The 269,689-nt window shown below is 33.9% G+C and overlaps 13 protein-coding genes, 1 long non-coding RNA gene and 1 pseudogene across 17 annotated transcripts; 6 read left to right on the forward strand and 9 right to left on the reverse strand.

The window, feature by feature from the left end:
- The first annotated feature begins 3,440 nt into the window (after window positions 1–3,440).
- LOC123699210 lies at window positions 3,441–7,523 on the forward strand. The gene is made up of 4 exons (XM_045646108.1): window positions 3,441–3,576; window positions 4,272–5,027; window positions 6,611–6,841; window positions 7,226–7,523. Exons 1-4 carry the CDS (start codon window positions 3,553–3,555, stop codon window positions 7,406–7,408), a joined length of 1,194 nt encoding a protein of 397 aa, XP_045502064.1. The 5' UTR covers window positions 3,441–3,552; the 3' UTR covers window positions 7,409–7,523.
- Window positions 7,524–24,449: 16,926 nt separating this feature from the next.
- Window positions 24,450–47,048, reverse strand: LOC123699331 (epidermal growth factor receptor substrate 15-like 1). The gene is made up of 18 exons (XM_045646259.1): window positions 46,975–47,048; window positions 46,524–46,568; window positions 43,175–43,309; window positions 39,042–39,140; window positions 37,808–37,960; window positions 37,126–37,236; window positions 36,456–36,668; window positions 35,898–36,079; window positions 35,235–35,391; window positions 32,965–33,144; window positions 32,351–32,440; window positions 31,730–31,927; window positions 30,916–31,071; window positions 29,928–30,071; window positions 29,444–29,573; window positions 29,156–29,235; window positions 28,504–28,725; window positions 24,450–26,233 (listed from the first exon to the last, which is right to left on the reverse strand). Exons 1-18 carry the CDS (start codon window positions 46,999–47,001, stop codon window positions 25,463–25,465), a joined length of 3,093 nt encoding a protein of 1,030 aa, XP_045502215.1. The 5' UTR covers window positions 47,002–47,048; the 3' UTR covers window positions 24,450–25,462.
- Window positions 47,049–47,237: 189 nt separating this feature from the next.
- Window positions 47,238–50,367, reverse strand: LOC123699213 (glutathione S-transferase E14-like). Its single transcript, XM_045646111.1, has 5 exons — window positions 50,261–50,367; window positions 48,304–48,460; window positions 47,973–48,170; window positions 47,762–47,878; window positions 47,238–47,668 (listed from the first exon to the last, which is right to left on the reverse strand). Exons 1-5 carry the CDS (start codon window positions 50,329–50,331, stop codon window positions 47,480–47,482), a joined length of 732 nt encoding a protein of 243 aa, XP_045502067.1. The 5' UTR covers window positions 50,332–50,367; the 3' UTR covers window positions 47,238–47,479.
- A 27-nt stretch (window positions 50,368–50,394) lies between these two features.
- On the forward strand, window positions 50,395–53,834 carry LOC123699212 (annotated as a pseudogene).
- A 719-nt stretch (window positions 53,835–54,553) lies between these two features.
- On the forward strand, window positions 54,554–58,168 carry LOC123699200. The gene has a single exon (XM_045646097.1). The coding sequence runs from the start codon at window positions 54,939–54,941 to the stop codon at window positions 56,223–56,225; it is 1,287 nt and encodes a 428-aa protein (XP_045502053.1). The 5' UTR covers window positions 54,554–54,938; the 3' UTR covers window positions 56,226–58,168.
- A 4,372-nt stretch (window positions 58,169–62,540) lies between these two features.
- Window positions 62,541–66,009, reverse strand: LOC123699172 (dnaJ homolog subfamily C member 2). Its single transcript, XM_045646062.1, has 3 exons — window positions 64,778–66,009; window positions 63,020–64,094; window positions 62,541–62,793 (listed from the first exon to the last, which is right to left on the reverse strand). The coding sequence occupies exons 1-2, from the start codon at window positions 65,645–65,647 to the stop codon at window positions 63,114–63,116; spliced, it is 1,851 nt and encodes a 616-aa protein (XP_045502018.1). The 5' UTR covers window positions 65,648–66,009; the 3' UTR covers window positions 62,541–62,793; window positions 63,020–63,113.
- A 1,389-nt stretch (window positions 66,010–67,398) lies between these two features.
- Window positions 67,399–71,495, forward strand: LOC123698819 (pyroglutamyl-peptidase 1). The gene is made up of 3 exons (XM_045645569.1): window positions 67,399–67,722; window positions 68,568–68,806; window positions 70,596–71,495. The coding sequence occupies exons 1-3, from the start codon at window positions 67,501–67,503 to the stop codon at window positions 70,789–70,791; spliced, it is 657 nt and encodes a 218-aa protein (XP_045501525.1). The 5' UTR covers window positions 67,399–67,500; the 3' UTR covers window positions 70,792–71,495.
- Window positions 71,496–72,090: 595 nt separating this feature from the next.
- LOC123698820 lies at window positions 72,091–73,740 on the reverse strand. The gene is made up of 2 exons (XR_006752466.1): window positions 73,508–73,740; window positions 72,091–72,377 (listed from the first exon to the last, which is right to left on the reverse strand). It is a non-coding gene; the product is annotated as an uncharacterized LOC123698820 (long non-coding RNA).
- Window positions 73,741–75,116: 1,376 nt separating this feature from the next.
- On the reverse strand, window positions 75,117–77,160 carry LOC123698821 (40S ribosomal protein S9). The gene is made up of 4 exons (XM_045645570.1): window positions 77,079–77,160; window positions 76,468–76,699; window positions 76,003–76,189; window positions 75,117–75,317 (listed from the first exon to the last, which is right to left on the reverse strand). Exons 2-4 carry the CDS (start codon window positions 76,688–76,690, stop codon window positions 75,143–75,145), a joined length of 585 nt encoding a protein of 194 aa, XP_045501526.1. The 5' UTR covers window positions 76,691–76,699; window positions 77,079–77,160; the 3' UTR covers window positions 75,117–75,142.
- A 1,138-nt stretch (window positions 77,161–78,298) lies between these two features.
- Window positions 78,299–84,579, reverse strand: LOC123698822 (protein KRI1 homolog). Its single transcript, XM_045645572.1, has 11 exons — window positions 84,394–84,579; window positions 84,117–84,317; window positions 83,523–83,653; window positions 82,716–82,864; window positions 82,108–82,252; window positions 81,367–81,576; window positions 80,815–80,950; window positions 80,536–80,615; window positions 79,883–80,164; window positions 79,484–79,653; window positions 78,299–79,208 (listed from the first exon to the last, which is right to left on the reverse strand). Exons 1-11 carry the CDS (start codon window positions 84,509–84,511, stop codon window positions 78,368–78,370), a joined length of 2,463 nt encoding a protein of 820 aa, XP_045501528.1. The 5' UTR covers window positions 84,512–84,579; the 3' UTR covers window positions 78,299–78,367.
- A 326-nt stretch (window positions 84,580–84,905) lies between these two features.
- On the forward strand, window positions 84,906–102,026 carry LOC123698823 (cleavage and polyadenylation specificity factor 73). The gene is made up of 16 exons (XM_045645573.1): window positions 84,906–85,069; window positions 85,259–85,322; window positions 85,405–85,502; window positions 85,743–85,871; window positions 86,206–86,383; window positions 86,755–86,844; window positions 87,777–87,927; window positions 88,963–89,138; window positions 93,737–93,866; window positions 94,301–94,476; window positions 94,953–95,093; window positions 96,307–96,415; window positions 96,957–97,141; window positions 98,788–98,910; window positions 101,264–101,386; window positions 101,862–102,026. The coding sequence occupies exons 1-16, from the start codon at window positions 84,996–84,998 to the stop codon at window positions 101,967–101,969; spliced, it is 2,055 nt and encodes a 684-aa protein (XP_045501529.1). The 5' UTR covers window positions 84,906–84,995; the 3' UTR covers window positions 101,970–102,026.
- LOC123698824 (delta(24)-sterol reductase-like) lies at window positions 89,676–92,237 on the reverse strand. Its single transcript, XM_045645574.1, has 3 exons — window positions 92,045–92,237; window positions 91,246–91,513; window positions 89,676–90,827 (listed from the first exon to the last, which is right to left on the reverse strand). The coding sequence occupies exons 1-3, from the start codon at window positions 92,231–92,233 to the stop codon at window positions 89,677–89,679; spliced, it is 1,608 nt and encodes a 535-aa protein (XP_045501530.1). The 5' UTR covers window positions 92,234–92,237; the 3' UTR covers window position 89,676.
- A 1,548-nt stretch (window positions 102,027–103,574) lies between the features above and the next one.
- On the reverse strand, window positions 103,575–114,200 carry LOC123699044 (general transcription factor IIH subunit 4). The gene is made up of 11 exons (XM_045645901.1): window positions 113,929–114,200; window positions 113,715–113,819; window positions 113,055–113,186; window positions 111,874–112,059; window positions 110,691–110,763; window positions 109,734–109,841; window positions 108,810–108,893; window positions 107,576–107,766; window positions 107,047–107,161; window positions 104,283–104,423; window positions 103,575–103,932 (listed from the first exon to the last, which is right to left on the reverse strand). Exons 1-11 carry the CDS (start codon window positions 114,075–114,077, stop codon window positions 103,789–103,791), a joined length of 1,428 nt encoding a protein of 475 aa, XP_045501857.1. The 5' UTR covers window positions 114,078–114,200; the 3' UTR covers window positions 103,575–103,788.
- Window positions 114,201–115,436: 1,236 nt separating this feature from the next.
- LOC123699045 (protein spitz-like) lies at window positions 115,437–118,118 on the forward strand. The gene has a single exon (XM_045645902.1). The coding sequence runs from the start codon at window positions 115,899–115,901 to the stop codon at window positions 116,433–116,435; it is 537 nt and encodes a 178-aa protein (XP_045501858.1). The 5' UTR covers window positions 115,437–115,898; the 3' UTR covers window positions 116,436–118,118.
- A 25,131-nt stretch (window positions 118,119–143,249) lies between these two features.
- Window positions 143,250–265,747, reverse strand: LOC123699060 (protein prickle-like). 4 transcript variants are annotated; one of them, XM_045645923.1, is made up of 7 exons: window positions 265,604–265,747; window positions 256,280–256,998; window positions 212,670–213,150; window positions 206,475–206,588; window positions 205,208–205,336; window positions 151,342–151,545; window positions 143,250–145,613 (listed from the first exon to the last, which is right to left on the reverse strand). In XM_045645923.1, exons 2-7 carry the CDS (start codon window positions 256,990–256,992, stop codon window positions 144,588–144,590), a joined length of 2,667 nt encoding a protein of 888 aa, XP_045501879.1. In that variant the 5' UTR covers window positions 256,993–256,998; window positions 265,604–265,747; the 3' UTR covers window positions 143,250–144,587. The 4 variants fall into 4 exon arrangements, with proteins under 4 accessions (XP_045501879.1, XP_045501878.1, XP_045501877.1 ...); XM_045645922.1 differs by having other exon boundaries at window positions 256,280–257,024; XM_045645921.1 differs by having other exon boundaries at window positions 256,280–257,062.
- Between the last annotated feature and the right edge of the window lie 3,942 nt (window positions 265,748–269,689).

Raw genomic sequence — 269,689 nt, forward strand, 5'->3', positions numbered from 1 at the left:
AAAGAATTTTTCAAATTGGACCTAGTTCCCGAGATTAACGCGTTCAAACAAACTCTTCAGCTTAATAATATTAAGTTTAGATTAACAAAACTAAGTATAAATAATATAAACCAAAGACCCCAAAGACGTAAACGTAAACTGGAACACCTTGAGGAGTTGAGTGATATGAAGGAGTTATTTTTTTTTTTTTAGTTTTTTTTTTTTTTTGAAAGTTGTTTACCAAATTTAAAGAAGAACATGAAAAGAAATATGAAAAAATAATTATAATTGCCAGCTTGATTCTTTTATTTTATTATAATTTACCTTGTTTGACGAGTTGTGGAAAAGTACAGTAAAGAATTAATTTTACTAATCTATTGAGAATCAGATGGTATTAAATGACCGATGCGCCCGTTATCTACCAGTTAGTTAATAAAACTCGGTAGACATTTTGTCACAAGTTTACACTCATAGATAATAGATGCATAGATAATATTATGTTACCACAGATTAAACTTATTTATAACATTAATATCTTCTGGAAATTAATAATTTGTAATGTAAAACAACAACAAATATTGATAAATTTTATCTTATCACTTATCAGACAATTGCATATAATATCGTATACAGAAAATTCTAATTGTTACTCATTCAAAACACTTCCTAGTGACAAGTACAAACAAATAAAAAATAATTAGGTACCTAATCAGCTTTAACATTGGTGTGTTAACTGTTAGGTACGTCTTCTTTTCAGACTTTAGAAATAAACGAAATACGCGATGAATTTAATCAAATTGTTAGAAAAAAACACAATTAAACTTAACACTAGGCTAATTGAGAACGCTCTTGCTCTAGCTCTAGTTCTATGTTCGTTTGGTCAAAATGCACGAAAGAGAAGAAATCGGGTGTGATCACGCGTGGCTGAATGGTCAAGCATCGCGGCCATCGCCACGGTGACATAAAACACGGGGGTCGAATCCCGCCTCGTGATCGAATTTCTTCTAATCCTTGCCATTGCCAATGTTTAATTCGTTATACATATACTTACCGTTATACATAAGATTACGTAAGTATGTACCTACCAGTTTTATATCTATTAATCATCCAATTCGCATGATTAATAATCCACTAAAGTACTTAGAAAAATTATAAACGCGTGCGAGCAATAAACAGATAGTCGATACCTAATCAATAATTAATAGTATTTTCTTTAAATTTGTGTCTTATCTACTAAGGCAAACATGATTTGGTATGAATACATTTAGTTCTTATACAGGGTGTAATCGTTAAGTGTGCACAGGTGATTATTCCGTAAATAGGTAGCTTCCGCCCGCGACTCCGTCCGCGCGGATGACCGTCTTCGCGTGGATGGTTTATTTCTCTATTTTGAACTGCAAGCGCAAGGGCGTCCCCCCTTGACGGGGATCTCGAACCTTGGCTTGGGCTGTCGCTTGAGTGGAGGAGGCCCGGAAGGGCATCGTGCGGCGCGGATCGCCGTCGTTATATAGGAGTCGGGGAGGCGTTTCGTCTTGCGGCCCACGAGTGCCGCAAACGATTCAAGCCAAATCCTACTTTCGGCACTACAGGTTACGGTGCTAAATCCACTGCGGGTATCGGGTGGGGTGCGGTCTGGAATAAAACTGAAAAATTAAGATTTTTTTTTTCTACATATTTTTCCAGGATAATAAGTATCCTATTTTATGGCCATACCATAAAATCTTTGAATCTTTTATTAGAAAATGGTGTCTACGTTTTAGCGACCGTCACCTTAATTTACACATTTTGATAATAATTTTAGATCATCGTTTGTGAGGAAGGCAAAAATAATTTAAACCTTCTATTTGGAGGCTAGGTATAAAAGTCATCTTCCTTTTCTTTCAGAAAGGTTAACTAGATTTCATAATAATGTAGTATCTTAACGACAATTACTCATATTCTGAACCCTTTAATGCCAAAGATGACCATCGAGTCATGTTTGGCTAAACTTTACTACTTACTTACTTAATATTATAGTCTAAAGTTGTTGAAAAAACGGAATTTTAGAAAATATATTATCTAGAAAAATAAGTATAACTATTTTTCTTTACCTTAGAAATACTTTTACGAAATTTTTAAAAACACGCATGCTAGATAGTTTGCTTCTATAATAGAAACAAACTTCATTTTAAATAAAATAAAATTCAGCTCGTTTCCAAGCCCACCACCAAAACCTCCTCCCAGGTGGATGTTGTTTATTAACTCGATAAGAAATAAATAAAATTCCACGAAACAGCTGCCCCAAATACACCTTCCTATAAAAGAATCGGATTACGATAAGTATTTATGTATTTTATTATTATCAGTGATTTCAATGATATAATAACAAAGCCTGTTAAAAATAAATGTTAATGAGATAGCTCGTGCGCAATATGACTAATTTGTTGACAAAATACCGAATACTGATAGACATGATAACAAAATAATATAAAAATAATAATATGTGATTTTCGACAAAATTCATGCTTTTGATTTTATTAACCATGATAGCCATCTTCATAAATGCAATCGATTAAGGTCTAGTCCTAAACTGGTAAGAAAGCTATCTGTATAAATGTAAACATAGGATTAAAATGTTCCATACATCCGTTAAAAGTACAGGAATATACAGAATTATAATTGTAAACAAAATGGAGTACCTCAGGGCAGCATATTGTGACCATTATTATTTTTAAAAGACAGGGGCGTCATTTTGTAAAGCCACCTAAAATAAATGTACCTACTATTAATACTGTTGATAAAAAATTCAGCTCAAAGAAAGCATTCCAGTAATTTTGAAAAGAAAATGCATGAAAATGTTTCCAATAATTTGCTCGCCTTACTTGCGAGTTCAACTGACTAGAACTAGTAAAATTGCGCCCTGGGTCAATAACAATAAAAAATATGTGCGTGTACTAGTGTACACACGTAAGAAGTGAAACTTCTTTTTCTAAAAATAATTTCCTATATGCAACTTTACAGAAATACATCAAATCACGCGATATCACAAGAAAAAGATGGCGCGTAACAGAAAAATGTTACACTAAATTTTTTCCAACCCCGATAAAAAAGTTTCACTTCAAAAACAAATTAAACTCTTCGAAGTAATTGATAAACTGGATTGATTAATTTGAGTTTTCCTTAAATGAGAAATTTTTAAGGAATACAAAAAATTCAATCACGAGGCGGAATTTCATTGTTTAAATGTTGTTATTATTGAAATAATGTTTCATATTGGTTGAGAAAATTGTTTAATTATCGCAATATTCTCGAGATCAACTTTTTTCTTTTCTTTAAAAATTGCCCATCGCTTGTAAATGTCTATACTTTTCTTGAAGACGATTTTGACTCATTCATAATCATTTAAATAGATATGAAAATGAATCTATTCAATAAATTTAATCTTGCGATAATCGGGCTTTTATAAATAGTCGCTACACATACTTTGCTGTTATGTTAAAGCCAGTCGTAGTCGGCGATCGTCAACTATAGGAACATTTATTTGGCTAAAATTTCTTTCGTATTTTTTTATTATTTTTGTGATTAATTTGTGAAATGGGGGCTGATCTAGAGACAAAGGTGAGTTAGTTTTAATTTTGTGTGGATTAAAAAAATTCAGTAGTATTTTTTGTGCGTTTATATGCCCTTATATTCTATTTATTTGTTTTTTACTGTTAATGATCATCATCATCACCTATTTTGTAGAATCTTCTAGCTATTATATTATGCATATCTATTTGCTTCCTATGCAGGAATAGATTATATATTCTACCTGCGTTCGTGTAAAAACATTATTATGATTAAGACTGTTATAACTCATTTCTTAAATTATATTTACTCTAGTATTTTCTCTTTAACTGGCACAATGTCTTGCACTGCTTTGTTTGCAAGTTCGAAACCTAATAAAGATTCATTTTTTATTTTGTATATATTTTCATATATTATACAATTTTTGTTTACTATGCTTTGTTTACAATAATTGTAAACAAACAATGAATTTTCATACGATTCATATGAAAAAGCTTTTTGAAATAGTTACCTACGTGACATATTGTGTATAAAGAGCAATTACCTATTTATTTCAATAGCTTCGAAATCGTTTCTGGTTTGGCTTTAATATTACTAGGGAACTTCACCAGTATCACAGCACATATTATGGTATTTCATATTATGATCCTAATAAAAGATAAACAATCGTTTTGTATTATTCCCTAATTTAATTCCTATCAATAGAACTTAACATTTTAAGTGCATCTCACTTAATTCATTTGCAGATTGAAGCGAAAGACTCAGAAGAAACACTGCGCGAAGAACTTCATAAAATAGCGAAAGAACGAGGTTATAAGAATTACAAATTAGACATAAAGACGTCTTCATCTGTAGGAGCAAACTTTGGGAGTATAGTTTACACCGCTACAATATCAGAACATGGCAAAGATGATATTAATATTTTCGCAAAAATCGCGTTTTTAAGTGAGAAAGCAAGATCAGACGCACCGTTTCAGGCGTTCGATGTAGAAATACTATTTTACACAGATATCATAAAAATATACAAACAAATAGAGGAAAAACATAAGGTGCCTATTGAACACAGGCTTGTAGTACCAGAATTGTATGGCGTCAGCTCTAAATACTTAAAGGAAACTATTGTTATGGAAAATCTGATGAGCAAAGGCTACCAGATGTTCGATAGATTCAAGACTATAGACTGGAACTACACTAAAGAGTCTCTAACACAACTGGCGAAACTTCACTCCTTGTCTATAGCGTTTTATATTGATCATCCGAAATCGTTTTCGGAAAAAACAGAGAAGCTCAGAATGAAAATTGATAGGACGCATATGGAGGAAAGTGTGAGGATGATGATGATGCAAATACTAGAATCTGCGAAAGATGAACATAAAGAACGCTTGAAACAGTTCATAGAAAATTTAATGGCATCTGACGATTATATGATGAAACCAATAAAACGAATGGTTTTAAGTCATGGTGATTATCGGCCAAACAACTTACTCCATAAATTGAACGAGGTAAGTAGTAAATGTAAAAAAAGGTAGTTTATCTATATCTATTGTAATATTATAGATAGGGAGGCGAAGAGGGGAATTTTCTGCAATACTCGAGCGTGGCAGTTTAAGATATGAGAGATACCTTAGACCTAATAGAACAACCTTGTTAACTATTTAGCTCTTTAAGTAGTGACGCGCGCCCAGGATAGACGATCAGATTAGTAAAAAAAAATCGATAGTCAGAAATACTCGAGCGCGTCAGATTAAGATATTGGGGGTTGATTTTAGTGTTTTAAGACTAAATTTAACTAATCTGACGATAAGTCCTTGACGCCGCCAAGTTATAGGGTCGCGAACTTGTAAAAAAAAAACGTTAATCCGGCATTCTCGAGCGCGATTGTTTTTATTTTTATTTTGAAGAATATAATCTAAAACTTACTAAAAATACAAAATCTGCCGGTTTCCGCGTGACCGGAAGTCTGGAGGAGCCATTTCGTCTTCCGAAAAACGCGTTGCAGTATATAAGTCGCGAACGATACATTTTACAAAAAAAAAGTTTGAATAAACAAAAAAGGTAATTTTATTTTACACAAAAAAGGTCTCTTTACATTTTTGTCCAAAGTTAAAACTTTTTGACTTGAAGCATCATAAAAACTCAAACTCCCGGTTTTTTGAGTATATCTCGAAAACTGAGGGTGTTAAGAAAAATTGATATGAAATAACGATGATTAAAAAAAAGAAACTCTCAAACCTTTTTCGGTCAGATTAAGAGAACCCACCAACATTTTTGTCAGATTAAGAAAATATGCTTTCAGGAGACCGAGATAAACCTCCCCTATGAAAATCTGACGCGCTCGAGTATTTCAAAAGGACTTTTTTTTTCTGCATTTTCAAAAATTCATCGTAACTTATCGTCACGCCGAAATCGTCAGTTTTTTTAAGGGGAGCTTCCTTGGGGCCTACTTAACACCCCTTCCGAAAATCTGACGCGCTCGAGTAAATTTTTTTTTTGTGCATTTTTGACGAATTAATATGCCTAGCCCCACCACGCAAACCGGCAGATTAGTATACCGTTGTTATCAGAGGCACTTGGGGCATACGTAGTATGAATATCTGACGCGCTCGAGAATGCCCAAGTAACTATTTTTTTTTACATTTTTGAAAATCCGTACACGCCAAACCCACCGCTAAAATGGTTTTTACCATAGAAGCTTTTCTTTTCGAAATTTATTTTCTCTTTCGATTTTGATAAGTCTCGACGGCGCCGTTTAATTACGCCATTTAGCTACCTCGCCTCCCTATCTATTATAAAGAGGAATGGTTTGTAATTATGTATGTATGTATGGTTTTCACGCATAAACTACTGTACCGATTTCAAAAATTCTTTCACCATCAGAAAGCTGCATCTTCACTGAGTAACATATGCTAGGATTTATCCCGGAAATCCCACGGGAACGGGAACTATGCGAGTTTTTCTTTGAAAACGCGGGTGAGGCCGCAGGTGGAAAGCTAGTGAATTATAAAGAAGGCAAATCTATCCTCTTTATATAAACTTTTATAACTAGTTTAGAAAACAATGGAAATTGAACTCTGTTCTTTTACAGGACGGTACATATGACATAATACCAATTGACTATCAGACTATGACCCACAGTAACCCCATAGTGGATCTCTTATATTTCCTATTTAACGGATCGGACAAAGAATTCCGGGCGAAATACCTCAGAAAGGCTTTCGACTATTACTACAATGAACTTTGCGCATGTCTAACAAGGTTGGACTTGAATCCTAAACAAATATATCCTAAGGAAGACTTCGAATTTGAATTGAAAGAGGTATGTATTTATTTATAGGTAATATGTATTGTTATGACTAGAATGAAGGATCTTAGATGGTTGTTAATCTTCATCATTCTGACGATACGAAACGCTCTAAAATGATGCTACCTAATGTAAAAATTAACAGCTTTAGGACCACTTCTTAACTAAATATTACGTTCCTAACATACCTCTTGTTTGTATAAGTATATAATATCATTGGTTCAAGTTGGTTCAAGTGCGTTCAATCTATAGCTGTGTCAATGTCAAATTTCGTACGCGCCTTGTACGCACCCGATTAGTTGTTTTTTTCTTGATAGCTTTGATAATTTTAGTAGTAGGTAACTAGGTATTATTGTCGTAACGTAAGGACTTCTATAATTATTATTCATATTGTTTCAGGTTCTACCCCTCGGATTATCTATGAGTCTGGTACTTTTGATGGTAATAACCGTAGAAATGGATCATATTCCGAAAATTCATGAAGATATGGAGTTGAAAGATTTGTTTTGCACGCCCAGTGAAGCTTATAAGATAAGGATGAACGATCTTCTGGAAGACTGTATTGATATGGGAGTTCTCTAAATTACAATATAATTTAAGATTAGCAATAGAGTCAAATGAGACAAATAATGACTTTGTTCTAAATAAGAAGCATTCAAGATTCATCATCATCATCATATTTACTATAAGGGAGGGAGGGAGCTATGTAGAATATAATAAAGTATAAGACTAATTTGTAGAGCAGTGGTGGCTCAGTGGTGAGACCTCGGACTTCGAATCGATAAGTCCGTGGTTCGAGACCAGGCGAGCGCGCAGGAAATAAATTGATTTTTCAATTTATCTGCGCATGTTGTAACATCACCACTGCTCGAACGGTGAAGGAAAACATCGTGAGGAAACCGACATGTCGAAGAATTAAAAAGTTCGACGACATGTGTCATCCGCCAACCCGCAATTGGCCAGCGTGGTGGATTATGGCCTGTACCCTCATAGGAGGCCCGTGTCCCAGCAGTGGGAACGTATATGGGCTGATGATGATGATGATGATGATGATAAGACTAATTTAGCTAAGTAAGGCTTAATATACAGGGCATAATATAATAAATAGTTTTGCATACGCTGAGTACGTAAAAAATAAGTAAAAATACTTATAAAATTCCAGACGCATTTTTTTTTTCAAATAGATGAATTTTTAAAACTGTATGTGTACACCCATAAATGCAACCCGCCCAACTTTGCCACCAGCACGTGAGCTATCGTTTAAGATTATGTTTTCATAGACAAAATGCTCACATTAGAGAAGCGGTATATGCCGGCTGCGCGAAGCAAGAGAAGAAAACATGGTGTTCAGGAAAAATTAAGCAAAAAATTTTTGACGTAATTTTGTTGTTTAAGTATTTTTTACGTGATTAGTGTATGCAAAATTACAAGTACCTTCGCGCTTAGTATACCAATAGTGGGACACCCTGTATAAATATAGAATCTTATATTAATAAACAAAGTCATACAATTAAAAACTACGATTTAGAAGTCACCTCTGTAGAAGATATCAAAAAGCTTTCTACTGACTGTGACCTTTGCAAGAAAGTAATAATATTATGTAGTTAAAATTAGATAGTGTTATCTACCTCATAATATATTATTATATATTTTCTTGTGTACTATTAAATAATCTACACGTAAAATATTACCTGTATGACTTCAAAAGAGTTTCAGAGCACTCTAACAATAAAAAAGCTAATAAATAGATTTACATAGGAAAGTATTTAGGCAAATTAAAATTATTATTATTAAAATTAAACGTGTAAAGATTTGTTGTATATATTTTGTATATTGATCTGAGTACCTTAAGCTTATATCAACAACAGTATTTATTTAAGCTCTACCAAGTGTTTTATTTATTGTAAATATATTTTTGTCTTTATAATCTCTTTTATTCCTTCCACACATCCTGATACGTCATTCTAATCAATAACAGGAAGCTTATTTATCTACATACTAGCTCTGCTCCGCGGTTTTACCCGCAGTGCTTCGCTCCTGTTGGTCTTAGCGAGATGATAATATTATATAGCCATCCTCGATAAATAGGCTATCTAACATCGAACGAATTTTTTAAATCAGACCAGTTGCAGTAGTTCCCGAGATTAACGCGTTCAAACAAACTCTTCAGCTTAATAATATTAAGTATAGATCAACAAAACTAAGTTTTAATATAAACCAAAGACGTAAACGTAAACTGTGAAGGAGTTTTTTTTTTTTAGTTTTTTATTTTAGAAAGTTGCTTACCGAATTTAAAGAAGAAATGATAAGAAATATGCCTCCTTAATTAATAGATTTGAAGAAATGAATAAATCCCTCGCAAATTTCTGCAAGACTACGGAGTTCATCTCTAAACAATATGATGACTTAAAAGAGCAGTTTAACATCTTAATAAACAAATAAAATCGCGCCGTAGTTTAAGCGGTTTGTCGTATTTTTTTGCAAGTCTTAATCTGTTTTAATCATAGAGATCTAGAGAGATGCCAATCGCTTGCGCTGAGTACGAAACCGTGTCTCATAAAAAATTTACGCACACAACTGCAGTAAACAAAATCAAAACAATACTTCGCGTTGTGTGCGTGTCATCACACAAAAATATGAGAGCGACTATTCGTTCGCACACTAGATTGTAAGTGACGTACGTATACAGCACCGCTACAGTTTGTTCTCTTTTTGTACATATTGCTGCGACACCGGCCCCGCCCCCTAGCCATATCTCCCTTTAGTTTCTGTGATCTGTGGTTTTAATCTTAGTTGTGAGAGAGACGTAGTAACCTAGGCACATCAAAATAAAAAATAGCACCAAAAAATAAGTATAATTGCCAGCTGGATTCTTTTATTTTATAATAATTTACCTTGTTTGACGAGTTGTGGAAAAGTACAGCAAAGAGTTAATTTTACTAATCTATTGAGAATCAGATGGCAGTATTAAATGACCGATGCGCAATTTATCTACTAGTTAGTATCTTCTGGAAATTAATAATTTGTAATATAAAACAACAACAAATATTGATAAATTTTATCTTATCACTAAAATTTTAAATGTTGTTCATTTCAAAACACTTCCTAGTGACAAGTACAAACAAATAAAAAATAATTAGGTACCTAATCAGCTTTAACATTGGTGTGTTAACTGTTAGGTACGTCCTCTTTTCAGACTTTAGAAATAAACGAAATACGAGATGAATTTAATCAAATTATTAGAAAAAAAACACAATTAAACTTTACACTAGGCTAATTGAGAACGCTCTTGCTCTAGCTCTAGCTCTTTGTTCTTTTGGTCAAAATGCACGAAAGAGAAGAAATCGGGTGTGATCACGCGTGGCTGGATGGTCAAGCATCGCGGCCATCGCCACGGTGACAAAACACGGGGGTCGAATCCCGCCTCGTGATCGAATTTCTTCTAATCCTTGCCATTGCCAATGTTTAATTCGTTATACATATACCGACACTTGGTAAACAATTGAAATAATAATACGTAAGCTTACGTAAGTATTAAGTACCTACCTATGTCAATTCGCATAATTAATAATCCACTAAGTACTTAGAAAAATTATAAAGCGTGCGAGGAATAAACAGATACCTCGTCGATAATAATCGATAATTTAACAGTATTTCTTTTTAAATTTGTGTCTAATCTGCTAAGCCGCTATAGGCAAACATGATTTGCCTTAGCAATACCTACACAGTTCACATACGGGTGGGTGTTTTATTTAGCAGTTTTATGTACCACTAGCTTTTGCCCGCGACTTCGTCCGCGTGGAATAGTGACTTCCGGCAGAAAAGTATAGATAGCTGTGCCCGCGACTACGTCAGCGTGTAACTCCTTGTGTATTATTAATTTAAAATGTATTGGTAATATTATTTACATCAGGTTCACATGAGGCTTAAGGACCTATAGAATCAAAATACTTTAGCGCAAAGCTTCCGGGTAAACTATATTGAAAGTTGACCCGTCCGGCACGTGAACATAAAGATTTCTAGAACTGCTAACACGGGAAAGAGCAACGTATAACTGACCATGCGAGAAACAACTGACACCGAGATCTACTCCGGCAACATGAAAAGTCTGCCCTTGAGCCTTATTTATTGTCATTGCATAACACACCGATACTGGGAATTGCGTCCTTTTAAATTGGAATGGAAAATTATTTGGTATTAAGGGTATTCTGGGGATAAAGACGGTTTCTCCTGCACCGCAACCTGTTAAAATTTGAGCCTCGATTATATTTTGTTGCAACTGGGTTACTTTTAGTCGAGTTCCATTGCAAAGTTGTGGTGGTCTTAAATTTCGGAGTAGAATAATCGGAATGCCAATTTTTAAACAAATTTCGTGAGAAGGAAGTCCGGGCATATTTAAAGAATTTAAAAATTCTATCGGGTAATTAGTTGCTTCTTGTTCATCGACCATTCTATTTATTGATCTATAAACTTTGCTTTCCCCCTGTATATTCGACAGTATTTTGTTATTAATCTCAGATGCCTGGTCATTGCGAGGAGTTAAAATAGATCTTTCGCATAGCCAGGAATTGTCCCTATTTAATATATTTGTTACGTCACCGTAAACCGACGATATAAGATGTGGTTGAGATTGCACTATACAACATAATTCAGGCGTCAGAATAAGTTTTCCTTGGTGTAGTTGTGGATAGGTACCTTCACCAATCTTTAATAATGAATCAGAAAATTGACTATCATCCGGGTTATCTCCAGTTCTCACTCGCATGTTTATAGTCAAATGCACCGATTGTATATCACGCCACAAATAAGAGCTTTTCAGGCAAGCCCTAACCTCATCAGCTCGGGTTCCCCGTGGTATTACCGGTAAGGTTTGTCGGAAATCACCACAAAATAAAACCGTGATACCGCCCATTGGTCGATCATTTTGTCTTATATCCCTTAAAGTTCTATCTACCGCTTCTACTGCTTTTCGATGGGCCATCGTACATTCATCCCATATGATTAAATTACACTCGCGTAATACCTTTGCTTTGTCGCTATTTCTTGAAATACTACAGGTTGGACTTTCCGTGCGATCTAAATCAATTGGTATTTTGAACATAGTGTGAGCCGTTTTACCTCCTGGTAGCAATGTTGCAGCTATCCCAGATGAAGCTACGGCAAGAGCTATTTTACGCTGATTTCGAACATAAGCCAATATTAATTTAGTCAAAAAGGTTTTCCCAGTTCCTCCAGGTGCATCTAAAAACCATATTGTTCCCAAATTATTTTGAACACTTCCGCACACACGGTCATAAACTGAACGTTGTTCTGCAGTCATCATTGGGACACCGTTTTCTAATGTTGTCAGCAGTTCCATTAAGTTGTAACCAATCTCTGCGGAATATTCCCTATTAGTTACCTCTCCGACTGAGGTTGGTGTTGGCAAACCATATTCACATAGTGATTTACCGCCAACTGCTGTTAACTCATCCTGAAGAGCTAATAAGCACTGATTTATGGCAAGATCACGGAAATTATCATTAGTTGTGCCTTCATCATTGTTAGATATATTTCTAAGAAAGTCTTCTGAAAATTTGTCTTTATATTTTTCCCATAATTGTACAGCATCTGACAAATTACAAAATGTAAGTAATGTTACAAATAAATGACGTAACCGTCTTGGATTATCACTAACACAGGATTCTGCTAAAGCGTCATCCCAATGCTGATCATTTTCAAGCAAATGACGCGCTTGGCAAGCTGCATGATAACTGGGATAAACAACATTGTCTACTTTTCTCAAATCTATAAATGAGGTTGGTCCTCGCACAGTATGTAATAATAATCGCAAATAGAAACACTCAGCGTTGTTAGGATGAACGGTGTATACTCTACCAAGAACATGTTCTTTGAAAATACCTGACTCGCCATCTACAGGCCTGCCACGGCGTCTACGATTAAAGACACCTCGTTGCTTATCGTAGGTATAATACGATGGAACTTCTTCATATAAAAGAGATTTTGCAAAATCATCAGTTTGGCAAAGTCGAAAGAATGCTAATAAAGTTGTTTGTCTAGGGTTCTCTAACCGTTCTGTGACATTTTCGGTGTTGAAATATATACGTTGACCGCCTTCAAGATGAACATCCAGATGGGTCACAGGTGGATATCTTTCATGAATGTTGAAACTTAAGATCCGCCACACAGCTTCTGAAGAACTTATATATCTGCCTGACTGAAATCTTGTAACTTCATCATTTTCATTTCTCAAAGCAAATGTAGCTTGGTCACTGCCCTTATTAATGTACTTACAAATATATTTTATTGACTCTACACTATTACACATTTCAACATTTATGTGAGCTTGAAATGCTCTGGACAACACAGGAGAATACGGAACGACCCACCTATTGTCTAAAATAACCTGTTGTCCAGACACTCGCTTTTCAACAGTGAAACCACCAGTATCTCTTGAACGGCGACGATATTTCGGGTATCCATCATGTCCTGTTACAGTTTCTTCCACTAAGGCTTTTGGATATCTTTTAGTGCAACGACCGTCTTGCATGCAAGAAGAATTCACGTTAAATGCACCACATGGACCATGTATCATATGAGTTTTAACAATGTCGTATAACTCGGAATCTGCAATCGGACTTGGAATTTCGGCACTGATTAAACTGTCTACATCATTAGGTCGAACCTTATCTTTTAACCAAAGCAGGATATGTGCGTGGGGTAAGCCGCGTTTTTGCCATTCAACACTATACATATAACACAATACTTCTCCAAAAATGTTATCTTTGGTAAATAGATCTATCATTGATTTTAATTTTAAATGAAAAACTCTTGCGATGATATCATGGCGGTCATGCGGTGCTTGACCCTCAAGAAGCTCCCGAGTGATTTCATCCCACTTAGGATTGGTAGTTACAGTAATAAATAAGTCGGGACGTCCATATTTTCTTACGTAACAAAAAGCATCTTGAGTACGTTCGTGCATGTAGCGTGGACCACCAGTAAAAGAAGAGGGCAAAATAACTAAACGGCCCATATTCACCGTATCATTATCTTGCTGCATGGCGTCGCGAAGGTGCACGTATTCTTCAGCGCGCAGCTGCCTTTGATTAGATCGTATATAAACTAATCTTTCGGTTTCAATTTTTGCGTACATGTCTACAATAAACTGATTGAATAAGCTACGAAAACGTTGCAAGTATACAAACCTATTCCGTCTTACTTGCAATTGGTAACAGTAAAATTGAAGGCATGAAATCTTTTTATTATAAATAGGTGCGCCTGTATGCGGATCAGTTTGGTATAAAGCAAAATTATAACCATCTTCCCCTCGACAATATATCAAAGGATATTGCAAACCGTCGTAAGCCCTGTGGGTTTCGTAAATACGTTGTAAACGATTGTCTCTGGAACGGATAACGATATCACGCCTATCACATTCCTGGTCGACCAATACCACAGCAACTTCATTCGTGGATGGAGCATTATAACGCCCAGGGTGTTCCTGCGTTGGACGCCTATCGGCATTTATAACAATTTTATAATTGTTATCATCATCTCGAGGAAGAGCTTCTAATGCCGATTTAAAACTGCATACATACGAATTAATCTGATGCAACATGTTCTGAAGTTGTGAAATGAGTTCAGCATTTAAATTTGGGAAATATTGATTTCTTATATTCGACTGTTCGTTGTAGTCGGATACAAAATATATTTGAAGAAACTTAGGTTGGTCTTCAGGCAAAAGAGATCCTATCAAATGGTAAACCTGACCTTGTATTTTAAAAGTAGGCATGAAAGGACCTTCGGAGATTTGTTGAGCACCAAAGGATGTCATCTGAAACGCACTATTATAAGTGCGAATGTTGTCGAAAAACTGTTTAGATTGCACATGTTCCCCTAAAAGTAATGATTTCAAAGGTTCCGGTGGGTCTTCGAATGAAGGCAAATTTATTTTACCTCCAGAACAACAGAATCCAGCCGACTCCTTACTCCACTTTAAAGCATTACAAAAAGAACATACCACGTTCATATCGCCTATTACAGAAGATGATCTGTAATCAATTGTGAAATTATAAGCAAACCCACTTTTATATTTGTCTGACCACGCCACCGTATTTCTAGATTGATCTTCTATGTGTACATCTAAGTTATTAAGACTATGACGAAATCTGTCTGCAGTAAGACGGGCCTCTCGCTGTTCGTCCGTTTCAAGAGACCGAATATTTTCGATTCTTAATCTTTCATTAGACAAACTTATTAATCGTTCTTGTGTCAAAGAATTGTAATGTTCGCGTACCGACTCTAGTCGTTGTTCATGCTCATGTTCATCTTCGAGTGATCGAACAATATTATGGTGCACCCTATCATTTGTCAAACGGTCTTCATATTGAGTAAAAGTTTCAGATTCTCGAGATAAAATATGACGTTCGCGGTCAGCTGTGAGACGCAATTCCCTCTCAGTGAAGGTTTCTGACTCGCGAGACAATATATGACGTTCGCGGTCAGCTGTGAGACGTAATTCCCTCTCAGTGAAGGTTTCTGACTCGCGAGACAATATATGACGTTCACGGTCAGCTGTAAGACGTAATTCCCTCTCAGTGAAGGTTTCTGACTCGCGAGACAATATATGACGTTCGCGGTCAGCTGTAAGACGTAATTCCCTCTCAGTGAAGGTTTCTGACTCGCGAGATAATGTATGCCGTTCGCGGTCAGCTGTGAGACGTAATTCCCTTTCAGTAAATGTTTCGGACTCGCGAGATAATGTATGTCGTTCGCGGTCAGCTGTGAGACGCAATTCTCGTTGTGAAGCAGTTTCAGCTGCTCGGGATAACACATGTTGTTCTTGGTCAATGGTAAGCCTTAGCTCTCGTTGAGAAAAGCTTTGAGACGCCCGTGATGTAGCTCGTCTCGCTCTGTCAGCTGCTAATCGCATCTCTCTCTCTGAAGAGCTTTCATTGGCTCGAGAAGTTGAGGCACTAACTCTCATAGAGTTTAACCGATATGCTCTTTCCTCTGCCGATTCTTGAGAACGCGCATTTCTCATCCTCTTAGCATCTCTAGAATTTCGAGATAAAGATGGTCTTTTTTTAGGTGGCATTGTGTATTTTTAATCAACAGTAACTGAAGCTACCTTGCACTTATGAAATCTATTAATATTATATAATATAAACACTACTAAAATAACTAAAATGCGTACCTACTACTACTTATAAAGAAATAAAATGTAAACTAATAATATGCTTAAACACTACCGAAACCTATAGAATAACAACAAAAGAAATCTATAAATGAACTATAATAATTATAGTTAAACACTACTATAATAAATATATGATAATTACGAAAATAAACTATTAATACCTACCAAAATAACAAAGATACGTACCTACTGCTACTTCACTTATAAAGAAATAAAATGTAAACTAATAATATGCTTAAACACCACCAAAACCTATAGAAAAACAAATAATTACGAAAATAAACTATTGATATAATTAAACACTACCAAAATAACTAAAATACGTACCAATTGATACTTCACTTATAAAGAAATAAAATGTAAACTATTAATATGCTTAAACACTACCAAAACCTATAGAAAAACAAATAATTACGAAAATAAACTATTAATATAATTAAACACTACCAAAATAACTAAAATACGTACCTACTGCTACTTCACTTATAAAGAAATAAAATGTAAACTAATAATATGCTTTAACACTACTAAAACCAACAACAACAACAAAAGAAATCTGTCAATAAGGTCGAACACTCTGAACGTCTATTCGCATCAACAGCCAAATATTGTATGAACCTCGCACGCGGACCCGCCGCCTTTTTATAGCTCCCACCGCGAAGCGCGTCGAACGCGGCAACTGATACACAAAAATAATCCTTATGGCATGATTCTGTATTCACGCGCGATGACTTATAGCGTATTTCATGTTCAGTAGCACCTCGTTAAGTCGAACCTCGATAAGTCAAATACCTCCAAATCTAGAAAAAATGTTTTGTTCCCTTCCCCTCAAACACCAAAACCTCCATTACTTGAAATCTTGACCCTCTATTAGTTGAAATAATCACCGAGTCCCTCCAAGCCATTTTGGTACATATTTTCACTCTTTAACCGTTCGAAGAAGTTTAGTTGATCTGCTCTTAAACATGCAATAACCTATCTTATTTTGCGTCCCTCTACTTTTATCTCCAATTCTTAATTTATTTTATTTTAATTGCCATGGCTAAGTGCACGTTTATATTTATTTTTTCTTATTCGCATTTGTTGCACGTATAAAAATGTATGTATCCAAACTGTGGATAATGTTGTTGGTTGGACAGTTATACCTGTATTTAGATTAAGTTTTATTGTACAATTAACCACTGTTCTGCTGTTTATTATCCCTAATAAAGAAAATAAAATAAAATAAAATAACTCGAAAAATTAACTTTCACCTTTGTATCTCGACCATAGCAACGTTTTATTTTACAACCTTTATCTACAACTTGATCATTTGGAATTTATTATCTCTATTGTTCGAACAAAAATAAGTTGCCGACTTTAAGAACTTGAACTTTTTTGTGTACTTTTTATGTAAAACAATCGATGTACAGCTGCTAATGAGCCTTAATAAAATAAAATAAAATAAACTTGCCGACAATGTAAGTACACTATTGTTTCTTAGAAAACATTTTAGGACTATACCATAATAAATTTATGACTCACGTAAACACGTGTTTGCATTATCTGATGACGAAATTATTTTTATTTTAATTGCCATGGCTAAGTGCACGTTCTGATGAGTCTTTTTCCCAGACAGATGAAAAGAACTCTGCGAACATATTACTTATTTTCAATATCTGTATGTGCTGAACGATTACCCAGAGTAAGCGTGGGAACGGACGAAGCGCGTTTTTTGTCTTTAATGTAAGACCAAAAAAGTTTTGTAGATTGGGGTAGCAACGCAACTTATATCGGTCAGTTTCCTAGCGGTCCGCCCCGGCTTCGCCCGTGGTACATATTTACGTTTTCTCTACATAAAAACCATCCTCGTACTTCAAGGAATATAATAGAAAAGAATTATCGAAATCGGTTCAGCCGTTCACACGTGATGCCATGACAACGCGAAACGGGTGCAGACCCGCCGCCTTTTTATAGCTCCCGCCGCGAAGCGCGTCGAACGCGGCAACTGATACACAAAAATAATCCTTATGGCTGCATGATTCTGTATTCACGCGCGATGACTTATAGCGTATTTCATGTATAACTTTGGTGTTTCTACACCGATTTACATGATTCTTTTACTATAACCTGCCCAGGAGTATGAAGAATAATTGTGCCAAATTTGGTTAAAATCCGTCGTGTAGTTTTTGTTTCTATAACGAATATACAGACAGACAGACAGACAGACAGACAGACAGACAGACAAAAATTTTACTGATTGCATTTTTGGCATCAGTAGCGATCCCTTATCACCCCTTCATAGTTTTTTTTTAAATATATTTCATGTACAGAATTGGCCTCTCTACAGATTTATTATAAGTATAGATTACAAATTTTACAATCATATCATAATATTATAGAAATGTTTCCTACATTCATAGCACATAGGCAACCTTATCGCTTATCAGCGATGTCTTCCATGCTGCCCAAGGCAAAGGATAAAGATTAATATTAAATGGGTACACGGGTGGCAATGAAAATAAAGATAAAAGAGAGTAAATAAAATACATATTATATGAAAAATAAGAGAGGTTATAATGCATACTATTATTTTAAAGGAAACTAAGTCAGAGAAATAGGAAGCTCGTCTTACAGCTATAGACAAAGAATTCCAAAGTCTGATGGCGGTTATTACCAAGGAAACTACAATAGTGTGGTGAGGAGGAAAGCTTTTTTAATAGGAGGGAGAATTGGGATCAAAGAGGATAGCAAATAACAACTTTAACGCATTTGCATTCCGGCGAAGTCTTATAGGAAGCCACTTGAGTTTATTGCGAAACTGGGAAACGTGGTCATATTTACGAAGACCGTAAACAAAACGAATGCAGAAATTTTGGAGACGCTCAAGTGTATTTAAATGCTCTCACTAAGACCAGTGTTACAGGCGTCAAGGAGCGGAAGAAGTAGGAATTTAGCTAACATAATTTTGGTAGAAATCGGTAAGAAATGAAAGAAAAAAAGCTTTATTGCCAACAAAAACTTAGACTATCCTATCTTAAAAGTAAACACATATTAGGCAATCGGAACAGACTCAGCCATGCTCTGCATGATGATGATGCTCTCCATGATTTGCATGCATGCAAATGCCGTAAACGTATCTACCTATCCTCCGACGGGCGGAGGTGTGGCTTGAAGGCATAGCATGCTTTACCGCGGCAGTCCCCGAGTGCCACACGTCGTTTTTTACAGATTTATGAAATTCAATGACGGAGGATAAATGAACTTTGGGGATGTATGTCCAGTCAATCCACGTGATTAAAATGAATAGGGGCACAGACTAATAATAATATACTATGTATACAAATAGGGGCTACCAATGATTTATAAGTTGGATTTTGCTTGGGGTACGACTCCTATTCGAAATTCTTTCCAAATCGGTATTGGTGTTTAAGATTGCTGAGGATAAGTTCTCAAGGGTAGACTGGGTGTATATCTGGAGATCGTCGGCATACATGTGATAGAGAGAAGATAAATTATTGGTTAATTAAATAAAAAGGAAATTTGAAATTAATTACTTATAATTAACATAATTTCAAGATTTTTTATTGAAGGATTTTATTTTTGCTTTTGTTTCAAAAATCTTCAGGCCATGTGCAACATTGTTGGAGCTGTGAATGTGTGTGAATAATTGTATTATATCACAAAAGTTTTGTAGCCAAAAACCCCAATTTCACCCATCCTTTATTCATTTAATTGGATTTAACATACAGGCTTAAGGTGATTCCGTTTAAAAAAGTTTCCTGTACTATTTTGTGCCAATTCAACAAAAACTTAGATTTTGATACTAAGCAGTCGAAATAGTTTTTGCTGGCAAAATATCCTTCCTACGTTGGTAATTACTTGCAATAATTTTATTAAAAAGCGTAATAGGTATGTATTGAAAAACGGGATTCGAACCCGCATCGATCTCGATCGAAAACTTGCAAATATCACATTATGATTAACATAGATACATAATACAAATAAATTATCATTTATCATTTTAAAACTAGCTTTCCGCCCTCTTCATCCGCGTAATCTAAGAAAAAAGCTATATATAGCCCCGTCCTCGATGGATTTCCGGGATAAAACCTATCCTATGCCCTTTCTCAGACCTCAAGCTATATCTATACGTAGTATGGAATCTGTCATTCAAAACGGTTCAGGGATTAAGTCGTGAAAAATTAGACAGCGCTATTTTCGCATTTATAATACACTAGCTTTCCGCCTGCGGCTTCGCCCGCGTTTTCAAAGAAAAACCCGCATAGTTCCTGTTCCCGTGGGATTTCCGGGATAAAACCTAGCCTATGTTACTCGTGGATAATGTAGCTTTCGAATGGAGAAAGAATTTTTAAAATCGGTCCAGTAGTAAATGGGCCTATTCATTACAATCAAACAAACAAACAAACAAAGTTTTCCTCTTTATAATATTAGTGTAGATATTACTTAGGATATAATAGGATGACTTTTCACGTTGTAGTTACTGTATTTTTACACAGTATATTCTCTAAGTTATATTGTGAAAATTTACTCTCTCTAGTAGAATCCAAAAGGTAGTAAGGGTATAAATAAAACAAAGGTGTATTCAGTATGCTTCCCTTTTATTTTATCAGGAAATATTTTCATAATAATATAGTAGAGGTACAGTACAGTGCCATACAACTTGTGATACGCTGGAACCTATCTAGCTGACCGGCTTTCTTCAAACATACAAAATTAACAAAACTCAGTCATCAAAAAAATGTTCAATTTCACTCATTCAAGCTATAGTTGTAGCCCTAATCGCTTTAAAGCTATCGTTTCAAGTACAAACCGAGCTGTCAGCACAACTATAGCTTAAATTGACATCTCTAGGTTACAATGACATTTATAAATAATGTTGCCATAAATAATCTAACAAACGTTTTATAAAATTCCACAATGAGCCTACGTAAGTGCATCTAATTCTACCCACAATCGATACATAACAATTACTTGGTCGTGACAACGTTACAGAAATATAAAACAATCGTTACGGAAGATATTTGCTTATTGGCAACACAGACACAATGGTAGAAATTGATACATTTTTGTACGAGCAACACATCGTATAGGATAGAAAGCGGTGGCCCACATCTCGCCAACGCGTACTATATAAACAGACTTCAACATGTCTACACTACTTACATTCACAACTTCTTAAAAACTTTCAACTATACGACATAGTACGAATTATTTGTACCCACATCGATATCATTTATGCTAGATGCAAAGTAACATGTAACATTATTTGTATATACTCATGATATGGTTGTAAATTACACATGTTTTTATGATCTTATTAGCACACTATAAGTCAATCATATTATAATAATCGTAATGAGCATTGCATTACAATTATTGTATACATATAAGTGTCCATATTACGAACATAGCTAATACCTACATTTACAAGTGTATCAGCATGATCCAACAAAATATAAATATTATAAAACTTTAAACAAATATACAACACAATAATTTAACATCATCGTTTGTTCAAGGAAGGACATTACTTCAAACATTATTTAACAACTGAAGTTTAGACTATCTAGATAACTAGCAATATAATCAGCTACACACAACGCTATATTTCAAATACGATCTGTTTTATACGCATGATATGAAGTGATTGTACTTAAGGATAATCCGCCTAAACTAATATGGATAACGTTTTAAACAGAAATCGTTTAAATTCAAATCAGCAATGGCATATCATAAATCTTTAACAAAAACATATTATCAAAACAATTTGCGCATACGCATTGCATTATTATGAAGGTACAAACTTATGATTCGCGTGATGAATATAATATTATTCCTGCCAACATTCTATGCAAATATATAATGGACACGTTCCTTTTGTAATTTATAGCATTTAATTAACATGTGATTCACAATTTACGATCATACATTTTGTTTTGTAATATAAAATCTATGGGACAGTTTTTAATTTCTTCTAAATACAAATCTGCTAAAAGCTATTTGGATAATATGATCAATGAACAATTTCTACTAAATTCTACTATTTGGACTTTTTTACACTGGCAACTACATATAGAAGGATAGCACATAATTTTAGCTAATAAAATATTTCATATCAACGGCAAACAAACTTGATGACTAATGAATCTAAATACTCTCATTACATAAAATATTTAATTTTGAACAATAATAAAACCACGTAACAATAATTTAACATGTTTCGTTGCACTTATTAGATACATTGAATAAACTGTAAAGAAGTAAACATATAGTACCAAATAATTACATCACTTTGAATATACTTGTAAATTACTAAAGGCAGAATAATATGTAATATTTATGAAAATATGTGAAATAAATACTGATAACTTGCACGTGTCCTTGTACTCATGAGAGGACTAAAATTCTTTATAAAAATCGATATTGTCGGTAAATATTGAGCTAAGCGTAACCTTTTATCGTGTATAAAGGAGGCAGGCTAAGGCGCGCGGTTTAAATAAAAAATAAAATAGAATAAAAACAAAATACTTACATTAAGAGAAGCGTAGAGAAGGCACAATCAAATATTGTGGAAGCCAAATCTTTAGGCATTTTCGCAGTAATAAGAACACAGTAATTAAAGCACGTTATTTATATTTTTTACTGACATATTACTTTGTGATACTTTAGATTTATGGCAACAATGCTCAGGAGAAATAGAGTTTTTAAATTGAGCGGCCATTTGATGTTATTTTTCGGTAAATTAAATTATTGGGACATTTAAAATTAATGTAATATGAAATAAGTGGTCAAGTGGATAAGTTCCGCGAATCGTCATGTTGAACTCAATCCGAACATCACATTTTTATTTAAACTCATATAAAAACATTAAAAACATGATAAGAAAGATAAGAAAATAAATTGTTATTACGTTTACTTCCATCGAAGCATTTGGAAAATTACAAAAATAATAAATTGTTTACCTTTGTATGCCTTATTCTCGTTATTAATTATAAAATTACGTAAATGTATCATCTCGTGTGTAAGGGAGAAGACAATAAAAAAATGGGTAAAAGAAAAACCATGGAAAATGTAATGTACGGACACCTTAGCGTTTCCTTTATTTATATTATATCAAATTTATTTATAGCTTTAAATACACATATACACGTCAACGTTGAGAAATAATATATTATTCACTATCATTGAAAAGATACATTATTTTGTTAACAGACAAGGATCGATCGGGCTACGCGGACCGTAATATTGTTATCCTATCCAAAAAATAACATAAATTGACATAATTTATAACTCGACCGTCATAAATCTTATATTAGAACATAATTTAAGCGATAATTCGATTTTTAAATACTGGCAATACTAAATTAAAGTTGCGTCCGCGCAGTCCGAATACAAACAACAGCGCCTAAGAAAGAGATAACAACATTAGGATAATACCCATAAACACGTTGGTATTTTAATAGTTACAAGTTTACAATTAACCTAACCACTAGGCTTGCGGAGACACAATAGGGTTGCCAACGTGGAATTTGGTAGCTTTTAGTAGTAATTTTTTTTTTAATTTTTGGTAGTTTTTGGTAGTCATGTCTCAGCAAGCGTGCAACACTAGTATATAGTTATTGTACCAGACGGCTTACGGCCCGTGCGCACATAAGCGTGTAAATCTACATAGCTATCAAGCTAACTACAATTCTGGTAAGAAAGTTTACAACATTAAACATAGTGAACGCATAAGTATTCAATTTTTTATTATCTATTATCCACAGCTTATAATTAGCAAGAGTATTAACGATTACATATTGGGAGACTCGACATTTACAACGGCATATAAACGTTACGGGAAGGCGTATGAGATAAAAGTGTGGTTGGGGGCCATTATCTGTCTCTTTCTAACACTCTTAAAACTGTCCTATACTGGAGCGAGAAACAGGCTTTCTCTCTCTTTCACTCAAAATGTCAAACTGACAAAATTCCCAATAGCCTTACCCTTAATATTAATACATTTGACATTATGATAAATGATTGAATGTAATGAAAAAAGTACAATGTATTAACTATTGGATATTTATGAAAATCGATTGTTTTTGTTTTTTAACTATATTTAGACTGTAGTTTAATACCAGTAGTAGTAGTATTTAAACACTTTAGGTGATATGTGTCCCAAATACAGAAATAATCCTCAATATCCAATAGTTTAAGATACAGTGGTGACATCCCGTTCACTCACTATCATTTAGAAAGGGACAGCAAATCAATTGCACCTCTTATTAAGAATAAATAAACAATCTCGTATTTATTTGATTGTTCGGTGGTTATTCAGGTTTCACATATCTTTGGGCGTTATAGGATTACGTTTAATTAGAAGCAGAATTTGTATACATTATTTAAGAATGTATTCTATAACAAGCTTTAATAAGTTTAAAATTGATAAATTACAAAACGCAATCTCGTATTCATTGAAAAATAACACTTATATAAACGAAATAAAATTGAATTTGGACTATCAAAACTTGCAATAGAAGTACAACTTTTTTGCACCTTGTTAACAAGCAACTTTTGCACGTTATTATTTTTAAAAATTATCAAATTACTTAAAAAATGATACGATAAAATAATATTCAACATCACACATTTAAAAATAAATCAACAATCATACAATAAAATGCAATTATTCACACGCCGTATAGTTTTTCATAATAACAGCTAACAGATTATACTATATTATATTGAATGAAAAAACTGACAAACATCTGGAGTGTTCTATTGCATGAAAAACTACACGGCAATCTAAACTGAATTTATACAAATAATATTCTTTATATACAAAATAATTAATAATAATTAAAACTAGCGGAGAGTGAATCACTATTGAACGAATGCATATATAACTTGAGTCAAATCCAACGTTATTGGGTTTAAAATGCAATGTTTTTTCTAATAAGTAGAAATTAATTTATGATTTGTATAATCTATCTATGCATTCGTTCATCAGTAACACCTCCACAAAATAGCTACCTAACATAACGGTAATAATATAATATCAATAAATAAACATCGACACATACGACCGACGCGTAAAACAATATTATTAATCGGATATTTCACACTAGCTACATGGATTGTACATAAACGATTAGGCCTTAAGCAGAAATTTTTAATCCCGCCTATATATTAACTCGACAGTAAATAAATGCACACTGCCAAAGACGCCCAGAGACAAATTTAGGGATATGACTAGTGGTAATCCTACAGCTAAAGCCAATACTCTGGAATGATCGATCCGACATTGCGTCGAACAAAATGAGAAATTCGTTAGGGTCCCTCTGAGGCAAGACACGACACCGCAAGAACTCGAGAGAACTAGTTTTGCTGTGTTCGCCCGGTATCCCCTAGAGCCAGCCAGACCATTTGCCGCGGGCCCATCTCGAGGGTCACTTCTCTTGTTTGGAAAGAGCTAGAGCCAGCTGTAACTCGGCTTCCTCTTGCCGTCTTCTAGCTTCTGCTTCGTTTTCGAGCCGTTTAGATTCAGCGGCTGCCCAGGCCCATTGCTGTTCTTCAGACGGTAGGAACTCAACGCTTCGAGCTTCATTCGATTTCTTCTTATCTTTTTGCTTCGTCCGCCCGATCCCGCCTATCGTGTGTACGAGGGACTTGGCGTATTTCACCGGTTTCGGCGACTTTTCCTTCTTAATGGGCAGCGTGTTGGTCGGCCACGTTTCATTGAGGTTTTTGTTCGTATCTGTGCCCCATTCCGTCGCCCAGTTGTCAGTTTTGCTCGCCCAGTTGTCTGTAGTTTTGTTCGCCCAATTGTCTGTTTTCGAGTCTATGTTTTTAGTGTCTGTGGCCCAAGCATCTGGTTTGGACTGGCTCGGTTTATTCCAGGCGTCGTCTGGCAGCCAGTTATCGTTGGGCCAGGCGGCCCACGAGTCGTTGTTATTTGTCGCCTTAGTAAAGGGATCGTAGGCGACGGGGGGTGCTGAAACTCGGCCGCTGATACGTTCCGGCTTCGAGAACGTTCCATTTAAGTTGGAAGACGGGGAGAAGAAGTCATCTTTTTCAAAACCAGCCACCGATGTAGACCGGGCGAAGGGATCGCGCTTGGAATCCGTGACGTCAGCGAACGGGTCCTCTATATTGAACGGATCTTCGTATCTGTAGTCTTTGAAGGGGTCCTCCGTGAAGTCGAGCGGTTTGCGGTCGGTCTGGTCAACAAAGTGTGTGAGTGAGGGGGTGAGGTACGTGTGTGGGGGGTTGGGGGGGTGTACGGGGGGAGGATTGAGGGGGGTGAAGGGGTGTGGGGGGGGGTTGTGTACGCACATGTCGCCGCCGCCGTCCGCTTAGCGCTGCAATGTGGGGACAAGCACACGAGCCGTGGTTAGCGAATGTTAGTGTGTGGTACGATGGTATGACGCACAAGATTGCGTATATCGTGACGTTAGACGGTTATTAAAGCTATGATTTATGTATTTACCTTACTATCGTAATTTAACTAATAGTTTTTTTTTTTCAGCCATTTCTAAAAAACATGAAATCGCTTATAATTCATGAACAATTTTTTTAAGAAAACTTTTAACTAATTTCAAATACTCAAAAAAATTACAGGAATTTAAAATTATAAATATTAAAGATTCTATTAATTAATAAAAAAACTACATTTGAATAAAAATTATGCACTGTGAGACAGTATTCTCATCGTCTCAAAAGATGACAAGTTAATTGTTGCGCTACTCTAAAGTTTACACTTAACGTCACAATATACAGAAATATTGAAAATATTTACAAAACACTGACAGAATTTATAAATTGTTATTAATAATAGTTTTAACATAAATAAAAATAATATATAATAAAACAAAAAATAAATAAATAAATACAACTGGCAAGACAAATATAAAAAACAGCAAGCTCACGAAAAATACATGCACATTTAAATGAAAACAAATGGCAAATCAAATGCTTGTCCCAACAAAGCTTGAAGCTCAGTCGAAAAAAATACAAAAAATAACGTTTAAAATAAAAAAAAAAATCTACAAATCATAAATCTATGGCAACGTAAATAAAAACTACAATATAAAATCATGCGTATGTCGACATGTGTGCACACTAGAATAAACGAGAATGGCATTTAACACAACAGAGAAAGTAAATCGTGATAAATAACGTATCCGGCTCGAAGGACCAATATTATATGCCGGAATAACCTAATCGATTCCTACGGATGTTTCAAATTTGAATGTTTGTATTTTTAGATGGAAATATATTTTTTAAAATATAATAAATTAAATACTGTATTTTTTATGTTGTGAAATAAGATGTATTTTTTTTTTCTTTTTAAAGTGAAACTTTTATTACATCGTCTCAAACTTTTTGGTCTGTGTAGCGCATGTCGCGTGACGCACGATACGTACTATAACTATCGTACAAATATACGATAATTTTTAGTTAAATGTGAATAAATAATAGTGTGAAAAAAAGTTTCATTTTTACCGTGGTTTCATAAAACCACACATTTTTCAAACTTTCAACCCTTATTTAAAAATGAATTTATGATAAGCATACGTCTTGTTTTAACTTATTTGGTATATTTTTTTATAATGTCACGCGCGTATTTCTCCAATATTAATAAAGAATTTCGCGAAATTCTACAATTGGCTTATAATTTTACTTAAATGTTAACTTAATTTGATTTACTTGTCTTTTTATTACTGGTAAATTATACCAATAGCAAAGTACATACAAAAAATGTATTATTTTTATAGGCTATTCCGACAATAACATTAAAAAACGGTTTATTAAAGCACGTCGACTATCCATACAAATGCCATTCTCAACGCCAAAGACGTGCATTATTCGAGCAAAGCTTTACGTACATTGTAGTTTTACTTTCTCTGCTGCGTTAAATTTAAAAAATATAAAATAATAATTAGCTATAGAAATCATCCAAATCTATCGACAAAACGAGGCTTGAAGCTATTAAACATAATCTGAAAATAAATTCGTATTAAATAAAATTCTAAATAAAATAAAAATAATCAACACTTGGATACTACTTGAACTTTTTACTGACTCGAATTTGAAAATTACAGAAGGATTATCTCAATTATAAACGAAATGTTAATTAGAATGTCAAAAGTTTTAAAAGAAGTTTTCTTTTAAGATTTCTAATAAAACTAGAAAAAATTACGAGGTTATACAGGGTGAAATTTCGGGTAGATATTGATTTATTTAAAAAAATCAAAATTCATAAAATCATTGTTACCAAAAAAACAAAATCCAAAAACATCGATCGTCTCTAACAGTTATATTACTAGTTGAGGCGATCGTCGTGTCTAAATTGTTTTGTATTTATATATTGTTACCAAATAAACGATTTTTATTTATTATTTATTTACTTATTTATAGCTCACAAAAACTCCAACCTGTACACACCCGAATCAAATCAAATTAGATTTGATTCAATCAAAACACATACCTTATTCGGCGGGTTGGGGCGCGGCGGCGCGGGCCGGGGCGGGGGGGTCTTGTGTCGCTTGTTGCTGTTGCCCGTGTTGCTGTTGTTGCCCATGTTGCTGTTGTTGCTGTTGCTCATGTTGCTGTTGTTGCTCATGTTGGTCACGTTGCTGATGTTGCCCGGGTTGCTGGCGTTGCGCGTTGGTGCGTGGAGCACAGCGAACGGATCGGATTCCCACGCGCCCTGGAATACGTAATTATAATATGTAGTTTTATGGAAATTGCCAAAGAAATCAAACATTTTTGATGTTAAAAAGTAGCCTATAATCACGGTTTAGCTTCCGAACTATCTCGTGACGTAATGTCAATTTTTTAACATTTTCTGATGAAATTCAAATAAAGATATTTTATTTAGGGCTGATTTTTCAATCGTTGGTTAAAACTTATTCATCGAATAACGTATTAAACTATCATTTCAATAATTATGTAATTGTCCGTATTTGACAGTTTACAGGTGACATTTAAATTGTTCGTGAAATACTTTATTGGACGGATAAATTTTAACCAAGGATTGAAAAATCGGCCCTTAACAAATAACATACGGCCAAAAAAATATAGATAATGCTTCCTGTTACCATGTAAAATTATGTAATTATGTAATCCCCATTACGTACGTTTGAAGTAATGTAATCAAGTGTGATTTGACCACGAGTGATGTGACCACGTGTGATACGATCACGTATGATGTGACCACCTATGATTTGACCACGCATGACTTAACCACGTGTTGTGTATAGAGATCACAAGTTACGTATGTGAGCACGTCTGATGTGATCATGTACGCTATGTCCTTAGATTCTCAATTCACTGAGTAGATATTATCCATTTTGTACAGTGTATGTGAGATATAAGTTAATTTTTTCTTTTTTTTTCATGTTTTATGTACTAATGTGTATCGGTACAAATAAATGTATTTTCGTTAATTCTATGATTATAACTCACATCGTCGCTCTGTTTCTGCGTGTTGTCAGCGAAAGAGTCACCGGCGAACGGATCTGCGTTCGACGAGAACGGGTCGCTGCCGAAACCGTCCTGTAACATTACATTATTATAAATAATATTTTTTTAAAGAATAGATAAAATTCGATCTCGAGGCGGAAGACGCAGGTTCGAATCCCGCCTTGATCAAATTTTTTCTATACTTTAAAAATGTCTCAAAATAATCTAGGCAGTTTATCAACAGGCTGCAATCTCGCGATTTACAATATCAAACGGTAATATCTATATTACGGTGTCAAAAATTTTATTATTTCACTTTTATAGTTGCTTTTACTTCTGTCTGTCTGTCTGTTTACTAATTTTTATTCTGATAGTTCATAAGATCACTCATTTACGCGGGTGAAACCGTGTGATACAGCTAGTTATTAATAATCTATAATATAATACCTGCACAGGTTTAGCCCCAGCGGGGACGAAGGGGTCGTTGGCGGCGGCCGCGGGGGCGAAGGCCGAGTCCTTGAACGGGTCCGAGCCGAAGCTCGCCGTGCCGTTCATTGTACTGAAGTCCGCTTTCGAGAATTCGTCCTCGTCCTGGAATATGTTTTAGTTTAAAAAAATAGCACAATGTTTTGTATGACTAAATCCGTCTCGAAGGACCAAAATTTCTAAGTCTATGATACTATTTCTTCATCCATATCGGCATGATTCCAAGATCGCGGGTTGTAACGTTGATTGCAGCGCGACAAGCGGCGAAAATAAATGTTAGACAACACAATCTTTGGAATATGTCAATTACCTGCAACGGGGAGACTAAAATGTTCACCTTTTATCTGACTCCCACCCATCGTTTGCGTGCATTGCGTTCTGTTATGAGACTAAGGGCGTATTCAGAAAGAAAGATTGAAACTTGTCAACGCTGGTTCGTTCTACACAAAGGAAGCAAATTGAAGCAGACCAAAACAAATTTTATATGGCGCGCTGACCAGCGCTGACCGACGCTTGTTGAAGCTTGTCGGAACTTGTCGGCGCCGATCAGCGCTTATAAGTTTCAAGCTTTCTATCTGAATACGCCCTAACACTTTGCAGCCTATGATATATAAAAAAGCTAGATACGTTACCCGCTCTCTATTTTGGCAAGAAAAAACTCAGTTAAGTGCCCGAGTTTCACTTAGTCACGCACCATTCAGCGTCGTGGCTGGACGTTCTTTTTATATTTTAATCGGCAGTTGTTATTACGAAGTACATGAGTGAGACATGTATTATGTCTCGTGCGTGAGAGTGAAAGAGAGAACAACTGTATTGGTGATAATACGTTAGTAAGTAGGTATGTATTAATTACGCTGTTTTTTAGTGCAATGATGTTGGCGTATGCCGCGTCTACTAGTATAATAGGTCATTGTTTGCAGCACCAAACTGAACACCTTTCGGTACCCACCTCGTCGCCGCGCACCAGCTGCTGCAGGTACTGGCGCGAGAACTGCGGCTGCAGGTTCAGCACTGCCGCAGCACCGGCTCCACCCGCCTCCAGCGCCTGCAGCGCCGCCGTCAGCGAGCGGTGCTGGTCCTCCAGGTGGCTCAGCTTTATGTTCATCTGGAACGACCAACGCTTGTTCTATTTATATCGAACTATTATTGGCAGTAAAATAAATACTTATTAGAAAGCTGAAGAGTTTGTTTGAACGCGCTAATCTCGGGAACTACTGGTCCGATTTGAAAAATTATTTCGGTGTTAGATAGCCCATTTATCGAGGAAGGCTATTATGTTATTATTTATATTATCATCACGCTAAGACCAACAGGAGCGGAGCCACGCGGGTAACCCCGCGCGACACTGCTAGTACTTAATATTATTATTTATTTAAATACTTATTTAAATAAATAACATGAAATGTGTATGCACTTGTAGTAAGCATAATATTCCAACATCATTCAATCAACTGTTTCTTCATCCGTCAATCACACATACAATACGACCCTTCGACCGCTGATTCCACAAATCATCAAAATTCAAAATTCCTCATCATAAACGTTCACATTGCGTACACGCTACGTTCGCGTTCCTTAAACGTGTTGTCGGCTACACGCCTCACAACAACCTCGGCCAAAATTCATTTAATATTCACTTAAACACACACACACACATGATACTTGCTATCCTTTGTTCAGTATCCCCCTCCCTTCCTTCACTAATTGCACAATCTTCTCCCCTTCCTTTTTTCCAACCAAATTACCCCATTCCTCACACTCACCTGGCTAACAGCCAGCACGGTGCGTGCCAGCTGAGCAGCTAGGGCTTCGCCCTCCTCATTAGCGGCCTTCGCCTCCTCCTGCAGACTCCGCTCGCGCTCTTTCAGCGTGTTGGCGGCAGCGCGCCGTGCGGCCACTTCCGCTTCCGTTTCAGCGGCTGCCGCTTCCTGTGCGGACACTTGGCTGCGGAGTTTCTCCACCTGGATATTGATGAAATCATTCATTATTATTAAGTTTTTACTAACATATGCGTTATCCGAATATTATGTTTAATAAATGAATGAATGCGGAAATTTGCGGATTTTAATACAATTTATTAAGTATATCGCGTCTAAAGATCCGTAAAACTTATCAATAATGTTAACGAATAAATCAAGTTTGCAAGGGTCAATAAATCAAGGTCAAATAAGCCATTTAAATGTTTAATTATAATATAATTCCATGAAATGGAATTTCATTCCAATGAAGAGTCAATCTCACGATTGTAACAATCCTGTCATTTTCAGGATATGCAAGGTCAACGCTTTTAGTTGGAATTAAATGCAAAAAAAGTGATATTATCAAATATTACAAAGTACATTGGCAATGTAAAAATATAAAAATAAAGTTAGCAATTAACTTACTTGTGATTTCAAATCGTTCAACCTCTTTTGCGCCTCCCCTTTTTGGTTTTCTAACTGTTTTAATGTGGCCGTTAATGTGTCCAATTCACTCTGCAATAACAAAGGAAATAATTAATACGATTAACACCTAATATTTGAAGAATAACAAACCTCAATCCGTTAAATCTCAGACCATCAATAATATTAAATAACTTATTTTTAATAAACTACTAGACTCACTCTCAAAAATTGACTCAAGACAAACTCTGCTCATATAACTCAGAGTTTTGCAATAAACAATACAAGCTACTTTTAACATTACTGCCACGAAATAAGGTTTGAATTACAATGAACGGTTTGCATGCGCTGTTTGGAGATTTTCGTAAGCGATTGCGAGTCTAGTACTATGTCAATGATCGATATTTTTTCTAATGTGTACAAAGTTTAGAATAAAGCACAATCGCTTTCTGCCGTAGTATGCTTGTAGATCTATCTGTAAAACTACGCAATGGATTTTAAAGCGGTTTTTTTATTAGGTAGACTAACTTTAAACAAGGTTTTAAACAAAACGAATATGGTGATAATGATAATGGTGATATGATGTTAATGATAATGGTGATGATGATGATGTTTACCTGCAAGCTATTTGCCTCGCCTGTCTTGGTGTCGAGCTCCCGCTGCCGACTGGCCACTTCCGTCTCCAATGCAAGCCGTTCCCGCGCTAACGATTCCACTTCCCGCGCGATCGCTTCCATTTCCGGTGTCGGTTGAGGCCCGAGGGATATCGGTTCCGGTTGTGGTGGCGGTTGGGCGAGCTGTGGAAAATATATTTTAAAAATTAAATTCTGTAAATTATTTTTGTTTAGTTGCATAGATGTAAGTTGTGCTGTTTTGTTTTGATGAGATAATTGGCAAATATAAATTAAAATATGGCATTAAAATTATTTTCAACGATTTGCCACGGTTAATGTTTGGAATTTACTGCTGAATATAATGCTATATGCACACTCCATCCGACTACGTCAATAGACTAGTTTCTAAAGCTATGTACATACCAGCGCATAGGAAGGCTCGAGCCATATGACATCGTATTAATATTATAAATGCGAAAGTTTGTGAGTCCGTTTGTTACACTTTCACGCCAACACTACTGGAGCGATTACAATAAAATTTGGTATTAGTCTATTGAAATGTTACATTTTTTAGGCCTAATCTTGCGTTTTTTAGAGGACGCAATTTTATTTTTTTGATATGTAGGGGGGGGGGGGGCTGTGTTAAGTTTGTGGGGTCGCCACCCTTGCCCCGCGGCTGCCATCTTGAAAATAGCGGTTGAAATGTGTTTTACGATATATCTCTTTAACTATTTATCTTATAATGAATCAATGTTAACATTATTTGTTGTTGCAAATAAATTCTCTATAACTTTGGTCCAGTTACTTTGACGTATAAATAAAAAAAACCACGTGTGTCACTCGGGGACTGCCGCGGTTGCGCTATTGCATGCTATGCCTTCAAGCCACACCTCCGCCCGTCGGAGTGGGGAGCGTGAGGTTTTTTCGTTACGGAATTTCTCGATTCAGTCCCCGCGCTCAAGGCCCGCGATAGAAGTTATGCAATAGCTTAAAAAATTAAACGCAACCTCAAATGTAACTTTTCAATGGACTATATGTAAGTAGCTGAAGACTGAAGGAAGCTGCAAGGGGCAGCCCGGGGGGGGGGGGGGTTATCTCGAGCTGCTTATTTACCGGAGCAGCGGGTGCGGGCTGCTCGGGTGCGTGGAGCAGCTCGTGCGGCAGCGCGGCGGGCGGCGGCTGCCCGCGCAGCGCCCGCGCCACCAGGCACATGGCCGCTGTGTACTCACCGGAGCAGCGGGTGCGGGCTGCTCGGGCGCGTGGAGCAGCTCGTGCGGCAGCGCGGCGGGCGGCGGCTGCCCGCGCAGCGCCCGCGCCACCAGGCACATGGCCGCTGTGTACTCACCGGAGCAGCGGGTGCGGGCTGCTCGGGCGCGTGGAGCAGCTCGTGCGGCAGCGCGGCGGGCGGCGGCTGCCCGCGCAGCGCCCGCGCCACCAGGCACATGGCCGCTGTGTACTCACCGGAGCAGCGGGTGCGGGCTGCTCGGGCGCGTGGAGCAGCTCGTGCGGCAGCGCGGCGGGCGGCGGCTGCCCGCGCAGCGCCCGCGCCACCAGGCACATGGCCGCTGTGTACTCACCGGAGCAGCGGGTGCGGGCTGCTCGGGCGCGTGGAGCAGCTCGTGCGGCAGCGCGGCGGGCGGCGGCTGCCCGCGCAGCGCCCGCGCCACCAGGCACATGGCCGCTGTGTACTCACCGGAGCAGCGGGTGCGGGCTGCTCGGGCGCGTGGAGCAGCTCGTGCGGCAGCGCGGCGGGCGGCGGCTGCCCGCGCAGCGCCCGCGCCACCAGGCACATGGCCGCTGTGTACTCACCGGAGCAGCGGGTGCGGGCTGCTCGGGCGCGTGGAGCAGCTCGTGCGGCAGCGCGGCGGGCGGCGGCTGCCCGCGCAGCGCCCGCGCCACCAGGCACATGGCCGCTGTGTACTCACCGGAGCAGCGGGTGCGGGCTGCTCGGGCGCGTGGAGCAGCTCGTGCGGCAGCGCGGCGGGCGGCGGCTGCCCGCGCAGCGCCCGCGCCACCAGGCACATGGCCGCTGTGTACTCACCGGAGCAGCGGGTGCGGGCTGCTCGGGCGCGTGGAGCAGCTCGTGCGGCAGCGCGGCGGGCGGCGGCTGCCCGCGCAGCGCCCGCGCCACCAGGCACATGGCCGCTGTGTACTCACCGGAGCAGCGGGTGCGGGCTGCTCGGGCGCGTGGAGCAGCTCGTGCGGCAGCGCGGCGGGCGGCGGCTGCCCGCGCAGCGCCCGCGCCACCAGGCACATGGCCGCTGTGTACTCACCGGAGCAGCGGGTGCGGGCTGCTCGGGCGCGTGGAGCAGCTCGTGCGGCAGCGCGGCGGGCGGCGGCTGCCCGCGCAGCGCCCGCGCCACCAGGCACATGGCCGCTGCGAACTGCGCGCGCGACAGCTTGCCCGTGCTCCTCGTGTCGCACAGCGCCCTGCAATTATAATAATAATCATTAAAATTAATAGCATAACACAATTTATATTAACCCATTGAGCCCCAAGCGGCCCGATAGGTCCCAGACACAATAGATTTTCCATTTTCTGTGATTCCGGGGCCTGAGTTATTATATGTGGCAAAATTATTTTGTAACTTTAAAAAAATGATTCAATTTTAATACACTTTGAAGCATTTAGAAAAATTCATTAATGCACGCAAAAATCTGCACGCACTTTATGCGTACGCATATGCGTGAACGTGTGTACGTTCAATTTTCATGATAATGTGCGTGTTAATGTGTGTTCGGCGTTTTTACATGTAATAAGTATAATTTATCTTATCAACAGCTGTAAGGTACCTTTTATATTCATAATTTCTCATTTATTTTTACTAAAAAAGGTACCTTTTATATTTTTATTCAAAAAAAATAAAAATAGGTGTGCACGTGCAGATTACGTTCCATATGTTGTATATGCATGCGTGTGTATTCGTATATCTCACCATATATGCGCTAGCGTGGTCTGCGGCAGGCCCGTGTCCAAGAACACGTGGCGTATCTCCATACCGGACACGAACCCGTCCCGGTCCGTGTCCGCTGCGGTGAACTGCGCGTCGTACTTGGCGCGCTCCGCGGGGGTTATCCATTGGTTGGTGGGTGCTGGGGAGGGGGTGGACGATGGCGGCTGCAATGTAATAATCAAATGTTAATTTGGTAAATATTTACCCTGAAAAATTTTGACCAATTGTAGCGTGATAGAAGTTATGGAAAAAGAAGTGTATGTGATATTTGAAAAATAATTAATACCTATTCTAGATCTAATGTTAACATTAGATTTTTCTAATTCTTACGTATGGAGCAACAGTATTTTATAAAGACTTTATTTTTTATTTATCTTAGACGTAGCAAGCTTCACTAAATCTAACAAATTCGTAGCAGCATGCGCAGGAGCGCCTTATTAGCACCATATAGTTAGTGCACTACAGCCTGTATAATATACTAACACTATGCCAATTCAACAAGTTGCCAAAAGCAGGAAGCAAAAAGTATATTATACTTACACTAGACAAATCCAGTAGTCCATCCAACAGATTCGTACTCATAGCGGGTGCGGGGGGGTGTGGGCGGGGCGGGCGCGGTTGGGGCGAGGGGGGGCGGGAGGGGGGGCGCGACGGGGGCCGTGACGGGGGGCGGGGGGGACGGGCTCGTAGCTCGGGGGGCAGGCTCGTGGGCACGGCGTGCTTCTCGAGCGCTTTGTATACTAGGTGCATCGCCTGCGGACAACGGGAGATTCAATAATAATTTTTATAAAAGTTTTTCGTACTAGTATTCTTTTTATGTCAGAGCAAGAATAGAGGCAGGTTATTTCAAGATAATCAATATTTAAACTAGATTACATTATTCTTAGAAACTACGCTTGTATTTAAATAAGTATTTCAATTTCAGTAATAATATTTATTTTCTTTTTTCGTCTATGGTCGATTTCACAAATTCTGCATATTATTTATGTTCTGTGAAATGTAACTGAAATTTTATGAAAATTTATATAAAAAACTATCAAACGGATCATTAGCGACATTATCAACAGGTGGTTAAATTGGCCCTTAATCTTTTTAAATTTAGTTTTAATATAAAAATAAATTGTACCACAATACAACGCACTGTTTCTATTCACATTACTATTAATCACAACACTTATGTGTAACATTTACACATAGCACAAGTACATACCACAATAAATTCATGTCTATCGAGCATCCCGTCCTTGTCCTGGTCTGCGAGGTCCCAGATCTTGCCGAGCGTCTCCAGCGGCAGCTTCGACTCCATTAGCACTCCTTTCACCTGTCGACATAAATTTATTCATAAGCACTAGGAATTTTAATAGTTTCTTTACGTCAAACAGAAGTTACAGTTTAATGCGATATTTCTTCTTGGCTACGTATGAGCAAATAGATTATCTTCAAATAACTTTGAACACAGCACACATTGTTTACCATCAATTGTGAAGCTCGTTTCAAACAGCAGGCTGTCCCTCTACATCTTTTTTCAATTATGATTAGAAAAAAAATCTAAAGTTCTAAGAATAGACAAAAAAATGCTTATTCCCGGATCTATTCCACTCCATTCCAATCCATTCTTCATTTATTCCGCTCTGCCGGCTTCATACTCAAACTCAAACATTTATTTATTCAATTAGACTACTTTTAGTAGCACTTTCGAATCGTCATAACATAAGTATTTTTTAACATTTACCACCGATTCGGAAAGCAGTATCTATGGAGAAGAACCGGCAAGAAACTTCACGCTCCAATTCCCAACATACCATATAATCTGTTATCCTCATTAAAATGGTCGTTGAAAAGAGCTAGTGGCCTTTTTTTAGATCACTTGCAGATCTGGTAGCTACACTTACCTTATTCCCAGGAATCAGTCCATTACTCGGCTGCAACGAATCAAACAGCTGGCTGTACTTCTCCCGCTCCGCCGGCTTCACGCTCCAGTCGCTGAGCGGCGCGAGCGCGGGCATCGGGCTCACGCTCGCCGGCGGCACTTTCGGTAGCTCGCCCTTAAGGGAAATACCGTAAAGCCCAATTTATTAAGTGTAAGGTGCTTTTTCATCAATAATGTACGAGGATGTGTTTGTAAATAACCAATAGTATCGCTTCAAACCAAATTAAGGTATATGATTGGTTCTTTACAAACACGTTCCTCGCTAAACATCCTCGCACGTTATTGGTGGTAAAGCACACTAAGGGCAGCCGTACACGGACCGCTCGAGCAGTTAACGGCTGAGCGACTTACACGGACGGCTCGAGCGGTCGGCGTCAACTGCTCGAGCCGTCGGTTGTTGACCGCTCGAGCCGTCGCTACCAACCGCTCGAGCGGTTGATTTTTTTGACTAGTCAAGTCATTGATTTTCAGGGGGGAAGGGAGCCGTCATCGGCTCTAGTGCAGTCAACGGCTTGAGCAGTCAGTGTATGCCTCACGACCGCTCGCGAGCCGTCAACGGCACGGTGGAATTTCGTCATGCAGTTGACGGCTTGAAACGGTCGCGACGGCTCGAGCCGTCACGTGTACGGCGGTGAATGAATGCCTATAGTTCACCGCGCGGTCGCGGCTTCAAGCGGTCGGTCTCAACTGCTTGAAGCGGTCCGTGTACGGCCGCCCTAAGGCATATGGAACTATAAATTTAAAAAAAAAACATAATGCATTATTTCCGAAAATTATTTAGTTACAATAATAGTGTCGTCAGTATTTTGAAACAGCAATGCACATTCACATTCACATTCAATATCAGCAAATTAATTGTATAACGTTATATTTATTTGTGAAATTGTTCATAAAACTTATGGCAAAAATATGCCATTATTTTCATTGAGTAGGTACTTATTTTATTTAGTTAAATCATTTTTATCTAGGGTTTTATAAGAACCTCTCCTAAATACAGGACAAGTTATTAAGCTATTGCATAGCTTCTATCGCGGGCCTTGAGCGCGGGGACCGAATCGAGAAATTGCGTAACGAAAAAACCTCACGCTCCCCACTCCGACGGGCGGAGGTGTGGCTTGAAGGCATAGCATACAGCTTTACCGCGGCAGTCCCCGAGTGCCACACGTCTTTTAAATTTTCAAATTATCATAACTTACAACTTTAGGCGGCGGCGTCTCCGAGTGAATGTTGCTCATGTTTATGTCCTTGCCGGCTTGCGCCAGCGCAACCAGCTTCAACGCTACGAACAAGCCTGCCTGTAAACAAAATAATTCCTTATTTATTATAGATAAATAAATTAAAAAAAGAACGTGTGTGTCGAGAACACGTGTCCGAAGTGAAACTTCTTTGGCGAGATTCAAAGATACCAAAATCATCGCTTCCTCCATGACGTGACGGTATTGTCATGACGCGACCTTGAAATTTTACTCTCTACGCGAGAGAAGTTTTACTTCAAAAAATTGAAAGGTCAAATAGCGATAAACAAACAATTACTGTATTACAAGACAACTGATATATTTGTATACCTAATGTTGATGGCAAAAAATGTCCTTGCAACGTATTTTTATGGAATAAAACTCGATACAAACTTTTCTATAAATACATTTAAGTAGGTACCTACGTTATTTAGTTTAAAAATTTGCAATTGTGTAAATAAGACTTGTTATAAATGTATGTTTACGACTGGACTGCAAATGCACTTTTTTAACAGAATATGATGATGAGAGAAGAGATTAGCAAACTGGTCAGAATCTTCTGCAGTTATGAACCTATGAAGAAGGATGACGATCCTCCTAAACATATTCAAAATAATAGACTAGTCACTAGTTCAATATCGAAATGATCTTGAACCAGGAAGTCTCATAATAACGCTTAGCTAGCTTAGCTTTCCACCCGAGGCTTCTCCCGCTTTATCTAAAACCTAATAAATTATATTCTAAAACCTCCTCTTCCTCCTCTTGAATCACTCTATCTATTAAAAAAACCGCATCAAAATCCGTTGCGTAGTTTTAAAGATTTACGCATACATAGAGACAGAGAAAGCCACTTTTAGTGCTATGCAAACCATTAAAGCAAGGTGGAAAAATAAACAATTATTATCAATCACTCACAGTTCAGTTACGCTCCGCGTCTATAATTATCGCCTTCTTACAAGAAAAATCGATAGATGCATCGCTATTAATGCTTACGACCGACATTGTACATTCTGTTTGTTAGTTTTGAATTAAAGCTATACTTGTATTAAAACTATACTTATTTATTTTATTTATTTAGGTATATTAAACTAATCATCTTAAACTAGGTTCGGTCCATGGCTTCACTTTCGTGGTACGTACCCACCCGAATAAATAGTGGCCTATATGCTAATGTAGATTATAATCTCTATACAAAATGTCATCTTAGCTATTATTACACGAAAGAGCAACAATTATCCATGCAACCAATCTTTTTAAAAGTGAAATAAAAGTTAAATTCCACTTATTCTAAACGACGTAAAATTTTAGTCTCGAACGAATAACCTTCTGAAGTTAATTATACTTACTTGAAACTTCAACGACCTGTACAATCCAGGAAAAAACTTTCAACAAGATAATTTCGTAATTCTTAATAATAAAATAGCAGAAGTAACTTATTGGTACATCACCTAACCTCAGTATCACAAAACACAATCACTATATGCACATCTAATTACCTCTTATAAATCACGTAATACTACAAAAACCTCCACAGTAATCAGACACACCTAAAGAGCAAAAAGAACATAACCACTCCACCTCAAAGTCGAACTCAAATACAAAATAGTGAACCAATTCGTCAGTTAAATAGATAACATATCGCTATATGTAATTAAACATATAATACATCCTTTAGAGTCAATATTGTCATATTATCATGTTAATGTACCTACTATCACTGACGCCCCCACGCTATAGGTTTAAAAAATACTACTTACTAGATTTCACTAGTGGTTATGATGTGAACTTCTTACAAAGATGGTTGTGGCGCAAAATTCTCCAGTTACGATAAAACAATTTTGCTGAGTGTGGCAGAAAATATATTTGAAACATTTTCCAAAAAGTTGCAGTAAGTACTCCCTTTTTTCATGTCGCACATTTGCAGTTGACTTTTTAACAGTTGATGAAAAGATAGATTAATTTCTCGATAATATGAACAAGACGTGATAACTGCGTTAAAAACAACCGACTTCAAACTTGCACTTGCACAAATGCCCATAAAATAAAAACTACTGGGCCTATCCGAATAAAATTTTTATGGGACTAATTCGACACCATCCCGCATCGAACAAAAAGAAAATCACGTAAATCGGTTCAGAAACCTCGGAGTAATCGGTGTACATACATACCGGCCGAATTGATAACCTCCTACTTTTTTTTTGAAGTCGGTTAAAAACAATCGTTTGCTAAAATTTTACAAATCCCTAAATGGAACTGGGTAAAATTTATATCAAAACTTTCAAATACATTGCTCAAACTCGATAAATACATAACACGACCATTACAATATATACAATACAGAAAATGAAGTATCTTATCTAATTACCTTCGCATATTATTCAATGGTAACATTAGAATATTCCTCTTACTACTCTCTTCCATAACAAATGCACTAACTTAGCTTGAGAAATGATCAGATAGACTAGATTCTTCGTAAATGTAAATGTGTAAAACTGTGTCAATTATTAAATGCCCATTTGCTTGTTGATTGCTTGCCACGAAAAAGTTTGAAGCCTACTAAATTGAATGAAAATTGGGACACAGGGCGTATCCCGGATTATTCTTATCCCGCAATTTTGATCCGTTTTCATAATTTAAGAGTTACGCAATTAAACAAACAAAAAACAATAATCTATAGATAGCGATGCTTTAAAAATGACAAAAATATTATTGTTAATCGTAATAACTTAAATTACCCACTATAAACGAAGTCAAGATCAAAAGATATAGAGTCGAGAGCTAAATTAAACCTCTCAAGTTTCCTGAAAGAGCTAGAAATCTGCACAAAAACAATTCACAAATATAAAAAAATGAGGACAAACTGCGAATATTAGCCTAAAATCGTCCATTCACGCACGCTTCAAAAAAATATGGATTTCGGCAAATGCATCGACCTTATTACTGTTTTATTTGAGCCTATGCCAACATTTTATCAGGCGACTGTCTGATAGACGCAAAAATGGAGAGGTCATACATACGTTTCAAAGGATAAAAGGTCGATAGTGTAATTTGAAGGCCCTTAATGACTTCTGTAAGAAAATCGTCAAAGGTGGTAATGAGTTTTTGAATGTTTGTGCTTAAAATACATAGACGTATTTTGCTACATGCATCCTTTACGATACACATACCAGCCTTTTTTTTTTTTTTTTTTTTTTTTTTTTTTTTTTTTTTTTTTTTTTTTTTTTTTTTTTTTTTTTGTGGGGAAATCTTGCATAGATACCCACGGCCTCCGGGGAAGAGGCCGTGGGTTATGTCGGATTCCTACCGACCAAAACCCCACTGTGTTCCGTCAAGCCACATCAGCGACAGGGCCACGGGTATGTGTAGAATTCATCCGTGACCACACATACCAGCCTAAAAATTCGTAATTTATTTAAAGTCATATACTTAAACTACTTTATAATTATTGTAAATAAAAATAAATAGTCAAATATGTTTATATTTATACTGCCGGAAATAGGATAAAATTCAAATTTAGGAGCAGACAATTTGGGTAAAACCGTGAATCACCGCTAGATTATTATCAAACGAAATTATAAACAAAAAGAATGTACTACTCAATAAATTACATAAGAAAATCCATAAAATTGATTAAAAATAAAATTTTGTATGAGAATTGAGAAACAAATCTCTAGCATAGAAAGAAAAGGTTCAACATCATACAGTTTATGAATGATAAGATAAAGTTAGTTAATCTTTTAAGATAAAAGAAATCTTCAAGGCATCTTTCATTTTATCTTTATGAGCATTTCATACATCTCTGAATTTTGTTAATGGAAACTTTAATTACAATGATGATTCGAACTATTGCTATTGAGAAAATTAAGTTTGAGATAGTATAGTCTCAATAAATAAAACTATATTTATTTTAATTACTTTTGTACATTGAAATAGTGCAATACATCAGTTTCACTGATTGGTTTTCTGACCAGCCTACTGTATCCGGCCAGACCAAGACATTATTTTTCTTCATTTTCACAGGGCATCAAATCCCAGACCACTTAACCAAGGTGTTGGTCAATAGCAACTTATATTTATAGGCACAAAATACTAACCTTATCCAAATACCCTTTGCCGGTGGGATCAGAGAGATCCCATATCTTGCTGAGGACCACATCGCTAAGACGTGACTTCTTGAGGAATCGAGCTGCATCCAGCGCTTGTATCGCTCCTGTGCCATTGGGATCCACCTGCAAGTGAAGTATTCATAAATATCACGTCAACTATTGTATAATCTGCAACGATGCATATTTGTTACACAAAGTTATTATGATTTAAACTAGCTTACCGCCCGCGGCTTTGCCTGCTTTGTCTAAAACCTAAAAAATTATATACTAAAACCTTCCTCTTGAATCACTCTATCTATTAAAAAAACCGCATCAAAATCCGTTGCGTAGTTATAAAGATTTAAGCATACAAAGGGACATAGGGACAGAGAAAGCAACTTTGTTTTATACTATGTAGTGATTATCTCAATATAATAAGTTTGTGAGGATGGATGTGCATTTGTTACTTATTTAGACAAAAACAGCTGATCAGATCTGTATGGGATTTGCTACAGCAAGATAAATGTATTAGGATTAGTATGCCACTTTAACTGGCCGTAGATAAGCAAAAAGGATCCAACCCACAACATAACCGAAAATGAGTTAAATATACCAAACTGCTCGTCTAGGTCTATATTTTCGATTAGCAAAAACAATCCAAGTAAAATATGAATATTTTGACGTTAAATTGACACTGGGTACCAACCCACATGTATGGAGAAGCCATATTTTAGTTTCGTAAAAACAATCCATTCTTCTTGGATCATATTGTAAAACGCTCAGTCTAAGAAACTAACACAAAACTAAAATGTTTAAAAAAATCCAAAAGCATGTGGATCCTTTTAGATATTTAATTTTTATGATATTATGATGCAATAGATAAATCACTAAAAAGATTCAGAAAGCATGGATCTCTTTTGTTAAACTGAATTTTGTAGAAATGTATACTGGTTTAATAACAAAAACGATTCAGAACATTTGGATAGACTGAATATTATGTATTTAAAGCTTGAGGCGTTAGGCATGCATTAAGTTCACACTCCAAGTATCTTGATCGGGTCACACATCTTTGCCTTTTTTATACCGATTTTTCTAAAATAGAAGCACTTCGAAAATACCTGAAAAAATTTACGAAGCTGACGAACATGTCGAAGTAACAAAAAAAAAATTACTCGCACAACTATCGATCACGCGCTCATGTGATCTTTATTACCTTCATTCAAGAATTGCCTATAGAAGACTGTAAGGTTTGTTGGGGATATAAATTATTAAGACTGAAATCGATTGTATGCGCACCTCCATCTACTAAACAGTTTAGTCATGTTGAATTCAAGAGGAGAATACAGCTCGACAGATCAGTTTAGTCGATGCAAAAGTTGTATGTATGGGCGGGCTCGAAAGGTAAATCTTCGGAGGTATCTGATAATGATTTTCAATGACTATGGCCAAATGTTAAAGAAAAGCCCAATTAGACGATTTGGAGTCAATCTTTGACTATTTATCTAAATACTGCCTGGATTTCTATAAATCAATCCAAGGGGGCAATCCAAGACTTCATGACGATGTAGATATGGCGATGAACCGGACTTTGCACACGAAGAAGAATAGTAAATCGGATAGAATTAATATGTTTTATATAAATAATGAAAAAAAAAATTGAAAGTTAGTTGTTTTATTTACGAAATTAAAAAAAATAAGGATCTTAGTAGCAATTAGCTACTTTGAATCGTTTTTGCGAAATGAAAATTCACTTATCATAATTGAAAATAGGTTTTATCAAAAAGGATCCTAACACACATTTAGCTGAATATTTCAAGAAATAAAACTAAATTCAATAAAATTTGTTTGTAAGAATAAAATATACATTGACACACACACTTTTCCTTAAGAAGCAATTAACACAAGCAAGTCTTTATATGAACAAACACAGGTTAAACTTCAAACTTCAATAACTCAAAAGTAACATTTTGTGGGTTGGATCCTTTTTGGTTATCTACGGCCAACTAATCTGGTGTAAAAGAAATGATGCCGGCTCTGACTGGTAATATTATAAATATGAAAGTGTGCTTATTATGCTCGTTTTTATGGCTACATTACTGACCTAATTTTGATTGGATATAGTTGAATATGGAATATGTAACATGGGACTTTTCCAAAAACAGATTTCACACCTCAAGTCGATTGAATACCTTAATTTGATTGAAGGCAAATGTTCAATCAAATTAAGGTATTCAAAGTGGAATTAAAGTTTTAACATGTACAAGTAAAATGCACAGTAGGAAAACTAAAGATGAAAAGTATGTCATAAATTTACACTGAATAAAATCAATCAACCAATCAAAATTAAGGGATATTTTATAAACCTATTTCTTATGTAACATCAAAAACGAATGAAATTTGTCCAGTTAATGATAACTATTACTCTCAACTACTTCATATCTCGTTCCAAACAGCTTCAAAAGCTTTGTTAGATTGAACAAGGCATGTTCGGAGTCACTTAACCAAGTCAAATTATTTTAATGAACGAGGATTGATTGAGAGTAATCAAAGATCGTCGAGTGTATTGAGTGTAAAAGTTATGAAGAACAAAATTCTGTAATATAAATAGTTTATGCTATTTACATGCAAATGAAAGGGTTTTTAAGCTTAATGTTAATTTTTAATTTTCATAAGAAAATTAAAACTAGTACATAACTTAGTCAATCACTATCACTAAAACAAAGTCGCTTTCTCTGTCCCTATGTCCCTTTGTATGCTTAATTCTTTAAAACTACGCAACGGATTTTGATGCGGTTTTTATTTAATAGATAGAGTGATTCAAGAGGAAGGTTTTAGTATATAATTTATTAGGTTTTAGACAAAGCAGGCGAAGCCGCGGGCTGTAAGGTAGTAAATAATATAATGTGTTCAGTGGTCCAATGCATCTCACAAATCATAAACAAGGGATTTAGAAAAAGCAATATTCTTGTCAGATGAAGATAAAGGATAAATTTTATTGTGTTACTATAGTTTTATTGTCTCTAATATATATTTTCTGATCAGTAAAAATAGGATGAGGTCAATAATGAATTCCTCATATAGATGCAAATTGTATATTTGTATGATATCCTTTTAATCACTATTGACATTGATTTCAGTATCAGATCCATATCTGAGCCTACGCTTGATTTAATAATTCATTCAAGAGTTCAGAGTTACCTAATCTATACAATGGTGTTACTTATAATGTAACCATTTCTATTTCCAATTTTTTAAAGCTACATAAGTCAATTTATACAGCAAAACATGCACCTATAGGGATTAAGAATCCAAATGTCACTAATCTAATATGTATTATAAATACAATATGTACACTTACTTGATGATAATAGGCCTCGTATATAGAACTGTGGGTCCCTGCCACCTGCAATGGTTCAATCCACATTTTTGTTGATAAAATATTAAACCTTACACTATATTTTAAAAAGGTTTTATGGGTGTGACATATCTATACAATTTGTGACAGTACAACTTTTAACACCAACTTATCAAAAATCGCTAACAATGACCACGAATTTCACTACACTGTTATTTTTCGTAATAAATAAACGCAATTTTAATTATTAAACGTAAACCGTTGATTTCTAGTTTTAACTTCAGCGTAATCAGTCTACAAGTTCCCGACACTTCGACGCCGCAATTTCGTAGTTATAATATTCAGGCTGGCAACTGATTTCCATAAATCGAAAGGATATTATTAAGTGATGATTTTCAGACACATTAACATTAAATTTGCACTAAACTATTTATTTTATTCGGGTAAATTCTACCTGAGTAGGAGAAGGCAAGGCAGCCATTTTTTACATCTCCCTGTCGACCAATCAATAGAGTCCATTGACTAGAGACACTTGACATTTAAAATGATGTACCCTTTGTTTTTGAATAAAATCGGTTTTAAATAATTGCAATACGAAAAATCGATTCAATCATTCGATAAAAATTTAATGTTTGTATTTTTTAAATTATTATGGTTGCAATAGAAATGATTTCATTCTTATTCAATATTTAACAAAGGGAAGAAAATAAAAAATGCTTTCAAAAGTAAATTTTATTCAATGCGTTATTATAACACAATAATTAAAAAAATCATACATAATATAAGCGCCAATTTCAACAATCTTAGAGTCAAAAGTTAGATTTTTCTTATTAGTAAATACCACGCAGTAATTAAATTACAGTATCTACTATAGTACGTCAAAATTAAAAATACTTTGTGCGTTTCAAACAAAAAAAAATCTAGGATGACTTTTTTTGCACAGCGTCGTCGTCGCCGACTTATTCTTTATGTCGGAACAATTCAATAAAGTGTGTCAATCTTTCCAGTCCTTGCCGATTAATTTCATAACATGGCAATGCTTCAAATCTTTTTAGCCACTGCTTTACATTTCTGTGTCTTTCGGTAATCGGAATTAATAATTGCAGGGATGTTACAGTTAACATCACACAGACATCACACAAATACATCTGAAATTTAATTTAGAATATTACTTATATGATTTATATGGTTACAATAGCTACATATTTTATTACAACAAAACAATAGTTAAAGGAATTTACCTTATCACCAACAAGCCAATTATTTTTGTTCAAATTAATTTCCAAATAGTCCAATGCACGATACCATTCCTCCTTTTTTGTTTCTGGAACCGGCCAATTGCCAGCAAAATAACACGACTATAAAAAAATATTTTATGAGATTTTTTTAGGAATTCAAACACTTGTAACGTGTCTCAAAACTTTTGCTTTATTGTTTCAAATTTCCACTTACAATTATTTCGCTATCCAACGGGAACAACCTGCCAGAGTTATAAAATAGCATTTCATTTACTTTTGCTCTCTCGAGGGGATCAATTGGATATAGGTCCTGTGCAGACGTTTTCTGACATAAATATATAGCAGCAGCATGACTATCTAGAATTGTTTTGTCTCCAATAACCAATGCCGGCACTTTTTGTAATGGATTAATCTGAAAATAATGTTCGACTATTAAGTTTTTTACTGCTTCATTTTCTATTAATTGTGGAAAAATGACAATCATGTTAACTATAGGTAACTAATTAATACATAATTAAAATCTCTGTACAAATATCATACATTACCTTATAGTACTCTTCAGTCTTCTGTTCACTGGTAAATAAATCTACTTTATTCACTATTAATTCGATATCAAGCAGTGATGCAGTCATCATCACAAACCGAACCGGCGGAGACGCCTCGTCTGCATATAATACAGGTTTTTCAGACATTGTTTGCTTTCTGAAAAATATACCAAATGTACTAAAAATCATATAGGTACCGTATAATTGATGCATCGATATTTTATTATCACAGTTTATTATTAATGATATTATCTTGAGTTTAACCTCCTGAGACCCAGGATTTTTTTTTCTTTCTTTTTTAATAAAAATTAGCTGTATCTGTTCTAATGCAATTATAGATATTAAAAAAAATGGAAAAAAAAATCTTTCGTGGAAAACTTGGATTTTCTTTATGTCATTTATATATTACAGGGGGTCCCAGTTCCAAGTGTAATAAGTTTATGAAAATGAAGAAAAACTACTTGTTTTTTTAGTTATTATATATTTTTAAACTTGAAACCTAATATTTATTATTCTATCTATTGTTCTGTATCTATTTTTTGTAACTTGGTTCAAAGATAGGTATTTTTAAGGGTGAGAAATAACCAGTTCAAGTATTTTGCACCGGCGCGGCGGTGTATTTATATTGTCACGTCCACCCATAGGTCTTATTTCTAATCCATCCTCTTGGTCAGCCTCCTCTAATGCTTGGTCCACGTCATGTGCGTCCCCGAAATGGTCTGCCAACAACTGAAGATGACATATATAGTGACGATTCTGTACTGACGTGACTCATACTCATTGGACGAATGGAAGAAGACTCATTTTCTGGTGTTTGGGCGGCTTCATCGGTATCATTTGGGGGATTATCTTCATCTCAAACATTTATTTATTAAATTAGACTTCTTCTAAAAGCACTTTTGAATCGTCATAACAGTATTAACATTTACCACCGATTCGGAAAGCAGTATCTATGGAGAAGAACCGGCAAGAAACTCCATAGGTCCATCATATAGGTCAATATTTGACTCATCCAGGTGTTGGTAGATCTCAGTATCTTATAATCCTTGAAAATTATAATAAAATCTGTAACATAAACTAAATAATGTCATATAGGTAATACATGGGGCCCTTGTAACCAATACCAATTTGGCAAGAATTGAGACCAAATGTCTTACCAGTATGACATAAAAGAAAACATTCATATTTTTCACAAGTTTTAGATTTATCTTACAAAATAACTATTGCGGTTGCAGAAATAATATCTATTATAATTAGATATACAAAGATATACTGCAATATACTAATGGTTCCACTAAAAATGTAAGATTACTGACCACGTGTTTGCCGTCGCACAGCCACCGTCAACTTCGAAATGAGAATACTTCAAATCACTGTCACTTATAAAACCAAAAACCGTTTAGTATAGCGGATGACATACCACTACATCGATTTGAGGTATTATTTCCGCATATACGCAAAAGATGGCGTTGAAATATTTTTTTATTGTTTATGTAATATATATATGACCGCAGGCCCCAGGAGGTTAAAGAATAAAGATAATAATATTATGTAGAAAAATCAATTGCAATCCGGGTCAAGCATTAGTCAATAAACAAATGCTGTATGAGCATTTAATCCTTAAAATTTACTCGGTTTTGTTTAACGCAATTTTAATTATTAATCTTCTATAATATAAAAATGAATCCCAAAATGTGTTGGTAAGCGCATAACTTGAGAACGGCTGAACCGATTTCGTTAATTCTTTTTTTATTATATTCCTTGAAGTACGAGGATGGTTCTTATGTAGAGAAAACGTAAATATGTACCACGGGCGAAGCCGGGGCGGACTGCTAGTTGATTATAAAATAGCTAACAATCGGTAAATGCAATTTCTTTCCATAGCAATAGCCAATATGTGCTAACAAACTTTTTTATTTTAATAATCATATGAATATCATATTTATTTAACACTTACTCAGCGTGTTGTTGGCACTGTAATCCATATGGAATAACGTATCTCATTGTTTTCTTCATACTCAGGATCATTTTAAAGACAACTTGTGTAAACAAACCGGTTCTAGGTAACTAACCATACTGTCTTCGAAGTTTATTGTTTACGCTGAATAAACATCACTTGATCAATTCAGGAATAAAAATGAAGCCACAATAAATAAAACATTAGCAAAATCCATGACAAAACGAACACCTTTTTTAAATTTTATTTAAATGTTTCAGCCGAAACCATTAGGTTATAACAATCATATCAGTTCAAACTACAGTGTACGGTGTAAACTTGAAATGAGGGTAGATAAACATATCTCTAAAAGATAAACTGTAATTTGCATACCGAAATATGTGAAATGACGTACCTAGTCCTCAATGTTGTTAAATCTAAAAGGAAATAAAATATTTGTTCCAATCAAACAATAATATTTTTATTCGCTTTTTTGGGTTGTTCTCAAATATGAAACTTTTCACAGAAGATAAACCATTACTATTATTGATTAAATTATAGAACCTCATTGAAAATACATAGACTTAAAAGTAATTAACAAAAGAAAATAAAATCCTATTGTCCACTGTCGTAAAGCCTCACATTTTGTTGTCATGGCTTATTTGTTTATATAAATTAACATCTAAGATTAACATGTAATCTTTACAATTACAAAAAAAAATCTGTAAAACTAACGAAAAAAAATTACTTTAAAAATGGGTAAAGTTGGAAGCAAACCGCTTGCCTCGTTAAAGTAAGTACCTATTGATATTATTTATAGCATACTAGCATTCACCCGTTGCTTCGTCTGCTATTCAACGAACTACTTAATAATTTAACTAATTGTTCTTTGAGGACCTCAAGGCATTCGTGCAAACGGTATGAATATCCGTGCAGTAGTTTTTGAGTTTATCGCGAACAGTCATGGAGGATCTTTTTAACCAACTTCATTATAATAATACGTGTAGTGATAGTGATAATATATATGAAAATTTGTTACATAATAAAATGTTCCATACACATCTAATTGACAATAGACCATACGTTTCAATGCCCAGGCACTGCACGTTGTGGAAAGCTGACCGGAGTCCAGCGTGTAGATCGGTGATGATGGCGTTAGATGCGATGAACATAAGCGTCACTGAAGTAGACGTGGACATGGATAAAGCTGAACATAAGGGTCAGGACATTGTGTGCGTAAGTTCATCTTTCCTTATACTTAATATTTTGTTAGGTACATATCTCTTTTGAAAATGTTGTCAACTGTTTTAATAATATGATAATTTTACAGGCTGATTAAACTTTAATAATTGATATTATTATTTATACATATAATATTTTATGTGCCTACATAATATACAAGGCACGTTATCTGGTTGCATTGTTTAGCATCAGTTGACAAACTCGCTCACCTTCGTTATGCATACTAGTTCTATTTATAGTACATATTATAATTGTTGTTATATTATTTTTAATGTTTTGATTGCATAATTAATTTATAAATAGAGTTTAATGAGAAAACAACTAGGGTGTCCCACTGTTGGTATACTAAGCTTAAAGGAGGTTATAGTTTTGCATACGCTGAGTTCGTAAAAAATACTTACTTATAAAATTCCAGACGCATTTTTTTTCAAATAGATGAATTATTCTTAAGACTATATGTATACACCCATAACAAGCAACCCGCCCAACTTTGCCACCAGCACCAGCACGTGAGCTATCGTTTAAGATTACTATGTTTTTATAGACAAAATGCTCATAATAGCGAAGCGTATTATGCCGGGTGCGCGAAGCTAGAGAAGAAAACATGGATTTTCAGGAAAAATTTAGCAAAAAAATTTTGACGTAATTTTGTTATCTAAGTAATTTTTTCGTGATCAGTGTATTATGCAAAACTACAAGTTCCTTCGCACTTAGTATACCAATAGACGTGGGACATGTGGGACACCCTGTATAAAGACAGTAAAAAATACCCTGTTTTTAAATATCCGCGATATTTGATTCATATATTTTCTCTGCTTTACAGATGAATCCTCTTCAAACTTTACCGATATTTAAAGACAAGGAACTAATTTTGACCGACAGGTAAACTTATTTTTTTCCTAATAAAGTATCTCCTCGTCACATAGCATTGTTTTATGTTTGTTTGTCTTTATATTGCTTATAACGTAAAATTTAGAGATGATTCAATAGTAAGGAACTATTGCTACGCGAGATAAGCTCGTCGACACAATCAAGAAATTTCTGCTTTATAAGTATTATTAGTGTAAATCTACGTATTTATTAATAAATACTGTGTTATTCAGCCATGCAATAAACACCTACTTAGCGTCAAGGTACAGTGGTTTGGATCAACTACTGCCCCGCGACCCAGGTGGACGGGCTGTAGTCGACCAGCTTCTCTGCTACAACTGTGGAGTGCTTCAACCGCGATACAGGAACTCTGCTGTTAGTTGCTGAATCTATGATAATACTCGAATTGCATATTTTATGTATGTACTTGTAATATGCTTTCAAGAGTAAATCATTGAATATCTTATAGTTTTGGAAACGTAGATGGTAAAGGTAGAAGTTAAATGGACAGAAACACTCATTATTTGGGAGTCAATAACATTTTAGCTGTCTCGGTTATCGTTCTGGCCGTACAAATTTTTATAAACTACACTTTTGCTGAAGGCGTTTAAAATTCACATGATTTTCACGATGATGATTTTTTAGTTCAGCAATTTATTAATACTATTTCCAAATCTCTTCAGGATCCAATAATGTACGAGAACTGCCGTTACGTGTTACCAGATCATATGTTTGAAATTGAAAACGCCTACGCTGATCTGGAAACAATTTTGTCTCACCGGCCGTGGCTGACGGGATCCTTGCTAACTTTGGCTGATATTTCTATAGCTGCACACTTAATATTCTCGTACCAGTGGATAAGGCCAAGTAAGTTATGTTTATTAAATTTTTATTTTTGTTCGACATAAAATTGTATGATTAGTTGTGACTTGTGTACAACGTACAAGAACTGAATAAGGAAAAAATTTGATTTATTATAAATACAATTACATTTGTCAGCAATTCAGCTGATACAATTAGAGATAACTGAACGAAACCAGCACTAAATTTCAACATAATATCAAATGATAAATTAAGTTGTGAAGTAGGTATTTATTACATTAATAAAAGTATTTTTTCTACTTTTTGAAGGTACCCAAATCTTTATAGTTGGTTGTTCAAAATGTCAGAAGAAAGTTTTTATTCCACTGCAAATATCAAAGGATTGGATGAATTCGCTAAAAGAATAGGCGTGTAAAACACATAGAATTTATATTACAAATCTAACTATTATGGTAGACTAGAAATGAAACAAAATTTATGACAAATATTTTATTTCTTTTTTTTTTTACAGATAGTGGAGAATATTATGCAAATGAGTTCAAAGCTTGCCCACGAAGTTCTCTTGCTCGTCGTTCTCAGAATATTATTTCGCCGGAGGAAAATATAGATGTCAAATAAAAATCATGTTTTTGCAAAATAAATTATATTTATTATAAACGAATTGCACATTTTTCTTACATAATGTTATTGATATAGGTAGGTACTTTTATTAGTTCCAATATGGTAAAATATGTAACAGTTTTTAGTAGTGTTTTCGCTTCAATCGTATGCAATGTATGGGCGTATTCAGAAAGAAAGCTTGAAACTTATAAGCGCTTATCGGCGCTTGTCAATGCTCAAACCAGCTTGTCAAAACCAGCATTGACAAGCTTGTCAAAACCAGCATTGACAAGCGCCGATAAGCGCTTATAAGTTTCAAGCTTTCTTTCTGAATACACCCTAAGGCTGGTTGCAGAGCTTGACCGACCATCAGTGCATACGTCAGTCGCGCTTGTCATATATGTATGGAAATTCATAAAACCGTTCATAGATAGACCGACCATACGCACGCGTATTGTCATGCGCATTAGTGTCATAGTCATACAATTGTTGATGCGTATCGTCAGGACCGACGGTACGCACTGACGGTCGGTCTAGCAGCTAGCTCTGCAACCAGCCTCATAGTCATACAATTGTTGATGCGTATCGTCAGGACCGACGGTATGCACTGACGGTCGGTCAAGCTCTGCAACCAGCCTAAGACATCGACCAAGTTCACTTTTTTTTGTACAATACAAACCATAAATACAAGATCTTTGATGAATTAAGTTATTTATTTTGTATTCTAATCTCAAGCAATGTTGCAAATTATGTAACTTATTTAAGTCGATTCATTTAATCGATACCAACCATAGACAATTCATTATTGTTATAGAACATCACTATGTGGAATCCACCTGTCATGCCTATACATGTCAAAAATTCCAAAGTTTGTTATGTAGAGGGGTGGAAGTAAGTTGTAGTCGTACAACAAGGTGCAAGTTCTGTAATTAATTATGTAGATTATCAATGCTATTGTTCACGAAGAATCCGCTGTGAAACGTAAAAACTATTCAGTTATTCTCATGGAACGTGAAGAAAGTTTATTGTGAAAGGTATACTTCGACTAGGTATGCCGTCATCAATTTCGGATGTGTAATAAAGACTTAATTGTCACAAACGTGGTTCTATACTAAATCAAAAGTTGTTTGATTGGGAAATAGATTAAATATACTTCGTAATACATATGTCGGGATTTCAACCTCGTGATACAATGCCCAAGATGGGGCACGTAACAGATTTGCGAGAGCAATGGTTGGTGCGCACTGACGGCGCGCTGGCTCATCGCCTCCAAGACCGTGAAATTTCGACGCATCTCTGTGAGAACAGGTATCGCAATCAACAGATACGTGAAGACTTCCCAGTAGCTTTAAACGAACAGAGGGATATCGAACACGAAGTACAATTGCGCGAACTCGCGCGCCGTCGACAAGCGGAGATAGACGCAGAAATAGCGCGAGAAATGGCTGAGATCAATATAAGACGACAACGACGCGTGCATAACCCTGAAATGCTTGTCCAGCCCAGTTCATCAAAAGCAACACCAGCGCCTCCGCCTCCTGACATTAACCCTGACGAATTGGGTCTATCTGCCTCTGAACTTGAAGAAATGAGGCGAAGGCTAGAACAGGAAGAGCGAGATGCACATTTAGCCAGACAATTAAGTCATGAAGTTGAGGGTAATGAAGCGATACTTGCGGACATGAAATGCGCAGTTGAAGCGCAAGACGGTGAGCTCGCCCGCCTCTTACAGGAGAGGGAATATAAGAAACTACAAAGAGCAAAAGAGAAAGCACGACAAAAAGCACTCTTGAAGAAACAACAGAGATTGGCGCAGAGAGAAATACCGCCAGAACCACCTCAAACAATGCTCTGCGATGCTTATAGTAATCCCAGAGACATGATACGCCAGAATGGTATACGATTATGCAAATCAGTTGACTCCGACCTCAATTATGTTGAACCATTTGAAAAGGAATGTATACAATCAAAAGCCAGTGCCTTACAATCTAAAGAAATATCAAAACAGTATTACGCACAAGAACCTGGAACTTCTAGCTCCAATCTGAACATATCACACAACCATTCAAGATCCTTTGAATCTAAGCCTCCTGCGAATCTCAATACATCTATACATCATCGGCAGCCACCACCGCCTCCAACAACCAGCAAAAAGCCGAGATTTCCGGACCCAGTGAGCATTAGACCAGCTTCTCACTACCCTACAGATAATATTCTATCGGACAACGATGCACACACATCAATGCCTCACAGTGTAAGTGAAAACAATAACTTATATAGCTCAGCATTCCCTTCAGACATGAATGTGCCACCTCCAAGAATGGGTTACGATAAATCTGACCCTTCCAAACGATTATCTGTAATATCTGATATAACTGCGGAAGGACTTGCTAAGAAAAAGAGCAAGCAAGCCGATTTAAATAAGAAAAGACGAGGCTGCAAAATACAATAGATTTCAGTTATATTTCATATACTTTCTCCTAATAAGAATTCATTTTTTTAAAGTAATAACAATTTAATGAATGCCATTTTAATTCTTATGTTCATGGATCTAGAAAAAATATGAAAGTCTGAACTATATTAAAGCAAAGCAAAAGTACATTCATTTATAACTTAGATTACAAAATAAAAATTTATAATATCTTAATTTACGTTCATAGCACGGCATTACATTTTTACTTTATTTTTATTATTATAACAATAAACAATAATTTTCTTCAACATCTCTCTCCACTGAATTGATTTTTTTTCGTAAAACCAGACAACTGTAGTTTTTAAAATATTGCATGGTTTTCATATTAAAAACGGGCCGTTAAAATTTCCATAATTTATTCATATTAGATCTGAATAACATGATATAATCTTTTTATTATTTATATTGAATTTAGTTATTTTTCTAAGTATTTATTTTATTTTACTATATTCTCTGTGGATGTACCTGCAGGATATTTACCAATGAGCCATTTTGAATTAAGTTTTGTTACTTTTTAAGGCTATGTATAGCCAGGGTTTTTATTTAGATTATAACAATTCATTTCTTATTTTTAGGTTATTTTAAATATTTTAAAGATAATGTGTCCTTAACACAGGACACATGTATAATTTTGGCCATTTGATACAAATTTTGCATTGTAAAATTTTTGTTTACTTAAATATTATCAACATTCCAAACATGTGATTAAATTTATTTATAATTTAATTTTAAGTTCAAGATTACATTTTCCAGAAGTCAATTTGTTACTCTTTTGATTAGAAAATTTGATTCTGTGTTCTCATTTGATAAGTTTGATTTTTTTTCTCTAATTATGATTTAATATAAGTATAAATTATAAATGCTCAATTATTGTCAATTAATGACTAGTCTTAAAAAATATTCATACTATCAAAAATTCATTTGATTGTACTTAACATTAACCATCTTGTTACAAAAAACCTCCTAATCATTTAAACCTCTGTACAGTACGATTAAAACTTTATGGCGGCTAGTAACATCGAACGATCTGATGCGCAGAAAACAATTTTAGATATTACCGGAACGTTTGGGTTCCGGTAATATCTAAAATTGTTGCGCCTGCTCGCCCGTGCATTCGCAGCTAACTTCCGAACCGCCATTAAGTTTTAACTTTGAATCAAACTGTACTAAAGTTAAACCATGACTTAATCTGACTTTAAATCAGGTCTGATTAATAAGATGGTATGAGTTTTATAAAGACTGAATTTCTTTTATGGTAACATTATTTTAACTTTGCACAATAATAACTATAATTCTTGTTTTGAAACTAACAAGTATTGATTCAAAAAATGTATCTCGTCAAATATTTCATAAACAGATTTTTATATATCCATTAGGTTTAAGGTAGCTATACTGTATTAGATTGTATATTTATACCTGAAGAGGTGCTTTAATTTAATTTTATTATAATCTTGAATATTTTGTATTTAGTTAAGGTCTTCTCGAATTTATTGACATACTAATGTAACCTTTATGTAACCAATGACCTGCGAAGGGTTGAGTTAAACTTGAGTACCTCTAAAGATTAGACGCCGTAAAATTGTAAACACCGGTAGATTATAATCCAAAGAGTTCGATTATAATCCTTATCGAGAGATTTTTTATCAGTATAATAATATAACTTCTGCTTACAATTTAACGTATTATTTTTCGGTAAGTACCTAGATTATGAGCAATCGAAAAATAATGCGTTAAATTGCAATAAATATTGCCAATAGCTTTTAAATGACCTTTCGCATTTTTCATGAAGGTAACTGGTTACATATAGGATATTGTTTAAGGATAAGCTTTAACCGCAATGTGGCCTTTACAGTGCCTTATGGAACCGAACCAAACTGAAAAATGTGTACATGACACCTAAATATACAGTATTTTTAATTTTGTATGTGTGTTTAATTCAATTTCTGGCTCTCCTAGCTTATAGCTGTACTGCGCGGTTTCACCTGTGGACTATATTTCTGTCTTGTAATTATTTGATGCCTAATAAAGTATCTAGATACTACTCTAACTAGCTTTCCACCCGAGGCTTCGCCCGCGTTTTCAAAGAAAAATTCCAATTAGTTCCAGTTCTTGTAGGATTTCCGGGATAAAACATATCCTATGTGGCGTGCTAATCCAAGTTACCCTCTACGTGTGTGCCAAATTTCATGAAAATCGGTTACGTAGTTTTTGCGTGAAGGAGTAATAAACAAACATACATGAAAATTTTCGCATTTATATAATACCTATTAGTAGGGTTAGACCTATTTATTGGTATTGAAAATCACGTTTCGCATGCACGAATCACGATTGAATAAATCATGACCTAGGTATAGATTAATTGTTATCGGCTACCTAACTACCTATTTAGTTCAGGAATCAGGATACATCGCCCATTTTTGCAAGTGACTACTATCAAGCTAATTTTCCGTTTGTAGCTTTATTTTGATGAGACGCCCAATAATTTCGTGTACGAAAGTCTCGATTGTGGTAGCTAACAGAGATAACAAGGATAAAAATTTTTGATTTGATGGTTCTCAAATATTTATTACTAACTGAATTTTTTTTTTGTTCAATCTCAAGATAATTACCTAAATTATTAGAAAAAATATTTGTCCTACAAAATCTATGGTTTGTTCAAAGAGTCCCCCTTTCCAAAGTGTATCGATAACGAGGTCATCATAAATGATTACTAACAAGCTGATTTTTTTGTTTTCACTTAGTGTTTATAATTCAACAGACATATTGTCCTACAAATTGCGTAATAAATATTTGAGAACCATCAAATCAAAAAAATTTTATCCTTGTTATCTCTGTTAGCTACCACAATCGAGAGTTTCGTACACGAAATTATTCGGTGTCTCATCAAAATAAAGCTACAAACGGAAAATCAGCTTGATAGTACCTAGTCACTTGCAAAAATGGGCGATGTATCCTGAACTAATAAGCTTTATAAATTTTAAAGAAAAGAAAATTTCGATCAAGAGGCGGGATTCGAACCTGCGTCATTCCGCCATTCCTGGGCCACGCATCACCAACTCTGCCACCCGTGATCGATTTTTTTAATATTCTTCAAAATTTTTTTTCTCTGATAATAATTAGGGAGTAGGTAGGTATGTGATTGGGGAAACAGCTCGCACCTTCGCACGCGTAGTCAATGGAAAATTCCCACGGGAATTTGATATTTCACCGGACCCTCGAAAAAGCTCCTTAGACAAAAATCATACCATTTACGATTGAGACGTGAACAAAGAAACACAATTTCGCATATTTTTAATAGGTAAGCAAAACCCTATCAAAAAAGAAACTATACTAAATATTGATTCGTGATCGCTAGCCCCTTCGATAAATAAGTACAATAGGCCCTACCTATCACATAAATGTAGGTATCTAATATAGGTATTATATTATGTGTTGGCCAGTGCACTTTGCTAAGAATTCGACTATTAATTACTGGTAATGACACTAAAATACATTACATCTTCATAAACGCACTGTTCCGTAACGTCCCAGTTGTAAGTTCTCAGGCCTACAGGAAACGAGAACAATCATTTGCATACACTCTTGTTCATTATTTTGAAAATGTTATGTTTTACGTAATTTTGTTACCTATTATTTTAATATTATAATTTATAGGTACCTAATCGGTCAAGTTCGATGAACCTTGTATGTGAACAATGATCGTCGATCAATAATTAGACAATTTATTACAAAGATAAGACTTTATCAGTTACCTACTAGCGATCCGCCCCGGCTTCGCCCGTGGTACATATTTTGCAATAAAAAGTAGCCTATGTTCTTTCTCAGGGTCTAAAGATTGTCTGTGCCAAATTTCAGTAGGTAGCTTATGAGCCTATTCTTTACAATCAAACAAACAAAGTTTTCCTCTTTATATTATTAGTGTAGAAATAAAATCTATTATCAACAGGAGAAATATTTTATTCAATGACACAATACTTAGATTATACAATATGTTTGCCAACAATGTATGCGGATGGTGATTATATATATTGAATAAATTATTGCGTAGGTACTGATTGTAGGTAAGTACGCGAAACACGTATGTGCAGTGGCGTAGCTATCATATGGCCAGGTGGTGCAGTGCACCAGGGCCCCGGAGCTCAGGGGGCCCTCAAACCTCAGCTTTGAAAAAAAATTTTTTTTTTAATTAAAAAAAAACAATTCATACGGATTATTGGCGAGTAGTATATGATTGGTATTTGCGTAAGTAAGTATTTGAATAGTTACGGAAGGATTGTCGATAGCTTTATCGATAGGTCGACAGATGATTATGGTTGGATGTATAATATTCGCCAGCTTTGCAAAGAAATTATAACAAAATTTGGCGTGCTCGAATGTGACCTTACGGAAGTGTATACAGCGATGCTACTGTTTCATACAATTCCTGTTACTTCCGCGGCAGCAGAAAGATCTTTCAGTAAACTGAAGATTATAAAAAATTATTTAAGAAACAGCATTCGACAAGATCGCCTCCGACATTTATCGTTAATTGCAATAGAAAATGAGGCGGCATCAAACTTGGATTTGAGTGAAATTATAGACAAATTCGCAAAAATTAAAGCGCGCAAGAGATTGTTAATTGGGCCGCGAATTCTGTTAAAAATCGTTTTTTTCCATTAATTAATCTCATCTGTACAATAAATATTCTATATTGTCATGTGCGTCGTTGTTTATTTATTCCCTTTCTCTTCTATTAAACACATGGAGATTCTAATAGAGACGACGTATGGATTTAGCCTACTAGGGATAAGTTCACTTACTGTTTTCTATTCTTATTCTTATCAATAATTTTGAAGGCAAATATAAGTTAAAACTACGCGGAAAGAGGGGAGGAGGAGGGCCCGATTCTTTCCCTATGCACCAGGGCCCTAGTCCCCTTAGCTACGCCACTGCGTATGTGCGCTTTTTGTATTAATTAGAGTTAGAATACCTAGGTACTTATGTATTCTAAAAAAATACTTAGCTAATTTTGAAACTTTCCGGAAATACTATCTTTTGGCTTATGTACCTAAATAAATAAATAAGTACTTTCTATTAAAGGCAAACATGTTCAAATTCGGACCAGCAGTTACAGCCATCACTTCTCCATACCCACCTCCTAAATATAAGTAGGTACCGGCTGATTGATCTCACATTAATAATTATAAAGGAAAAGTAAAACTTCTGTCAATTTAAACTACCTACTTACAAACAATTTGTTTATGGACATTAATGGCCTATGGGTCATTAATTATTTAAATAAGCGTGGCAGTGGAGAAAGTAATGAGCTAAATAAATAACTACATAGGTATCTCGTTTTTTTTGCAAGATCTGATTCTTATACTTAATAGAAAAATCTTATAGTAGCTGTACTAACTGGGCAATTGCCAAAGTTATCTCTTTGTCTAATAGATAGTGTAACAACATTTGATGACACGCTACGATTATGAGATAATTAACATTATTATAACTAGCTGTCCGTGCGCGGCTTCGCTCGCTTTGTAGAAAACTTTACAAATTTTAAATTATATACTAACACCTTCGTTCGACGGAGGACCGAAGAAAACGACTTTGTTTTATACTATGTAGTGAAACGCTGCCATAGTTACTGTTAATTGTTCTGTTTAGGGTCACTACACCAGAATATTAATTAATGTAACTAAATTTATATTAAGAATAAAAAAAAAATCGATAACGAGGCGGGAATCGAACCCGCATCCATTCACGCCAATCCGGGGCGGACGCTTGACCAACTCAGCCACCTGTGACCCGCCAGAGCGATCGAATTTATTCTATTGTTTCAGTTTTATGTGTAGGGTACACCGTACATACCAATGTGTAGTAAATGTACTAGTTATCTGACTCAGCGAAAATTCTTCAGCTACACTATTATTAGTCTCGCCGTTTCCTACATGTTTGTATCTCCTTGAAGTCGACACACAAAAATTTCATTAAAATCAGTCCAGCCGTTTAGGAGTGAAGTTTACCTAGGTTTTACTATTTAAAATTACTTCATTATTTGTATCATAATTTAATAGCAGAACCTTTAAAATGTAACAACTTAGTGAATTCGTGATATATAAGGAAAAATAATTATAAATTGGGGATCATGAAGTTTTAAGTTCGATTCCTATGATTGTCAAGTCTCAATCATCTCAATATATAAAAGTAAAAAAAAATACTATAATATAGTGAATTAATTTTAAAATGCATGTATGGCGTGATCATAAAATGGTTTTCTATTCTACTATTGTTTTAGAAAATTAAAACCACATGTACAAAATAAATTATGGTGATTTTTAATAAAAAGGTAACATAATTGCTAGGTAAAAAACCTTATTTAATACATACAATGTACTTCATCACTAGTTACTGCAAATACATACATAGGTTCACTCAATAAAATTTCAAATAAGTCGGAGTGAAAACTAAAACTATTGTTACACAAAAAGCTGTAATTTTCGATCCAATTCCAAATATCTCTTCTAACTATTTGTAATCTGTGGTCAATAAAAACTATATAAAGGTACAAGTCCGAGACGGGCCGCAGACCGCAAACTGCAACAGCAAACTGCAAGCGACACCACTTGTTTCTATGAACATCTATGAATCGCTGCGCGTTGCGTCTGCAGGCAGCAGTGTCGCCGCGCTTGGAATCAATTTCATAGATGTTCATAGAAACAAGTGCTGTCGCTTGCAGTTTGCTGTTGCAGTTTGCGGTCTGCGGCCCGTCTCGGACTTGTACCTTAAGGGAAATTTTGATATTAGAATTTCTCGCAATAATTGAAGGCCATTCCAATTATGTAGATAAATTTATTAATTTGTTAGTGAACTAAACATTATTTAATGCTATTTCGCCAAATTGGCAGCTTGTTTTTTAGCTTTAACTAGTTCGACTAATTCCTTGTATCGTTTCATGCAATCTTTTTTACTTCTGTTTGGGATGCAGTCGGCAATTTTATCCCATCGGTCTGGAGTACTGACTGGGAATGTCTTGATGGCCTGCTCTAATAATTCCTGCTCAGTTTTAGTCCATGCCTTCTCTTCTTTAGGTACTTTGACATCTCCGTTAACTTTCGGAGCGACTCCGTTCACGAGTTTCGGTGCTTCATTCTTCGATATACTGTTGTCATCTATGACGTTTGTTGGCTTCTTCTTATCCTTTTCGAATTGGTCGAACGCTTCTTCATTTGCTGCTTTTTTGAGGCTGCTCTTTGAGAAATCAGAACTCTGCAGGTCTTTTGCTTTATTTAGAACTTCCTTAGCGTTGAATCGTCTTTCGTCCGTAAACGTTCCATGCTGATTGAGAAAATTGGCAACCACATCCCACCTTTGATTAGTACCAGCGGGGAATAAATTGACGGCTTTAATCAATAATTGTGTCATCTCCACTGACCAATCGATAGGCGCTTTTAACGCAGCACTCTTCTTTGCTTTCTGTTCTTCCACTTTCTTGTTCTCGAAAAGCGCTACTCTCTCGGCTTCTAACTTCTCCTCTGTTTCCTTCATTGTTTTAATGAACGCCTTACTGCCATTTGCTTCTAATTCCTTTATGAAGTCTTGAAGTTCATTCAATTTCATTAGTTCACAGATTTTTTCAACGGCTGCCATATGACTAACAGTTTCCTCTTCATTTTGAGCGTAGTAGTTGTTTGCTTTACACAAATCTCGTAAAGATTTTCTTTCCTTACGAAGATTTTTCTTTTGTTGTTCCCTCTCAGCTCTGGCGGCTTCTATTTTGGCCCTTTCGGCTTCTTCAGCTTTCTGCTTGGCCAGCTGGGCTTCTTTCAACAATCTTTCTTCTTCTGCCTTCTTTGCTTGTACAGCATCCTGAAAAGTAAAAAAAAATAATAAATATGCATTTTCGTATATTAATTTCACAGCTCTATAAAATGGTAACCAGGAAATATTTTATACACAATCATTGAAGGTGAAAAATGACAAAATGTGATTTGAACTTTATTACCTCTGATATACTATACTACATTACATATTTAATTAGCATACAAAGAATGTAACCAATATTGTAGAATTTATAAATTAACTAGTATTTACTTAGTGTACTACATTTTCAAGACAAAACAGAAAGTGCAGAATGGTTGCTAAATAACTACTAAATTATTCAATATTTTACACATATTTAGATATAAACTGTATGCGTGAAATGTCAACAATGCAATATATGTATAAGATTGAATAAATGATATAACGTCATGTTTGAACAATATGATTGGAAAACACCTGATTTAGCCTTGATAATCTAATAGTTTCCATGAAATGTAGAAATACAAATTCCCTTCTATATTTTATGTCTACTTCATTTAATTATATCTAATCAGTAAACCCTACTAATAAAACAAAACCCATAGGAATCGGATCTATGTGGGTTTTGCTTAGCCGTAGGCAGAAAGCTAATCTATGATGTGAATAGATGTTTGTAAATAAGTGTGTTGGCAAAAAATTATAATTTAAATAAAAGCAAGTCAAAACTTTAATTTAACTATTGAAGTTACCTGTCTAGCGCGTTTAGCAGCTAACTTCTTATCCTTGTCTTCTTGCTTGAACTTCTGTATCCTAGGGTCGTTGGCATACGCTAAATCCACAAGACTCCTGATTCTCGCCATTTCTTCTTTTTTTAGCTTGGCTCGAGCAGCTTTGTTTTGCTTTTCTATCCACCTCCTTTCCTCCCGGTCACTTCCCTTCTCCTTTTCTTCCTCATCCATGTAGGAGAACTCGCGCCACGAATCAAACTCATACCAAAAGGCGTAGAACTTTTCAACAAACTCCCTTGAACTATTCTCATCTCCCAATAGAGGAACATTCCTTTTTTCTGACCACCTCGCATTAGTTTTAAAATATTTTCCGAAAGTTTTGAAAAAACCATCCTTCTTTATATCAGTAGTGGTCGGCACGGAGTCATCGAATGTAGGGTCAACAGAGTCAAATGATCGTCGATTTTTAGGTGTACCAAGGATCTCGTAAGCTTTTGTTATGCACGTAAAGTAGTCGTCGTCGCTACGAATCTCCTCACCTTGAGCCTTACGCTTATCCGGGTGGTGCTTTAGTACTTTTTGACGATAGGCACGTTTTATATCATCGTCGGTGGCTTGGAATCGTAAATCTTTCATACCGAGTACAGCATAGTGATCTTGTTTCTTCCATTCCTTAGGGTCTAAGCTACGTAAGTATTCGACGTCGTCCTCGAACACGACTTCTTCAGCCTTATCATTGGAAGCAGATGTTTCCAACGAAGTGTCCTCACCGTGGCATTTAATGCTATAATAACGTAAAAAAGCGGCACCAGCACATTCAACTTTCCTTTTCAAGAAAGGCCAAGGTATTGCGACCACTCGGCCGCTATTTGAAGCTTCTCCCTCCGTCATTTTATGTTAAATTTATTAATGAACTTGGCAATCTTCACTAACATAACCTATCAAGGCGAATTAAAGCGGACGATTGGGTAGGTCTTTTTTCTCTAAATCTTTAAAACGATAGAAAAAATAAAATAAATATACTGGTGTGCAGTTATTACTATAAGTACATTATATTTATAAACTCAGAACACGTTATATTTTATGAAATAAAGGCTATGTTTTATTTTCTGACAGTCTTTGACTCCACAATCCACATGACATATTCTTCTTTTTCGTTACCAATACAGATAACTTAAAATATAGATATCGAAATTTGAAATTGTCATGTCTACTGGACTCATAAACTGGACTAGAAATAATACGTTCGGGTTTTAGTTTTCTAACCTGAGTATATACCTATTACAATAGTATAGAGCCCGTGTATTGCACAAATTGCTTAGTGCGCATCGCTCGTAGGCAGATGAGCTATAGATACTATATCTATAATAAAGATGTGTGTGTGACAAATAGGGATGGTATCAATTGCGTGCCGAGCTATCGATAAGACGTTATGTATCCTAAGTAAATTTTATGTTCAATATTATGTTATTAAAGGATAAATGTATGAATAAAGTATAAATATGTAATTTTAAATTTATTTACCAAGTGAATAAATTGTGTTTATTCCATTTAAATATTTCTTGTAATAATTATAAGTACTTTAAAAAAATATGTTTAATTGAAATATCTGAAAAACGTGTGGACTTCTTAAATATAAAAGTTAATAAAATAAAAGATCGGGTTTAGTACTATTTTTTTAATATTAAATCAAATGATAATAATATTTAAAAAATGTTAAATAAAAATAAGAAATAATTAATAATTTACAATGAAATAATTAATAATATTAATATTTTTTTATTCAATTTCATCAATTCTATAGCTACCAAAATCTTTAAAATCAATTTAGCGGTTAAAATATATCGTAACATTACATACTTTACATTTACACTATAATACATTCGCATTCATAATATTAGAAAGTGTATCATGTACACACCACAAAATTATTTTAATACATTTATAAAAGAGTTTTAATTTTAAAGTTACGTTTAAGTTAAATAAATTATATTAAAATATAGTTCTTCTTATAAACTATCGAGTACAGAGTTGGTGAAGTCACATCACTACGATCACGTGGTTGCAGTGAGGTGCGCGAAGGGTGCGCGAGCGAGCCTGTACGTGTCCGCCTCCCACTTCCCCTTCACCGGTCACCCCCGCGATGCTAGATTTATTTTCATAACAATTAGTACAACAATCGATTTACCAATTAAATGTGATACTGGATTTCAATTTTGTTTTTTTTTCTAGTATCGTTCTGCACATTTCACCATGTTCGTAAATTTGGAAAAAAGTCCCTAGAGAAACGCACTGCGATTGCACTCAACCACGACTACGAGCGCTCGCGGCGGGAACGTCGTGTTGTTCCCACCCATTCCCACCTGTGCCTACTGTTCCACTTCGTTGTTCGCACTCTATAGTATATAGTTTCTTAACGTATGCCTTTTAGGTACGATTCGAAGCACATTCCAAGTATCTTATTTTTTCCTATTACACATTACATTAGGTATGTTCCTTATTCAGCCTATCCACAGAGCCTATCCCTCATTATTATTTCTTCACATTTTAATACTCATTTATAACATGAGATGGCATATAAGTCGTAAAACGGAACGCAAAGGTACCAACTTTGCGAAATAAATATCAGCTGACTACTATCAGTTATCACATAAATCATTGTTTTGAACAAGTTTAGTACGAGAAATGATGTAGTTAAGCAGTATTACCCTGAATCTATACAGAATAGTCCGTAAGCGCACAAAATGACTGACATGGATTATTTATTTAAGCCAATTGTGCTTATTACTGGATTTGGTCCGTATATAAACCATCCAGTAAACGCAAGTTGGGAAGCAGTGAAAATTATGAATAAAGACGAAATCGAAAAGAAACATAAAGTGGAACTTGTACAAATCGAAATGCCTGTAACATACGAGAACGTTGATGAATTCGTACCTGCGCTTTGGGAAACACACGAACCAAAGGTACCACGACCTTTTAAAAACGACTTTAATTTATCGAAACATCTTAGTTTTTTGCTAATTATCTATAAGACCTGTATTTGTATAGTATTTTAATATAATATACTATAAGCTTACGCTCCATTGACATACTTTAATTCACCTTTTAATTGAAAAAATAATAATTTATATTCTAAACTAGCTTCCGCCCGCGACTCCGTCCGCGCGGATGTCGGTCTTCGCGTGGATGGTTTATTTATCCATTTTGAGTAACTCTGACAATTAAACATCTTATAAATATTATCTATTGGACCCAAATACGGCTAGACCTATAATAATACGCAACGTGTGTTCGCGGTTCTACAGAACAACGTCTATAAAACTGAAAAGTTAAGATTAATTTTTTTCTACGTATTTTTCCAGGATAAAAAGTATCCTATTTTACGCCCAGGATAATAAGGTATAATTATACCAAGTTTCATCGAAATTGAACCGTTAGTTTTCACGTGATGCCTTCACATACAGACAGACAAAAATTTTTTTAATCACATATTTGGGTTTGGTATCGATCCAGTAACACCCCCTGGTATTTATTTTTTCAATATTTTCAATGTACAGAATTGACCCTTCTACAGATTTATTATATGTATAGATCTGTAGGCTCTTACACTCAAATTTTGCGTTCAATTTGAATTTAAAATATAAGCATCAATTAAAAACCTATAAGTATTAAATCAGATTCATTTTAAAGGACCACCATCAAAGAACACCATTCATAAAACTTAATAAAATTAAATAAAAATAATAATGCTTATGTACATGATGATATCATAATAATTTTTACCATTAAAAGAGTTATATTTTTCTAGCTAGTGATCCATGTAGGTTTATCATCAATAGCCAAGGAAGTAACATTAGAGAAGCAAGCCCACAGGAAAGGGTATCAAAAGTTAGACTACTTCGACAAATGTCCTGCGGACCACACTTGCAGTGCCGACGGAGCAATACGGATCCACAGCAAGCTGGATATTGAGAAAATATGCAGTGATTTTAATGATAATGATCCTCCGGAAGGTACTAAAGCTGTCACTTCCTTAGATGCGGGAAGGTGTGTATTTTTTTAATTAATTAATCATATTGTTAAAAACTACTGCATTTTACCATGCAACAATGTTCAGTACAATTTAGTTATCTAAAATCAATATGATTAACTATATAACAATAAATGCATGCATCTATTGTTTCTCATATTATCATATTGATTATTGTCACTGCACTAAGATAAGATAGCACATGATAACTGCTGTTTATTTTTACCTACTTGCATTCTACTTGTATCTGTGTTCTTAAAATATATTGATGTAATATGGTCTATGGTAGTCGGTAAATAATTTTAATTTTTTGGTCACGAAGTATGGGTATGTCCCTTAGAGTATATAATATTACAATAGTATAGAGCGAGTGTATTGCACAAATTGCTTATTGCGCATCGTAGGCAGATGAGCTATAGATACTATATAGATGTGTGTGTGACAAATAGGGATGGGTAGGTATCAATTGCGTGTTGAACTGTCGATAAGTTATGTAAATAAATATGTATCATAAGTAAATTTTATGTTCAATAAGTTATTAAAGGAAAAATATACGAATAAAGTATAAATATGTAATTTTAAATTTGTCTACCAACTGAATAAAGTTTGTTTATTCCATTTGAATATTAAATATTATATATGAAATTTTCTTGTATTAATTATAAGTACTTTAAAAAAATATGTTTAATTGGAATATCAGAAAAACGTGAGTACTTTTTAAATAATAAAGTTAATAAAATAAAAGATCAGGTTTAGTGCTATTTCTTTAATAATAAATCAAACCATAATAATAATGTTTTAAAAATGGTAAAAAATATTAAGAAATAATTAATAATTTAAAATGCTAATATAATAAATAATATTAATAATTTTTTTATTTAATTTTATCCATTCTACTATCAAAATTTAGCGGTTCAGAAAATATATCGTACGTTACATACTTTACATTTACACTACGTTACATACTTTACATTTACACTACATACTTTACATTTACATTCGCATTCATAATATTAGAAAGTGTATCATACAAAACACACTACAAATATATTTATAATACATTTTTAAAAGAGTTTTAAATTTTAAGTTAAATAAATAATTTTTTAAAATATAGTTCTTCTAGTAAACTTTATATCGAGTACAGCGTTGGTCAGGTCACATCACTACGATCACGTGGCGGCAGTGAGGCGCGCGAGCAAGCCTGCGCGTGTCCGCCTCTCACCTACCCTTCACCCCCGCGATGCTAGATTTATTTTCATAAAAATAAGTCTATCAATCGACTTACTGATGGAATGTGATAGTGGATTTCAATTTTGTGTATTTTCTAGTATCGTTTTTGCAAGATAGAACAGCACATTTCACCATGTTTATTCGTAATATGAAAAAAAATCCAGAGCAACGCACTTCGTGAGCACTCAACCACGACTGCGAGCGCTCGCGGCGGGAACGTCGTGTTGTTCCCACCTGTGCCTACTGTTCCCACTTGGTTGTTCGCACTCTATAGATAGTATATAATTATATATACTCTAAGGTATGTCCTCTTAAACCCGAATTTAAAATACCTCTTTATTTTAAATTAAAATCAAATATTATTTAGACTTTTTAAAAAAAAAAACACACCGGTCTAGTAACTCAGCCCCCGGAATCACAGACACAATAGAAAATCTATTGTGTCGTGGACCGATCGGGCCGCTTGAATCGCGATTCGAATCACGCCTTACCATAAAAAAATTCTATGCTTAGCTAGCTAATACTATAAACCTAAAAAAATATTCCTACTTATAAAAAAAAATCCTTTATTTTCAGGTACCTCTGTGAATACATCTACTACACATCGCTAAGTGTCGACAACACTCGTACAATATTTGTACACGTACCAGATTTAAAAATATACAGCTCGGAACAAACCGCGCGGGCTCTAGAGAGAATTATAGATTTGTGTCTGGAACAAGTGAAGCTTACAGACCAGAGATTAGAGAAGAAAGCTGACGATAAAGAATAATTATGATTTAAATAAATTCATAAATTCAATTCTTGGTACAATTTTGGCCGCTTTGAAGTTTACTGCATTATTGATTTCAAAAATATAATTTCGTCTTCACATGATGCAAAGGTACTTCAGCAGTCAAATTTTTCGTAGATGTATCAAAAATTGTATTAAATAAGTACATTATGTATTAGACAAATTTATGTATGTTTCAGTAAAGTATTATTTTATCTGTATTGTGTATAAAATAACTATATTTTAGCAAATATCAACAAATATTTGGATTAAAAATATATCTGTAAAAATGTAGGTGACAATGTTAATGAACTATGGCTATTTTTATACCATTTTAATGGAAAGAATTACATTAATATATTAAGAATGTACTTAATGTTTTTAATACATTCCAAGCAGCTTTTCATATAATAAATTTTACTTTTGTAATAATATTAAATTAATGAGGCTCTGGCTAATAATCAATGCTTTATTTTATTTACATATTCGTACATTATATTTTGAAGAAATGATTAATTAAAAAATATAATGTTTGATTAATCTGTTATATCACTAAACTACATTTATTATAATAAATTTCAAATCTGTGCAGCCATTTAGGAGGAGCTCAGTGACAAACACTCGCACAGAAGATTGTCTTTGTATATAACTTGTTATTAATTAACTTATTTTGTTTGATGATTTAAATAAACGTCTTAAATCCTTATAAGTTCTTTAATTTTAATATCCTTTTTTTACAATTATTCTAAAAATAATTAGTATTCGTTAATTTCAAATTTCCCGCAAAAATTGAATTCTTGAAAACCAGCAAAAACCTCTATGTTCGATTAAAAAAAAATACTATTTCGCATTGCTATTTCGATGGAAATTTTTCCAGTCGAATACCTATAGACCTATACTATGATGATTGATGCTGCTTATAATTATTATTATTGTTACCTCGTAGATGCCAACGATTGAATTTAAAAGAATCTCTAAGGTAATTTTAACGGTGCATTAACATTCAACAAACACAGAGCTAGTAAGAGTAAGACTCAGACCAATAAAAAAGGTATAGACGGAGCTGTCGCAAACAATCGGGGCGAAATAAGTGAGGACTAGTCTCGGCTTTGTGTGCGTAACTTGGTGTAAGACATCGTAGATTTGCGCATGTGTGCTAGAGAAAAATGTTGCAAGCGTTGCGATGCGACTCCCAAGTGCGAGAGATATACTTTAGTGAAAAGTGTTAATATTATGTAGTATTGTTGTGTATTATTAATTTATTATGTATTTGTCTTGGGTGTATGAAATGAAAGATAATTTCTTTTAATGACAGTTAGGTATTTATTTTCATTTTAAATACAATTATGAAAAAAAAATCTAATTTAAGAAAACACACAACATTTTATACGTGAATGGATAAATGAATGACAATAATGCGAACCATGTATGCTCTAGCTTCTGTCTTCAGAAAGACATGATATTTCGCTTTTATACACACTTCTCCTAAAAAAAATCCAAATTTTGAAGGGAGCCACTCGACATCATTTCTGTTGTCCCGTATAGTTTTAATCCAGTTTTCTTTCCACGTTTTTTCAGCTGGGAATCTAAGAAATACCATTTCAAACACATATATAACAACAATACATAATAACATACCTAATGTACACCAAAACTAAGTAATTATGCAATAGTAAATTTAATGTATAGGTCTACCAGAATCTGATGGCATATTTATATTTGAGAAATAAAAGATTTTTATGTGGCAACTTATTTGACAACTATCAAATTGGTTGTCAAATTATTTGTCTTTTTTGTAGTTGATGAATAATTTTTAGGATTTTGTCTAAAAAATCTTCGAAAATGTCGAAAAAGCCGCTGCGATCACAAGCAAGATGTGTTGTTTATAATGTGTATAGAAAAACATTCGATGAAGAAGGGTCAAACACATCACAATTTTCAATTTTGAAGATTTTATTGGTAAATTGGACTTACCCGTTTTGATAATTTAATTTAAAAAATATTGTATGTAAGTAGGTAACTATAATATTGTTCGTTGATTAGAATATAATTTTATGAAAACTTATTACAGGAGTTTCCAATACGGCTATTCTTCAAGTCCAAGCTGTCCAAGTCAATTTTATAATGTCTGTATCTGTTGTGTATCTGTTGATACTTACGAAAATAAACATAGTTTTATTTTATTTTATAAAAAATTATAAGCAGTTTTGATCTACATTATCATTATATCGATATTTTCACATGGCATACTGGTAATGAATATACAAATATAGGTATGTGTAAATAATAATATATAATACCTGTTTAAAATTAATATGTATAATTATTGTATATTATACATGTAAGTATGTACCTACATAATATTAAGTGGATATCTCATTATTAAGTACAGTATTGTCCACTTATGTAATGTGACTATATATATATTGAGGAAAAAATAAAAAATAAGCAGTATCAAGATCGTTCAGTCCATTTTCCCTAGGGTTGCACACTCAAAATTTTGATTTCCCTAATTGCCATCAGATTCTGGTTTACCTATAGTAATTTTGCTTACTTTGTAAAGTACTTAGTATTCGTAAAAAATTACGATTTCCCTTACTTTTGGGAAAAAAATAATGTTTTTAACTTGCAACACTGACACAATGGCGTGTTCCGAGAAAGTATGTCTAGTATTTTTACGATTTTGTTTAAAATATACAGCAAATAGGTTACTTACTTGTGAAAAGTTATCCCAGAAGCTTTATTTTTAAAACAGGAATTGTTTTTGCAACACTTTACAACACAGGACGGCATAATTTCGCAATTATTAGGTATTGTTTACTACGTCATGCGCGCTCGCTTACTCGCTGCAGACTACCGCACAGCCGTCTTCATATTTCCGAATCGTCTTCATATTACGTGCCTCACTTGTAGGAGCGCAATGTTCCGTCTATACTTTTTTATTGGTCTGAGGAGTAAGAGCATTCTTTCGTGATGTTATAATTATTTTATGTCGTATGTGTACGGTACAGATATAAAAACATTACTTGATTTATAGTGTTACCGCTCGATAGTCCACTATCGATAGTCTATCGATTAACTATCGATAGTTGGGGAAAAGCAATAGTATCGATAGGTAGCACTATCGATACTATCGATAGTGTCGATACTATCGATAGTCCTTTATGCGTAAATACTAATAAAAGTCTAAAGTAAAAAATACTAATAGTCCTATAAGCGTAAATAAACTATAATAGTATTCCATGATTAACGCTATCGATAGTGCTATCGATATTCTGACTTATTTTCAAGGTCAACTATCGATAGTTCGGCAACACTAGGCGCAGCAGTAATAGTTGGCTAGCGACAGGTAGGATCAAAGAATTATACTACCCTCAGAGCAATAAACCAAATACTACCTACCTTCGGCGAGATAGACATCCTATCATTGTCTATTTCGTAGTGAAAGGGTAGCAAATATCCATCCATCGTCATTTTACTTACGCATTTATAAAATTAGTATGTGATTAGTATGACTTCGCTTTCCACGGTTCCACCCGCTTTGTCTAAATCATTATCTATCATTGAGTTACTATCTACTACGTAGTATTAATATGTACCTCAGTCCTCAATGCTATCTATTAAAAAAGCTGAAGCCCGTATCAAAATTCGACGTATAGTTTTAGATTTAATTTAATTACATAGGTACGTAGGGACATAGGGGCAGAGAAAGCGCTTTGTTTTATACTACCTATGCTATGTAGTGATAGTGAAGTACCTACCTACGCAGATATAGCACATTCTGAAGACAACCGTGCACGCACCCTTTCCCGCAACCACAGAATACATAATAGTAGCTAAAAGCAACCGCAACAATAGAAATATTCTTTTCATTTAATTCTAAACATTGACACTTGAGCTAGGTAGGTACTACCTATCTACTTCTACAACATCTTATTTTTGATCTCCATATGATGAGGGATTGACATGCTTTATTAGGTACCTAGATAAAGATACCTACCTATTTATCCCTACTTATTATTATAAATGCGAAAGTACCTAACTCTGCATGTCTGTCTGTTACGAATTACGATTTCCCGCTTAAACCTCTCAACCGATTTTGATGAAATTTGGGACAGACAATCTTTAGACCCTGAGAAAGAACATAGGCTACCTTTTATTGCGAATTATGTACCACGGGCGAAGTCGAGGCGGACCGCTAGTAGTGAATATTTTATGATCACTTCGACTGAATAATCTTAACATGTAAAATTGATTATCAATTTTATGAACTTTTGTAATGCCAAGTTGAATTGTTAAAAAATAGCTACAAATAAAACACAGTATAATGTATAAACATCAGTTTATTAGTCTAATCCTCCTCTTCATCGTTGGTAGCACCACCGCCCTGTCCCTTGCGGAGGTTCTTCCTCTTGACGCGACCTGGACGGCCACCGCCGAAGGGTGACTTGAGCGAGAAGTCAATGTGCTTGCCAGAGTCCAGGCGGACAATGAACGATGGGATGTTCACTACTTGCTTGCGGACGCTGGAAATTAGTTTTGTGTTAGTGAAACTACTTGTAGGTTAGAGTAGTTTTTATTGGCAATTCATATTGTAGATATTATAATTTTTTAACATTTTTAGGGAGACAATAATAATTTATTATGTATTACTTTAATATTGTAAGAAATATGTATGTACAGACGATTATTATCAACTTCAAATAATTCTTGCAGACAGGGTAAAAAAAACAGCTTCAAAGATATTACTTCAAAAAGCACGGCATAAGCTTATTTTTCAACATTTACATTGCAACATTTAGTAAACATAATTTAAGTAATAACAATGAGTATGTATGTCTATTTATCTAAATATAATAATGTCCATGTATTGATACATACACCATACTTTACCTCTTAAAAGCTCAAAAGAGCAAATATTTCAAGACATTGATCTCAACAAGTTGAGAATCAAGTGGTCTTTATGATAATAGGCACAAGTTCAAACCGGCTTCATCCGGGATTTCTGCTTCACCTGCATTTGATTGTATTGTCAAATACCATTCACATATTGAATAAAATTGCTATCGAACAATAATACTGAATATTACATGAGTATAGTATGACCATGTTAAGAGATAGTTATGAAATTTATGTTATATATTACAATTCATCAACATTTTGCACCTATAATTTAACAATAAATGTGCATTCACAAATGCACCAACTCACCGAATGTGTCTCTGTCTGATGAGGATCCTAGCGTGATGGATGGACTTGGCGAGACCAGCCTTGAAGACCTGTGTCTGCAGACGGCGCTCCAAGAAGTCCTCAATCTTAAGACCGAGCACGTAATCGAGTTTCATCTGTTTCTCGTCCAACACGCCGATTCTGACCAGACGACGGAGAAGTGCGTTACCTGAAAGTAAAATTTGACAATTTTAAGTAAAGATCAAGGATTTTATTCAAAATTATAGATAAGCTAAGAAGATATTTCAGGTTAAATAGAATCATCAATTTATAATATGTCAAGAGGTTGCCATAAATGTTCATCATAGTAAGAAAATCTTTGTTAGAAATTTAATTCAGTAATTGGCAAATGATCACAGCACATGTAGTAGGTTTACCAAAAAGTAAAAACATAACCTAATTTTAACATGCGAATAGTCGAATATATCAATAACGTGTGGAACTAACCTTCGAACAATCTCTTGGGGTCCTTCTCTTCAAGGGTGAGCAACTCACGGGCGGCCTTACGGATCCTGGCCAGCGTGTACTTGACCCTCCAGACCTCACGCTTGTTCCTCAGACCATATTCACCGATGATCTTCAACTCCTGGTCGAGACGCGCCTTTTCGAAGGGACGACGGGGCGTCACGTATGTCTTTGAGAAGACTGACGGCACACGGTTGTTCACCATGATGGCGAGCTATCGATTTATAAGATGATTAATAACACAACACTACTATAGACCGGTGGAATTATAGGTTAACATAAAACACTATTGAGAGAATGCCTTCTTACAAAACCCCGAAGTATTTCGGTGCCGAGGATAGTGGAATAAATTATTACACGTTAATTCATTTAGATTCACAGCATAGCACTTTTAAACTAGAACTTAGTTTGGTTTCGATATGTATGTAAAATTAATCTGTTTCCATCGGGTTAATTCATTACAATAAAAATATCATAAATCGAAATAATTCAGATGGACACTTTTAAAATTGTAAGTACAGTATTATTTTCCCGAAAGAAATCCAAATTTGCACCTTTTTTGATTATTTCCTAATAACTATATCACAACGCACCTGCACACAACACGGCTCGCCGAAAAAGAGGTTATGAGAAGGTCTGTCACTTTGACAGTCAAATAACTCGTCGACAGCTGTCAAGGGGCAAGTCCAGAGACTATAAAAGTCATTACAGTTTATAGATTATTATATTATTTTATTATCTGTATTGATTGAATAATTCTTAGGCTGGGTCCACATTTGTAGCATCTTGATGTATCACGATCAGTCGTATCGTATCGAGTATTTGTATCATTAATATGGACGCTCATTTGTCCATGTCGTATTATAAAGGCGTATCTTGAAAAAAAAACGCGTCCATACTTATCAACTGCTGTATCATGTCAGTGTATCATTATAACACTTTCGTTATCCCAGCTCATCTTTAATGTTTACTCCTCTTTCACAAACCACGAAATGACGGGAACACAGGCAATGATCGCGTATCAATTGCATTCACGTCCAAACTTGAGCGATACGATGTGTATCCTCTTTGATGATAGCGGAAAAACCGACACACGATGGTTCGCGGTGTATCACGTATATCGTATCGTAATACAGTATCAAAATACGTCCATACCACCGATCGTGATACGCGTATCAGATACGAGGTGTATCATGATACACGGTTAGTGCGGATCGGGCCGTATCAGATACGGCGTGTATCATCAACGGGTATCATCTTGCGTCCAAACTAGCGATCATGATACGCGCCGAGGCCACGCAACGGAGATACGATACACCGAAATGCTACAAATGTGGACCCGGCTTTACTAATTAAATTTAATCACTGTTACTTAATGATCTAGGAATAATTCTTACTAATTAAATTTAATCACTGTTACTTAATGATCTAGGAATCGACTTTTTACACCATAAAAGTTTTCATGTAATTATAATTTAAATACGTAATTGAATACTCTGCTTCTAGGTGGCTTCTTCAGATGAGAATAGTATACATATATCGTTACCGTTAGATATGAAACGGCAAACTATTAGCACATTCTCGAACCTGCGCAGAAGAAAAATAAGGTATTCAAGTATATCCGAGTAATAATCCGGAATAATATCTGTAGGTTTCCAGCATTCTTACTTTTTTATTAATCAGAAAAGTGAAATTAAACTAGAAACTACAGTCGAATTTGAAACAGCATTTTTAAATGTTCAATTTTTTTTTAAATGTATAAATACATAAAAGGACATTCATAGATAATAGGAATACAAAGTAAATACATACATATAGAAATTAATTTATTTAATATTTTCTACAAATTGTATTTTTCAAATATTTACATAATGCTTAAAAGTTAAAACTTTTTATATTTCAAGAAACTCCTGTACTTTTTAGGATTAAGCCCATACGCTTTCAATCTCTCATCTGATAATTTTGACAGAGGATTTTTGTTATCACTAGACTTATTATTTGAAGTCTTTTTCTTATCATTATTGAATTGTTTTTTGTTTTTCTTCCTTTTCGGTGCATTATCATCATTGAAATTAGCTTTTCTCTTTTGTCCTTGTGTTTTATTGAAAACACCAGTTTTACTTGCTTTAGTTGATTCAGAATTCACATCCTCAACTGTGAACGAATTATGTTTCTTTCTCTTTCCAAAATTAGTAGCTATAATATTTATCGATTTATCTGTGTTAGCTTGTGTGCTTTCACCATTTGTTTGAATGTCAGCGTTAATTTGTTTATTTTTCTTTTTCTTTTTCCTTCTAGAATTTTCGTTAATTTGACTATTTTCAACCACTTCTTTTTCATTATTAACTTGTACACAATTAGTTACTTCAGTTTTATGTTTCTTCTTCTTTTTACCTTCATTAGCTTCTATAGCACTATCATTGTCTTTATTATCATTTATATTGCTTGTATTTTCATCAACAACATTAATGCTATTATCTTCTGTATTTATTTCTGTTGCATTGTGACTTCCATGTTTGTGTTTCTTTTTCTTATTTTTCTTTGTTTTAACTTCATTTTCTATTCCCGTATCATTATTTTCAGATAAGTCATTTAGTTCTGTATTCTCTTCATCCTTGTTGTTACTAACTTCAGTTTCATCGTCGTTTTTAGTTTTATTCTTCTTCTTTTTCTTCTTCTTCTTCTTAATTGTTTCTTCAAGGGGTACAACCACTTCTGGCTCCCTGAAAATTGAATAAAAATTATATTTACTATAAAATTTATATTCCCGTAGTCGCATTTAAATTTGGTCTACTTCTGACATGCGAAAGGTGGTTTTGTTTATGGTTAAAAATAATTATTTTAATTTTAGAATAACAAGACATATCATATAGGATTTTTACTACAAAATTTGTAAGAGAACTATACTGAAACTAACTAGATGTATACTAGTCTAAAATTGCGACTATTTAATATATTATCTTTGTATTGAATAATTCAATAGTAAAATAAAACTTACTCAGGTAAATCCTTGAACAAACTCGGCAATACTTTGCGTTTGAGTCTCTCGTCAGCTGCTTTCTGTCTGTATGTGTTCACTTCACTCTTCTCTATATTTTCTGGACGATATTTAACTATTTTCTTCAATGGCACCCATTGAGTTAGTTCTTTGTCATCAGCTAGGAGAATCTGAAAACATTTTATCAATTTATCAATACATTATTTATTATTAGAATTAATACTATTGTATTATTAGCTTTTGCTCGGGCCTTTAAACAAGTTGAAATTTCACTATCTGTACAATTTTCGATTCAGCTTCAAGATTAACAAAAAATTTCATTAAAATAGGCTCAATCGTATAGTTTAAGTTCAGTGACAAATACACCCACCAAAGAAAATATTCTAAAATATACCTTACCTCCTCTATACTAAGTCCATAATCATTCGGCACAACCTCCCTATATTTGAACCTGGTCGGCAAGTCTCCACCGATCACATCTTCACAATCCATCTTATAATACTCTTCCATGAATTCACTGTATGTTTTTTCAACATCTGGCACAAATTTTGGCTTATCTTCTGCTAATATTTCAGCTAGCTTGGATTTACGCTTGCGGTTTCTGCGTTTCTTGCCTACGTTTCTCTTTAATTCCTCTACTAGATTCTCTTTCGCCTTTTTGGGATCGTAGTCCGCGTCCATCTGGGAAACAATAAAAAATAATGAGTTTCATATTAAGTTTTATAGCATTCAAATGCTTTACACAGAGAAATTTTTATAGAATAGAAAAAAAAAAGCCATGCCAGGATGTATTAATGAAAAAAATACCTAAAATAATGAGTGTCAAATCACATAATATTATTATGGTTTTTTTGTTCAATTCAATGTTAAGCGTTAAATTTTTATTTAATCATAAATTGTATGTACTTGTGATATATATTTTTTTATGTCACATATCTGCAAAAACTATAAGCAGGTCGGTTGAAATGTGTGGACGATATTTATAAATGGATTATTAAGCTTTTCCTCTACACCAAGTTAGTCTAAATTATTAGTTCGTAATTCTCTCTTACATTAAAATCTTCATCTTCACAATGTGGTCCATTTTCATTATCAACATTTTGCTTCTCATTCTCATAGTTATCCCAATTTTCTGAAAATACAGTTAAAAATTATTTTCTAATTTTATTGCTCGCAAATAGATTTTACGAGTTTTTTATATTTAGCTATACATATATACAAAAGTTATTACAATTAATTCAACTTTGTTTTAATTTAAATATAGACAGCATCTATGCTATGCATCTATTTTAAGCATATAAAAAAAAAACTAAATTCTTTGTGAATTATACCAATTTCAAGCTCCTCATCGAGATCAGGGAAGACGGGTTTCTCATCATCAGCCTGGCCGTAGAACTGTTCATCAAATAGCTGCTTCATTCGTTTGTCGTGCTCGTCGGGATCAAAGTCACCCTCTATATCTTGTTCCTGTGGACAATAAATCAATATTTTTGATTTATTATATAAAATAAAAATAATTGTGTTCTGTTTGTAACGTAAAAATTCACATACTATGTAGTGCGACAAAGATACAATATACATTTAAACCGTTCTCCGTAAAGAGTTAGCAAAGTTAGCGAAACGCAACCCGGCTAATTAGCCAACTTCAAAGAGAACGTGTTTTTTACGTATGTCGCTTCTATCTCAATTAATATATGTATTCTAAGTTATCAATATTATTATCTATAATAGTTTTGTGAAATTCATTTCCTATTATATTAGATTTGGTAGAAACTAATTTTAACAAATTAGATAAATTAGCTATTATCATAGGAAACTGCTTTTACATAATCAATATTATGCTTTATTCACAAGAAAAATTGTAAAGTACACTCAAAACATACCTCAAAAGCAAGATCCTCATTGCCGGTAACCTCCTTGATCTTAGCGATCTTTTCCTGTATCTCTTTCAATTTTAGTGCCTTCATCCTCGCGATCTCTTCCATTTTCTTCTTCTTCTCTTGTTCTTTCCTCTCTCGTATTTCCGCGCGTTTGCGTGAGCGACGGTCGTCTTTGGGACGTATGTAGTTCATTGTACGGGGGTAGCGTTTTAGCTAGAAATATTTCATGCATTATTAGTTTTATATTGTAAGACATACGTATGGTGTTCATTTAGAGTAGAGAGAGAGACAGTTATATGGATCCCTTTTTTCACGGAGTTCTGTCAAATAAATGGGTAATCCTACTACTGAAACTCAAACTCAAACATTTATTTATTCATGGAGAAGAGATAACTTGTAACTACTTAATGAGAAATCACTACAGTTATACATCAAAGTCCTCCGCCGCGTCTGTTCGTGATGAACTTAAAAATGAATGCACCGATTTTAGACTGCGTGAGCGAAGTCGCGGACAGCAAGATAAACTTAAAAACTGCTGTGGTGATTTTAAATATTTTAATCCATGTTAGTGGATGATGAGTAAGAAAAATAATGTACTTATTCAAAGAAATATTATGGTTGAGTTTTACTTTAGAGAAATATTTTTATTTACTGTTTATGTTATAAATATCTTTCTGTTATATTATGATTATTTATTCTCTTAATGCTTTTCATCAAGAATAATAAAACAATAATTTAACTAACATATTCCTCATCTGGTTCTTCAAATCGGAAGTTATAAGCCCGTTCAAATTTCCCCTGTTCCTCGACTGTCTTCTCGTCAGCTTCCAAGTCTTCATCATCTCTTACTTTCTCTTCTGGCACTGCTTCATCATCATCATCCAAATATCTAGAATTTGAAAGACGTAAAGAAAATACATTAGAGCAAGCAAAATAAAAATATAAAGTTTGTGTAACATAAAATAATTTTATAATGGCTTCTGTTTAAAAAACGGAATATTCATTATATGTATGAACGGAATATTAATCTACTAGAAAATCTAATATATTGATTTAACTTATATTATTCTCTATTTATTTTCAGTGGATAGCACATTGAATTTTGAAACTTAAATTGTAAAAAAATATGATAACTACTGAACACATTTTGATGATACTTAGCAGTGATGTAGCTCATCTAACAGAAAAACACATAAGCTAAAGAAATACTAGCTACTAGATGAAACCACATGCCACTCATAATGCAAATTTGTTGGGTATTAAATAATACCAGAAACAAATTTGCATTATGAGTGATTTAACGATAATTCACCCAAAAACTGTTTTAAAGAACAAGAATACACAATATTCACCGTTTATTCAATATATAGTCCCTCAGAAATGCCTCTCCGTCATTCAGCGTAGGATCAGACCATAACGACTTGAGTGGAGCCAAGTCTTTCTCTACCTCATCATCAATATGCTCAGCCTTGCCTGTTAGGAAATCTTTTAGTTTCCCATCCTGATAATATTAATGAAATTTTTAATTATTTATGACACATTCTATGAAACCAATAATAAGAATAGGTATATAATTACAATATCAAACATTTATTTTATCAATTAGACTTCTTCTGGAAGCACTTTTGAATCTTCATGACATTTTTAACATTTACCACCAATTCGGAAAGCAGTATATAAGGAGAAGAACTGGCAAGAAACTCCATAGTTGCTATTATAAACATAAAGGTTTTTTGGAAGGCAAGAAAGTAAAATCGGACTATGTCTATGACTTTGGATTGTTTGCAGTTTGTATGTTGAAGAAAATACAACAAATAAAATTTTTTAGCTTTTTGTAACAAACCCTTCTTGTTTCAATTATTTGAAAATGTTTTTATTTTTTTAATAAAATCACTACATAGTATAAAACAAAGTCGCTTTCTCTGTCCCTTTGTATGCTTAAATCTTTAAAACTACGCAATGGATTTTGATGCGGTTTTTTTTAATAGATAGAGTGATTCAAGAGGAAGGTTTTAGTATATAATTCATAAGGTTTTAGAAAAGCGGGCGAAGCCGCGGGCGGTAAGCTATTTGACAATAAATCAAATAAATAAATCATTTATTTCACTAATAAAACATTTTACAAATTAGAGCGACAATATAAGTAAAAATAATAATACCTCAGGTTTTGTATCTTTCTTTACTGGTTCATCAATTTCAGCTTTCTTTTCAATACTGAATATGTTGGGTCCATCGTCATCATCATCATCACTGTCAGCAAATGTTACTTTTTTCACTTCCTCTTTTTTTTCTAAAATCATATGAATTGTATGTATTATTATTAAATAAATAAACAAAATTATATTGTATGAGATAGATGTACATATTATCACAAAATAAATTATTTAGTTCACAAAGATGACTAACTTAAGATGCTTAAAATATTACATGCACAATGTTTATTGAACTATTATACTATGTCAAAAAACTCACATTAATAATTCCCCTATATTTTAAACTAGCGGTCCACCCCAGCCTCGCCCGTGGTACATATTTCACAGTAAAAGGTAGCCTATGTTCTTTCTCAGGGTCTAAAGATTGTCTGTGCCAAATTTCATCAAAATCAGTCCAGTAGTTTATGCGTGAAAACTATACATACATACATTCAAACCTTTCCTCTTTATAATATTAGTATAGATAGAATAAAAAGGCTTTTCTTAAGGAAAAGTCTATTCTACAGAAGAAAAGCATAAAATAAAATAAAGAATTCATACCCTTTTCCTTCTCTACTTTCTCATCAAAGAACTTATAATTCGGGTCGTATATTCTAGGATCCTTAGTTTTTAATAGAGATAATGTTTTAAGGAATTGAACCTCAACTTCTTCGTTAATTTCTGGCGGTTCATCGCTTTCATCTTCGCTATCTGATTCCGATCCATTTGAATCTAATGATTTTGATCCATACTTCTGTTCCACTGAAATTAATAGAATTATATTAATTGATTTTTATTATATGAACTTATCTCATTAAATAGAAAATCTTATATTTACGTTTGTGTAGCTCCTCCTTTTCGCGCCACCTATCGTATTTCTTCGCATATTCATTTTCTGTTTTTAAACTAACTTCTTCCTCTTCAGAATCCTCATCAAATAATTTCTTTTTAGTCATTTTTTTAAAGATAAATGTTAAAATTATTTTTGATCACACTTAAATCCACTTTCATTCCACATGGTATTCCAAATGTTGTGAGGTTGTCACTGTCAATTAGTGTCATCACAGGTTGACACAAAAAGTCATAACAAAGTATTAGTGCGTTCATCAAAATAATTCGTTCATGTTATAAAATAAAGGATTATGATTAAGAGTGAAAATCGAAATTGGACGATATTGGACACTTTTTTTAATCAATGATTGATGATTGTCCCGCAGATTATGTTGAAAATGCAACAGAGGTAAATAAAAAATCTGGGTTTAATAATGACAGCTTGAAATGCTTGCATTCGAGTCTGTGGCATTGTCATATATAAAAAAAAATTCTAACCTAGAATTTAAAAACCGGCTGACAGCAATCATTGTTTACCAAACATTCTATAAAAAGGAAAATATTGATGTTCTTGTAAATAATTAGATTAAAGATTAATACAATTTAATTATGACGACAAATCCACGTAAAGGCACGGATCCGGTGCCTATGGAAGAAAGTGATCAACTCACTATTCGACCACTGTAAATAAATTTTTTTTATTTTCGATGTTCTGATTTCAAATTATTGAATTCCATCGTAATTCGTATTGAAGTAATAACTAATAAAACTTTTAACATACTTCGGTTACTAACGTTTTTTCCTCGTAGTTAATTACGAAATCAAAACAGTTCTTGTTTTTTTACAAATTAAGGCTCTTTGTGTTATTTCAGTGGTGCTGGCCAGGAAGTCGGTCGATCATGTATAATGCTTGAATTTAAGAGCAAGAAAATCATGGCAAGTAAATTTCTTTACACAAATTTATTTCATATTATGCTTTTGGTTGTATTAAAAATACTAATATTTTGTATAATTTTAGTTGGATTGTGGTATTCACCCTGGCTTATCGGGAATGGATGCTTTACCATTCGTGGATTTAATTGAAGCTGATGAGGTGGATTTGCTGCTCATTTCACAGTAAGTACAAATGTATAATTTATCTCTCATTTACACTCCCATTTTCAAAAAAATTACTTTAATTTATAGGTTCATCTCTCATTTATGCTTACGCTGCCCAAATTCTACATAATTTTCCATGTATTGTGTTTTTTTAAACTGAACTATATTCACATGATGTTTAATCTTGAAAAAATAAAGTGTTTAAAATATTACTAGAATAATATATTTAAAATATTTCTAATCACATTAATTTTTCAGTTTTCATTTAGATCACAGTGGAGCACTACCATGGTTCCTAACAAAGACATCATTCAAAGGCCGAGTGTTTATGACGCATGCAACAAAAGCCATATATAGGTGGCTTGTCTCCGATTATATTAAAGTCAGGTATTGTAGAAGATTTTTAAATAAGTTATTAAAGTTATCAAATTGATTTTATGATCTAATCGAACCATATTAGTTTTTAAATTTACAAATAAAATGTGATACTTAATGTATTGATGTAAGTCTGGCCTTTGTTGTATTTAATTTTTAGTTTTACAGCATTAAAATGCTTGACAAATGAAAATTTGTAAATTAATTGTAGTATCTGCAAAGAATTAATGATGGATTAATTAATTTAAAAAAAATTGTATTATTCATTATCATTTAAGAAATTAATTTAAAGAATATTTGCACCATCGAGACTCAACTATACTTATAAACTTATCTGTTATTCCAGTAACATATCAACGGAACAAATGCTGTACACAGAATCGGATCTAGAAGGTTCCATGGACCGTATAGAAACCATCAACTTCCACGAGGAGAAAGATGTCAAGGGAGTGAGGTTCTGGGCGTACAATGCGGGCCATGTGCTTGGCGCTGCTATGTTCATGATTGAGATCGCTGGCGTTAAAGTAAGTGGTTTTTTAATTGGTGATAATTTGTTGTAATTTTTATTGTATTTTAAGGTAGAATATGTATATAAGTTTGAAAAAAGACAAGAACATGTATTTTAATACATATAGACACATAACAAAAAGTAAATAATAATTATTAAAAAGATTCTACAGTGCATCTACAGAAATTATCATACACTTTTATTTAAAGTAACATGCTTGAAAAATGCTAAACTGCATAACTGCAGATTATCATCAAAATCAGTTCATTGGTTTTTGTGTGATATACTTACAAACATTGATGGACTAGATTCTTACAAATATTTGCATTGAGAATATTAATAGGATAATAGTTCATGTCCTGAAATATTACTATTTCTGTGTTTCAGGTTTTATACACAGGAGATTTCTCGCGGCAAGAAGACAGGCATTTAATGGCTGCAGAAATACCAAGCGTTCATCCAGACGTGTTAATTACAGTAAGTTATGTTTTGTATACATTTTTAAATGTCTCAATTAGTGATTAAAATTCACTACTTTGAAATTGAGATAGGGTACCGAAAAATGATCGACGTATTTCATAAGAATTAGACTGAGAGCAGCCTGTTCAATGTTCATACTTTTTATAAAATATTCGGTAAAAATAGATAATTATGTTAAATAACTATAAAATATGTTTTATAGTTATTTCATATTTGTATCGTTCTTGAATATAAGAAATAACAGGGGTCCCAGGTGAGTGCCCTGTGGAACACCAGTTTGCGCAAAGTACAGTACAGAGATAGAGTTGCGAACAGCTACCGATTGAGTTTGATTATGCAATTATGATTATAGTCATTTTAATCATCATTCTCCAATCTAGTAATTAACACATTTTTGAAGTAGCAAAATGTTGTTGACTTTATCAAAAGCATTGTTAAAGTTATCATCATCCTTTTTATTGTTTTCTTGGTAACTAGAGATTTGTGTCTACTCATTTGCTTTTATTGATACTTATTTATTGTTTTCTTCGTTTTGTGATTTATATTTAGGTTTAATTAGAAAAGGATAATAATTATTTATTATTTCTTTTTGTGTGTTGCCACCTTGCATCTGTCAAAAAAAATATTTTGGTACTGTAATAATTCATAGGTTACACGCTTAGTCTGGCGTCAGTTCAGTCCATCAGTTTGATCCGGCTTAGACTGATGCCAGAATGATGGATGAAAAACACGGTATATTCTGAACCATCAGTCCGTCAGTCAACCGGTTAGACGATAATTCTCCCGTCATTCTGAGCAGACTGATGGACTGAACTGACGCCAGACTGAGCGTGTAACCTATGTCTAAGATCTACATATGACACTCACACATTTTATTCGTTTTGTCTCTTTTTTAGTAATTAGTAAATAAATTCCACATAATATACCAGGAATCAACGTACGGCACTCACATCCACGAAAAGCGCGAGGAGCGAGAGAGTCGCTTCACCAGTCTAGTGAGCGATATAGTGACGCGCGGGGGGCGGTGTCTCATACCCGTGTTCGCGTTGGGCAGGGCTCAGGAACTGCTGCTTATATTGGGTAAGTTATTATAGGAGAGATATAATACTATATTATTGTGTAAAAAAAAAACATTTATTATAAAAAAAATTATAAAAATAAACGAAATTGCCTTCAAATTGTGAGAACTAGACATAATTGACTCGAGAATTCAGATAAAAAAGAATAATCGAAATCGATTTACTCAGTCGAGTCCAAAAAATATTGATGAATTGAGAACCTCTTCTGATTTTATTATTTCTTTTAAAACATATTACATATAACTCTTTGCAAGCAAGAGACCCATGTCCACGCGCATACCGCGCGCAAACAAACACACATTTAGATCGCGAACTAGCTATAATATGTATATTGTCACACTTACGAAAATACCGGTAGACGTCTCGCGATTATAATGCGCGATCGCTTAGTACAAGAGGGTGCTTATAAATTGCACAGTACTCTTTTATCAATTCTGTGATCTTCTACATCCGTAGTGAAGAGCAAAATAGTCAGTTATTGGGGCTCTTTTTACATTTTTAATCTTAGTAATCCTTCGAGAATAATGAATATTTATTAAAAACAACGATAATTTAGTAATTTACATTTTATTATATTTAATAAATTGAATGATAACAAAAATTATAAAACCTATATCTAATTATTTTCACGATTATTACCTTGTAATAAAACTTGTTAATTCACTCACCACTTTGTGCTATTCACTTGTGTTTCCTTACTTTTTAAACCATCACATTATACACAACAAGTGATAACTGCGTTAAAAACAACCGACTTCAAACTTGCACTTGCAACATTTACAAATTATACAGACAAAAATGCTCATAAAATAAAAACTACTGGGCCTATCCGAATAAATTATTTATGGGACCAATTCGACACCATCCCGCATCGAACAAAAAAAGAATCATGTAAGTCGGTTCAGAAACCTCGGAGTAATCGGTGTACATACATAAAAAAAAACACACCGGCCGAATTGATAACCTCCTCCTTTTTTTGAGGTCGGTTAAAAATATATGCTTTTAGGTTCCATTAAATCCAAATTTATATTTGCAGACGAGTACTGGTCCCTACACCCCGAACTACAAGACATCCCGATATACTACGCGTCGTCTCTCGCCAAGAAGTGTATGGCGGTGTACCAAACCTACGTAAATGCTATGAACGATCGAATCAGACGGCAGATTGCCGTTAACAACCCGTTTGTGTTCCGGCATATATCTAACTTGAAGGTAAGTCAAAGTTATATTAAACAATATAAATTTATATTAAACAAGCTAGTCGCACGCGGTTTCACCCGCTTATAAATCTTACCAATTTTACAACAATTTATACAAATCAAAATCAAATCTTTTCAAATTATAGACTGAAACTTTCTCTTGAATTACTCTTTCTAATAAAAATACCCATCAAAATCTGTTTCGAAGTTTTAAAGATCTAAGCATACAGATGGACGGCGTAAGGTTTGATTTATACTATGTGAAATTTGTATGTAAAAAAAAGATATATATTGTATCGTTAATGTGTATCGTTTCAAAATCATTCAAATCAAAATCAAATATCTTTATTTTGCTCGTATGGCTAGTAAGGGGTTAGGTACAATATTTTCATCATTTTTTTCTACTACCTTATATAGAAAATAATATTTATATGAAAAACTTGATAGTTAATTTGATGTGGGAAATATATAACTGGTGTAATATTATTACAATTAAAAACAAGAAAGACTTTAAAATGTTTATTTTTAGACGTTCTAGAATCTAGAACAATCTATTGATCGGATATAGCATTTTCTTCGCCGATAGAAAACACGTCAATCTCCGGCTTAACCTTATCATACAAGTGCGGGAATGCTCCTTCTGCCCTATACTTCTTTCTAACAACTTCATACAATGACAGATCGAACATTTTCCCAAACTCCTCTTTTGTCATAAATATATCTGCGTACAAGAACGAAAAACCACCAACGTCTCTAGTAAATTTTTCCATTGCTCGCATTGCCCTAACTGGGTTATACGGTTTCTTATCTTTGACCTTACCAGGAACGCCATAAACTCCCAAATCGTTGTACATTGCGTAATTAGTACCGGGTACCATGTATTTAGCTTGCGGTCGAGCAAGTTGACCGGATGATGGACCGTGATCAATTACTTTGCACGGATAGACTAATAACGGAAATTTGTCGAACAGTTCTGTAGAGATTTCGATTTGCTTCTCCAATTCGTGTATCGGTAGAACTATATCTTGGAACACTTGTTTAGTGAATGTGTACGCTCTTACTCCTGGTGTCGTGGTGAACTTTAAGAAAGCTGGTTTCGGTGGTAGAAGCCAGCCGAATAAAGTTCTGAATATTGGATGATTGCCGAACGAAAGCATGTCTTCAACGACCCAGAATATAGGTCTGTTATGTCGTAACAAGTAATCTCTTAAGGGAATGAGTTCCACGGTTTCGCCTTTCTTTAAAAATGATTCGACGTGTTTGTAAAACCATGGCTTATACCACCTGGAGCAGTGGTTGACGGTTATATTGGAGTCGTAGTCAGAATAGTCGCCTGTCATCACGACAGCTTCGTCTTTACTGAAGATTGTGCCTTCAATATAATCGGGGAAGTAAATTGGTTTGGCTTGATTCGCTCCAGAAACTTCTCGTAACAAGTCGCAGTAGTTCTTCTGGCCTTTTATAGGAGTGTAAGTTATTTTTATATAGGGTTTTACTTTCACTATTTTAAGTGTTAAGGCGACGAGAAAACCTAGACTTCCGTGCGACCAAGGCAATGCTTTGTATAGGTCGGAATATTCGTTATCAGCGGTGGCTGTTACCAAGGATCCATCTCCTAAAACCACTTCGTAACTCGTGATTGTTTCGTGGTAGAGGCCCGCTTTGTGAGAGTGAGTCGACATCCCCGTGCCAAACGCAAGTCCTGGAAATTTAGAATAATTTGTTACCATTTTATTTATTAAATTCAATTTGTAATGACTCGTTAACAATTTTGATTGTAACGTTCGTAGAAATACATGTCTTTTTTGCTCATAAATTAAATTGATTAGATAATTATTTTGTGTTTCAAACATTTCATAACGTAACGTAAACATTCTATTAACGTAAAGCTTACTATTTCAATCTACTTAATATTATAAAGCTGAAGTGTTTGTTTGTTCGTTTGAACGCGCTAATCTCAGGAACTACAGGTCCGATTTGAAAAATTCTCTCGGTGTTAGATAGCCCAATTATCGATGGAGTCTATTTCATCACGCTAAGACCAACAGGAGCGGAACAACGTGGGTGAAACTGCAGAGCGCAGCCAGTCCTAAATAAATTATATACTTTGTTCAACTAACCTCCCAAAGTAGCGTCAACCAATTCAATAGTAACCGCCAAAGAATACCCCTTCGGTATCAAAAACTCAGTGATATCTCCAATAGTGACCATTGGCTCCACTCTTACAGTCATGGCTGTTTCGTCCAGCTCTAGTATATCATACAATGGGATTGGTATACGATGGTGTAGATGTTTCTCGAAAAATGTGGTGGACAGAGATAGCCAATTCGGTCGCGATGTACAGAGCAATCGACCCTTTTTGTCCGGGAGTTTGTTCCATTGTTGAACCTGGAATATTTTCGTTTATGCAGTTTCTTTTAAAAAATTATGGTACCATGCCATCTTTGATGCAATCAACTAGTTTTCCGCACGCGGCTTCGCCTGCTTTGTCTTAAACCTTATAAATTATTTACTAAAACCTTCCTCTTGAATCACTCTATCTATTAAAAAAACACATTAAAATCCGTTGCGTAGTTTTAAAGATTTAAGCATACATATGGAGGTCAAAGAAAGCGACTTTGTTTTGTTCTATGTAATGATCATGCAATGATGCGATTTCTGTAGTCTGTTTCATCGATAATGCAATTTGCTTCAAACAAAATTAAGTTACAAATTGTGTGAATTTACTAGTGTTCCACAGAAGTTTTACAAAATTCGGTCGTAATTATCAACACAAACACAATTGGAGCAAAATTCTACTAGAAAAGTTCTCTTGCGTTATCTTTTATTTATTGACACCTGTTTTAAATTTTAATAATTAATCACGCTTACAATCGAACTCGGCACTATTTTTTAATATATATAAATTATAATCCATACCCTGGCCTGTATCTCCCTAACGGCTGTATCATGTCTCTGGGGATCGCTATAAAATCTTCGAAGAGCGTTGCGTATACGCAGGATAAGTGTGAACAGGAATGACGCGGGCAGACAGAACGCGCATACGACGAACTCGCGATGGTCTTCCAGCCATTGGATTAAACGGTTCTTTATGGAACTTGGAATCATGGTGGCGTCTGAAAAAGTTAATGTAAAAATAATTGGGAGGCCTTATCGCTTAAAAGCAATTTGTTCCAAGCAACCAAGAAATAAATATAATTCTGTATGTACTTTGTTCATATTTATAGATGTGTAAAAAGAGTATATTTATAATACTACTAGCGGTCCGCCCCGGCTTCGCCCGTGGTACCTACATGTTTACGATTTTTTTTTCATAAGAACCATCCTCGTACTTACTTCAAGGATTATATTAAAAAAGAATTATCGAAATCGGTTCAGCCGTTCACACGTGATGCCGTGACAACGCGAAACGGGTTTCATTTTAATATATACAATATAGATTTTTACTGGCACATTTTTACTGGCATTTTTTACTGGCACTGGCTCACATATCTGGCTAGTTACTAATAACAAAAAATAAATATTTATTCGCTTTATCAATACCGGTGAACTCATAATATTAAACTGATTACAATTTAAAACTCAATCATAAAAATATATATAACAATTTAATTCAATATTTTATAATTAAAATACAACGTAATAATAATTCCTTAATTATTAGTATTAAAATATAACAAAACAGTTCAAACTTACCTTACATGCGGCTACTAGATCAATCGAATATCAATCTGACGTATTCAACTAATGACAGTTACGTCTCATTTCACGGACAAAAATCTTAACATTGAATCGTTCCGAATAAGAGCTAGCGCGCAAGAGCAACTTTTGTCTCCGCAACTATTTAGTCTCTCCCATCAACTCTATGGGGAGTTGCGTCGCTACGTGCGCGCACTTTCTTACTAGCACATACAGTTGATGGGAGAGATAAAATAGTTGCGGAGATAAAAGTTGCTCTTGCGCGCTAGCTATAAAAGTATCTCACAAGTCACAATAGACTAGACTTTTCATAATAATTAATACACAACAGTATAACGGAATGTTTTATCATACATGACCTTCACCTTGCATCATGAATTTAATCATTGTGACCTCCGAATTCTTATCAAGGTCTTGTCTAAGATGAGGATGGCTATTATTTTGATACTTGATAAAAGTGTTTCTTTAAATAAGTATTGTAATAATATTTATATTAAGAGAACATGGACGAGTAGATAAGGAAAGCTTAAAATTATACTTGAATAGTACTATCCTGCCGCATAATTTTATCAAAAAAGGATCATTCCCGACACCTTATTGTTGTAGAACTAGCTCCTATTAAAGCGAGAGAAAATTAGAAACTACGGTTTCTAGGCTTTCGCACGCGCAATGTTATTTGGATCCTTAATCTTACAAATACACAAATCTGTTACACAGCAGAGTCTATAGCCCTATCCATATATCTTTCCTAAATATTTAATACATCCAGTGCTTATCCAGGACTATTATCTATATCTGTACCAATTTTCATTACAGTTTTTGGCATGAATGAATAACAAACATTCATACATTCTTTCAATTTTTCGCATTTTAACAGTAACTACAAAATATCACCAACGTTTGCATTTTCAGGGCATAGACCATTTTGAAGATATAGGACCGTGTGTGATCATGGCTTCCCCCGGTATGATGCAGTCTGGTCTTTCCCGGGAATTGTTTGAGTCGTGGTGCACCGACCCCAAGAATGGGGTTATTATTGCTGGTAAGATATAAATGTTATAGAAATAGCAGGGTAACATATACATTTTTATTTTATGTTTTGTGTTAATCTGAAGGTTTTCTTATTTACCCTAATAAGCCTGTCCCAGACAGACGCGGCCTGCGGTGGCGATCTGCTGTTGCCTTCTTGCTTGACCGTGATAACAATATAATATATCTTTAGATTACGTAGGTCATATAGGCTTTTATATTTATTTCAGCTATAAATATAAAAGCCATTATAATGGGTTTCATAACTTATTTTGTTTGTTTGCTTAACTGTGAGTTAATATGATAATCTATGGAAGTATATGTCAGAAAGTTTTAAATATGCTACTAGATTTATCAGCAAGTGCCGAAATGGGCCCTAAATTTTTTCCGATACGCATAATATTTTTTGAAGTGTTGGTTATCAGTTATCACCATATTTTTTCCCAGGTTACTGTGTAGAAGGCACGCTAGCAAAGACAATTCTATCAGAACCGGAAGAAATAACAACGATGTCGGGTCAGAAGCTACCGCTCAAGATGTCAGTCGACTATATTTCCTTCTCAGCACATACTGACTATCAGCAAACGTCGGAATTCATCAATATACTGAAACCGCCGCATGTGGTATGTATTTAATTATAGGTATAATAAATTTACTATTTTGTATGAATTAATGAATTTAATAATCGTTTACAAAACTGGGTAACGGCATAAGCCTTATCCGTTCGTCCCTCGTTTCAAAGCTATATCTTTCCGACGGGCTATATTTATCAACTGAGAAAAAAGAGGTTCTCAATTGATAGTTTTTGACGTGACAACGTCTTATAATTCGATAAAGCCGGCTGCACGCACGAAAAAACATGACTCATGCGGCGTTACCTCGCTCTGAGGCGTTCCGTAAGGCTTGAAGTGTAAGCGAGAGCGCGGAACGAGCGACAAAGAAGCACAATCGGTCTTAAGACGTTGTCACGTTCAACTATCGTCAGTAAACCGACTTTACAGACAACCAATTTTTTTAATTATAATTTTTTTTTTTTTGAGTTTGTCATCTGTGAGTCGTCGTCCCATTTGTGAACACAATATGTTTGTCTCCGCGCCAGGTGCTGGTGCACGGCGAGCAGAACGAGATGTCCCGCCTGAAGGCGGCGCTGCAGCGGGAGCACCGCACGCGGCTGGCCGTGCACACGCCCAGGAATACGCAGCTGTTGGCGCTCACCTTCCGCGGGGATAAGACTGCCAAGGTATAGTGCTATACGAGATGTCCCGCCTGAAGGCGGCGCTGCAGCGGGAGCACCGCACGCGGCTGGCCGTGCACACGCCCAGGAATACGCAGCTGTTGGCGCTCACCTTCCGCGGGGATAAGACTGCCAAGGTATAGTGCTATACGAGATGTCCCGCCTGAAGGCGGCGCTGCAGCGGGAGCACCGCACGCGGCTGGCCGTGCACACGCCCAGGAATACGCAGCTGTTGGCGCTCACCTTCCGCGGGGATAAGACTGCCAAGGTATAGTGCTATACGAGATGTCCCGCCTGAAGGCGGCGCTGCAGCGGGAGCACCGCACGCGGCTGGCCGTGCACACGCCCAGGAATACGCAGCTGTTGGCGCTCACCTTCCGCGGGGATAAGACTGCCAAGGTATAGTGCTATACGAATCTATACTTATATATAACTAGCTTTCCACCCGCGCGTCAAAGAAAAACCCGCATAGTTCCCGTTCCCGTGGGATTTCCGGGATAAAACCTATCCTATGTCCTTTCTCGGGTATCAAAATATCTCTATACCAAATTTCATGCAAATTGGTTCAGCAGTTAAAGCGTGATTGAGTAACAGACAGACAGACAGACAGAGTTACTTTCGCATTTATAATATTAGTATGGATAATATCGTAGGAAAGTCAAACCTGTACATTGAATATTTCTGTATGTATGTCCGGGCTAATCTCAAAAATTACTGCGTAGATTTTCGTCAATTTTTTTTTTGAAAACGTGGGCGAAGCCGCGGGCGGAAAGAAAGTTGAGTTTAAACAGTAAAGTGTAATGTTCTACACAGCCAAATGCATTTAAAAAGTCACAATACTTCTATTATTTCAAATCGAATATTTATATTTGTCCAAATTTATTTGCATCAGTAAAAAATATCCGCCCAACAAATACTATTTGGATTATATTTCGATTTCAATTCATATTTCTACATATACCCCTGAAAATTTAGGTTTCAAATACGCTTATTTTTGATACAAATCTATATATATAAAAATGAAACCCGTTTTCCTTGGTCACGGCATCACACGTGAACGAGTGGACCGATTTCGATAATTCTTTTTTTATTATATTTCTTGAAGTACGAGCATGGTTCTTATGTAGAGAAAACGTAAATATGTACCACGGGCGAATCCAGGGCGGACCGCTAGTATCTCATAAAAACTGAATGTATCTAATAAATAATTTGAATCCAGGTAATAGGATCCCTAGCAGTGGAACCACCAAAACCAGGAGAACAACTACAAGGTATCCTGGTGAAGAGGAACTTCAACTACCACATATTGGCGCCTTCTGATCTCAACAGTAAGTATTGTAGAAGTTTTATAAAGTATAAGTTGTACATTCAGGATAGGAGAAAGGCCGTTTTTGATGATTGAGAAAGTTTTTGCGGTGCGTCGATCAACGTTGGTGTTCCGCAGGGATCTGTTCTGGGTCAATTTTTATTTTTTGTATACATCACATATCTTTTTTATTATTTTCAAGATGTGAGTGGTGTTTAAAAATTAACCAACGAGATTAACAAAGATTTTCTTTACACTTAAAGTTGAGCCATTTAGACATGATATAGTTTTCGTGCATGCGCTACTACTTTTTAATGATCTTAAATTTAAAAAAAAAGAGTGTGTGTAATTATGTACACGCGTAGAAGTTATATTTCTTTGGCGTATGGAAAAATATACTAGAATATACAACTTGAACATAGTTATCCATTTTCATACCACCTAGAACTAATTATGCTGTAAAATTTAGTTGTCGGTGTGCGCGCGCGTCGTAAAAATTTACTCTCATCATTTTTCTCCATCGCGCCAAAAGGAGTAAAACTTCAACAAAACTTGTTGCACAGAATACACGGAACTATCGCAATCCGAAGTGGTCCAACGTCTCTCAGTGCACTTTAGTGGGTCAGCCGCGTTACTGCGTCACGCGGTGGGGCGAGTGGCGGGCGCGCTGACCGTGATCAGTGAGACAAAATGGCGGCTGTACGGCTGTTTGGATGTGAGCGTCGATCTGCCGGTCGTTACTATTGAGGTGAGGGATTGATTATATTACGATTTTTAAGCTATTGCATAGCTTCTATCGCGGGCCTTGAGCGCGGAGACCGAATCCTGAAATTCCGTAACGAAAATCCTCACAATCCCCACTCCGACGGGCACGGAGGTGTGGCTTGAAGGCATGCTATGCAATAGCTTTACCGCGGCAGTCCCCGAGTGCCACACGTATTTTATTATTGTTATTATAAAGAAGAGCGTCTCTACTTTTTTTGTAAGATTCAAAGATACCAAAATCTTCGCCTTACGCTTAAGTGAAACTTATTTGTCGCGCGTTGCGACAAAAAAGCCGCAACGTCAAAATAATATTTTTATGGCCGATCTAAGATATAATGGAGCAAGTGTTATACCACGTTAGAATCCTTATTAAATGCGCTAACTTTTAAAGCTACTTGCCAAACTGGAGTAGTACTTTTTTTTCAGGATGATCAGTTGAAGTAGTGCGAAAAATTATTTTGAAAACTTGGTACGGTATAAAATGACATTTTCCTACAAGTTGGAGTGATCAGCACAGGGTTTAGGATCACATAAAGCACTATTCCGGATGACGTAAGAGAAAAAAAATTGGCAAAAAGTAAATGTTTGTAACAACAGGAATGAAAAAACTGTCACATGGTGTACATTTTCTGGAATTAAAAAAAAAATCCATTACTTCAAAAATGCATGATTTAATTTTTTTTTTAATTTTTCTGATAAGTGGTGTGGCATTATCTGTCAGAAAATTTCGGCTTGACGTCGACTTCTGGGAAACCCTGTATGTAAAAATGGGAGCCAAGTTCAATCGTCGACTTAAGTGCCGAAAAAAGAATAGAGATCTAAATGTGTGCCAAATTCTGTAGACAGTCCAGAAATTTATTTACAAAGATGTATTAAATTCTAAGGTGAATTGAAAATTCAATTGTTTTATTTTCCCTTAAAGAACAACTAATAAAAAAGTTTTTAGAATCTCACAAATAATAACATTCAATATCATCAATTTGAGAAGATAAATATATATATAAACTAGCGGTCCGCCCCGGCTTCGCCCGTGGTACATATTCACGTTTTCTCTACATAAGAACCATCCTCGTACTTCAAGGAATATAATAAAAAAAGAATTATCGAAATCGGTTCAGCCGTTCTCGAGTTATGGAATTACAACGAAAAGTGGCATTGATTTTTATATATATAAATAGTAGCCTGATCAAATTATGGGGTTTAATAGGTCATTAGTTGTTTGCTGTGTGAAAATAATTCTATTATTCTAATTAAAAAAAATCATATTATTTTGGAATAAACGTTGTTCTATAAGGGAAAATAAAACAATTGAGTTTTTAGTTCAATCGTCGACTTAAGTGCCGAAAAAAGAATAGAGATCTAAATGTGTGCCAAGTTCTGTAGACAGTCCAGAAATTTTTTACAAAGATGTATTAATCTTTGTAAAAAATTTCTGGACTGTCTACAGAACTTGGCACACATTTGGATCTCTATTCTTTATTCGGCAAATTAAGTCGACAATTGAACTTGGCTCCCATTTTTACATACAGGGTGTCCCGGAAGTCGACGACAAGCCGTAATTTTTCTTTTTAATATTTTTTGTGGGATTGTGGGATTTATTATAACTAAGGTGTACTATATTGTGTACAGTGGCAGGCTGCGCCCGTGTCGGACATGTTCGCGGACGCAGTTGTAGCGGCCGTGCTCGGCGCCGCGCCCGCCGCGCCCGCGCACGCGCCGCTCGCGCCCAAACTGGACCGCATGCACTTGAAGGTATCCCACACACACACAGGGGGCCCAAACTGGACCGCTTGCACTTGAAGGTATCCCACACACACACAGGGGGCCCAAACTGGACCGCATGCACTTGAAGGTATCCCACACACACACAGGGGGCCCAAACTGGACCGCTTGCACTTGAAGGTATCCCACACACACACAGGGGGCCCAAACTGGACCGCTTGCACTTGAAGGTATCCCACACACACACAGGGGGCCCAAACTGGACCGCATGCACTTGAAGGTATCCCACACACACACAGGGGGCACAAACTGGACCGCTTGCACTTGAAGGTATCCCACACACACACAGGGGGCCCAAACTGGACCGCATGCACTTGAAGGTATCCCACACACACACAGGGGGCCCAAACTGGACCGCTTGCACTTGAAGGTATCCCACACACACACAGGGGGCCCAAACTGGACCGCATGCACTTGAAGGTATCCCACACACACACAGGGGGCCCAAACTGGACCGCATGCACTTGAAGGTATCCCACACACACACAGGGGGCCCAAACTGGACCGCTTGCACTTGAAGGTATCCCACACACACACAGGGGGCCCAAACTGGACCGCATGCACTTGAAGGTATCCCACACACACACAGGGGGCCCAAACTGGACCGCATGCACTTGAAGGTATCCCACACACACACAGGGGGCCCAAACTGGACCGCTGACACTTGAAGGTATCCCACACACACACAGGGGGCCCAATTTGGACCGCATGCACTTGAAGGTATCCCACACACACACAGGGGGCCCAAACTGGACCGCATGCACTTGAAGGTATCCCACACACACACAGGGGGCCCAAACTGGACCGCATGCACTTGAAGGTATCCCACACACACACAGGGGGCCCAAACTGGACCGCATGCACTTGAAGGTATCCCACACACACACAGGGGGCCCAAACTGGACCGCATGCACTTGAAGGTATCCCACACACACACAGGGGGCCCAAACTGGACCGCATGCACTTGAAGGTATCCCACACACACACAGGGGGCCCAAACTGGACCGCATGTACTTGAAGGTATCCCACACACACACAGGGGGCCCAAACTGGACCGCATGCACTTGAAGGTATCCCACACACACACAGGGGGCCCAAACTGGACCGCATGCACTTGAAGGTATCCCACACACACACAGGGGGCCCAAACTGGACCGCATGCACTTGAAGGTATCCCACACACACACACAGGGGGCCCAAACTGGACCGCATGCACTTGAAGGTATCCCACACACACACAGGGGGCCCAAACTGGACCGCATGCACTTGAAGGTATCCCACACACACATACCCAGTGGGGCGGGGCTCGGCGTTCACGTACATTTGCGCGTACACACAAACGCACGCTCACAAACACACATACATCATCTGTCTATCGAATCGATACTATATAGGGTATATACATTATACACTGTAAGACAATGAACCGTATCATACGCAACACACACGCAAACGCACATGTACACAAACATACACATACACTCGCAAGCAATAAATACGCAAACATACAAAGACACGCTTACCTATACGCACACGCTCACACGCACGTATAATCACAGTGGTGGTTGTGCTAATCGCTGCGCACACACAATGGTAGCCGATAATTTTAAGATTTCCCGCACGCACACAGCACGTGTCATTCGATACTGAGTACAATATAATATAATATAACGCAGTTCATTAAAGAAACGAATCTTCAATGGCGGCGCTTATCATTCCCTTTCGCTTACACACGACCGTACGGCATGCAAAAAAAAAGGAAAAAATAAAATCACTAAAATGTATTTGATTTTCCCTATGATAGTTTTTATCATAAATTTACAATGACAATAATTATAGATTTGCGAAAGTAAATAATGTTTTATTGGAATTTGACAAAATATGTTCTTTGGGAAAAGTTTAGTATTATGGGGATTTGGTTACATTCTGTGAAACTTCTTTATGACCTTATTTTTCAAAAAATAATTTAGGTACTATAAGCAACTTTACAGAAATACATCGAATCACGCGTGGTAGGAATAAGAAAAAGATGGCGCGTAACGGAAAAATGTTACACTAAATTTTTTTCCAACCCCGATAAAGAAGTTTCACTTCAAAAAGTTTGTCAACAAACAATTTGAAATAATTAATAAAATTATTATCCATTTACGTTATTTTTATTTTCTTTTTTGCTAACCCTATCATACGTCAGTCGTCAGTTGGCCGCCATTGAAGATTCGTTTCTTTAATGAATCGCGTAATACAGTACAGTATCGTACAATACACTCGACCAAACATGAAATCTCTATTTAAATAAATCTTTAAAAATCAATACAATTTTCAGGAGTGCGTAATAGAAATGTTACAAGAGATGTTCGGCGAGGACTCCGTGCCGAAGATATTCAAAGGCGACAAGTTGCATGTGGAGGTCGCTGGCAAAAGGGCAGATATCGATCTACTGTCTATGGTAAGTATTGTTGTGATAAGTAGCTAGTAGTAGTTGAAATAAGTCTTGGTAGTTTAAAGTGGAATTGGTAGTTTTTAATAGTTAGAAGGGCTTTGATTTGTTCTCAGTGGCGAGGGTGGTTTTGGTAGTGTCAGTTTTAGCAGAGTAAAGAAATTAGAATGTGTAAGTCACTGAAATAGGCAGTTCTAAATTAATACTGGTAGTCGAATTTAGTAGTTTTAGGTAGATTAATTGAATCTAAACTACAATTATTTCTCGAAAATACTTTACTATCCAAAACAAAGCCTAAACTAGTATTTTTAGTCGAAATTACCGTTAATTGCTTAAAATTGTTCTGTATAAAAGTTAATGGTCGGCATCCCTTTTTATTAAGTTTATCAAAATCTCTTATCTCAATTACGTTACCTATAAACTCATTTTATACAACAATAGTCAATCTATAAATAAATTAATTATTAAATAAAATAATTTCCAGGAGGTAAAAAGCGAAGACGCAAGTCTGGAACGCACGGTGCAGTCGGCCCTCACGAGACTACACGCGGCCCTCGCGCCGGTCAAACCGCCGCCATTGCCCACGTGCTGACACGAGATTTAGCTGTGAAATTGTGTATTTTGTTATGGAATAAATCATTTTTTGTGATTATTGAGTTTTATTTGGGGTCTAAGATCGATAGTTAATTTTTTAGGATCGGCGCAGACGTGGCAGAGCGCAGTGCAGTGCATTTTTCATTTTCGTATTATTATCTGCATTGTCCTCATTAAAATAATATTCAAAAGCGCAGTGCGCTGCCTTTCTTGTGACACTTCGATGCTCCTCGGGATTTAATTTGTTATTTGATTTTGAATATCATTTGACCATGAAAAATGCACTGCGCTGCGCTCCGCCATGTCTACGCCGACCTAAAGAATGTATTTGACGGTTTTCGAATTTGACTATAATTGTAAATATTTTATTTTTCAAAGCCATTGTAAATTTCAATTGTTTATTGATCAAGTGTGTGTATGGATGTTCTTCGAACTATCGTTTGTGGTTCATTACAAACATTTACAAATTAAATGCATAAGGATTAAGTACCTCATGATAATTATAAACAATATTTTTCTGAATAAATGATTTTTGTGTATACACTTTGTTTCATTTCAAAAGCATATACAATGATCAAGCAACAATATTTTTAATGTGTGCGTGTACTCGTGTACACACGTAAGAAGTGAAACTTCTTTATGACCTTATTTTTCAAAAAATAATTTATTATATGAAACTTTACAGAAATACGTCGCGAATCACGCGTGGTAGGGATAAGAAAAAGATGACGCGTAACGAAAAATGTTACACTAAATTTTTTTCTAACCCCGATATAGAAGTTTCACTTCAATAAAGTACATAACTATAATACGTAGAAGGTGACCTAGTCCTGACGCTTCTGTTCGTAATCGTACTTTAGGTAGGTACATAGGTTTACGGTTATGTGTTATGGCCAAATTCATGTTTAAGGAAGGAATTGTATTTTTTTTATTTAGAGAATAAAAGTCCATTTTCTAATTCATTTCAATATTCAATTTATCGCTAATCACTAGATAGTCTTCCAATACGTATTTATCTCTCTTTCATGCTTTTTAATGCTAGGTTTCTGTGGCAAAGTGTGTTGTCATTTCCCTACATGTAGTGATGTAATATATCTGTTAAATTTCTATTTATTCAATAAATCAGTCCAAACTCCAAAGCATTCATCAGTTCAGTAAGCGGTAATATTATTTCTATTGAGAGGATTTTAATTATATTTTGGGAATCACTAGTCTGTCTTCTCATCGAAATGTATAGGTAATAGCTATTTTGTAAAAGTTACATTTCGTTGTATTTACTATTTATGTTTAAATAATTAAATTATAAAATTAAAATATTTGTATGCCAATTGTTGGCGAATTGTGCGGACGAAAAATTTATTATAACTTTGTAACCACAATTCATACAAATAAATTTTCATTTCATTTCATTATGTCCATGTACGTGTGATTAAAAAATTGACATTCCAAGATTGAGGTATAAAAATATTCATGCCTATGTAATTTCTAGTTATGAGTTTAAATATTAAACCATATTTGAGGTTAGGAAACGTACTTATTTAAAAAAAAATGTTTACATCGTGTTCCAGTTAGTTTTGAATTTTACGAAAAAATAAAAACAAAATTAAACATAAGTCTTTATTTACAACAGTCTTTACATATATTCTTAAAAACTATAAACCACTTCAAACTTCAAGAACTTTCGTCGAAATTGGATTAGTAGCTACTCCAGGTATTCATTTCATTTCCTCTTTTTAGAACAACATCATCTCTGAATCTTATCGAATCCCACTGTATCCCACATCGAATCCCACTCTATATGGGATCTGTATGGGATTCTACGAGCTCTTAGAGTATCGTTTCCAGAACTTCTTGACATCATCGTGTCCCGGCTTAGTGACCACCATAGTTCGAGTTCGTTCGTTCTGCCAACTCAACACGCCCTGTTGTTTAGCGTAATCACGCAGTACTACGAAGTCGGCCTGCAATTGAAGATTTATTTAAAATTTATGGCGAAACACTTACAAAATACAACACCTATTTCAGGGACATGTATGATTAAGATGTTCGTAAGATCGCAAACATCGAAGATCATAAAAAATAACTAAACTTTTTGAATAAAGTAATAAATTATGTTTTTAAACACTCTAAAACATAAAAAAAACCCCTAAGCGTTAAAAAGAGTTATCCCTGCAAAGTAAACTTCATCCAAATCAACAGTTTTCGTAACGATAAAATTTTATGAAAATTTAATTTGTCAGCTGATATTAAAAAAACAATCAAAAAATTTAAACGAAAAAGAAAAACTTTTAAATTTGCATCAACCCTTCACCTGCGACAAAAATTGGTTATACACCACTCCATCGATATACGTGAATCTGTTCCTCTCGCTCTCCCATAACCTAACTTGATCCACCACAGTGGGGGGAAGCACTGACGTTGTTCTTATCCCACCCGTTTCCGTTTTTAACATCTAAAATACAGAGAAAAATAATATTTAATTAGAAGACAAATATTATATTCTTATAAAAGGGGTGAATAAACCAGTTATTAATAAGAGAGAATGCTGATGCACAGCAGCAAACAGCGATTTTACAAAGACGAATTATTTATAGACGTAGACATGCTCTGTTATATACAGCTGCTGACTTACCATTTATATACGTAGACATGCTCTGAAGTTATATACAGCTGCTGACAGATGAGTAATACACGTAGACATGCTCTGTAGTTATATACAGCTGCTAACATACCAGTTATACACGTAGACATGATCTGTCGTTATATACAGCTGCTGACGGATGAGTTATTCACGTAGACATGCTCTGTAGTTATATACAGCTGCTGACATACCAGTTATACACGTAGACATGATCTGTCGTTATATACAGCTGCTGACGGATGAGTTATTCACGTAGACATGCTCTGTAGTTATATACAGCTGCTGACATACCAGTTATACACGTAAACATGCTCTGTAGTTATATACAGCTGCTGACGTACCAGTTATACACGTAGACATGCTTTGTTGTTATATACAGCTGCTGACAGATGAGTTATACACGTAGACATGCTCTGTAGTTATATACAGCTGCTGACATACCAGTCATACACGTAGACATGCTCTGTACTTATATACAGCTGCTGACATACCAGTTATACACGAAGACATGCTTTGTAGTTAGATACAGCTGCTGACAGATGAGTAATACACGTAGACATGCTCTGTAGTTATATACAGCTGCTGACGGATGAGTTATACACGTAGACATGCTCTGTAGTTATATACAGCTGCTGACATACCAGTTACACACGTAGACATGCTCTGTAGTTATATACAGCTGCTGACGTACCAGTTATACACGTAGACATGCTTTGTTGTTATATAGAGCTGCTGACAGATAAGTTATACACGTAGACACTAGACATGCTCTGTAGTTATATACAGCTGCTGACATACCAGTTATACACGTAGACATGCTCTGTACTTATATACAGCTGCTGACATACCAGTTATACACGTAGACATGCTATGTAGTTAGATACAGCTGCTGACAGATGAGTAATACACGTAGACATGCTCTGTAGTTAAATACAGCTGCTGACGGATGAGTTATACACGTAGACATGCTCTGTAGTTATATACAGCTGCTGACATACCAGTTACACACGTTGACATGCTCTGTAGTTATATACAGCTACTGACATACCAGTTATACACGTAGAGATGCTCTGTAGTTATATACAGCTGCTGACGGATGAGTTATTCACGTAGACATGCTCTGTAGTTATATACAGCTGCTGACATACCATTTATACACGTAGACATGCTCTGTAGTTATATACAGCTGCTGACGTACCAGTTATACACGTAGACATGCTTTGTTGTTATATACAGCTACTGACAGATGAGTTATACACGTAGACATGCTCTGTAGTTATATACAGCTGCTGACATACCAGTTATACACGTAGACATGCTCTGTACTTATATACAGCTGCTGACATACCAGTTATACACGTAGACATGCTCTGTAGTTATATACAGCTACTGACATACCAGTTATACACGTAGACATGCTCTGTAGTTATATACAGCTGCTGACGGATGAGTTATACACGTAGACATGCTCTGTAGTTATATACAGCTGCTGACATACCAGTTATACACGTTGACATGCTCTGTAGTTAGATACAGCTGCTGACAGATGAGTTATACACGTAGACATGCTCTGTAGTTATATACAGCTGCTGACATACCAGTTACACACGTTGACATGCTCTGTAGTTATATACAGCTACTGACATACCAGTTATACACGTAGAGATGCTCTGTAGTTATATACAGCTGCTGACGGATGAGTTATTCACGTAGACATGCTCTGTAGTTATATACAGCTGCTGACATACCATTTATACACGTAGACATGCTCTGTAGTTATATACAGCTGCTGACGTACCAGTTATACACGTAGACAGGCTTTGTTGTTATATACAGCTGCTGACAGATGAGTTATACACGTAGACATGCTCTGTAGTTATATACAGCTGCTGACATACCAGTTATACACGTAGACATGCTTTGTTGTTATATACAGCTGCTGACAGATGAGTTATACACGTAGCGATGCTCTGTAGTTATATACAGCTACTGACATACCAGTTATACACGTAGACATGCTCTGTAGTTATATACAGCTACTGACATACCAGTTATACACGTAGACATGCTCTGTAGTTATATACAGCTGCTGACGGATGAGTTATACACGTAGACATGCTCTGTAGTTATATACAGCTGCTGACAGATGAGTTATACACGGAGACATGTTCTGTAGTTATATACAGCTGCTGACAGATGAGTTATACACGGAGACATGCTCTTAAGTTATTCACATTTCACAGCTGCAGATGGATTAGTTATACATGGAGACATGCTTGCGAGCCGCTGTTATACACACCTTTTTAAACAAATTGCTGACTCTTACTGAAACTGCTTTCCGAAGAAAATATATGTTGAATGCCCAAAAAAGTTTTTGTAGACTAAATAAATATTATAATTTTAACCATATTTTTATTTTTATATATAATTTAACCTGTGGATGCGAGTGCTGTTCCAAGTATTTGATGATCTGTTCTGCTGAGATGCCGCCTCGGAACGCTTGCCGTACTGACTCGCGGGTTATCACGCCGACCACGAGGTTCGGGAACCTGATAGATAATAATATTATAATCTGTTTTGAATATTACAATGAATTATTATACAGTTAAATGTATGGATCTTTAAAAATGAGAGGCGTTTAAAAAGACTTTTGGAGTTATAAAAAGGTGATAAATGTAAAAAAAAAAATATGTAATGACGATTCAAAGGTGCTTCTAGAAGAAGTCTAATTGAATAAATAAATGTTTGAGTTTGAGTTTTAAAGAGTAATTTTCAACTGATTTCAAAAATGGAGGATGCTCTAAACTAGACTGTATTTTTTATGGCTTGTTACCTCAGAACATTCAATACTAGGCTCCTTATGTGGAGCCATTTAAAGAGTTGGTTTAACTTCGACAGTTTCAAGGATATTTGTCTCCAAATTTTCATACTTTGTTGTGGGTAGTTCCACAATTCTTTATTACCTGTACATAAGTTCCGTGAACAATCCAAGTAGGGCAACTTGCAGGGTGCTCTGCGTATACCCGTACACCCTGTAGTTGCTCTCGACAACCACGTAGCCCTGTTGCCGGCCCGCCTCTAGCGGAGTGATGCCGTCTTTGACGCAAGTTATGTTGAGAGCAAGCCGGGTTGGGTAGAAACGACCCGCTTTGCGCTGGAAAGTGATGTTTTTTAGGGTTAGAGTGTGGGTTAAGTACGAAAATAACGTCTTTGATATTTAGGATTTTATGCCATTCAAATGCTTTATAAAATATTATATTTTTTAAAGAATGGAAAAAAGAACGTCTTTAATGCCAGAAATGCTCAATGTGAGTCGAGTTGGGCAGAAACGACTAGCTTTGAACAAGAATTTGATGTGTTTAGTGGTTGAAGTGGGTTGGACAAGATTCGTGCCGAAGATTATGTTTAGTGCGAGTCAGGTTGGGTAGAAACGACCCGATTGCGCTGTAAATCAATGTATTTTATGTGTGATGGATGGACGAACAAGTTTCTATTATTATTATTGATGATCATCATTTAATGTTTTGGCAGAATTCATGAAATCGAGGATGAAATTATTCAGTTCGTTTATGGTAAATACTTCAAAAGATTTTCTGAAGTTACAATTTTAAAAAATTAATCATGAAATTCGGAAAAAACATTTCAACGGCAATTTGCTTTATGTTGGCACGTGAATTTTTTTGAAGGTTGGAAAGAAGATAATGTTTAATATTTGCGTAGAAGAGACCCTTAATTGACCAAATAAACTAGACTATAAACAACAACACTTTAGTTTTAGTTTACTTTGTATCATGTTATCTTTTTTAACCGACTTCAAAAAAAAGGAGGAGGTTATCAATTCGGCCGGTATGTTTTTTTTTTTATGTATGTACACCGATTACTCCGAGGTTTCTGAACCGATTTACGTGATTCTTTTTTTGTTCGATGCGGGATGGTGTCGAATTGGTCCCATAAAATTTTTATTGGGATAGGCCCAGTAGTTTATATTTTATGAGCATTTTTGTCTGTAGGTATTTGTAAATGTTGCAAGTGCAAGTTTGAAGTCGGTTGTTTTTAACGCAGTTATTTCTTTGAAGTTATTGTCGATTCTTTTCCGTAGAAGCTTCATTCCAAATTAATTAATAAAAAAAGTTATTACTCATAAACACTTACATGAATTAAAAAAAGGAGTTTAAAAATAACAATATATGCCCATACCTTTCTCTGATATACAAGTCCAAATTCCCTCAAGTGTTGCAGAAATACTAACATATTATTGCTCATTCCTTCTGTACTGTAATCCTGAAAATGATTAAAGTATTTAGTTTTTGAAACATTTTGAAATGCAATCAAATAAAAAAAATATTTAAAATCTAATTATATAGGGTGTAATCGTGTGTATTACACCCTGTATAAATAAAACAAATATGTAGTTCTAGGACATAAGCATTAGGGGACAAATAAAAAAAAACCGGAAAAGCAGTTTTAAAGCGAATTTTCAATGCGACACATCCATGTGCATATAATGCAAATTAATAGAAGTAAAACTTCTTTAGGCGCGTTGAGAGTAAAATTTCAAGGTCGCGTCATGGCAATTATACCGTCACGTCATGGAATAAGGCGATGATTTTGGCATCTTTGGTTCTTGCCAAAGAAGTTTCACTTCTGACACGTGTGTGTTTCTCGGCGCACACGCTTATTTTCTAAATAATTTTAACGAAATTTGATTTATATAAAATCATAACTATAGCTATCGAGAACTAATATTTTTGGTTTTATGGCATTCAAATGCTTTATAAATATACATTTATAAAGAATAGAAAAAATTCGATCACTAGGCGGGACTCGAACCCGCATCCTTCGCGCCATTCCGGGGCGGATGCCTCACCAACTCGGCCACTCGTGACCCGCCTGAGCAATCGAATTTAATCTATTCTTTCAGTTTTATGTGTCTTAAGGGACACACCGCGCGCCATCTATTGAAATGATTATCCGGAATGGCGCGAAAGGATGCGGGTTCGAGTCCCGCCTCGTGATCGAATTTTTTCTATTCTTTATAAATTTATATCGAGAACTAGTTGTAAGAACTAGCTTTAACCAAAATTACAATAGTAATATTATAATAAAATGTTAAATATTCACCTTTCCCAGAGTACTAAAACTGAGCTGATATAAAAACGCCAAACATTCAGCCGAGCTCAAATTTCTCTTCTCCGCCGTGTGCAAATAGTGTTGCAGGAAAAGCCACACCTGAATAATAGTGAATGTCTGTTATAGCATTTAAATGTACCTAATAATCCCACTAATATTATACATGCGAAAGTTTGTGAGGATGGATGTGTATGTGTATGTTTGTTACTCTTTCACGCAAATACTACTGAACCGATTACAATGAAATTTAGCACACATATAGAGGGTAACTTGGTTTAACACATAGGAACACGTTTTATACCAAGAGTCCCACGGGGACGGGAACTATGCGGGATTTTCTTTGAAAACGCAGGCGAAGCCGCGGGCGGAAAGCTGGGATAAATGAATGATAAATATTTCAGGACAATTTTCACACACGGCACTAGGTGGTTAAATTGTTTGTACCAAAATTGTAATCTTTCACATAGATACCGCGATTTTTGCAAAATCTGTAGGATTTTTTCTAATCGTTCAGCTCAAATAATTATGCAATCAAGATGAGAGCGAATAAATAAAATTTAATTTATTGCACAAAAAATTAGTTGGATTGAATTGAAGCGAAATAATATTCACCTGTAGACCTAATATGTATGTATACGTAAAATCCATACTAATATTATAAATGCGAAAGTAACTCTGTCTGTCTGTCTGTTACTCAATTATGTCTTAACTACTGAACCAATTTGCATGAAATTTAGTATATTTTGATACCCGAGAAAGGAGATAGGCTACTTTTTACCCCGGGAAATAGGATAGGTTTTATCCCGGAAATCCCACGGGAACGGGAACTATGCGGGTTTTTCTTTGACTGCGCGGGCGAAGCTGCGGGTGGAAAGCTAGTAGTATATTTTAAGTATCAGCTCAATTTGAATCCTTTTTTTCAAAGAATTAAAGATATTTTTTTTGTACCTGTTTAGCTGTGCTAAGTAGAAGGAACTGAAAACCTGCTTTAGTGATCACCGCAGAACCATCTTCAGCATCTCTAAAAAAAACAAACAGTCCATTTCAATTTTTGCACATTTTCGAAGTGAAATTTCTATAGGCGCGTGGAAAGTAAAATTTCAAGGACGCGTCATGGCAATACCTTCACGCCAAAGAAGTTTCACTTTTGACACGTGTGTTCGGCACACACGCTCTTTTTTTATTTACAATTTAGTTAGCAAAAGTACAGATAAAATAAAATAATACAAGCAGTAGTAAAGAAAATTTTGCTAGTTACGCTACTTATAGCTCAAGAATGACTGAACTGATTTTAATAATTTTTGTTTGATTTATGTATGCTATGATAGGGATAATAATTGGTGTCGCGGAAGAATTCCAACCAATACCCGCGGCCCCAAGTGGCTCGACGGAACAAAGTAGGGTTTTGGTTGGTAAGAACTGAACAACTTGCCCCGAAAAAAAGAGGTAATCTACACTAATATTATAAAGAGGAAAACTTTGTTTGTTTGTTTGTAATGAATAGGCTCATAAACTACAGGACCGATTTAAAAAATTCTTTCACCATTCGAAAGCTACATTATCCACGAGTAATATAGGATAGGTTTTATCCCGGAAATTCCACGGGAACGGGAACTATGCGAGTTTTTCTTTAAAACCGCGGGCGCAGCCGCCGGCGGGAAGCTAGTAATAATTAAACTGGTAAAGAAAATTAAACGCCTACCTGGGCGGTATTGTCTAAAACTTTGAAACTGTTTTACTTATTTTTAACCGACTTCAAAAAAAGGAGGAGGTTATCAATTCGGCCGGTATTTTTTTTTTTTTTTTTTTTTAATGTATGTACACCGATTACTCCGAGGTTTCTGAACCGATTTACGTGATTCTTTTTTTGTTCGATGCGGGATGGTGTCGAATTGGTCCCATAAAAATTTTATTCGGATAGGCCCAGTAGTTTTTATTTTATGAGCATTTTTGTCTGTAGGTATTTGTAAATTTTGCAAGTGCAAGTTTGAAGTCGGTTGTTTTTAACGCAGTTATCACTTGTTTTTTCTTTCATTATATTGTACTTCTGTCCACTTTTTCTTGCGTCAGCGTTCGTTAATGTGATAATTCAAAACTTTGAAACCAGCGAATGTATCAACTTCTACTTTACCTGGTCATCAGACCGGCGTGCAGCAGGATCCTCACAGCATCAGCGCTGATGCCCTCAGTCTGCTGGCTCCCCACCATGTAGTGCAGCACGCACTCCCAGCGCTCCAGTGCGTACGCATCCAGGAACGCTACGTCTCGAGCTTTGCCGTCCGGCTCGAGGGTTTGTGACATGCTCCATGGTCTACCGCTGTAAAAAAGTTTAGAGTATGGTATAGCGTAATATTGATTTAAGTTTATTTGAATAAATAAATATTTGAGTTAATAATGTATAGATAAATTTACAGATTTCATGTATTTATAAGAATTTACATGCGGGTTAAATATTAGTTTGAATGTAATAAGAATGTACTGCGATTCCACACAGCTACCTAATTGATGTAGTTGCTGACAAAACGCAGCAAGTCAACGACTATAAACTGCACTGCAAAGTGAGGGTAGATGGGTCAAACAACATAATATAAACAACGTCCGAGCCCCCCGAGTTAAAGGAAAGCGGCTTTTTATAGTATTCGACAGCTAAGCATGTTCAGACATGAAATAATGACAACTATTCATCAACAAAAATATTAAATCAAAAGTTACATCTAACATATTCATCAATCAACTGTTTGAATGTGAGTTTTCAACTTTCAATGTTTATTTACTTTTGCATGTATGCAGTAGAACCGTGCAGTATCGCAAGTTGGGGTTCAGTGTTCTTAAATCTATATATCCAAAGGATTTATTAAAAATCTTCATTTCATTCAGAATATCAAGATTTTACATCAGTTTCATTAAAATCACTTAATATTTTATACAAATTTTAAAATGAAATTGTTTAATAATAAAATTTTACATCAGTTTCACATAAATCACTTTATTTTCTAAACTAGCTGCGCTCCGACATTTCACCCCCGTGGCTTGCTTCTGTTGCATTCTTAGCCTATAGCCTCCCTAGATAAATGGACTATCCAAAACCGAAGTAATTTTTCAAATCAGACCAGTATTTTTTAAGATTAGTGCGTTCAAATAAACAAACACAAACAAACTCTTCAGCTTTATAATATTAGTATAGATTATCTACAACATGTTTTCAGTATACCAATTTTGCTTAAATGAAATTGATTTATAAATTGCCAATGATCAACAAATCTTTTTTAGTATTAAAAGTAGTGCTTTATTAACATTAGTTTGCTATCTTACCCTCCTAGCAGAGCTACTTTTAGATTCTTCTTAAAAGACTGCGAGAGCAACCAGCCAGGTAGACCACCAGGTATTGGTGCCTCATGCCACACGGAGAGTTCTGACAGAGCTTCACTTGCTTTGCTCTGTTCTCTGCAAGAAAAATTTAGTATAAATTATATCATAGAATATAAATATTAAGTATCATTTTATCTATAACATTGTTTAAAAGCTTATATATTCCTGTATAAATTACTTACAGAATTTTTCATATGTAGAAAAGTTAAATAGTTTTGAAATAAGCACAATATTGTGACATCACATTTTTATAAGTCAATAGCACAGCAAGTACAAGTAGGCACACTGTAGTAAGTATAGTGCATTGGGGGAATTTCCGATGAGGGGTAATTTCAGAAAATTATGAATACCACTATTAGTGCATCGCTTTATCGTATTGCGAAGGAAGGGTAGAAGATATATATAGGTTTGATATTATTAGTATATTCTATCGATAGTTACGTATTAATATAACATATATGTATTTACCCCGTGGCCGGAATTACCCCAATGCACCTTAGATAATTTAAACACTGAATGATGACTTCTCTAAGCTTTCATGCAATGGGTGGAAACATAAGATAACATTTTGATAAGATAACATATTAGCAAAAACATACTTACTTGGCATGTGTTTGTGAAACCCAAGACGCTACTACAGCTTGAGGTACCGGCTGCTCGACAAACAGAAGACGTATAACAAAATGACGAGCCAATTCTGGTAACTCTCTGAAAAACAACATAACCTCTTTTTTTTATTACAATAATAAAAGAAAATGTCCAGTAAACGTATCAGATATTTAGTTATAATAAGTACAATGTTTCAATATATCTTTACCTATATACTGCTAAACAAATTGTTGGATAATTGTATAATGTATCCAAAAATTGTGAAGAACGACTTTTAAGATATTCGTGCAGATCTTTGCATTGCAAAGTTGGAGTGGTGTTTGAATTAAGAGACTTTGATTTTGAGGACTCTGACATCTTAATTATATTTTAATACTTTTCCTTTCATTCAAAGTGGAAATTTGTTTATTACAATAAAAACAATAATAGACCGTAATTAAAGCACACAACCGCCGCCGTCATCTTCAATTGGATGACATATTGACAATTATTGACATACGGTAAAATGCCAGTTGACTGTCATATTTTGACCATTGCATTTGACACCCTACTTTTAATGTCAAAAACCGGATATATTAGTGATGTGCCAAAACCATAAACAAAGTATGTTAGTTATGTTTCATGTATTAGGTATAACTTTCATAATAAAGCGTAAAAGTGCACAGCTACAGTGGAGTGTGGACATATGTATACTTACTTACTTACTTTCTAGAGTGGCGCAGGGACCCAAAGTGAGTCTTGGCCTCCGACAATAAGGCCTCCATTTGACTCTATCCTGCGCCATCTCTTACCAGTTTTCAATCGAGGGTGCGCTGGTCTTTGACGATTTCGTCTTTCCAGCGGTATCTAATATAACTACGGTATTATTAATAAGATAGTTTAAAACATAGATATATTATAAAATATTTCTAAAAACTCTAGTAAATAGAAAAATACAATTACAATTTTCTTAATAGTCATAAAGAAATATTTTTTTTGACTGTTTTTTATTTAGTCTACAAGAAGTATTTTTATAACTGTTATACCTATTATTAAATGAAGATATTTTGATTATTTTTCTTCAAATCATCCTATTTTTTGCAAACAAAACACATTGAAAAAAGTTAAAAGCTTCATAATACTTTCACATTTATGTCTACAAATACGAAAAACAGAAGATAAAATGAAGCTAGATTACAATCATAATATTAATTATAACTCCTTAACAAGTTATAAACTGTGGTTATAAACTAATAAGTAGCATACCTTGCATATTTCAAAAATTTCGTAAATACCTATGTATTTTAAATATTTTGTTATAGTTACCTAGGTATATAGCTACCTAGGTAATTTTAGATTTATTACATAAGTACTTGTTTGAGATATCTTCCAGAATACAATATAATGGTTTAAATTTATATTACCTGAGCACAGTTATTAAACTAAACAGTATTTAAACTTTAAAGAAAGGTACTCTATAAAACCTAAACGAGAAATACATAACTCACAAAAAAGCTTTACCTACAGCTTTAAAGTTCAAATTGGCATAAAAATAACACAGTGGGTACAGGCGTACTTTATAAGCCTATGGCCTATACCAATGGGATTTTTTTAATCTCTTTGTCCCAACAAAAGAAAAAAGTATACTCACACATTTATATTGTGCGTGTACACACTTACAAACCTGTATACAGATGGGCAGCGCACACAAACGCAACGCGTCCGAGTTCACCGCATTCATTCTCGTCGGCAGATGGCGGATGCAGTAGACGCCTTCCATCAGTCGTGTATAGACAACTCGTCGAGCGCAGTGCGGTTTCGTTCCGCTAAGCACCATTTTGTGTGTAAACTTTCGAACGGGACATTGTGTGTATGTGCTCCGTGAATAATCTTTAAATACGAATTCAGTGTTTAATTCAATCGAGTGTTTCACTTTCGACATGCCCGCGGTGGGATCGATGCGATATCTCGGGCGCTCGTAGAAACCGCGCCTCCGTCATGAGCGAGTGATCGTCGACGTAAAAAAAGTTGACACAGGAAACATGTCTGGGCGGACCGCCGACGCGGATACGAGCGAAGGGTTCGAGTTCGAAATTCGAAAGCGGTCATGTCATCGCCTCTCGGATTTCGTATAAGTCACCGTCCAATGTCAAAATCGTGCACGTACCGCGAGCGCCGAGAGTCCGGAGCGAGCGGACAATGCAGTCGTTGGTAGTGTGGTGGGCGGTGGTGTCGGCGGCCTGGGCGCTGGCGGGCGCCTGCTCCAGCTCCATCAGCAAGCGGCCGGCGCGGCCCGCGCGCCCGCAGCGCCCGCCGCCGCAGCCGCAGCCGCAGCCGCGCCTCAACGTCACCTTCCCCACCTTCAAGTGCGAGCCGGACTACTCGGAGTACTATTGCCTCAACGGCGGAGTGTGTTTCACGGTGGTGATCTCGGACAGTCCTCTCTATAACTGTGAGTGCCGGAGCGGCTTCGTGGGGCCGCGATGCGAGTTCAAGGACTTGGACGACTCGTACGTGCTGACGAGCCGGCAGCTCATGATGGAGACGGCGTCGATAGCGGGCGGCGCGACGGTGGCCGTGTTCCTGGCGATTCTAGTCTGCTTCGGCGCGTGGGTGCGGCTGCACCGGCGCGGCAAGGCGCCGCCCGCGCCGGCGGCGGAGCGCGGCCAGGTGCACCTGGTGGCCGTGGCGGCGCCGCGCGGGGCCGTGCACCTGTGCGCGCCCGCGCCGCCCTAGCCGCCCTGGCCGCCCTAGCCGCCGAGGACTCTGTCGAGCGACCTGTTCATATTTTGTGTACATATAGTTAGATTACGTGTTAAGTGTGGATCGAAAGGGAGATAAAAATTTATGTGATAATTATTTTACGGAGCATATAATTTATTTCTGAGGAATTTCTTTTGTATATACCGTAACGTTCGGGAGTTGCAGTTTGTCAAATTCCAGTCCCTCCAGCTGTGTTTGTGAAACGGTTCCGTTGACGTGTGTTGGACTAGTGAGAACGGCGACAACCATGTACCTATATGCTACTCGCTCATAGAAGTTGTTATGTTGTATTGTTGGATTGTATAACAGGTTATATTCCCTCTGTCTGGGCTGGATGTGTTCAGTCCATGTGGCGATGTCTAATTTCTTATTAGAATTCAATATGAAGATCCATCGTGGTAGTCGCGACAGAGTGGCCACCACGATGGATTCCTGTGGTTCCACTGCATGTTATTGTTTTGTATTGTAGCAAATGTTTAGTAAATGGGCCTTATTGTAAAGTCATGAGCACTTATACTCGCAATAGATAATGTATCTATACCCAGAAGGAAAGCTGTTCTTTGTGTATTGCAAAGAACAGCAAAGTTTTTGATGGGCCGGGTGTCCTGTAGCCCTGTTATCTCTTGATATTTGTAAATCAATGTTACTTGTATTTATTACTTGTTGTATACAGATAGTATTATGATGAATTGGGATGCTTGTGAGGCAGCGAGTAGCTCAGTTCCTATTGCTGTAGCACATTCCATCACGGTTAGAGATTTTTACTGGTGTCAGTATTATTTTGTAATACATGTTAAGCCTGCAGCTTTACTTTATTTTTTAATTTATACCTGATATCCCACTGGGATAGAGCTGTATTATATTCGTTTAATGGTGGAAACCTGCCCTTAATGAGAAGGCTTCTTGTAAATATAGCCCCTGTAGGTATTTATTAGATATTTATAAACATTTATTTATTGACTGCTTTATTTAGTTAAAAATTCAATGATCAGCCGCACAGAATTTGCCTTGTTAATGGTTGCATTCATTAAACCTTGCTAAGCACGGCCACACTATCATGCCCCATGTAATCTCATTATGAATCTCATTAATTGTAAAAATCGTAAAACATTGGATGGTGCATAAAATGTCATGACCTCAATGTGAAATTGCCAACCTCTTCTCGCTTAATGCTATTCTCTATATAATTCAATAATCTCTTATGTGTAATGTGAAATTGTAACGATTTATGGATTTAAATCAATAATTATTAATTGTAGCCAATAAAATGTGAAGTCTATGTATTTGTATATTGTGGTGATTTGCACTGAGGGATTGACGCAAAAATATAGCAAATTTGTTAATGGGCTGTGACAGCGACGTGGGATCTGGTGTATTGGTTGTTTTTACTCTAGAACATTCTACCATTTATGGCTTTCACATGTTGACAATTTGTAATACCAGTAGATCAGGTCCCCGAAACAAATTGAATATTGTGTATCATATTGTATTGTATCAATTCATATGAGATTGTTTATATAAACATTCCAAAGTATATGTAAAATATTACCTACATCACTAATAATTTTGAAATATCTGTTAAGATGATACATTGTTAATTATACAGTTTTCTATTGATCATTTGTTAAAAGAAAATTATATGAAACTAAATCTTTACTAATGCTTTTTATTCCCACCGTCTCGAAACATTACAATTAAATACTTTATCAAAGATCTGCCAGACAAAATAAAAATTCCAAAAATATCTTAACTCAAATTGTTTCTCACAATCTTGACCTGCTTTAAAAATCTCTGTAAGACATCACTTGTTAATTGATTTTCATCATGTTTGAAGGTGTAGATTTACTGAGTTTTAAAGTGAATATTGAATAATCTTTAATGCTTACTTGAATGCTTGAAAAATGTTTAGTGTTATCTGTCACAAACTTATTTATTTATAACTCAACTAAAATATGACAATAATAACATTAATACATAAGAAAGGCATAGTTTGTACAAGAGGCGGTCTTATTGCTAAGCAGCAATCTCTACCAGGCAACCTGATGGAAAGGAAATGTATATTTATATAGTAAATTAAAAATATCAAAAGTATGTACCAATAATTTATTTTAAAAAATAATGTAATTTTTTAAGAAGTAAAATTTTATCTTCATTGTTATGTACGATATTGTAGACAAGTAGACAATGTGTTTACAAAACAAAACATTAATAGCTTTTCTAGTCCATATTTTATAACTTAGAGAATAAATCAATTGCAAGATAACGCTTACACCGTGAAATTGATTAATGGCCCATTAAAATTAATAAAATAATATGTGTATCGGTTACAACCACGTTACAACTTACAACTGCACGCGTTTTCTCTTAATTCAATTAATTCTGTTAACGAAATCAAATCTCTTTCAACAATTTATTAATGTTCTACCTACCTATTTATCGTTACGTTTTTTCGGAGCAATATAAATATCTATAACAATAGTGATTACCTACTTAAATATAAAGCAAAAGAGAAATTGAATGGATCTTTGTAAAGTATCGGTCTATAGAAGCTGTGAACGCTTCAATCGAATCTGGTTTTCAGTCAACAATAATCTCTAAGAAGTGTGACCAGAATACGTGATCCCTTCCTTACGACGTTAAGACCTAGAAAAAGTGGCTGACGACGAGTCCATTCAATGTCTGGGAGCATATTTTTATGAATAGGTACATGGACCGGTCCGCCACCGGCGTCGCTAGCTAGAGTTCATTGAATGAGTGCCTGTTGGTTTGTTGACATTCCCCGAAAACCTGCCCGGCCCGGAATAGCCGTGTACCTATCGCAAGTTCCCGATGGACAAACGACCGAAATAGACGCCGCTTTAAAGATTTCGGTGATAAAAACGCTTTCGGTGATAGCTGTTTTGTCGGAATTAGGCAGGATGTTGTAAATAGGGTTAAATAAAATTTGAACGTCTTTTATTCGCGTAACAATGTAATTCTAAGCTGATTATCTCGGTGTGGCAAACGTTATGCCTGATTTGTCATTTGGCATGTAACGTACGTGCTAGTTTATTGTCGTTATTACACAATATTTAGTAATATCGATATTAATTACCTTTGTTTTATCATTTTAGGCGAAGTTTTACTCGTATTCGTTGAGTAATCTCAAAAAATATCTTACTTCATGTAGATACAAACTAAACAGTAACAGGAAAATTATTTGTGTTGTGTACTATAATTGTGTAATTATGAGTAATCTGTAATTTACTTGAATACATTAATAGTAGCCAACGTTTAGAAAAACACCTAGGTTTGTATTGGAATCATGACACATAGACAGCGTTTCACTAGTTGCGAAACTTAGATTGCCTACCTACCTATATTATTTGTTTATACATTCTTTTATAATATTTTAATTCTGTACCAATGATTGTTTTTGACGGAATTGTGTGTACGTTGCGAATTATTGCATGCATTTTATGTCCGGTTAGGTAACATGTTCAGTAATTCGTAACAATGTTGTTTATTATTGATTAGCTGCATGCTAAGATTTCCTTTGGAATTCGGACGATGATTGTATGGTACAGCCGTACAGAAGAAAAAAGCTTTAGATTCAGATTGACACATAAAATAATAAAATTGTAATAGGTAAGTAATAGGAAGATTTTAGGTATATCAAATCAAATCTATCTATAAATCAAAGTTCATCCAACTTTACAATTTGATTTCACATAGGGGTTAAGGACTCGAACCCTCTTATATTAAATATATCTTGGTATCTCATTTTTATAAAAACAATAACATAAAATTGAGATAGGTAAAAAACTATCAAAGATCATTCAAACATTACTAATTGAACATCATAACGTCATGCGCCTAACACAAATAAGGCTTGATGTCCTAAAAATTAACAATCGTTAAACCGAAGTATAAGATACAATATTAATATTACGACTGCGAACAAATCAGTGAATGAACACATCAAAGCGAGACAGGCTTTGAGACATTCATCAAGTATAACCAGCGTAAGGCGACCCACCGCGTCCCCCGCGTGCTCTGTAATCATAGACGAAGTTACGCGCCACCGAGTAAAACCAGGGGTCTAATTTTTGGTTGTAGTTTTAGACGGTACGTCGCGCGGCCCACGCTGCACTCTTTATGGTTAGCGGGCAGTGGTCATTGCGTCCAATTAACATGCCTACGTGTACGTCCCACTTTGTCATTATACTCTGCAAAAATCTTCCTACTACCCTACAGCCGTGACAATAGTTTAATACATTCGCGCGATTATAGTTTTTAATTTGTAAGACAAAGAGGAGAATATCGCGTGTACGTTTTATTAGAACTCAAGTGTGGTCGGTTGTACGAGTGCTTCTACTGGGATGTTTTATTAAATTATGTCACCGAAGTTCCGAGGCAACGGTTTATCTTCATTCATTAACGAATACTTAACGTATGACAAGTTTTTTACTTTCAAATAATATGCGGTAATGACATCATTTATGTAAATATTGCAGTTTTACCAATTTTTCGTATTATTGAGTGCGGGTGGCGTGCGAAAGTAGGAATTTTTTTAACTGTATTTAATATTTTATTTATTTAAGTTAAATTATAATGTGTACTTTACGACATTCATCAATAGTTTATTATACATCAGTAGCATCAGTAAAATACTCAAAATCATATCCAAAGTGAAAATTGGGTTAAAATCTGTCCAGCCGTTAATGAGGTTAGCTTGAATACGCAGTAAGTTGTTTTCTAACTACCTAATACCTACTTACCTTCTATTATTTCATGATGTATGTAAATAATAAATATAATTAAAAGACATTGCAAAGAAAAAAGATGTTTATTGTAGCGCATAAATTGCATTTACTTCCGTATGCTTACTGCAACAAATAAAATGTTTTTCTAAACTAAAATATCATTCAATAAAAGCCTGGACTCAGGAATCAGGATACGAACAAATATAATTACAGCTGGAACATGTTTCTTAAACTTATAGATAAAAAGTAATAAATGCGTGCTATAGATTCCTAGAGTCTAGCTTAGCAGGTGTGCCTCGGGAGAATGGCTATAAATGTTTTTCTAAAGTTTTTATTGTCTGGATGTATTTACTAGTATTTCTATTCTCTATTGAATATACTAGCCAGCTTGGAGCTCGCACTTATAGCAAAAAGTTTTGTGATGAGGATTGTTAAAACCTAATAGAATAGCATTAATTACCTAAGTGTCTATTTCATTATACAGCAATTAATTACAAATTCGTATCGTGAATCGTGATAGGTATAAGTTTGATGTAATACTATTATTTTTCCATTTTGTCGTAATTTTTCTTATTATGTCATCGACAAATAGCTAAGTACATACATTTTATATGGAGCAAGGCCTGAAAATTGTATAATATAGATCAATTTTTACAATTAACTGCTGTGACGACGTTTCATCGAGATATATTATGGCAGCATGGCTGAGAATTGAGGATTGAGGAAAAACAAATAAAAAGGTGTGTCAAAATTTGGATTCGATTAACGAAAACTCATTTAACTGAGCAGTTTTTAAATCGTTGTAATTGTAATTGTACCATCGTCAAAACATGATCTCTCATCGGTTTGTTAAGATAATCAATTATTTTCAAAGCTGTGAGGTCAAAATAAACTTGAGTCTGTAGCCAAAAATGTTCAGGTTTATTCATGCTATATTAGCCGTGCAAAATTTAAAGTATCCACATATTTTTTTATTGTTCATCTGTGGCGTGCGCACGTGCCGCCATCTGTCGCAGGAAGCGCCACTCGAGCAGAAGATGGGCTTCCAACGAGACAGATAAGTGACAGTCTGTCACGCACAGGTGCCTTGGTGCCTGATATGAAAAAAAAATAGCATTCGGTTTTTGAAACACCATGTTTTTAAACCTATGGTAGGCATAGACAATAAGCTCTCAATTTTCAAAATAATGTTAATTCAGTTATCGAAATTCAAGAATTCACTAAATAGCAGAATAGGTAAGCAACAAAAAAGAAAGATACGCTCAGGGCAGATCTTAAATACAATATAGAAATAGTAAAAAATAAATATTGTATTCTCCATATTAAAAAGCTGCTTGCTGAGGAGTCAGATAGCATTGATCTTTGGAAGTTAGAATTATCAGTCAAATTAAATCTGAAATCGATTTGTGGTGTGTCTTTTTCTCAAATCTTCTTATTTACAAAATACAATGAACTTAATTTTAGTCTAATTAATTAGGTCCTACCTATCTGACCATACGTTACGTACCTACAGGTTTTTACCTTTTATATGCAAAAACAAACTCAAGGGTGGGCTAAAAAAGCAGCGCACGTGTCACCTGCTTCATTTCGTTATTGTTTGAAGTATCTCTTGCATGTCATTATCTAATTTTATCATTACGATCTCTAATATCGATTATCATTAGGGACAAAAGAGCATAGAGCATCGCAGTTTTAATAGATGGGTATATGTGTTTTAATTTTTAAAGTTTTTTAGATGATATTATAGTGGGTAGTTTTTCATGCTTTACAGATTCCTTTTAGTTGGATGCTCCTTACTTGACCATTGTAAAATCTGTAAACTTCGCCTATTAATTTCATTATTTAAAAAAAAATACACAATCGTCAATCATGACGATTGTGTTTTTTTTTCACACACACATCTTTATTTCATAAATCTAGGTAGGTATCGGTCAATTAAGCAAAGCTGGCATGTTCACAGTACTCACACTTATGCAATTTCACTTACAGTATGTTCAAAAATAAATGCGACTCTAGTTTCATTTTAGAAAATATTCAAGTTTTAGACTGGCTTGCATATTCGCTCGTCTTTTAATTCTATTGAATATGCTTAGGATATGTCACAACTAAGCGCTCTAAAAGATTTTCCGCAAAATTTAATTACGGATCAACAACTTTACGAACACTTCCAAAGAACACATACCGCAATAAGACATTGGTATTCAATTTTAAGTAAGAACAACCGATATCGTTTGTAAATTAATGTAAATGGTGATAACTCTGATTATTAATTAGTAATTTGATTTTTGAAAAAAAAAATGCCGATTTTAGTCAAAATTTATATTTTTCTAACAAGATCCTTATCATCCAAATTTCCACCTTGGTGAGAAAAATTGACATTTCTAATGAAAATGAACAAAAAATTAAATTATTTTATTAAATCTGTAAAATAGTATATAATTCTTCCATTTACTGTATCACAAAATACTTCATAGATTTTTAGATTTTCGTACTACACCAATTACATCACCCTGTATTTATAAACAATTGCAAAATATGACACATACATAGGCCGGGAGATACTGACACAAAATTTCGGGTCATTTGTAACAGAATGGCGGTTCTACAGAGGTCTTATTACGCAATGACAAAAAGAAAAATGATGGTCAGAACGCTGGTACCGGCGGACTAGTCACGTGGGCGTAAGTCACACTCGTCGGATAAGTAAGACCCCTCTAGACCGCCATCCTGTTACAAATGACCCGAAATTTTGTGTCAGTATCTCCCGGCCTAACATGTGCAATGCGTAAATGTGTTGACGTTCCAGCTCTTCTTAATATACTTATACTTACTCTTAAAACATTCCAAAGCGGTAGGTTCTTTGCACTTACCTTTGAATCCTGGACCTGGCTGTAGCACCTCTTCTGTAACTTACAAAGCTATTATGTACTTATATAGTTATTTAATAATAAGAAACGTTTACATGTCGCAAAACGCATGTGAAATGGCCGATCGTATCGCCGTGGGAAATGATTTTCTTGACGGAAGCTTTGTCGCCTAATTGTATGCAAAATGATTTAATAGAAGAAAATGTTATGTATAAACAGGTCAGTATGGATAATCTGTTATTTTTACTGGTTTCTTCCTATGTATTCACTATTCGCACGTGTTAGAAGGATTGAAAGTCCGAGCTAAATCGGTTCAGTATAATTTTTCCGCTAACCTTTACAAGAAATATATTTGGTCTACACCTAAATGATTATCATATTGTAATAGTTAGAATATTTTATAATAATATTCACAAAAATATTAAGATTTAGAAGTAGGTATGAATCTTCTTTTTATGCTTATTGTATTACTTACATATAATTCAATGCGCTCAATTGTTCAAAAAAATTAGGTCGAATATGTAATTAATTATTAAAAACTATTGTTACGAATACTTGAGAGCGTGTATGAAACGTGATTATTTATTCCTATTGCATTTTTATTTTAAATGTTAGTTATTTAAAATATTAAGAAAAAAGCCGAGTTTATTTACTTTAATATAAAGGAATAAATAATCATTAATCATTATGAAAAATACTTTTATCAAAGCACTGCGGCTCTTCTGTAAAAATTATTTAATCAAAAATGTATTCAAAGTAATAAAATATAATTAACAACAATTATTAAAAGTAATAAAATTTTAAGACGCTCATTTTAAATAATTTAACAATAAAAATCATTAACACGGAGTTTTTGTAATTTAAAAAAGGTTGAAATAACTGTATGTGTATTGTGTATCCTTTTATTACCAAACTATGAAATAAAACTTGTAACACTAAGAAAATATCTTTAAATTAAAAAGTCATTTTGTTCATTAATATGTACCGTTAATATTTTAATTTATGATTGTCTGCGTATGATTATAATCTATGCAGATTAGATAAACCACAGACTAGAAATAATACCTATATATTACTACGTATGTATATAATACAAAAGAATATTTCAATCTTTAGTTATAAAATGCCATAGTGCGAAGCCAAATTTATAAGTTTGTTACCTCAAAGTTACCAAAGGAATAAAATGAAATTACCGTATTGTAACAACAAAGTCAAAAAAAGATGGTAAATGAAATAAGCTACATTTTTTTAATTTCATACAAAAAGCATTTTCGCTATAAATGTTATAATATGTGTCTTTATTCTGTGCTTTACCTACCTATATCTTCAATTAAATTTATCTATTGTGACATTGATTGTGACGCCAACAGATGTTTACGTAAGGAATGATTCGCTATAAAATGTTAATGGCCAATTTCAGCAAATAGGCTATACCAGTCCAAAACAAATATAGAAAGTGAAATTAAAATGCTAATGAATAAACCAAATACGAATTGTCTGTGACTTGACATTCTTTTTCTTTAAGTTTCTATTGCCATAGTCAATTTTTATTAAAAAAAAAAAAAATATTTCTCGTTGTCTCTCGAAAATGTATTCAGATAAAGATACGTATTTGGTAAGGTAAAAAATACAGGCTGAGCTTAATACCTGCTTTTGGTTAGGTTAGTGCCTAGATACCTACGTCATGTATTTTAAAATGATTTAATATATATTTAAATTCGAAACCGAATATGTTCTGAAAAATTGGAAGAAAATTGTGATAAAAAATAGGTAAGTACCTAATACGCTAACAGTGATTTTACCAGCAAGTCGTTGAACTGACCCTAAACGCAATAAATAGATTCCTAGCTCTAGCAAAATGATTCAAAATTATATAAGAATTAATTTCTTTTCAAACGAAGTCACGTTCAAGATCTAGTCTGCTTATATAAGACTATTGTTTGACCGGAATCCGACTGTTTAGATACACTTCTCGATAACAATGCAGAACTAAACATAATATTTTTATTTGTTCAGCAGATTGTTTTAGTTCAATCAGGTCACTGTTGTTTATCCGTGGCTCCATAAATTTCAAATGTAAACGGAATTCCCGCGGATAATTTGATGCAAACTAAAACATTTATTTTTCAACTAGACTTCTTCAAGAAGCAGCTTTTGCACAAGTTCGGAAGGTAGGTACCTACTTAGTATTCACAGAGAACATCCAGGAAGACACTCTGTACCTAGTTGCTCTTTTAAATCATGTCATTTTTTTCATATAAATTATGCTCAAGAACTAAATATTATTTCTTTATCCAAGTGCCTAAGTTTCTGTTGTTTCCTCTATTCCTTATACAAATAAGGTTAGGTATAATAGCATGTCTATAACAGTTTAAGTTTGAGCAACCGTTCTGTGACACTGCTACGCACGTGCACCGTTTTGAGAGCAGTCGTGATTCTGAGCCTTTCAATTGCATTCGGATGGCGGTAATGTTATGGTTGAGGAAATTGGGTGAATTTGGACCGCGAAAAACTGGGTAATATACATATAAAATAATTTACTAGGACGTAATGCTTATCCTGATAACTTGGAACATTTTTTCGCGTTAGCGCAGTACTCACGTAATTAGATACTATTTAGTATTTAGTATATAAGGCTAACCTACTTCTCTAAAGAAAATTGTTCGATGTATGATTGTAAATGAAAGATGAATTAGAAAAGAAATAAACATCAATGAAAAAGGACAAGATCTTATGCTTCTTATAATCTCTTGATTGCGGTATTTATTTAATCTAGGTAGTCATAATCTAGTTAGGTAGGATCAAGGTAGGATGGATTATAAATTAATTTCACTTTACCTGTTTACTCTATAGTCTATGCCAGGACATGAGTAATTAACTTGTGGGTAGATGTCTAAGTTTATAAATAAGTTGATATTATTTATAAAATATCCTTATCCATTCGTAATTAATTATCTATCAAGTGTATTATTCACATTAATAAATATTAAATACTAATAATTAATTAATGAAGTGGTATTCACTTTTAAGGTTATTCTGACGGTATACTATCAGATGACACATGTTGTTCTTAATTCTTGTGACGCAGAATGATACATGATTAACGATAAAAAGGTGTTCTAAAAATGTCTTGCAGAATATAATTATTACAGTATTTTTTTAAAGTAGCATATTATATTGTCCTTCCACAATTTATCTGCACACTGAATCATATATTATTCCTTCAGTAACTTTGAATTGAAAGAGGGACAGAGAGGCATCCTCAATCCTCATAGTTTATTATTGCCATGCTACTACCACTACTACTATATTAGTATAGAATATACCTACTAAAGAAAACCACATTATTCTGCTTCTGTAGGGCTCCCGTTGAATATATCTGAAAGATATGACAAAACTATTTAATCATTAGATACGGTTCCTTGACCAGTAGTCCAGTAGGTACAGTGAGGGTTTCACAGTTCTCCCATAGTACGGGGTATGCTAGCTCGGAGTGATGCGTCCATTTAGATTTCAAACTGTGCAAACAGTGGAGGTAATCTCTCACGCGTGGGGAAGGCAGGGTTGTCGATGATTTATGTGAAGTAGGTATTTAAGGAAACTACGCAGCTTCTTGAATTTGTATGGATGTACTTTTTATATTGGTAGTACCTACCTTTTATTCTTTCTTTGAAGTTTGAGCAGATTGAGCACTTATATTCCCAGTAAGTACCTACTTGTTTCGTTCTATTAAAAAATATAAGTTTCATTGCGTGGTCTATATATGAAAAATCATAATTTTATCTGTTCATCTATTTGCATGATTGAGAAGAAAGCATCCTATTCACTGTAATCATATTAATAGAGAAGTGGATTGTGGATAGATTTCTTAACAATTCAAACATCCAAAAAATAAAAAATAAAAACAAAAGGAAAATAGCATCGTGCCAACATGGTGCCAACCCTGGAGGCTCTAACGTAAACTTAGATTATCAGGCGTGGGAGACGGTTCCGTATATGTCCCGGTGACGTCACTGTGCGTCCGAGTTGAACACACGAAGGCTTCACTGTGTACTAGTTGAACTTATGCTAGTTCATTGATCATATCGGATAAGTATTTTGTACTGGGGTTGTATAAAGAAAATAGTAGGTATTCTATTCTTATTTTTTTCTAGCAGAAATCGCGATAAGACTGCCCTCTTTAGTCTGTAGGTACATATTATCACTTGCATCGCTCTTATTTGTAATACTTTATTTAATAAATAATTTTTCATTCATTCATTGTTTATTCTTTATCAAGTATCGAAGCTAAGTATAAACTGTTTTAAAGCTTAAAGTTCGTTTGAACGTTAAACTTAAAATGATTTTGTTCCTAAAGATAATATTTTACGGTTAAGTCCTGTATTGTTATTTTTAAAGATAAATAAGGGAAAAACAAATTATTTAACATATCTACATACATTTTAACATAGAGAAAAGATTTTAAAAGTACCTACCGTTAATATGACGTACCTATAGACTAGACTTCCTTTAAACTACTGCAAACTAATTATTTAAATTAATACGGTGTAAGACATATTAACTCAATGGTTTCGAGGAAGTTCTTTCTAAATGACCTACATTATGACGCTGTATTGCGGTTTAACATGATATCTAAGAAAACTAGTAAATACTAGTAAAAAGGGGATTTAACGTTTCCCTAATTTTCTTAGCAAAACCTCGAGGACGCGTGAATCATAGAACCAAATCGCTGGCATCCTGCTTACCATCTATTGCCGTAATGTCGACGCTTCCCGCGCAAACTGGCGCGATGTGTCAAACCGCCATTAATGTCAATTGGATAATCGAATAATCGTATCGTTATGTTATTTATATGTAAACAAATTTTTTTGCCTTTTTATTGCTGCGCGTAAGGCTGCGCGTTTCTTGAGAAATTGTATGCGAATCATAATTCCTTATAAAAATCGTACCATAGGTATATTATAATTCGCATTATTCACGAAGAGAACGATAACTAATTTTTTATTGTGTTTTTAATTTACCCAAATGTAGCTTTTTTCACTTTTGCCTTTATATTCTGCGTTATTTGCATCGCTAAATAAGAATCTCTTTATTAAATTATAAACCAATCGTCAAATCAAACCAATTCAAATTCCGCTGAACTGCCCTTAAAAATTAAATGAATCTCAAAACCTCTCAAAGCGTATGCTTGTAAGCCCTAACACGGTAACTCATTACCAGTAATGATAGATATTTTGCAAATAATTGTCGAAATGTGGAGTATTACGTAACTTCCTGTGCAGGAAGCGTGTGGGAGGGCGGCGTCTCCTAGATCTAAGTGGCCATTCAATCTTAATAGTATGAACTGTGTTTGTACTAGCCGCTAAGGTAGGTATAATATGATGATTCTTGTAGGATCATGTAGATCAATCTATACTAATATTATCTATAATGCTGAAGCGTTCGTTTGATTTTTTGAACGAGCTAATCTCAGGAACTACTTGGTCCGATTTGAAAAACTATTTCGGTGTTGGATAGGATATCGAGGAAGCTATAGGCTATATATCATCACGCTAAGACCAACAGGAGCGGAGCTACGCGGGTGAAACTGCAGAGCGCAGCTAGTAAAATATAATTTTCTTTGGAAAGTCATGAATTTAAAAAAGTATTATTTTATTTCGTGACAAATTTAACAAGGCAACTACTTACCCAAGGAGACAGATACTAGGATAAAAAGATACAGACAAGGAAAACTTACTGAAAAGTAAACTATATCGAAGGAATTCCTTGAACAAAAAATGCTCGCCAATTTTGAAACACGAAGTTTATAAGGTGGCGTCTCGATTTCTAGTTTTTAATATCCTATATTATATAAGGTTCCTCAAGAGTCAAGACTAAATATGGGAGCTAAATACGTCAGCAATCAAAGTATTTATTTCCGTAGCTTATAAGGCGGTCGTAACTTTTAGTGTTTATTTGTGAACTAAGAATTTTATTAGCTAATATATTTTTATTGATGAACCGTTTATATTTTATTTTACTGTCGCTGTGACCTTGTTCGATGGGATTTAATGTTTGCGGGACAGAGGTTATGGATTAGGATAGTTAATTGATCAAATAAACTATTTGAAAGCTCCACGTGTAAGTTTCAGCTCAGCAATAGATATGTAATTTCTTAAATTTGCTTCAGAAGATCTCATTATTTTACTTGATCAGTGATTACAGCTATGTTTACTTCAATTATAATATTATGAGGAATTTAAGGGTGTCTACTACTAGATACTTCCAGTTACTTCTTGTATACGATTAAACTTAAATTGAGTTAAATCTAAGCATTGATCTTTATAACTGTAGTTAGTAACATTCTGAACAATTTCTAGTCCTGTAGGCTGTAAATTACTGTCCGGAGCTTTTCAAACGCATAGTCAACCATAGTGAGCTAGTAGGTCTTACGACACAATACCTAAGCAAACGGGGTCAAGTGGAGTGCTATTATACACATATTGACCTGACCAGACGTCACTTTGTGTCTACTCATGTTGTGATAATAGGATCCCGGCCTTGCAGGGTGAAATATAGGACTTCATTAGTTGTGTGCGCGAGGCATTATTCGATTCTAGCGTTATCGGGTGATGCGTTTCCTATATTATCTTCCATCTTACTTTTTTAAACTTTGGTTTTGTGACAAGTAAAGCCTTTCGCAAGGTTTCTTTTATATCTGTTTCGATTTTCATCAAATTCTATTCAGTTATGGTGTAAAAGCGACAGATAAACGGAACTACTTTTGTCTTTATAATATAGGTAGAGACAGTATTCCATTGTGATTCCAGATCAAAATAAACTCTGTGAAATATTTATCCAGGTCTTAAGCGTTTTTTATTCCTCATAGAGCAACAAAATTACATCCACATAATATATTAAGATAAATATAAACAAATATCACGTTTTTATGTCATCTTCAAAACGCACACAATGAGTAAGAATCAATTCGATCGTGATAATTCTTAGATCACAGCTGTTAAAATACTGTATAATGGCTAATAATGGCTGGTGCATTGCGGTCAATATCCGAAAAATGTCTAGTGACTAAAACGTGACGGTATAATAGTAAAAATTCTATTTAAATCTCGTTCACACGCCAAAATATAGAACAATAGGTTTTACTCCGTTGGCCTCCCGCCAAAAGGTAGGTGTCAAAACTATTGTCTGCAATTGTCTATGACACCTCATAGATGAAATTCAAAGGATTCATTCATAAGTTTAAACAATAAAACTATTTTGTGTGAATGCGCCTGTAATTCTGGGAATGTACATGAATGTACAACTCATTTTGTAAGGTGTAAAGGTATTGATAGCTGTTTTGCTCAAATATTTGTGAATCATAAACGCATAATTTCCGGTCTTCCTTTTAACGTGTTTTGACGAAATAATGCGTTCACGCTATCATTGGTGTGACGTAGGTATTTCAATTTAAATTAATTAAATTAAGTAATTATTGGAAATTATATAGGAAGCAGAGATTCTTTTCTGAGGCTGTCAACACTTTTAGTCAGAAAAAGCAGAAATATTCTTATAGTATACGTTTAATCCAGGTGTGTAAAACATTTTTGACACTAACAGGATTCATTAGAATTAAAAAATAATCTGAACCACATTTGACAGACAGGTGTAACTAATTGCCTCGATTCTTTCCGTGTAATTTTGTAATGCGAAACAACTAAACAAAAGTCAACAAAGCCTACAATTGCTAAAGAAAATACAACAATATAGATAAGGTAATGGCTCATCGGTTTCCCACGGTACCTGCAGCGCACGTGGTGGTCAAACAAAACGTCCACAGATTATGTAGATTATTTATATAAAACCTATTTTGTTAAAATAGAATAGGTAGGCTATCAATTTACCACGACTGTTTTCGATTTTTTAGGTTTTGTTCAAAAGATTTGGTAGGTTCATGAATTTAATCTTAATTTTTGATTTGGCGTTGTTATTTTGATATTAATGAATTATTTATTTGTAGTTGTTTTCTTTCGTATTTGAAGCAGATTTATAATAAAGTAGACAAATAGACAGATGCATTTTCAAAACCTTGGACATTATTTGCATTTGGGGTGTTATTCAGTAGTCTTTTTATCATTGCAATTTATTAATATGCTTGTACCTGTATTGCAACCTGATTTTATTATATTTTCACTTCAATGACAATATAATAAAACCACGGACCTACATATTAATTATGATAACATGAAATAAACATTCAGGTAATGATAAAAATTAAAAAACGAAATTTTTACTATTACTTCTTAAAGCACAGTTCATCATTTGTTCTACGCTTCACAAAAGTTCCATTGTATATTCTTTGACGGTGTCGTAATCAACAAGTTTGTAGAACGGTAATCCTTTATCAGGCGCCATTGATAACACGTGTTGATGGTTTATGGTTGACATATCTGTTGTCTTTGTTTTAACATAAATCTGGGATAGGTTTGGCACACCTGCATGGATAAGGAGAAATACGGAAAGCGGTATTATTTTGTAGATTTTAAAATTTGATATGACTGCGTTATCTTTGGTATTTAGAATCTTTTTAGTACTTACATACTTTGTTAACTTTGTTTAAACTTATTGTTTAATCGTGAAGCTAAATCCTCCTTCCTACGAACACTACTTGATACTCCGTTTTTGTTTCCTAGGTACTCAAACTCAAACATTTATTTATTCAATTAGACTTCTTTTAAAAGCACTTTTTAATTTTATTGTTATAACATTTTTTAACATTTACCACCATTTGAATCAATTGTGTAAGAGTATATTTTCTAACTATTTAAATATACTGGTCTAATTACTGATTACCAAACAACCAGCAGAAATAACTCGGCAATTTAAAATTTCAATATGTATTTGGAAATTTGTCGCTGCGTTAATAAGACCCGTATTCACATACAGAACTCAAATTAAAATATTATGTATTTGTATTGATAAAAAATACAAATTACTTGTATTCAAGATTTTGTGTCCAAAATGCAAAATAAAATTAATAATTCATTGCATTTTATTTTGCTAGTTTAATTAATCAGAAATGCGTTTATAATTTGTGATAAGTATATCTAGTAATATACGACATGATTGATACTAAAAATATCCGCACTCGTGAACGCAGGCATATTTATTTGCATGTTACGTTTTCACGACAAAACTGCCGAACCGATTTTGATGAAGTTCAAAAGGATGGAACTAACTTTCTGACTAGATACAAAACTAATAAATTGTAAGAGAATCGAGCAAAGCCACGGGCAAAAAGCTGGTTGATAAAACTGTTAAATATAGCTGTGATTAAGATTCACTTCCTATAATATAGGTTCTGAAATCATTGTCTAATATTCGGAGACTACTAATACTATGAATGCTAATCTATTTTTATTCCCTTATGCCAATAATAATCATTGATATCTATAGACATTAGACGCATGTATAGTATTGCTAAATTTATGATATGAATATAAAATTATTAGATCTTTATTTTTTGACAGTCGTTCCAACAAAAAGTTAAGTTATGAAAATTATATTAAAATAATAGTATTATTTTAAATCTCCTTATTCAGTTTTCGATAGGAAGTCGATAGGTATTTATGATACGTTTTTTTTATAAGACACGCTATAAAATAAATAAACTAATTGCACTTAATTGTCAGTGTCCGTGTACCAGGATAAAATTATATTACTTACTGAATACAATCATTTATCTGCAAACATAATTTTTAGACGTGATTGACACACGAACATACAAACATTGAAGCATTTAATTTACTTACTTAATAATTAATGTAAGTAGTATATTATTATAAAAACGTAATGATATTTCATAATTATTTTCCTTGTATAAATTAATGTGTGCGAATTTTTCGTTTGGCGCCAATTTCGATGTCATTTTTTAGCACAGATTAGGTAATAATAATAATAATAGGGTTGTGCGTAAACCATAGATAAGGATTTGTTTAGAGTTACTAATATTTTTTAACCGACTTCAAAAAAAAGGAGGAGGTTATCAATTCGGCCGGTATATTTTTTTTTTTTTTTTTTTATGTATGTACACCGATTACTCCGAGGTTTCTGAACCGATTTACGTGATTCTTTTTTTGTTCGATGCAGGATGGTGTCGAATTGGTCCCATAAAAATTTTATTCGGCTAGGCCAAGTAGTTTTTATTTTATGAGCATTTTTGTCTGTACTCGATGACTTAATTGGAATGTAGCAAGTAACTTTGATTCACTTCCCGGTAACCGATTGAGCTGAAATTTTGTATAAATGTGTAAATTGGATAGCGATGAAACATTATCATGACATAGAGCTGATTTGATGATGGAATCGGAAGGTGGCCATAGGAACTCAGTAATATATTGACTCAACTTTATCGAGTTTGGGCTCGTTTGATTCGTGTTGAAAATTACACTAAAAAGTATTAAATAAAATTAACTGCGTTAAAAACAACCGACTTCAAAAACGGAAAAGTAAAAAATAAAAAAGATTTGATATTATTAATTGCTACATATTATTTAGATGTGCTATTTATTAAATAGGTTTGAAGTCGGTGCCAAACACTAAGCACTTAGTATTAAGCCCGTGCACCGACATCAAACCTATTTAATAAATAGCACATCTAAATAATATGTAGCAATTAATAATATCAAATCTTTTTTATTTTTTACTTTTCCGTTTTTGAAGTCGGTTGTTTTTAACGCAGTTAATTTTATACTGAGAAAGATACACAGGTGTGAATAATACAAGATTAGTGACGTGGGTAATGACCTAACCTTCATGACATCATTTTTTCTTACAAATAGGGAATTTGAGATAGAGTACTGTTATTTAAACTGAATTTACAGTGACGTGTCAATTTTATAGTCATATTTTGGGCTTTGGAAATTTACAAACTTGAACTTTGGAAAATGCCATCTCTTGTGATATGAGTGGATCTATGCTATGATTATTTTATTAAAATATTATAGTGTATGTAACTTAAATTCAAAAAGTATAAGGGAAGGTGGTTAAAGAGAAGTTATATTATGTTCATGAAATTATTTGCATTCATGTATTTTTATATAAATTACTACTCCTTCCAAGGCAAAAGAACTCTTGATTATTCCGGACTTGGTGCTGCCAAGTGCCAACGTTATGGTGTTTGGTAGGAAAGTATTCAAATCCGTTATAATAATTAATTTTTTTTTGGTTCACATGGGTGAAGACAGAAACACAACACTTATAAATAGCTTAAAAGTTAAAACTAAGTACAACGTCAACGGGCGGTCTTATCGCTTTAGAGCGATTCCTTCCAGACAATTTTTGAATGCCCCATTTCATCATTTTTGTAGTTTCTATTAGCTAAGCGCCCGGCGCCACGTGCCGTACCTGTTATTATTTGATTGCCGTCTGATTGAATGATTGCCGGCATCCTCCTTACATCGTGCGTCACGGCTCTAGCAATGATAGCATGCAAATTTTATCAAGTGTTGTTTATTAATTGATTTAAATTGCTGAGCGGTGAAGTTGGCACGCGGAGGGCGTTAGGTAGTAGGTAGCTTAGGGCGATTGATATCGGATTGTAAGCTGATATAATGTTTCAGGGTGAGTTTATTGTGTAATAAACAAAAACTCATGAAATTATTGAATTGTCTCTGATCCTTGATAAATATACGGAACAAGATTTGAATTAAATGTCACTTTTTTGCATTTTACTCTCTTCTTGTTCAATTTCAAAGCACACTTCAAATCGCTTTACAAAATCATCAAATCCACCACAAACCACTAAAAATTGGTCTATGACTCTATGATATCAAATTATTAATACTTCAAATGAAATTACAAAGATTAAGAAGCCAATCAATTAGTAGGTACTTTATCGTAATCTTGTGCAAAGCGGACACGTGATGATTCATAAAGGTCGTCCTTGTTGAATTCCAATGCACATTTTCACCGGGAAAAAATAAACTGACGATGTCGGTTGATTTCCGGAGCGTTCGAAATTTAAATTCAAATGATTCATGACAGCTCCATATTTTGACAGCTGTTTGGCGCCATTTCTAGAATTTTTGCGTTATCTGTACATTTTTAAAAAAGTATGCTAAAAACGTGGTAATGATTTAAGTGGAATTTTATGAATTGCTGTGTGTGAAACGTTGTGAATTTATGGAATTCTTTAGATGGTATTTTCATTGTAAAATTATTGTTTTTTTTTTGTGTAAATAACATTGTTGTCACTAATTGTTATATTTTTTCCTACTACAACTTTTAATGTAAGGTACTCGACCGTAAATTTCTGACATATAAGTAGGTAAATAAAGTATTTCGTAATCAATAGGTATAGGTAAACCAGAATCTGATGGCAATTAGGGAAATCAAAATTTTGAGTGTGCAACCCTGGGGAAAATGGACTGAACGATCTTGATACTGCTTATTTTTATTTTGTCCTCAATATCATTAGTCACATTACATAAGTGGACAATACTGTACTTAATAATGAGATATCCACTTAATATGATGTAGGTACATAAATATACAATTATACATATTACTTTTATACAGGTAATATATAATATTATTATTTACACATACCTTAGATTACAAAATAAAAGACAGATGGAGCGTTGCCGAACTAAACCGAATAATTTATCGTCATTTTCAATAAAGCTATGTGTGCTGTCATTTCACCGCTGCACTGTACGTACACGGTGCTTCTGTGTGCGTGTAATGTTGCCAGATATTGAAAAATTTCCCAAATTTTTCCCCGACTACGGAAAAAAGAGGGTTATGTTTTTCGAGTTTATGTATGTATGTATAATATATTTTATTTGACACGCCCTGCAGTATAAACCGTTGGACCGATTTTGAGTGGTGAGCACAGACATATTATATTAAGTATGTCTGTGGTGGTGAGGTTTCATTGCAATGATCTGAATTATTATGTTAGTGGCGGTAGTGACGTAGGCTATATACATAAATGAGAAGTCAAGTTTTAATTTTTATTTAAATTCTTTTATTACATAAAGTACCTGCCTAAGTACTAAAGTTATATATGGACAAAATAATTGTATTCAATTTTTTATTAAATAAATTACATAAAAAAAGTTTCAATATTATAGTAAAATTTACATAACTGTACTTAGGAAACCTAAGACACCTAGATTCTAGCCGATGCTCGTTGAGTCACTTCCGAACGACCTTGCCTAGTTACTGTGTCAGGGTTCCAAAGTGTTCGTACTTATCCGCCGGTGGAACTTTGTCCAATTAACATTCAATTTATATCGTTGATCAAGTGACGCTTAGAAGCTTTTTCGTATTTCTACAATTTACGTAGCCTTGCGTAGCGTAATGTTGCCCTTTCTATGCAGGCTATTTACCTATTTTATATAATGATTTTATTCGTCATGGTTTCATTTGACATTTTAGTAATAAATTTGTGAATTTCTACCAAAACTATTATTCTCATTGACGGTTAGAGCTATTTTTGTGTTTGGTAAATACTTACATAAATTCCTCCGAATCGGCCACATCGATTTTTATAAAAGTTTTCTGTGTATTCCATAGGTCATAGGTAAGTGACACGTTCACTTTTCATTCATTGAAAACAGAAAAATTTCAAGCGTAACTCGTTAGCTGGTACAACGAATAACATAATAAGTATAATAGTATGCGTAATTATTCTGAATGAACTTCCAAATAAACAAAACAGACACTCAAATCGATGCATCCCCCTGTAACGCGATACTCTGTGGTCAGTACGTCATAGACAACTTTACTATTGTTTATTTTGTATCTGTTATCGATCGGTTTTGGTAGATTATTTGGTTATGGATGGTGATTATTAAGAAAGTGTTTGTAGATTGAACTTTTTAGAGTAAACCTATGTAAAAAATAGTTAATTGAACGCATATTAATTATTATTTATTACTTTCTTTGACATTCTTTCACCATTTTACAGAATAATAACTAGCGCCTATTTCGCATTTCACTCTGTTTTTCATTAGTTTATCATGCATAAATATAGTAATACTAGGCTATGCCTATGCCGCGCGATTTACATAGGTATAAGCCGAGAAAATATCATCTCAAATCATTTTAATAAATAGCATTATTTATAAATAGCAGTTTATAAATAAATGCACATTTTCTATTTTAGTATGCCTGATCAGATCGTGTCGTGTGTGAAAATTCTCCAGAAATATTTATTAATTAATTTATATTTATACTAGGTTTCCGCCCGCGGCTTCGCCCGCGCAGTTAAAGAAAAACCCGTAGAGTTCCCGTTCCCGTGGGATTTCCGGGATTGCGTCATTTTCCCGGGATAAAAAGTAGCCTATGTCCTTTTCGGGTATCAAAATATCTCCATACCAAATTTCATGAAAATTGGTTCAGTAGTTTAGGCGTGATTGAGTAACAGACAGACAGACAGACAGAGTTACTTTCGCATTTATAATATTATTAGTATTTATTTATTAATTAATTTACATTTATATATGGTTACTTAAAGATTTGATATGCGCGAAGTTAGATCAATCGGGCCAGCTTAGCGTTTAATATAACTTTTCTCAATTAATATATCATACTAAGTTTATTTCTTTTGAATGTTCAAGTCAATCACAGCAGCATGAAACGTCAGGTGCAGGCGTGAGCGGAACGCCACCTGTATCACGGTTCAGGGCGCGTCAATTGAAATGTAATTGTGATTCCTTCACTGATTTTATTTATTTATTGCCCTTTTACTTATACATAGTGTATATATAGTAGGAACGTATAATGGTAAAAGCTGTGCTAGTTTCACTCGCGGACGAATTCGCGAGCTAAAGTATAACCCTACATTAATTTTATTATAGTAGGTACAGTTAGTATCACAGAACTATATCGAGATTAGTATCATCTTAATTCATTCAATGGTTTTCACGTGAAAGCTAACTTTCTTACAAACTCAAGGGTTTATAATATTAATAGCAAGAAGTGGGATACAAGGGGTAGAGTCATCGTCATAGAAATATTAAAACTAGCTTATGTTTTTATATCTAATTCTAATATAGTAAAACAATTAATATATTATAGTTCAGGATACATCGCCCATTTTTGCAAGTGACTACTATCAAGCTAATTTTCCGTTTGTAGCTTTATTTTGATGAGACGCCCAATAATTTCGTGTACGAAAGTCTCGATTGTGGTAGCTAACAGAGATAACAAGGATAAAAATTTTTGATTTGATGGTTCTCAAATATTTATTACTAACTGAATATTTTTTTTTTGTTCAATCTCAAGATAATTACCTAAATTATTCGAAAAAATATTTGTCCTACAAAATCTATGGTTTGTTCAAAGAGTCCCCCTTTCCAAAGTGTATCGATAACGAGGTCATCATAAATGATTACTAACAAGCTGATTTTTTTGTTTTCACTTAGTTAATGTTTATATAATTCAACAGACATATTGTCCTACAAATTGCGTAATAAATATTTGAGAACCATCAAATCAAAAAATTTTATCCTTGTTATCTCTGTTAGGTACCACAATCGAGAGTTTCGTACCTACACGAAATTATTCGGTGTCTCATCAAAATAAAGCTACAAACGGAAAATCAGCTTGATAGTAGTCACTTGCAAAAATGGGCGATGTATCCTGAACTATTAACTAAACATAATTACAAAGTGGCATAATAACATAGAAGAATTTAACGAAATTGAACCATTTGAGATGAAAATAAAAAAGCTATACGAATTCGATTGGTATTTGCTAGTTAAATTTTATGAAATTGTTAACAAATTATGATATATTAGCCTCTTATATAACAACTAGCTTTCCACCCGCGGCATCGCCCGCGCAGTCAAAGTAAAACCTGCATAGTTCCCGTTCCCGTGGGATTTCCGGGATAAAACCTATCCTATGTCCTTTCTCGGGTATCAAAATATCTCTATACCAAATTTCATGCAAATTGGTTCAGTAGTTTAGGCGTGATTTAGTAACAGACAGACAGACAGACAGAGTTACTTTCGCATTTATAATATTAGTATGGATTACTACCCTCTAACAATACATATCACACGGTTTTCAATCTGGCTTAGGGTAGTTCCACACAAACAATTAATTAGGGACGCTTCAGACTAATTCGGTCGATTAACCCTCGAACGCAGACGTAATTATTGCTATAAATATGTCGCGTAGGCTCTAATTTGGGGTAGAATTTACCCTTTTGTAGAGTTAAGTGAATATAGACGAGGCATATTAAAAGACTAATTTTTAACAATTGGGTGAAACTAAAAATTTTTGTATGAAATATTTAATTTTTGATCTATGCTAATATCATAATATGATGTTACTAATTGTATGTTTGCACAAGCTTATCTCAGAAGCTACTAGCATTCTGGTTCGAGTTTCAAAATACTGTATTCTGTATTGACGAACGAAGCTGTTGGCAGAGCTAGTCAATAATATTTAAGAACTTTATAATTAAAATTACCCAATAACCGTTACAATTTTTTCCTTATCGCTGATTCGTTCAGTAAGATGTAAAAACTTGCTAGCGTGCGTGTTTTCAAACAACAGCTAGTAATTGATTTATTTTAATGAAAATAATTAATTGGATTGATAGGTTAAGCTTAATTATAACTAGCCTATTAATTATATTAGCAGATAAGCCTTAAAGATAATAGAATTAACCTAGATTATTACCTAAGATTAAATGCAAAGGTTATCAATAGCAAATACAAATTGACGCGAACGTCCAAAAAAAAAAATGAAATCAATGTGATAGAATGTCAATTTAATTAATAATCGAATCACAAAGAATTTTAGTAGTAGTAACGTAAGTATGTAGATATGTATTGCCTTTTTTATAATACCTATAAAATTTGCTTCACGTAAAAATTCTAATAAAATAATTGTTTGTTTGTTTTATTTTATTGTAATAATTGTTTGTTTGTTTTATTTTATTGTATTAATTGTTAGTTAGTACATATAAAAAGCCACATCTAAACATTCCAACCCTTCAACCCCTTAAATGCGGGGTAATTAATCAACCCGTTAATTCAGCCCGAAAGGGTTGTCGCGTGACAGTACGGTAATTATGTCTGGAAGGGTTGGGGTAGGTTCAGTGTCTGCTGTTCAAGGTATTATAGTATCTGTGGTTCAAGGTTTCATCTAATTGTGCAAGGTCATTGGATTTGTAGGAATTAATTTGTAATCGGTTAATGTTGACAAAAATGTGGTAAGAAAAGATTTACTTATAAATTTAAATTATATTTGTAAAACATTTGAATGCCTTAGAACTAAAATATGAAATTCAAAAATAAGCGATAATTGAATTATTTTTAAAACATTCCTCAATACTTGGTAACTAGGCAAATTTAAATTATAATTTGGTTGATCTTCAAATATTTCCTTGCTTTTTAAATATCAATTGCACTTGTAGGTACATTTTTTTCAACCATCCATATATTATTCAGTCCATTTTCCTATGTCCCTATTAAGCTACAAACCTTTGAATATCTCCTTGACATCTGTAAATCCCAGAAGACGAAAATCTGTGCTTATATGTTCTAGAAAATCTTCATATTGAGCTTAATTCAGCTATTATATGGACCTTCTACACAATGGGCAGCGATGGCCCAATAAATGGTCGTCGATGTTTACTGCCATTACAATTATGAAAAACCATCGTCAATGACGGCCGATCACAGACATTTAGAGCCATCTACTCTATAGTGATTGCCTCAACACACCCATCGCTGCCCATAGTGTAGAGGGCCCATTACAGACTACAAATATATTGCAAAATTACTCAGCACAATGACATTTTTCAAAGCACGTAACACGATTGGCTGAGCGTTTTCCCAGTCGCAGTCTTATCAACTTATGTCAGAGTGTAGACATGCCTTACAATACAATGGTCGCCATTCACACGGGTGACTTTCACTGGTCAGATATTAAATATATTTAGTTTAAATTTTAATATAATAAAATTAAATATATGTAAAATTTGTGAATCGACTAATTAGTGTCGGTCTTTCTATATTTACGAGATAAGATAACAATTAAATTATTATTTTTATTATAAGTATTCTAATTTTTATGGTTCAACACACTATAGTGGTTCAACATGATCCTAATAAATAGAGACGAACATTTTTGGGATAATTTTGAAAATTTTCAAATTATCATGAAAGCTATCTTTAGCAATAGATATTATTCCAGTATAAATAAGAAATTGTTAACATTGAATTAAGTATTAAATATGAAAGTAAATTTAATTAAAGCAAGTTAATTTTATTATCCACTGGCTAATAACTTAACAAAATACCTACATTGTCTACGGGCCGTTAAACCCGGAGCAAAAAGAAGATTTCAAAAAACTGTTTTGCAAAATTTAATCTAATTTTGGGTTACATTATACCTATCTTTTAATAATGCGATTCTTTTCGAGATCAGCTAACTTCTATAGTTATATTATTTAACTAGATTTCCGCCCGCGGCTTCGCCCGCGTTTGCAAAGGAAAACCCGCATAGTTCCCGTTCCCGTGGGATTTCCGGGATAAAAACTATCCTATGTGTTAATCCAAGTTACCCTCTATATGTGTGCTAAATTTCATTGTAATCGGTTCAGTAGTTTTTACGTGAAAGAGTAACAAACATCCATACATCCATACTTACAAACTTTCGCCTTTATAATATACTAGATTTCCGCCCGCGGCTTCGCCCGCGTTTGCAAAGGAAAACCCGCATAGTTCCCGTTCCCGAGGGATTTCCGGGATAAAAACTATCCTATGTGTTAATCCAAGTTACCCTCTATATGTGTGCTAAATTTCATTGTAATCGGTTCAGTAGTTTTTACGTGAAAGAGTAACAAACATCCATACATCCATTCATCCATACATCCATACATCCATACAAACTTTCGCATTTATAATATTAGTAGGATTGTCAGGCAGTTTGATCAGATTAATTTTCTACTTTTTAAGAGAGACTTCATGATTCCTTTGTTTTATTATCAGCCATGTGATAGAGACTATCTTGACTACTTTGAAGACGTGGCATGCCTCGAAAGTAGTCAACATAGTTTCTATCACACAACACAATTTAATTTTGTCTTTACTCTGTCCGGTTATAATAAAATGGGCTATGCTATATACTATCTAGAATAAACTAAGAGAATAAAATAAAACAAGAAATCTCATAAAAACTCTTTTATTTCATTACAAAATAACTTAAAAACGTACAAACATTATTGTAACACATTATTAATTTTACAAACGCCTACAAAATATCCTCACTTTGGCCGTGGCAACAAAAACAATAATGGGATACAGGCAAGATTAGTTTTGGGCTAATTAAAAAAAAAAAATTATACCAAAAAGAAAAATTAACAAATAATCAACTTTTACTGCTTGAACAGGTAGAATTTTTAAGATGGCAACTTGATTTTGAACTCCAAAAAAAAAAGTTGGAGTATTAAGTTTATTAATTATCGTGCATTTATTAATAAGAAGTTAAACAATAAAAAAAGAATTATTTGAGCTCTTCACGTTAAACATTATTGTCCCCTGTTACATCGAGTATTTTAATAATAATACGTAAAATGAGTATTACAATTTCATTTTTAATTACAATGAGTGGTAATATCTAGAAATAAGTATGTTTACATAGACAGTCTAAATATTCATTATTATTTTAATACGTCATAGATATTTGTTATTCAAACAAAAATCCAGTTCTTCATAATTTGATATATACGGGAATATTAAAACAACAAAAAACTTAAAATAAAACATAATTACAATATGTGTGTGCGTAACTTTTGTGTGTGTGTGTGTGTGTATAACTTACACATACATAATTGTAAGATGATGTTAACTAGGTACGCTCTGTTATTACGTAAATACATGAAAGGTAAGTTTATTGGGTTAAAAGGCATCTTTAGAATCTTATCTAAGAGGTATTCTTTCAGCTGCCCACGCCATCATTGAGGCATTGTACGAATATCAAATAAATTACATTAAACATTCTATATCCTAACTAAACTATTTACAAATTTGAACACACTTACAAAATCGTTACAAAATACAACATTATATTTGTACTTAAATCGCATTTACAACCTTAACTAAGTGGCAAAGTGGGATATGTCTTAAAATTAATGTTCTAAACGATATGAAATAATACAAGCATAGATATGTTACGAAGCACAATAATTTAAAGCTTCAGACCACCAGTGTGGCTAGAAACGCGTGGTAGCGGCCAACTGACGATAAAATCCTTTGGAATAAAGGTGTGGAGCGTTCAGGAGGGATTAGACCCGAATAATACGAGCCTATTCAGTGGTTAAGCCTTTTATAGATAGCTGGGTGTCACTAAACTCATGATATTCCGCACAAATCGAACGACAAAGCGATATATATTAATAGGAAGACTTTTATCTATAATACTATGGCGTTAGGGGCTACAAAATCTAATAGTCAGTCTTTCGTTCGGAGGTTGTCGTCACTAGGAGGGATTAGGGCTAGCCAAGATCACGAAATTATGCAGTTTTTATCGTGATTCGGATTCTTTCTTTGTCTTTCACGTTTCGCGCATGCGACGGCGTCGTTCGGTACGTATGATATTCTCACGCCGCCGTATGCTCTTCTTGTTGGTAAAGTGTATGATTCAGAGGAGGAAGATGACGAGGAACACGTGCTGCAGTAGCTGCTAGCGTCGTCGTCTCTCACCTTCTGTCTTCTTACAGGTTCATCAGGCTCGAATGCCTCATTGTCTCCACAAAACCTAACTGTCCTCCCACTTCTCGGCTTTTTACTTTTACCATCCACAAGCGTGAGTTCTGGCATCGATGTCGAGTGGCCCGGGGTTACTACTGCTTGAGCTTCTACTGGATGCGGTGCTTTCCATTCTTCTTCTTCCTCTTCCTTTTCTTCTGACGTAGGGGTAGTTTGTATTTGATGTTCTACCATTGTTTGTTCTATTCTTAAGTCTGCGAGCGCTCTATCGAGGCTTAAGCACGCGTGTGGTGGAGGAGGTGGGTGCGGTGGCGGCGATTCGGGTGCTAATGACGCGCTCGGCTCAGAATCTGCATCTAAATGCGGTGACGTTTCTCGCTGTGGACTTTTAGGTGGCGACTTTGGCGAGGGGATCCTTCTTGGACGCGGCGCTCTTGGCGGTCGTGGACCGGGGCCTGAAGAATCGGAGGGCGTTGGCGGCTCACCTTTCGAACAGGCGATGGAGCAGAATATCGCTCCTTTCCGCGGGAGGAATGGCCGGCCGAGAAGACTGGACCGGCACGTGTGGCATGCAAAACACCGCTCTGTGGCGTGCCAGTGTTGTCCCTCATGTGACATCTGTCCCTGATCGACGCCGATCGGTTCGCCGCACGCGTCGCAGTACTCGGCGAAGCAGTTGTCGAAGCAAGGCAGGCAGTAGGGCCGCGCCTCCCGCATGATGTAGCGCTGCCCTCCGAGAACCTTAGCGCACTCCGCGCAGGCAAAGTGCTTCATGTGCCATGCCCTACCTTCAGCCTCTGTGCACTCGTCCGCGAGAATGATCTGCGAAAGAAAAATATTATCAGCACGCGCATATAGATGGTCTTTGCCTTCTTAATTGAAAATTAAATTACACTCAGGCATTGTAAGTTTTTATATAACGTTTAGAAACTGTTTAATTTTAACTTAATTAAGCATTAATGGTGGACGAAAAAGTAATGTAGTTATTATGGACGAATTAGATGTGTAAAAATTAATGGGCTATTATTTCGTCAATTTCGGTTCAAAGACCTTTAATAGAACAGATCTTAAAAAATCTAATCATTGTTATATTCTGCCTAAATTATCTGAATTATATTTAAATTAATTTAATTGACATGGTAATAAAAATGAAATTTTTTATCTCGATATCAGTGCATGTTAACTATTTTAACCACGAAATACATATTAAAAAATAATCTTGTAATAATTGTTTTGCATCATAATTGCGCATAGCTCAGTCGTCAGTTTTTACACCACAAAATATTATAATATTGTCGTTAAATAATCTCTCACCACGCTTCAGTTAGTGTCTAATTAATAAGTCGGCCAAACACGTATAATTGAGCTTCGTTATCAGAACAATGGAGGTTTCTCACATGCCGTTCATTAGTGTTCTCTTTATTAATAATATTTTAAAACGGTACCAACTAATGCATGGTGTTGTGAAATTGAATGCAGTGAGAATCTATGAAGCTTAATTTTAGTTTTAGACAGTTTAGTTGAGTTAAATACAATTTATCCTCGTAGATAAAATTTTACACGTGTATGCTGTTGTTGCGAAAATATAAATGTAATTAGAAATAATTAATTCTTAAAGTTATAAAAAAAGGTTTTTTAATTGTTTTACTACAGCCAAAAACCCTTTTAAATATTAATGTATGATACAAAGTTAATAACTATGTGATCACCAACGAATATTCGTAATTTATATTATGAACAATAAATAATATTACATAATTAAAATGAGATTCAAAAACAATTCATATTATCACCGCAATGTATCAAAATTTAAAAATGGCGGATATTCCTGCCAAATTAAGTTTTCGAAAGTTTTTCTTCACGCAGGAACCTCCATTATTTCAAAATCACCAACTTAATTAAAACCAATAAAAGTCGAAAACCTGCAAACCGCACATAACCGAAATACTAACAAACAACAATGCAATCTAATTGATATAGATAACGCGGCTCCCATGCACCAGTGAGAGCTTGACCCCGCTGCATTTCATACGGTTACCGCATAGCAAGTAATTGTAGTTTCAAATGTGTACAAGTTGAGTAAAACTACTAGAATTCAAACTTAACATAGTCGTTGAAGAGAAGATGCATTAAACAGGCCTTGCTCTTTTTTATTTCTACGAGTTTTAGGGGTGACTTTTCAATCCTTGGTTATCCTACTAATATTATAAATGCGAAGGTTTGTGAGGATGTGTGTGTGTGTGTGTGTTTGTTACTCTTTCACGCAAATATTACTGAACCGATTACAATGAAAGTAAGCACACATATAGAGGGTAACTTGGATTAACCCATAGGATAGGTTTTATCCCGGAAATCCCACGGGAACGGGAACTATTCGGGTTTTTCTTTAAAAATGCGGGCGAAGCCGCGGGCGGAAAGCTAGTTAACTTATATGTATATATCTAATAAAGTACAATATTATATTAGTAGCAGTTTCATATTATGTAATAATATGAAATTGCTACTTGTAATATGATAAAAGTCAGGTAATAGGAATATACTTTTGAAATGGTTTAATGTATTATTCGGCCAATATTTCTTTAACCAATCAAAATATCTCACCAATTGTATAATTTTAATTCAGATTGATATTCAATCAAGTTAATATCAAGATGGAATCTAACACAAGTTAATAAAATCTAGCGCAGATATAAATTAGACCTTACACATTATAGAGCTGTCTTTATTGTTAAATATCCAGGAAATTCTGTATCAGGAATGTGCACCCATTGAAAGCAATCATTCAATAAAGAAAATAAACGGAAAATTGCATGTCATATGTAGTTTTCTATAAACATCGTGGACAAAAGGTCCCTTACGCAACCGGCCAAGCATGGCCCGGCGTGATTACACACACAGGCATGTTCTGATTCACTGTAAACTAGGTGTAGATTCTTGACATTTTCCCTTTGTATTGATACGGTTGTGAATGGTAAACTTGAATTACGTGTTAAAAATAGCGTCGTGGATAAAAATAATATTCAACTCTGTTTTTATTAAAATTATAAATTCTTTATTTTCTTGAAATCATGGTGTTGGGTAGGTGTGGGGTGCGTGTACACTAAAATATCGTGTGTTAGCCACAGTAGGTATTATCGTCATAATATATCTAATTAATTCTACCTAACTACCATTTGTAACTATTATTATTATGACGATTCAAAATTATTCCTAAATATTGACCAAATCAATGTTTGAGTATAAAAAAAAAAAACTAAAAAGAAAAATCACCAGAAGATTTAACTGTATTACCTATACTGTGGTATTATCGTAGATATCAATAAAAAAACACTGGACTTAAACATTCTTTGACATACGCTATTTATAGATAGGTATTAGGTACAAATGTGGCAAATATTTTCTCACGGGATCTGGATTTACGCGGTAGAAACCGCTTGACGTAATAGATATTATATGCAAAACATGTAATAAAACCATATGTTAACTTAATGTTAAAAAAATAGGTACTTTAGATTGCAGTTATGCCAAAAAACTTATCGATTAAGTGCGATGATGCCTATAGTTTTCCTCAATAATTAGGCTATCTTACACTGAAAGAATTAATCAAATCGAAGGAGTAGTTCCTGAGATTAGCGTGGCCAAGCAAGCAAACAACCAAATTTTTAGCTTAATAATATTAGTTTAGATAGCTGACAGTTTAAGTTTTATTTATTTATTAGATTAGATATTGATGATATTGCCAAGAAACCAACATTTACGTTTTCACCAACATTGAAGTAAATATTGGTAAATTTTCATGAACATTGACACTGCACCTCTAAATATAGAGTTTCCATCGATTAGATGCACTGCAGTGGATGCTATGCGGGTATAGCTGCAGTAACCTTGACTGGAACCCATTGCCATCTTTATATTTTAACTTTAGGTACAGTCGAGCAGAGAAGTCTTTGATTTTCTGTATAATAAAAATGAATCGCCAAATTGCAAAACTCGAGAACAGCTGAATCGATTTTGTAAATTATTTTTCTATAATATTCTTTGAAGTACGGCAGAGTGATCTCTTCCAGGCAACACCTTAGGCCTTAGGCAAAGGAAAAAGTTTTTAGGGAAAATAAATGATTAAAAAGTTTTTACGTAAAAACTATTGATATAATTTTCCTGATATTTTTTGTGCAAAGGAATAACATATTTAAGCTATTAATATGTATATGGGTAAAACCCGGTGTTAATAGCCGTTGTTAATAAATTAAGTATACATTTTTCTATGAATTTTTAATTATTTAACAAAACTTAGTTTAATTAGTGGAACAGGCAGTAGTAGTATTTTTCACATGAAAATTCATAATAAATAATTAATTAATACGTTTATTAATTAGTTCTCAAAGTTTTAATAATAAGTTTTCAACGCGATTGTACTGACATTTGCGTGAAAATGTGAAAATTACGTTAATAATATACAAGTTTAGTTTACTTTTTATAGAGAGTACATAAAATCTGCATCGTTGTGTAATTATGGCTTATGAAAACTGCTTACGCAACAAATAAAATAATCAAATAAGAGCATTGAAGTTTAATTTGGAAATGGATTTATAAGGATAGCAAATAATAATTGAAAAAATATTGACTGATAATGTTTAATTGATTGAATTTGCAATCGGGCAAATCGTCATAACCATACTTTGCTATCTGGCAATTCAGTAGCAACTACCTTCCCGTCAACAACGGACCAGACATAAGGGTGCTTTTCCATCAGAGATGTTCATCACAACTCTGGTGGGAAAGCACCCTAAAAATTAAAAATTTCATTTCACACGACGCGGACGGTCTCGCGTGGTAGACGCGCATAAAACATAGTTTATCATCGTATCGACACGCGACGGCTTCATGTGGGTAATCTCTTGCTTACATATTATCTACATGTACGTAATTAACTTGTTATTTCGTTAATTATTTCCCGTCTCCCTGAAAATCATTTACATTGCTAATTTGCGATTTGGAACGCTTTTTACGTGGCATCTTCCAAGCTACTGTATTCTGTTAGTATTTTAAAAATTGTGTACCTAGACATACATGGGCGATTTTTAGTATGGTTATTACAGTAATTGATATAATTGAAAACTCTATAATTTGATCATTAATATTATATTCTAATAACATGCACGTAACTATAGTTTCAAAATGAAACGATAGCAAATGATAATAAAGCATTGCTGTATGCAGATTTATATTTTTAGTAGGATTATTAACATAAAATATACGTTGAACTGTAACAGCAGAAGGGCCATGTTTTCAGGCAATTCGATAAGTTTGATTTATCGATGCAACTGTCGGGTCACTGACCTAGTTTGGCTGTTTTATTGTTTGAATACGATTTTATTTCGAATGAAGGAATTATATGGGGTTGGTGGTATTTTTTTATGGGGTTGGTACAGATAAAAAATAATTTTATAATTCTGTGAATAACTGTAGAGATTTTATCTTCTATTATGTAATTCTAAGTTAATTTAGGTAATATTTTTTTGAATACATATGAAATACATATCAGTTTTGAGTGCGTTTGCTATCTGATGCGGCATAAATTACCATTCCTATCCTATATAAAACATACAAAATTAAATTTAAAGTATCTCAGAACCGAAATATTCATGTATTTACCATATTATATAGACGATTTTGTTTTTCAGTAAAAATAACCTTATCGATGGCCACAAATTTCAACGGTAACCCAGTTACTACCCATTACACTATCAAGGATCTCCAATATCCGGCCTACGGAACCCCGCTACGATGGCGGAAAGAACCACTTTGCACAAATTAGGGGTTGTTCGATGGCTTATCGTTGATGATACAACCGTAAGGGGCAATTTGTGGCGCTTGAAGATATAAGAGTTATTGACCCAGAGTGTAAGGTATGAGGGTTAAATGTTCAGATATTAAAATGTACGATGCCTACAGGATTAAAGTACATATAATAGTATGGATACTAATATTATAAATGCGAAAGTAACTCTGTCTGTCTGTCTGTTACTCAATCACGTCTTAACTACTGAACCAATATGCATGAAATTTGGTATAGAGATATTTTGATACCCGAGAAAGGACATAGGATAGGTTTTATCCCGGAAATCCCACGGGAACGGGAACTATGGTTTTTCTTTGACTGCGCGGGCGATGCCGCGGGTGGAAAGCTAGTAATCTATAACTTTCAAAACTATCCACTGGTCCTGATTAATGATAGATTACAACGTTTAGGAAAAAAACTAAATTTACATGGTAGAGTTTAGGACTCTATCCTATGATATTTCGTATTTGTATCCCAATTGTTTGAAAGTTTTAATCAAAATTCCCACAAATACATTTGAAAAAACATCATAAGTAGGTATATGAAAAGTCATGCTATTTAAAAAATTTAATAGTTCATATCACGATAAATTCATGAACAATTATCAAAATCTGTGAGTCTGTGTACTAAGAAGTCATAAAGAATACGAATTTATTAATATGCCAAGAGTAGTTTAAATGATCTATCATATACAACTTGATACATTACCTCATCACAAGCAGAGCACCTCGGCTTCAAGGTCTCCGCATGATGCCGGCCGCAGTACAGCCGCCCGTCCTTCCAGAAGTACACCAGGTCTACGAGCAGCTCCTGGCAGGAGGAGCATACGAAGCAGGCTGGATGCCATCGCGCGGAGGGACCAGCGCGCGCCGCGGAAACGCACATGTCTCCAGAGGACATTGTTTCTTCACACTGTAAGAGAAAGGAGAATTAGATCTTCGGATCGCAACATAAGAGAAGTTTGGGAATAGAATATTTTTTGGTAATTGGTAAATTTTATGATGGTTGATTGTGTCTGTTATAGTGTAGATTTTTGAACATTGAAATAAAGGAATTTCGTTGTGTTATTTTATTTGTGGAATTTACGTAGAAATCTCGTTGTATCTTGCCGCTGTAACTTTTCTGATATTATTTGTAAGTGTAACAGTATGTTAAAATTTTTCATGAGACTCGCAGTAGGAAACTTTTAGATTATTATTTACTAAATTAGAAGGATATAGAAAAGTGTTTTTTATGTATCCTTAATTTACTACAATAATTTTGTTATTTTTGAGGAGTTGATAAATGGAGTTGAACTTAGATAAAGGCTATATTTGAAGTAGTGATAAGAATGAAGTGGTATGTTGATGAAATTGGAACATAATTCGGTAGTAATAAGTTACAAAAATATACACAGTACTTTAAAAATAATTAAACTCAATATATTAATAATAGTTTATGAGTTTAATAAAACTAAGTACAAAATGGCAGTCCAATCAAAAAGGTTGTATAGAATTTTACGTCCTTATTCGCTGCTATTAATTCCGTCCTTAGCCCATAATTGGAGCTTTGACTTTTTAGAAGGTCGATTGTTCTAGAAATGGTCGATAAATATTTTTTGTTATGCGTGAATCATGCTGATACTTATTTTAAATCGGCCAATAATACACCTAAAAGTAAAATATAATAATATTTTTAGAAATTGTATTGTCTTAGATAAATGGATGATTATTATCTATATATGTATTTATTCAATATTATATTTATCGTCGCCTGGTACCCACAACACAAGCCTTAATTGAGCTTACTGTGGGACTAGGTCGATTTGTGTAATAATGTCCTATAATATTTATTTATTTATTTATTATTAATGCTGGTAAGAAATCTCGAAAAAAGTGTATATCTTTATTGTTTTCCATGTAATTTTATCTATCTTGGTAAATAAAAATATATTATTCTAATGCAGTAGGACGTAGGTAATAAAGTGATGATGCTGTATTTTGCAATCTCTGTCGTCAACTTGGTACTACGTATGATACGATTATTTTAATTATAAGAAATACTCATTTATGGAAGATATTAATAACTCTGATATTGAAGAGGTTCAGTCATACCCATAGTTGTACTTATTCAACACTAGCTTTCCGCCCGCGGCTTCATCCGCTTTGTCTAAAGCTTAATAAATTATATACTAAAGCCTTCCTCAAGAACCACTCTATCTATTAAAAAAAACCACATCAATTGTTGCGTAGTTTTAATGATTTAAGCATACCTATATAGCTTACTACATAGGGACATAGGGACAGAGAAAGCGACATTATTTTATACTATGTAGTGATAGCCTATCCACGATTCAAATATTAACACCGAAGTACCACACGGAATCAAAAGGAATACTTCCCAAGTAATAAAAGTATTTCCTTGTACCAAGGGCCAAAGGGATGGAAGTTTTTTGCGACAATTCGACAAGGTAAGCCTGTCTCGGCTGAGCACGTACTGGCCTTCCGCGAAATGGTTTGTGGATTGTACCGTGTTTACCGTGCCGTCTTGAGATGATACTATTTGTGTTTATATTTTAAATATAATAAATATTATGTATGTAAGGTGACTGAAAGTATTGGATCTCTGTGCCGATTTTTTACCCACTTGGTACATGATTAGCCTATTGTCTTCGTCAAAATGAACTTTATAACAGAAAAATAATCTTTCAACTCGCATCCTGTACCTGTAAAAATTTGGGAATCGGTCCAGTAGTTCCTTAGATGACCGCGTTATAACAAGCTATTCAACTTTATGTCATCCAAAGTATCGATACCATAATTTTGAGTTTTTGAGTGTTTTAATTAATCGATCAAAAAAACAAAAATACTTTTGCGCTTTTGAACGCTTTGTCGTTTTCATATCATTTTTGATTTGTTTAATTAAATGTTGATATCGTGATCAATTCTGATTGATTGTCATAAAATAGCTTAATACCTACTTCTACAGTCAGACTCGTGAAAAGTACTCTGTAGTAGTTGGTAGTCGCCTTTTAAAAGTTTCTAATACCAAAATGTGTACACCTCAATACACTTTTTACAATACCAAAGCTCGATAATTCTCACGTCGCTTTTTACAGCATAATCCACGGAATTCCAGAAATGTAAGTCATTTGGAGTGGGTTTCGTGACCCGGGGAGAATCGATTTGAGTTTGAGTTTTAGTTGACTCCAACACGACGCAATTATGTGATCGATTACTGACTGGCTGTAGTTAATACTTGGAAAATGCACTTGTACCTAGATTTGTTTTGTTGTAAATAAGGAAGGGCGGGGCTATTTTGTCGGCGGGGCAATCTTGTCAGAAGACTTTGTAGCCTACAGTTTAATAGATTTCTAGTAACGAAATCTTTCGGTAGGTATAAAATTTAATTAGCTACGCGATAAGCTAACATATGTCGCTGTAGGATGCATGGTTTTGGAATTACAGATATTCTTCTACAGTCGTCATTTTGAATGGACACAACATAGACGACGCTCCGCAAATTTTATTTCGTTTTACGTGTAAAAAGTGATTGTTGTGAAATCTGCCCAAGGTAAGTAATAACTTTGAATGTTGGAGATTCTTTCTAAACTATTTATTTTATCCTACGCTTTAAATAAAAAGTGTTATTAAGTCCGATGTCATAACCACAAAAAATATTTTGGCGGGGCTATGTTGTCAATTTTTAAGACGAAATAGCCCCGTCGATTTTGTATGAATTTGCAAAAAGCTAGTGACGTGCTACGATTGGCTTTCTTATCGACATAAGCATAAATGTTGAGGCAACTGACATTGTAGTAGGGATAGAAATTTGATCTCAGTAGTTATTAATACGATTCCTTGTCTTTTTGTTTGTTGCAATTTTATTAACTAAGAGTCATCTTGTTTTGTTTTGTAGCAATTTTATGTGTGTTTTGAATACTTATGTTGATACAATTTTATCATTTTGTTCCTTAATAAAGTTTACTACTTACTTAAATGTGTCTTTTAATACCTGGGTGAAAAAAATTTGAATCAAATTGAATTATATTTGGAAGTTTAGAATGTATTGCTTCTTTCGTAAGAAAAATTGTTCTACCTTATGGGGCCCTAACGCTATGTGGCACCCTCAACACTTATAAATTAATTACTTGATGAAAACATAATTTATGGAAAATCTATTTTGGGTGAATTGAAGTGGTATTACACTTATATTAAGTATACCATATTAGTAATAAATATTTCACTGTAATAATAAATAGAAAATTTGCGAAAAATGGCCACTTTTAGCAATTTGCTATCTGTAACTACAGTGAAATATTTATTAATAAATAATAATATGGTATGCTTAAAATAAGTGTAAGTAACTACACTTTGGTTCACCCAAAATAGATTTTGGATAAATTATGTTTACATCAAGTAATAATAAATTTTTAAGTGAAGAGAGCGCCAAATAGCGTCAAGAAGCCACTTAACTTTTCTTATTCAAATTGATTCCACACAAAAAGTTATCGATATTTCAAAAAAGTTATATCGATATTGTGTGCGCTTCACTATCTTGTATGGACGCTAGACGGAATAGCCCCTCCAAAAATTTAGAATGATTTTTCTCGAAAATGAACCATAAGTCTGCGTAACTAAATACAAATTCAAATAGGCAGCGTCATCAGTATTGTTTATTTCTGGGTAAAATGGAAATTGCTCCACAGATGTCGTTCTATTAAACTCTTGACGAAATAACCCCGCGCGGGGCTATTTTGCCCAAAGTCAACTCCTATTAGAATATAGCTATTTTCTTAGCTACTGCAATCGTTTTTCACGTTCTAAATATGATGAATAGAATAAGAAATAACGGCTTGCTTTGATGTAATTGACAAATTTTCCGTAGCTATTATTTAAGAAAAAATACAGACGTGTTCTTTTTTGAGTGTTATTTTTCGGACGGAATAGCCCCGCCCTTCCTTAGGTGTTTTTATTGGTGCATAGCTAATATAGAAAATAAAATAAAATAGCTTAAAAAGGATGTATGGAATAGTATGCCTAGATTTAGGGTCTGAGTAATAGATTTATTATTATTGTATTTTTTTATTTGAGGGTTCTAAAATAACATATTCGTTATTGAGGTAAATGAGTAAATGGCATACTATTTCAAGATGTGTAATTTTACTTCTGTAATAATGTCCTATAATATTTATTTATTTATTTATTTATTTACTTCTAATCGAGTTAATGAGTACCAAATAGTAATAATAACTAACTATTATTTTTAGGAAATAGCTACTTCAGATTTTACTATGGTGCCGAAAACACAGACATTTATAAGGCAATTCCTAAAAACTACATAGTTTAGTATAGATTTAAAACCGTAAGGAAGCAGCCACGGAAAGCACGTCACCAGACACAAGTCCACGTGACGCCGGGTGCATTACCTATGCTCAGCACAGCATCAGACATGCTTCCTTGTCTGCGCGCGCAGACGCACCGTGACTCATGGAGCGGCCCCGGGTGTGAGCGCAGCGTATTTATAAGATGTATTTTTATACGAAAAAAGTTGTAATTATATTATGGATACATCTTTACTAATAATACAAAGCTAAAGTTGTTTGTTTGAACACGCAAATCTTAGGAACTACTGGACCGATTCCCAAATTTTTCCAATTTAACTTCTTGGATTTCTTCTGTGTGTGAAAAATAGATGTTAATTTTTGCAGAGAATGCCTGTCAAATAAAAATAAAGTCCATTAAAAACGTGGACTGAAAACTAGTGTAAACTAAGGAAATTTCTGTGGAAATGAGATATTTCACCGCGGTGATTAGCCTGTCACTCTAGCCTCCTAACTTTTTGCAGATACAAAAATGATATCATAAAATCGCTCCGTTGCGACGTGAAAGAAGACGAACAAACAGAAATACTTTTCACATTTATAAAGGATTTATTCCTCCCGCCTCCTCGCTTCCCTTAACCCGTCAAGTTCCCGCTCCATTGTGGCACATCTATAGATTTTAATCTCTATATTCGCTTTTTTATGAGCGGATTTTCAATGCAAATTCTTGCTGTCTTTATTTATTACCTTTACTATTGTTTAATTAAGGATATACCTTGAAGAGTTGTTTCTTTGAAGTTAATTTTAAATAGTTAAGTAAATATTAACTGAGAGTGAAGATATTGGAATTTCAATACCTACGCATTGGTTTGGATTTCTTTAAAAATGTCTGAAGTATATTTAATTAAATGACGGCCCATTCCTTTTAAATAATTTAAATAATTATATTAATATTCCTTTTAATAATAATTAACCAACACTTAGCCTATGCGCCTTTGTATCATTTACAAACTTTACTAGTATACCACTACAAAACGAATTTATATTAATTAGCCCTAACCATTTATTAAAATTCTACAAAATACAATTAAAACCTTACACTACAAAAACAGCGTTCTACACCATAATTTGTTAAACCCATAAGAATTAACTACATCGTGTAAATAAGCGAACACCGCCGGTGGTCGGATCGTTAGCAAGCGACAATATTTGTGCAAAATTATCCACAAAACACCGTTCCCGCCTTGTCATTACTTCACCGAAAATCTTTTGTAGTTACCGTCCGCGTCTCTACTATAGTGTGACTATGGCTTTAGGCGGAGTGTACCTGAGCGACGAGTCGTATGTATTGTTATAAGAATTGTAGCTAAGGTTTTGTTTGTTAGTCTATTGATGAAATGTAAAGCATATACATACATTAACGTTTAAAATTCGTTTATATGGTTATTTCTTAATGTATTTTTTCCCGTTAAATTAATGTACGTAAGAAAATTCTAATAGTCAATAAATAAAATTTGATCATGATTCTCTACATTTACTATATACATACATACGTATTGTAGTAAAAAGGGTAAAATTTTGTTCATAATAAAATAATGAATAAAAGCCGTTCTTATTTATTATACAGGTAAGTAGCGCATTGCATTGTGCAGTCACATGGGATATATGAAATTAGCTTCTATTTCCTAAAGCTGGAACAAAAATCGGTTCAAATATTTGTTTTATTTTGAATCCATATTTACAAGAGTTTACAACTCGCCTCTCAAGAAACGGCGACAAAAAGTCGCATTACGTACTTTTCCTAAAACTATAGCTGTCAAATAAAGGCTATTTGTTGATTAGTTTCGGATCAGTGATAATTTGAGGCCGGTGTCTGTACCTCTTGATTGTGGAGGGAGGATCAGCCTCTATCAGTGTTTGATTTGCTGTTTTTTGTGTTAAATGCTGATCATTTTGTTTTTTATCCAGAATGGTGGTGGTCGCTAATGTTTGGCTAGGGTTTGAGGAAAATTATTTTTAGATTAGGATTATGTTTAGTTTCGTATGAAGATATGTGTTGGCCATGTAATTAGGATTTATCTTTGTAATTAGAATTTGTGTAGTGTGTAGTGTTATGATTTTATTTTATTCTTCCCAAAACTACGATCTATATACCATTGTATACTAACTAATATAACTAATGATGATGCATTTTAATTTTAATGAGTCTCAAAGTGATAATACGTTGGATACCTTTGAAGAATATTGATAGATTATTGAAACAAGCATCCAGCTACATCATATGAGTTCATTGTAATTTCATTTCATTATATATACGCGTTCGATGTCTGATATGAACGCCTTGTTTGTAATTATTATTGAAGTAGAAACTATGTATGTAGTACATACTATGTACTTCTTCCAATAATAATAAAGAAAATCAATTCGATGACAAATCGCCGATCAAAGCTCAACCGGAGACATAAAATCGATTGGCATCGAGCCTCCTACGTCGAGCCTACGATAACGTCCCGTGACGTCACGTCCTGCTCCCTTCCGCTCAGCTGATGTCCGTTTGTCTGTCACGTAGCTAGTGAAAGTCTTAGTCATTGTACAGTAACACATGAACTGTTCATGTGAAGTGTGAATGGAGAAGGAAAAGAAACGGAGGGTTTTGAGATATTTTCCAAATATTGGTGGCATTTGTGATCTATGGCTATATAAGTAAGGCTGTATGTTAGTCTGATATTAATTTATTATCTATACTAATATTATAAAGCTGGAGAGTTTGTTTGTTTGAGCTTCTTTAGAGTAGCTAGTAGAGTTTGTAAGTAAGTTATTTATAGGAAGTACTTTTAAAAATTTTCTAACTAGTAAAAAGCTCCAATATCCCCGAATGACATTAATATTAACATATTCATTATTCAATAATTCATTAATAGTAAACATAGTTCTTTCAATCATTTCTTACTTACTTATTTCTATCTCTATATCTTCAACTCAAAACAATCTAGTACCAAATATCAATATTCAATATCCATTTACAGGCGAGCTTCCAAAAGTCCTCGAAGTTGGAGGTCGCGTGTGAACCTCTCGCCGTCGACTGCATCGCACCATTTCACACAAAAACTATATTGACCGAGACGATGGTTTTACAAGAGACGACACGACTACGACTTTTTAATGTTTTGTTATGATTCAGTGGTGTTACCACTTTAAGAAAGGAGTTTAGTTGTACTTTGAAGTGGTAAATAATGAGATAATTTTTATAAGGTTTAACACGATTGATACGCGTTAAAAATGATCTTAATCTCTTAACAAAAAATGGAAACCAATAAAGTTATATAGATTACATTTATTGTCATTTAAAAAAATTTGTTTCATGTACGATAAATTTCTCGATTGCTATTTAGTTTTTTTTGGGAAATTAGACTAACAATATCATATTTGTTTTTAACCAAATCAATGAAATTTTAAAGTAAATTTTTTGATCAAATATCGTTCACATTAAAAGTCATCCGAACCCATTAAATGGATTACTATGGTATCGATGGTAGACAACTCTATATCTTGATTTTTACCCAAAATAAAACAATGCGTCGGTAAACGATAATTAAAAGTGTGGAGCTTATCTCTATTCTGTCAGTTTTTTGTTGAACTTTTTAAAGCATTCCAATTCTCAAATGTTACTAATTGATTATATTTTTTCTATTCGACGAAAACAAACTTCAATTCAAGATAGTGTGTGATTTCTTAGGTATTTTATTTGTTTTGAAGAGCACGCATTTTAAGATATGAGAAATTAAGATAGGGAGACATTGGGCATTTTTGAATAAACGGTCTTTTGAAGAGATTGTAAGTCGTTGTTTTTCAGAATAGTATTGTCAAAATAACCCTAACTACACATTCACTCATGCATACGCATAAGTGAATGTAAGTAGGTACATAGGTACACTCGAAAGATCTTTCTTCCGAAACACAGCATAATCCTAGCCAGGATTATACGAAACTTTTTATAAATAAAGGTTTTTTCAATCTTCGTGTGTCAATAATAATTAATGCAGTGTTTTAGTTTCCCTTTCGATATCAGATGAACCATCTAATGCTGGCGAAAATAAACTAATTAAGCTGAATCTTGTTAAAAAGGATAAAAGCTGAGCCGAAGGGGCGTGGTCAGTAAGCTGGAGAATTTTATTGGAATTTTAATTAAGAATTCTTGTATAAGACAATTTGTTTTTTGTGTTTAGTACCTATATTCAAAGTAGGTACATTACTGAGATGGAATTTTGAAAAAATAAAAATCGGACTGAAGAGGCAGAGTGAAATGAAGCATAATAATTTGTATTTAGATAGTATTCTGTGAGTAATCTTTGAGGCTTTGACAATTTTCTCTAATCTTATCCTTATTTCTAAATATTTGTTCTATGATTAGCCAGGTTTTCCCCTCGTTTGCAATAGTTATTCATATTTGCATAGTTTAGTTTTAGTAAGTAGTTTTAGTAATGGTGCAATATTTTGAAATAAATACACCAAATATGTTATTGTTTTTTTCAAAAGACTTTTTGAAAGCTGGTTAAGAACTATTATATTTTCTTATTACAATAATATGCAATACATTAATCACAAACAATACGTTTAAGAAATAACGTAAGTGACCAAATTATAATACTTCTTTTATCGAAAGTTATCGAAAGCTACCCAAGCGTATTGGTATTCTTAGCAAGAATATTATATCTACTTGACAAATTAAATAAATCATAATTTTTTGATAGAGAACAGCATACATCTCAATAGACTTGTATGAAATTGGAATGTATCATACTATATTTACAAAATCATAAAGAGAAATACCTACTTACTTAAAACCGAACATAAAAGCAATGAATCAGAAAACAAATTAATATTTACTCAAGTCAATATCCAAGTATTTCAAAGCTTCTAACGAAACATCTAACAAAAAGTTTACATGAATATTTTTTGAGTTTGAGTTTGAGTTTGAATATGAATTCACGGGTCAACTACAATAGTAGTCTTTGAGATGCCGGCTAATCTCCAATACACCAAATTCCTCACATAGGATTTTGAAAAAATCGAAAAAAAAAATTGTTAACGCCGCCCCGGTGTTCCGCATATTCTGAGAATTTTTGTATTAATGCAATAATGGAAATATTTGCAATTCCAAATTCAATGATCGATTGGTATGTTGATTTTTGCATCAGATTTAAATGTTTCTAATAAAATATTGGTGTTATTGTTGCCGTAGTAGTGTGGTTATGATGTGAATAAATTAAATATTCGGTTTCTGCCTTCAAGACTAATTTAGTTTTAATAAAAAGGTTGACAAGTAATTATTGTCGTTTCTTCTTATGTATCGTAACATAGCATTAGTATCTTATATCATTTAAAACAATACAAGTTACTATAATATTATATCATTATTAATACCAGTTATTCTAGAAAATAATCAATTTTTCATGAAAATTTTTGTGAATAGGTTATATACTCATAATATGATGTCGCCATAAACCCTACACGACTACTCTTCTCAATAAAACTGAAATTATAAAACCAGCGTAAAATCTACATTAGCATATTTAAAAAATAATAGAGACAAATATAACCAAGTCACCATTATTCGAAATGAAATCATTCACGTTACCATTCACGCCGTACCAAAAAAACTGATCCCGTAGCATAATGCTTACCTATGAATAATAAGATCAAATAAAAAACTCGAGTTGGGCACAATCGTGTAAGCATGTAGACAAACCATTATGTAAATACAATGCAACAGTTTCATTCTGTCCGTACGTCGCGCCTTCACAAAAGACATTCTTTTATTTCTCTTGCATTCAACCGAATTACCTTTTAATTTATATGGGACCAGTTCTATAAGTAATCTCGAAGGATAAATTATTCAAATAGCGTGGAAAATGATATAATAACAATTATTCTAGCAGTGATGTTTATTATGAATAGAATTGAAGGGTTTGCTGACCAATTTTTGGATTAATATACCAAATTGTTGATCCTCGACCTGTAGGATGTCCCTGTACCCATTGAGACACGACTGCCCTAATAAAAACGAATAAACAACAAACATCGATTCGTCGCACCCTTAAGTATGAAGTTAATAATCTAAATTACTCCAATCGAGCAACATTCAAAGAATTCTTTGATCCAATTTTTAAATTCAATACGTGGATGATTGGTGATTATAGTAAATGAGAGACTTCTCCATAGCAACGCCTTTCTCACAGCGAGAGTCGACCTTCACCTTGTGCTAACGGCTTCGTCTGCTGAAGCACAAATTGTTGACTTTTCAAAGGCCTCTGATAACGTAAGGATAACGTACAGCCCTCATACAGCACGGCTTTTGCTCGTATCGTTATAAATTATTCCAAACGAAAAAGGCAATGTAAATGTAAATGTTCCAATGCTTCGATTTAAATAAATATAATGTTGAGACAAGTCGAATATGTGGGGTTATACAAGGTAAAGTTTTAGGGCATTTACTTTATAAGGTGACCCTTTCAAGGGCGCTTTTTATTCTGTTCGTTGAAGTTGTTTACAAGGTTTTGTTCGTAATCGAATCACTATTGAATGTTGTTGAGGGGAAATCGGTTGGAAACGATAGCAGCTTTACCTAGAACATGAGATACGCCACGCTAATGGGCATGACATTTATCTTAACGTATGCCTGTTATTTATAAATCCTTTAGATATTTTGATTATTTTCTAGATAGTGTTCAGGTGATCAATGTTTTGTGTGGTATTATTTAATTTTATCAAACTGAATTAAAATAATATCCAATTATTGTTCAAAATAAATTGTATAGTATTTAATAGCGTTGATAATTTATTTTAAAATATTGTGTTACACATTATTTCTTAGAGCATTAATTATTTATTAGATCTGTTCAAATAACCTTTCTAACATGACTTTGAAAAATTAACATAATACAAACACAAATTACCCTTGAAAATAGTTTAGATAATAAGTAACATTATTCGAGGGGACTTAACAATAACTTCGGAGACGCCAAGTGGGATCGTCAAACCAATAATATAAGATAACATAAGGGTAGTTTTTTCAATGAATATTCTATTGGATGATTATCATAATCGTATGACAACCTGTGAACGAGGCACGCCCGTGTCGAAACTAATAAAAATGCAAACATAACATTGAAAATTAAATAAAAAACATACAAAAAGCTTGTTGAGACGATGCTAAATAGCTTGCATAATATATCTAATGTTGTGTTACGTTACATTTATTATGTTTGTTATCGTTGTTCGTAATTGAATTTGTGTTGGAATAGTCTTCAATTAATTTTTGTTTATCGTAATAAATAAAAGATAATCTTAATGTTATAATTAAAAGTGTCGCTTCTGCACACTTTTAGTGGAAGGATATAATTTATGGTTGCATTTAAATTTTTCGTAGATTACGGAATACGGTCTGGTTTTAGGTGGTCTTCGCAATCAAGGATTTGGGTACTGCATTGAAATTTGGAAAAATATTTTTTTAATAAAATTATGCTGCAGACAATACTTTCTGTGACGATAAATTTAAATATTAATTTACTACGAAACAGAAATAAATACTTAGGTAACGTTAGTTTTTTTATAATTTAATTTTATAGTTGTAGACGAATTGCATTAACTGTTAATAAAGAGAGCTTCTCGTATCAAGCTAAAGTTAACTTTGATATTTATATAAATTGAAATCATCCACCTAAGCAACCCAAATATATATAAGTATTCATTATTTTTATCTCAACTAACTCTAATATTATGTGGTAAATAATTTCTGTACGGAACCTCTTAAAAATAATACAATTATGGTTAGCCGATTTATCAGTGGGAGGCCACACACCTCTGCAAACAATTCTGAGGTCCTTAACTTTTTCATTGTTTTGTTAGCGGTTGCATTAGAGGCTAAACGGCTTTATTCCAATTTTCGTGACCCTAAAATTGAATATTTATTGTATCGATCATTGAATGTTTTCAACATTACGGCGCATTTGATACGACCGCGACGTACAGTTCACTTTATTTTAAGTTGTCGAAGGTCCAATGCACGAATGAACCCGACGTATAAACAATTTATTTTATTATTATAACTTATTTCATTTCGTAAAGACACTTTTATAATGTTGTAGGCATACAACTGTGCATACAACGAATTTAAAAATTGCCGAGATATAGATTGTTATTGTGGTTATTAACTATAGTAACAATCAATAAGGTTTAATAACTTAAAACGAAAACCTCTTTTAAAAATATAACCTGACAAAAGCTTATTTTTGACGTATGTTTTGACTTCTCTGATACAGTGACATTTTTGTATAAATTTTAGTGAGGTATTAATTTTTGAAAGTTTTATCAACAAAACATCTAAATTATTCAGTTGAGAATAGTATGTATAATATTACTCAAAGTCCAATAGGGACCCAACAATATGAATCAAATACAAATACAACAGACGATTCTGTTGAGAACATTATAAAAAAATACACTCGAGCAGGGAGAAAAAATATGCGGAATAGCAAAGATAACATTTATGATGCTCAATATTGTTCTACATTACACAATTTCCAATGTGCAAACGAAAGACAAGATCAATACATTCAAAATACAGATGAAAATACCATGAACCATAATTTATTCAATTTCATTAAAAACTATTGCCGTAAAGAGATTCAGAAAGAAATAAGATCAAAATTATCCGAGAAAAATGTACAGGATGCAATTTTCAATAACAGGTTTGATAATCAAAATAAACCATCCAACAACCAAAAAGAAAGTTCTGACAAAGCGACGTATTGTCGTCCGGTAACAGATTTGTATAATCATGACTTTATTTACAAGACATTAGAAAAAAATGCAAGACTAACACGGTTAGCGAAAAAGTTAGTTGCAGCTCATCACAAGCATACACAAAACGAGGCTTGGAATAATTTCATAAATGAATTGAAGAATAAACATGTCCACAAGAAAGAACAACGAAGATATACTTCAAATAGTGGTAAGATACCCGTTGTAAGAAGTATATTGAGTTATGATCCCGATTTTTCACAATTTATAGATGATTGCTGCAGAAGAAGATACAGAAATTCCAATGCAAGTGATCATATTTATTTCGAAAATAATGAATCCGAAGTAAACCAAATACATAATAAAGAAGAATCGAATACAAATAAATATGGTCGAGACCAATTTTGCTATTCCACTATGTCTTTAGGACGGCTTAACACATTACAAAAAGAAAAAGAAAGTGTTGCACATATTAATGCTTTTGAAAATCATTCTACAAACAATATTATTACAGATAACGAGGACGCTGCTACGTGCAAACTGAATCGTCGTTATAATGATCCATTGCAACTGAATAATTTTAGCAGTCCACTTTCTTATAGTTTAAAAAACACTCCGAAACCACCTAATCAAAATGAATTTTTATCAAGGATTCTCACTGAAACGAAAGACTGTGCCACAGAAATAAAACAAGATACATATAAAAAATGTACAAACTCAATTGAGACTTGTACGTCAAAGCAATCTGTAGAACTTACTCAAAATCATATGAAAGAAGTTTCATTACGACACATAGAAGATAAACTAGAGACACTAATCGATGCGATTAACAATTTTATGGAAGAATTGAAAGCAAAAAAGAAATCGAGAAATCGTCATAGTGCATGCATAAATCTGATCTGTAAAGAGTGTCATAATGTCAAAACTGAACTTATTAAAAAATACAACGATGATGTTTTTGATGAGGAAAAATATAACAGTTCCGATAGTGCAATACCTGTAAATGATATTAATTCATCTCTGGAACATTGTAGCAATAATTCTGATATCACAAAACTCAACCAAATTTTTACAAAACATTTGGGAGATGATAAAAGAGTAAACGTTAATAAAACATGCGCCGTTCAAATCGCATTTGAAGTCCCCACTAAAGAACGATCAACTGAAATCACCAAGTCTCTATCTAAGACATGGAATAATATTGATGAAAAAGTTGAGGAAATAATTGTTCCTGACATTGATGAAAATATACATAATAATATGACAATAGCTGTTAACACGGATCCACTCAGCTTTTTGGCACTTCTAAGAATATCAACTGAAGCTATGAAACGTGTTTTATCATACATGCCTAATTTCGATTATTATTACTACCTTTCTAGATTGCAATTTCCTCAATTGCCGAAAAGAATTGAGCGTCAATTCATATGCAATATTTGTGGAGCGCATTTTAAGAGACCATCTGATCTTAATGATCATATTCAAGACCACGATTTAGGGGAATCGAAGTAAGTATAACGTTTAACAAGGTTGATTAAAAAGACATGCAAGTAAAAATGCGAAATGATTTATGGAATAATAATACATTGTTTCCTGTTCATATTGATTATCAGATTGATATGTCAATGTAGTTAAAGTAATTATGTAAATGCATACATACGAAATACATTACCAGGAACGGGTATCAGGAAAAATTGTTAGAGGAAGACGACTGCGTTTTTCCGTTCAATTAAGCGACCAATTAACTTTTTTGCTGCTTTTAAATATAAAGTCGGTAGAGTTTTACTCTCCTGAAGTTTTATCCCTTTTTTCAGAAAATCACTAGTGGATTCAAAAAAATAGTTGTATATCTATTATTTGATTTTAATTTGAAAATATTTGTCTTCCAGGAACTGCTGTGTGTGCCGTCAAGTCCTGGAAAAGCTGGGTCGGACGTCCTGCCTCTTCAGCTGTCGGTACTGCGGTCAATGCTTCACCAGAGCGTACTGCTGCGAGCTGCACCAGGATACCTGCGCTAAACGCTTGGGGAAGGTCCATGATGTAGCTTCGGATCTACTCTTATTAAGATAGCAGTGGTTGAATGGAATGAAAGTTATTCTCTAAATTGTTTGTAATCTGTGTTAGTTTGGTGTAACATTTGAAACGTCTGTTTGTAGTAATAAAAATCAGGAAACTGGAATAATATGCTGTTTCATTCTTGCCGAATTATTATTGTGTTGTCTTTTTGCTTCATGAATACGAATTTTATTGTTATAACCGCAATAAACGATATAATTTAATACGCTTCTCCAATACAGTTAATTAATGAGGTACCAAAAATAATAAATTTGGACGTCTTTATGTGTTATTATGATTGCAAGGAGCAATCAAATTATAATTAGATGCAGAAATGTTATTATTTCAAGATAAATACGTTTTAAGCGTGAAGAAGCTAAGCTTATTGATGCTTTGTCATCCGTCGACATTATTTGGACACAATTTGTGTCCATTTTTTATATCGCTGGACACAACTCGGGATAATAAGGGATAGAGGTATTGTCATTGGTCCTTTGTGGTCGCCGACTCGCATCAATCATGGTACGTCAGTGGGCCTGTACGACCACGTATCAGCTAAGGCTGGTCGTGGACGAACGTTGGATTTTATTTTGGTTTAGTATCATCAAAGCTTTAATTATAATAACCACCAGCGTTCTTGAAACTATAGACCAATTTCGAACGATTAGAATGAAATAAGGAGGAAATGTATGCAGAGAGTGATCGCAGGGAAGTATATTACCCATTTCTCGAAAAACATGTTATTTCTTTGCATATTACAATATAATTGGCTATTCATTCTAATAAAATGAATATGAAATCGAGTATGGTTTACCTACCGGTTCAACTTATATTTTATTTAAGTGAACCTGGTTCTTTGAATACGGCGTTTTTAAAAGAGCTGCTAATTATTTTTAAACGTTTGTTGCGTTAGCGTTTGAGCGCCCTTACCACGCCACCCTTAGCTATTATACAGTAATAGGCGTAAAATTGATACATCTCAATACTCGGGCATACGTTTCGGGTAATTACCTTAGGTTTGGTGGAGCGAAATGATTCTATCAGAATTGCAAACATCAGGCAGGAGGGGCATGTGTTTTTGTTGTTTTGTTGACATTTGTTTGAAGAATGAGCTTTAATTGTATAGTTTTGTATATAGAAGGCATTTTCAAGGAAATTTCTTCCGTCCGATTAGGGCCCTTCTGGCCTCCTCCACTCAAGCGACAGCTCAAGCCGAGGTTCGTGGTCCCCGTCAAGGGGGGACGCCCTTGTGCATGTCGCTACCAGGGTGAACCTTCAGTTCACCCCCGCGTCCGCGTTAAAATGTAATGTAACCCTTCTGGCTAACATTGAGAAACACCTTACAAAAAAAAAAAAAAGGAAATTTCTTGTTTCTAATAAATTAAAGTATGTATGATACAGGTTAGAATAAAAGGACAGGTTAGAATAAATAATTATATTATGAACTAAACTATCATAATCCTACTGGGACAATTTCTTCTACGTCCGCGACAGGATAACCAATATTATTTACTAAATATCTAACGGAAATCACAACAGTTAAATATTAGGCAAGCAGAGAAGATCGTATTTGTACAAGTGAAAATGTCAGTATTGTAACGTGGGAAGGCATTGATGAAAATGCAAAACGACAATTGATTTCTAACATTGCTTTTTTCATTGTTTTCTCTCGCTGTCTCAGAGAATTTGTCCAATTATAGATAATCGTAATGCATATCGTTAATATTGTGATGTTTAAAGCGATATTTTGTTAATATTTTAGGTTCTGCAAAATAGGTTAAGGAAAAATAGATTAATAGTCAATTTAATAGATACACAATAGGTGTACACACACCAGACCATTACCTTTCTAGTCATTTAAGAAATATACAATTATAAGAACTAAGTTTGAAATATTGGAAAGTAGCCTATAGGTAATTTTAACTAAAGCCTTTATCCATTTATAAATTTAACTTAATACCTAAACTTTTCGGGTCTAAACCTCAAGAGATAATATGTACCAGTATTAGCATTGTTTCTAAGCAAAATTTTTCCCCAATTTTTTTCGTAAAAACCAGTCCAAATGTAGAATAATTTGAAATTATTTGTCAAGCGTTTTCAGGCCAGGTGCCGTTAAACTAATATTGGTATCTGGGAATTAACCGTGAAATTAACTATTAGAATTTAGAACCAATAGATTATTTTATCTGTTTTTTCTTGTACGTTATTTTTACGTTTAATCTCATTTGGGGACCTTGAAGTTGGACATAGCTATGAATTATCCCATTTTATGGATGCTTATAGTTGATCGAATTTAGTGGAATTGTAAAGGGAAATACACGTGTATAGCCTGTGAATAAAGTTTGTAAGACAAGGAAATAATGTTGTTAAAATATGTACTACAGATTTATTGTAAGTCTCGATTGCTGTTACGATTCTTTATAGCTTGTTACCTTCATTTTTGAAGTTATTTCTTAGGCTCGTTGAGAGTAAAATTTTAAGGTCGCATCATGGCAGTACCGTCAAGTCGCGACGATTTTGATCTCTTTGAATGTTGCCAAAGAAGTTTCACTTCTGACACGTGTGCTCGGCAAGCACTCTTTTTTGTGAATTGTCTTTCTTACTTTTATTTTCCAAATTAATACAAATCATCATTGGTTTCAAATCACCTGTTTATTTACAAAATGCAGCTGACTATCTTCTTTATAACTGCGAAATAGATAAGAGAACCATAGAATCACTGTTTTTTGTTTGTTGATTATTTTTCGAGCACCTTGCGTCGGGGTGGGCTTATCAATCGTTATCACAGTATAATGGCTGATAACACATCCTTAGATTAATAAAACAAATTGTAAATCAGCCGGAAACGCGTGCCCCTTGTTTGTGAGCTCCTGAACGAGATAATTGTAAAAAATGTGATATCACTATTTTATTTACGATAAAATTGTAGAAAAGGTTTTTTGTTATTTTTTAACAATACATGATTATTATATTATATTAAGTACTGGATTGGGGGATTTTAAAAAAAAAAATTCATCTTCAAATTAACTTTTTTTATTAAATCTATGAAACATAGATGAGAGGTACAAATTTAATAGTTTCGTACACATTTTGCTCATAGTTGAGCGAACTTAATAAAGCTTTAAGAGAAGTACGAGGATGGTTCTTATGTAGAGAAAACGTAAATATGTACCATGGGCGAAGCCGGGGCGGATCGCTAGTAGAATATAGAAGACTAGTCTTCAGTTGGTGGCTTATGCCACCAGTTGTACAAAATCATGATTGTAGAGATAGTTAAAGATAAAATTGTTCAGAAATTTCTCTATATTTTGTTAAAACTGTTATATTTTAACAAAAACTCTAAAGCATGCATTTTAAACTTTGTCGTATACATTGAGTACATAATACTTACATATATCTACTAATCGATTCACTTTGTTCTTTCTTAATCATGATTCGCGTTAACAAAGATGACTTATTAGTGGGAAAGTCGACAAGAAAAGATTTATTTTGCTGGATTACATGTTGACTGTTCCCTAGATTTTCCCATTTAATTATCGATAAATTTTAATTAGAGTTTAATTAAGATCTGTATTTATTGTTATTTATAAAGCTTTTTACAATAAAAATATACTTTGTTATCTATAACAAACCGCAGGTACAATTTCAAATATTTTCGGTAATCTTTGAAACCTAATAAACTATAGAAGGTATGTTTATTGCATGATTTTCGATGAAATTGGTGCCCCGACTTCCAATGCAGAGTTGCTCTATCTTCATATAGTTTTATTTAGCCACCAAAGATTATCAAAATTTCTCATTTACGAACAAGAAATTGTATGAAACTCAATGATACTTACATTTAAAAGATCTAGAGATACCTACCACTTATTAATAATTACCTATTTAATAAATTATCGCCGTCTAAATTCTAAAACTAGTGATTGAGTATTATACAGGGTGTCCCACTTTTAGTATACTAAGCGCGAAGGAACTTGTAGTTTTGCATACACTGATCACGTAAAAAATACTTAAACAACAAAATTATTAAATTACGTCTAAATTTTTTGCTAAATTTTTCCTGAAAATCCATGTTTTCTTCTCTAAGTAGTTTAGCGCAACCGGCATGTATACCGCTTCTCTAATAAGAGCATTTTGTCTATGAAAACAGAATCTTAAACGCTCACGTGCTGGTGGCAAAGTTGGGCGGGTTGCTTGTTATGGGTATTTAAAGAGAGTTTTAAGAATTCATCTTATTTATTTTATTTTTACTAATGTGCATCGGTACAAATAAATTTATTTTCTTTCTTTCTTTCTTTCTTTCATCTATTTAAAAAAAAATGCGTCTGGAATTTTACAAGTATTTTTAACGTACTCAGCGTATGCAAAACTATAACTTCCTTTGTACCGTACAGTGTACAACAGTACCCTGTATAATATTACCTATGTAAAAAAAAACTAGCGGTCAGTCTCGCCTACGTCTGTGGTACATAATATATTATATAATGAGGCTATAGCGCTCAGGGATCACATTCATATTCAAAGTTTTTGGAAATATGTCCTGTCCAGCCCCCCTTATCTACAGCTTACGTCAATCTCATACATTCGTAGTCTATTCTATTGAACGCTACGCTAACAGAAAACCACTTGGCTAGGGGGGCTGAGATTAATGCGCTCAAACTAACACTTCACAAAATAATATGATTAGTTATATCTAGATTGTAGCTACGATTCGGATAAAAAGACAAGTCATAACAAGTAGAGAGACTTCCGTCGGATCAATGCAGTGAGTCAGACGCGCGGATGTCACATTATCACAGGGCTGCCGACGAACGGAATAAGACGGGAAGTGGAATATTTTTTCTAGTTATGACGTCAATTATTGTGTATTGAAGGTTATTTTTTTAATAGTGAGTACGTTGAATCATTGTCCGTAAATTCTAACCGTTACTCGGTTAAAATCGTTTATTGTAGAAATCAAAACTCAAGATTACAAATGAAGTTTTGTTTTAACAATAGATAGATTACTTTTTGGTAGAGATCTAATTTTTCGGGCTTATTATTATTTATTTATTAGATAAACATATTGTTATTATGTCCTACCTAATTATTTTTCATGAATCCTAGAGGAATGGGCTACAAGTTATCTCAAATTAATTTTATGTAAACATACTTAAATTTAATTTTTAAAGTGAAACTTTTATTACATCGTCTCAAACTTTTTGGTCTGTGTAGCGCATGTCGCGTGACGTACGATAAGTACGACAATTATCGTACAAATACGACAATTTTTAGTTAAATGTCTCTATTGTGAAAAAAAGTTTCACTTTTACCGTGGTTTCATAAAACCACACAACATTTTTTTTGTATCTATGTTATAGTACTAGTTCCTCTGCATTGAAACCTTAAATTAAAAGTTATATTATGATAGATGTGACTCAGGGCTCGACTAAAAAGTTTTATTCTCGTTTTCTGCGCAATCGTCAACCCTAAAGTGAATTACTTTGCATAATTCAGTTCGTCTACTCCGAGAATTGGAGTTTTGGCGAATTATATTTCCCATTGTTGGAATAGCTGTTTGATGCCAAGTCTGCTGGTTATGGTGATAGGCATAAGTAGTGAAATTACTATGAAATTTTTATTGAAGGATAAATAATTCCAGATAAGATATTTCCATCATAACATATCTGGATGTTATAGCGAAGTTAAATTTTATGTAATCATGATCGAATCTAATAGGTATGTAAATATATTATTTTCTGGCTTTAATTCACCAAAAAAAATAAAAAATTCTTCACAGACAACTTTTGACCTAAACTCATTCTTGTTTTTCATTCTCTACATGCAATTGATTTAATTTATTTATACATAATACGAAACATAGTGCACAACATGACCCATCCAAATCCTCGCCGCGCTCACAGCCGCTTCACCGACCGGCGCCAGCGCACGCATTTCCGTGCTAACGGAAACGAAGCAAATGCAACGACGCATATGCAATGTAACTATTTAAGTTTATTGTGGCTATTTATGGCTATATTCCATTTTGATGACGTCACACGGATATAGTATTTATAACCTCAGACTAATAAAATTATTGTTCTGAGTTTGTAATAAGAGGTTAATTAAGCGACGGAGGTTCTCAAACTGTATCGTATTTTTTTAGATTATGTTTATGCCTAATTTCTTTTCTTAACTCCTTTATCCTATAATATGAGCATAAGTAAAATTCCAATTGGAAACGGTAAGTTTGATATTAAAGATTATAATATAAGAAAATTTCACAGCTCCTTCAGAAATTAGTACAGTATAAAATAAAGTTTTAACGAGCTTTAATAGCAAAATCTCAAAGTATATATTATTTGGTAGAGCCTAATCGAGAGTCTTATCGAGTTCGTAAATAAATGAATTAATGTTAAATACATTCTTCAACCTTACCATAACTTTAATACATTTTGAACCATAAATTAAGAGAACAATATACAACAATAGCAGATTATCGATCGTCTCGTGTTTATTATTCCGTCTGTCCATTGTCTATTACAAGCGTCATAATTGCTCGGAAGTAGCTTTTCGTGAAGAGGTTACATATTTATATGTGAAGAATTATTATTATATGATGAAATGAATTCGTAGCAAATAAAATTGCAAATTACAGCCAGGCTTATGTAACGCGACCGCCTCCTTGGGACAGTGGTTGACGCGTGAGCGTAGAACCGAGGGGTCTTGGGTTTGATTCCCGGTGGAGACGAAGAAAAAAAAATGTCTCGGTCTGGTAGGACACAGAAGGCTGAATACCTACTTGTCCCTAAAGAAAATCGATCAGTGAAACAGATGTATGCATAATGCATCTGACCCTTACCCCACTACGGGGACACGGGACTTCACTTATGTAACGTATTTTTAGAAAAAGCTTAAAAGCTCTATTGACTTTTACATAAAAATTGCCACCTGATAAAACATATTGTAATAGTACATGGTACTTTACTAACATTTGTTTCAAGTTAGAGTTTAGATTAACCACAACAGTACACATAGCAAAAGCAAACATTCCCTTTATAACCCAAAAAAATACACAAAACATAAATTCTTACAAAAAATTGACATTGCCAATTATAGGATATAATCTTAACGAATTAATTAAGCCATTAAGTTTGAGATAGCCGGCGGTTATCAGTGTAACGCAGGTCGGCCACCGCTTAGGGCCTGATAAGGCTCTGGCGCCCTGCGGTCACATCGATGTATGGAACTGGAAGTGACATTTTTGGAAATAAATTAATCTCTTGAAAACTGATTCTTTGTTGGAACAGTCGTTAGCTTTTAACTGTTAAAACAAGTAATTTTCTGTGTATTATATATGACTGACCGATTGGCTTGGTTGGTAGTGGCCCTGCCTTCCAAGCCAGAGGTCGTGGGTTCGATTCCCGATGTTTGCTCTATGTCTGGGTGTTGAATATCTATATAAGTATTCGTTTAAAATTAGTGTTGCCCAAATGCAAGAACAAGACGAGACTTAGCCAGTCTTGGTCTTGGTCTTGCGCCAATACACCTGGTCTTGGTCTTGGTCTTGGTCTTGCGCCAATACACCTGGTCTTGGTCTTGGTCTTGGTCTCGCGCTCTCAGTCTTGGTCTTGGTCTTGGTCTTGCAGCAAGAGTCTTGCAAGTCTTGCAATTACCTATTAGTCTAGGTATTACTATTTATTAAAGTTTACTTTAAATCTTAGAAAAACGTATTACAATTGGAACATTGTGAGCTTGAATTAACATAGCCATGGTAAAGATCAAGCAGATTAATAAATAACTGAAGATTTGATAAGAAATTCGAAAAATCAAAGTCCTAGCTGCAAGACGCAAGAGTCTTGCAGGCTATGTCTTGTTCTTGCTCAAGTCTTGCACGGTCAGTCTTGGTCTTGGTCTTGCTAAAAATACGCGGTCTTGTTCTTGGTCTTGGTCTTGCAAAAACGCAAGAACAAGACCAAGACTGCAAGACCAAGACTGAATTTGGGCAACACTATTTAAAATTATATATATATATATATATATATATATATATATATATATATATATATATATATGTTTATCAGCCATCTGATTTCCATAACACAAGCGAAAGCTTAGTATGGGATCAGATCGTGCCGTGTGTGAAAATTGTCCTGAAAATATTTATTTATTTATTAAACAAGATATGAATCTTGTGCTGTGCTTGTGCTGAGTGGCCAACGAGTTGTGAAATTAAATTATTAGGTATGTGCTTTGTACAATGCTAAGTACACATCTTATGGAACGTTACTTTACTCCATTATTAATCATTGTTTGTTTATTACTATATAGGTACTATATTTTTTGTAATTTTTTGTTTATTTGTTTGTGATTTACCTATATGTTTTTTTTGGCATAAAGTCTCAATAACCTCTACTTGTGAAGTATCATATTTTTGTTGCAATTCTTATATAATTATTTTTTTAATTCAAGTCAAAATTTTACATTATTTTCGTTATCTTACATATTATGTTTATTCTTGTCACATCCAGAACTATAACAACTTCACCTCTCGGCGCCTACGTTTTGGTGCGACATTGGGAGGTGTTATCCCCCCTCCCCCCGTCAGACCCCTGTTAAGCGACAATCATTGTATTGTGTTCTTGGAAATGTACACGATGGGTTTACGAAAATGTACGGGTTTGGATGTGGCATGTTGGAATTGTTTACTATCGTGTGATAGATGTGGCTTAAAATTATGTGATTATTGTTTTGACACCTTTATGTAATAATCGTGGCATTCCTTATATGTATATGGATATTAAGGCTAATAATTGAAAAAAATATTTATATGATATCTTAGCACCTATTGAACAAAATTAACAAAAAATAAGGGCGTTTTAAAATTTAATATAAATCAATTATTTGAAACACACACCTTATAGATTCAGTAATCAAAACACATTGCAGTTTTACTTCATTAATTCGAAATGATTTTTAAATCAAAGCTACCACATCCAAACTTCGTACTCTGGCCACATATCGGAATGTATCCAAATAAACAAAAACTCCAGTCCACTATCAGATCGGGAGATAATGCATTGACCCATTTCATGTGTGAATCACTCATTATAACCCACAACTTTACTTTTGCACCCGATTGCGTCTCACATTCACACAAACTCCAAGGGACACCGAAAAACCAGCCGCAAATATAAATTTGTAAGTTTTTCAACCCGATCGCTGTTTGTTTTTGTAAAATATCGGTTTATTAACTCCTTTGATACCTTTTTTGTGTGTTCGAATCGCCATATAGATATGTACAAAATATTTATTATCTAAACTAAGATATTGATAAAAGATTTGATTTTATGTTCGTTTATTTATACCAAATCGATTTAAACAATTTTTTACGCAATACAGGAATAAGGATCTGTCTTTTTTACATTTGCTTCAGTGACAATCTTTTATTAAGGTTAATAAATCTTGTTTTCTGCTATAACGATAAATTTCCAAAATATTTCTAATCACTAAAGATTCGTTTTTACTTTATCTTATTTTTCGCAAAAATGTCTGACGAAGAACTTTTTAGAAGCAAACAAAGTCATTTCTCTGGCAGTTATACTATTCCTCGAAGGTCAGTAAATACTCAATCACATTAAATAGGTAAGGGATGTTTATTTTTATTGTTTATTTTTTATAAGTTAAGATGAATTATTTCGTATTTTTTTGACTATATCAATTGATACTACGGTATAGGTTTGAATGCTTTAATTTTTAAATTTTAAGGTAAATAATATGAAGGGCTTTACTCACGCAACTACGCATTAAATTACTGTATTTATCTATGATATATAAAAAAGCTAGATACGTTACCCGCTCTCTATTTTGGCAAGAAAAAACTCAGCTAAGTGCCCGAGTTTCACTTAGTCACGCACCATTCAGCGTCGTGGCTGGACGTTCTTTTTATATTTTAATCGGCAGTTGTTATTACGAAGTACATGAGTGAGACATGTATTATGTCTCGTGCGTGAGAGTGAAAGAGAGAACAACTGTATTGGTGATAATGCGTTAGTAAGTAGGTATGTATTAATTACGCTGTTTTTTAGTGCGATGATGTTGGCGTATGCCGCGTCTACTAGTATAATAGGTCATTGGTATTTATAAGAACTTATAACAAAAGGGAATTAGTACTAAGGGCTTTACAAGTTAAAGATTAAAACACGCTTAATTCAGATCCATTATAGGCAAAAGAAATGGGTAATTCGGGTAATTTGTGAGCTAATAAATTTAATATTAGAGGTAATGTAGAACCATAAACATGCTTATTAACTACCGTGATTAACATAAAAATATAATTGACCCTAGTATTCGTGGACTAGGCTAAATGGCAAAATGGAGGATTGATTTTTTCATAAAGTTCCTAGTAGGTACTAAATTTTAAATCATATATGTATTAAGAAACAATATATACCTTAATTCAAAACAATTTAGACACGACGATCGTTTTAAAAAGGATTATATAACTGTACTAGAGTCTAGAAACTATCGAAGCCTTCCTTCATTCAGACTTAGCCTGTATTGTTAAATTGTTAAATTGACATAAATAATATTAGTATAAAAACCCTCTTTTCTATTAAATGCAAGTGCATTTGCGATGGTTAACATTCCCCTCAATCTATTTCACAGTTCACTTATCAACACTGATTGCGCTAAACACCTGCCTGCGACGTGACTACATTATATTCTTTTGTTCTTAACTATATTGGACTGATTCTTTTTCCTTATCGATTGGAATACAATGATTATTTGTTTCAAATTTCATTACATTCAATATCTATTAAAATAATTATATAATCTTCTTTTAGGTGGTTGGATAATTTCTAATAAGAAATTTGATATTTAGACCATTCTTCCAAAAGTTCAGAATTTGGAATATTAAATGGTTTGTAGAATAAAATATTAAATAACCTAAGGTGTTTGTATCAGATTGTAAACTCTCTTAGGAATATAATTCCATTACATACAAATACATACCTGAATACTTACCTCATCCTTAGAACTACTTTTACTCGTTTTCCCTCATAACTTACCTGTAACAAGAAAAATAATATTGATCAATATTTAATACATAACTAATCATTATTTTATTTAATAAATCAAAAGGTCTTATTTTAGCATCAATTAGATCGATCTCTTTATACTATAGTGGAAATATCCTGGAAGAGTCGCTCGGCACGTGGTGGTAGTTACATAAACTACTACACAACAATATAAGTTTAAATTCATATCCTTATTAATAACGAAAGCTGCAGAACCACACCCACAGGTTCTAGCAATAGTACAGTACTATTATACTCCAAATTTCATAACAAAACATCGTAAAAACCTGCCCAAAGCCTGCCATGATTATAAAATGCTCGTCACGTCTATTCTGACAAATGCAACACATGGTGGATTTGATATCAAATCGAAAGGTGCAAAAATGAAAGGGAATCCGCTAAATTTAAGCGAAATTTTATGTTACGGCAATTCCTCCCTTATTGCAAAGGGAACAGGTGCTGGTTTTGAAGGTGGTGTGTTTCTTAAAGGTGTTCTTGTAATAACTGTAGCAGGAGTAACATCTGGATGTTCCGTTTCATGTGTTACGGTATACAGTGGATATTTAGACGATAAACGGTATCATTGTTGAGCGTGTAATGAATAGGGGTGGTAAATCACGTGGGCCAAGAACGGAGGATGGATGGAGATGGATGGAGGAGGATTGCAGTTTTGAAACAATATTTGGAGGCTCGGTGACAATAATTGTGATGATAAAGAATGTCGAATGAAATGACAATCTCCCAGAGATTAGTTTCGATAACGTAAAATTATGAAAACACGGCAAGAAAATGATAGAATTATTACCTTTAAACCGCTTATCGTTTTGGAATTTGGTAAAAAATCGACTATAAGAATATTAAGACTTAAGATATTGTTAAATGGATCAAAAATATTGCTTTTGTAATACACCCATATTCCCAAACATCAAAGCGAACACATACCCAACAATATAGATATTAAACATCGCCCATATCTAATGCAAGCAGTAATATGGTCATATAAAGAGAAACAATCATCTATTTATGAATACAACATTAAATACCATAAAGTAGTTGACAATAGGACTGTCTTGCTTCCTGCGAAAGTATTCACATAGCTTTCTGATTCAGAGATATAATGAATCATTGATAATACAATCCATCACGTTTAAATGATATAATAGATGATTGATATCTTAAGGATTTGTTTTAGAAGAATTTCCTATATGTACCTGTATTAAAATTACTTTTCTGTAATACACGAGTTATGAGTCATTTAGTACTAATACCTATTTTAATATAAACTATTAGAAGAATAGTAAAAGTCTGCTAAATAACTTTGAGCTTATAATTATTTTAATTTCTAAATGAATAACTTCTTTTAAAAAATTGCCTTATTGCCATAGACTGCTTTAAGATACACACCTAAAAATTGTGCAGTTATACATACAATAATTTTCATTTATATCGTAAATATCAATAAAATAAGTACATTTGATATCATGACGATATTTAGACGATAAAGCGAAGAGTTTTGTAAACAACATGGCTCCCGCGAAGCCACGAGCGACACGGCAGTTGGCGTGCGTCGACAGCTTTTTGCTATTATTTAATTATTTATTATTAAATACACAAAAGCTATAAATCAGACCAAGTACAATAAGTTAACAGTCATAGTTGAAAAGAAAAACTCCTGAAAATAGAGCCAAAAAGCTCTCTCTACATTCGTCTTAAAACTACTTACTAGCACGTCATCTCTACGATTTGTTCTTAACTAAATAAAATATTATCAATGTGGTTGTGTCGTTTTATTTTTAAGATTTAAGTTTAAATACCTCATATTTTAGCTAGAACAATTTATAGACAACGTTTTAAAATTTGTAAGCAGAAGATTATTGCAAAAAGTTCCAACATTCCAACATTCCGGGGTTAAAGTTTCTAACATCGTATTAATAACAAATAAATTGAAATTGTTTGTACCCATCACGATAAGAAAAGTTAATGAAAATAATTTAACAGGCACTTCGTTGTATAACACGAATAACATACCTCTCCCACCTATAATTCCAGCAGTACGACATTTTCTTACACGGCTCAGAAAGCTACAATTTTCAAAGTATATCAAGTCAGAATCTAAAGAAAACTCGCGCTGTTCATAGTTCATTGATTTGACAGGCACAAGCCCATATTTACCCCAAATATCGTAATAACACGACCGCACGCGACCAGTAAAAACGAAATTAATTGATTACAATCACACGGATTTACTTACGAACCTAGCCTAAGTGCCTGTAATGAAATATTTTTCATAGTAATTCGGAACGGTAAAAGTTATACCGTAAAATGGTTTCTTCGAAACGTTTTCTATGGACTTTGAGATTTGTATTGGTTTAATAGAGTTTAATTATTATTATTAAGTGTAATAGGCATATTATAAACTGATAAATATCATTATCTCATTTAAATAAAATAGTTTTTACAGTAATTAATGGTAGGTCAGGTATGTTAAAAATAAACATGTTCCATATTTGATGAATGTTTATTTGTTTTGTAGCTATTGACGAACAAACATCCAAACATGTAAACATAATAGAACTAGATGCATTATTTACAGTTATTTGCTAATAATTATCACTTGATAACATAACTTTAGATTGAATTATTTTTATAGGTGATGTTATAATTTGAAATGAAATGAAATGAAATAAATTTATTTGTCCATTTTATGTTTTACAATTAAAGTACGACAGTGGATCCCAAACTAAGTGAAATACTTGTGTCTTGGGACCCTGAGTTGCGCTTCTTGGTTATATACATATGTTATGGACAGTAGAGAGTTAACAAGAAGGTAAATAATCTAATGTAATGGAAGTTAATACAATTAATAAAAAAATAAAAGAAAAACACAAAGTACATTATTTTGCGGTTTGCAGCACGCGTGTTCGTGATAATGTGTGTGTGTGTGTGTGTGTGTTTGCGTGTGTGTGAGAGTGTGTGTGTGTGAGTATGTGTCATTGTTTGTGAGTGAAGGCATGTGTGTTAGCTCAGTGGTCCTTTAAGTAATTGTTCGGTTTCTTCAAAAGATAGCGTTTGTAACCATTTCTTTATGACTTTCTTGCATGTGTAGTTCGATAGTAGTGTTATGTTACAATGTTTGTTGACACTATTGTATATCCGAGGAAATAAAAATTTTGGACATCGTTTAGCTAAAAGGGAGGAAGCACGAGGACATGGCAGTGAGAATGTGCGCCTTGAGGTAAGTTTTTTAAAGTCCTTTCTTATTTTTAAGGTTCTGTGAGTAGTTAACACAGCCTTGAGAACGAAGAGCTGCCTGACCCTTAGGACTGCGAACTCGCTATACAGGTCAGCTGTTGGGAAGCGGAAGGGTTTTCTCAGCATCACCTTTATGACGGCTCTTTGCGCTCTCTCCACAGTGATGAAGTTAGTTATTCCGGCGCCCCCCCAAACAGATATGCCATATTGCAGAATAGATTGACAGAGCGCGTGAAATACGGAGGTGAGAATTGGAAGAGGAGTACAATCTCGCAGTTTTTTCATTACATAAATGAGTTTTCTTGTTCGCGAAGACAATGTTTCTATGTGGGATTTGAAAGATAAGTTTTAATTGTTTCTAGTAAAACTAGTTTTTATTCCATGTTACGTTTATGGGATGTCTTAATAAGTTATTTCGTAATAAAGGCCACTTGGAAGAACTGGGTAAATTCTATCACGTATTAAAATAAAGAATTTTACGGGAAATAATAACTTATTATGAACATGTGCGTGTAGAAAATATAGGTATCTACTATTATATTGTGTTACGTACGTCTGTGTGCTTAGAAGTTATTAATCAAGTTGTATCAAGATAATAAATTATAATATTTGGACTACTGCAGTATTGAATAGATGGTTCTTTCTACGCTTCTTTATGTTTACGATGTGAAAGAATAACAAAGTATATACAGTTCGGACATAAACTTTTATATTTATAACAAATACATATTATTACACATATAATAACGTATCCAGCTTTCTATTCCTAGTACATATTACTTCAAGTATTTCAAATTTAATATTATTTTTATAAAATAAAGTTCTCAATCAACTAATTCATTCAAAAATCTCTACAAATACAGTAAAACTCAACGTTAACATATAAGTTGTATACAAAACACTTCAACTAGTCCACAAAATATAACCAAACCCGAGGGACAATATAATTGGCACAAGACCACTCAAATCCTGAATCGCAAACTCACAAACCGGAAAAACATTATGGCGATCTAATTCTGTTTATGTTTGTGCCATACGGAAGTCTAAAGCTGCGATAGTTTTTCTGCCAACATCACCCTCGGTCACGTGTCTCGAGATTGTGAATCTAAAAGCGGCCCCAGAGTAGATCCTTGCGGCACACCTGCTCCGCCATACGTGCAATCGACCTATGACGATCAAAGTAAAATATCCTCTAATGCCTTATGATAGGCTGTTATTGAAGTGCATGTTTATTTTGTAAGTAGCGAGCACATATTTGGCAGGAAGAGGGTGTCTATTGAATTATATTTAGTCGAAAGCTCCCTTTGGTTCGATGGAACAAATGATACGCGACAAGGTGCGCTCGCGATCCGCTCTTGAGTCTTGTGGTGTGTCTGCTATATTTGATTAAACGGTACATTAGGTAGGTTTAATGGTAAGTGCAAGCTTACATACAAAAAACGCTTCGTCACGTATTATGCTATATTACATACTCTTCTACATATATACTGTGCCGTCAGCACATTACAGCTTACGTATTAGGTCATGCATCATATAACATTAATATGTATTGTGTCACTAATTGTACTTCAGTCTTAAATTGGCTCAAATATAAAGAGGTTGTCAATCCGGTGTTTAATTTCCGCTATCCTAAATATATAAAGCCGCTACAATTTGGTGACCCCGACAACAACTACACCCGACAACAACACCCGACAACAACACCTGACAACACGACAACCTGACAACGTATTTCGTGACCCCGGACTTTACACGAAGCCATAAGAATATACCTACAAAATGACAACTGAAAATAGAGCTCCGTCAGCAAGCACAGCATCCGAGAGAACAGCTACATCATCAGAATTTTGGTGCGAACAAGCCCATATTCGCAAACTACAAGAGCAAGTAGCTCAGTTATCAAGACAAATAATTGAATTGCAGAATATGGAAACAACTCGTCACAGAAAACGAAATAATAATATTCATAATCGCTATCGTCCTATATCCCGTGGACGTAACATGATACGGCGTGAGCCGCGGAGCGCCGACAGTCTTTGTTATTACCACGCGCGATTTTATCATAAAGCTAACAAATGTATAGAGCCGTGTGCTTGGAATAAAAAAACTAAACAGCAGGAAAACTAGAAAGAGTGCAATCGCAGGCGGAGATTTGCACTATTAAGCCATCGCACCGCCTTAACATTACCGATAGAACATCGGGACTAAATTTTTTAATTGACACGGGAGCAAATATATCAGTGATACCTGTGACTAAAACTCTGCATAAGCGACCAAAGTGCGATAATTACGAGTTATACGCTGCTAACGGAAGCGTTATAAGGACTTATGGTGTAAAGACACTTACATTAGATTTAAAATTACGTAGACCTTACCGGTGGACTTTTATTATAGCTGAAGTGAAACAAGCAATATTAGGTGCTGATTTTTTAGGACATTACAAACTTTTAGTGGACATTCATCGTCAAAAATTAATTGATACAGTTACAAACTTATGTGCAATCGGTTCAGTAACTTTGAGTCAACATATACCAGTGAACACAATCGACTTTAATCATAAATATAGTGATCTGTTATCGCAATTTCCGAACATAACTAAGCCAATGCGTTTCATAGAGACTCCACGACATTCTATAGTCCATCACATCGAAACAAACGGCCCACCCGTATTTTCGCGACCGCGACCTCTACCGCCTGACAAATACAATAAAGTTCGCGCAGAATTTCAGCGAATGCAAGAGATGGGGATTTGTCAACCTTCAAAAAGTTGCTGGGCCAGTCCTTTACATGTGGTAATGAAAAAGAACGGAGATATTAGACCCTGTGGAGATTACCGACGCTTAAATGCTATAACTAAGCCGGACAGATATCCCATACCGCGTATACAAGACTGTACATACCTATTGGCAGGAAAAACTATATTTTCAAGGCTAGATTTGCAACGTGCCTATCATAATATTGGTGTCGCCGAATCAGATATTGAGAAAACAGCCATAACTACACCCTTTGGTTTATATGAATTCAAAAGAATGACTTTTGGTCTAAAAAATGCAGCGCAGACATTCCAACGATTTTTAAACAATGTAGTGTTCCGTGACCTTCATTTTCCAACTGATTCCGAAAATTTTAATGGCGAGAAAAGCGAGGAAAGCGTTCCATTTTTATTTTCCTACATCGATGATGTCATCATTGCATCATCAGGACACCAGAGCCATACGAAACACTTACGAATGGTTTTCGAACGTTTGAACGAATTTGGAATCACTATCAACTTATCAAAATGTGAATTCGGCAAAACGGAATTAAGTTTTTTGGGATTTAACATTTCACAACAAGGATTAAAACCATTGGAAGATAAGGTCAAGGTCATAAAAGAATACCCAAAACCACAGACAGTCGAAGAATTAAGACGATTTCTAGGAATGCTAAATTTCTATAGACGTCATTTACCTCATGCTGCAGAAATACAGTCAAAGCTTAATCAATATATTCATAACTCCGGTAAGAAAGATAAAAGTCCGATACAATGGACTGATGAAGCATCGGCAGCCTTCGAGCAATGTAAACAAAACCTTCAAAGTGCCGTTACATTGTCATTTCCCGCTGCAAACGCGTCTATTGCTATTATGACTGATTGTTCTAGCACATGTGCCGGTGCAGTACTTCAACAGAGAGAAGGAAACTCATGGAAGCCTCTCGGATTTTTTTCACAAAAATTAAGCGAAGCGCAACAACGCTATAGTACATTCGATCGAGAGTTGCTAGCTATATACATGGCTATAAAACATTTTAGATATATGGTCGAAGGCAGACCATTAACCGTGTATACTGATCACAAACCTTTAATACATACATTCAAAAATAATACAATCAGCAAAAATGATACGCCGCGAAGATTACGTCATCTCGATTTCATACTGCAATTTTGTACATCGATCGAGCATATAAGCGGATCAGAAAATGTAGTGGCTGACGCTTTATCAAGGATAGCTACAATAGATATGCCATCGCCCATCGATTATGAAAAACTAGCTAAAGCACAAGAAAATGACGAGGAACTCAAATTATTACTACAATCGAAAAATCTAAACTTTAAAAAGATAATTTTACCACCTAGTAACATGCCAGTGTATTGTGATGTAACTATGCAGAACGCAAGACCATATTTGCCCGAAGAATTTCGTATATCGGCTTACAACGCCATACATGGAATTAGTCATCCTAGCATACGTACGACACGAAGACTCTTGCGAGACAGATTTATATGGACATCTATAAACAAAGATGTTACCAATTGGACACGTGCATGTATAGAGTGTCAACGTTCTAAAGTGCATAGGCATACTATTTCGCCTACTGGAACTTTTACGAAAAGCGACCGATTTGAGCATTTACATATCGATATCGTCGGTCCTTTACAATATTGCAATGGTTATCGATACATTCTAACCATGATCGACAGAAGTACTTCATGGCCAGAAGCTTTTCCCATAAAAGATATTACAGCAGAGACTGTAGCTGAAATTGTCTATACAGGATGGATTTGTCGGTTTGGATGTCCTATACGGATAACTACCGATCAAGGACGACAATTCGAGTCAAGCTTATTTACAAATTTATCAAAGCGAATGGGTATTAAAAAGATAAGGACTTGTGCATATCACCCGCAAGCGAACGGTGCTATAGAAAGATGGCACAGAGTATTAAAAACAGCTCTTATGTGTAGAGGGAATACAGTCGACTGGGTTGGACAATTACCATCTGTTTTGTTTGGACTAAGGGCGAGTCTACGAGACGACACTCAGACAAGTGCCGCCGAAATGGTTTATGGTGAAGCAATAAGATTACCCGGAGATTTTTTCCAGCTGCAAAAGCCTAATATTTCCGAGACTGAAACATTCCTTAGCCAACTGCGTGAGAAAATACACAACATATCGTCAGTTCCTAAAAGAGAATCCAGTAAACGCAATATATTTGTTCACCCAGAATTGCAAAAATGCACACATGTATTTGTACGTTGTGACAAAATGGTTAAATCGCTGACACCTCCATATCAAGGACCTTACAAAGTTTTGGAAAGAAATGATAAATATTTCAAAATATTACAGGCAGACAAAGAGAACATAATTAGTATTGATCGACTTAAACCAGCCTTTATAATAAACATTGATGACAATTATAGTCCGAATACGGTAGCGCAAGCGCCTAATGTAAACAACTTGCCGACTGTAACACGATCAGGTCGCATTGTTAAACCTGTCGTAAGATTTAAATTGTAATTAGAAGTACTTACATGTTTATTTTATTTTTTATATCAATGCATTATGTTTATATTAACTTTTCAATTTTATTTTTACATTTATTTCTATTGTTTTATTTACATTTTTAACTGTATAATGTTGTTTTTTGCTATACACTTTTATATACACATTTTATTATATATACCTTTTGACATTTTTTTAGACAATTTTGTGATTAGAAATTTAAAGTTCATGCTTATTGATGTATAAAGATTATTTTTTATGTTTGTGATGATTATTATATTATACAAGTAATATTAATTAATGTTAAAAAAAAATTTTTCAATATATAATTTTTTTTCAAATTTAGGGGAAAGCTATGTGCCGTCAGCACATTACAGCTTACGTATTAGGTCATGCATCATATAACATTAATATGTATTGTGTCACTAATTGTACTTCAGTCTTAAATTGGCTCAAATATAAAGAGGTTGTCAATCCGGTGTTTAATTTCCGCTATCCTAAATATATAAAGCCGCTACATATACTAAAATAATTATTATTTATGTAGCGTATGATATTGTGTATAAAGCGAGTCGAAGAAAGGCAATTAAAAATGTTTCTAAAGTTATAAAATACTGGTCATTATTTGATCAATTCAATGCAAAAATTAATCGAATATCACAGTAATTGATCTCTTTTATAAGAAAAATTTTAAAGAAACTACCAATTTTCATCTTAATACTGATTACAAAACTGAATAACGAAAGATCAAAAACAAACTCATAACTTGAAACAATTCTTCGTATCAATCTTATAAAAAGTATTTATTAATTATTCATAACAGCACGCGCTGTGAATGCAAGCCATTAAACTTAATTTATCTTAATATAATCTCCCTTACCGCAAACACTATATTAATACAACCGCACAAGTGATAATGGTTCATTTAAAACCTTATAATAACAGCCGTATGGAACAAAATATTTTCTTAAGCGGTAAAACGTCTTCGTAAAAACAACCCCCTAAATTTGCTTCAAACTCGTTCCAGACTGGAGTCTAGCAAATGTCGATTGTATCGTCCTAAAAATAAGGTTGTAAATGGCTTATAAGTTTTGTATAAGTACATTAAAATTTGTATGTTGTTGCTACGGGGTGCGCACAAAAAAGAGCATTTTTCCGAGCCGAACGAGCGGCGCGCGCGCACACCAGATGGCGTTCAGGGCATTGACTCCTTAAATTTTTTTTTTTCGTCGAAATCGCGACCCCTAAGTGCGGTTGAGAAATTGCCGAGCGGCTGTTTAATTTGACAGAAGCGCCACCGCAACGCACATTTATTTAAATTTTTGCGTGTTAAATTATGAAATTATCATGCATTTAGAGGTCCTTTGAAGTAAGCTGTGTTCTTAAATAATATTCCAATTTATAAGTTTCTTTAAGTAAGTTATGCCCGTATATATGCCATTGTACGTTTTCAATTTTTGAGTTATTACCTAATTCTCATATAACCATCTTTATGTTTTTGCAATAACTGAGTAACATACGAATTCAGTTACCATCAATTTCAATACCAAATGAAATTTACCTACTCTTCAACTGGCAATTCACCCACTACTCAAGTGCCTCATTTTGATAAATGGCAGTATCGTGTATACTTGAAGCTCCTGACGAAGAAAAAGAGTAAAATAACAATAATCGTTTGCAAAGTTCATCGGGAATAGAAACTGCGCGCGCGCAAGTAATTACCCATCTGGGTGCATTGCGATCACCTGCACGCGATCTCGGGATAAACACAATATAAAAGTATAGTAATAGCATTCCGCCTGCGGCTAAAACCTAATAAATTTTATACTAAAACCTTTCTCTTGAATCACTCCATCTATTAAAAAAACCGCATCTAAATCCGTTGCGTGGTTTTAAAGATTTAAGCATACATAGGGACAGAGAAAGCGACTTTTGACTGAATTTTATACTATGTAGTGATTATATTATCTCTCGTACGAATACATATGTCGATGGATATATATTTAAAAGGGAACACAAAGATGTTTAAGGAATACATGCTCGTGATCAGATTACAATAAATGTGTAAAACAATGATCATTTTGACAGATGTTTTAATAGAGATAAGAATTGAATAGCCGTTAAGAATTGGCGTTGAATGTAAAAAATTGTATGATAATTCAGTTCTGGCTTCATGCAAACGTCTGATTTTGAAAAATCGTCATGGACAAGGCCGTTGATTGTAAAAACACTGAGACATAACAAGATACATTTAGGGATTCGTTTAAAATATATTTTTTTCTGTAACTTGATACTTATTATGAATATTATCGAATCTTCGCCGAATATCTTCCATGAATTCACATAATAATCAAATTAATGTAATTTTAAGTGGAATGCAATGTTCCGTGTTTGACCTCAATTAAGTTGAACTGATTTCTCGTAATATAAGGCTTCAAAACAAAATTTAATTTTGCAAGAATTTGGAAGGAACATCGTGAAATATTTAACCGAATATTTTAAAATGAGGCGAGTCAAATTGCAACATCAGATTATTCTAAATTTTAAGAAGATATTACACAGCTATTCTTCTAATAATATTATACTGTTCGCGTATTTCTTCTATTAGGCTTATTAGGATACCAATAGGAGTGTGCTTTATTGTTGGTGGAAATTTAAGTTACAGCAAATCATTAATATTATTATTTCGTATTGCTACTTTTTCCTTACTTAATGATATGGCACTTTGAACTTATTTATTTTAGTAGCAACAATATTAATATTGTTGGATTAATAATAATGTATTATCGAAATATTCTGCTTTGAATAAATCAACAATTCTAACATCTTTGCTATTTTTATATAAATATTGCATGCGGTCTAATGGACTTTGACTATTAGTCTACGTACAATATATTTGCGGGTATATCATGATATGTAAATGCAGTATTTACGAGGGAAATGAAAGAGAATATGGAAAGGCAATCAATCATTGATGATTGCGTGCTCTAGAGGCAATTTGGAAAGCACGTAACAACAAAACTGTTTACGGAAATCGTGAAGATTCTGCGTGTGCTTCAAAAGCGTGCTTTTAGAAACCTTTTGGGCAATTATGGTTTTGCATAATCCTGATACACTCATTGTTACCTTTATTGTTGATCTGAGCGTGCTTATAAATAATCCCTGTCTATTTTAATCAAAGTAAACATTTAAACTATTTCTGTAAAAAATAGTCCTTTTACTCGCAACATTACCAGTGCTGTAATAGGCAGAATTGGTTTACTTTAATCAACTTTCACCTTCACACCAAAAGGACCACATCTTGCATACCCAAAATCAATTAGTACAAAGGCCCTTTCAGTGAGGCTTAATCAAAACTAAAGAGCTGACCAAGCCTTTGATGCAGACTCCGCCATCTGGTGCCAGTACAGTTAGCGTCTCTGGCAGCTGGCGAGCAGCTGTCCCGTTTTTGCTGCAGGTAAGTGCACGTGCTAGCAAGTTCACTGGATTTGCATGTGTGTTGCTTTTTGTAGGCTAGCGGGTCAGTTCTACTAGCTCAGGTGGTAGATAAGGCATTCTTAATATTGTGACTAAATGCGCTAGGAGAGATTGATATGGGAGTCTAATAAGTAATATGGTAAGAAAAATTTTAAATAATTAATATTGCATCGGATATTTCATGATCTACATGGTACACAACATTGAAAGAGCCGCAAGAATAATCATACGAAAGCAATTACGACTTATTTAGCAGTAAAGCAGTTAAATAATGCAGCATCCATCACAGATACTTATTATACATATTCATATTATGTTCTCGTGTGCATTACAAACAGCACATTTGTAAAACAAACCAATACAAAATTAATCAAGCCGAACATTTGCAAAAGCAACAGAAGTGCCGCGACGCGTGCGCCGACTTAACGCGCATCTGCCGCGAAACCTGACACGCTCCTTACCATATGAAATATTCTACTTCCGAAAAAAATCCTACCCAAATCAACTCATTCAAAACCCAATCTTAATCTCTTAAATATAGAATCCAAACTCGTGTAACTCTAAGGAAGGTAACAACATGCAGTGATGCTAAAAATTCGGGTCTAAGTGACTCAAATAAAGGTCATTTTCAAGTAAAGATGCAGCGTGCGAGTCATCTGGGCAAAGACATGTGTATTCGCAGCACAGATGCTTAGGTGATTTCGAGACATTTTTTTGTATAGCTGTTTATATTATACCGTATTTACAGATAAGAATTTTAAGTTGCATTGTTTGCATGTTAAAAACATCTAATTAACGTGACTGCAAGATATTAACATGGATATAAAATAGAAATTCAGAATTTGGGTGGATTGCTTGTAATATCCGTGGGAGTGCAGATAAATTTGGATTATGTATGATTGTGACGTACGTTCGTATTTTATTGAGTGTAGGAAGGAGGAAGTACTAGAATTGAGTATTCTTTAATTAATTCGTCTTAATTATGCCTATATTTGTTTGATGTTTTAGTATATCCGTGTCTTAAGAAAATTGGAGTGATATGATGATTCTAATGATATTAAAACTGCTCTGCCTGTTCGATGAAATTCCATGTATACGTTTAAAAACATCAATTGTTAGAAAGGACACTTATCGAAGAAAACATAAATCATACTCTACTATATACATGTACTAGAGCGTATTAAAAAAAGCTGACAGCACAACTTTGCTGAGTAAAACGATGTTATTTGGTTTGGCATTAACTACATACTAATATTTTGAACTAGCTGTTCCCCGCGGTTTCACCCGCATTGCTCCGCTCCTGTCTTAGCTTGATGATATGTAGCCTTCCTCGATAAGTGGGCTATCTAACACTGAAAGAATTTTTCAAATCGGACCAGTAGTTCCTGAGATTAGCGATACCTTTATGAATGACATACAAACAGTACGGTGAGAACATAAGTTTTGGAAGCTTTACCGAAAGAGGTATATTGTACAAAAACGTTACTCATATTCGCAAACACGATAATGTAGGTGATGTCACAAATTCTCAATTAAGGAGAAACTTCTGGGCCATGTGGTAGTGTAGGCTGGTAACTGTAAAGCCTATTGGAGGTAATTTGTATGCCGCGGCGTTGCTTGCACCGGAACATCGGAAGTGACGATTTTACTTGGTAATGCTGACTCTATAACATGATGTAGTTAGTGGAATTTGTTTTATCTGGGGGTTCTTGAACTTCTGAAGGCTTCTGATACTGTAAGGATACGTATACGTATTATAATTAAAAAAAACTCGAAGATGGCATTTTAAAGTGATGTGCTGATAATCAGGTTTATTTAGATATTTTATAGAGTTGAATTCGTATTATGGGCATGGAAAGTATTTTATTTGTAAAAAAAAAGCGCAGCGAATTTTCATCACATAGAATTAACACAATATTGTAATACTGTGGAATTAACATTACCAAACTATACCTACTAGTTATTATTCTGTGACTTTACATAACCTTGTTACTCACTCCTTTAATACCTGCCTAGTAAGAGAACGATTACTAGTACGTAGGCGCAGGGGAGGGGGCGGGAGACGGCACGGGAGGGGGAGCCGCCAGACGTCGTCTGCGCATCCCGGCACGTGGCCCGCTTTGATCCGCAGACCTTTATATGTGTAGAACTGCCTATTTATAAGTCTTTCAATGTTAGATACATGCATTTGAGAGCGTGTTTAGGATGAAGCCCGGAGGCATGCAGAAGTGCATATGAAAGTAAAATTGTAGGAATGATCATTTCTGAGCAGATTTTGTTGCTACTTGTCTATATAATAAGTTTAGAAGGCTACGAAGTCATGAAATTGTATAATATACCTTAGCAAGCTTTCAATTGGTGGTGAATATGAAAATGTATATAAAAAGCGACACAGAGAAATATACCTAATGCAGCATTTAATAAAAACACGCAACGAAAATTTAATTGCAAAACAATAATAGTCCACTCTACGCTTTGCTATCTCTATGGCGCAGTCTGTTGGGGGCCGACACAAAATCATTTTATTTGCAAACATACCGTCGCTAAAAGCCGATGCGTCCGAACTCGATGTTGATTAAAAAAAAATAATGTCACTGTGCAAGTTCTAAATTCAAATTCAAAACGGCGCGAATTATTCCGCTTATTGCATTTTTGTTTCCACTTTTAATTTATATTTTTGCAATAACGGAAACGGAAAAAATGTATTATATCTACCCTTTGTATCGTTATTCAAAATGCAAACTGCATTTCACACGGGCCAATTTGTTGTCAATTATATTTGCATAAACAATAACACATGTTGTTTTTATCTCCATCGTCCCCTAATTGTGAAATTAATTTAGAATAACCCATTTAACGATAAAAATCAGTTCGCACAATTAGTGCGAAATTTATTTCATAATTACTACACGCAATATCAATCTTTATTGTAAGGTGCTAAATATGATAGTTGTGTGAAAGTATTGTGTGTCGGAAAATGGTCATATCTTGAGAAATCTTTAGTGACAATGACGTTTTAAACAGTTATGGCGAAAAGCTTTCTAGTGTTGTAGTTAAATTCGATACAAATCTCGTTTTTTTCTTTGATAATTAAATGTTTTCCTAACTAGTGGGAAATATCTTTAGAATTTTTCTTAATCGACTATATAATATTAATTACTTTAATATAATAATACATAGCAATTTAAAAATTATGATACGATATGGACTGTACATTATTTCCCAAATTTTTAAACAAAACAAAGAATTTTTGATTTTTTAAAACATGTTGTACATTTAGAATTAAAATTCCTCACGTCCTCATTGCTAATAAATGGCGAAACACAAAAACGTGACGTTTTCTTTAAACGCCACTAAACGGTGGATTTTATTTAGTCTGCTCAAACGATAGATTTATACGGCGCTAGCCTGACAGCTCTCGGTCGAAACGGACGGACATAATGTGTCGCAAATACAGAAATATATTTCGCGGGTGATTCTCTACAATGTTTGTAATACTAACCGTTTGCGTCGGCTCCACTTGTAAACCGTGATTAAAGCATATAACTTATAAAATGTAGTTTCAGTCACTCAGGAATCACTACGATATAGGTACATATATTTCAATTTTCCAAAAATAACTTGTTTCAGAGCTGATTTGGTACATAAGACTGATGCCCTCTTTATAAAATTAATACCTTATATAGATCAAATACATTCTAGCAAAATGCCTTGGCTCTGAACAACTTCTTTATATGAAAAATTGTTTGGGAATAAATAATATTATGTAGTCATTTTTGAACAACAATAAAGGTATATAATAGTTATTATTTTCGGTGTATACAAGTTGTATATTATATTATAAAAATTGCACACTTAACATTTAATAAAATTAATTCTTACTACAGAATAACCCACCGTTTTATTTAGCCAATGTTACCGTATTTAGCATCACGTGAATTATTATTAGTTTACTGAAATCGAGCGTTCACAGCGGGCTTTATTTCAAAGAAGATCCTTTTTTAACCACACTTTGTTGAGATTTAAATACACGAGTTTAATAATTTAGTACCTACTTCGTCTAGTCATTATTTATCGAAGTGTACAATAAGAACGATGAGAATGCTTTATTCCGGTTCAAGCGGTTTGCATTTAGCAAAATTAGAAGTGTACAAACAAACAAACAACTTTTTTTGTATTGTTATTCAATTGAAGCACGAATCACTCTTTGTTGAACTTATTTTCATATTGTTATTAATTTAACAAAAAAGTAAATTTGTTAGAACTAGACCATAATATTTTAAATGGGAAGGTATCAGATTTCAAATATAAAAATGATTATCAAAATCATCATCATCAGACAGTCAAAAGTTCTGAGGACAAAAACATAGAGTCGAATTGAGAAACTCCTATTTTTAAAATCGGTTGATAATATCATAAAATGTATTATTCCAACTTTCTTAATTTATAAGATCAAGAGTAGGTATTCAACGCCCCTTCTAAAAGATTTTTTTTTTAATTTAGAATTGTTTTTCTCTCTTTCAGGATTTTTTCGCGTGACCAATAAATATCGAAAAGTCATAAAAAACTAAAAACCAATATTAACATTAACTGCTGAATAATTGCCCCTTCACAAAAGGGGTAACATACAGGTGTTAACACCCCTAAGTCAGGGTAATTAATTGATTTCCATGGGAGAAATGTCTACACCTATAGTGTTGAAATGAGTTATTTTAATGTGAAATTTATTTTTAATTTGTATGTATTATTATATTAATTGATATTGCAGGGAAGTAAGGGACTTGATATCGTAGAAATTTAACGGACTACAGTCGGAGTTTTTATGAAAATCACGTTGTAAATTTAATATAAGATGCAATTTGTCATTATTATTATTGTTCTATACTCTATAGAAATTGGAAAATCGGCATAAAGATCGGGAGATATAGGATATTTTAATGTGTACGTCATACGATTTTGTTGCAGGCTTTGAGGTAACATCACTACCTAATTATCTCAATTTGTAGTTTAATTAAATTATTTCAAATATTTAGCTTTAGGTTTTGTATTTAAAAATTCAGACGAGCGTGTTAACTGCATTGCTCTATATTACATACTAGCTTTCCACCCGCGGCATCGCCCGCGCAGTCAAAGAAAAACCCGCATAGTTCACGTTCCCGTGGGAATTCCGGGATAAAACCTATCATATGTCCTTTCTCGGGTATCTAAATATCTCTATACCAAATTTCATGCAAATTGGTTCAGTAGTTAAGACGTGATTGAGTAACAGACAGACAGACAGACAGAGTTACTTTCGCATTTATAATATTAGTATGGATATAAACAGTTGCCAATTCTTTATGTGTTTAAATTAGGTTTTCTTTTGAAGATACAACATATTATTTAAATTTATTAACAACGTCCTTGTAAACATACATCTTATGTTCAAATCAACAAAACGAGAGGCAATGGCTCACCATAGAAAACGTCAAACAATGATAGAAATCGTTGAAGCCAAAATTGGCGCCCACACCGTCCGGTCGTTGACCCCAACTGCATCACTATGGGAAAATTTATTCATATCCATGTAATACTTTATATTAATTGCTTAATATAAAGAGGAAAATATTTTTTGGGCTGAGGATTTTTTTTTGTTCATTTTTAAGTTGGACTATAACTTTATCCTACTAAATATTATAAATGCGAAAGTTTGTGAGGATGGATAGCTGGATGGATGTTCGTTACTCTTTCACGCAAATACTACTGAACAGATTACAATGAAATTTGTTATGTAGGTAGCTGAAGACCCAGAATAATAATAAACCCAGACATAGCTTACTTTTATTCCGGAAATCCCATAGGAACGGTAACTATGCGGGTTTTTCTTTGCCCTATCTAATTATACTAAACAAACAGTGACAACCTCTTGCATATAACTAATGCAAAAGCGAGAGCTTTTGGAAGACCAAAAGATAAAGTATTAAAAGATAAATAAACGTCGATGTTCAAGCTCAAATGCTATAAGCTCAAACTACAAAAAACTTTGAAATTATTCAGAAGAAATAGCAGAAGAACCTACATTTTAAACATTATTTAAATACAAAAAATTCAAGCTTTTGTCCCAAATTAATTTTATTTTCCTTCTTATTAACTAATCTGTGATCTTACTCTAATTAAGGAAAAATAACAAGAAAAATTATACGTTTACTTTTACGACATATTTTAATTAGCTAGCTGAGTGGTAATAAAACGCAATTATATACGATATAGGTGATTAATAATCTATATAACCGTCCAAGGGTCAAAGGGTCGTTGACCCGTGTTATGATGAATATATTTGGCAGCCTTTTTCTTCCCCTTGTCGCGTAAATTGTCGGAAAGGCGTAAAGGCATGTGTTTGGTTATCGATAAAAATAATAAATATGTTTATTGATGATTTCGAAAATATGTGAATGCAATTGTGAGGGGTGTGTGTGTGCAGTTGAATATTTAAATGGGAACGTAAGAAAATTTGGTAATTATACTATTGTAATTGGATTCGTTATATTATTTTCATAAGATTTATTCAAATTTCACATAGCGTCATATTTTATGTTTAGGAAATGAAGGATGACATGTTTGTATCTCCCAAAGAACAAACAATACGCAAGTCGTAACAACTTAATCTTAATTTATCCTTTATATAACTTAACCGAGAAGTGAAAACCCATCGATCAATTAAATACAAAATTTAGCATAACACTTATGTAAATTGGCTTTACCTTGGCTCTATTGTCTATAACATTTTTGCTTAAACCACAGCTTAAACAAATATGCAATTAGATTCTATCGATATCGACATTACCCATCCCTAGCAGGCTGAGCCGAGTCCTTGGCGAAAACTCCAGAATCTTGAACCCTCAATAGCCTGACGAAGCTCTTGGCACTATTTATTTCCCTTTTTATCTATTTGCCAACGTTTTTCACCAGTAGAAGCCTGCCAAATAGTTTTGTAAAGAAACGAGCGAACTATGTAATGTAATATGTATTTGTTATCACGGAAAATAACGTCTTATGGTACAATATTGGTGATTGAATGACTTTCTATTTAAGAAAATGTCGTCTGTATTTTTATTTTATTTGTATATTTTATAGGTAGTGTTCATTTGAAATGTTTTTCTCACATCTTGTAGGCTGCATTAGCTATAAATATTGGCATAATATTTTCATCAACTTAAGCTTAACAAATAATTTAAAATTGATATTTTGTGTCGTACCTATCGTTAAAATCTAGATTGATCAACGAATTCAATTTAAAATTAGGTAGAACTAGGCATAACAAGAAGTCAGGATGTATATGACTAACAGACAGTCTGCAATTACAGCCGTTTCGGAGAACACGTCGCAATCGACGGACAGACAGACAAACAATAAAGCTTTATTCGATTATTACTTTTTCATAGCCCATAAACAAACGCCGGCGCCTTTGTAAAGTGTGCACGTGCTTCTGTGGTTCCGTAGCTTTTTAGATTAGTGTTACATAACAAAAACCATAAAAACACGTCAGAATTTTCCCTTAAATTTTTAACTTGTCAAAATCAAAGAATTATCATTATTCTAATTGTTTGGTTTCAGATCATTTCTAAAATTTCTTAATATGATTATGTTTATAGGATATTTTTTTTACGACGGAGATTACTACTTACTTACTTTATCCTCGATTTTTATTCTCAGATATTGACTCTCGTTTTTTACCCCTTAAACAGTGTAATAAAGTTTCCAAACTCGATTTAAATTTATTCAATTTATTACTGTGCCCTAAAAATAGAAAAAAAAGCTGATCCCGCGCATATGCGTCTTTTCGAATCGGATGCAAAAAAAATCATGCGCAATGTGCGAGTAGCACGCGCCGCCATATGCCGTCACAGATAAAAAATATTTTTTCAAACGTCAACACTGTGTGTTTTTTTTTTTAAATTATCCAACAGGCATAGATATAAAAACTGTAACATAAGCATAATATTAGTGGGCTGATAAGTAAAAAGTTTACACAAAAACTCATTTTGAGGTTAAATAGGTGTTCAGGGCGTAGGGCTGCTACCTATGTGAATTTTGTTATTATTAATATGAAATACTAGCGGTCCGCCCCGGCTTCGCCCGTGGTACATATTAACGTTTTCTCTACATAAGAACCATCCTCGTACTTCAAGGAATATAATAAAAAAAGAATTATCGAAATCGGTTCAGCCGTTCTCGAGTTATGGAATTACAACGAAAAGTGGCATTGATTTTTATATATTAGATTGGGTGACTTTGGACTTTGAAAATGTAGATTTTTATTTATCTTTTATGGTTTTATGGTCGTAAAACGATTGATAGAGCTCTAATGTGAACCAAAAGTAAGATAAAAATATCTAAATAACATGATATTATTAATTAATGATCCGAGTATTGTGTTGGTTGCACTAAGTAGATATTTTTACATTCATTTTCATATAAATATTTTGCATATCATTTTTTATTTAATAAAGGGTAACTACAAAGGTACAAAAGGGTAAAAACAATCTCAACGAGACAAACATATTATTATATTTGTCATTTCTTTTTCGTAAATTAATTATTAATAAATTAAAATAAAAATACAATGCAGACAACCTTGCTAGTGCCACGCTCTGCGCAGAGCATCTGTCGCATACGACTCAGTATTGCGGTACTTATGCATCAATTATTAGGTAATGATCATATATGTAGCATATAAATTATAAAGATATATTTCATTACCTATATTAATAAATTTTATTAAACGTAAATAATAATTAATTATAATATTTCAATTTTGAATAAAAAAAAGCAATATTAAATGATTAGATGATAGATATTAGATACATTGGAGATGAAAATTAGTTACCTATAGCAGGTCAATACTATGATTAATATAAATAAATACTGTATATGAATACAAAGAAGAGCACATCAGTGTAATGTTTCGTAATTAGACATTTGCCAGAAAAATAACAATTAAATTCATAAATAGAGCCTCTCAAAAAACTCAGAAAATTCCCCATTTTTAAGGAAATACATCTCGTACATCCCTTAAACTAATATTAAAAACGCGTTCAATTTCCCTACATTGAGAGCACATGTTGAACATGAACAAAACCGCATGAATCCACAAAACGAGCTTTAATTTCCTTTGTATTTCGCCGACTGGCTACTTAAGTACTTAGAGGAGGTTTTAAACTTCTTATAAACTTATAATGTTATTATGTTTGGTATTAGTCGGTATGGGGATTATAGGAACAATTTTTGAGCTAAAAATGATTTATAAGTTGATTGTTTTAAAAATATAGTAGGTACTTATGCGCGGAAGACTTTGTTCTTCAAACATAATTTTAACTTCCCTTTGAACTTGTTTTTGCTTTAAAAAAATATAATTTTTTTTAGATTGTTGTTCACGTCTTCCAAGTTGCTAAAGTGACATAATTTTACATTCCCTAATTTAATTTTGAACTTGATGATCGATCGATGAATTAAATACATGAAAAAATAAAAAATAAGCGTTATCATCGGGACAACGTTATAAACGTTATAATCTATGTTCAGAATACAAAATTTGTAAAATTTAGCTGCAGTGCGTCAGATTAAATCGATTTAAAGCACTCTTGAATCTATCGGAGGGTTGTCCTCAACAGCTTACATAGAAAATAGATTAAATAGCGTTTTAATCATATTTTTAACGGCAGGTGTGGTCTGATAAAAAGCTACCCCCGTAATTTGAATATAAAGTTTTTATCTCTGGCAACTGCTCGATTTGACGGTGATGCTTTTTTATCTATCCCTTTGTAGAGGATTTTTTTGGTATTTCTATTCCAGGCTGAGGTATCATTCGTCAAAACTGATAATCTATAATAATTTAGAAATACCTCACTGTATTTTTGGAAATAGAGAAATTATAGATAAAAATTAATTGGATGTTTATTTTGAGCTTTCTTGTATTTCGTAACTTGGCCATTTAGATGAACTTCATCGAAGTGTGGTGGCATAAGTTCTAATATTAATAATACGATAGCAGATAACCCTTGAGTTCGTTTCAGGATATTGTTTGGTAAATTTGAGGAAAAACTAATGTGACAGGAAACAGACCTTAATATGAGCCAATTCAGCAATTCTTCCTTCCCTAAATTTTATATGTGCGCAAAGCAGAAGTTGAAAACAGGCGTCATTAGATTATACATCTATATTTACATAGGTACTTATTAATTACTATTATATGTATATTAACGAACGGCAGACTAAATTTTCAATTTTTGAGCTCCTAATTATTGCTTCATAATATAGAAGTTTATTACCCATGCTATTGTTATGGCGAATAGTCGTCAAAAAGAAAGTTACTCCCTAATTTATCGTTAGGTTTAACAGAACTCTTGGAAACAGTGAAATCCCTTATAAGTGTGAATGAGTTGGCACGTCGGTATGCGTTCCTCGAACACTATATTTAGCTTCATTCATAATGACACATTTCATCAATGGAACATTCACGTACGTTTGTATCACAATAGATCTATTATTTGAAGATACTGTTTGTTTTGAAACGGTGTGGACGCCGCTAAGTTCTGTCGTTTGAGTAGATGTTACTAACTGACGTTCTCTTGAAGTAGAAGGGCAGACATTCAAAACTATTCAATAGTATAAAATGTTAGTCGTTTTTATAAGGAATATAGAGATAAGGAAGATATTCGTTCAAAATAACTAACTTTCTTGTTAAATACCTATCATAAGTTTTCTTTACAAACTTAATTATGACGTAGCGTGTTAAAGTAACGTCAGCGACTGTTTATCCGCTGAGGATACATAAAAACAAACATTTATAAATAAAACGCAGTTGCCACACGATCATGAACTAATTATCATAGGTGCGTTCGGAATGAATAAGCAATCGCTAAGTGCGTATTAAAAACAAAAGAAGAGTACTCTCGAGGTAGACAATAAAAGCACACGGCCGGTTATACGTGGTCAGACAACTGCACAATCTTTACAACTCGTATTATGAATAAAAGTCTACCTGCCGTGACGTTCCCACGCCTAAAACACCGAAAAAAAAGTATTACGAAGGCGTAGAACAAAAATCATTTTCACACCTTCGCGGAAAGGTTTTAAAACGCTTTTATTACGAATGTAAAAAAATAATAATGGACGGGGCGCTTTCTTTTGTTTATAGATGGATCTAGTAGTGACATCTAGCGATTGTTGTTAGTACTTTTTGAGTCAGCGCGACCTAGTAGATTGATGGTGAACTACGATGTTCCGTTTGTTCAGTCTTGCAGTAAACATACTTTTTAAAAAGCAAGTGTTTAAGAAGAAATCCGCTAGATGGCATGCTATTAAAAAGCAAGCTTAACCGACTATAAAGGAAGAGGTTTGATAACCGTCTACATTTTTTGTGTTTTTAAATCACAAACAATTTTATAGGTTATTAGCAAAAGTCATATTTCCATAAAACATAATACATATTAATATAAGACTGAAAAAAGAGCTTTTGTTCTAAAATTTAATATTAATTAACGATTCATTCAAGAATTTTAAATAGCAATTAAAAAACGAAAAAGAAAACGCGAACTTCTAAATAATATGTAGGTATGTAGGTAAATAAATTCACAACATTACAAATCACATTAATTTTACGATAAATCTCACTCCTGAGAGGGTATACGTAGTATATATATTATTATTAGTCTGTGCTCCTATCATCAATTAATTATTGTTACGTCCATAAATTAGAGATATGAAATCGCAAACTGTAGGTACGACCGTACGAGTTTTCAGGAGTTTTCCAATAAAATAAACGCCGGCACCCTACTAATAAATCAGTCAAGTTGTAATAAACAGTTGAGCGCCATCTGTTGGCGACGTGCGTTCATTATCTGTGGCAATAAATCTCAAGTGTGACAACAGATGGCGCGCGAACTTTGGTGATATATCTGCAGCGCGGGAAAAGTTGATGGTATATATTTACCTACGAGTGTTTTACTTCTCCTATTTTTGTAATTTACTTTTGTGTGCAGGTGCGTTTGGTTTTTGCTATGTTCCATTAGTCAGAACTATAATAATATTACTCTACTACTAATAAATTTCCGAGGGATAAAAAAGACACAGAATACCGATTCGGTAAGCAAATTTCTAGAAATATTTTATAGTAAATTTTGAAAAAAAATTTACCTACTTATTATTTTTTGACCATTGGATATTTCCTAAATGGGAAGATAGCAACAACATCTTGCTAATTTTCCTTGCGTTTATAGATAGATGTTTTCCTATGTTCAAATATTTCCCTTGTATTTATAGACAGGCGTATAAACTAAGTAAGTACTAATTAAGAATAATATGTACGTAGTAACTATACAGCAATCTGTTTTAATACAAAAGTTATAACTGAAGTTAGAATGATAACCAAAAACATTGGTTCCCCCCATTAATTACAAATAGCTTGCGGTTATGACAACTCGTGAGCACTGAGATAGAAAATTGGCTCCTGTAATTTACTTATTACGCGAATCATTAGTTCGAAGGGAATACTTTCTTAGCTGTGATTTTACTGTTATGTTTACTTTGGTTAAGATTGCTGTTAGAAGATGAGGTTTTCGTTAAGGCAAAGGCAAAAATATGAGTTGATAATTGAAATTCTCGTACCGAAATGGAAATTATAATAGAGAATCAAGATAATCTGTTGGATCTCCAACATTTCAATATTATTCGAAAGTTTTATTTTTAATAAAATTTTCAGAATTATCATAATAATTAAATTACTGTTACAATTATTGTTTGATTTATGGAATCACAAAAATCTAGTAAAAACTAAAGTGGGCAATAAAGTAAAGGCATGAAAGGCAAAAGATGAATAATTTATTGCCCATTTATTTTTATTTGAAATAAAAACTTCTACGGACTATGGATTAGCAACTCATCATTATCCTAAAAATTATGATTTCGCGCCGACTCCATAAAAATGAAATGAATTTGCCTGAAACTCAGTTACTTAATTGTAAAACTTCAGAATCAGCAAAAGAATGCACGTTTCAAGAAACTTAAAAGAATTAAAATTTCCCGTTTTATTGGGGATCCGCGGAAGTGATCTTATTTAATTGTTATAGCCGAAAAGTTAATTACGACATTGCAATGTTGAGAGGGTGGAATGAAACATTTACGTTTAACTAATTAAGTAATAATTATTACTTACAAGGAACTTACTTTACTAAATAAAGGCGAGCATCAAATAAGTACAATACTTTTGTTTATGTGTATTTTTTTAGTTAAGTTAATAGTTTTACAAAATGTTATTGCAAGTAATAAAGTCAAAGTCTAAACTATCTATAGCCAGGATTAATAAAAATAGGGTTTGCAGTTTTAGCACAAAACTTTCTCATTCATCCTACTATAGCCTATAATATAAAGTTAACTCTATCTTATCTATACTAATATTATAAAGCTGAAGAGTTTGTTTGTTTGAACGCGCTAATCTCGGGAACTACTGATCCAATTTGAATAATTCTTTCGGTGTTAGATAGCCCATTTATCCAGGAAGGCTATAAGGCTATATCTCATCATGCTAAGACCAACGTTATCGAAGTAATGCGGGTGAAACCACGGGGCACAGCTAGTTAAAAATAAAATTATAGATGTCATGAAATTTGTACATAGTAGGTGCAGTATCTCCTAATATTAATAAGGGTTAGATATAGAAGTAAATACATACTTCATAAACTACAGTCTATTTAGAATATATACATACGAAAATGATGTACAGTTCCGGAGTAAAGGTAAAACAGTGGGTCATAACTCATGTACCAACAGACTACAGTTGTCTTTGTGAAGGGTTGTTTCGAATTGTTTATTGGGACCACACATGCTTGAAACTGGGAAAATACGCTCTCTGTCCTCTTCATAATATTTTTTAAGATTTTTAATGTTAAAAAATAATACTGAGCATTTTTACTGATAAGAGAAATCGAAAAGAAAGTGAATAAAATGTAAATCGTAATTTTCCTTTCAAACTGTACTTTTGAAGAGTGTTGGAGTCTGCGATTCAAAAAATAAATCGTATGTAAGTTTCCTTGTATGTTACAAACGCGTGCATTATAAAAAAAATTCTTTCCAAGCGGACAAAACTCTGGAAGGCATATATGAAAGGTTGTATATGATAGGTTGTATTTCATATAAGACAAGCGATAAATCTCGATATTAAGCCGTTATTAAATAACATAGCCGCAGTTAACGAAAAAGGAAATATATTGTTTCAAATGTAAGGGTCAGGGGTAGGCCGTAGGATCCCTATGATTTATTTGCAGTGGAAATAAAACCTTCCCTTAACACAGAGTATGTTATTAAATACACAAAAATAATACTAATTAGAAGCTAAAAGGAAACATATTTGTATTAGCAGTGCGGTTTGCTTATTGGAATCTGATTAGGTTTAATCATAATTTTTCATCTTCTGAATCGTGTGCTGGCCTCTGATGCCACAATTGATATTTTTGCTGGCGGTGCAAGTTCTGTCCTGCACCTCTTTAGCAGGTGCTTGCATGCATTTAGCCGTTCATAGTGTGTTCGTTTTGATTTTAATTTTTGTTAACGTATTATAATTTATAACTATTTATATAATATAATCATTCAATGTATGCTTTGGTATTTTAACTGTTAGTACAATTAATGTTTCAATAAATGAATAAATAAATAAATAAATAAATAATACATTTGTTTTATATTGATTAAAAATATTAAAAACACAGACTTACCTTGTACTCGAAGACCATACAATATATCGGTTAATTTTATAGCATAGTTTTATCGTGTACCTATATTACGTCGCAGCCAATTCGTAAAATCAGTTTTTTCATTAATTGCTGTATTGTTCTTTAAATCAATTGGCTGCGATTAATACATATTACATAGAAATAACATACTACTTTTTGAACACTTTCAGTGCATCTAACTGAAGTATTATGCTTCTTCCACATTTTTCTTGATGGCATTTGTCAGCAAGTATTGAATATCCATGTTTTACGACAAATTAAATATTCTTTACAATTAATATGCTCGATCAGTTCACCACACAGTAAAATCATACATTGAAGATTATGTACCAGAATCGGAATCAACGTGTATTCAACTAACGCATTTCCAGCAGCAGACAGATCCTGAATTCTAATTTGTGGCATATATTCATACGTTGAGAGGTCAGAGAAAATGACGAGTCATCTATCTATAATGCAGGTTTGTATACTGCATTATTCGAAAACAAAAACTGTTTCTAGAATTTAGCAGAATACAAAACAAGTAAGTATGATTCTATGTTCTTGAGCTATTCAAATTCTTCCAGTATAATTTTATAAATCAGGTCTAAAACTTACCCGTTCGCAAGTGGCTGGCGCGTGCAGCTGTCTCGCCTGTCCCCTGCCTAGCGCCTCCCGTTTCCTCTGAGCACTGAACAACCGTAGCTCCTTGCGTTCCTCGTCTGATAATGAATGGCAGTATCGAACCTGGAATTTTAGAAGATGTATAAGCTTGAGAAGTACTTGAACAAATCTATAGTAATATTATAAAGCTGAAGAGTTTGTTTGTTTGTTTGAACGCGCTAATCTCGGGAACTACTGATTCGATTTGAAAAATTCTTTCAATGTTAGATAGCCCATTTATCGAGGAAGACTATAAGCTATATATTATCACGCTGAGACCAATAGGAGCGGAGCAATGCGGGTGAAACCGCGGGGAACAGCTAGTCTTTAATATGTGGTTGTAGAACTGAGGGGTGATTCAATTTAATTAGGTACGTCAGAAAATGGTTACAAATGTCTCGTTCTAGCAGGAAACTGAAGGCAAAACTATTTGTCCGGTAAGAAAATCGATCAGTAAAGTAGACGAGTATGTAGGGCAAAAGCTCTATTATTTCCTAATTAATTGGTCAAATGTAGTGACTTTACAGTTATTCTATTTCTTACATCAAATAGAAATTAAAGGCAGGAAGCTATTTCGCAGGAAACAGTACGAGTAAAACATGAACATGATCAATAAATTACAAATGTAGAAATAATCAAACAGTACGTCATTAGGTAAGGTAAAAACTTCATAAATTGTAAATACTATCTACTAAATGTATTACACCGCTCAGCATTAAATTACATAAAGTTTACAAGGTTTTTATTCCCAGCTTATCTTACATCATGTTAAATGTACTTAGCTACCAAGGTTTCATACAAATGTGCACAGGAAAAATTCTTTCAAATCTAAAACCTAAAGAATGGTTGACGGTTTATCTTTATGTTTATAGCTACTATACAATGAATTATGACGTGTAATTGATCAGTTAAGATACTTTTAGAGTGAGTGGAAATGATTGGCATATTTCCATTGCTTTAGCATTTACAGCTTTTGGACAGATGATACTCTTTTATTTACCCTTCCCAGTCCTATCCTTTATTCCCTCCATCATCCCTTCACCATCATCTCCTTATCCCTTTTACACATAAGTTAGTAATTTACTGTTTACACTTTTAAAGGCTTACGCTTTTGCCACTGAAAATATCATAGGTAGTGCTTTTCGATTACCATCAGTCGACCTACCTCTTTTGCCATTTTTACATAATAAATACCATTCACCAGTTTATTTACAGTACTCACTTCATTGTCCTGTGGGGGTAACTGCTGCAGCAGTTGTTTGAGCCGGTACCTCTCCCCCACGCTGTTGACGTACGGGACCTTATCTTCTGGAAGCGCTGAGAAGTATAGGTGCACCTGGAAGTTTGGATTGACAACTTTATTACATATCACAGGCGTTTCAATTTTACGAGTTTGATTCAATTGAAATGTTCAGTATCGTTCATTTATTAAAATAAAGAATTAATTGTTATTATTTGTATTGTTAAATGACACGTTACTATTTTACAGGAGGATAAAAATTAACTTTATTACGTATATTTCTTAACAAACATTAAATAGCAGCCAAATATAAAGTTAAAGATGAAGAAGAGTCTTATAAGAATTATAGCTCATACGACATACGAATACGAATTAATTAAAACTAAAAAGCATCCTATACTTGATGGTGCAAAACACCATCTTTCTTTTACATTCTTTTCCAATTAAGTCATTATCATTAAACATAGGAAAGCAAAATTCACAACAGCCACGTCAGATCATTAAAATCCTAATAATACATTCCTCACAATATAGCAACATCTTAAACAAAAATGGCGTCTATAATCGTAAATAATACAGCCACCAGTATAGCAACTGTTTCAATGAAGCAATGAAACAATAAACCGGGAAGGTAAGCTTGATTAAGTCCAGCTATTAATATTGAGGAGACATAATGAAAATGATACGTGACCTGGAGACTCAATGTCTTAAATTGATTAAGGTCCCTTGGTATTTGTTAGCCTGTGCATTTCATTATAGATCTGCAGCTACCTTGTATTGTTTGTAGATTATGAAGGTTCATAATGTCGTTAATATTTACAACGTTCTTATAAGAATTTGACATTAGAAATATTCCAAAACTTAGCTTCAAAATAAATTACCTAGTAAATGTTGTTTTCAGAATATTTCATATACAAATCTGAACACCTAAATTAACAAAAATAGTAAATGCACAATGAAATATTCCTGGGTTAAAATACTGCACAATCGAGTCATAGTAATTAAGAATTCTTCTCATTAAGACTACACCGCGTCTATTAAAACATTTCTTCCCTTAAAATTACTATAGCTGAAGAAAGACCAGCTTCTTTTAAAACAAGGGGACGTCCCCGCGGGGACATTTTAATTTTTTGCTCCGTTGCTTCCGCTCGCACTCTTTATTACTTTATTTCACTCATTATAAATACCAGAATTCAAGACATTGAATCTTAAACGAATTGCTGATGGGAAATGGTTTGTTTATTTAAATAAACACTTCCAAGGGTAGGACTAAAAGGTTATAGATGACAACATAGATGAAAGATGTTAGATGGTGTTGCATGAAGATACGATAACGTGATAAACAAGGTTTAGAATTATAGTTTCAAGGTACAGTAATAAATTGAAAGTAGTACAAATAGATCATTTAAATGCATTTGCATTTTGTTGTTGTTATTTGATTAATCAATTTTCATAAAATTGCGAAAATTGAACTTTTCAAGATTGTTTTGATTGCTATGCAGGGGCCTTAGACAAACGTACATAACGCCATGGAATAGAAACTGCTAACGCTAATTATTATTGACATAAGCTCATGACATTTTGGTAATGGTTCGGTCACACTACCAACGACGAAGACGACCACGACCAAAATTCCAATCTTGCCGAAATTTGTTCAAAATCATAATAATAAAAAAAAAAATAATAAAAATGTTTATTTTGCCAAAAACATTAACTTTACAAAAATATGTGCGCTGACTCTTGAACTAGAGTAACTCTGTGTCTCAAGAGCCAGCGTTCCTCCTTATAAATACAACTACATAAGTACATTTTTAAGCAAAACAAAAATTCGGTTTAATTACAAAAAGTTTAAATTAAAAAAAATATATATATATAATATGCATAATATGTATGTGAGAGCGAAAGCGTGAGTGTGTGTGTGTGTGAGCGTGAGTGTGTGTGTGTGTGTGTGTGTGTGTGTGTGTGTGTGTGTGTGTGAGCGTGAGTGGATGTGTGTTAGCGTGTTTGTGTGTTGTGTGTGTGTGTGAGTGCAGAGCGTGTACTTATTTCCCTCAGTTCTTACTATATTTTTTTAAAAGTTGTAATTTTCTCTGTCTCCAAATAGTCTAATGTTTGTAATATTTTTGTTAACTTTTTTTTAAAGTCATGTTTGTTAAGATCAAAAATCAAAGTGCGGCGATTTATTTTATTGTAAATCAATGAACTCAGAACGCGGTACTGATGCTTGGCAAAGCTTGTCCTGTGGGGTACTAAGGGACAAATATCTCTAGAACTCCGTTTGGCTGGGTCACGTGAAGAGGGAACTTTTGGATGTTTTTTGATAATAGTTCGCAGAATGTAAAGCTGTCTTACCGTGAGGACTTCACAGTGAGCGTAGAGTTCGTTTGTTGGAAACCTGAATGGTTTGTGAGACATAACTTTAAGCACAGAACGTTGTGCTTTTTCTGCAATAAGCATTATACTCTTACAAGCACCACCCCAGGCCGGTATGCAGTAGCTTAACACCGATTGACATAAACTAGAGTAGACTAATTTCATAATATCAAAGCTAGCCGAGTTACGCGACTTTTTTAAAATAAATGTAAGTGATCTTATTCGTGCTGCGATAACATTAATTTGTGGATGCCATTTTAGTCGATCATCTATGGTAACACCTAGGTATTTGTAAGTTACTACACGCGATAAGGAAGGACAGCCACATGAGATAGTTTCAGTTGTATCACACGAATGAACATTTATTTTAAAACTTAATGGTGGCGCTCCCCGGTTATTTATATAAAATGGAATAAATTTAGTTTTCACAACATTGACAGTCAACAAATTAGATGATAGCCATGACATAACAATTCTTAAACAATTTTCAGCCCTATATTGAAGCTTTGACCAGTCTGAGTCCCAAATTACAAGTGCAGTATCGTCTGCATATGTAAATATATTGCAGTTCTGAAGTTTAATTTGGCACAGTTTATTTATATATATTTGAAAAAGTGTAGGTCCAAATATACTGCCTTGTGGCACGCCATAGGTAATAGGCACATCGTCACTTAAGTGCTCATCAATTTTAACACATTGGACCCTATTTGATAGGTAATCAGCAAAAATCTGTAGTGGGCATCCCCTCACTCCAATTTCTTCAAGTTTTTGTATAAGGATGGGGACAGAAACTGTGTCAAAAGCCTTTGATAAGTCTAGAAATACAGCCAAACATCTAGCTGAATTATCTAAGTGCCCGACTATATCTCCAACAAGATCAATAACAGCGTCCTCTGTAGACAGACCCTTCCTAAAGCCATATTGCTTACTTGATATAATGTTATTCCTTTCCAAAAACTTACACGTTCAAGTATTTTAGATAAGCTGGTTAATACTGAAATTGGTCTATACTGGTTAACATCCTCTCTGTCCCCACCCTTAAACACTGGATGAACAACTGCCTTTTTAAAAGCATTAGGAAAGATTCCATGTTCAATACTTTTGTTACAAATATGAGTGATAATGGGGGCGAGGGAACGTCGACACATCTTTAAAACCTTTGATGAAATACCGTCCCAACCGGTCGCACAGTCAGATCTTAAATTTAAAATTATGGATTCAATCTCAGTTTGATCTACATTAGGCAAAAATAAGGAATTAACAGAGGACGGCAGACAAGTGTAAGAGAAACTGTTAAAGGGAGAAACTTTAATAATTGATGCAAGTCTTTGTCCAGTATCAGCAAAGAAATTGTTTACTACATTAGTCGAAGTTTTTAGAGAAGTGGCTATTTTTAAGAGACCTGAAGAAGAAATGCGTGATTTTTTTGTGTTCGTTATTTCGGTGATCGCTTGCCAAGTAGCTTTAATATTATTTCTAGCTTTTGTTAGTATACTTTTCTCGTATTCGCGTTTCAATGTTCGTAGGAGACGATTACAAAAATTACGATACCTACAGTAAGATAATTTAAGTATTATATTATCAGGTGATTTCCTCACATTCTTATGCATTTTATCGCGGTTCCTAATACACCTTAAAAGCCCTGGCGTTATCCAAGGTTTTATGTTTCTATTCTTTCTAGGAACTTTATGTTGAGTAGTATGTTTTTTTACAGTATCAGATATGAGTGAAATTAATTTGTCTGTTATAATATTTGGATCATTATTATTCATAAGACCTGAAAGATCGATATTTTCTAATTCCAGCTGAATACCAAGATAATCAACACGCGAAGCATAATTATGAGTTATAATTTTTTGGAAATCTATATTTAGTGATGCCAGATATTACTGGCATGTGGTCAGTGATACAAGATTCTATAATTAAGACAGTGCGATCAAGTGTCGATTTTAGTAAAATATGATCAAGACAGTTTGCCTGTCTAGTGGGAGACGTATGTGCTGGAAACAGACCGTGGGTGGCACTTAGGTTAAGATAGTCATGAGATCTAGAATCCACGTTATTCTCTTTAATATCTATATTAATATATCCAATTAGCGAAATGTTTGAAAATTTAGAAAATTGAGTAAAAACAGAATCGAGGCTATTTAAAAAGTTGTCAATATTTTCTTTAGATTTTAAGGATGGCGATCTATAAATGGCAACAATTGCAATTGATTCAAGTTTGCAAACTAGACAGTTAGCATCTTGGAAAAGCGGTTCGGAAATCGAGCATTTTAAAAAATTTAATCAATATTTAAATCTCTCATCATTCTAGTACTCGGAAATAAAAAATTTCGAGGTCAATTAATAAAAAAAATAGGGTTTTTTTGCGATTTTCGCTGAGACGATAAGTTTATCATACAATCACCTGAACCAAAATTGTAGATCATCTAATTATCTATAAAAAATGTTAAATACATTTTTTTCCAGGAGCCTCCGTTTCTATGAAAAACCTGTTTGTTTATTCATTGATCTCAAAAAAAATGTTTCCAAACACCAATACGTCAGGAAATTCTTAAATGTCATTTTAATTATGTTTTGCACAATTTTATTTCATTGCGACTGGTTGAAAATTTTGTTCGTGGTCGTCATTGTCGTTGGTAGGGTGACCGAATCCTTAGGCAAAACATCGTACGCTTATGTCAATTTCTATCGATAGCGTATTCTATTCCTTGGCGTTTTGACATTTGTCTCGGCCTGCTGGTTTGTGGATAATAACTTGACCAAAAAGCTAATAAGACTATGACAGTTTAAATTCTAATGTAAATGAATACTGATGTATTAAAAATAACAAGTTCTTCACAAAAACACGGAATATCTCTATACAAAGTGTTAAACTTGTATTTGTCTTTTTGCCAAGAAAACTTGGACATGCACAAATACTTGGCACATTCGTAAACTGCGAGACAAAGGTGCATCCCAAAGGAAACGCATCAAAAGCTTTCACAAAAAGCTGTCCTTTTTCAACAATCCAGCACGTCTTCATCAAGAAACGAGAAACCGAACAATGGCTCTTTACAAAGGAATAGTTCCACGACAATGCTTACAGTAGTTCCAATATTATTCTAGACTTGCAGCCAACGACGTGCTGACACACAATTATGACCCCCATCCGTTTGGAATAAGCCTGTGTTTCCCATAAATCATATTCGAAGTACAACCAATCAAGTTCTGAACTGTCAATAATATGAATAGGCGATTTAACTCCTTAGAACAAAAGGATAAAGAAGAAATTTGTGTGTAAGGAAATAGGTATAATATATCATTCGGGAAGTTTGGTGGATATTCAAAGATGTCAAAGAGTTATATATTGCGGTGGGCGCAAATGGTCTCGCGTACAATGGGCTCTTTAGATAGTTATTGAGTTGTGAAGTAGTTAAATTCTTTTGTTTTAAACATTTGTCAATTTTCAGCAGCTATTTTATTATCATATTGATGGAATCGCTGTTCTAATGGTCTGTTGGAACCATAAAGTTTACCATGTTTTTAGATTAGAAATAAGCATATGAAAAGGGCAAATTTATTTTAGAAATATCAGTCTGGCTAGGAAAACGTAATATTTTTGATAAAACTTATATTTTCACGTATATTATATGAACGATATTTTTAGATCTATATTGCTATTAATATGGGAACGCATTAAAACTGGCCCCATTTTAAAATGACAAAAATTATAGAAAAGGAGATTACTGATTCAACACTCAATATTATTAGAATTGTTGACAGTATTTCCTAAAGAAAAACCTCAATTAAAGTACACACCTGTTCAGGCCGCAATCCAGGCGGCACCCAAGTGTATTCTTCCAGCGCGCACCCTGAATCATCATCACTCTGCGAATGCCGGTGCGGGTCCCCCGGCTTCATCAGTCGTTCAGCATGTTCCAACAATCCCCTGAACTTCCCCTGCACGGGATGAGGAGATAGCGACATAGCTGACTGAGGTGATTGCGGGGAGTGGTAACTTGGACCCTGATTCAGGTTTGGAAGCGCATAGTCCTGGTATTGACTTCTTCTGAAGTTCGGGTACGAGTAAGGGTGTGGAGAGTTTGAAGTGCTAGGTATTGAGGATCCGCTGTGGCTTGGTTGCGGTGATGGTAGGTGGGGCTGCGGTGATGGAAGACGTGGTTGGGGGGAGGGGAGGTGCGGGGGTGACGCTGGCGCGGGGGGAGGTGGTGATTGCTGCTCTTGCAGTGGCGGTGGTGACGAGCCGGTTGGTGATACCACGCAGTTGCGGCAGACTGGTCTGAAATGGAGGAATGGGTTGTTAATATTTTCGGCTTTAACAGAAAATTTGTATTGTACATGTTTATGTAATGTGATGATAAACATAATAGAGTGTGAATACTTTATTTTACAGAACTATACGGTAGGTACCGCGCACAGTAACTATACATATATTAAAAGGATATTACAGTATTTGTTGTAACAGAAATATACTAGCGGTCCGCCCCGCCTTCGCCCGTGGTAGATATTTCGCAATAAAAGGTAGCCTATATGTTCTTTCTCAGGGTGTACAGATTATCTGTGCCAAATTTCATCAAAATCGGTCAAGTAGTTTATGCGTGAAAACCATACATACATACATACAAACCTTTCCTCTTTATAATATTAGTATAGATATGTACATACAGATTAATTAATAATCTACGAAGTATTAATATAAATCAATAGGAAATTATTTGGAAAATCACTCTATCTTTTCTGTAGTCGATATATTTGTTTTAAAAAAGCATGATGTAGAACAATTCAAAGTATGTACTCTAGCAAGGGTTATTAATAACTACAATAACAGTCGCGTCGTGATGAGACCGCATTTTCTTATGTGTGATTGATTTCTTGCATTCGAAGCAACAGTGATTTATTACGTGCTTGCTTCATTACATTACTTAGAACATTGTTGTAGAATAATCTAAAGATATTTTTATTTACGTTTGAAATTATAAATAATCCATACTAATATTATAAATGCGAAAATAACTCTGTCTGTCTGTCTGTCTGTTACTCAATCACGCCTTCACTACTGAACCAATTTGCATGAAATTTGGTATAGAGATATTTTGATACCCGAGAAAGGACATAGGATAGGTTTTATCCCGGAAATCCCACGGGAACGGGAACTATGCGGGTTTTTCTTTGACTGCGCAGGCGATGCCGCGGGTGGAAAGCTAGTACTTTATAACTATTACACATTTTACGAATGTTAAAAAAATCTGTGAAAGAAATCATAGCTTATTATTTATGTTTCCCATTTAAGTGCTTTTCATTTCAGTATTGTATATCGCATAGTTTTCATGATTATTTTAAATATTGTGCCCAATGTGCCCAATATTTTTTACAATCATAATATGTCATGAATATTAGAAAAGCATTTAGCCATAATTATTAATTAGTAATCTATGGTTAAACAGCTATTGCATAGCTTCTATCGCGGGCCTTGAGCTCGGGGACCGAATCGAAAATTCCGTAACGAAAAAACCTCACGCTCCCCACTCCGACTGGTGCGGAGGTGTGGCTTGAAGGCATGCCATGCAATAGCTCTCCCCGAGTGCCACACGTCTTTTTTAGAATTAGTCCCATTTTTTTACAATTTGCTACCAACTTCAATAAAACTGTGGACCTCCAGTGTATGCTTTACCACTGAGCCATCAGTTAATCTTTGTAAGCAATTACTCTGCGTTATCAATCGCATCTTGGCTGAAAGATTAATGCAATCAATATCAAGATGCGATGGCGTAGCAATAGATGAGTCATTATGCTATGCTCATGCCGCGGGTTCGCTTGTGTGTGATGATTTAGCAATTATAGGCTGTTTTCATATGTATACGTTAAAGTTTCACCGAATTTTCACTTTTCATTTTTTATTACACATGATAATGCTTAATAGATACTTAATTGAACGTTTTTAACCGACTTGCAAAAGAAGAAGTTCTGTTCGTCTGTATGTATTTTTAATTTTATAAGTTAAAAATTAATTACCTACATCAAAAATAAGTCTCTTAGTGCTTAGACACACAATACCTATCCCAATAATCTCAGGCTATAACAAGTTTTTACAACGAAATATGACAAATATATTTTACAAACGAATCTATAAAATACCCTACTATTTCGCAAACTACAAATTGATTTACCTCTACTGGTTTTTCTTCATCTTTCAACTATAAAGGTCTCTTGTGAGGTCGATAAAAGCACATATCCATGTATTACATGCGGGTCACACGACGTGGGAATGTCTGTCTGCGCCGCATTTTAATGTACTACGCATTGTATGCTTATTTTATTTTTAGATTTTACCTTCATTCAACGGTTAAATGGTGTTCTCGATTTCGTGTAAACCTATTCATTTGGTGAGTAGAGGTTAGAGAAGTGAATACGTAGGTATGTATTTTTTTGTTCAAATATCTACATATTATAGTGATTTTGCACAGGACTGTTCGGTGTCTGTAGTCAAAGTATATAATGTGTAAATTATTGTTATTTTATAAAATATTTTGTAAATAACTACGTCAAAACAGTTCGTATCAACCCGCTCTATGTATTCAAAGAAAAAGCCTCAAAATTACCACTTTTGCTTACATAGTAAAAGTAGCTTAGTTTCAAAAAAGTCAACTTATCCATAAACGACATAACACATAAAAATTGATTAATGATTTTTTCTTAGCTATGCTAACTAAAGATATGGGGAAATAAGAAAATTAAACAGAGCATTTACATGTAATACTTACTTTCAAATAAAGCCTATTTTATTATTAGTAGTGTAAAGTATTTACTTCAATCACAATCCACAATTGTGCAATTTATGTGTATTCTTTTTTTACACGTTTTATATTAGCTTCACCTGTATGTTTGTATGTTTGTAACCGACTTCTTTGGGCGCGATTTTGACCCACTTTAAACGGCCAGATTTCGTTCAAACTTTGTGGATTTATTGAGGACCGATGACAATACACTAATTTGATTTTCTATTTTTTAGTTCGGTTTTCTATAAAAAGCGTGTTTTTTAGTTTTTTTAAACTATTATATATATTTATGTAATGTCTGTAATTTGGTGTGTACAATAAAGTTCTCATTCATTCATTCATTCATTCATTCCACAGAATCGAGTTAAATACCGTGTACGTTTTTAATTCCCACCTGTTAATTTATAAACGATTTAAAATCAGTGTAAAGAGGAAGCAGTTATCTCACAAATTGGACTCAGCTACCGTAGCTATAATCGATTTTACCAAACCTAATGATTGGATTCAATGAACCGAGTACGGTTGACGGAAGTCAAAGTTATTTTTATGTGATTCAAAAAACTTTTTATAGGAACAAGTTATTTTGTTAAACATTACAAGTTTCAGAAAAACGTTTCCAGGTCGAAGCAAGTGATTTTACGAAAATATTTGAATGCAGTTCTATTCCTTTTTAAAAATATAGGAATGTTTCGTTTCAGCAAAATTTGTTATCTCCAGTATGTCAAGTACTTACTAATTCCCTCCAGGTCCCATCGAAGATTTCCACACTGTATACATATTTAAGTAGTACTGACTCTACCATATTATCCCTAATATTATAAATGCGGAAATAACTCTGTCTGTCTGTCTGTTACTCAATCACGCCTTAACTACTGAACCAATTTGCATGAAATTTGGTAAAGAGATATTTTGATACCCGAGATAGGACAAAGGCTACTTTTTACCCCGGGACATAGGATAGGTTTTATCCCGGAAATTCCGCGGGAACGGGAACTATGCGGGTTTTTGACTGCGCGATGGAAGCCGCGGGTGGAAAGAGAGTATTATAATATTTAACAAAATGTACATAAAAATAAAACTATCAGATCCATTTCATCTATTTGACTGATATGTTTCTTTATTAAGTAAGAATGGTTCTTTCGTTTATTTGTCTCCTACGCTGTGTCCTATGCTTATAACTTAAATAGGGTTCAAGACGAATTAAATATCTAGGTTTAATCAAAGAAACATTTTAATCAATTAAGCAGTATTAAGACAGTTACTAGCTCCAACTAATCGCTTATAAATCAAAACATACATCAAAAGAGCCGCCGCGGAACTGAGATGGAGCGATTAAAATAATTCTGAGCAGCACCAGGAAATATGGATTGAGGAAGGAAGCTAGCAAGAAGAACGATTGACATACCTCATGGGGTTCACCGACTGCAAAAAGAGGTTCAATTGTTATGTGTGTACTATGTTTGTACTATTGGAAGTGCAAAATAGTCATCATTAGCCTAAAAATCAGCGCTGTTTTGTGCAGCAATTTGCTGGGGCTGAGTGCGTCTGCCTCATTAAGATTGTATAAAATGTGTTTTAATTCAGTATTTGGCTATAAGAATCTTTATTTCTTTCATGTCATGACACACTGCAAGTTACATATAATATGTATTTAGAATTGTTTTAGATGAGTGAATCATATCTATTTTCGTTATTATTGCAATGTATTATATTTACTCCAATATAGAGAACAGTATAAGTTTTATGAAAATCAGTTCAATTTGAAAAATACTTACCAAAGTATGTAGATTGTATGTCGTAATTAATGTAATAAATGTAGATCGTTAAGTATAGTTACTTTATTTAGGTACATTTGGGTACAATTTTTCTTTCTGTGATATTTGCTTGTCAATTTTAAATATTAAGTACAAGATTAAGTACCATACTATTCTTAAAATACTTTTTATTTGTAGTCTATGACACGAAGTTGTATTTTCATTTTTCACATGTCTGTATCATAAATTATTTGGATAGCACCGGAAAGGCGCTAACAAGGCCGTTATTCAATGACCCCAATAAACGTAGAAAATTTATAAAACACCCAGTTCAGGATATACCGGTTTTTATAAACTATATTTCCATATAAAAATGGTTTTTTAATGCATAATACATGTGTTTAATAAAAAAGCTACGACAGGATTATAAATCAAAATGCTTTTTATGTTACATTTTCTAAACTGCATTTGGTCTAAAACACGCTATTTTATATGGAATTAAAAACTAGATTTGTTGGAAATTTACAAAGTTCTAGAAGTGTTCCGTTTATCTTACCTAACTCGTAAGTGTTTAGCGTTCAATTGAATTTATTAACCATTCTTTATGAAAACTAAAAAGATTGTCTATGAAAAGCGGATATTATATAAAATATAAAAACTCTACAGTAAAAAATATTTTAAATATATAAAAATATTTTTTTCAAATTACAGCTCAATTATTTTTAGTTTCATAATATGTTGTCACCTTCCTCTATTCAATTCGATTTCATTAATTCATTTAGTTCATTCAGTTTTATTATAAGAATAAAAGTATTACGAAAACACATAAAATGCACCAAACCGCAAAGCAATTTATAACAAGAGCTGCTGCAGATAAAAAATCACATAAACATGTTTCCTTGCGTTCCAATTTCCAATAACATATATTTTTCTATCACGTCTAGGACATAAATAAATGTCTTATAGGTGTCGTGAATCGGTGTCAGAGACTCGTTTGCATACATTAATACAAAACGAGTCACTTTAGATAGCAATCATTTATAGCTTATACATAATTAACATATGTTTGAAGAATTGGAATGTTCACCCTGATCTGGATTAAGTGAATATTTCAGCTTTATTCATTTCCATTAATTATAAATTTTTTAAATCAATCAATTCATTCATTGCATCTTGCACTACGGAACTAAACACGGATAATATAATATGTAGATACTAGAGTACTAAAACAACTAAAGTTACATTAATAATACAAAGATGACTTGATTTTATGCTGCAAAGATTTTGAATTTATATTGCAGCCATTTTAAATTAAAGCATCCCTTAGATCTATAAAATTATTTAGGTATTTCAAATTTTAAAAATAAATTTTTATTTTTTATCTAAAATAGAATAATATAAATAGGAATAAATTAATATTATAATCAAGATAAAATTGACGTTTGGCTTAATAGTCAACCTGTCGTCAACGCTCGTCCGGAGGTCTTTGACACTGCTTATGATAGTGTGACATCAGCTGAAACTTGGAAATACTGCACTCTGTAATAATATTATAGAAAAAAAAAATTTTTTTTCGTTTGTTTGTATCGAATAAGCTACGAAAGTACTTAAGCGATTTGATTATATTCTACTGGTAGAAAGCTTAATTATTCCTGAGTGCCATGCTATATTTATTTTTAATTTCATAACGGGTCAAGAAAGATATTGTAAAAATTCAATCGTTTCTTACTGTGAACTATGAAAAAACTATTAATTATTGAACATATCATAATATGTAGAGTCATAACTCTATCACGCAAAAATATTTTTAAGTAGCACAGATATAGTTACGGTTTGGTCTACAATATAATAATAGGCTTTAAACATACACGAAAAATATATAAAAACTAGATTTCCGCCCGCGGCTTCGCCCGCGTTTGCAAAGGAAAACCCGCATAGTTCCCGTTCCCGTGGGATTTCCGGGATAAAAACTATCCTATGTGTTAATCCAAGTTACCCTCTATATGTGTGCTAAATTTCATTGTAATCGGTTCAGTAGTTTTTACGTGAAAGAGTAACAAACATCCATACATCCATACAAAATATTAGATTAGATAGTTTAAGACAAGTTGAACATTTTTTTTCACGTAAATAAGCCAAACTTTTCGATGTTTTAAATTAAAATTCTAAATTTATATAAGCCACATAATAATACAGTTTATGCTATATTATGCCTATTTATGTATGTTCTACACCAAATGACTACTAAAACTACGAATCATGCAATATTTAATTTGAATATAAAATGATGTTTATTTTATCAATTCAACCTCACAGCAGGATGCAATTTTCAATATAAATTCTGATTGTCATTTATAATGTGTTTTCTATTCAAAATTAAAGATATTTATTAGTAGGTTTATGTGTAGGTATTGTAATTTATTTAGATGTTTTTCGTGAAACTATCAATCTGGAGTTCGTACTCGAACTGGATTTTCTTCTATTTTTGAATACAACAAGATATATTTTAACTTAATGCTTAAAATATAACTTTTCTAGATAATAAATCGATTCTATTCGCATATAGATTTATTTTGACATTTTTGGAATCTATATAGTCTAAGAGTCACAAAAAAAATTCAGTTGAATTCCTACAGTTTTATTTGAAAATTTTCTATCGACTTTAAAAAAGGAAGGTTCAAACTAATCTGGTTGTTATACGATATATATTAAAGATTAAACCACTTAAGAAATTTAATGAGTGTTCTATAATGGCTCAATTCGAATATTTTTTATGTATATAAATGGCTACCTATGGAATGGGTAGGCATCTCGTATGCTAATTCGATGATAAAGCCATAAATACAACGATAATGTCGTATATTTGAAAAATACTGTTAAAAACTGTTGTCATAAATTTTGTAAAAATATATTTTATGTTGTTGATAATCTTTTAAAGTCGTAAAACGTTTAGAATAATCCATGTTAAATTAGCGAGCAAAAATATAAACAGATTTTATCCTAACTTCTTGATACGAAAATATATAACTATTTTATTGCATAAAAAACTATAAAAAACATTTTTTTTAAACAATATAAAAAAAAATCGATCATCTGGGATTCTTATCCGCGTCTTTCGTCGTCCCGTTGTCAAGCTTATTAAGCAAATATAATAACAGATAATCTGTAACAGATTAAAAATATTTTGAGCCATTATTTCATCTTAATATATATAAATCTCGTGTCACAATGTTTGTCCTCAATGGACTTCTAAACCACTTAACCGATTATAATAAAATTCGCACACCATGTGCAGTTCGATCCAACTTGAGAGATAGGATAGTTTAAATCTCAAATCGTTTAAGAGAAAGCGGGCGAAGCCGCGGGCGGTAAGCTAGTATTCTATAGATTGAAAGATAAAGAAGTAAGATTTCGAATTCTGTCAATCGCTTTTAACGGAATCGTGAATAGATTACAACTACACATTTAAAATGCCATGTAATGCCACAGAAACTCAATATTCGCTCGTCACACGACATGTTCCAACCCAAATGCCATGTACAAAACAAAACAGCTGTCGAGGCTTGTCAGACACACGAATGCTTGGTACATGCATGTATCGCTTGTCACTGTATGTATAACCACAGAAAATACTATGCTATGTACCGTATCGAATAGAGTATAATATGACTCTTTGTTATAGACTATAGAGAAAAGGTTAGGTTATTTGGATTGGAACGTTGGTATCTTATGTCATGATTGAAAAGAGCTTCTCAAAGTTGTAAGTGTTAGGAAAATTTCTATTATTTTTGATTTACTTCATAGGTATGAAAAAATTTATACATAACATTATTACAATGATAACATTTATAACATTTATAGTATAACTAGCTTACCGCCCGCGGCTTCGCCCGCTTGGTATAAAACCTAATACATTATATACTAAAACATTCCTCTTAAATCACTCTATCTATTAAATAAAAACCGGATCAAAATCCGTTGCGTAGTTTTAAAGATATAAGCATACAAAGGGACATAGGGACAGAGAAAGCGACTTTGTTTTATACTATGTAGTGATGAAATAAGCATTTTCATCATCACCAGCATCTTCCAACACGCAGTTGGGCAAAGACATTTTATAAAGATATGAGGACTGCAGTATTAACAAAAATAGCTTTGATGGAAGTATAATATACTTGGAGCCTGCAGTTTAAGAAATAATAAATTAATTATGAAATACTCTTTGATTTAATCAATAAATGAGTGATTAGTGACTAAATTGTCACTAATCACTCATTTGCTAATGCATAAGTCAGCACTGCAATGTTATTTTCATTGCACATTCACTATTCAAGTTCACCCTTACTATGTAACACCTCGTAGGGACAAATTAGAAAGCTCGGAAGAGAGCAATTTCCTCAGCCATGCTAATTGCGCCTGCGCATTGGCGGAAGGGCGTCACCGTAAACATGTACACGTTAATTTTTTATGTAACCACTACTTTTATAGCTTCACAAGACCTTTTTTTTAAATTGTAAGCCATTGTGCAAAAAAAAATCTTACCGAAACACAAAAAACTTGTAAAATAAAATTTCGTTAACTAGAATTTGGACAACTTTAAAAGTGCAATATTAGAACTTAGATGATTTCACATGTAAGAAAACACGTCATATCTACGTTTATTCCTTATAACGATGTAATTTGTTCAATCTATATTTACCGTCTTGAAAACGTTCTACATATTCTAATAATTTCTTTAAAACCTACATTCACACGGTAAAGTTTTTCACAAGAAGTAAAAATCATATTTCTTGTACACCTCATTAAGGTAAGCTTACTAATTCCGATAATTCCGATGCAATATTCAGCGAAAACATAAACCCAGTTTATTGCAAGCGTAAAAACTGATTATTTATAGTTTAAGAGCAGGTGAAGTCTTTATTGAGGTAATTTAGTATAGAAATATACTAACGATTTGATATTATTTCGCTTTAAGTCGCATATACATTTATGTTAATCAGGTTATGTTGCTTCATACAAGCAAAGGGGCTTACAGTAAATTGCATAGGTTTTTGATAGTATATATTTACAAGAAGAAAATATAAGAAAAATGGATCGAATTTCGACTTCCTTAGATCGAATTTCGAACTCCAAGAGTTCGAATATCTTCTCATGATTCAATTTTATTTGTTCCTTTGCAAAAAAGTACTTATCATTCAATTATTTTTTGTACCCCAAATATTTAAATAATATACAGTAAATAAATACATAAAATTAGTCACCGTCTCCTAAACTACCCGTACTTTTTAAGACTCCATGCTATGTTTATGGACGAAATAATTAAAGCTTTAAGAGAGTATTTTATCTCTTAAGGTGCTGATTGGAGCAGCGGATGTTAAGAATATCTGCCGTGGGAGAGTAGGTTTGGTACCCGATTGAGGATACAGAACAATTATTTAAATTTTCGTTTATTTAAAATAGTTTATAAAAAAGTTAAGGGCAGTTAAGTTATATTTACAACACTTAATGCAAAATTTATTTAAAAACTCAATCATTAATAATTTATTCAGTAAGACCTGAAGTTGTTTCCAGAAGAATTTTTAAATCGTTACAACATGGTATTACCTGTGGTATTACTTAGTAGTTTGGTGGACTTAACTGTCGTATTACGTACTAGCGGTCCGCCCCGGCTTCGCCCGTGGTACATATTTCGCAATAAAAGGTAGCCTATGTTCTTTCTCTAAAGATTATCTGTGCCAAATTTCATCAAAATCGGTCCAGTAGTTTAAGAGTGAAAACCATACATACATAATTACAAACCTTTCCTCTTTATGCTTTATCGATACTCTACACATCACTAGTAAAGGACATCGACAATTATTAGTATAGATAGGTAGTATATTATTTCAGTTATTACGATTTTTCTGATGAAGGTAATTTTAAATCTCTCATTTTTCATATCTAACAGAAGAATATTAAAAACAGTATGTAAATATGCCTATCAATAACCAGTTTTCATTAAAATTACAAGGTTTTTTATGCATTACAAGTTCAAATGTACATTATGATATTATGTAAATGCAATGTATGGAATTATCATTATTATAAACATTAGTAAAACGCCTAAAACTAATTTAAAAAAACGATTATTATAATATTTCAAATACATTCCAGATAGACTCCCCGCGTCTTATTAAATATCTTTAATTTGTTATAATCGTGTTAAATTAATCGTAATACAATAATTAATTTGGATAAAACGTGTTTTTAATCGATTTCCAAAAGAAACTATAACTAAAAAAAATGTTGTGTGGTTTTATGAAACCACGGTAAAAGTGAAACTTACGATAATTATCGTATTTGTACGATAATTATCGTACGTCACGCGACATGCGCTACACAGACCAAAAAGTTTGAGACGATGTAATAAAAGTTTCACTTTAATATGGCTTTCTGATGGCACAATACTAGATGTTTTACCTGGATATTCTGTAGCAAGGACAAATACACAGAACAACAAAAACGGCGGGATAATAATCTATCTGCGAGACATCTACACCAAGACCATTTTACAATCGAACATAACTGACTCAGATAGTCTCCTCATTCAAATTGACACAAATACCGTTCTCCTAGGGCTATATCGTTCTCCTGCTTACTCAAACATAGATAGGTTCTTATTCTCTCTAGACGAAAACTTGAGTACATTAAGCAGATACCAAACAGTAATGGTTGCAGGGGATATTAATATCGACATATGTAATCCGGCTCATAACAAACGAAACGACTACCTGAATGTCATGGCATCGCATGGGCTTGTTCCAGTCATAAACGCTCCCACTAGACAGAAAGCATGCTTGGATCACATATTTATTAAATCACCCTTTGGACAAACTGGTGCTGTATATAAAAGCTCTATAACAGACCACGACATCGCTATTGCTGCAACTACAATCAATCATAAAGAGAGCTCCTCTCCTCGTATCCGATGGAAATTTTTTATCGACGAGACTGCGGTTACTAATGACATCAGTAATTTAACGTGGTCAAACGTACTTTCATGCAGCTATCTTAATACAGCAGTCACTATATTCACAACTTTAATATTAAACATCATTGATAAACACTCAAAAAAAGTACACATAAGTCGTAAAAAGCTTAACATAAAACCCTGGATAACTCCGAATCTTATCAAATGTATAAAACGTAGAGATAAACTGCACAGTCTCACCAAAAAACATCCCTACGATGAAAATAGGCGTCTCACTTACAAGAAATACAGAAATGTTTGCAACAAGCTTCTATTCACACTAAAGACCGAGTACTATAGCAAGCAAATAGAGGACACCAAGCATAATCCAAAAAAACTCTGGAATACACTTAAATCTATCATACATCCTTCCGCACACAAAAATGACCCGATAAAACTAGCTAATGACACACAGAACAACACACTAAATTCACTCAACCACTATTTCACGACAGTTGGCAAAAATCTCTCTAATACAATCTTAAACAGGCTCTCTGCAACAGAACAAACACTCACAAACAATCACTCACTGGCCACCCCGTCGATAAACTCTTTTTTCTTCCTCCCTACTGATGAATCCGAAGTCGACAAATATCTCTCACAGATTAAAACTGATAGCTCGCCTGGACCTGACGGCATCACGGCACGCTTATTGAAAAAAATAAGGCCTTTTATCGCTAAACCTCTTTCCTACATATTTAACCTGAGTTTAAGTACAGGCTCATTCCCTGATTGCTGGAAAATTGCAGCCGTAACCCCCATCCATAAAGGTGGGCCAGTCGACATCCCTGAAAACTTCAGACCTATCGCGCTACTAAATATCTTATCGAAACTTCTTGAGAAGATAGTTAACAGAAGACTACTTAACTACCTAGACAAACAAAATCTTATTAGTGACAGGCAATTCGGATTCAGAAAGGGTAAATCGACGGAAGACGCTGCCATACTGCTAACTAACTCAGTGGCCTCGCATATACAAAATGGCGAACAAGCTTTGGCGGTATTCATCGACCTAGCCAAAGCGTTCGATACCATCTCGCCGAGTCTGCTCATAAAAAAGTTAGAATCAGTCGGAATAAGGGGCCTTGCGCTTGACTGGTTCTCCAGCTACTTGACTGACCGCAAACAATACGTAAAAATAGACGGGATAGCGAGTGAGGTCTTACCAATTAAATTTGGCGTACCGCAGGGCAGCATACTCGGTCCCACCTTATTTACCCTGTACATAAACGAAATAGTAAACTTACCCCTAAATAGTGCTCAAATAATATCCTATGCAGACGACACAGCCATTATATTCCATTCTACCGGATGGGATGAGGTGTACAAACTCGCAGAATCTGGACTCCAAACTTTAGCTAAAGCTCTTGATAGAAATCTCTTAACTTTAAATATAAAAAAAACTAAATTAATTGCTTTTTCCAAAACACAGGCATCGAAACCTAATCAAAATCTCCAAGTTAAATTTCATACGTGCAACAATCCTGAATTAACCAACTGCGACCAAAACTGTACTACAGTGGAACGTGTAAAAACAATAAGATATCTCGGAATCACACTGGACGAAAACTTATCTTTCAAATCCCACATAGAAACATTGTCTTCGCGAACAAGAAAACTCATTTATGTAATGAAAAAACTGCGAGATTGTACTCCTCTTCCAATTCTCACCTCCGTATTTCACGCGCTCTGTCAATCTATTCTGCAATATGGCATATCTGTTTGGGGGGGCGCCGGAATAACTAACTTCATCACTGTGGAGAGAGCGCAAAGAGCCGTCATAAAGGTGATGCTGAGAAAACCCTTCCGCTTCCCAACAGCTGACCTGTATAGCGAGTTCGCAGTCCTAAGGGTCAGGCAGCTCTTCGTTCTCAAGGCTGTGTTAACTACTCACAGAACCTTAAAAATAAGAAAGGACTTTAAAAAACTTACCTCAAGGCGCACATTCTCACTGCCATGTCCTCGTGCATCCTCCCTTTTAGCTAAACGATGTCCAAAATTTTTATTTCCTCGGATATACAATAGTGTCAACAAACATTGTAACATAACACTACTATCGAACTACACATGCAAGAAAGTCATAAAGAAATGGTTACAAACGCTATCTTTTGTAGAAACCGAACAATTACTTAAAGGACCACTGAGCTAACACACATGCCTTCACTCACAAACAATGACACATACTCACACACACACACACACACACACGCAAACTCACACACACACACACACTATCACGAACACGCGTGCTGCAAACCGCAAAATAATGTACTTTGTGTTTTTCTTTTATTTATTTTTTTTATTAATTGTAGTAACTTCCATTACATTAGATTATTTACCTACTTGTTAACTCTCTACTGTCCATAACATATGTATATAACCAAGAAGCGCAACTCAGGGTCCCAAGACACAAGTATTTCACTTAGTTTGGGATCCACTGTCGTACTTTAATTGTAAAACATAAAATGGACAAATAAATTTATTTCATTTCATTTCATTCATTTCATTTCATTTCATTTCATTTCAATAAAAATGTATGAAAGTGTTTAATAAATCAACTTAACAAGCATTCAAAATTTGATAAAAATATGTGTTTAATAACTGCAGAGACACGGGCCTATGACACTATCCTATGAGGGTACAGGAGGCCATAATCCAGCACGCTGGCCAAGTGCGGGTTGGCGGTATTCACAATATTATGACCTCGAACTTTTGATTCTTCGACATGCTTAATGTGTAATTTTTTTTTAATTTGTAGGTGCTGTGCTGACGCAGGATTTTCGGCCGCGTCGCACAGTCACATAGCGTCGCCCCTCAGTGGTCCCATAGCTCGCGCCACCGACCCACGTTTTGTAGTTAGTGAATATAAATAATATATTTTTGTGTAATTTAGAAGAAATATAAAATTTAATTGGCCGCTATCTTTAATTTCATCTCCCTACACACAGCTACACTAAATTGGTGACCCCGACGTGATCTCGACCGGCGTGATATATCGACGTGAGTGTGTAGTAGGGAGAATAAATATTCAAAATTAATATATAAATACATATATACGGACAACTCAAGAAGAAACTACAGGGCGGTGGCAGCGGTAAAATTTAAATAACTAAATAAAATTTAATAACACATAAAAGTGCATATAAAAATTAAATATCACCATGGAACCGGTTAAAGAAGAATTTGCAAATTTATCGTCAATCTCCATTACGTCCCGCATCCCAGATTTTTGGAAGAAATCGCCGAAAATATGGTTTATACAAACGGAAGCAGTTTTAACGCCGCAGAAAATGTCAGATGAAGCGAAATACCAAATAGTAATTTCTAAATTAACGCCAGAAGTCATCGAGCAAGTCACGGACATTTTAATTAGCCCGCCGGAGACAGGAAAATATGAAAAATTAAAAAGAAGATTATTACAAATTTTTGAAGAATCGGAAGATCGACAAATAAAAAAATTAATTGGCGAAATGGAATTGGGTGATCAAAAACCGTCACATTTAATGAGGAAAATGCAAGATTTGGCGCGTGGACGAGTAACAACAGAAACACTTCTAGTTTTATGGCAAAATTTATTACCGCCGGCAATAAGAGCTGTGTTAGCCGTATCCGAGAGTAAAAGTGAAGATATCTTGGCATCAATAGCAGATAAAGTTATGGAGAGCATGACACCTTTAAACTCGGTATCAGCAGTTCAACAGTCCAGTTTAAGCAACAGTCCAGAAAATAATTTGATTGGTGAGATAGAAAAATTAAATAATCGACTGAGAAGATTGGAAACAAGAAATAATACATCAAATTTTAGAACGAGGTCACGATCCAGGTCAAGAGGTAGATTTCAACGTAATCAAAGGCATAATCCCAATTGGCTTTGTAAATACCATTACAAATATAAAAACAAAGCGATGAAATGTGTGAAACCGTGCAACTGGAAACCTAGTCAGCGTGAGAAACCAGCGGAAAACTAGCATCGGTGCAGCCAGCGACGGGTGCCTGCGACCGAGTCTACAGAAATAACCGTCTCAGTGTTTTGGACAGAAATTCAGGACTAAACTTTTTAGTTGATAGTGGTGCAAATGTGTCCGTCATCCCGCGTAGTGTGGTGTATGGTAAGGTTTATGCAGAAGGTAATAAATATAAATTATTTGCTGCTAATGGAACGGAAATTAAAACATATGGTATTCATTTTTTGTCTCTAGATTTGGGTCTGAGACGACCGTTCCGTTGGATTTTTATATTAGCGGATGTAAAGCAACCAATTATTGGTGCGGATTTCTTAGCTAATCATAAATTATTAATTGATTTAAACGGACGTAGATTGATTGATCAAGTAACTAATTTGAGTACTAAGGGAAATATCTCAAATTCTACTGTGCCCACTTTAAAAACAATTATGGAATGTCCATATTCCGATTTATTGAATAAATTCCCTGATTTAACTAAACCTATTTCTTACAAAGAGACGCCAAAACACGATGTTTGTCACTATATCGAGACGACAGGACCGCCGGTACATGCGAGAGCGAGGCAGCTTCCTCCTGACAGGTACGTAAAGGCTAAAAATGAATTTATTGTTATGCAAGAGTTAGGGATTTGTAGACCGAGTAGTAGTCCTTGGGCAAGTCCACTACATATAGTTCCCAAAAAAGATGGTAATATTAGGCCTTGCGGTGATTATAGACGTTTAAATGCAATTACGAAACCAGATCGTTATCCAGTACCACGTTTACATGATTTTACATATATTTTGGGTAATAAGAAAATTTTCTCTAAATTAGATATTAATAGAGCCTATAATTCTGTGCCTGTTGCAGAAAATGACATAAAAAAGACAGCAGTTATTACACCTTTTGGTTTATTTGAATTTATGCGTATGCCATTTGGTTTGCGAAATGCTGCGCAAACTTTCCAACGTTTCATGCAAGAAACAGTTTTAAAAGGTTTAGATTTCTTATTTATTTATATCGATGACGTCATTATCAGTTCAGAATCAGAAAGTCAGCATAGAGAACATTTAGGGCAAGTTTTTGATCGTTTTAATCAATTCGGTATAACTATCAATTTTTCAAAATGTAGTTTTGGTCAGCAAAAATTAGAGTTTTTAGGTTATGAAGTTTCTACCGAGGGCATTAAGCCGCTCGAAGACAAGGTTAAAGCAATTTTAGATTTTCCTAAGCCTAGTACTATAGAAGAACTTAGAAGATTTTTAGGCATGTTAAATTTTTATAGATCTCATATTCCTCACTCGGCTGAACATCAGTCAGAGTTAAATAAATATCTTGGTAGTGCGAAACGGAAAGACAAAAGTAAAATTAATTGGAATAAATTAGCAGAGCAAAATTTTGAACAATGTAAGATCGATTTGAAAAATGCAGTTTTGTTGACATATCCTTCCTTAGATTCTCCATTGTCTCTTATGACTGACGCTTCAGATACGTGTATAGGTGCAGTTTTACAACAAAAAATTAACAATATTTGGCAACCTTTAGGATATTTTTCACGTAAACTTACGGAAGCTCAGCGTAAATATAGTACCTATGATAGAGAATTGTTAGCGATATATTTATCAATTATTCATTTTCGCAACATGGTTGAAGGCCGCGAATTAATAGTTTATACAGATCATAAACCGCTTTGTTTTGCATTCAGTAAAATAGGTACAAATAGGGAAACTGCTCGAAGAACTAGGCAAATTATGTTTATTAGTGAGTTTTGTACAGATATTCGTCATGTAACAGGTAGGGAAAATATAGTCGCTGACACGTTATCGAGAATTGAAACAATAACATGTCCCACCGTGTTAGATTTCGCAGAACTCGCCCGAGCGCAGGAAACGGATGAACAACTTGCAGAAATGCGACACCGGTCAAACGTAAACAGTCAATTTACACTTAAGCGTGTTGCAATGTTCGATTGTAATAAACAAATTTATTGTGAAACATCCACAGATAGAATTCGACCATATTTACCTAAACAATTTCGACGTTTAGCTTTTGATGCTGTGCATAATTTAAGTCACCCGGGTATTAGAGCCACAAAGAAATTAGTAACAGATAGATATTTTTGGCCAGAAATGAATAAGGATATAGGAATTTGGTCTAAAACATGTATTAAGTGCCAAAGAGCTAAAGTCTCAAAACATACTGTATCCGATTTAGGAAGTTTTCAAGGCTCGAACCGTTTTGAGCATATACATATTGATCTTGTAGGGCCATTGCCAATTTCATCAGAAGGGTTTAGATATTGTCTAACAATCATAGATAGGTACACCAAGTGGCCCGAGGCTTTTCCTTTAAAAGAAATTACTGCGGAGACTGTGGCAAAGGTGTTGTATGAGGGTTGGATTTGTAGGTTCGGTTGTCCCCTTAGGCTTACAAGTGACCAAGGTCGACAATTCGAAAGTAATTTATTTAAGCAGCTTATGTTATTAATGGGAATACAAAAGTTGCGGACCACCCCATATCATCCACAGAGCAACGGTGCAGTAGAGCGTTGGCATAGATCTTTAAAAGCAGCGCTTATGGCTCGTTTAAATTGTAATTCATGGGTTGATGAACTAGCAACAGTATTGTTAGGGTTACGCACAACTGTTAAATTAGACACAGGCGTAACTGCAGCTCAAATGATTTATGGCAGTAATATAAGGCTGCCTGGTGATTTTTATGACACAAGTAATATAAAACCGTGTGACGAACATAGTTATGTTGATAAATTGAGGTCGATTATACACAGTATGAAACCGGTACCTAGAATTAATAAATTACCGTGTAAAATGTTCATTCATAAAGATTTAAGTGATTGCGAATATGTATTTTTAAGAAATGACACCGTACGGAAACCATTACAACCGCCGTATGATGGGCCATATCGTGTCATTAGTAGAAAGGATAAAACTTTTAAAATTCAATTAATTGACAGACAACTTAACGTTTCAGTAGATAGGTTAAAACCTGCATACGTTTTACCTGATGATAATAATATTGTGACTAAGTTCACAGGTAAGTCTGCTAATATGAGTGATAGTAAAATTAATGATTCGCTACATACAAAAAAGGTAATTAAAAAGGTAACGTTTGAGACAGACAAATCCAGCTGTAAAAATTATGTTACACGATCAGGGCGAATACGAAAAACGCCAAGTAAATTTATGTTTTAATCATGTACATAGCCATTGTTATTGCAATCATGCAAAGTTGCAAATTGTATGTTGTTGTTTTAGGTCACGTAATTCTTTGAATTTAAAGAATGGTTATATTTAAATATTTTATTCAACATTTTTATTTTCAAACTATATACAACTAAATATATACATTTTATACAATTATTTTTCTATATACAATATTTTACAATTTTACTATGGGATTAAATCAAACCAAGGAAAGTGTTGTCATTAACGAAAGTATTTCCAATGTTTCAAAGCTGGAAAATAAAATTAATATATTTGGAATCATAATAATTTTCATTGCAGTTATATTAACTATTTTTGTTTGTTGTGTTTTGAAACAACAGTGTATTAAAGTTGCTAGTAATTGGTTTAAAAAAGAAGTTATGAGTACTACTAGTTTATCTGTTCCTGAAATCAAGGTGGAAAGAACACGAGAATTAAATAAAGTTGTGTATTAACAAACGTGTAAGTTATATTTCTTTGTGTGTTATTAAAATTTAATGTCATGACGTTTCATATATTGCATTGTTATTGTATCTATCGTCATAGTGTAAGAGACGGGAACAATTTTAATTATATTTTCGTATTAATTATTGTGAATGATTTTATTTGCATGTTAATGTACTAGGTACATGATACCTTAATATTATACATTGCGTATTTTTTTATTAATAATGTTACTTTACATTATAAGGTTTGTGTGTATGTAATGTTATGTTGTTCGATCGTAGGACTTTATTAGATTGTATTGTTGGCAAATGGCCGCAATGATGCCAAGAGAGGACATCATAACGTTATATCAAACACCATGGCTGCAGACTAGTAATTTTTATATGTTAAGTATCTTTTTTAAAATAAATGTTCGTGTGTTTATAAAAATGTTTCACCGACTCCTGAACTAATCTTGTATTATGTTTCACATTGTTATTTTTTGTCTGTCAGCAGAATTGTTAGGGTTCGTTGTGCGAGTTAGTAATCTAAATAAAGATAATTTAATTTGATTTTGTTTAAAAATGTTCCACATTTTTTTTTTTTTTGAAAAGGGGGGAATATTGTAGGTGCTGTGCTGACGCAGGATTTTCGGCCGCGTCGCACAGTCACATAGCGTCGCCCCTCAGTGGTCCCATAGCTCGCGCCACCGACCCACGTTTTGTAGTTAGTGAATATAAATAATATATTTTTGTGTAATTTAGAAGAAATATAAAATTTAATTGGCCGCTATCTTTAATTTCATCTCCCTACACACAGCTACACTAAAAATTCTTACTTCGGCATCTATAAAGCATTATTTCCCATATATTTAACCATCAGCTATTTGTACACATTGATCGCAAACCAGTCGAAGCACATAGCCGAATAAATTAACCAAAGATGCGCTTTCAATGGCCCTTATACACATAATGCCTTACAAAATGCAAATCTTTTCATTAAGATTAGCATCTCGCTAGAATGTGGATGGGCAGAATAAAAGTGAAAACCGCCGTATAATCGCAACAAGTTCTGCTTCTCGATGTCCTTTACTAGTGATGTGTAGAGTATCGATAAGTATCGGTAAAGTGAAAGTACAAATTGCATTTGTAATGTCGTGTATGATTTCTTGTAAACAAATACATTACAATATAATATGGTGGTTATAAAGTGATGGATGATATATCCGGCTTATTTTAAATCAGTATACATATGGACATACGCTTTAGTTTTTACACCCTACTCAAACATTATATTTTAATTTTTAATAAACCATCGTCAAATTTCGAAAGCAGCATCTGAATTGTCGATCGCATACAATGATTACGTCTTAACTACTCGTTATAACTATAGTATGACAAGCGCTTATATTTTTGCTTAGTCTTATCTATTATCGATATTGCTATCGGCGCATCCCTATTCCCATCCGTGAAAATAATTTGTACCTTTTAACGAGCCTGCACTTATAAAGCTATGTTAACGATCAAATATTGCCTCCGATAATCAGGCGTGCGTTTTTAAAAGCATACCTTAATAACCATAAATTTGTTTTAAAATAAATAAAAATATTTAACGGAGTTAACCTGTATGATACGGTATTGGTATCTATCTCTATATAGTATAAAACAAAGTTGCTGTTCCATCCGTCCGTCCGGTCCCTATGTTTACTGAAATCTTTGAAACTACGCAACGGATTTTGAAGCGTTATTTTAAAAGTACGAGCGATTCAAGTGGTAGGTTTTAGTATATAATTCGTCAAGTATAAGATAAAGCGGGCGAAGCCGCGGGGAAAATCTAGTTTATATAAACAGCGGAATAGTAAAGCATTTATTTCTCTGACCACTTTGATAAGAGTTTGAAGCGCCAGGTTTTTACACCTTTATAAATTTTAAGCATAGTGAAAAGCTTATTTTATTAGCTGATATGTTATTCTGACAGAAGGCTTTAAAACTTGGTAGACAATATTATGTTAAACTAGTTATGCTCCGCGCTTTTACCCGCATTGCATTGGTCTTAGCGCGATCATAGCTTATAGCCTTCCTCGATACATGGACTATCAAACAGTGAAATATTTTTTTTTTATCAGATCCGTGGTTCGAGATCAGCGCGTTCAAGCGAACTAACAAACGAACTATTCATCTTTAGCGATTATTCACCCTTATAATATTAGTACAGAATATTATAAAAAAACTCATAATATTATTGTTATATACACAGAACAAATAAAGATATATGGAATAATATCATTTATATCATTTATTTTTAATACTGGATTGCCAACTTAAAAAATATTTTAATAACGTAAAAAGACGATTATGCGCAGGACCTGATCACTCGATATAAAATTACACGTCGCAGATCCCTACTGATAGCGCTAATTTGGATATTTATTTCACATGAAACACACCTTTGATACACCGTAATAAGGCATATTATCGTTCAAAGCAATTAGTGGTGAAAAATGATCCTTACCCACGATACGAAATCTCGGGAACCATTAAGTTTTTTGATGCAATTTGCATGCAATATTTATTCTATCGAATAATATCATTAAAAAAGATGAATCATCGAGTCATTAATGAATAATGTGGGGCATTCATTTCATTATCTTCGTTAACGGATTCATATCAGTTCATGTTCTCTTCTTTATAAATTATCACACTCAATAAAAGGGTAAATGATAAGCAAGAATCAAAATTAATGCAGTTAGGTGCTAAAAGGACAACTAAGCAAATATTTGAAGTACTGTAATCACATTATACGCAAATAATATACCTAACCTGATTTACAACTACCTAATTTTTAAGTTCTATTTTACTTCATAATGCTCAAAAATCAGATAGCTACCTAACTACCTTTTAGTCTTCAGATAATACAGTCTGTTATAGACTGTGCTACGAGAGAAACTAAACTTTGATAAGACACCTAGGTACTGATAGCATTATTCATAGATTGCAATGATTACAAAACTACAAAAAAATAACTCAGCTTAATATTTTAATAACAATCAATTCTTCAAAATAACAAATAACCAATTATTAATTCACATTCTACTTGGATAGGAATTCTATGCTATTAGATGCAAAATAAACCAGTTTTTATAATTTCGGCAAATTTTCTATTTCGGACTTAATTGGAAGTAAATTATGGAGTTTTGATTGATATAACATGTTTTGATTGAAATTCCTTTGATATTGAGTTTAGATATGAAATAACTTTCTACATATTTTAAAAAGATTTTTATGATATTTTTAAGGATGACCTAGAAATTTAGTGGGAAAGTCACAAACTACATTATTCGTCATTTTATTCAAAGGAAATAATAAGTTATAAATTGCATGAAATCTGATATTTTTAATGCCAAAGTAAGAGTTAGAGTCTTAATTTTAGTAAGTATAAGGATTTCTGCTTCTACTGACTGCTAAGCCAATTAGAATGTATCTGGATAAAATGATAGATCTAATCTTTAAGATTGTCCTTTGTTTAAATTCTTCAGTTAATAAAATCCTAGTTGAAAATCATAACTATAAAATTAAATTTGTAAGAATGGCTCGTTAAAACGTGAAGCAAGCCGCGGCTCAAAGCTAGCAATAAAATCAATATAAATGAAATTACCAGTACCCATCGTAAATCGTAAAAACTTGTCCAACAAAATGACTCAGGAGCTAAAGCAGCCACACCCACTCCGACAAAATAGTCGCAGATCTGTCGATAGTCGCAGCGCGCGTGGGAAGCGTGAAGGCGTTTGCATTGTTCACAAAATTGTAGGTTTTAGTACCGAAATAGTTTGTTTCGATCGTTTTTAGAGATAAAAGTCTGTATTTAAATGCAGTTAATGTTGTGTTATGTTTTGTTATTGTTGGTTGTGTTGCTTGGTACTAGAAAAAAGTAAAAGATAGAGAGGCACTACTTTCTTATTATGTTCTTGAGAAGATATTTAACACGTTTTTCGTATATTTCTTTACTTTTACTTACAGATAAGCTAACTGGCATGTATGCAGAAGTTGTGAAAGTTCATAGTAGTATTTTATTTCACTAGATAAAAGTATGAAACTATACTTCTGTAGGTAAATTCTATGTGAAAAACTTACGTAGGTACAACAAAATAAAGTCTACCGTGGTAGAGCCGGGACTAGCAGCTAGTAAGTAATGAATTATAAGATTCTCCAAATATAATATAAATATTAAATACTCCTCTTAATGAATATGCATTAGAAACATTATCATTTGCATACACATGTTTACCTTCGGCTCCGCTCTAATTTAGTGTAATTAATACGAATGCAATATACTCATTAAATAAATTTTAGGTTAAGTGCTGGTTGTAAAATACCTTTTCTATTTCTTTTTCGGTGTTATTAAAAGGAAAGTTAATTAAAAATCTAACATAATAAGAGCCGCCGTAATCAAAAATGCTGACTCAAGTTTGGGGTAGACATCCTACTAATACAGGGTTACTTGTAAAACACCAGCAACCTCGCAGGACAAGATAGCTAACATCATATGTAACAACATTTGTTCTACGACTTTTGGCATAACGCAATAAATTATTTTTAAATGATTTTTTAAACTTTTATTGTACTCTCTTAACATTTGTAAGTCTATGTTCTATTCATTATTGGATGGACGACGCGACACCCCCTTCCCCCTCTCGTTCGCTTCTTGTTTACGTAATTTTTGTGAGGCGTAGAGTTTATAATATTCAAACGGAAAATTAAATGAATATTTATTTTTGTATGAAAATAAAATCTAACAAATTATCAAAAGTCGTAGAACAAATGTTGTTGCTTATGATGTTAGCTATCTTGTCCTGCGAGGTTGCCGGTGTTTTACAAGTAACCCTGTATATCTAATAATTATAAATACGAAAGTTTGTTCTGGATGGATGTATGTTACTCTTTCATGCATGACGCAAATACTACTGAGCTGATAACAATGAACTTTGGTATGTAGGTAGGTGAAGGCCCAGAATAAGTCATAGGCAACTGTATTTCCCGAAAATCCCACAGGAACGGGAACTATGCGGTTTTTCTTTGAAAATCCGGGCAAAGAAGCGGTCGGAAATCTAGTTTAAGCTTAAAACTCAAAACAACTACAATTCATATACTTTACACCTTCCTTTTAATTAGATACGATCCTAAAAATCCACATTTAGTAGTATTTGTGGCAAATCTATCAGCAATCATTAACAAATTCATATACCCCGTGCGAAGTCAGGCGAGCAGCTAGTGAACAAATAATTATGATGTCGATACCGGGTCGACTTATCAATGTTGTGTCGTACCTGTCACCTGACGACTCAATCCATTTCACGCAAAAACCCGGAGATATCAGATAGTCGAGTTTTCATCTTAAATTCAATATAACATGCAGGTTAAGATCGTAATCCGGGCGTGATGTGATTAATAAATGGTTTGATATTTTTATGTAAACGCAAGATGTGATCTGTGTTAGCTTAATTTGTAGTCGCTACAGGGACGGAGGTCTCTTTGTGTTTAGGGCATAATAAACTATGATAGGAAAATTTAAAAAAAAAGTTTCATTAATTTAATTAAATAAAAAACGTAAGATCTATACTAATAATATAAATCCGAAGCCGTTTGTTTAAAAGCGCAAATCTCAGAAATAACTAGACCGATTTCAAAACTTCTTTTAACGTTGGATAGGTATGTACGTGATTCCTGCGGTCTATAATAATATGTATTATGTACTACGGGCAAAGCCAGGGCTGGCTGCTAGTGTACATATAAACGAATGTGCGGATATCTGCACGGATCTAGATTGATCGCACCTTGCTGCTGCCGAGGACATGTATATTATTTTCAATTAAAAATGATCTCATGACTTAATCCACTTAATAAAGAATCTGCGTATTGAGTACGTAGTATATATATCTGTCAACTGTGGTATTGATATATAATCTGCGTGTATAATTTTATTAAAATCCTGAATGTCGATGTGCGTGAAGAAATATCCAATTTACTTTGTTTTAATAAATACATACATTGTATGATGTATATTAATTTAAATCTATAATAGCAAAATGTGTTGGTAAGCGTATAACTCCAGAACGGCTCAACCGATTTCGTTAATTCTTTTTTTATAGAAAACGTAAACATGTACCACAGGCGAAGCCAGAGCGGACCGCTAGTTATTTTTCTAAATACATATTTTGTTTGATAGTTAGAAGTGCGTTTTAAGGAAGCGCTCTAGACTCTCACAAAAACTTTACAGATAAAATATCTGATTTAATACACATTTCCATTAAGACCACATTTCTTCAACAAAAAGCTAAAAGTTTCTGTCACCAATGACAGCCACAAGCAGCCGAGTTAAGCTGAACAATAAAATCCAACAAACTAATTGACCAGAGCCAAAACGCTTACTGTCAAATTAAATGACTTTATCGTAAATCACATTAAAGGATTGGGTTTCTAAAACCCGCTTGGCCATGTTAATGCCTGCTTCGATACATTTTATTATGAAACAAATACATTTTGAGTGTTCAAAGACATATGAGTGGAGTCGTAGGTAAGTAATAGTGTAAAGTAATCAACTATTATCATTTGAATGATCAATCATTTTCTATCCGAAAGTTTCAGTTCAAAAACTACTGCATCGATTTGGCTGGAATTGACTATGAAGGTGGAGCCTGTAATTAAATAATCCCACCAAAAACATAAATGTAAAAATTGGAGCCGAGTTCAATCGTTGACTTAATTTGCCAAAAAAAGAAATGATATCTAAATGTGTGCCAAGTTCTGCAGACAGTCCAGAAATTTATTTACAAAAATGTATTAAGTTCTTAGGTTGACTGAAAACTTAATTGTTTTATTTTCCCTTAGAGAACAATGTTTATTCCAAAATATAACTTTTTTAATTTGAATAATATAATTATTTTCACAAAGCAAACAACTAATGACCTATTGAACCCCATAATTTGATGAGGCTAGTTTTTAGAACCTCACAAAATATAAACAGTATGTAAAACTAGCCTCATCAAATTATGGGGTTCAATAGGTCATTAGTTGTTTGCTTTGTGAAAATAATTATAATTATTATTCAAATTAAAAAAGTTATATTTTGGAATAAACATTGTTCTCTAAGGGAAAATAAAACAATTAAGTTTTCAGTCAACCTAAGAACTTAATACATTTTTGTAAATAAATTTCTGGACTGTCTGCAGAACTTGGCACACATTTAGATCTCATTTCTTTTTTTGGCAAATTAAGTCAACGATTGAACTCGGCTCCAATTTTTACATTTATGTTTTTGGTGGGATATCATTACTTTTTGTACAGAAAATTACTCTGCAAATTTGATTTACTTTATAAATATAATACTTTTTATATACGATTTTTTTTTCTTGCGGTTTCTCTGTATGGTTTGTTTAGTATTATTTTCTATATTTTCTTGTATGTTGAATGTCAGCGCACATTGCCCCGTCATTATCTGCAATTTTTTAAACTCGTTTTCTGTTTAAAAGATTACATGATTTTCTAAACATCCAGCGTGAATTTGTACACACACTATTACCAAGATGCAAAGATCGTTGTAGAAGAATCGTCGCCTTACTCCATGACGTTACGGTATTGCCATGACGCGATCTTGAAATTTTACTCTAAACGCGCCTAAAGATGTTTCACTCATATTAATATTACGCAAATTAAATCATTTCGACCTTCGACGAAGCCTTCTTCCATTACACCATTTATGGTAATTATTTTTGCATGCTTGTATAATTGGCTAAACATGTTTGTGCTTTATTAATATAATTGTATCACCATTGAATACCATGTTTAAAGCAAAATAAAGATTTTATTTATTTATTTATTTATTTACACTGAAATTAAAACTAAACTAAACACTCATAAATAAAGAATAAATAAATGTGAATATGTAAAATTATATATTATTTTTAACTGTATGAGCAATAAAGGCAATATTTTTATTACAATTTTCTTTTATTATACGTTTAATAACAGTTTTGAATAAAGAAATCATGCAATCGAAGTAATCCGCCCTAGCGATACTAGCGCGAGTGAGTGTGATGTCAGAGGCGCTTCGAATCTACAGACGTTTCGTCCTAAAATATGTAAACTTCAATAATCTATATCTCAGTTTTGATCTATTTTTTAAGGCTAGTAAGGTGAATATACTATTTTCTTTTTTTTTAAACTTTTCCATTTTTCCATACAAACAAAATTTATGTCATTGAAAAAAAAATTAAATACAAATAAATTCAGTATTTTCTGATTTTTTCCTTTGTACACTCACTATTACCTAGTTGATAACAAAATTTGAACTTTCTAGGTCATCTGGAAGTGGGTTAGGTTTTGTATATGTCTATAAGTCAGTCAGTCTTAAAAATTGCGATTTTTGGATATTAATATCTACGCAACTGTTTAATCTGTATTTATGAAATTTAAGGTTCTTGTTTATCTTGAGGTCCTCTTGATATGTACCAAATTTGGTTTATATAACTTAAATAGTTTTCGAGTTATAAGGGGGTGAAAAGTGGCTCGAAATGGTTCGTGTAAATATATACACACGGCTGCTGCTCGCCAGTTCTCTTCGCTTGAACTCGGCTTGACACGCTGCCGCGTGTCTAGATCAACGAAACTTATTTGTCATCCGATTGTATAATACACACATTTTATGCATAGGTAGCTACCTACCTGTGGTAGTTACATACAATTTTAACATTTTTCACGGTAGAACATTTATTTGAGTGGTGTGGCAATTCGCAGAGTTCGCAAAGCATTTGTCATAAAAAATTTTTTATTAAAAATTTCAAATAGTTCTGAACTAAATAAGTTATGATACAGATCCGAATTATGCTATAATACGTCTGGTATATCATACCTCGTTTAGAAGATAAAAATAATGATAAAAAGAAAGTATTGAAGTGAAGCTACTTTAGGCGCTTTGAGTGTAAAATTTCAAAGTCGCGTCATGGCAATACCGTCACGTCATGGAGTAATGCAGCGATTAAGTAGTATTTTTGTATCTTTCTGACAAGTGTGCTCGGCACACACGCTCTTTCTTTAAAATTTTACTGTGCTTTACAATCCATACTTAAACCCTTATTTAGCGGTAATTGAAGTCAAGATAATGAAACAATTCCAACATAACACTTCTTCTTTATTACGCTTGCATGCATGCTTCATGTACTTAAAATACCGCGGGAAAAATTACAATTTAATCATGATGTTATCTTCTGGAAAAGAATTAAGCTTACAAAAAGGACAAAATCACTGGATGAGTAGCGGTGTTTTTGCGGTCACAGGGCTGCGGTAATATTTATTGCCTTGAAGTTTTTTGTTGCTTTATGAGTTTTGGTATTGCATACTAATTTGTTTTTTGATAAAGATTTTAATTTCCTGCTACTGACACAAAGTCTAAACTCTAATGCATGAATTTTGAAATTTCAAACTCAAAACTCAAACTCAAACATTTATTTATTCAAATAAACTTCTTCGAGAAGCACTTTTGAAACGTCAACGTTTGAAATTTGAGATGATATTTATACTATAAATGCTTCTAGCTTATACCAATATTAGAATTGGGAAGGCTTAAATATTGTGGCTTATGCGCCTAAAATTTGATAAATATCAAGAATGAAAATATATTTTGAAGGCTTCAAAATAATAAGTATTTTTGTGCATTAATGGTAACTCAAAAATCGCTGATTTCGAACATGCCTTAATACATACTCTCTTCCTTTATAGGCTACTATTTATTTGTACTAGATCAATATTAAATAACTCAACAGCCCTAGATTGAAATAATCCGTAACGTCGCGTCCAACGATCGGACAGGCGTAATGAGAGGTCCATTACATTCGTTTTGCGGTGAACGACCACCCGGGTGATGTCTTACTTATGTATAATTTACAAATGAAATTATAGGAAAGTTTTATCTGAGTTTGAAAACACTAGAATGGATTCAATGCCATTGTGATATACAGTTAAATTTAATGAACTTATTTTGAACTAGCAGTCAGCTTTGGATTTACAGTTGTATATAATATACGTAATATAAAACCTATATCATTCAGGAATCACGTATATATCCAACAGTGAAACAATTTTTGAAATCGGTCTTGTAGTTCCTAACCAGTAGCGCGTTCAATCAAACAAACAACAACTTTATATTATGCAGTTTAAATGGGCATGGGAACCCAATCTCGAAGTTTATCAAATGAAATATATTTTCTACTTTACAGGGGAATTTTACTGGCTAGGCTTGTACTAGAGCTCTAAATAAAAAATGTATTTCAGAGACCGATATTAAATCCGCAGCACTAGTCAAAAAAACATGTGTAGATAAAACATTCATCATACAATCAATCTCACAGATTTAATAACATCCCAAAATACTAATACATCATCGTACCAAACTAATTACTTCCTGACTGTGTTTAGAGGATAATAAACTATGTCCATTTCAATTTCATATTTCATTAATGGAGAATGTTTTCATTGTTACACGAGATACGATAAAATGGTTTCATTAAATTTTAGCCTTCTTTTGGGAGGAACTAAAACTGATGATACCTAATGATGAGCTGACTGAAAGAAACATTTACTCATCTATTATGTTCCCATATTTTATACTAAGTACAATATTTTTAGCTTTTACAGGTCAGGACTTTACTTTTTCCTGTGATTGTGTTAATTATAAGCTATATTGACATTGATAATATATTACGTACTCATACATTAATAACATAGATACTTGTATCACTTATTACTATCAATATTAAAGATTCATAAAAATTAAATAATAGCATTCTCGGAAGTTGTAAAACAATGAAAACATGGCGTAACCACATTCATCAATCAGAACAAGCCACTACGTTCCTTTGTAGTTTTATGCGATTTCATTAACATATTTGTATATTAATTTCTCATGTACCTATTACTTGCTTTCTCTGCAATAGTGTTTTACAATAATTTACTAAAAAGGGAAACTAAGACAGTAATATATAATACACATATTATGTGATATAGGATTTTTGAAGTGAAATTTAGTGTAACATTTTTTCGTTACGCGTGACATTTTTCCGTTACGCGCCATCTTTCTGTTATCCCTACCACGCGTGATTCGACGTATTTCTGTAAAGTTGCATATATAGTAAATTATTTTTTGAAAAATAAGGTCATAAAGAAGTTTCACTTCTTACGTGTGTACACTTAGTACACGCACACATTTTTTTCCCCTCCTCTATGTTATTAAAATACCTATCTGTTTATTAGTTAACTATAAATGTATCCTCTACAAAGCTTTTAAATATGATTTTAATCCATAATTTTGATAAGACCAAACTTTGTAATGAAAACGTAACCTAACTTTAATCAAAGCTATCTGGAGTCTGCACTAAAGGTATATAATCTTATATAAAATTTCCGTGTCATGTTAGTTAACATACTCCTCCAAAACGGCTGGACCGATTCTCATGAAATTTTCTGTGCATATCGGGTAAGTCTGAGAATCAGCCAACATGTATTTTAATTTACACCCCTAAGTGATTAGAGTAAGGCAGAACAACGTTTGCTGGGACAGCTAGTATACATAAAGTACTAGACTTTTTACTGTGCCTAACGAACATAAAAAATAATAAGATTCAGTATGATTACAAAGTTGTATCAATATTTCAGAAGATAAAATCTCAATGTCTAGTACAAAATCAGCAATAACAGTTGTTTATCTTCACATAGGCGTTTAAATGAAGCCAAGAAAATATAACCAGTATTAAGCCTACAGTCTCATAAAATACGTTTTCATAACACTCATAAATATCGTAAGATTTCATATAAATTTTTCATATGTAGTTATAAATTCTTGAAGGTAACGTAAAATACATATTGCGTATGTTTTTTAAATTATCAAAGTTATTATTAGGCGCCAGCTAGACGTAAAGTTGATTAAGTCTTGTTAACTTTACGTGGGAAAAATAAGTTAAAAAAAAATAGAAAAACTTTTTTTGATACATTGCATTATTTTTATGAAAGCTCTCAATAGTTTTGCAAAGTTCTCGTGTGTCTCTCTCTCTCAAAATATTGTGCTATATAATATGATAAAGACTAACTTACTTTTTTTAATCCTCCATTCATAATGAATCTTTGTGTTCAAATGATTCACAAAAAGCACGTTTCAATAAATAAGTTTGTATACCTAATGTGTAAAAGGATAAAAAAGCGATTGTTTGTAAGACAAGCTTTCGCTTTCAGAGGTTAAATAGTAAATACCGCCTGAAATATTGTGTAATTCTAATTTCAATAACTATAAATAAAATAATATAGTAGTACCATTATCCTTATAGGAATAAGCTACCTATAATCTTTGGAGATCCCCCTTAACATTAAGTGATCACAGATGGTAGGTCAAACAAACGAGTTTGTTTTATGAATAAAGATATATTATCTACTCAACACCTGTTTTCCACCATATTCTTACTGGAACTTACCTGAAACAAGGAATAAGAAATTAATTTTTCATACAAATTTAATATAACTAAGTAACAATAAAAAAAATCTGAAAATCCTGTGTTAATAAATCTGAAAATTGTGTATCTCTTATTACTGAACGTAGCTTTTATGCATTCCGATTTTATATCCCTATAGGTAAAATAGGTTAAATGAAAATAATGTAAACAAAATATAGGGTTTCTTAATAAACTGCAATATTCTGCAAATCCAATCATACGTTAATATTACGAAGGTTCCAATATTAGGAAGGTTCAAATCCTAAGTTAAAATCTAAACATATAACCACATAATATATCTGTCACATTAATTTAGTATTATTACAAACATCCTATCGCACTCTACAAAATAAAACCAATTTCATCGCAAATAATAATGCAGATTTCCAATAGTAATTAAATACACAAGTTTACACAAAATCTATTAAAGTACATCTTTCTAGAACTCGATAGATTGCGATAAGATCAGCGAGTTACATAGAAGCTGTAAGCATTTTGTTGTAAACTCAAACTACACTATAAAACAAGATTATTTCTGGAATAAAGGTAATTCTAGTGAGTAGAGCCATTTACTTAAATATAGATCAAGTATTTTTGACTGACCGGTTGGCTTGGTTGGTAGTAGAACTGCCTTCCAAGCCAGAAGTCGTGGGTTCGATTCCCACCCGGGGCAAATATTTGTGTGATGAACATAGATGTCTGCTCTGTGTCTGGGTGTTAATTATCTATATAAGTATTTATTTAAAATTATATATTATGTATGGTTATTAAAGGGTTATTAGCATCTGGTTTCCATAACATAAGCGAAAGCTTAGTATGGGATCAGATCGTGCCGTGTGTGAAAATTGTCCTGAAATATTTAATTTTTAATTTTGTATGAGATATAAATAATACCTAGTACCTATGAGTGCGTTGGTGTTCAATAGTTCACGTTTTCTGTTATAAAATGAAAATGATGAAAAATAACAGTATTATTGAATGCATATAAATGTATTCGGTAGTCAAATTGCCTACTTATCATTTTATAAAGAGGAAATCCCAGCTTTATCATAATTTTGTCTTTAAATAATCTCCTAAATTGAAGGCAGTATAAATTGAGAGGAATTATAAATGAAAAATGAATATATCAATACAGATCCTCTTATTTATGCAGCTATTATTAATCACTATTAACTAGTTAAGTACCTACCTATTCACCTGTGGCAAAAGTGAACATCTGAGTATTATACCGATTCAAAAGCGCAAAAGAAGTTTATTTGAAAAAATAATAAGTTCGAGTTTCAGTTAGAGTTTATAAGCGTTAAAAAAGCCGCTTCCTCCCTTGCTATGGGACATATACTAAAATGTGGCAAATGAAACAACGTAAGCCGGTTCCAAACAATTATTATTGAAATAACAAGATGTTATCTGCTAACTGGAAACTTATACCGTTGTTTTTAAATGGACCGGCTTGTTTCTTTGTAAATATTGCTAATTTGCAAGTACATAAGAACCAATAGGTAACTAACCAGTTAAAGAATCTTCTAAGATCACTTTTATATCTTTAAAACTTTATTATTATGGTTGAGGTTTATTAATATCAGTTGGGTAATTTCTCTTATGTTACAGGAAAGCATAAGATGTGTGTTTGATAGTAATTGCTACGTAGTATTAATAAACACAGGTACCTAATTAAGTTATCTGTTGTAATAGATCACAGAACAGGTAAAGTAAAGGATAGACGTTTGTTGAACTACACTTTTTAGTTATCTGATAATAATATAGCCAGTATGATTTACTAGATCAGTGTATTATCACAGATAATATAATGCCATAGGTAGTAGGTTCAAATCAAATATAATTTATTATATATTTTAATTGAAAAAATACGCTGTTGACTGTGTTTTAGCAAACTAAATAAAGCATAAATCTATCAATCCATTTGAGCAGATCATATAAATGATTTTAATTAAGATAAATTACACTTTGCCAGCCCCAGAATAAAATTAAAGGCGAATTCTTCGAGACAAAAAGATATGCCTTCCATTTCCTTAACAGATTAAGAGAATAGATCGCATTATTTCGTAGGTCACACGCAAAATACTCATTTACAAGGTGAACTACAGTTAAAAGAAAAAGAAACATGAATACAATTCTTTAGGCTGTCCAAAGTCCATTGAATGAGCTTTTTCGCATAATCAATGTATGTTAATACTGTTTAAACTTTAAATCATTAGTTACGTTTTTTTGATCCCAAACCTATAGAATATCACTACATCTACGTATATTTATTATACGTATAGTATAAAACAAAGTCACTTTCTCTGTCCCTATGTCCCTTTGTATGCTTAAATCTTTAAAACTGCGCAACGAATTTTGATGCGGTTTTTTTAATAGATAGAATGATTCGAGAGGAAGGTTTTAGTATATTATAATTTATTAGGTTTTAGACAAAGCGGGCGAAGCCGCGGGCGGTAAGCTAGTTGTTTATATAACCTACTAGCGGTCCGCCCCGGCTTCGCCCGTGGTACATATTTCGCAATAAAAGGTAGCCTGTGTCTTTTCTCGGGTATCAAAATATCTCCATACCAAATTTCATGCAAATTGTTTCAGTAGTTTATTATATTAGATGTAGTAACGGACAGACAGACAGAGTTACTTTCGCATTTATAATATTAGTATGGATTAATCACACACATACTCAAGAACCGACTTAAAAAAAGGAAGAGGTTCTTTTAGGGATTTAGTTTTTTTTATTGATATTTGGTACCTTCCGTGCGATATGACAATTTGAAAGTACCTTGTTTAGTTTTTTTCAATAATTATGTGTACCACAGATAATATAATAGTATACGGTTTTGCTATATTTTGTGAAATGCACTTGAATAGTGTTAAAATAAATAGATATTTCGATCACAACAGTAGCTATGTAATCCCAAATCGGTTGTCACGGAAGCGTATCGGTCACGGCGCGTGCGCAGGGTCATGTGATCCGATCGCTTTGTGATTCACACCGACATTCATTGAAGTATTGGTGTAACTTTACACATGCATGTGTGGACAATCTTTAGTATACTATGCACAGATAGCTAGAGGCAGAAAAAGGAATATAGTTTACTAGCTGCGCACCCGCTAAGACCAATAGGAACGGAGCCACGTCCGTTCCTATTGGTCTTAGCGTGATGATAGCCTTCTTCCTTTAGCCTTCTTCGAAAAACAGGCTATCTAACACCGATAGAATTTTTCAAATCGGAACAGTAGTTCCTGAGAATAGCACGTTCAAACAAATTAAAGAACAAACAAACTCTTCAGCTTTATAATATTAATATAGATTGGATTCAGTTTAGTTGAATCAGGTTTAGGATGCTTTTCCACCAATAATGTGCGAGGATGAGTAGCGAGGAATGCGTTTGTAAAGAACCAATCTTATCGCTTCATAGTTTGAAGTTTGAGGCCTTTAGCGTTTGAATTGATAGCGTTTATTGTGCGCCAGTCACATCATTTCTAACCCTCATTCTATAGTCGTCTTTCATTTCCACAAGATAATGTAGCCTATTTTTTTCAAAGTGGGGAAATCTTGCATATTACCCACAGCCGGGGAATAAGCCATGGGTTACGTCCGATTCTTGGAATTCTTCGCGACCAAGAGAATGTAGCCTGGGTTCGCTCCAGGTTTAACCTGTTCATGCTTAAACTAATAAGAAGGTAATAATGAATACAAAATAAGTAAAAGACACGAGGTATACTTCACATTCACACAGGTGCGTTCATTTAAATAACACAGATAATAATAATCTGTTAGATAGAATTTAAACTGATTTAAATACTAATTCGTTTCTCGTTAAGATTAAAAAATAAAAACTACTATTTGATCTTTTCCCAAAGTTAATAAATATATCACATAATTTTTCCCATATCTGATAAAAGTTTGAACATACGGTTATTTGTTGATACAACAACACCTTTACTAATCCATACTAATATTATAAATGCGAAAGTAACTCTGTCTGTCTGTCTGTCTGTTACTCAATCACGCCTAAACTACTGAACCAATTTTCATGAAATTTGGTATGGAGATATTTTGATACCCGAGAAAGGACATAGGCTACTTTTTATCCCGGGAAAATGACGCAATCCCGGAAATCCCACGGGAACGGGAACTATGCGGGTTTTTCTTTGACTGCGCGGGCGAAGCCGCGGGCGGAAACCTAGTTTAAACTAAAAGATTTAATGAAAAGTAATTTTTTTTTGGTTTGTTTCTCATAGTTAAACTGAAAAACTACTTAGCCGATTTTGAAAAAATTTCCACTAGTAGAAAGATACATTATTCCTGAGTGATAAAGTCTATATTTTATTGTATTTCAAATCAAACGGAACTAAGGAGTGGCTCCTTTATAAAACCTCAAAATAGAAATAACGACATATGGCGCACTATGAATGTAAATGCGATTTATCAAGGGAAAACCGTATGAAATCTTTTTGTTATCTTATGTAATGTATCTGTTATGGTCAAGTAATAAATATAGACATTTTATATAATGACTAGTGCCCCAGGGTATATGTAACAAAGGAACAAGGCCACGCTCTATGTATATTTTATTCCGCTCTACATAGCTTTTTATGCTTCTAATTATTTTTATCTTATTTCTACTAATATAATAAACGTTAAAATTTGTAACTACGCATGATCAATTACCCTTTCACACAAAAAAGCTAGCCTACTTTTCAATATGATACCACGTGCAAAAAATCTGGCATATTCTGGAAAAATATGGAATTTAAAAAAAAACGCGGGAATTATCAATAATGCCCATACATTACTTGGTCCATGACACATATACATATATACAATTACATCACGCATGCAAGTGAATAGCAAGCTTTTATTAACACAAAAACTTGATGTATCGTACATGGTACGTATTAATGTGGTATCAACATTGAGATAATATTACTACGTATGGAGGAGACACCACGAACAAAATCTGTGCGCCATTTTTTTGCTCTAACTAAGTTTTAAAAATTATTATCTAGTTAGGTACTTACCGATAAAAGTTATTCCTTTGCACGTTTCCGTATTATTTGTATTATTTGTGCAATATCGTAACACACACGAAGGCATATTTGATGCGTTTCACTTTAAAACAAATAAAAAATGAGCGTGCAGTTACGCCATATGGCGTATGTTGAGCGGAACATAAGTGATGTAGGCGGTGTCGTCTCCATATGTATATCTCAATGGGTATTAACCAAGTATTAACTAATATGACGATGTGTAGGCATGGGCTAGCCTTCGAATATTTTGTTTTATGTGTTTTGTAACTACAAATTGGTAAATTGATACTAGTGTGTGTAATTGTAAAGTTTATTTTTATGTTTTTTGCGAGTTATTGACTCTTTAATGAACTTAATAACTTCTATAGCAATGTAGGCATGTATTTAATCAAAATATTAGGAAAACGTGGTAAGAGCTATATGTATAGGAAATGAATGGTATATCTCCGTTATACTTAAAATCTTAAGAAAAGAAGTGTTATTTTTTGCATAGAAAGTTTTATAAAGATAACATAATACTATTCTAGTAGACAGTAGTATTAGGATGTTTTAGCAATGATAGACCTACTCACATTTGATTTTTCAATATAATTTCAGGTTGCGTAAAGAAAATGATAATTTACTTTCGACCCTTTTGTTAAAATGATACCCATATGAGTAAATCCACAAACACGTTCAATCAAAAGAGAATACTCTAGTTTTTACATCAATGTGTTTTATTTTTACTTAAGAATTTAAATTAGAAATTAGCAACACCACCTAGTGAGCGCCCTTATAGGGAGATTTATATAACTTACGCCTTAGCGCGTAATGAGCTACATGCCGCCAATTATCTGTATTTATTAGACTATACTAGCTAGTTCACGTGGATTCGCACGTGTTCTATTAATCTGTTTATACCTTCTTCTATACCTACTTCAATATAAACGGGATAAGCAAAGTTTTCACGATCATGTATGTTTATTAGTACTAACATGGTAAAATTTTGTTGTATTATATAAATAATAAATATTTTTGGAAACTAAATATTATTCTAAGTAGGTATTCAAAGCATTACATCTTTAACCTATATACTATATAGCCTAGATAGGTATATCAGTATCTTATACATATACATAAAAATATGTCGACATCAACTTTATGTAAATACCAATATCAAAATTCATCAATATCCGTTCAGCATAACATAACAAACATACAGTTACTTTCATACACATTACATATTTATGCATGTACCTAACTATATTATCACAGTATACAATACACACTCCATACAAAGTAAACAGAAGCTTTTTAAAAAGCAATATCCGAATTCTCTTAACCCACCTGCAGTAACCTTCGAGAGATAGACAAACATACAAACATAACATACCACTGTGAAATTCAACACAGCTATCTCTCTCTAACATATGGTCTTTGTGTAAGATCGAAAGGGAGAAAAACGGAGGTAAGTGTGAAACCGCTTAGTCTAAAAATGTTGTCGTAGAATTTAAGTGGATTGGTTTTTTACCTTTTGATTGACAATTTTAAAGTAGGTTTTTACTGTATATTCTGTGTAGACTATAGGTATAACCTATAAATAGAGTACCTGTTTTAAACCAAGAAAATATGCGTTTCAGTAAAAAAGCTTGCGTATTAAAAGCTTGTTCCGCATTTCTGATTTGATTGATTTTTGTGTTTTTTTTCCAGATTTTTAGTGTTTATACAAGAAGTAGCTTAAATATAAGCAACTACCTGTGCCGCGCGGTTTCACCCGCGTGGCTTCGCTCCTGTTGGTCTTAGCGTGATAATAATATATAGCCTATATTACTCGTGGATAATAGTGAAGAATTTTTAAAATCGGTCCAGTAGTTTATGAGACTATTCATTACAAACAAACAAACAAAGTTTTCCTCTTTATAATATTATTGTAGATAATTTTTCGTTAATTGTATCAAGGTCTATAAGTTAATTTTCACATTTACTTAATTTGAATTAAGAGATTCAACATTCTTTTCTTCACAATTTATCAACACGTCCTTATCGAATTATAAACGCTATTTTTCTTCATTATTAAAAACCAATTATATCGTGTAATTATAAGGACATTACAATAATTCATTGAATTATGCAAGAACATAATATATTACATGCAGCCATCATTTATTCATTCATTCAATTAGAGAAATTGTCATTAGCCTCGCAATTTGTATCCTTCGCTCGACGTTATCGTGTCTTTGATGTCGATAGTGTTGCGCTTTTATCGATAAAATATACAAATTGCGTTTGCTAAAGCTAAGGTCGGCAAAAGTATTTTTATGTTTGTTTGTGGTCGTTATGCTTTCACACCTAATTAGCATTACGGATTGTGAAATAAATTGCTTTCAATAAAAACTTGTATCTTGCATTCTTTTATTTTACTATTTTCAACTGGGTTAACATTTTTGGTCAATCGATTATTTCAATTTGAAATCTTTGAAAACAGGTCTTTAAAAATTAGTCAGTGTGAAAGCTCTTTAATTAAAAATGTACTTAAGTATTTTTATATTACGTTAATTTACCAACATATTTAAAAATTTAACATTTAAGAGGTTTGTTAAAAAACTTCTTACAATACCTGTAGGTACAAACAAATATCCAGAAACAATTTTAAAGCTTTACAAGTACTCAGATGACATTCCTCATAAACTTTTTCCCTACTTAATCTCCGTATATCGATAAACGATAAACATCGATACCAAAACATCACTAGGCTGCGCCTGCGCATCATAATTTACATCCATCCAATTTATAGCCCCCGCGCACGCACCGAATCGACTTATTTATAATCTATAGCACAGTGTGTGCATTCCTTTGTAATAACCAATTTTGAACTTTCATACATAATTAACAATTAACTCCTGTTACACACGATATATGCTTCTTTATAGTTATTTTGCGTAGAGGTAAAAAGCTGTGTTAAAACTTATCTATACTAATATTATAAAGCTGAAGAGTTTGTTTGTTTGAACGCGCTAATCTCGGAAACTTCTGGTCCGATTTGAAAAATTCTTTCGGTGTTAGATAGCTCATTTATCGAGAAAGGCTATAGGCTATATATCATCACGCTACGACCAACATGAGTGTAGCCACGGGGGTGAAACCGCGCGGAGAAGCTAGTAAATCATAATCTCGCGAGTACGATTGTCATGTAATCAAAATGATTGCACGGGGTATGTTATGTGTTCAGATTTTGTATGTCAGATAGATAACAGCTTGCTGTAGCTTACGGTGAATTTCATCTTAGTTGTTCATAGTAAGCTTTTTCGATTTTCATAATGAATTAATTATTAAGAGATAATACAATAAATATCTGAACTCATAATATAGGAAGTTTTATCAAATGTAAGGTTCTTTATTCACATTCACTTTTTATATCGTCCTTTAATTAAATTTCCTTTGTGATAAATGACAATGTCGGAATCACGGTGCATAACATGTGCAGGAAGGATGGAGGGAAGCCCTATGGAGTTGCCCGGTTGCGCACATACCTTTATTTTGTATTTTTAAAATCTAGATGAGTCGATACATATCAAACTCCGGTAAGTCCACTCCCTGCCAAAATTGAGATAACAATGGCGCCAATTTTGAATTGTAAAACTAAACCAGTCTGTACTTTTCAAAGTTAGGTAAGTCAATCGTATTTCTATTAAAATAAGGTTTAAAGTAAATGTTTTTTTTCAAACTCCGGTATGTCCCTCGACAGTGGTTTATCAAACTCAGGTAAGTCCATTTCGACCAATCACAGCGCAGTATGGCACTAAAATGGCTGCCATTTCTCTCAATTTTGTTGAAGCTAACAGGTGTGACCAATGCTTATAAATCGTTTTAATTGATAAATGATGGAAGAAAACAGTTTTACTATAGAGGTGGTGGTTCTAGACAAAGCAAGGAAAAAAACAATACCAAAAGCTAAAACAGACAAGGCTCAGAAAACAGCTAAAAGATAAATGAAACTCGACGCACAGCACACGCACAGTAGTTATTCCCTGCCAGCCAGCCAGGGCCGTACCGAGATTTTTTCAACCGTTTTGATTTATTGACCCCTCTCTTTGCCCAGCAGTGGGATGATAAAGGTTAATAATAATAATAATTTGTATCTTTTAATTTACATATTTTATTTTAACGTCCAATACTTACAACGCGACGAACTATCTACCCATTTCCACCACCTCAGTACGTCCCAAAACTGAGTTCTATCAAATCCCTGTAAGTCCATTAGAGATTTTTCAAATTCCTGTAAGTCCAAACCGATGTTTTTCAAAACCCGGTAAATTTTGCTGGTACATATCAAACGCCTGTATGTCCAGATTTAAATCTAATTTTGTGGCATAATCATCAAGTAATACATTTCTTTTTCTTCGTAAAAATAATTCTAATGTATTATATTATATCCGTCATAAATTATAAAGGTCCAAACATATTGATTTTTTAAGTTATTAAAAATACCTCGATTCCCACATTTCTGTTAGAATGGACATACCGGAGTTTGATATGTATCGACTCAGATATCAATTTGTCCAACAAAATTTACTGAAATTGAAATCGTGTAAGCCACTTCATAAGAGCTGTTATAGTTACTAGGACTGGAATTTTGTTCTTGAATGAAACACTATCGGGTAATTATTGAAATGTACCTGTGCTTATATACCTTATATGTATTTAAATGAAGATAAAGCTTATCAATTTAGCATTTTTATATCGAATATACTTTATTTAAAAAACATAACCTAATTAAATATAACGAAATGTAGTTTCAATTATCGATTGCACATAATATTTATTACAAACTAATAGTCGATAGGAAGATAAAAACTCGAGACTTAAATGTTAACTTCTTATGGAGAGATATGTGCATTCTACCGTTTTATTTAGCAACATGCAAATTAATTTAATTACAGTAATTAATAAAAAGTGGAACGCAAAGTATCAGATTGCAAAATATCTTTGGTTAATCAATGTATATTTTTATGGGAAAGCGAAAATCGATTTCATTACAAATTGCTATAATTTGTAAAGTTACAGTTAAAGTTGCATAACTCTTTTACTTTTGAACTCAAACCACAACTATTTTGTAGTTCAAACATTTATTTGTTCAATTAGGCATCTTCTAGAAGCACTTTAGAATAATCATAAAATAATTTTACCATTAACCACCTTCAGAAGGACAGGAAACGACTACTCGAAACTATGTGAAAAACCGAAAAGTTGGTAAATATCTCATTATTTTTATCTCTAGAATTTTTAATTAGTATAATCATGCTCTGAAAACGATCTTGTTAATCAAATCCTGTTTAATATACAGTTTGCTCCAGATCGCCTGTAATCGATACGATTTTCATAATATTGCAATTAAAATTTCAAAACAGTCGCAGTAGGTTATTAATGTGGATATGTAAATGCCAATCTTGGACGTAGTGCGTGCAATTTGTATATTAATTGCTAATTTACGCCCGCGGCTGCGTTTACTTTTAAGAAGATACGTCATGTTGGTCACGTCTGCGCCAATTTGCTGAGCTATTTCTTATTTTAAGTTCCTTTTTACTGATTTTAATATTGGTTCGATGTACATATTTTAAGCATTTATGTTATGTTTAATTTACATATTAAATTATATTTATGAAGTGTGACTGAAATAATAAATTTAAGATGTCAAATATTAGTGGATTTAAATTGGGATTTTATATGTTAGCATAATTGTTTGTAAAATAACTCGTAATTAATATTTTCTTGGTTATATGGGAAGATACTTCTCTCGAGTAAATAAGAGCAGTAAATACCTACTCTTGACAGAAGTATAACAAGATTTTGGCTATTACAATACATTTTTATTGCAAAAAAGTGTTTAAGAAACCTCTATTAGCACGAGTTAACGCTACAAAAAGCTTTTAAATAAATCATTTATTCACAATACACGCATCAATCAAGCCGAGAAAAAGCTCTGCACGAAACAGTAGCGACACGATACCATCGTCATGTTCCCGCCAGCGACCATGTTGTTCTTGTTTTTTTTATTCCTATCAGGCAAATGCATCTCTCTGTTATGCCGCGCAAACTGCGCAAAATAAAACCACCACTAATTGAGTTATAAAGCGTCTATGACTGTGTGTTTTATAAATACCAACGATAATTATTATTATAGAAATATGACATCCATACTTATTCCATACTTAATATTATAAATGCAAAAATGCTCTGTCTGTCTCTCTGTTACTCAATCACGCATTAACTACTGAACCAATTTGCATGAAATTTGGTATAGAGATATTTTGATACCCGAGAAAGGACATATAGGCTACTTTTTACCCCGGGAAATAGGATAGGTTTTATCCCGGAAATCCCACGGGAATGGGAACTATGCGGGTTTTTCTTTTACTGCGCGGGCGAAGCTGCGGGTCGAAAGCTAGTAGTTTATAATTGCACTATGAAGTTATAAAATTGTGTACGATGCATTTAATGTGCCAAAACCGGTATTGTTATAGATCAAGATTCGCAAGTAGTATCTCCAAAATTGGTTTTCATATTATCAATATTTAAAACTGCATTATATAAAGTTCAGTGTCCCAGCGTATGGCACGAGGCAGATGCATTATATTTTTACCTATATCCATTCCACGATGAATTCTATTTATGTACAAATTATGTTTTAGATCGACCAATGACCTAGAGATAATAATATTGAAATAATACTCACTCATTACAGCACGTCACCATTTGTTGGGTCACCGTCACTAGCGTCGTCGTGGTGGTCGTCAAAGTGTCACCAACGCACTTCTTTCTAGAACATTCATCCAACACTGCATCCTCTTTTAACGGCTGTAGAACCTCCTTAACTTTATTCGGAGCACTTTTAATCGTGGACCGATGAAACCTAAGATGCGCTGTTGTCCTACCATCAGTACATATTTCTGTTTCTTCGGTAACTAACGCCCCTTTTTTCGTCCTAGAGACTGTTCTAGACGTTTTTCCAATAACATCGCCGTTTTTATGTATCTGTTCATCTGAATCTATAACTCTATTTGGAGGTAGATTATGACTATCATCAGTCAGTATTTCTCTAAAATCGTCCAAGTTAATTGGTTTTCTTCTTTGGTCGTTTTGCCACTCGAAGCCATAGATCGGTTCAGCTTCAGCTCCGAACCAATCTTTCCTTTCATCTGGGGCGGGGTTCTGTGTGACGTTGTCTTGGAAGAAATCATCTGTTAATTCAGTTATTTGTGCACCAGGTCGTTTTATGTCTGTGTCGTCGAATATACCTTTGTTTGTGTTAATTTTTCGTCTCCCGTACAATTGTCTGTAGTATTTCTCCTGATCCCCGTACATCCAGCACACTTTCCACCATTGCTTGCACATTAAAATGTTCGCCGAGTTGGACGACTTGACATGTCTGGTCGCGGTGGTAGACATTTTTTCCTACGTTTATCACAACTGTGCTAAAACTGGTTACCATTGGAATGTAGCATCGTTAATGTGATATCTGTACGACAAATTGATGATCACTAAAGAGTGATGAGATTTTTAATAATGTATTGGCGATTCATCTTTGATTTATAGGAACAAATTAAAAATGATTTAGCGTTCGTTTTAAATGTGTGGACTAAATATTGCATTAAAATTCTCTTATACGTGAAAGCTTTTATACTGGATTCTGGCATGATTGATTATGTAGATTTTTTTATGTCCTCATATTTATATACATAGTTTTGATCACGGACTTAGCATTCTCACGATTACCATAATTTCTAGCTGCTTTAAAATTTCATCGATAATTTGTCAACTATAACTTTTAGAAAAGTTATACACAAGCTATTATAAATCAAGTGAGATTTGATTATTATTTAATATATGGTTATGGCTTGAAACTTTTATATCGTTGATTACATACATTAAATATTGTCATAAAATTTAAATTGTGGAAGGTATTTACGGTTTGATAATAAACATAAAATACAGTCTTGTACCCGGTGGAAACATTTTATATCCAGTCAAATGTTCATAAATACAAAGCTTTAATTTAGTGCTTATATCTTTTAGAATATATATTATTTCTTTTAGAATTAAAATATAGATTGAAACGAATTTATAATGCTTGCTTATTTTCCTATAGGGAAGAAGTGTGTCGGATTTTTTAAAGTTGTTTAACGATGTATTTATCGGCTATGATATATGTATATTTAAATCAATACTAAATTTTGATATTAATAGAATATTTATTAAACACCTCTTTGATTAGATTTTATATTTTAAAGAATTTGTAAATTGACAGTTCTTATTAAGATTAAGATTTATAATTCTTGTTTTATTTTAAATATTAACGTGTTTAATTCCTTGTATTAGTTGATCAATAAATTATGACATACTTAAGAGTTATGATTTCATATTTTATATTGAGCTATATATTCGTATGAACTATCTATAGGTACTAAGGCTCTACTAAAAGACATCTATACAATATTACTATAATAAAGAAAACATATTATAGTTGTTATTTAATTCAAAAAATAATTGATCCATTTTAAAAACACTTCTTTATTAAAAGGTACATCTTTAATAAGTAACAAACAATTTTTTAAACAGAGTCAACCCGCATTTAACTGATTTTTACTGTATTATCTTACACATAGAGCTCTTTCAGAAAATAATAAAATTAGTAATTTAGTTAGTTTAGCAAAGAAATGTCATCCATTAGCCTACCATTCTAGAAGTCACTAAATCTGATGTAATCAAAAAATAACGGACACCAAATAAACTACCCTAATGTTAAGTGCAGGTAATGCCGAATGCATTAGCACTACAAAAAGTTAAGTATTCACAAAGGGATCTTCCGATCACGTCGTGTCAGACGAACCATTAAAAATCAATTATCGATAAAAAAGAAAAAGGTTGTAACCCACAGGTGGTCACAACCTTAGCCAAAGAGTTTATTCTCTGTGGCTTTCACAGGTCAAATTTGGTTTGAAATATGTACGTAATAAAGTATGGGAATTTAATTTATAAGTGAACGTGGTTTTGGAATGTTAGGATGAAATAATAGTTATAGATAATTTATGAGAATAGAAGATGGAATTTTAACCCCTGGAGTGTTGGAAAGCGGCTAGTTTATACATGTCAATTATTGAAGTATTTATTTCTTTGCTATTAATTTCATATAAAAGTACATTCGTTACCAATTAAGATGGCTATTTTGTTTTTGTATCCTCGTTACTGTTCAAAACTTTTCTACTGATTTCGATGAGATTTCTCTCATTTCCTATCTTTTTCTTAAGAATTTTTGTGGATATTATAAAATTTTCACCGTATGAGATATTAAATTAAACACATTTTTGACTAGATTCCATAAAATGAATAGTTTTCCATTTGATTTCATGAACTCTAGCAGGATCTCTACAATAGACTATTTTATCTTCCTTGTTATTAATTTAATGTCAGTTCTCTTGGTTATTCATTCCTTAATTAACCGTTATTTTCAAACCAATCTGGATGACTACAGACTTAAAAACTATTCCTCTAAATAAATTAACGTAGCTAAATATATATTGCTACCACTCAAATATTCCATTTGTCTAAAACCAATTTACATTTTAAAATCAATCCTAATATAATATCTAAATAGAGTACAATTTACAATAAACATTTTTATAATTTTCATAGCCGGAGGAAAGGACCCAAATTATGGTCGATCAAAACAGGATATTTAAAAAAGCGGTTTATTTCCTTGCCTGGAATCTCATCACTCATATTTATAATGACTCACTTTTTATAGTAAAGTAATATATTTTTTACAATAGGTTTAAAATACAGCAAATGATTAAACTGCATTCACAAACCCACGATACCAAATATTATATACATTCATTTTGTATAATTAGTTAGCTCTTAGATTATAATTATTTGAAAAACGAGGTCAAAGTTTATTATTTTTGGTTTGTAAACATAACTCTCTGCTTCCTCAAAATAAATATTATTATGCACTTATATTTTAATACAATTAATCGTTTTAAAATGTTATGATGTAAAAATGATAAGTAGTTTCTTAGTACTTACTTACATTCTACTTTTCTCTTTAACTTTACCGCTACATAGGTATGCTGTCAAAATTTTACCTTATTAATTATTATTAAGTTATGTCAATATTTTTTTTCTATTTGGCGCGCTTTACCGCAACAGATAATAAATATTTCATTGAAAATCTCTGACATCTGTAACAAGTGTCTTGTTGTAGATTATTTCTTAGAATTATTTCACCACAGTGTACCATCCGTCAAGCCTTGCCCCTTGAGAAAAACGTTCCAATGAGCCCATAAATATATCAAAATAAAACAATTTATATGTACTGTCTGACATATACTATATATATATATATCAAATAGTCGCAGCATAAATATACATATTATGTACTGTCAGATATATATAGTTCGAGCATAGATATATGTACTGTTTGATATACACTCGTATATCGAGAATAAGCGCGGGCGTAACTCGTCATAGCAAGACGTTTGCCTGCAGGCGTTTCTGTAACTGGTCCACTGCGAAGCATTTTGGAGATTTATCTTATAGTCATGTTTTGTAGGTACATGTAGTATTGGTGTTTGTTTTGATAGTTTCGTAACAAGAGATGTATGTACACATAACGATTGTAATAAAAATGGATTGTTTTTTTTTTCAATTGAGTGTAGCTATATTATTACTAACTGATCTTTTAATGTTTCTGATATCTGTAAAGTTTATCCGACTGTCATTACTAAGCAACTATTTACCTGCCATTCGAAGTTCCAAGATTCGCAAAAACGATTTGATTATTTTCTATTGTGCTACTATTTGGTCCATAGTTAAACTGCCTACAGTATAGATATCCTAAAATAACATTATACCAATAAAAGCTTATTCTCAAGTTATTCTCCACGGGTCATAAACATTACTGACATTTCTGAGAAAGTCATTTACTCAGTGGGTTTGGCTGGAGGGCACAATTTGCTGAGACGAGGTTCGCTCAAATTGTGCCACCGTTCGTTATATTATATGTTGCGGAATGTGGTTATGATACTGCTGGTGTTTTTATACTGTGTGATGATTTACATTAAAACTAGCTTTCCGCCCGCGGCTTTGCCCGCTTTGTCTAAAATTTAATAAATGGTATACTAAAACCTTCCTCGTGAATCACTCTATCTATTAAAAAGTAAAAACATCGCATCAAAAACCGTTGCGTAGTTTTAAATATTTAGGTAAGTATACATAAGGATATAAGGACAGTGAAAGCTTTCATGTGATATAAGGAGGAAAGACGTGAAACCGAATAAGTTTAGTGTTAATAAATAGAGTTCATTATAAGATTTAATTAATAGGTACATCATAAAAACACCTACCATAAATACCTACGTACACATAGTACTAAAATGATAATATGAAATAGCTTTTTCAATTTACGAGCAACAGTAGCAAAACGTTTTAAACGAACATGTATCAAAATGTAAGTAGATTGCAAAAACATAAACTGACTTGTATATAAAAACTCTATGTACCTACATTTTACTTATTACTGAGAACGTAAGCCGATTTGCCGCGTTTATAGGTATCTTGAATAAAGCCTATCCAGATTTATGTCCCATTAGGTAGACTAGTATTACTCAGAATGTAGTCATGTTTAAAACTAGATGGAGCAAATTGACATTTGTATGAGAGAGGTCTTCCGCGGATGCACACGTTTATTAATATTCTGCAAAAAGTATAGAGATTATCTTGTAAGGAAAGCCTGAAAATAAATAGGAGTATGTAAGCTTCTCTGGCTACACGAAAACATAAGCAACAAAATAACATGCAGTGAATATACCAATTTTTATAACAAAACTAATATTATTATCCGCTCGTCTTCTACAATGCGCAAATAAGTCCTTGGCGCTTAATCTACTTCTAAAATCTGACACGTTACGTATGTCTCATCTAGTTAACTATATAATCTGTGGCACAGATCAGTACAGAAAATAAAGGCCACGACACATTGTTTGTCGAAGCTCTCGCATGAATTGTTTGCTCAAAACCGGTCGAGCTACTGTGAAAATGTTATGTTTGACAAGTGTGGTAGTTGGGACGTCGTTAAGGCTTTGGAAGACGTCAGCACAAGGTTATACAAACAATTGATAGATATTGTTTCTGTTTGTAGACAGTTACAGGGGTATAAATATGAAGAAATCGATATTTAATTGGGGACTTAACAACGCTTCTACTATACTAGAAAAAAACTATTAAATATGTGTAAACATGACAAACAATATGTTTTCATATTCAAATCGATGTAGGTTATACTTAACAAAACACTAGAAAAAGACTGTATTTTTAAACTTCTTGACGCGTGATAATAGTAAAATTTCAATTTCATGGAGATTTTGGTATCGTTGAATCTTGCCAAAAGAAGTTTCACTGCTGGGCACACACGCTCTTTTTTGGTATATCTATAATTGAATAATATAAATTTCTTTATACATAAAATTACATAATACTTCTATTTCTAGTTAATTGTACGCTTGTTAATCCTAAACTATGTGGAGATATTTAAATTCCACTGAACACGTAATTAAAGTAAGAGTTTGGAAAGTATCAATCACCCTTAAGAGGCAAAGACAGGGCAATAATCTCGTCAAATGGTCAGATTTAATTATTGCCTCATAAGTAGGGCGGAGGCTGATTAATGGCCCCGCTTCTCGTTAGACTAGTTTTGTCATTCCGTCTTGATTAGATCAATAATTCTATTAGGTTTTAAGTATCCTGGTTAATTACTGTTGCTTTTATCTGTGTTTGATTAACTAGAGGTAAAAAATGAGTGTATGTGCCGAGCACACGTGTCAGAAGTGAAACTTATTTGTCAAGATTCAAAGATACCAAAATCGTCGCCTTACTCCATAACGTGGTGGTATTCTTATGACGCGACTTTTAAATTTTACTCTGAACGCGCCTAAAGAAGTTCCACTTCAAAAAAGATTGAAGTTTTATATTTGTTTGCATGATATCGATACTCAAATATTGTTTAAACTGTGGTCAATTAATTATCTACCCAATTTCTACCATATAAATATTTTTATGTCAATTTGTTGACGAATTGTGGGGACGTGAATATTTATTAAACTAGGCAACCACAATTCTGACAAATAAATGTTCATTTCATTTCATTTCAAGATTACACCAAACTTTGGAAATAAAAAGTTTGAAATTTTATATTATTTTGAATATAATATGTTACAATTCCTCCCATATTTTATCAGACAGGAAAACAATCTTGGCTGTAATTGTTTCGAGCGAATCTATCAAGGAAGCAATCAATTACTACTGAATACCTTGATATATGTAGCGATTGATATTACATTGATTTTAGATACATGCCGACAAACAATAGGCCGGTCTACCTTTACGGATTTCCGATTAGATAATTCATTTATTCAATAATAGTATCAAGATATACCAGAAGTCGAACCGTTAACTTGCTCTTGATACTAATTTTGACTTAGTCATACCAACAAACACATTTTGAATGGCTACAAAGAAATTAAGGGAAAAGCCGCATGGTAAAGGAAAATTATTTGATATATTATTTTTGATAAAATTCATTTTATATTTTTTAAGCTTTATTGTTTCTCAGGCTCTATAATTAAAACGAATAAAATTTGATCGATCTTTAAATGTTTCATAAAAATTTATACTTGTTTTATGTTAAAACTACACTATGAAGTATCAACTTTTTGCAACAATTGAATAATACATTAACACATAATTACATATACGGCAAATTTTTTCTCACCTAAGTATGGAACAATAGTAACAACGATATAACCTCGTATCCCGTTAAATAATTACTTGAACTCATGGTACCATCCATTCCTTATTGAGAGCGAACAATAACTTATCTATGGTTAATTATTATTAACTGAGAGTCTATGATCATTGAGTTGTGTTTTTTTCCGTTTGGTTTAGGGTTCATGAAGTGATTTTCTTGTACACAAACATAAAAAAGCAATTAGAAATACATCATAGATCAACAACATTACCTACATTCTATATCTCATACACTATCGAATTTTAAAACCTAATAATTTTGCTATGACGTTATACTGTACTACTAATCAATCCCTACTAATGTTATTATAAATGCGAAATTAACTCTGTCTGTCTGTTACGCTTTCCCGCTTAAAGCTCTCAACAGATTTTGATGAAATTTGGCACAGACAATCTTTAGACCCTGAGAAAGAACATAGGTTACCTTTATTGCGAAATACGTACCACGAGCGAAGCCGGGGCAGACCGCTAGTTAGCAATAATCTAATACAAACACTGTAATAAAAAATGAATTTATTCTTGGTTATGACATGTAGAGTCAAAAGCTCTACAATTTAAAATTAATTCTAACAATCTTAAATCGTATTTTCTTATCGTTAGATTTACATATTAAGCATTATTAAAATATTAGTGTAGATTCAGATTATAAGTATTGGTACCCAAATAAAGTGTTAAACATCTGCAAGCAACAAATCACGGTAAACTTTAAAGCAGAACCATATTTGACAAACATCTAGATACACTAAATATTAATTATTTGGTGCTCTTATAATCTGTAGCAGTCTTGTATCTGGCGGCCATAATAGCGATCGATAATTCAGCTGAGACAGTGCCAGTATCGACATAGTAAAATAATACGAACAGTAGGGCAACTAAGCTTTTTCCATAAATTACCTATGTACCATTGAGGCAATAAAGTTTTTATTCGTAAATCTTTAACTTGTTAATACGGGGTAACGTTTACTTCATACGCCGCGGCCGTGGTCGTTGGACGCAGACGTTCCATGTGCGCTTTAAAGAACATTCGCTACTGACAAAAACCGCGACGACTGCTTACATGTCTCGTCAAAGCGCATGTTTCTACAAGTGAGCCGTTAGGAACATTTTGTAATAGCACGTTGTTTCCATACTGTTCGTGTATATTTACTGTGGCATCGGTGCGCGTGCGCCGATTAAACTCAGGCAATCGTCGGCAGATTGTGAGCAGATACCTATCTGTAGGACGCCATTTTCGTTTTGTTTCTTGGTAGCTTATATAATTGTAGGCAATTGGTGACTTGTGAAGTATAGGCCTGTAATAGTTCTTTTTGTTTTAGTAATGTTGAAACGACGTTTTGAAGTTTGAAGCTGAGTTATGCTCCAGTTGCAAGTAAATGTGATGATGTTATATTGATTTGCAACATTATTTTTTATATTTTAAATATTGATGGCATTTAGATTTATTGGTATGAGAGTTCTTATATTCATCTAAATATTTGAAAATTTTTTGAAAGTTATTTGGCTGAGTTACTAAAATTATTTATTTACCTTTGACCGTCGATGCCTATACATACATTGTTATTGTATTATTAAAAAAAAATAAAGATGAGGCTTATCTTAAAATTTATATATACGTATTTGGCTCGTGTGTGTATGTTTTTATAACCGTGTTTTTCTGTATATCACATTTAAAGTGTAATTAAAATACAAGAGGTAATAAAAAACACTGACGCAAATTACAACTTTGTGCAGATCTCAACAAAAAATTGGTTTTAATTAATTTTTATGTTTACTTATTCATATAGAGCTCCTTAACATGTATTTTAAGGATTTATTTTTGGATATCAAATAAGAATGTAGAGTCTTCGTGAAAATAAGAATGTAGAGTCACAGGTTACTGTCTCATTTTCTTTTTGTATTGATCGTTTTGTTAACATTTGACATTTAACCCTACATATTTTTTATTCGCCCATCAATTTTATTGTTTTTCATGTAACCGAATGAAAAACAAGCCTTTGATCGAAGGTTGTACCAAAGTCTGTTATTTGATAACATCGACACTCGCTACATTTTAATACGTATCTCTTTGCGCAATCTCTATCATACAGTACGTACAGAGTTTAAACAACAAAGATGAACCGCCAACGAATATCATAATCAGAGAACAGCAGGTGTATAGAAATGGCCACACAACGACGCGACTTTCCAATTTATTCACCTATTCAATTCCCACGTGTTTCCATTAAAACACTGCAATCCTTTGTTGTGTTCACTTTCTCAAAAAACACTATGACACTTAGACATTACGATGGCATTGTTTCACAAACGATTACAAGCGCAAACACAACTATTTGCTGCGCGGACGCATGCTCAACTGAAGAGTATGGCTAGCCAACCGCGAAAGACCGGCGAGCGGGATAGACTATTACCATCACACGCGTGCAAACGAGACGGAGGATATCATCCTTTGACAGTAGCTATTCAAATTTTTGTTTTATTACACATGTCTGTTGTGGCTCGTAAATTATTTGCGCTTTAATTAGACAAGTGAAAGGTTGAAACAAATCAAGCTGTCAACGAATATGCTTTATAGTGACTTAGATATTGTCGTTAATGGTTAATTGGGCCCATCTTGGATGTTAATCAAATTATTTGCGTATGGTGCTTGTTGATTTATTTGTTTCGATGTTCAATAATGCTTCTTTAAATATGTAGAGATGTAGAGATTAGATAATTAATGTTCTGTATATATTTTTTATATCCCGCAAAAAGTTATAGAGAAGTGTCTCTATAATTATATTATATTATAGAGTCATTTGATTCTTTATAAAATAGATATTGTACTTAAATATTCATCTGAAAATATATTACCTATCTGTTTAATTGACTACACAGAGCTTGATTGAATTTATGAAAGGAAAAAGGGTTAGAACCTGCGGGTTGCGCGTTGTGCACAATGCACCCCACAAGCTTTCCGAGCGTTACTGTCGATTTTTTGTGCGAATAATCATCAACTAAGTAATAGGTCAGATTAGATCAATACCTTAGAAAAACCTTCATAGAGTTTATAATTAACAAAGAACGTAACGAATACGAATGAAAAACGAAGGTTAGTCCTGCATGTATGAACCAAAAGCTGGACCCCTGATAATATTATGATTTATTAGATTATTCAAAAACAATTGTCTGTACGTTTTTCCTGAAATTTACTTTATTATTGCGCTAATGTAGATTTATACGATGTACGTGCCATCCTTTTAATTGGAGTGGGACTAGTGAGAGTCGAGTAAATATAGAGCAAAAACATAATATATTTTTTAATCTTCATAATATTTTTACATAAGCGAATGCATGGCCTTATTTTAATTTTCAACAAATTCTTAAACAGAAAAGAATCCTAGATATACATTTTATATTCAGAATATATCAAAAGTAAGATGCAAAATTTTATTAGTGAGAAGTTGCCACTCCTCAGAAGGAGAGACAGTCCAATAATTTATGTCGGTATTTCCATATCAAGTTCATTAATTACGAATTAAATGCTATTTATCATAAATAGAAAGCCGCCTTACTTTCTCGATTACTTGATAACATGAAAATTATAATTAATTATTTACTAGTAATTTATTTAGGGAGTTTATACATGGACCGAATAAACGTTGCGCTTGCTCTTAATATAATGTAGTACCTACTTACTATTAACACGGACCACATCGCGGAATTTAGCTAGTTTAGTTAAATAATAAAAAGACGGCGACAAAATATATGAACAAAACCGATAAACTTTTATTCTATTTCGTTATGTTTTCCTGTTTCGGTCAAAGATATTATAAACAGCGTCATGTATAAAACACCTAAATTAGAAAACCACGATTTTTTTACAACTAATGAATCCGATCGGAATTCTTCTAATTTCAATCTAATTTTATGACTCTCGTAAACTTATGTGACACATTTTAGAAGATGGCGCTTTATTAATCAATTAAAAAGTATAAGTCAACATTCAATTTTCCATTACAATTTGTTTATTTAGATTATAGTGGTGTATTTTAAATAAATCTTTAATATATAAATCTCGTATCACATTAATGTTTGTCCTCAATGGACTCCTAAACCACTTAACCGATTATAATAAAATTCGCACACCATGTGCAGTTCGATCCAACTTGAGAGATAGGATAGTTTAAATCTCAAATCGTTTTAGAGAAAGCGGGCGAAGCCGCGGGCGGTAAGCTAGTCTCTTATAAAAACACGGTATGTTATGTTATCGCAGCTACATAATATGAAACTACATACAAAAAAATTATACATCCGAAGATCTATAACTTTATCAACCAGCTTGTCACATTGCGAAGTTTAAAGCAGGCTTAGTAATTACCTACCGCGGATGCACGTATCATTTGCTACTCTAGTCGTTATTGCTTCAGGTGATTATTTGCGACATATCCTAATGCTTTCCTCTAGACATGAGATTAAGGTTTATTTACAAGAAAAACTGGGAAAATCGAGCTTTTTAAAGGGTTAATAGATTTGTAGAGCGGTTTAAGAATATTGTTAACTAGCTGCTCCGCGCGGTTTTACCCCCGTGGCCCCGGTCCTGTTGGTCGTAGCGTGATGATATATACCTTATAACCTTTCTCGATATACGGGCTATCTAACACCGAAATAATTTTTCAAATCGGACCAGTAGTTCCCGAGATTAGCGCGTTAAAACAAACAAACAAACTCTTCAGCTTTATAATATTAGTATAGTATTTATAATATTAGTAAACGTAGTACAATAAGTAGAACTAAGAGGTTTAATAGTTTTACAAATTTATGTATTTATTGTTTTTAATTATCATGTATTTTAGTTGAAAATAGCCAGAAATAAGCCACATCTAAGGAACATCTGAAATACAATTCATTTGCAAAATTCAAAAGAAAGCTTATGCTATAAGCTTCAAATTCGATTTACGTATACTTTTCAATTATTTTCATTTCTCCATACACCCATAATAAACGTAATAATACGTTCGATCTGATAATAATGCGAGATAATCCGACACTATCCTACCATCGGTTGTTTCATGTAATTCCATTACTCGATACAGATTGAAAAGCAATAATAAATATAATAATTTGATCGTGAGTCGGAGCAGGCACGTCCGGGGCATCTTAGCAGCCGCCATTCCGCGCGTGCCAACATGTACTTGAGATTTGAATTATATACCATACTAGCTGGACCATCCAACTTCGTCTGCAAAAGTTATTCTTATATTATAATATATACTAATATTATAAAGCTGAAGAGTTTGTTTGTTTGTTTGAACGCGATAATCTCGGGAACTACTTTTCCGATTTGAAAAATTATTTCGTTGTCAGATGGCCCATTTATTGAGGAAGGCTATATATCATCACTCTAAGACCAACAGGGTACATCTGGGTAAAGCCGCGGAGCACAGCTAGTTAGGTATAAATGTAGTAGGATAGCTCTACGCTAAATATCTAAAGAAAATTTGTCGAATTATTAACTTCAATTTTTTCCTATTATCGAAACATTCATCATTGATGCTTTGCTCATTGTGTTCAACCCGTGATGTTAAACAGGTATGATTATTGATTACATGCTTAAAATAAAATTATTTACATTATTATAATATGTCGATAGTGGAATTTTTTCCTGATAGGTATTTTACCGAAAGCCTTTAATTTCATAATATCTATTGTTAATTATATTAAATACCGTTTTTATGACCAGAAAATTTTACGACAGGTCGACAGGTTCTCTTATGCAAATACTTACATTGCTAACGGAGTACCTATACATACATAGGTTTAAAATTACATATAGGAATGATTTTAATTAAATTTCAACATTTCCTCGAGAAGCTAGTAATTAATATTTGCAACGGTAGTTGTGTAAATTCATGTCTTAGCTAAGAGCTTATATTAATAGAGAAATAAATATTCCTATCCTTATTTCCTTTTTGAACATGATTGGAAGGTCTATATGTAATTGGTAAAGTTAAATACATGAATATAATCAAAAACCATGTAACGAAAGAAACTTAACTATCTTTAACATAACAAAATAATTTATAAAAATTATATATTTTGAGCTACGCGTGCGTTGAACTCGGATCCATGGCACTTAGCACAAATACCATCTTAGCCTATATTTGTATAGATTAAGTTCTAGAGTCTACACGGTCATCTCGCATGATATATGCCATGTGCTTTCATGCATGCATGATATTATAATTATAATAATAATTACTTGCAAACCGTCGCAAGGCGAGATACTTGCCCCCCATAACATTAC

This window comes from Colias croceus, chromosome 17 (assembly GCF_905220415.1).
Source record: "Colias croceus chromosome 17, ilColCroc2.1".
In the NCBI taxonomy this organism is placed as follows: Eukaryota; Metazoa; Arthropoda; class Insecta; order Lepidoptera; family Pieridae; genus Colias; species Colias croceus.

Excerpts from the sequence above, each read along its gene's own strand:
- LOC123699213 (XM_045646111.1), bottom strand. The coding sequence starts at position 50,331 with ATGATCCTGAGTATGAAGAAAACAATGAGATACGTTATTCCATATGGA. Across the intron at positions 47,879-47,972 it reads CGTTGGATAGCGAAATAATT|TCGTGTTATTTTGCTGGCAA; the intron begins GTAAGTGGAAAT and ends ATTTTTTTATAG. Across the intron at positions 47,669-47,761 it reads ATTGGCTTGTTGGTGATAAG|ATGTATTTGTGTGATGTCTG; the intron begins GTAAATTCCTTT and ends ATTAAATTTCAG.
- LOC123698823 (XM_045645573.1), top strand. The coding sequence starts at position 84,996 with ATGACGACAAATCCACGTAAAGGCACGGATCCGGTGCCTATGGAAGAA. Across the intron at positions 95,094-96,306 it reads GCGGGGATAAGACTGCCAAG|GTAATAGGATCCCTAGCAGT; the intron begins GTATAGTGCTAT and ends ATTTGAATCCAG. Across the intron at positions 96,416-96,956 it reads GGCGCCTTCTGATCTCAACA|AATACACGGAACTATCGCAA; the intron begins GTAAGTATTGTA and ends CTTGTTGCACAG.
- LOC123698819 (XM_045645569.1), top strand. The coding sequence starts at position 67,501 with ATGACTGACATGGATTATTTATTTAAGCCAATTGTGCTTATTACTGGA. Across the intron at positions 67,723-68,567 it reads GGGAAACACACGAACCAAAG|CTAGTGATCCATGTAGGTTT; the intron begins GTACCACGACCT and ends ATATTTTTCTAG. Across the intron at positions 68,807-70,595 it reads ACTTCCTTAGATGCGGGAAG|GTACCTCTGTGAATACATCT; the intron begins GTGTGTATTTTT and ends CTTTATTTTCAG.
- LOC123699331 (XM_045646259.1), bottom strand. The coding sequence starts at position 47,001 with ATGGCTGCCTTGCCTTCTCCTACTCAG. Across the intron at positions 46,569-46,974 it reads CCTTGCCTTCTCCTACTCAG|GTGGCAGGGACCCACAGTTC; the intron begins GTAGAATTTACC and ends GAACCATTGCAG. Across the intron at positions 30,072-30,915 it reads AGCTGGTGCGCGGCGACGAG|GACGAGGACGAATTCTCGAA; the intron begins GTGGGTACCGAA and ends AACATATTCCAG.
- LOC123699060 (XM_045645923.1), bottom strand. The coding sequence starts at position 256,992 with ATGTCTACCACCGCGACCAGACATGTCAAGTCGTCCAACTCGGCGAAC. Across the intron at positions 213,151-256,279 it reads ATGGTGACGTGCTGTAATGA|ACCAGTCTGCCGCAACTGCG; the intron begins GTGAGTATTATT and ends CCTCCATTTCAG. Across the intron at positions 145,614-151,341 it reads GGTGCTCTGCTTGTGATGAG|ATCATTCTCGCGGACGAGTG; the intron begins GTAATGTATCAA and ends TTTCTTTCGCAG.
- LOC123698824 (XM_045645574.1), bottom strand. The coding sequence starts at position 92,233 with ATGATTCCAAGTTCCATAAAGAACCGTTTAATCCAATGGCTGGAAGAC. Across the intron at positions 91,514-92,044 it reads TTAGGGAGATACAGGCCAGG|GTTCAACAATGGAACAAACT; the intron begins GTATGGATTATA and ends AAAATATTCCAG. Across the intron at positions 90,828-91,245 it reads GGTTGACGCTACTTTGGGAG|GACTTGCGTTTGGCACGGGG; the intron begins GTTAGTTGAACA and ends CTAAATTTCCAG.
- LOC123699210 (XM_045646108.1), top strand. The coding sequence starts at position 3,553 with ATGGGGGCTGATCTAGAGACAAAG. Across the intron at positions 3,577-4,271 it reads GGGCTGATCTAGAGACAAAG|ATTGAAGCGAAAGACTCAGA; the intron begins GTGAGTTAGTTT and ends ATTCATTTGCAG. Across the intron at positions 5,028-6,610 it reads TACTCCATAAATTGAACGAG|GACGGTACATATGACATAAT; the intron begins GTAAGTAGTAAA and ends GTTCTTTTACAG.
- LOC123699044 (XM_045645901.1), bottom strand. The coding sequence starts at position 114,077 with ATGTCAGAGTCCTCAAAATCAAAGTCTCTTAATTCAAACACCACTCCA. Across the intron at positions 110,764-111,873 it reads CACGCCGGTCTGATGACCAG|AGATGCTGAAGATGGTTCTG; the intron begins GTAAAGTAGAAG and ends TGTTTTTTTTAG. Across the intron at positions 103,933-104,282 it reads ATAACCAATTTTTGTCGCAG|GCCGACTTCGTAGTACTGCG; the intron begins GTGAAGGGTTGA and ends CTTCAATTGCAG.
- LOC123698822 (XM_045645572.1), bottom strand. The coding sequence starts at position 84,511 with ATGACTAAAAAGAAATTATTTGATGAGGATTCTGAAGAGGAAGAAGTT. Across the intron at positions 84,318-84,393 it reads AAAGGAGGAGCTACACAAAC|TGGAACAGAAGTATGGATCA; the intron begins GTAAATATAAGA and ends TATTAATTTCAG. Across the intron at positions 83,654-84,116 it reads GAAAGTAGAGAAGGAAAAGG|AAAAAAAAGAGGAAGTGAAA; the intron begins GTATGAATTCTT and ends ATATGATTTTAG.
- LOC123699172 (XM_045646062.1), bottom strand. The coding sequence starts at position 65,647 with ATGACGGAGGGAGAAGCTTCAAATAGCGGCCGAGTGGTCGCAATACCT. Across the intron at positions 64,095-64,777 it reads CTGCTAAACGCGCTAGACAG|GATGCTGTACAAGCAAAGAA; the intron begins GTAACTTCAATA and ends TTTACTTTTCAG.
- LOC123698821 (XM_045645570.1), bottom strand. The coding sequence starts at position 76,690 with ATGGTGAACAACCGTGTGCCGTCAGTCTTCTCAAAGACATACGTGACG. Across the intron at positions 76,190-76,467 it reads CCCCAAGAGATTGTTCGAAG|GTAACGCACTTCTCCGTCGT; the intron begins GTTAGTTCCACA and ends TTTTACTTTCAG. Across the intron at positions 75,318-76,002 it reads ATCAGACAGAGACACATTCG|CGTCCGCAAGCAAGTAGTGA; the intron begins GTGAGTTGGTGC and ends ACTAATTTCCAG.
- LOC123699045 (XM_045645902.1), top strand. The coding sequence starts at position 115,899 with ATGCAGTCGTTGGTAGTGTGGTGGGCGGTGGTGTCGGCGGCCTGGGCG.
- LOC123699200 (XM_045646097.1), top strand. The coding sequence starts at position 54,939 with ATGTCGGGATTTCAACCTCGTGATACAATGCCCAAGATGGGGCACGTA.